Source organism: Solenopsis invicta, chromosome 14 (assembly GCF_016802725.1).
Source record: "Solenopsis invicta isolate M01_SB chromosome 14, UNIL_Sinv_3.0, whole genome shotgun sequence".
NCBI classification, from domain to species: Eukaryota; Metazoa; Arthropoda; class Insecta; order Hymenoptera; family Formicidae; genus Solenopsis; species Solenopsis invicta.
The window spans coordinates 2,980,052-3,268,409 of NC_052677.1; the positions used below are offsets into that span (position 1 = coordinate 2,980,052).

Here is a 288,358-nt window from a genome sequence, read left to right on the forward strand (position 1 = left end):
TTACTAAATATTACGCGTATCAAGTATTCGGTGTAACAAAGCCAAAGAAGAATAATCGACTATAGGCTTGTTTTCTATTCCTGCACTAGACTGCACTGGAACGTTTTTCTTGCTTTCACTAACTTTCAAATATATATCTATTTCATTTTAAGTGCACACTAATTCAGGGAGTTCAGGAACAGAAAACAAACGGTATGATTGGTCAATTTCTTACAGATTCCGGCATAAGTTATAGCGTTTTTCATTGAGAAAACTAGTGCGCACTAAATGTGCACTTGCTGCAGGTAATTGGGCGTTTCCGTTGGCACCGTCATCGCGCGAACCGAAACGTCCAATTGCCAGCGGCGAGTGCACACTCAGTGCCCACTAGTTTTCCCAATGAAAAACGCTATTAGCGTTTACGGTTTGCATAAACCAACCTTTACTTCTAGGGACACTAATTTGGAAGGGTTTAGCTGGTCACCACTGGTCACTTGTCACTTCTGTTAAATCATGCCTCAAAAAAATGTGTGTGGAAAGAACGGCTGCTAAACGTTTTCGGGTTTTATCACTTTACACTTGATTTTTTTAGTTTTAAGTGAAAATTCGTGTCAACACGTAAATGTAAGATTTTATATTCTATCGCGATCATTATCAATGATTCAAATACCCTGTTGATGAAGCAGACAGTTTCCTGCACGCTTACGCAAGAGAATTTGTTTTTGTAAATTAGTGGGATAATCGCGCAAGTATGACGGATAATATCAAGCAAACAAAAAATGAAACGGAGGATCAAGAATTAAACGATTTATTGGATAGTGAGTGTATTTTATTTGGAAATCTGATCGAACCTCACTGAAATCTGTATCGCAAGTTTGATTTTTATAGTCAATTTAATAAAAAAATATAAGGAAAATATTCGTAGTTACATAACAAATTGTTCTGTACTTTTTAATAAACCCAATTTAAATAAATATTTAAAATAATTTTAATTAAATAACTAAACCATCTTTTTTCTTTTAAATAAATTTATATTAATATTTCTCACATTAAAGACATAGTATTTACTACATGTCTTACAATACCTTTTACAGTAACTCATTATAGTTACTATAAAACGTAACATTACCATTACTCGTTTTGGATTTCAAAAAGTAATTTGTTATTATTACTATTACTTAGAGAATAATGATTCGTTACTTTTTGATAATGATAAAGTAACTTATTAGATTGTAAAATTGAATTATTTAATAATCATTATTATATTTAATAATAAGTATTAAATCTTGAAATTCTCTAAACTAGTTTATATATGGAACACAGCTTCTCTTTTATTATATTAATAACTTTTAGTATTTTTAGTATACATGTTTTATAGAAACTTAGATTAAACATTGTTTTTAGAAATTAATGTCATTATTAAGATTGCATTTTAACATTTTCTATCAGTATTAACCTTCCATAGTAATTGTACTATAGTGTGTATGTAATTTGATTTATAGGTTTTTCAGTACTAATGATGACTATGAGAAAGTAACTTAAAATATTAAATATTAAAAAATAAATTGATTAAAAGTATAAATAATGAGAAATTTAAAAACAAAATAAGGGCTAATGAGAGTCAGCACAGGTATAGGTGCACAATAACAATTATTAATATTATTACAGATATTTATTTATTTTGAGATGATGACAAAACGAATGTTTAGACTCAATTTGATTAAACTATCTCTTCTGACATTATACATGGTGAGAAATCAGCACTTAGGGTTTGGCAAACTGTAAGTAACTTGTCTGTACATTAGATCGACGATGGCCAGATAATTCAATTACTTGAACTTGTTATTACACTGATGATTCCAAAGTTGAGTCAAAACGTTCGTTTTTTTCATCTTTTCAAGACGAATAAATATCTATAAGAATATTAAAAAATAATTGTTATTGTACACCAATAGCGCCCATGCATTAGCCCGAGCATTAGCCTTTATTTTATTTGTTGAATTTCTCATTGTTTAAATGTTGAGAGTTCTGATTTAATTACATACTATTTGTTATAATTATTTTAATTAAAAGTATATTATAAAATAAGAACATAAATAATATTTAAATTGCGTTTACAGCTTTAATCTGTCAGATTATACATAATACATTGTAACATACATATTTTAAATAGATACATTTGCAAATACAATTATATTTGTACATTGGAGAGAACTATCAGTAAAATTACATTTTAAATCTCAAAATTAAATGCAAATTTTTATCAATAATATTTAAAACAGAGATTTAAAATTTTTATGTAATAAGTATACAGTCTCAAAAGCATCCTGCACGATTTGAAAAAAATGTTATTGGTCAATTTATTTGATTTCTTAACAGGGATGTTGAACCTGCCACATATTAAAAATTGACTGATAACGTCTTTTTTTTTTTTATTCAAATCTTGGGGGATTCTTTGACGTGGAAGAAATGAGACAAAATCTATTCATTGCGTGCTAAAAAATCATTCCATGTACATTCAAGAATATGACATCACTAAATTTTATCTCAATTGCGATTTATAATCACATATGAATGATTGTGATTGGTTATGAGATTAATCAAATGTCATCAATCAATATAAAAAATCAACTTTTATTTAATGAATAATCATACACTGAAGAACATTTATTAATTGATCATTACACAGTATTTTAATATTATAAAATTTATTGCTATTTGATCTCCGAATGAATATTTTTATTCAATCCAAATTCTAATCTGCGATTAATCCGCGATTTATTGGATAGATAATAGGGAATTAAAGTAATGATAAAAGTAATGGCTGAATTCATTATCGTTACTGTAAAAATGTAATAACGTTACCGTTACAAATAAGAAAAAATAACGTTTATTATCCTAAAAATAACGAAAATGGTAACGACGATGAAGTAACGTGTTGCTTTCCAACTTTGGTATTTACTACCGTTATGTTTGATTTTGAGTTATTAATGTTTTAAAACTCGGTAATACTGTTATTTCAACGCAAGTAATTGTAGCTTTAATTCTCCTCAAAAAAATCACATTACAAAATTGTGTTATCTAATTTAACCCGAATATATATATATATATATATTGCGCGCGCGCGCGCGCGCGCGCGTGTGTGTGTGTGTGTGTGTGTACACACACACACATTATAATCTTATTTGTAAGTTGAAATCATGGCATCACAAAAAATAAATATATTGCTTAACACTACAAAAACGCGTGATATCAGTACAAAATTACCTTTTCAAAAAAAGGTAAAAAAAAGGTGCCAATTTATGTGTGTGCGCGCGCACCTTATCTATAATTTTTTTTAAAAACTCAAGTGGTACTATTTTTTAATTCAACCTAAATGTATTTTTTCCAAAAAATGTATGAAATCTTTAAATTGCGCCAATTATAAAGAGAATATATTGCTGTTTGAAATAACTGTTGTACTACTTTTAACGAATAAAATGCAAGTGATAGTATATTTATTTTTTAAGTAAAACCCAAGTAGCGGTATCTTTAATTCTTTTTTAAATAAAATTCAAGTGATACTGTGTCTGTGTATTTTTATTGAAACATTTTTCTGTTCTAACCTAAGTGGATGTACTTAATTTAAAAAAGTTTCAATGAAATATGTAACATTTAATCTCAAAGAATTAAACAGAAATAAGAATGTTTTATTAAAATAAAAAATTTTTAAACTACAAAAAGTTGGCGCTGCTAAATGTCTAACTATAATCTAAATAAAATGTTGTAAAACAGCAGCGCCAATTTTTGTAGTTTAAAAATTTTTTATTTTAATAAAACATTCTCATTTCTGTTTAATTCTTTGAGATTAAATGTTACATATTTCATTGAAACTTTTTTAAATTAAGTACATCCACTTAGGTTAGAACAGAAAAATGTTTCAATAAAAATACACAGACACAGTATCACTTAAATTTTATTTAAAAAAGAATTAAAGATACCGCTACTTGGATTTTACTTAAAAAATAAATATATTATCACTTGCATTTTATTCGTTAAAAGTAGTACAACAGTTATTTCAAACAGCAATATATTCTCTTTATAATTGGCGCAATTTAAAGATTTCATACATTTTTTGGAAAAAATACATTTAGGTTGAATTAAAAAATAATACCACTTGAGTTTTAAAAAAAAATTATAGATAAGGTGCGCGCGCACACACATAAATTAGCACCTTTTTTTCTAATTTAACCCGAAAATGATATGTATCAAAAATAAATAGATAAATAAAACTTTAAATTGTGCTAATTAGTATATCATATACATTATACACGCACACACGCATGCATGCACGCGCATGCACACACACACACACGCACGTACGCACGCGCGTGCGTGCGTGCGTGTGTGCGTGCGTATGTAGTGGAGACCGGGGCAAATCGTTAGACGGGGTAATTCGATAATTAGAAATATCTTTTTATGGGTACATATTAAAAATTTACTTTAAACACTGTGAACACGTCCTAATGTAACGATGTTGCTAACAAAGTTTTGTTGGCAACGGCGTCATATTGAAGTCATAGTAGTGAAAAATGTGTTTTGCGACAGTCGAAGTAATTTTTGATAGTCAGCATTTCTCTGAAATTTAAGTAAGATAATAAGGTTTTTTTGAATATTTTGCATGTATGGTGTCTAGTTGAATGTATTTGAAACATTTCGTGTTTACTTTTTGCTGTGTGATGTCTATTTTTGTCGATCATACGCAATAATGCGCACAGTTGATGTTAGGGTTATTCGTAATACCGAGCACCAAAGCGATTCGTTAATACTGCAGCGCCTAACCTAAGTTGGGTAATCCTAACCCTTTGGCTGTATTACGAACGTCTGCGCTACGCAGAGTTAAGCATTGAGCTAAATTGAAATTCTTTATTGATTTAGTTCAAACTTAAAATTTTGTGTATTTAGTAGATAGAACATGAATATGAATATAAAATTGTCGCTCTTAAGCAGGTAAAAAGTTATAAAGCGATAAAGATTGACACTTGTGAGGTTAGGAAATCTATCACACCGATGGCATAAAAAGACATGCGAATATGTATGTTTGCATTTGTTTTTTGTATATGTATATCCTATTTAAAATAAAAGAAAGTTTTGACAACGGCTTTTTTACAGTCTGTTTACTTAAAACACAAATTTTGGGATATTCCCGGACTAGTTACGAATTATCCCGTGCTTGGGGCTATTCGTAATTCTTGGCATTGGTCGACATTTTTATATGTACTTTAAAGCAAGTACACTTCCATGTACTATCTATACCGGCATTGTGAAGGGGAAGGTTTAATCTTTCAAATCGTCCCATGTTTTTTTTTTCTTAAAGCTCCTGAGTACTCGCCGCGGGCATATTGAAGTCGTGACGTCAGAAGCGAGAAATTGCGTGAAATGACATGTAATTTTGTCCGACATGCCATTTGTAAATAAAGCCAATTTGGATAAAACAGACTAAGCAGATGACTTTAAAACTCTTTTAAATATCGGTCACGATTATCCTTTTTCCGCCTAACAGTCAGTAAATAGTTGTAAAAAGCATGTAAAGTGAAGCTATTGAAACAGGAAAACACATGGGCACGTAATTTTGTCGGACGTGCCATTTCTAAATATTGCCAATTTGGATAAAACAGACTAATCAGATGGCTTTAAAACGCTTCTAAATATCGGTCACGACTATCCTTTTTTTGCCTAGCAGTCAGTAAATAGTCGTAAAAAGCATGTAAAGTGACGTCTATTCAGACAGGAAAACACACGGATAGCTATTGAAAGGAGTGAAAAATTTTTATGTATAAAATTCAAAGAAACTTTACTCGCGGTCCATTTTTACGAATTTGGTAAATACGAGACAAGTCATATTTTTGCAATGAAACACATAATAACAAAATGACATGCACGATAATATTTCATCGTCAACGTTTCACGTGTATTAGTTCTAATTTTGTCCGCGACGGAATGTCGCTACCGTCAGTTTGGAGTTCTCGGCTAAGGAGTCAGGAGCCTTAATGAATATAAAACTCAGGAGACACAAAAGAAAAAAAAGTTTAACGAATAGCCCCGATCTCCCCTATATATATGCTGCCCAGTAAAAAAAAAGCGGTACACTAAAAATTTAGGAAAAATTTACCAAACTTTAAATGCTTATCAAACCGGAAATATTTATGATACAGCAATGATTCAAAAACGAAATTAAAGCTTGAAGCCTATACTTTGAGAAATTTTTAATGCCGATTAAGTGGCATGATTAATTTGTTAATGGCCGATGACATAACAAAAACTTGCAAAAGTAAAACGTGAAGTTTGTAGAGTTGTGTGGAGTGAAGCAGTTGACGTAACTCAATGAGGTAAAAAGCGCGTGAAAGTTCGAAATGTTTTAGTGTATATGTACGTTTTCTTCGAAGTCTGTGCTTGATATATGCCTACACATTTTTGATCGGATTGGCATCAGGCGACTGCGACGGCCAATTCAATATAATGATGCCAGTTTGCTCCTTTCACTCGGTACAGAGTTTGCTGCGATGCTTAGGATCGTTGTCCTCCTGAAGAATCCAATCCTCATTTTTATTGATAAACCAACGTTCGACAGTCAGTAACAAAGCCTTTTTGTAGATTCCTAACATTTTCTTGGCATTCAGATTGCATGTAAACAGATGCAAAGTGCCGAATCCTTGCTTTAAAAAGCAGCCGCAAAGATGCACTTTTATTCCGTGTTTAATGGTTTGTTTGACATGCCTGTTGATGGAGTTTGACCAAGTTGGTTTGAGGCTATTACGTGCTCATATCGAACATTTGTGAGTAATTTTTTTTTTTTTAAGTTGTCATTGCGAGTATTGCGAGTCTGGTGTGTATGGACGTGTTTGTCCATTACCGAAATATTTTTTAACCGTTGATTGCATCACAATCGGTCAGCCGGAACAACTGTTGTCCTTCGTGCTTTGATTTCCTGACTATTTGATACTGACTTTATTTTCTAATACCGATTTTTATCTAAATACATCTTGAAAGTTCTTGACTTTGCTTTTAATATCTTTTTATTTGAGGGATGACCGTAACGCTTCTGGTGCAAGGTTCAGAAGCGGGTGCCAATATTGCCTAAGAAGAAATCAGTAAAAATTATGTTACTAAAATTTTGATCAATCTCGTGATCAATTCTCGTGCGCCCAAGCGAGCACCTTTTCACATATTTTTCACTCAACAGAAGTTTCTTTATTGTATTGCAGCATTTCATGCCATGAGCACAGATATGAGTTTGAATAGTTACATACGATACATCTAAACCTTTTTGTTTCAATTTTGCTTATCCTTGACGCAGTATTAGGCTAGGATTCCGCGAAAACAAATTTGCGATCATTTTCTTGTCTTTTTTCTTCAATCTTCCTATCGATCCACGTTCCGATAAATCATCGACAATTTTTGTGACCTTATATCGCTGAACCCTTTTCTGCACGAATTATTTTGACTTCCCCATATATGGCAGTTACGACGCTTAATGTGTTTTTCTTACAAAAGACTAACAGCAATTGAATCTTTTTTCAAAATGCATCGAAGACATAGGTTTCCTTTATCGGCTTACAAAAAGTTGAGAGCGATACTCTTACCAGTCGTGAAGGCTGACCACGTTTTTACTTAACAGACTATGTATGTATATGTATGTATGTATGTATGTATGTATGTATATTATGTATGATGTATGTATGTATGTACGTATGTACGTATGTACGTATGTACGTATGTACGTATGTACGTATGTACGTATGTAGTATGTACGTATGTACGTATGTACGTATGTACGTATGTACGTATGTACGTATGTACGTATGTACGTATGTACGTATGTACGTATGTACGTATGTACGTATGTACGTATGTACGTATGTACGTATGTACGTATGTACGTATGTACGTATGTACGTATGTACGTATGTACGTATGTACGTATGTATGTATGTATGTGTATGTATGTATGTACGTATGTACGTACGTACGTACGTATGTATGTATGTATGTATGTATGTATGTATATGTATGTATATGTATGTATGTATATAGGGGAAACCGGGGCAATTCGGAAGACTTTTCTTTTGCGTCTCCTGAGCCCTATATTCGTTAAAAAATAAAGTTGGATAGTTTGAAAGATTGAATCTTCCTTTTTACAATGCCATTATAGATAGAACACGGAAATGTACTTGCTTTGAAGTACATATAAAAATGTCGACCAATGCCAAATATTTCGAATAGCCCCGAGCCCAGGATAATTCGAAGCTAGTCCGAAAATATTCTAAAATTTATGTTTTAAGATGAAAAAATGTAAAAAAGCTATTGTTAAGATTTTATTTTATTCAGAAAAGGATATATAGTATTATGAAGAAATGTTACATATAATAAAAGAATACAAACGCACAATAAAGAATTTTATTCTTTTAGTGTTTTTGGATCAAGTCAGGGACTATTCGTATGTCATGTAATTACATGTATTGAGTAAATTGTGTATTTGATACATAGAACGTAAATATGAAAGAAAAATCATCCGAACGACGATTTGACGTTTTGGTGTTTTGAATAGCCCAGACATCAACTGTGCGCATTATTGATCGACAAAAAATAGACATCACACAGCAAAAAGTAAACACAAAATGTTTCAAATGCATTCAACTGGACATGATACATTCAAAGTTTTCAAAAAGAATTGTATTTATCTTACTTAAATTTGGAAGAAATGCTGACTTAAATTTGGCAGAAATGCTATCAGAAATTACTTTGACTGTTGCAAAACACATTTTTCACTACTACAACTTCATTATGACGCCGTTACCAACAAAACTTTGTTAGCAGTATCGTTACATTACGACGCGTTTGCTCTATTTAAAGTAATTTTTTTAATATGTACCCATAAAAAGATATTTCCATTTTTCAAATTGCCCCGTCTCCCAAATTGTCCCGGTCTCCCCTATATACATATACATATACATATGTATGGATGCATGTATATACTCCTTTTTCTTGAAAAATAACTATTGTGCAACTATTTTTAAATTGTCTCACAGGTGCTCTGCAAGATTTCGATAAAGTGTCTATATCAAATATCGAGAAGACTGATGGAATAGGTACAACGGATTCACAGAAACAAACGGATTCACAGAAACAAACGGATAAACATGAAATTTCGGAAGATAAATGGACAGAGGATTTTTTCAAACAAACAGCAAATCAGTTTGAAAGAAACTTACAAAATTTATTGCAGAATGGTGAGACTAGATAAAAAATGAGCTATGAATGTGACAGAATGTACAATGAGGTAGAATAATGAGGTTCTTTTTTGGTGTAGATAAGGTATAGATGAGCGCGCCATCCGTGACACTGGCTCTTGGATAGTAGATGCGACAACTATCCGAATGACGCGCTTATCTACACCTTATCTACACCGAAAAAGGACTTCATTAATGCACCTCATTGTACATACACAGAAAAAAAGAACATTTTTGTTTTACGATTTCTTTATTTTCGAAATGTTTAACTCTTAAACACAGTGATCTAGAGAATTACGTTAACACATTTTTTGGTTTGGGAGACCTTCTCAACTTTGAGAAGTTATAACTTTGGTTCCAATCAATATTTTTTAACAATCTTTTTTTTAAATGAAAGTATAGAATCTCAGAAATGTGACTGTACTATCGGTATTGCCGAAAAATGATTTATTATGAAGTTATAAATAAAAAACCATTAAGGCTCCTGTCTACTCGCCGCGGCTATATTAAAGTTGTGACGTCATAAGTGAGAAATCACATACAAGTTTCCGCCATGGCATTTATAAATAAAGAGAATTTGGATAAAACAGAATAATCACTTTGAATAAAATCACTTTAAAATATTTGTAAAAATGGACCTTGACTATCCTCTTTCCGCCTAACAGTTAGTCAATAGTCGTAAAAAACACGTAAAGTGAAGCCTAGAAGACAAGAAAACACATGGATAGCTATTGAAAGGAGTGAAAAATATACTTTTATCTATAAAATTTAAAGAGAAATTTATTTAGTCTATTTTTACGAATTAGGTAAATGCGGAACAAGTTAGATTTTTACAATGAAACACATAATAACGAAATGACATGCACCATAAAATTTCATCGTCAGTCTGTCATATTTCATATTTATTAGTTCTAATTTTGTTTGTGACGGTACGTCGCTACCGTCAACGCAGAGTTCTCAGCTGAGGCGCCAGAAACCTTAAGCAAAAATAAAAAATTGTTCGCAAATCTACTTTTTGTTTAAAAAATCATTTCTTTGCTACAAAAATTTTAAGAACTTTACGGCGTTTTAAAGCTAAAGAGTTGTACTTAAAAAAAAATTATGACATTGTCATTCTTTTTAAAAAGTATAATTAACAAGGAGTAATGTAACAAGGAGAACATTTTCAATTAACTCAAAGTGTTGTAAATTGAAAATTAATGTGTTTTATTAATATATTTTATTAATCTTTGTTAAAGATGCATATTTGACATATTTACTATCTGATTGACGCGCGCGCGCACACACATATGATACATGTATACCACAATAATTTCGCTCAGAAATCTCCATAATGCAACGTAACTCTTTGCGAGGTTGAATTTCATTGAGAAACTGCGTTTTTCGATGCGAAAACTCGTCTGCTTTGTGCGCGGGGCCCCGCACAGAAATCCTTTTTATCACTAATTTATAGTATTTTAACTTTAAACAAAGTATATGCGAGTAACATACGCGAAAGGATCTGTTCGAAGTTCGTGTTTTGTCTTCTAAATTTTTATATATAATTACTTACAAAAAAATTACACTTACACAATGGGAGTCTATTGACTCTAACAAAACTTTGCTGCTGTGCTCTTCAAATATTAGTTGACTAATAAAGTTGACCAATAAATTAAGTATAGCAATCGAAAGCGGAGATTTCAAACTTAATCTCCTAGTTTGAATCTTCTATCTCATTCTATCTTCACACAATAAATATTTGAATTTTCATAGGAAGTCTTCCAGACCCAGTGTATTTAAGAGTTAATATAGAAACGAGATCATATAATATTAATAATAGGATTGGGGACCTTAAAAACATATAACGTGCTATTATTATTGTTACTTGAAAAGTATAATGGTTCATTATTTTTTTGTTACTTTATGTAATGTTACAATGAGACTTATTAGATTTTAAACATTATTTAATAATCAATTTTAATTATAGTAATAAATATTAAAATTTCAAACTTTCTAAGCTATTTTACTTCCTATAGAGAGCAAAATTTTTCTTTATATTAAACTTATCTAATAGCTTTTCTAATTTATTTTTTATTATAATTATTTTTATCAAAATTTAGATTAAACATTTTTTTAACTCTTAAACACGTAAGTGGGTTTGAGAGACCCCATATGAAGTTTTAAACGCTTGTTATGTGAAAACGGAATGAGATAGGAGGTTCGGACAAGGACGTAAAAAAAGTTTAAAATCTCTTTTGATTGATATGGTTGATCAACTTTTTTGGTCAATTAGAATTCGAACGACACGGCAGCAAAGTTTTGTTAGGGTTAATGCGACCCATATAGTGTGTAAGTGAAACTTTTTTTGTATTTTACATAAAAAAGCTGGATAAAATACGTTCAAACAGGTCGATTCGCGGATGTTATTCGCATATACTCTGTCTAAAGTTGGAATACTATAAAATGCTGTAAAAAAGGGAGTTTTTCCGAAATATATCATGAAACACATCAATTTTTGACACGATTTAATAAAAAATACCTCATATTTGCTTTGTTACATAAGTACATTTTTTTATAGAAATAACAATGATATAATTTTTTTTTTGAAAGTATGAATCTTTAGCTTTAAAACGCCGTATTGTAAAGTTTTTCAAAGTTTTTTGTTGCAAAGATATTTTTTTTTTTAAGTGGATTTTTAGATGCTCAAAAATACCTCATATTTTCCATGTTACATAATTATGCTTTTTAAAAGAAATGATTTTGCCAAATTTTATTTTGAAAGTGTGACTCTTTAGCTTTAAAACGTCTTATTTGAAAGTCTTTAAACGTTTTTTGTTGCGAAAATGTGATTTTTCGAAGGAAAAGTGGATTTTTGACCAATTTCTCATTTTTGCTTAATGGTTTTTCTTTTATAACTTCACAATAAATTATTTTTTGGCAATGCCGATTGTGCAGTCACACTCCTGAACTTTTGTTTAAAAAAAAATTGTAGAAAAATATTGATTGTAATCAAAGTTATAGCTTCTCAAAGTTGAAAAAGTCTCCCAGACTCAAAAATGTGTTTCCGTATTTTACAGGATTGGTGTTTAAAAGTTAAATAGTAGTAGGTACTTTATTCTTTGCGGAATACATTGCGGACTTCTGCTCCGCTTACATAGTTTCAACCTTTTTATTCATTGCTTCTTTTACAACGCACGAGAGAGAGAGAGAGAGAGAGAGAGAGAGAGAGAGAGAGAAATCACTCATCCATCCACACCTCCACACTCATTCTTTGGATCTCCGTTTCCGCCGCTTTCTTCCACCCTTTCCTCTCTTCCTTCTACACTCTCATTCATACCCAGCCACCCTCCTCCCTCCCGCATCTCCTCCAATTTTCTCATCCAAACTTCTCCCTCCCCCCTCTCACCTAAAACCTCTCCTACCATCTCCTGCCATCCCTTCTCCGTCCCCCAATCCGTGCATTCCGCCCATATATGCTCCCACGTTTCCTCTCCCCATCCACATATCCTACACTTTCTTTTCTCTTTCTCTTCCCAGTATCTACCTCCTCTCATACCATCTCCTAACCTAAACCTCGCAATCCTTTTCCATCTTTCCTCTTTCCAATCCCTCTTCAAGTACTCCGGCACTCCCTTTCCCTTCACTCTGCTGTACCATCTGTTGAACTTCGAGCTCCTAATTTTTTCTCACCTTTCCTCTTCCTGCCGCCTCCTCTCTCTTGCCACCACCTCTTCCCCCCTTAACCCTCCCTCTTCTCTCAAATTTTCTATCTAGTTGATGTTCCAGCTCTTTTCTTCATAGAAACTTCTTCTTTCTTCCTCCCATTTTCCCATCACCTTTCCCTCCTTCGCTCTATCTCTTATCTCCTCCCAACACAACCTTGCCAACTCCCCCCCTCCTCCTTCTCCCAGTTTCTTTTCATAACTCCATGCCCTCATTCCTGCCCTTCCCCTTAATTTTTCCCTCTGCATCTCCTCCCTTACCATGTACCCCGGTGTGTACCTTCCCACCCCTATTACCCATTTCAAGTACCTGTCCTGTATCCTTTCTACCTTTTCCTTTTCTTTCCACCCCCAAATTTCTGCCCCATAGCTAACCACCGTCCATACCAACCTATCAAATAACCACATCCTTCTAGCCCAGTTCTTTCCAAATTTCCTTTTCCCTATTCCCCATACTTCTCTCATCACCACCGCTCCTTTTTTGACTCTCTCCTCTATATGTTCTTTCTGTCCCCCATTTGCCATCATCATGTAGCCCAAATATTTATACCTTTTCACTTCCTCTATTTCATTTCCTTTCCATTTCCATATTATCTTTTTCTGTCTCCCACCCCCTCTTCTACACCTCAACACTTTTGTCTTCTCCACATTTACTTCTAATCTTTTCTGTTCTACATATTCTTCTAATGTTTTTATTAACCCTTTCATCCCTGCTTCATCCTCTGCCACCACCGCCACATCATCCGCGTACGCCAGGGAATAAATTTTTCTTCCTTTCACCTTTACTCCCCCCCATCCCCCCTTCTCCAGTTCCTCATCCAAATCCGCTAGTATTAGTGTGAACATGCATGGGCCCAACGGACATCCCTGTCTCACTCCTCTATTTGTCCAAAAGTTTCCCCCCTCTCTTTCCCCCACCCTTACTCTACTTATTGTTTCCTCCAAAACTTCCTCACACCTCACCACCAGACTCTCTCTCACTCCTTTCCTCCTCATTGTCTGTACCAGTATCTCCCTATCCACCGAGTCAAACGCTGCTTTCATATCCACGAACATAACTACTATTTTGCCTTTTGCTTCCGCTATTTTCTTATTTATTAAATAATTTAATACGTATGTGTGATCTATCGTTCCTACCCCTCTCCTAAACCCCGTTTGACTCGGTGGTAATATCCCTTTATTTTCTACTTCTTCCCTCAATCTCTCCGCCAAAACCGCCGCGTACACTTTGTACGCCGTTTGCGTAAGCGTAACCCCCCTATAGTCTTCTACCTTTTCCCCCTCCCCCTTTTTCACTCTCGGTACCACTATCCCTTCTCTCCAATCTTTCGGCCATCCCTCTCCCTTCCACACTCTATTACATATCTCCCACAGCCATTCTCTTATTTCTTTTCCCCCATATTTCCATACTTCATTCGTAATCCCCTCCTGCCGCTTTTCCGTCCATCAATCTCCTTATCGCCCTACCAATTTCCTCTCTACTAATCTCTTCTTCCTCCTCTACCCCTCTCCCCATTACCTCCCCTCTTATCCTCCACTCTACTCCCCCCAGCACCCCTCTAAAGTGTTTTTCCCACTCCCCCATTTCAATCCCTTCCCTGACTCTCTTTCTCTTCCTCCTTCCTTTATTCACTACCTTCCACACGTCCTTTTCGAATCTTATTCCTTCTATATCCCTCTCCCATCTTTCCCTCTCCTTTTTCTTCTTCTCCTCACAATGTTCCCTGTACCTCTTTCTCATTTCTTTATATTTTTTCCCTTCTCCCCCTCTCTTCCTCCACCATTTTAATTCCTCCATAACCTCTCTTTTTCTATCCCTACATTCCTCATCCCACCATCCTCTCCGTTCCTTCTTCTCTTCCTTCTCTACTCTCTCTAATGCCACGTCTACTTTTCATTATCCTCCAAACCTCCCCTACCCCCTCACCGTCACTATCCCTCTTCCCAAGGTATTCCTCAAATTTCTTTTTTCCCTTCTCCGTCCAAACCCCCCTTCTTCCTCTCCCTTTCCTTTTCCCGGTCCTCTCTTCCCTCCGGCCTCCTCCCTCCACCCATACCGTTATCGGCTGATGATCGGAGTCTACCCAATCCTCCACCTTCATCTTTTCCACTTTTCTTCTTGTCTCCTCATTCCCGATCACATAATCTATTACGGTCCCTCCCTTCCCTCCTGTATACGTCCATTCCCCCTCCTCATCCCCTTTTACGCTTCCATTCAATATTGACCATCCCAATTCTCCTATATAACCACATAGCTTTTTTCCCTCTCTATTCATCTTTTCATCCTTTGAGTTCCTCTTTCCTTGTTTTGCCCCTCCCTCTCATCCTCACCTATTCTTCCCCCCCTCTCTCCCCGTCCTAGCATTGAAATCCCCTCCTATTAACACCCTCACCCCTTCCTCTCTGTCCTCCATCCACTCTCTCAGCCTTCCCATTTTTCCCTCCAAATCTCTATTTACATATACTCCTATTAGTCTCCACCACTCTCCCCCTAAATTTACTTTTACTGCTTGTAATCCCTCCTCTTTTCTTTCCTTATCATCCTTTTCTCTCCCTATCCTCCCTTATCCCCACAATCATTCCTCCCATTGCCCTCCCTTTCTTACTCTTCCTTGCCGCCTCTTGCACTTCCCACACGTATCCTTTTGGCAGCCATTTTCGAACTCTTTCCCATCCCTTCTTCTGTAATCAGGTCTCACTCAGGAACATCACATCCCATTCTTTTAATCTCTCTCTGAAATCCTTCTCTTTATTTTCCATGCCTGCCACATTCCAAAAGCCTATTTTATACTTTTTGCCATCCTCTTTTTTCTTATTCCTCCTCTTTTTCCTATGCTTCTCATTTTCTATATTTCCTTCTATTTCTCCCTCTCCCTCTCCCTCCGTCCACCTCCCTACTAAAAATCCTCTTTCTCTTTTTCCACTCCTCTACCCTTCTCCATCCCCCCCCTTCCATTCTCTTACTTCTTTTCCGTGCCATTCCCTCAACTCATTCTTAATCTCATCCCATACCCATAATTTCTCCTCAATCCATATTTTTATATAACCTACTCTTACTTTCCTACTTTCCCTCCTTATTCATTCCGCTTCCTTCCTTATCCACCACTCTATCCTTCTCTCCTTTTCTGTCAGATCATCTACTATCCACTCCCTTCTTTCCCTCAGCTTTGCTTTTCCTTTCATCACTTCAATTTTCTCCCCTACACTCGCTAATCTTACCCATACCATTTCCCTTCCTTCCTTATCTTTTTTCCCTATACTCCTTATCCCTTCCACTCTCGCTGTCACCCCCGTTGCCCCCACTATCTCTTCTATCTCTTTTCTTAACCCCTCTATTCTTTTCTCCTTTGCTTTCACTACTTTTACTATTATATTTCTCTTCCTTTTTTCCCTTCTCCTCTTTTCCTCCTCTATTCTCTTCATCCTTTCTTCTAATTCTTTCATCTCTCCCTTTCTTCCTCTCTCCATCTGCTTTACCCCTTCCTCTTCCTTCCTTTCTTCATCCCCTTCCTCTTTCTCCTCCCTCCCCCTACCTTTCTCTATCTCTTCCACTCTTTTCTCTAAACTGTCTAATCTTTTCCTCATTTCTTCCATCCATTCCCTCATCTCTGCTTTCCCCTCCTTTACCTCTCTTAATTCCGCTTTAATTTCCTTAAAACCCTCCCTTACTTCCCTTAATATCTCACTCAACCCCCCCTTCTTCTTGCCTTTCCATCTGTTTTTCCGACTGCTTTTCTAGCTGCTTTTCCGGCGATCTCACTACCTTTATACTTTTCTTAAAGATATCTGCCTGTAATGCATCTATCTCCTTCCTTTTCTCTCCTCTCTTAAACGCCTCTATCAGCGATAGACTATATGCTCTATCCCTCATCCCCTCTGCTTTGCTCGGTCTCCCCACCCTCCTCTTCTCTTCCCCTGTCCCCTCCTCTACTTCCCTTTCTCTCTCCATCTCGTCTTTCCTCTAACCTGCCTACTTCCTATTCACGAGTTTATTTACTTGCAGTCGGGTAGTAAAAGAAAAACAAAAATTTCTTTTAAGTAATCTATATATATATATTTTTTTTTGTAGAAAATATTTACTAGAAAATATGACTTTTATATTTAAGATGATCACTTTTACTCTAAAAAAAAAAAAAAAAAAAAAAAATTTAAACAAGTTTTATAATATTTTAGCTTATTTTTATAATTATTATACCGCTGTAGCAAATGCAAAAATATAAAATCGTATATTAATATATTAAATCGATTACTCAAACGTTACTCTAATTCAAAATTTCCCGTTACTGCACTTACTCTTTCTTGCTCTGTTTCTCACTTCTACCGCCCGATGTCGCTACCCTCCCTCTTTTCTGCTTTCTCTCTACACTCTAAACCTGCTCTCCCGTCTAACCTCCAAATCCCGTCCCAACCCTACTATCCCTCCTGTCTCCCTATTCTCTTCCCCCGGCCCTTTACTCTTATTCACCCTCTACCACCAGCCCCTTCCCTTTCCCTTCACCTCCTCGCACTCCACCACGTCTCACCCTATCCCCTAATACCTGTTTATCACTCGCACTCTCCACACACACACGTCAGTCACTCTCGCTACCGGAAACGGAAGTCCTGTTTAAAAGTTAAATATAAATGCTATTAAACAATAATAAGTCACATCTGATGAAATTAAACATAAGGTTAGCAGGCTTATGTAAATCACAGCGCTTTTTAATGCTGAATAATAATTTTTAATTTTTATAACCTTTAATTTATTCAAATTGCGCACATATTCGTCGAATTAGAAACACAGCCGCGAAACCGAAGTACATAATATTAATTTTTTAGAAGCATCTATATAAGATCTCCCCCTCCCACAAATTATTAATAGTTATTGCGGGGAGGGAGCAATCAGTATCACTAGCGACATTGTGTAACACAATGTACATAAAATCCAGTGCTTTCCAATTATAATACAGGTAGACACAATCATACACAGCTAAAATGTTATTTAGCTGTTTTATGTTACTTTATCGATACCAGATTTTTATATTTGGTATTATTGGAGTGGATGCCGTTCTTCTTAGCGAACATTCTTAATCTCAGTTTCTGCGTGATTTTGAAAGCGATGTCAAATTATCGATATTTATCCGTAAGGAGGTCGAATACGTCTAGATAGAAGCAGTGTTTCAACTATAAGTTGACACTATAACACTGTGTCACACAGTATATGATTAACTGTGTTCTGTTACTGTGTCCACTGTCATTAAGCCGGAATATGTAATATTAATGTTTTTAGAAGTTTTTATAAGATCCCTCTTCGCAAAAACTAAAGAATTTTATTGAGAAAAAATATCTTGTTCACGGTTCGAATTTGGATCTTCCGGCATTCCATGTGGGCACCCTATCAATTTGCTCATCGAAGCATAAACATGTAGGATACTTGAACGGATCTTATAGAAACTTCTAAAATTAATATTATGTATACACATTAACTTTTAAACACACCGATCCCGTAAAATATGTAAACATATTTTCGGGTCTGAGAGACTTTTTCAACTTTGAGAAGTCATAACTTTGGTTCTAATCAACATTTTTTAACAATTTTTTTATATGAAAATTCAGAATCTCAAAAATGTGATTGCATAATCGATATTGTCGAAAAATGACTTATTGTTAAGTTATAAAAGAAAACCCGTTAAGTAAAAATTAGAAATTATTCAAAAATTCACTTTTTCTTTAAAAAATCGTATCTCCGCAATAAAAAACTTTTAAGGACTTTCAAATATGGCATTTTAAAGCTAAAGAGTCATACTTTCAAAAAAAATATGGTATTGTCATTCCTTTTAAAAAGTAGAATTATATAACAAGGAGAATATGAGGTATTTTTGGGTGTTCAAAAATCCACTTTTTTTTTTAAATCATATTTTTGCAACAAAAAACTTTTAAAGACTTTACAATATGGCGTTTTAAAGCTAAAGTGTCATAAAAAAAATGATGTCACTGCTATTTCTATTAAAAAATATACTTAGCTAACAAGGCAAATATGAGATATTTTTCAGAAACTCAAGGTGTCTAAAATTGAAAATTGTGTTTCATAATATATTTTGTTATATACAGTGTCGACTTATAGTTGAAGTACTGCTTCTGTCGAAGCTAGATGTAATCGACTTCCGAGTCGACTTCCCACGGATAAATATCGACCATTTGATATTGTTTTCAAAATTACGCAGAAACTAAGATTAAGAATGTTTGCTAGAAAAAATGCCATTCGCTCCAGTAATACCAAATATAAAAATTTGATATCTATGAAGTGACATAGAACAGTTACACAGCACTTTAACTATATATGATTGTGTCGATTTGTTATAGTTGGAAAACATTAGGTTATACACCGTGTTACACAGTGTCGCTTATGTACGAGGCTGGAAAGCACTCTATGTTTTAAGTCTGACGAATATGTAGTGCGTGGTTTGAATAAGTTAAAGATTATAAAAATTAAAAAAATATTATTCAGCACCAAGAACCGCTATGAATAACATACACCTGCTAACTTTATAATTAATGCCATTATTAAGAATGCACTCTAATACCGACAGTGATTATCGGTATTAGAGTGCATTCAGCCTAAGATAAAGTACTGTATCGAAATATTTCTGTCCAATCACGCGATTAGCGTACAATCTATTGAATAGGAATATATAAAAATAATAGAAAACTAAAGTAATGATAAAAGTAACGATTAAATCAGTTACCGTTACTGTAAAAATGTAACGACGTTACTGTTACAGACAGAAAAAGGTAACGATCGTTACCGAAAAAAAGTAACAAAAACGGAGTTTCCAATCCTAAATTAAATAGACATCATTGGTTTACATAAAGAAATTTTGTTATATAATTTTGTCAAGAAAAATATATTTTCATTCTGTTCAATATTAATTTTCATGAAAAGGAATAAATATTGGATAGAAAATAGTAACATCTTTCAAGAATTAGATTTTTTTAAATAGTATTATTATTATCAAAGTCTATTATATTGTTCTATGTATGGCTATCATAACATTAAATTAAAAAAATATTACTGAAATTTAGTTATAGATATAAAAACAAGATTATTTTTGTTTTATATATAAAAAATTTAATTTCTTGTTTATGAAACAATAATTGTTAAATAAAATATATTAAAAAAATTAAAAACAAATACGAAAGTTAGGGTTCCTCTGAATAATAATTCAGAATATGCAAACGAGCTTAAGTGCCGTGCTGAATGTTGTGTGCGATAAGATTTATTATTTAATTGTTTGTTGTTATAGATTTTAAGATTTGTACTGAAGAAAACTGTTTATTAAAAGTCGAAACGTTTACTTTATTTATTTTGGTTACTAGTTTTTGTTTTGCCACACAACATCCAGCACGGCTCTTAAGCTTGTTTTGCCTATTTTGAATACATTTTTTAATTTGATACTAATATTTTTTGTGTATTGTAATAATTTATTATTAGGAGATAATGAGCTGGAGGCTGCTTTACAGAAGCTTGGACAAATGTCGACTGATGGTGCGGCGGGTGAAAAAGATATGAACCCAGATTTTCAATCGGCTATTTCACAAGTTTTAAAAGACCTGACTACAAATTCCGAAAGCTTACAGGTAACAATACCTAATCACTGTACATCCTGTCCATTGATATTTTTGTTAATAGGTAAAAAAATTAATGAAAGAGTGAGCCCAAAAAGACCTGTTTTTTGGCTCATTTCTTGGACCTCGAATTTCAAACCTTTTTTTATGTCAAATAGTATTATATAATGGAAAATTAATCCCAGAGAAATTTTAAGATGAGCATAAGCGCGATTCCGGAGATATAAAGGGTTGATGAAAGTGATGGTTTCTCATAACACAAAGCGTCGTTTTTAGACTTCTTTTCTGTTGTTTGAATAAAAATTATCATTTTCAATGTATTTTTGCATGTTGAACACGAATTTCGTAAGTAAATTGCTTTATCACGTCAGATTTCTTAGAATAGTGTCAAAAATGATCGTTTTTACTTCACTGTGGCGTTAAAAAAAATCTATTTTTATCTATCTAAAAATTTATCACTTACATTAAAAAAGCACCCAATCTGTGAGAAGCAAGGGGACTTACATTAAAAAAGCACCCCAATCTGTGAGAGACAAGGAGACTCACATTAAAAAAGCACTCCAATCTGTGAGAGGCAAGGAGACTCACATTAAAAAAGCACTCCAATCTGTGCGAGGCAAGGAGCCTCACATTAAAAAAGCGCCTTAATCCGTGAGAAGCAAGAGGACTCACATTAGAAAAGCACTCCAATTTGTGAGAGGCAAGGGGAGTTACATTAAAAAAGTACCCCAATCTGTGAGAGACAAGGAAACTTACATTAAAAAAGTACCCCAATTTGTGAGAAGCAAGGGAACTCTCAGTAGAAAAGCATCTCGATTCATGCAAGGCGGTCACGTGTCATTTCAACTTTATCTATCTCAGAAAGTTTTTATACTAGACGAAAACTAAGGTCATACTTCAATCAGGGATAAAAATCCATAAGAAATGTTTTACTTTGTTAAATATATTTTTTTAGATAGATTTTTAGATAGATAGAAATAGATTTTTTTTAACGCCATAGTAAGGTAAAAATGATCATTTTTGACACTTTTCTGAGAAATCTGATATGATAGAGCTTACCAGATTTGTGTTCAGCGCGCAAAAATACAATGGGAAATGATAACTTTTATTCAAACAACAGAAAAGAAGTCTAAAAACGGCGCCCTGTGTTATGAGAAACCATTATTTTCAATTCTTTATATGTCCGGAACCGCGCTTATGCTCATCTTAAAATTTCTCTGGAATTAATGTTTCATTATAGTTCCATATAGTACTATTTGGCATAAAAGAAAGTTTAAAATTCGAGGTTCAAGAAATGGGCTAAATTTGGGGTTACTCTTTTGATTTTGATGTTTTATTAAATTTAATGAAATTTCAATATGTAAAAAATTTTAATTATTTAATTACATTATTTTTGCGTTTAATGAAAAACAGATGAAATTTCAATTCAATAGTAATACGTATGCTCTGGTCGGCGATTAAGAGCGTAATGAGGAGACGCAGACTCGGGACAAGCGATATTGGAGCACCGATTGCATTTTTTTTTAATTAAAAGACACTCGCTTAGTAACGGGATTCTCAAGGCGTCAATATCTTTTTTTTGGAAATGTGCGAACCTCCCTTTTGTTTTATCGCGCGCCGCGTCACCCGTCCCTTGCCCCATCTTCGTAATGAATGCATACATCCACACACGCATATGTGATGTACACCTCGTCTCGTTACACCTTGTGCTTATATGTAACGCTCAGTCATTTCTACGCCGCGCTATTGGAAACGTCTCATAGCGATTGCGGCATTCTCAATCTCGATTTTATAATTATAATTGTTGAGCTCTTTATGGTTCGATATTCAACTTTTTATGATTCTTTATGGTTCGCTCTCCATGGGTTTGCTAGTTTTCGTTGATCTTTGATGGTGAGTCACTCAAATCATTTTTTCTCTCCTGTAAGTTATTATTTTTAATATCAATTATAGGGTGATCAAGCCATCACCTATATCAAGTTGGAAAGTTGTACTTCGGATTCGGTAGTGACAACCACATATTGGATCGACGATGGCTAGACAATTAGTTCCTTAGAAAGATGCGTTTTATTGTAAATTTGCCTTTGCTGATGATGACGCCAAAGAGAATTGAAACACTCGATTCAACGAATAAATGAACTTCGGTCTTTAACTGACTACTTAGTTTCGCGCCAAAATAATCGCGCAGTACTCTTATTAGCCTTTTTACCTATTCTTATTGACAAATAAGTAATACAAAGTATACATGTTAATTAGTGTAAAATCGGCATCTTTACCTGTCTGACTATTCTCTCTAAAAAAATTAATTAATTACAGAAAAAATTTAAGATCCATAACCATTACGAAAGAGCAAGATAGTATTGAATGTGAACATGTAAAATCTCACATAGACGTATCAAACCAACGTGTAACTATATCTATAAATAATAATTTTCAAGATAAAGTGTGCAATAGGGCATATGCAAGAGTTGACGCGATAGGCAGCAGATTTTCAAATTAAATTTTTAGATTAATTTATTAACCATGAACTCTTTCAGCTCTTTTTTTTAGCCATTCTCAGCATGTATATTCAAATTCAAATTACGTTTTCACGACGAGAGGCGACACAAGCATCTCCATGTCTACTTTATGTTACATTGGCATAAGATTTGATTCCGTGACAACGAAACATTGAACAATGTAACAGTAAACAGTTTTACTGTTAACTACTGTACCGAATGTTGCTGTTAAATTTTATTTTACAATGTTTTCAACGGTTTTAACTTGTTTCTTCTGCACATTTATTAATATTGACTTGCGCTTCTTTGCGAAAGTCACAGTTCGATGTTTTGTTGTCACGGGATCAACAAATCGTATGTCAATGTAACATGAAGAAGAGATGTAGAGATACTTGTGTCGCCTCTTGTCGTGGAGACGTAATTTGAATCTGAGTATGTATGCTAAGGATGGCTCAAAAAGAGCAGAAACATTCATAGTTAATAAATTGATCTAAAAATTTAATTTGAAAATCTGCTACGCAATACCTACTGTATTCTTTTATTTGTCCTATTGCACACTTTGTCGTGACAACTTCGAGAGGTCAATCTACTTCATTTAAATAATAATTTTCTAATTATAAAAAACGTCCATTAACATAACTATGAAATCTTCTACTACAATGTTGATTTATGTTTCATGTTGTTTCATGAATTTTTTCAAATTTTTTTGAATATTTTAAGATAAGGAAAACAGCATCAGACTGTACACTAACGTCCGACATATACACTAATTAATAACGTATTAATAAAAAAATACATATAGTCAGGGTTAATACTGTTTGATGAAAAAGTAAACAAAATTATTAAAATTATAATGAATTTTTGATAAAATTACAACAAAAAAATTACAGATTTTGTAACGATGAATTAATAAGATGTTATTGAAACCAGTGAATTTCTGATGAAATCACAGATCAAAATAAACATAAAATTCAACCAAATGTTATATGAAATTTATTAAAATTTTATAAAAATTTCATCACGGTAATGCTGCAGAAATAACATTTGTTTACATTGATTTCACTTTGCGTAATTCGACATGTTTCGAAAATTATTGAAGTAATCAATGATAATATATAAATAATAATTAAAATTAGGGAATAATGAACTCAAGACTTGTAATATCTGTACTGAAGAAGACCGTCATTAAAAGTCGAAACATTGACCAACGTTTGCCTGACATTGGAGTTATGCGTTGATTTATTTATTTGCGTCTGACATCCTGCGTGGCTCTTGAGCTCATTATTCCCTAATTTTAATTTATTTATAAGAACCTTAACCTTTGTTTTATTTTGTTTGATAAATAATAAAATCTAATATTTGTCTTCTTATTAGAATCAAATTGTGATCAAAATAGATGAAATACATTTTAGAATGAAGCGGACGTTGCGGCTATGCTCGGGCAAACATCTTTTGACGGCGATACTGGTGATATATTGCCATTTATGCAGGGAATGATAGAGCATCTTTTATCGAAAGAAATTCTTTATCCGTCATTGAAGGAACTGTCAGAAAAATATCCAGCGTGGCTAGAGGAGCATAAGACGACTCTGAACGACTCTGATTTACAGAGGTATACGAAACAATCAGAGTTAATGCAAAAGGTTAGTGATGAATCAATTGATTCATGCTAGAGCTTAACAAGTAACACGTCTGTATCTATTGAAAATGTGTAACATTATTGTTGGTATTATTACATTTTTTATAATTTATTTTTTTATATTTATTATTTATTTTGTATTTGCTATTACTTAATTTCTTATATTTTTTATTTTACCCTTTCTTTATTTTTTTTTTAATTGGCAATGTTTCATATGTTTATTTGTGTACATGGTATTCGGCAATAGGTGGAAGAAAATCATAAAAATAATTTTAAAGAATAAAAATTGAGAATAACAAAATTAAGAATTTGCTTTTTAATTATAAATTTTTATATGCTTTAGATACTTTTCACATAAATATTTATACTTTTATAATTAAAAGAACAGAGTTTTACGCAATTTTATTGTTCTTGATTTTGATCCTATTTTATCATCCAGAATTCTTTAGAATTACCTTGTATACACAGGGTAAATCCTAATTTCTGTGTCACCGTTTTACCATAAGAAATAACTTATTGACTGCAACTGTAAGATTTAGCTATGTGTGTTCCAAAACTCACTGAAAATTTATAATTTACGCAATGTAAATTATAGAGTTTCAGTCCTGGCAGTGTATATCGGAACGCAACTTTTTTATAAATGTGTACATGTACACATGCATAGTAAATTTTACAGTTACAGTCGGTAAGTCATCTCTTATGGTAAAACGTTGACGCAGAAATTTAGATTTACCTTGTATACTTTGCAAACATGTATATATGCGCGCGCGCGCGCACGCATACACACGCGCGCGCGCACACACATGCGCACACACGCACACACACACGCGCGCGCGCGCGCGCGCGCGCGCACACGGTGTCCCATTTTAAAAACGCACCTCTATAATTCTTCAACGAAGCATTTGCAGCAAAAATTATTCAGACAAATATGATTGTATGATTTCGAGGGAGACGTAAGATTGTTTCATTACTTTGACCTTGAATAGTTGCTTGAAGGTCACGTGAAAGTCACCTTCACAATTTTTTAAATAGAACTGCTTACTTTTTATTGCATATTCTTGTAGTTTATCTCGAGGCCTTTCCAAATCACTTTAATGAAATGTTTTTTTATTGAGTATTTTTCGAATTACAAGACTTGAAAGTCTTGGTTGAATCACTGATCAATTTTTGTTTAAAATAGTATATCATGATTCGCGAAGACTTAGATTTATGATAACGATGTGTTGATAATATTTGTAAAAATTTAAAATCGAGAAATTCTGTTCGTATTTAAAAAAAAAGGAGTGGTTGCTAGGTGATAGGTTGTTATTGACAAAAATTCGAGTGTCGGTGTAGTTTTTCAGTTTTAAAAAGTAGGTTTGAGAGATTAGTTGGTATTTTATCACGATTGGAAAGTATTTATGAGATAAATAATAAGATTTTGTGAAATCTAATAGAAAAGATCTTCTTGGCTTTCGGTATTATATGATATTAATGCGTTCGGCATTATATAAAAATAAGAATCATAAAGTATTTTGATTTGTTAAGCTATTCGGACGGAGTGATTGCCGTTCGGGTGAAAGAGTCTGAGAAATTAAGGGGGATGCCCCGTATTTCCATTCGGATGAGGAGTTCTAATTCAACAATTGTAATTTAGCCTATTGGAAGTTGTCTATTTGGACATCTCCTGTTCTTCATAAAGAAAGAAGAATAATTATATTGGATATGGATAATCTCAAGAAAACATTGTAAATATATTTAATTAATATTCAAATTAATTTTCCGATTAAGGTATCGTAAGAATATATGTTATTAATATAAATTTGTTATAATAAAGTTATTGTCTGAAGCTCATCTTAAAATATAAAAATATAATTCCTTAACATTATATAAAATAATCGTTTTATTTTATCTTTAAAAATTATAATATTAATTAAACATTTTCACATTCCACCTATTCTTAACAATTTTTTTTGTCTTGACTAAGTGGATCACCGACCAATCTTACCTAGACTGGTTGGATCATCCTCTGATTTTTCTTCGAATACAAAAGATGTGTAAATTTGACCGAGCAACTTCTATGTGGTACACTTTGAGTGATGCTAATGCCGGCTTTTGTAACTTTCTTCAAGTCTTGTAACTCGAAAAATACTTAACGAAAAAACATTTAATTATAGTGGTTTGGAAAGGCTTCGAGATAAGCTACAAGAATATGCAATAAAAAGTAGTCAGTTTCTTTTAACAAATTAAAGATGATTTTCACGTGACCTTCAAGCAACTGTTCCAGGTCAAATTAATGACATCATCTTATGTACTCCTCGAATCAACTTTTGTCTAAAACATTTTTGCTAAAAATGCTTCATTGAAGAATTATCGAGATGCGTTTTTTAAAATGAGACACCCTGTATATAAATGTATTTATAGGATTGGATAATAACTAGTTAAAAACTTAAAAGTTAAACAATACAAAGTTAATAACTTTATTTAACTTATATTTAATTTTAAAACGAGTTCATTTTTAACTTTAATTAGTTTTAAAACAAAAACTATAACTGTTTTTTTTTAATTTATTTACAAATTTACTTATGTAAAAGAAGACAATTATAGAAAAAAACATTCCTATATAAAAAAACATTTTTTTATTATTTCATACAAACTTGATTTACAAATAAAATATTTAATTTGACAATCCATATTATAGTTGTTTTGTTATTTAACCTTACTGGTCCATTCGATTTTACTATGCAGTTATACTGTGTGGGTCAATAAGACCTGACTCACTATTTCATATATTTGCGAAGATATAAAAACAAAACTGTTAAAACTTTTATTACTAAAAATTCAAATAATAACAAAAAAATAAATAATACATTCATCAAAAAATAAAGGAAAACATTTTTTATAAATTGATACAATTTGGATAAAAATAACTTGAGTGTAACTTACAAATATGTGTGCACTTTCTTTGCACTTACTACAGACAATATTTGTTGTCATTGATTACAAATATTTGCTGAACACGTTTATTAGCCGTAGTAGACTCTGAATGACTTGCTCGCTGCACTTTTGCTACAATATTATATGATTTTTTAGTTCTTGGCATATATTTTCTGGATATAATATGCGCATTTATATAAGAGATTTTCCAAGTTTTTTAAAAAATAATCTTCTCTTAGTACATTTATTTTTATTCTAACCAGGATTTGTTGAAGTCCACAGGACGAATGCATTGTATGTGGAAATGTCGAGTATATTGTAAAACACAAACATTGGTCAGTGATTTGTTTTCCTCTTACAAGTGTACGTACCTAGATAACCAAATAATTGAAAGTTATTGACAACTTGCTACAAATATTCTTATAGTTGTCAACAAAGTAACAGAAAGGAGTATTCTCTTGTCAGTACGTTTTTGCTAGCAACAGTTTTCAAAATATATAATACCGGCAAGTTTCTAATAATTTTTCGTCATTATACTTATAAATGGGAATTGTTTCTCATATCTTGCTGACAGTAAAATACTTATCACAAATTGCTTACAATAATTGTTTCATATTTGGACAGTAAAACTCAACATATTCATACTAAATTGACTAAAATATTTCCGTTGTATTAAATAAAAGGCAATATAATAACAATTAACGAACAATTTAATCTACACAATGATTTGCTTTAGATTGAGTTTTCATGTTTTGCTGTCTAGGTACTTTCTCGTCTTTCCTGAAGAACTAAATTCGTTGCCAAATATTGACTTGTAATAAAATAATACTCATTTAATCTAAATGTTCTTATATTCTTTTTTGACAAAATACTGTTAAATTCTAATTAGCACTATTAAAATACCAATTTTTTTCCATTTGGTCATATTGACCTGAACATATGTAACAATTAAAATTTTAGAAAAAGAATGAAAAAATTGTTGAAACTTTCTTAGTTATAGTAAAAAGTTTAAGATATAAAACAAAGTTATGAAAGGCCAAAACCCTCACTCACCACATAAAAATGTAATAAACAAAATTCATTTTGACTCAAATTCAAATAGATTCAAATAGACCAGCAGGGTTAAAGTAATCTGATTAAAACAAATTATGACATTCTAATTTAATACAAATAATAAGAACAATCTAGTTTTCAGTCGAGCAAATCTTGGTACTTAATACTTTCATATCATTTATTAAATATATTTTTAAACATATTTATTAAATATATTTTTCAGTTCTATAGATTGTGTGTCCATGTGTTTGTCAGACTTAAAACGCAATTATAAACTAAAAATATTTCCAATTAATTTAATAACAAAATGCTATAAGCATCTAAAAAAAAAACTGTAACAACTTATTGCGAAAGTATCATCCCTACTAGAATTCAAACCTAGAATTTCCTCATTCCATAACGAGTATCGTAATTCTACTAAAACATGTGATATTTATCGCAATAATCAGTATTAGAGAGTTTGAGAGAATGTCTTTTTCTTTTTTAATTTAATATAAATAAGATTTCAAAAGTTTAATTTAACTTTGAGGTCTTAACACAATTTTTAATTGAGTTAATTTTTTATTCATGCAACTTAATTTTTTTTCGTAATAGAAGTATTTTTATAAGTCATAGACTTTAATTTGAGTTAAAATTATTATTATTATCTTGTGTAAGGTATGCATCGAATTGGAGAAGGAGAAGGAAGACGACGCGGAAGATGTTAAACAACATCGATTCCAGTATGTGTTGAAACTCATGACGGAAATGCAAAATTACGGTCAAGCGCCTGATGATCTCGTTGGCGAACAGTGCTCGCTCTTTCAGTTCGATTCCGAGGGCAATCCCACTTTTCCATCCGGAGACTCGCAGCAAGATTGCTGTATTATGTGAATGTATATGAATACATAACTAGCTGAATGTTTTCTGGAATATTGTACTGTTTTGATCATTTTTTGTCATTTTTGTTTCTTGTGAACGGTTTAAGAAGTTTTATTGTTCGGCTTTCTACGATAAATATTAAAGAGATCCTAAATAGTCCTTTTTTTCGACCAAATGTTATTAATTTTCCTTGTCATCAATTTTCGAATTGCATTTACAGATTTAAATATTCTTTTCTACAATTGAAATATAAACAATAACGCACGCGGTACAACTATTTTAAAAGGAAAACGGAATAAAATTGAAAAATTACAGTTGTTATGGGCTTCTGGTGTTTAGGTTCATACTTTGTACGTATAAAACAAGCTTCATCCCGATAGATGATTATTATGATCCCGGCATTAAAGAAAAATACTATGCTTTTAGAAATGAATTTAGATGCTTTATATAAAAGATTCATGACAAGGAAAATTTCGTGTATATTTCGTCTGTATGCTTGCGTATGAAAATTAGTAGGAGAGTAAAACAGATTAGCTTTTGGATATCATGATAGATGATGCTAAAATGGAAAAATAAGGACAGATGATATATTCATGAGTATGTTGAACAAAGAGCGCTACCCTGCTTGCCTGACCTTAGCGCTATACCCCTTACCTTTCGTCTTGCTCGCAACCGGATGCCGCTCGAATCTCGCTCGAAAAAAGAATCTGTAATATCGACGTCAAGAAAGTTCGGCCTTAGGTTTAGCAAGCATCCCCTGAGTATACAAATATATATGCAAGATATCATGAAACCTATCCCTGGCTTAGGTAAATCTTCAGATTTTGAAACATCTTTTTTTTAATGAAAATTGTGTGCAATAAATATAATCGTAATAAATTTTAATTATATTTTATAATATATTACATAGAGTATATAGAATTATAATTAAGGATTATTTGGTATAAAGGATGTAATATAAAAAAATTAAAGATTTTCTACTGTAACCTGTTTCCCGTAAAAATAAAAAAATATATATAATAGAACATAAGAACTTCTGACATTTACAACAACAAACTAAAATGAAGGGCATCAAGGAGTCTGGCGCAAATAGATTTAATTCTGTTTAATGCTCCTCTTTTACTTTGTTTGAAAAATTAAATTTTTATTAAATTTTTAGTTAAAATGTTTAAAAATAACACCATTTTCATATTTGTAGATTGTCTTTTATTAATCTAATTAAATTGGAGATTATAATTTAATTAGATATATATTAATATTATAAATTATTTAGTCATTATATTAATCTCACAATTTAATATAAAAAAATTAAAAATTTTCTATTATTGATTTTTCAATTATAGGAAATTCCCGTAAGAATTTAAAAAAATTATTGCATTTCTGGCTAAAACTTCTAGAAATAACATCATTTTCCTATTTACAGATAATTATAAGTAATATTGTCCTTTATTAATTCCTCTAATTAAGTTACAGATAATTTATAATTTAATCGAATATTTTTTTATATACTATAAATTAATTAGTCAATATTATGAATTACGATGATTTAATATAAAATTATGATCTGTTTTGATATGATTATTAATTATTTTCTCAATATACGTTATTTTCTTGGATAGAAAATACTTGCAGATTGAAAAATTTATTATATACGAGTTTATTTGTACGCTAACTTTACATTTCGTAATACATTTCTGAGTATATGATAAAATAAATCAATTTTGTGTGTGTGTGTGTGTGTGTGTGTGTATAAACAATTCAAATTATTTGATTTTTTATTTGTGGTAATTTTCAAAAATCCGCCATACATTCTCCATTAAAAACAAACAAAATAATTATATAGGAAGTTTTTCGAGCTCGTTACGTCATATCGAACAAGTATCTGGAAAAATTACTTATTTGGCTGTAAAACATGCATTTGCATTTACATCATTGCAATCAACTTCAAATTTAATAATATAAATATAAGAAAATTTAGGTTTAGTAACATTAATTTAATAGCATACATAATTTTTAATTCTTGTGTATTTTCAATATGCATTCTTTCAATTTTGTTCTTTATCTTGTGGAAGCATCACATATTATGAATTTAAGTGCAGTAATCACGTAATGAATCTTTTCTTATACAAAGCTTGTTTCTTGATTCGTGTATTTCTATTCAAGGTACTTGGACTGATTAAAGTCCACTTAATTTATTTTTTAAAAACTATTCAATAGAGCGGTGTTAAATAGTTTTTAAAAATTGAGTTTAAAAAACCAATAGTTTTAAAAAATTAATTAAATTAAGCCTTATTCAATTCAGAGAGTTAAAGTTGCTAAGGCTGATTTGGAGTTTTTTTAATTTGTCAATTCTTATTATTATGGAGAATATTTTGAGAGAATAAAAACACTATAGATTTTTGTATTTTTCTCTCCCCTAAAAGTTTCTTTAAACATTTTATGTTCTTCAAACCCCTGTGATGATAATAAAAGGGAAAAGTCCCAATCTAACAACTTTGCGCTACAGGTACACAAATACAAATTTTATTCTGCATAAAATGCATAGTATAGCATAAGCATAGTATGTAAGAGATTGCTAAACCAAGAATCTTACATAAATCAATATGACGTCTTTATGCTAGATGCTTAGTAGTTTTATGTTATGCTTATGTTTGCTATGCATTTCATGTAGGCTTTACATACATATTTGCATATATACTTGTAAGCATGTATATATACAAATCAAGAAAGCTAAATCATTTCGTACATATGTGCACGCGTATGTATGTACATACGAGACATCATTTTATATATTTTAATTAATAATATACGCCATATATAAACAGTTAGGGAAACTAAGATGCTCAGCAAATTAAGTAATAAATACATGTAAATAATATTAATTCCGTCAAGGTGTGCTGTACGAAGTGTTTCTCGGCGATTGTGTTTGAAGAGTCTGCTGTTGATTCGATGTGGCCTGCGTAGAGGAGGCGATCGTTGTGGGAGCGATAACTCGTGCGTATACAGCACCACCGGCGGTCTTCAGTCCGGTCGGTGTAGGAATTACTTTGAGCCCATGTAACGTCTTGATGTTGAGTAGCTGACTTGGCAAGATGATCGGTTGCTGCGTCTGTTGTTGCTGCTGCTGTTGCTGAGATGTTGGCTGTTTACCTAACATCACGTTTCCGCCACTGGTGCTCACCGCAACACCGACGTTTTTGTTACTGCTTGCTAAAACAATGGGTTTCCCGGCGAGTTGAGCGGTGACCATCCGGACGGTCTGAGTCTGCGGTGGCTGAGATTGCTGATGCTGCGTGCTAACCGCTATTATTTTTGATTGACTAGAAGACGCCTGTGCTTGCGGTACCACCTGTAAATATTCGTTTAATATAATAAAAAAGAAAATATATTATATTCATTCTAATTTAACCCTTAAACACACAAGTGGGTCAGAGAGACCTTATATGAAGTTTCGAACGCTTGCTGTGTAAAGACGGAATGAGCTAGGAGGTTCGGATCAGGAGGTAAAAAAGTTTGAAATCTCTTTCAATTGATATGGTTGATCAACTTTATTGATCAACTAGAATTCGAAGGGCACAACAAGAAAGTTTTGTTGGGATCTGTGGGACTACCATTATGTGTGAATAGAATTTTATTGTGAGTAATCTTATATAAAAAAAAAACCGAATAAAACAGTTCGAACAGGTCCGTTTGCATATGTAACTCGCATATAGTCTGTCTAAAGTTAAAATTCAATACTATATAGTGTTGTGGAAAAGGGTATTTCTGCACAGGGTCCAAAATATATTATGAAACATATCATTTTTCAATTTTAGAAACCTTGAGTTTATCAAAAATACCTCATGTTCGCCTTGTTACATAATATTTTTTAATAAAAATGACAATGACATAATTTTTTTTAAGGGTTACATCTCCCTTGAAATTTTCAAAAAATCGAAAAAATTTTTTTTTTGTTTTAAATGTGTTAGACTCAAAAATAAGGTACAATTGGTCTTATACATGAAAAAATGTTTTAAAGTGGTTAGCTAATTTTTTTTTAAAGCAAGGCGTGATGCCATCTAAACGCATCGGAATAGTGCACAGCAATTTAAGTCTTCTGCGCTCTAAACATTATAGATGCTAAACTTTATATTACAATTTGTAAAAAAGAGTGCATCGACCATGTGCAGAAGCGTATGGGCACTCGGCTCCGCAATTTAAAAAAAAAAAAGAAACATCTTGGCGGAAAAGGCAACCTAACCGGCAAATTAATCGACGAATTCTATGTATTACAGCTTGGCTAATCGTCGAAATCCAGATTCTATTGAAAAAAGGCGGAATAGGCTACAATTGTTATAATTTCTGCGTCGAGACTGACGCGTGTCGCGTCAAGGCTATCGAACGCTCACTTACGGATGCCGCTAAGGACGCTCGTAGAGCCCGCAAATCCTTCAGAAAAAAAGGAACAGGAAAAAAATATCAATGCAGAAGGATAGTTGTATAATGCAGGCATCGCAGAGTAAATTTAAATTAAAAATTTCTACAGTTAAATACAAAATATTGTTACTCAAAACTTTAATCGCGTTTTTCTCGAAATCACGTTTTTCAAATTGGTTTGCAGCATAACTAACAAATTTTATCCGATTCAATTAAAATTTTCACAGTAACTGTAGAATTAAATTTTCTAGAGAAGTACACAGGATTTTTACGATCGGTTAATAACTTTTTTTGTTATAAATATTTCTTCACTGAATTTTTTGGTAAAAATGAAACTGTATTTTTAAATGTTCACGTTTGAATCGTTTCTGTGTCTGTGATTGTTACCACCGTGTGTCCGTTTCTTACTGTGTCCGATTGTTACCACCGTATGTCTGTTTCTATTGTCACTGTGTCCGTTTGTTACTGTATCTGTTTCATTCAACTTGTGTCCCATTCATTCTGTGTGCAAGTGGGACGTTCCCTTACAATTAGAGGTGCTGAAGTAAACAAAACAAGGACAGATAAGTGCGTTTGACAAAGTGTGCCAGCCTATTCTCCTTACTTTTCGCCTTAAGCTCAAAACAATCAGCAAAGTCGTTGATCAAAATTACTGATTACCGTTTAGAAAACGCTCTATTTTATAATCGTCAATCGCAATCAGCAACCAATCGTAGCCAATGAAATGTTGCAATTTAATCACGTGATTATAAACATTGGCTACAATTATAAAATAAAGCGTTTTCTAAACGGCAATCACTAATTTCAATTGGCGACTGCTTTCCTCTGATTGGTTAAAAAGTTATCGCCAATCGTTAATCACAATCGGCAATCGCTAGTGTGATTTGGGTTTGAGGCGAAGAGTAAGGGAAATAGGCTAGCGCACTTTGTCAAACGCACTCATATGTCCTTGTCTTTTTAACTTCAGCGCTTCTAATGCAAGGAAACGTCCCAGTTGCGCACAGAATAAATCAGACATAATAAGTTGAATGAAACGGATACAGTGACAATCAGACATAATCGGTAGTGTGATTTGGGTTTCAGGCGTGACAATCGGTTCGTCGAAGAAAATACAATAATCTGCAGTACTGATGTCGAGTGAGTTCCACCGTTAGTCCAGCATCGCCTTATGACACATACATTACAGACCTTCAAACCGAATTTCCACATATTTTATTATTTCGCTATAAAAGATTCCCAAAAGTACTCTGTATTTTTAGGCGTTCAGAGAGATGGAACCCCTCAAAGTGACTTTTTAGCTTTAAAACTATATTTTAAAGCTATATTTTAAAGTCCTTAAGAGAATGCTGTACTGACGGGAATTACCGACACATTACAGTGTTCATTAATTTTCGAATTGGCTCTATAGATCACAAAATCCTTTTGCAGAATAAAAGTACGTACCAAAACAAAGTCCGGGCTGGTAAATTTTACGAGAAAATCGAACAAAGTTAAAAATTTATTTTCGGCTCGTGGATGTGTCAACCAAGGTTAATTTTTGACATTTACTAACGTTCTGAAGCTCGTATGTATGAAATAAAACCAGCCCGGACTTCAGAAAACTCTAACAAACACTGACTGTGTCATTCCAGTCAAAAACCTAACAAAAAAGTTTAATAGATAAACAGCTGTACGTGTACAAATTTCGCTTAGCGCACGTAAACAATGACAAGCAGAACCCAACTGTAGTTGATAGGTCTTTTTGCAGATGGTGAAATAATCGAAAAACAAAGACAAATTTATGCGTTGGATAAAGAGCGATAGCCTAGTCTTCCTCGAAAAATAATCTGCAGTGCCGACGTCGAGGAAGTTCTTCAATCACTAATAGCATTCTCTTAAAAGTTTTTTGTTGCAAAGATATGATTTTTTTTTAAAGTGGATTTTTGAACAATTTTTCAGTTCTGCTTAATGGTTTTTTCTTTGTAACTTCACAATAAATCTTTTTTCGGCAATACCGATAGTGCATTTACATTTCTGAGATTCTATACTTTTATTTGAAAAAAGATTGTTGAAAGATATTAATTGAAACCAAAGTTATAGCTTTGCAAAGTTGAAAGTCTCCCAGACTGGAAAATGTGTTTACGTTTTTACCGGATCGGAGTGTTTAAGGGATAATCAACGAAGATATATATCAGGTTGATCAGAAAGTCTTCGTATTTTACACAAAAAAGAAAAAAATATTTTTTCACGAAAAGCGTTTTTATTTTAACACTTAAAACACATTATTAGAAATTCTCCTGAAATTTCGCTTGCTGTATGAAGACGAAATGAGGAAAAAAGATCCAGCTAAGCGGAAAAAAAAATTTTGAATTCTTTCCTATTAATCACTGATATTGACCAACTTCATTGCTCAACTATTATAAAATAAAATAGTACAGAAGTGAAATTTTTTCACAAGGGTCTCTGATTTTATAATATGTTTAAGGATCATCATTAATATGGTCTTTGCTTCATTTAATGAAGCTCTTGTTTCATTAATTGTAGCTCTTGCCATCGATCTACAAGTTTACATTCCATCTTTGCAGTAGGCTTAAAATTTAAAAAAAAAGGGGGGGATGCTCCAATTCTCTTTAGACTCCCTGCCGAAAATGTGCGATTAAAAGCGATAAAAAAAAAAGTAATCCGAATCGATCGGGATTTCAGCACCGGAAATACGGTATTAAGACCGATTTTGAAAATAAGATCGGAACTCAGATAGATTTATTAAAACAATACATTAATGTAAACGTAATAAATATTTAGATTACAAAAAAAATATTTCTTGTATCCTTTTCGTTAAAAGGGATTAAAAAAGATTAAATTTGAATTAAACATTTAATTTATGTACAAAATTAAATAACAATACAAATTGTTATTTACATGTAAAAATATAAAATTTTATGTGGAACAGCGTTCCACACACACGTCACGTTTAAAAAGAATGAAAGAGAATATTCGTCTCGAGATTACAACAAGCAGGTTCTAAAGGCTCATTGAAGTATGAGCTGGGGAGTCGGACGTGGTGGCGCTTAGATATAATGCCTGTGGCCGCACTTGACTCACGAGAAAATCCCCCGCGGCGTGGCCGCCTAGCGGTGGCGCCAGCACTCATTTGTTAAATCCATTTCAATCCGAAATTACAAGATTTCATAAATTATAATTAAATCGAATTTTAATGCAATGTGACACGCTGAGACGTTGACAATTCTTGTGTGCCATTTTTAAATAAAGAGATACTTTGATGACTATAAATCACGTTAACAAATTTGTAAAATTGTCCAAAAACTATGCTTTTTTGGCAGTTAATAAACAACCGTCAAGAAAAAAAAAAAGAAATTTTCGAACAATCTTACAAATTAGTTAAAACGATTTACAATGTTATTTTATCAAAATAGCTTTTTATTTAAAAATTGCACGCAAGAATTCTTAGCGTCTCAACGTATCATTTCTCGCTACTAATATCAGGATTTTTAAACGTGGTCGCTGAGAGTAACTACAGCCATTGACAAAATTATTAGGCACCCTATTTATTTTACAATTTTTTTCAAATAAAGGAAATAAATAACATTGTTTTTATAAATGTTATCAAAAAGCAAAGGTACCTAATAATTTTATGAATGGCTGTATTTAAAGAGATTTGCGAGTTTTATTAATTAATTAAAATTATGTCTCGACATACAGTAATAGTTCCATAAATTGAAGCTATATTGCCGTGATGACATAATTTTAATTTGTTACTGAGAATCGTAATTCTATTTATATTATTTTTTAAACGAATCTTTGAATCCAAGTAAATTTTTTTATGCAATTAAAAATTAAAACAGTGCGCGACCAAATTCCGCAGTATCCCATATACCGCTCGCATTTCTCCATACCTTGACGCCGTATCATGCTTTCTCTCTCGACCGAGTGTCAAGCGAGACGATCGAAAAATGCCCCATTACTTTCTGCCCGCTTCCGATCTCTTCCGTGCTACCAAAAGCCACGTACGTACGCGGCTTCGCGTGTGTGTGGTATCCATCGCGTTGGTCGACAGACAATGCTACTCTCTCCTTACCGCACCGCCTGCCACGGCTGCCTATGGTTGACGATTGACGGTCCCTACGTGCAATGGGCAGGGAAAATACGCCGAACATTACTAATTTTTATTTCGGTAACTATTGCGAATAATGAAAAATGTTAAAGGACTTTTCTTCTCAGTATGAGTTGCTCTATCAACCCACAAGAGCATAAACGAATATTTTGCGACACCGTGTGTGTGTGTGTGTGTGTGTGTGTGTGTGTGTGTGTGTGTGTGTGTGTGTGTGTGTGTGTGTGTGAGTCCAATCCAAACAAATCCGAGGTACATCCAGAAGGTTTTCAATCCTTAATCTAGAGTTTTAATCGAAATAAACAATCCGATAAAAACTTTCTATATTTCTTTCTATTTTTCTTATTTTCTCATTTTTTTCTATTCGCCTGAATCCATTTTTGTCCAAAATCTGTATCCAAATCTGTATCTTTCTAATACTTTCACTATAGAGGCGCTTTCCGTTTGCAACAGTTCGTGCGATGAGATTACATTAAAAACAACGCCCTCTCGTGGATTGCTTTAAATGTAGACGTGTTAACTACGGCGATTCGAAATCTGAACAGACTTTCTGATCAACCTGATAATTCCTATTGATATTTTTAGACATTCATTTTGATACTTTTTTGATAGAAATTTTCAAGTCTAATTTTTTGTATACAAATCTTTTGCATATAATATAATAAGAACTTTGTATATGGTGTGTCCAAAAAATTTCAAAACTAATCTTTTTTTAAATATACTAGTCGCGCCATCCATCAGGGACTTGTGAAATTTTTTAGGTCGGTATTCATAGTCAATTCTTATTTCAAGATTGTCTTAAGTAATGTCTTAAGTAATGTCTTAAGATGCTAATATGACTTTCTGATTGGTTGAGAACTTCTTAAGACAGTACTTGAGAGGATCTTAGATATAAGACTCTATGAATATCGGCCTTATGGCATTATCCGTCTATAAATGTGTGTTGGATTCAGTTGGTTATCATTATTTTGACATTATCAAATTTTTTCGGATTTTTTGGGATGCGGTCAAAGCAATCTTACTGAATACTTCAAACGCTTTTATTCCAACGCTTCCATTGAACCGGTCAATGAACACTATCAACGTTGCAAACGCTACTCTCAGATGCGGTCAAGGTGGCGCTACAAACGCTACAAAACTAACCTTTAATAGGAAGTCGCGTGTAATAAATAAGACGATAAAAATGAATCTGACTAGAAAAAAGATAATAGTAGCATTAATATGCGCATTTAAATTTTTAGAACCGCTGTCTTACTTATATAACGATGAAGATGAAAATCTTTTAATACAAGCTCTTTCTATTAAAAATCAACCTTATAATCGAATTGAAGGTTTTGTCGAACGCATAATGCCATCATTAAGTAATGAATATTTCAAATCACATTTTCAGTATTATTATTATTATTATTATTATACACAATTTGTTTTATATATGTACTATTATACATATACGATAAAATACTTAATTTTAAAATGTTACATTATATATCCCCACAATAAAAAATGTAGCAATGTTATATTAAAAGATTGGAACATTTCATGAAGTATTTTGCTATAATATTGTAGCATTATTTCATAAAATATTGCATAGATATTGCTGAAAGTATTTAGATTAGTTTTAAAATATGCAATATTGTGAAATATCTGTTTTCATATTGTTATTTAAAAATCAATTGTTTTGACAATAATAAAAAAATTAACTTTTGTTCTCATATTGTGTAGTACTAATTCTCAACACAAAAGCCTACAAAAACATTGTAAAAAGTTTTAAAACATCTTTACATTTTTTCAGACTTGTACTAGAGATAAGAATTCGTACGTACTACACAATATATGGAAACAAGATAAAGTTAATTTGTTTTCTTTTGTTTGCTCTTTTCGCATCTTCTTTACTTACATTGATAATGTAAGTGTTTTTAGCTACAGGGTAAAACTAATTTGCGGGATGATTGAAAACTGAAACGCGTGCACACATAACAGATCCGAGACGCATCATTGAACTGATGGATCTAAATTTCCTGTGCTTGAACTGCAAACGCTACAGCTACACTACCTCTTCGGTAACAGCGTTGGAAGCGAGCTAGAAGCGAAATATTATAAGGTCATAGTTATGCTGAAATGTTTAGAAGCGTGACATTGACCGCACTTCAAATTATCTGCAAGGAGACTTTGATCGCACCCTTGGTGTGTTATAAAAAAACATAATTATAGAACAAAAAGCAGTAATTAAATGTAATATAATAATTTAAAAAAATGGAAAAACAGCTATGGAAATGTTCGAGGCCATAAAAATTGCTTACGGTGATGAATGTTTGTCACGTTCAAAAGTGTTCGAGTGATTTAAAAGTTTCAAAGAGGGTCGAGAGTCGCTTGAAAGTTGAGAATGGTGAAAGGCCGGAATGTCCCATCACGAATTCGAGCAATGCAAAACATCGCAAAATATTGCAAAGATACGTGATCTTCTGTTCACTGATCATCATCTAACCTGCACAATGATCGCAATGATTGTCTTTGTAAAAAAGTTCAACATGTTCGACCAGACTAATGGAAGGAAAAAGATCTTTTTGCTGCACAACAATGTGCTCGCCTACACGACTGAAATTGTGACGCAGGTTTTAACATGAAAACAAACTCCTGTGCTTCACCGCTCTTCATACTCGCTTTATTTAGCTTTGCGTGACTTTTTTCTGTTTTCTCAACTCAAGTTGTACATAAAGAGAAAACGCTATAACAATTTAGAAGACATCAAAGCTAATGTGACATAAGAATTACAAAGAATTTTAAAAGAAACTCCTATAAAAAATCTCCAAAAGTTATATGAACGTTGTAATCGTTGTATTGGGTTGCAAGGGGACTATGTAGAACATGTTAAAAAATAAAAATTTTTTTCAAATTTTTCTATTTTTTAACCAGTAGTCCCGGAACTTCTAGGACAGACCGTATACACTAATATAGTTGAATTTTCATTTATTTAATTTATACAGTAATAGTAGTAGTAGTAGAGATAGTAATAAAAGCGAATAGAACTATGTTAACCACTAGATCGTCCCTAGATATCATCCAGATCTAAAGAGTTTCCCTGTGATTTCCGCTAAGACTCTTTTTTTTTAGATTTTAAGGCTCCTGACTCCTCAATCGCGAACTCCGCGTTGACAGTAGCGATATTCCGTCACGGACAAAATTAGAACTAATAAACGTGAAACGTGATAATTGACGATGAGATGTTGTCGTGCATTTCATTTTGTTATTATGTGTTTCATTGTGAAAATATGACTTGCCTCGTATTTACCAAATTCGTAAAAATAGACCGCAAGTAAATTTTTTTTGAATTTTATACATAAAAGCACATTTTTCACTCCTTTCAATAACTATCCGTGTATTTTCTTGTCTGAATAGGCGTCACTTTACGTGCTTTTTACGACTATTTACTGACTGCAAAAAAAGGATAGTCCAATATTTAGAAGTGTTTTAAAGCCATCTAATTAGTTTGTTTTATCCAAATTGTCTTTATTTACAAATGGTAACGTCGACAAAATTATGTGTCATTTCACGCAATTTCTCGCTTCTGACGTCACGACTTCAGGAGCCTTAAGATGCGTTCCATTATTCACTTACAATCAGAATACTGAAAATCTATAGTAATATGAACCAAGTGGTACTATTTGTGTATTTTAACAGAAAAATTTTTCTATGCTAACCTATGTGGTAATTACGTTTAACTTTAAGTCTACAAAAGTATATTATTGCTTAACACTACAAAACGCGTGATATCAGTACAAAATTACCTTTTCAAAAAAAGGTAAAAAAAAGGCGGTATTTATGTGTGTGCGCGCACCTTATCTTTAATTTTACCTAAAAACACAAGTGATACTATTTCTGTATTTTAACAAAGAAATTTTTCTATGCTAACCCATGTGGTACTCTCTTTAATTTCTATACAAAACCTAAGTGATTGTATTTCTGCATTTTCATTGAAAAATCTTCCTATTTCTAACCCAAGTAGTATTTACTTAAAAATAAATATTTTTTATTTATTTAATCCAACCTAAATATATTCTTCCCAAAAAATGTATGAAATCTTTAAATTGCGCCATTTATAAAGAGAATATGTTGCTCTTTGAAATAATTGCTGTACTACTTTTAACAAATAAAATGCAAGTGATAGTATCTTTATTTTTTAAATAAAATCCAAGTGGTATCTTTAATTCCTTTCTAAATAAAATTCGAGTGATACTATCTGTATATTTCTATTGAAAAATTTTTCTGTTTTAACCTAAGTAGATGTACTTAATTTTAAAAAGTTTCAAAGGAATATATAACATTTAATCTTAAAGAATTAAGGAAAAAACAGAAATGAGAAAGTTTTATTAAAATATAAAATTGTTTAACTACAAAAAATTGCCGCTGCTAGATGTTTAAATATCTAAATAAAATGTTGTAAAATATTTATTATAATAGTTATGGTAACTTAGATAATTATAATAATTTACAATGTTACTTGTAAAAATTATAATGATTTACAATGTTACTTGTAAAAGATAATAATTTACAATGTTACTTGTAAAAGAAACAAGTGTTGAAGAAATTTACTCATTAACTTACTTCGCGTAATTACTTTATTTTATAACGCGTATCTTACAAGTGTTACATTTATCGCATTCTTTCTTATGTCAATTCTTTTCATTGTTTTTTTTATATAGCAGCGGCAATTTTTTGTAGTTAAAAAATTTTATATTTTAATAAAACTTTCTCATTTCTGTTTTTTCCTTAATTCTTTAAGATTAAATGTTATATATTCCTTTGAAACTTTTTAAAATTAAGTACATCTACTTAGGTTAAAACAGAAAAATTTTTCAATAGAAATATACAGATAGTATCACTCGAATTTTATTTAGAAAGGAATTAAAGATACCACTTGGATTTTATTTAAAAAATAAAGATACTATAACTTGCATTTTATTTGTTAAAAGTAGTACAGCAATTATTTCAAAGAGCAACATATTCTCTTTATAAATGGCGCAATTTAAAGATTTCATACATTTTTTGGGAAGAATATAATTTAGGTTGGATTAAATAAATAAAAAATATTTATTTTTAAGTAAATACTACTTGGGTTAGAAATAGGAAGATTTTTCAATGAAAATGCAGAAATACAATCACTTAGGTTTTGTATAGAAATTAAAAAGAGTACCACATGGGTTAGCATAGAAAAATTTCTTTGTTAAAATACAAAAATAGTATCACTTGTGTTTTTAGGTAAAATTAAAGATAAGGTGCGCACACACACATAAATACCGCCTTTTTTTACCTTTTTTTGAAAAGGTAATTTTGTACTGATATCACGCGTTTTGTAGTGTTAAGCAATAATATACTTTTGTAGACTTAAAGTTAAACGTAATTACCACATAGGTTAGCATAGAAAAATTTTTCTGTTAAAATACACAAATAGTACCACTTGGGTAAATACTACTTGGGTTAGGAATAGGAAGATTTTTCAATGAAAATGCAGAAATAGAATCACTTAGGTTTTGTATAGAATTAAAGAGAGTACCACATGGGTTAGCATAGAAAAATTTCTCTGTTAAAATACAGAAATAGTACCATACGATATACATGCATCACATCACATGAGATGCGCATGACGTGCATAATGCATTATATATCCTCGTTTAACGTTAGTTAGTTGAAAAACAACAAGGATAAATGATGCATCGCATGTTATGTTATGCGTGAATCGCATGTTATGTTATGCATGAAAAGGAACGCACCCATAATCACATAAAACGGCTATAATGAGCACCACTCCGTGTCGAAAACGTATACAAGTTTCTCTTAGCGACGATCGGCAAAAAGAATGTCGTCTGTCCCGCAAACCGAGATATATTGCCGATTCAGTTCAGGTTACGGGTTAGGAAAGCCATGATATCACGACAATCATTGTCGCGACACTCGCGGCCATCGTGATGCATCACATGGTTGCATGCGGGCTGATATAGTGTAGAGTCCCTAGAAGTAGAGAGTCTGGATATCTGCCCTTAAAATGTCGGTGATGAATATGTCAGTGTATGTACATATATGTATACATATGTATACCTTATGTGTGTGTATGTTTATCATTGTGTGCACCTAACCTAACGTGTTGTATGCTGTTATCGCATTGGCTAAAGAGGATTAAATAAGGATCCGTATTGGTGCTGCCATTTTAGGTGCAGTCCAATCACGTGGAACCCCGAAATGTCCAGACTCTCCACTTCTAGGGACTCTAATATAGTGTAGTAACGAGCGCCACTCGTTACTCGTGTCGAAAAAATGTACTGGACAAGATTCGCTTGGCGACGATAATAATAATGACGTATCTTAAATGTAAATCGTCGAGATTTGGACTTTGCGTCGCGATATCTCCGCTCGTAGGGCACGGAGAGAAAAAATAAAAACACTTTTATTATGCAATTTTCCCCAAGCTATCGATTGAGACTACTCGGAACTTGATCGGTTCAGCCGTTACTGAGATCTGATAATCTCGTTATGCTTGAACTCGCTGACTCGCGTAAAAGAGGCGCTGGTCTTTCTCGCTGACGCTGATGATGACGCTAACGCTGATGATGGGAAAAAAAAAAAAACCGCGAGACGCGACCGCGCCTCCTGATTACAGATTTTTAGTACTTGCAGTTAATTTCGGAATGCAGTCTTAATACAGAGAACTTCCCAGCAAACACAGTAAATAATAGTTATATAACTTGTGTGTGTCACGTTATATAACGAATTTTTACATTCTAGTAATATTGTAGTTATGTAAAATTGAATTGTTGATATTACAACACAATAACTTATAACAGTCATATAACTGCCGTTTATCAGGTTTATATAACAAACATTTTATTTTAATAATATAACTGTTATAAAACTGAATTATTACTACGACTCCTCCCTGCCAAAAATGTGCGATTAAAACCGATTAAAACGGAATCCTTTTTAATTCATTTTAATCTGTTTTAATCGATTCAATCCACGAGCGGATTAAAAGGTAATCGGTTTTAATTATATACGAATCGTAATTGATTTTAATATCGCTTTCGTGAATTATTTAAGTGTAATGCATAATATATAAATTTTTTAAAATTTTAATTCATTTGCATTAAGACTCCTAAATACTCTCAGCGAACACGTTTCAAAATCCTGACATTAGTAGCGAGAAATGATATGCTGAAAGGCTAAAAATTCTTGCGTGCTATTTTTTAAATAAAAAGCTATTTTGATAAAATAACATTGTACATCATTTTTACTAATTTGTAAAATTGTTCGGAAACTATTTTTTTCTTGACGGTTGTCAAGAATTATTAATTGCCAAAGAAAAACATAGCTTTCGGACAATTTTACAAATTTGTTAACGTGATTTATAGTATTGTCATCAAAATATCTATTTAAAAATGGTACATAAGAATTGTTAGCGTCTCAACGTGTCACATTGCATTAAAATTTGATTTAATTATAATTTATGAAATTCTGTAATTTTGAATTAAAATGGATTTAACAAGTGAGTTCTGGCGCCACCACTAGGTGCCCACGCCGTCGGAGATTTTCTCGTGAGTCGAGTGCGGCCACATGCGTTATATCTAGGCGTCACGGCGGCCGACTCCTCAGCTTATACTTCAGTGAGACTTTTAGGAGCTGCTTATTGTAACCTCGAGACGAATATTCGCTCTCACTTTTTTCAAACATGATGTGTATGTGTGGAATGCTGTTCCATATAAAATTTTATATTTTTATGTGTAAATAACAATTTGTATTGTTATTTAATTTTGTACTTAAATGAAATGTTTAATTCAAATTTAATCTTTTTTTTATAATCCTTGTTAACGAAAAAGATACAAGAAATATTTTTTGTAAATTAAACATTTATTACATTTACATTAATGTATTCTGTTTTAATAAATCTATCTGGGTTTCGATTGGGTTTTCAATCGGTTTTAATACTATATTTTCGGTGCAGAAATCCCGATCGATTCAGATTACTTTTTTTTTTATCAGTTTTAATCGTACATTTTCGGCAGGGCTGTATAACAAATATGATACAACTGTTATGTAACTGTTATTTTTCTTATGAGTGGGAAATTACAACTAACATGGACATTACATGTAACGCGCATGTTATATTGCGTGTTACTTTCGATTTTATTTTATTAACATTGCTGTTATGTAACTGTGTTTGCTGGGTTGGTTCCTAGGCCTAATACTACTTCAGGTTTTTCTTAGACTTCACATAGTCCTAGTTTCTTAAGCCTTAATATAGCATTAAAACTTGGAACGTGATATAACCATAGCTTTTCTTCAATGTAGCCTTCGAAAAATATATGTTGAGTTGTCTTATTGTAAGTTAAAAATACTTTCGGTGGTTTGTCTTTCGCATGGAAAAATAGCAATCAATTAAAAAATCTACATATTTTAAATTTAAACTTGGATCTTTGGTATAGAGAATAGACATACAAATCTCTGTACCATGATCCTCAGTTAATTTTGATAAACACGTGCGCGCGTGCCTACGTGTGCAAATGTAATTAATATTGTTGTGCGCTCGCCCTGAAGAAGCGACTAATATCAATTCGCGCGAGGCGATCGATGTGCGCAACAGAAGAAGATCGTTCTCTGTCAACGGTTGTTGTCGTCGTCTTGATCTTTCTTACGAACTGTCACGTTTTTATATTAAAGTTATCTTTTTAAAAGTCTGTCTTTTTATTTCGGGAGTGCGCGTGCGTGTTATTGTCACAGCGTGAGTGTGTGATAACAAACTTCCCGGTCGTAACAATGTGTGTGTGTGTGTGTGTGTGTGTGTGTGTGTGCGCGCGCGCGCGCGTGTGTCCCATAACAAATAGCGATAGTATTCAGATAGAGCAGATTAAACTGAATCAAAAAATCTTATACCATTTTGCGATTTTCGCAATAATTAATGAGTTATTAATTTATAAAGTTAACCGAATTCGCTTAGCTTACTGTCAAACGTAAACACGCCGAGAGATACGATTGCCTAGTAGTCATCGTTGCTAAGTGCACAAGATGTTTGGAGGTGTGCTCTATGCGTCATTCCCGTATAGCAAATGTGACTTATAAATAACTCGCGCACTTAACAACCATGATCGCTAGACAACCGCATTTCATCGCGCGCTTAAATTTGATGGTAGGCCGGGCAAATTTGGCTATTTTTATAAATTAATAACTTATTAATTATTGCAAAAATCGGCGCAGGATTTTTTGACTCACTCAATTCACCCTGCATATGAGCACTTGGCTATATAATATGAAAAACTGTATATAATACACAGGGTGTCAGGTAATGGCTGCCGCCTGTCGTGAACTGAGTAAGTCAAACTGAGCAGAAAAGTCCTGTACCATATTGCAAAATTCGTAGTAATTAATAAGATATTAATTAATGAAAATTATCGACTTAGCCTGGCCTACCGCAAAATGCAAACGCACAGTAAGATAGGCCCAGCAATCATCATTGCTAGGCGAGCGGAAAGATATTTTCAAACGGCATCGCGCTGCTCGTGTGTCTATTGCCGTTAGTAATTTCCCCACGCACCTTACAGCGCTGAATGGTCCTATCCCCGTTTGCATTAAGCAATAGGTCGAGCTAAGTCGGTAATTTTCAGTTATTAATATTTTATTAATTACTACAAATTTTGCAAATAGTCCAGCCTGTGAGAGGTGCGGCGGTCATTACAGGACACCCTGTATATACAAAGATCAGAATTAAATAGTAACTAACAATAACTAAACAGCTAAAAGTTAAATAATAAAGTTAAAAAGTTAGTAATCTTTAACTTAATTTCAAATAAATAAATATAAGGTACTTGAGCCAAATAAGGCCCAGTACTAAACAAGACCCACTTTTCAATTTACCATTTAAAAACCCGTTTTATGTTTAAAATATATGCTTAAAAGATATGTCATAGGTAGTAGATAAAGACTGCATAGCAAATACCGGAGGCAACACGTTTATTCAGTGCAACGAAAGCTTGTAACAAAGTGGATAAATCAGTCGTTTTTATAAAAATGTGTTGTAAATTTAATAAGTATACATTATTTTATAGTTTATTACAACATATTATAATATTATTCAACTTTCTAACTATAGGAAAAAACAAATATGAATATCAATTTTTTAAAATAAATATACTTTCTTATAAATAATGTATTAATAAATAAGGCCTACTTGTACATTTATTGTTATAGCCATTGTCATTTGTTTATTATGTATGTGGCTTGCAACAGAGAATAACGATTTTCAATGATACTAACTTTCCATAAGCTAAAATTGCATTAAAATAACCAGAATTTCTTAAAGTTAAAATATTAATTATAAACAAAATTAAAAATAATTGTGATGTTTTACTAGTATAATAGATCTTAAAGGATTTCGTATTTGTGATTAATAATCATTTTAACAGTGAGTTGGAAAATAATACTTAATTCCTTTGTTATTTTCAATTTATTTTTAATTCGGGCCTTATTAAAAGCATAAGAATTTGATAAGGCCCAATGTCAGAGTTTAAAAAAATTTCTTTTTTGTTTACTTAAAAATGTTTTATATAGAAGATAATTTTATTTTGGCGAGTAGTTGAAATAAACATTTTATTCTCATTTAGTTTATTTCAATATCTTTGTAAATAGAATTTATAAAAAATAAAATAAGTTAGGTGGGCCTTATTCGACTCGGGTACCTTATATACATGGTTTGTCCGTAAAGTAATGAGACTGGTTGTCGCGCGACACTCCAGTCGCCAGCAGCGCATTTCCTGCAGGTGGGATTTGTGACGGGGGGTCTAAACTAAGCAATGCCAGGCGGCAGCTGCGTCCGAGCTCTGACATAGTGAGGACCACGTGTGGCGCAAAAGTTATTTTTGAATTTCTGTTACGTCAGAAAAATGGAGCGTTCGCTGGAACAGCGATACACGATTAAATTTTGCTTTTACCTAAACAAAACCGCTTCCAATTGCCTTGGTTAATGTGACTTACAAAAACAATTGCCTTGGTTAATGTGGCTTATAAAGACGATGCTCTGTCAAGGTTTCAGGTTTTTCGGGTGGTTCAATGAGTTCAAGAACGGACGGTAGACCGTTGAAGACATGGAGCGATTTGGACAACCTTCAACAAATAGTTTAGATAAAAATGTGCCTGTACTCGGCAACATTTTCATCCAAACCACTCCTTGAACGGCGTCCAGATCGCTCCATGTTTTCAACGGTTTCCCATCCGTTCTTAAACTACTGAACCACCGAAAAATCTGAGCCTTTGACAGAGCATCGTTTTTGTAAGCCACATTAACCAAGGCAATCGTCTCGAAAGTGGTTTTGCCCAGGTAAAATCAAAAATTAATCGCTGCTTCGGCGAATGCTCTATTTTTCTGCCGTGACAAATATTCAAAAACAGCTTTTGCGCCACGCGTAATCCTCACTATGTCAGAGCTCGAACGCGGCTGCCGCCTGGTGCGTTGCATAATTTAAATCCCTCAACACAAATCCCGTTTACAGGAAACGTGTTGCTGGCGACTGGAGCGTCGCACGACGGCCAGTTTCATTACTTTACCGATAAACCACGCGCGCGCGCGCGCGCGCGTGTGTATGTGTGTGTGTATTTATTTATATATTAATTAACCTCAATTATTATTAAAACATATAAACTTTATTAATTTTTGTCAAATAAAAAATTTACTTATGTAAAAAAACGTTTCACAGCTCGTGCCAGTAACGAGCAGTTACTGTGCCGTTCAAACACTATTTGGGTGTATATCTGCCGTGTCTGGTGCGCGCATGAATTACAGAATGTTCCAAAATGTCAGGACCCTTTAACATTTCGAAAAGTAAGCGTTTCCGAAAGAAATGTTTTCGACAAAAGTTATAGAGTTTAAAAAGATATATTTACTGATTTTATCAGTTTGATCTTGGGTGGCGTTGCCAAAATCAGGTCAAGATTAAATTGATTTTTTCAATGAAATACCTTATTTTTGATTCCAAAATCTAATAGCTGATGTCAAGAGCTTTTCAAAACACTAAAATAAAGTTATTTTTCATTAAGGCTCCTGGCGCACAGCCGAGAACTTTGCGTTGACGATGTACCGTCACAGACAAAATTAGAACTAATAAGCTTGAAACGTGACAGGTTGACAATGAAATTTTATCTTGCACGTCATTTCATTATTATGTGTTTCATTATGTAAATGAGACTTCTCTCGCATTTACCAAATTCGTAAAAATAGACCGTAAGTAAAGTTTCTTTGAATTTCATACATAAATGCATCTTTTTCACCTCTTTCAAAAACTGTTCATGTGTTTTGCTGTTTAAATAGGCTTTATTTTACGTGCTTTTTAATTATTTATTGATTGTTAGGCAAAAAAAGGATAATCAAAATCCATTTTTATAAGTATTTTAAAGCAATTACATTGTTCTGTTTCCTAATTTTCTTTATTTAAGACACGGATAAAACTTTCCTATGATTTCTCGCTTATGACGTCATGACTTCAATATGGCTGCGGCGGAGCCTTAAGTATTTTCCGAATCATGAGGTTTAACGGTTAAAGAAAGGTGTACTAAAAATCGATTTAATCTTGACCTGACCTTGTAGACGCCATCCAAGATCAAATTGTAAGTATCAATAAATAAATTTTAAACCCTACAACTTTTGTCTAAAACATTTCTTTCGGAAACGCTTAGTTTCCGAAATGTTAAGGGATCCTGGCACTTTCGGAACACCCTGTACATCCATGCGCGCATCACACACTCGCACACGCACGCGCGTGCAAATAGAAGAGTTAGATAGAAAATGATAAAAATAAAAAGAAGGTAACAAGATGTCATATATTCTCGAGTTTTCGTTTAGATTTTGACGAAATTTTGCTGCTTTGAATGCGATTTTCAATACTTTCTCATCAATCCATTTTGAAATATACGTTTGTTAATGATTCAACGCATCAATAAGAAAACATGCTTCAGAAAGGTTCCATCATTTAAATACAAATTAGATTGTTTTACATCTCCGCTTTTAAATTAAAAAATTCTTATTTATGGATTTTACTCTTTCGTTACACGTAAAATGCACTTACCTGATACTGAGCTTGTATAACTTGTTTGCCTTGTCTATTAAGCTGATTAGTGTGACCGGTAGTAGTGGCCAATTTCAATCCCTTCTGCGCTAGCAAACTTTCGACAGAAATAATTTGTCCTCCGCCACTATTTGTCAAAACTTTTGCGAGTATCTTTTGCTGTTGTTGTTGCTGCTGATGATGAGGTGACTGTTGAATCTGCACTGCGATCGGTTTTCCTCCAATTTGCGCAATTATACGTTGCATCCCCGGAGTTTGTTGTATAGGTTGTTGCTGGTTAGTTGTGACCCGTTGCTGCTGGAGTTGTTGCTGCTGAAATCAAAGAAATATTCAAGTAACAACAAATGATAAATGTAATACAATAGCAAGGTTTCATAAAGATACCTTGAGTTGTTGCTGTTGCTGCTGCTGCTGCTGCTGTTGCTGCTGTTGTTGCTGCTGCTGTTGTAATTGTTGTTGCTGTGATTGATTATTCGATGGTGAAGATTGTTTGATAAATATAGTTTGACCCTGAAGACCGTGGCTCGTGAGTAACGATTTAATTTGACTTGAGCTAACTAATTTAATCTGTGACGCTAGAAGAGTTTTGCCTGGTAACACGTGTTGCTGTTGTTGCTGCTGTTGTTGCGATTGCTGTTGCTTTATATTAGTAGTTTGTAAAATACTTTTTCCTGCTTGATTCGTTACTATAGCCGATTGCTGCTGTTGATTTTGTGCTTTTGTAGACGGTAATATCGTCGTTAGATTCGTCGTAGTTCCGTTCACTACGTTAGAACTATTGCTAGTTGAAGCAGATTGCTGCGCGGACTGTAACACAGAGTGTCCGGACAAACGAATAGTTTGCAAGCCGGCAGACGTTGAAACTTGAATCTGGTGATGCGGGAAATTGGGTTGATTCGATTGTAATAGACTCTGCGAGGCATTCGTCTTGAGTACAGCAATCGGTTTTCCTCCGACGGTAGATGCCTTTTTAACCATTGTTATCGGAGCAAGTTGCGACTTCGTGTCCATTGCGATGTTATCCCGTTCTGTGCTCACTACATTCGTAACCGTAGTCGAGGAAGCCACGATCGATGCGACGGAAACGGGAGTTTCAGCCGTAGAAATCGCTGACGTTATGGCGTTAACTGCCATTTCTACATTAGTATTAACGGAATGTTCGGTGGAGATAGAATGATCGGGAATAATTTTCTCCTCGGTTTTACGCTGTTCTTTCCTGTGAAAAAAGAAATAACAAATATATTTTAATTTTAATATTTAAATACATTTTAAATTTATTTTATATTTAGATATTTATTTTTATTCATTTTTTTCTTAAATACAATTAACTTTCCAATAAATATAAAATATGATTACTTGGGAATAGCAGGTTGGGTAGGCACAGCTGTCACGCGTCTTTCCTTTTTGAGAATAACTTCTTTAGTACTCGAAGATTGTTCCTTGTTTACATTAGTCGACTTGAGGATTGGTTGTACTACTTTACTTCGCGATGTACTGCCGACACTTTTCTTATTTTTCGCAATACCTTGTAATTGTTGATGAACCATTTCTACAAAAAGATAAAAAAATGTTCATCACACGGACAAATTAAAATTATGAATATTTCGGAACTATTCAAATTATAACAACTATATAAAAAATATATACTTTTTATAAAATTTTATATTTATTTTATATAAATGTTTTTTTTAAATATATAAAATAATTAAGATAAATAAATAAATCAAGATAGACGAGAACAAACCAAATTCAGATTCGGATCGGCCTCGGTGGAGGTAAAGCCATTCCTTCCGACGAGGATAATATCTAACACAGGGATCTGTCTCGTAATGTAATCTATCGAGCGCTCCTGACACCACAGAATGAAGATATCCCTCCTTCTCATCATTGTCTTGTTCTATGATATATTGCGAGTCCTTCAGTAATTGACAAATGTCGGCTCGAGTACCTTCACCATTAGGAAGTCGGGCAGTGGCGTCTCTGACTAACGCTAAAATTGTCACGAAGTTTGGACGATCCGGCACCAACAGCGAATGTCCTCGCGCTTTTGTTTGTCCTGAAGCTTAATGCAAATGACATGATTAATTTTTCATTTCATTAAAACAAGAAATTTATGATTACAAAAGATTTTATAAAACATGAAACAGCAGTTCTTGTACCAAAAAATTTTAATAGAGAATATTAAATTTAAAAAATTTAAATTTTATATATATATTAAAAATTTATATAAAAATATACTCTTGCAAGAATATCCTTTCTTAATTGAAAAATAAAATTTAATTATTGCTAAATGTAAAAATATTATAATAATATATGCGTTTATAAGAGAAATATGTTTGTTTTATAAATGATTTATAATAGAATAGTTTAAACAGAGTTTATACAGAATGGTTTAAATATAAATCAAAATAGTAATTAAAATCATGATTTGTATAACATAATTCAAATCGAGAAATGGCCAATATACGGTCACAGTCTCTTTGAGAAAAAGAATAGGATCTTAGTGTTGAAAATAATGTTTGTGTAATGTAGAATTTTTAAATACATTTTCTAATTCTTTGAACAGTGCGCCGTTACTTTTGATTTCAAACACACTTCTTAAATTGAATCTGAAAAGTAATAAAATTAAATTGACAAACTTAATAATAGGGGAGAGTGGGGTAAATCGGACCGTGTTCCAAATCGGACCTTTTTAATTTAAATGAACCGGTTAAGCCGATTTACTTGCCATTTATAATGTAAAGTCCTTATAAGACACCGAACATGTAACAGTTTGATAGTTCTCTGTTATATCATTCACAGAATAGACGCGAATATGTATTTTCAGCCAACGTGCGAAAATTTTTTTAAAAAAGAAAATCCTTGTAAATCATTATTTAAATGTGTCAAAAATTTGAAAAATAATTGATTTAAGATAACTAAAGAGTGTAAAATTAAAAAATATAAATTATTTTGTGATCTCTCTTGCGGTTTATTGTAAAAATTGTTCCAAAGTTTGAAAAGACTTTTGTCTAAATCGGACTTTTACGTCGGATTGCAACCTCATCGTAGCACTGGTAATCGGCCGACCAAATCTGGTCTTAGAAATGTTAAATTAGTAAAATATTATGAGTCATCAGACTCAGAATAATTGAATTTTATTGATTTCAACTTTAATTATATAATAACAATATCATAACATGACCGAGAAAAATCTAACTATATAAACTGTCACTAATTTGTTTTTTTTTAATAAAATTTTTATTTTTTACTGTCAAATTGTTCGTTTTTATTCAATACTAAAGAAATACATTATAATCTTTTGAAATTTTATTTAAAAGCTGATAAAAATGAAAGTGTCTGATTTGGACCAGGGGGTGGTCCGATTTGAAACCAATAGTTCCAAATCGGACCGGAGAAAGCGTTTTTACATTTTCCGTTATAGTTCAACACAGATGAGAGATACGTCAAAATCTGATCTGAAGCAAAAATGAAGGAAATTAAATTATCTTTCCATTGGCACCTTCAGTTTTACAATCGGATTTTATTTGTGTCTTATAAAGAGCAAAAACTGCAGCTAGGTCCGATTTACCCCACTCTTCCCTACTGATACTAATAAGCATTTATAAGATTACTCCTCTCCCCTAAAAATGTGAAAAATCTCTTACAAAAAAAAAAAAATATTATCTAAGCCAAGTTTGGAACCTAGATCTTTACATTCAGTTTAGGCATCTTAGTCAGTTTGACCACCGAGGCATATGATATTTATCCCAACAATATGTATATTAAGAAAATATTATTGTTAAACCTATTGTTAAGATAAATAAATATTTATAATTATATTAATAATTGTGATTGTGCAGCTATACCTGCGCTGACTCTCATTGCTAGTAACCTTTATTTTCAATTTTTTATAGTTTATATTATTGTACTGCATTATATTATATTTTGTATATAATCAGTATCATATGGTTTGTACACTTGATACATACGGTAATTGTCTGTATACAAGGTGATTCAGAATAACTTTCTGTCTTTGAGAAGACATATTCCTAAGATTATTCTAAAACGACTTTTCCTTCGACAAAAATTTATCCGAAGCTTAGTTTTTAAATTATAAAAAGAATTGGTTATCCAATCACTAGGCATATAAGCAGATAGGCATAGCCCGCGCAACTCATCGTCCGATACGGGATTACGTGAGACGATCGTAGCTGACAGCTCGAACACTGCTCTCCTTTTCCCTCCCTCACTCTCTCTAGCTTTTTTTTACTCTTTCTCTCCCATTATCATTTTTTTTTTATTTATTTATCGACTCACTCAATGATACTTAAATTATGCTAAATTTAATTATTATGGTTAAGTTTTATAATTACAAGGAAACCTTCGGAAGTGTCCGCCTCAGATTTATACGAGCTTTTAATATGTTGTAATACGGATAAAAATAAGGGACACGTTTTTTTATACGTGCCCAATCCCTTTTAGGGGATGAAACACTCTTTTAAAGAAAATCGGTTTTTTTCTTTCGAAGCGTATATCGTCAAAACTATAAGAGATAAAGAAAAATGTTCTAAATGAAAGTTGAATGGCTCGAATAGTACTTTATAGTAACAGTAAAAAAAAATTAAAAAAAAATTTTTTTTAAATACTTTTCCCCACCACTTATCTATTTTTTCAAAATTTTTATTTTTTTTATAAACAAAATAAAGTTTATTTTATTATAAGTTCAATGGTATATGACAAAGTTATGAAGCGACCTTTCCATTTTACAAAAATAATTAAAAATTTCTCCAGAAGCATATGGTGCGTGCGCTCAATACTTTACGCATCATGTTTTACTCGTATTTTTTAGTAATAGGAGACGACAAAGACAGTCTGCGTAAATATCATAAAATCACACACGTCGAAAAAAACATTTATGTAACACTTAAATATATACATATTAAAATCAATACTGCCAAGTCGTAAAAATTAAATTTCAAGGTAAGAAATGATCCAAAATGTACGTGCCAAGTGGCGTCATTATGTATATTTCTACACTAATCAAATTTTCTATATAATAAACACATAAATTGAATTGTATAAATCAGTATAAAAGATGAAATTTCTAACTAATTTTTAAATTAGTTTTATGTTCTCTTGTTTTTAAATTGATGAGCTGACATTAGATAGTAAAGGTATGGAATGTGTGAGTAATAATTTTTTATAAACCGAGTCTCTTTGTCTGTAAAAGATTGAAGAGAACAAATGTTCTAGTCGAATCATATAAACCAGTAAATAAATGTGTAACTTATATTAATTATATTTAATTAATTATATTTATTATTTTGTACACAAAAAATTAATGTCTTACAACACCGTAGATGTTATTATTCTTCAGTGTGGTGGCAGTTTATTTTGAAGTAATCAAAATATTTGCAATTAAAAACAAGTTATGAATAAATAATAATTTCTTTACTTATAATTCGTTTTCCGTACATACTGTAACATATTATCAAAAAATTGACTAATTTTAGCGGTTTAAAAAAGTCACTATTATTTCATTATTACTACTATTAATATTATTATTATAAAACTCTTATTTCAACATTTATTGTATTGTATTAATTTGTCTTCAATACTCTTTCGCAGTCAACGCCATACAAGACAAATCCGTTTTATTGTGAAGTAATATCGAATGCACGGATGGGTAGGCGGTATCATGCGTTATGGAGTGATTTTTAATTATTTTAGGAAAATAGAAAGGTCGCATCATAACTTTGTCATATACCATTGAATTTATAATAAAATAAGCTTTATTTTTCTTATAAAAAGAAATAAAAATTTTGGAAAAAAAATAGGTAAAAGGTAGGTAAAAATATTTAAAAAATTTCAAAAAAAATTTTTTAAATTACCGTTATAAAGTACTCTTCAAGCTATTCAACTTTCAATTAAAATATTTTTTCTATCTTTTTCATTTTCGACGATACACACTTCAAAAGAAAATAACCTATTTTTTTCAAAAGAGTATTTCACCTCTTAAAAGTGAGATTGGGAACGTATAAAAAAATACGTGTCCCTTATTTTAATCTGTACTATAACGTATTAAACGCTCGTTAAAAGCAAACGGAGACACTTCCATAGTACACGGACGGGTTCGCGTAACGTGTGTTATCGAGTGGTTTTTAATTATTTTTGGAAAATGGAAATGTCGCATCATAACTTTATCATATACCGTTGAATTCGTAATAAAATAAGCTTTATTTTGCTTATAAAAAAAATAAAAATTTTGATAAATAGGTAAGTGATGAAAAAAAGTATTAAAAAAATTTTTTTTTAATTATTATTCTCGCTGTTATAAAGTACTCTTTGAGCGATTCAACTTTCATTTAGAACATTTTTCTCCATCTCTTATAGTTTCAACAAAATACGCCTAAAAAAAAAAAAAAAAAAAATTTTCTTCAAAGGGATGTTTCACCTTTTAAAAGTGAAATAGGGTACGTATAAAAAAATACGTGTCCCTATTTTTATCTGTGTTACAACATATTAAAAGCTCGTATAAATCTGAGGCGGACACTTTTGAAGGTTTCCTTGTTAGTTCTTGTCTAAAAACCAATGATGCTAAAGAATTTTACAACAGTTATAAAGCTGTTTTCTCCGCTGATCACATATTCGGCAGTGTTATCACAAACAATAACCAATAAAACTAGTCGCTAGTTGATTGCTCGCTTGTAAAGCAAAGAGAATATAATCTCTTTGTTGTAAACACGTGTTGTATTCGTCGTGTAAATACGCGTTTTTTTTTCAAGTAATTCTTACGCGTAATTAGTAGTGATAATAGTAATTGACGATGACAGTGATTCGTTAAGTAATTTTCAATCAAAAGAATGACTGGTGTGAATGTGACAAAAAGTGATTTCAGAAGAAAAAAGGAAAATTTCGACTTTATTCGATATGAATCTGTATCTTCGTAAAGATAAATGCTGATCGCTATGCAGGATGATAAGTGAATACATACACGTTCAAACTTATTTAAACACGTTCGGACACGTTCTCTCTCTCTCTCTCTCCACGTTTATTTTTTAAACACGCATTTAAAATGTGCTAATTTCGATTTAAAAATATTTTTTTACATGTACAGAATTATTAGAAACAAGGCGCCGAATAATTAAATATCATTTTTAAATTTAAAATAATTTAAGTGTTAGTGAATAAGTAGCTAAATAAATAAGAAAAAAATGAGAGTAAGAGAGGGAGTGAAAAAGTGGGAGAGAAGAAAAAAGGAGGAAGAGGGAGAGCAGTGTTCAAACAATCAACTAATCACTGAGTTTCATATAATCGTCCGTATCGGACGAGTTACGCCGACCCTGCCTATCTGCTATACGCGCCCGGCAATGGAATAACCACTTCTTTTTATAATTTAAAATTTAAGTTCCGGACAAATTTTTACCAAAGAAAAAGTCGTTTCAGAATAACCTCAGGAATAAGTCTCTTCAGGGACATAAGGTTATTCTAAATCACCCTGTATATCGAGTGTGCAAATCTATCAAGTCATAATTTCTAATAAACTTTTAGAAAATAAAATCTAGCATTATTTCTACATTATAAAGTGCAAATCAAACGTACCAACGTTATGCTGGTAAATCCCTTTGACAGGACCGACTACGGACGCGTAACCATGCATGCGATAAGTGAACGCCTTATGAGGCGCGGCGTAACGCATACGTTCTTGTCTTCGAAACTCTTCGCGTTCCTCTATCGTAGACTGACGAACCTTCCATTCTGTGGGAAACAGCGGACGAGGTGGCTCCCAATCAGTTCCGGCGGCACTAGCGTCCACATTAGTTGATTCCAATGTAGGACTTCCACTTCTACCACCTTGCAAGATTCCGCTGGTAACAATCGTGCTGTTATTGCTTGCGTTATTATTCGAAGTGAGTTGAGATTGCTGCGATTTCGTGGTTGTCGCAGTACTAGTAGTCGGAGTATATGGCGGTGTCAACATGTCTCTGTAAAAGTACAATTACTCTTGTTGAATAAAATATAATAAATAAGTAAAAATAAAATATAATAAAATAAACAACAAAGAGCCTCGACTGTACTTAATGCTTTCTTAATTATTTGTGTGATTACACTTAAAGGTTCAAACACCTCTTTGAAGAAAATTGATTTTTTCTTTTGAAGCACGTATATTGTCGAAACTATAACAGATAGAAAAAAAATGTTATAAATAAAAGTTAAATAGTTTAAAGTGTACTTTATAACAGTAACACAAAAATTTTTGTTTAATAAAAAAAATTGTATCACCATTATAAACTGTTCAAGCCATTTAACTTTCATTCAAAACATTTTTTTTCTATCTCTTATAATTTTAACAATATTTGCTTCGAAAGAAAAATATTGATTTTCTTTAAAAAGGTATTTCACGCCTATAAAAATGAAAACGAGTACGTATAAAAAACAATCCCTTATTTTATTTGTACAACATATTAAAGGCTCATAAAAATCAAACGCGGACACTTCTGTTGTAAGTTAAGAAAACGTTCCATTTAATTTATAATAATTATATATAAACATTTAATTTAACATATCTAATATAATCTCTCTTTGCTCGTTATTGATCTTTCTTAAATGCTATTTCGTGCTTTGCTATATTCAATCAGCAAAAAATTTAAATGGTTAAAAAAAAATACACCTGTATTTAATTCCACTATAATCGATAACAGTCTATAATATATAATAATCTATAGCAATTAAAAAGATTAAAAATATAAGTATTTTCCAGTATTCTTACTTATACATAAGGAATTTTGTACATAAGTCTTGCAATCGAGCATCGGAATCTCTTCCAGCGCCGATCCACGCATATACACCGCGGCCCTTATTCTCTAGATAGGGTACAAGTTCTTGATCTCGTTCTTGCCGTTGATCCAAATCTTGAGAATACGTTAATTCGCCTGCAAGAAATCCTAGAGCTAGTGGTACCAATGTAGGCCATGAAGGTACCAGAGAATACCTGCAACGTTGCATAATTCGTTAAGAAATACTGTATGTAGAGAATTTTCTTTTAAAATTTAGCCTTAAAATCATGGTAATTATAGGACAACGTGGATTTAAAAAAACTATTATATTTTTACGTAAATTTAATAAAATTTTAGTAAAGTTTGATTAAAGAGAATAATGGGTAAAATGTGTCGAATTGGGCTCTCGGAGTGTAGCAGGTAAAAAAAAAATGTTTTTTTATTTGTAATTTTTGAGATTTTAATTTTCAACAAATTTTAATTTGTCAGCTCAATATCAATGCTGTCAAATACGATAAATATTATGTTCTGCTACAATATAGACATGGTGTCGTGCTTTATTAATATGCCTAGACTGTATTCCAGTTTTAAGAAACAGTGGATATACAGGATTGATTTTTAATAGTTGTACCCACTTTTTACCATAGGAGCATTACTTACGGATTTGCATTTCTAATATAATATTAGAAATTACAAATCCGTGCTCCTATGGTAAAAAGTAGGTATAACCATTAAGAATCACTCTGTATACAGAGTCCCCATTTTAACTTTCGCATAAAAATATCTCATAAAGTATAAGATATAGGAAAACGTTTCAAACAAAAGTTGTAAAGTTCGAAAGGGGACATAAGAAAATACCATTGGTTTGATCTTGGATAGCGCCACCAAGGTTAGGTCAAGGTCATATCAATTTTTTAAAATAAAATACCCTATTTTTGGTTTCAAAATCTAATAGCTGGTGTCAAAATCTTTTCAAATCTGTATAAGTAAGTTACTTTTCATTAAGTTTCCAAGTTATAAGGCCTTACAGTATAATGTAACTTTCAAGCTCTGTAACTTTCTTATGTCCAATTTCAAATCCTACAACTTTTGTAGGATTGAAACATTTTTCCATATCTTTTATACTTTACAAGATATTTCGATGCAAAAGTTAAAATGAGACATTCTGTATACATCTAATATTTCTTAAAGCTCAAATATAGTCCAGGTATGGATAATAAAACACAATACCATGTCTATATTATAGCAGAACGTAATATTGTATTAGATAGTTCTGATGATAAGTCGTCAAACAAATAAAATGACACCATTAGGAGGTCAGAACTACTTTCGACGGAGGTTTGAGGATTTAAATCTATATTTTCTATAATGTTATCATTATAATCTACAAAATTATATATAATTGATGACTGGATATATAATCGATGACTGGATAGCTCAAAATGGGCAAACTTCTTTCGTTCAAATTTACTAATATTGTAGTAAAATTCTTCAAAGTTGTCCTACAAATTCAACTACCATAATTTTAAAAGTAAATTCTAATAGAAAATTCTCCCCATGTGCTGACGCTCATACGTATTGCAAAAGTGCATTTGATATTACCAGTCGTTCAAAGGTGAAATGGGATTGCCCTGCCACTGCGTTATCGCTTCTTTCATTTCAGCTGAGCTCATTCGGTACTCCCCCTTTGAGGTAAAAGCATCACGCAACAAAGAGAAGAAGCACGTGTGAGTCTCTTGCATCAATTCTGCTCCGTTGTTAGCATCTATATCTTCATTGGACGATACAGTCATCTTCGTCTCAGGTATCGATATAACTCTATCGTCTTCGCACCTGCACAAAAAATATTAAGTATCAAATTAAAACAAATTAATTTTTTCATTTAACAATCATTGTTTTATATGTAAACAAGAAATTATAATATAATAAATAATATTCTCGATACATTGAGTGAATAAAGGAAGTTTGTGCCCAACCCAGTGAGAAATGATAATGAAATCGATATCGATTCTATTATCATTTCTCACTGGGAATTTAATACTAAAATCCAAGCAGTAATGTGACCTGTCAAATTTTGTTGTTAATTAATGAAGTAAGACATCACCGAATTTCTATAATTTTTTTCCAAAATTTTGGATAATTTCGGAATTTCAATCATAAGACAATCTCGGTCTTGCATGGAAGAACAAATATGGTCTTTTACGGCTTCCCCAAAATTACAAATTTTTTTCCATTTAAATCATTTTGGTTTGAAACAAATAATAATCTGATGGTAAAATATTAAGGGAACAATAGGTGTGACATATTATATTTCATTTCAGTTCCTTTAATTTGTACATACGATATCATTAATATATTATAAAAAGCTTTTTACACTATAAAAAGCTAAGTACAAATGTGTAATTTTATACATGTATTATTAATTTTCCAAAATATTTTATATTTAACATGCGATAATTATGTTCGTTCATAATATAAAAATAATCTAGAAATAAGTTATATAGAGAAAGTTAATTGTTCAGTCACTAAAATATCAAAAATTAAGTTTCGAGTTCCAACTGTGTTCCAACAAAAACCTTACACAGTAGAACACAAAGTAACATCATTGTGTTCTAGATGGAAAATAACCTTTGCCTATCTCTGTCAAACTAGCAGGACCAAATCAACAAAATCAAATCGGACCTATCAAACTATTTAGTGTTCATTTTGTGCAAAATAGTTTTGTATCATATGTCGTTTAAAAGAAATTCATGGTTCTACCCTCTATTAAGCTGGATTCCTCACCATCGCAAATCAAGTTCCCACTAGGTCAAAAATTTAGTGCTACTTATGTGTTAATTTATTATTCTCATTCAAATTGTTACTCAAGCCGTTAAACAGGAAATTTCGGAAAAAATGGAATAGAGAGAGAGGGGGGAGGGACGAGGGAGAGAGAGGGGAGAAAGAGAGAGAGAGAGAAACCTTGTCATTAACTAGATCCATACAAAAAATATATATAATGCAATAGAATAACAAAAACAAATACAGTTGTAAATTACAAATATGTTATTGGACCGATAGTGTAACAACACAATGATAGTAAGAAAGCCTCCATCGGTCGTAGCTAGGTCTTAGTGCTTTTATTTTTATTTATGTGATTTTATATACTTCTCCGAATTCAACCAGAATGTGCGCCGAATTAATTTTCGGTCATAACACAGCATGTCGAATAAGAATTAGTAATATCACTATTTATATTAAATTAATTAATTTAATATAATACTTGATGCTGATTTGCATCTATATACCCATTCCCCCCTGAAAAAACTGTAAGAAATTTATAAGTATATAAAATCACATAAATAAAAATAAAAGCACTAAGACCTAGCTACGACAAAATCAGTTGTCTTTTTAACAAATTTTATTTCTGGTCGACTAGAGTTATCTCCCACAATACTGTTCCTTTCTTCTGCCCATCTAATTTTTTTTGCGAAAAGAAGTATTGCCGCCAATTGCCAAACGGTTTGTTGAATCTCAAAACAATTGTAAAAAGAATAGAACGCAAAATTGAACCGACAGATTTGCATTAAAAAATAAGATAATATTACACGCTAAAGTGCACTCCGTACAACTGCCTCCAATAATTATCATTAATTTTTAATTATTGACTAAGAATAATTTTCCAATAAATATTAACTTTTTAATCAATTATATTTTGACTATCACTTTTTTTATAATAGTACTAAATACGAGTATAACAGACAATAACCCGATCATCTAAGTACAATTTCCCTCAACAAGATACATCAAGGATAAATAGTTTTGGCAAAATTTTCTAGTCTGAAAAAAATGAAAGACGCGATTTTAATAATAGAAGAAAGTCTAAACTCTTAATCTAAATTATAATTTTTTATATGATATGATCGTTTTATATGTCATCTGATTGGAAGACCGTTAGTAAAAAGATCAAAACATGTAATTTGTCATTTAAATATTTCAAACCAAGCTTTAAACATTTTATTTTATTGTTAATTACATTAATTTATTATTTAACTTTATACATTTAATTTTTCAATTTACTTGGACTGAGAGTACATGAAAATCGGACAAATTTAAACCTCTGCAAAACAGTGACAACCGGGCGTTAAAAAAAAATTCATTTGAATCGTTTATTTGACAATGGATGCAGCGTTTTTATTCCCCGGATTCAAGTTTGTATTGTTTTCATCAATATCTACGCAGCAATTTGATATTGTTATTTAATTCTATAAATACTTTCAATTTAACGGATTTAAACATCTTATGGTTAAACGTCACGACATTAATTAATTTTTGCTTATTCGTCCAAATAAGATTTATTAATTAAATTTATGTACGCGGCTAAAGAAAACTAAAGTAGAAACTAATATGTACATAGTAATGATTACGCCTTTGAGTATTAAATTAAATAAAAATTAAACAAAAACATTTTATAGTAAAGTTTGTACTGTAAAACCTTTTTTTGAATTTATTTTTACGTTAATTATTCGCTGAATAATTACAGTTTAAACCTAACATAAACAAAAATTTACTAACGAGTAAACATTTTCATTGGGCTGTCTTAGGTTTCAACCGCATATGGTTTTTCCGAATCTATTTCGAAGGAAAACAACAACATACAAAGATTTCCGCTTGAGAATAAACGGTTCGCTGTGGGTATGGAAATAAATTTTTAGATTTTTCGATATATGGATCTAATATTCCCTATATTTTAGGTCATAGCTCATGAATGACTAAATCGATTTTCAATTGCAAACAAACATTTAAAAGCTGAAAATCATACAAAAATTCTATATATAAAAAAAATAAAAAAAATTAAAATTAAATTTTAATTGTTATTAAACTTTTATTAAATAGACAACTAATCGTAAGGTACTAATTATATAAATTTCCTGACAATTGTGATTTTTTAAATCTATTTTCAGAGTTCCAAATAACCATCCATTTAATATGCCACCAAATTAAAAACAGCGAAACATTATAATTGATTGAAAAATAAAAAATAAATATAATAATAAAAGTTTAATAACAATTAAAATTTAATTTTAATTTTTTTACTTTTTTCATAATTTTTGTACAATTTTCAGCTTTCAAATGCTCGTTTGCAATTGAAAATCAATCAGTCATTCATGAGCTATGACCTGAAATATAGAGAAAATGAGGTCCATATACCGAAAAATCTCAAAAATTTATTTCTAAGCCCATAGCAAACCATTTACTCTCAGGAAGAAATTTTTCTAGGTTGTTGCTTTCCTTCAAAATAGATTTGGAAAAACCAGACGCGGTTAAAATCTGAGGCGGCCCAATGAAAAGCTTTACTCGTAAAAAAAAGTAATTTTTTTTAGTAATGTAATATTTATATATTTATATTTATTAAGTACATTTAAATCGATGACGCTGAAGCTAGTAGGCCGCCACGCGACACGCTCGACGCAGCGGTTGTCAACTAGATTTTCGCTCACAGCGTTTACTGCGTTCAAAAATTATTCTAAGTAGACAATTTAACAGCATACATTATATACCATTACAGAACAATCGTACAAAGTGACATGTTAGATTTAACAAAAAAACATGTTAAAAACAATATATATAATGTTCTAAGAATTATAGGCTGTATTCGGAAATAAATTCCTGGAAGTATGTTTATATCTCTGCTTCTTAGAAGGCCCTTTTTTTTAAACTTAGCCCATACCTTCGGGATAACATTATAGAGTTATCACTGGCATTTAAAAAAAAGGACCCTCTCAGAAGCCGAGTAATAAATAAATTAATTTTGAAGATAGATGACAAAAAATCGCTCAATTTGACAATAACTTATTTATATTTCGAATTTTAAGAGGGCCCTTTATTTCGGGAAATAAATTATTGTCAAATTGAGCGACTTTTTGTCGTCTATCTTAGAAATAAATTTGTTTATAACTCAGGTTATGAAAAGGCCCTTTTCTTAAAATTTTACTGGTAACTTTCTAATATCATCCCGTAGGGGTGTGCAAAGTTTAAAAAAAGGACCCTCTTAGAAGTCAAGATATAAATAAATTATTGTCAAATTGAGCAACTTTTTGTCAGCTTCAAAATTAATTTATTTATTACTCGGCTTCTGAGAGGACCTTTCCTTAAAATTTTACTGGTAACTCTCTAATGTTATCCCAAAAGTGTGGGCAAAGTTTAAAAAAAGGGACCTCTTAGAAACAGAGATATAAATATATTCCGGAAATTTATTTCCGAATGCAGCTTGTAATTCTCAGAACATTATATATATATTGTTTTTAGTATGTTTTTTTTGTTAAACCTAAAATGTCATTTTGTACAACTGTTCTGTAGTGGTATATAATGTATACTGTTAAATTGTGTGCTTAAAATAATTTTTGAACGCAGCAGACGCTGTGAGCAAAAACCTAGTAGAGAACCGCTGCGTGTTAGGTCGTCTGCCAATAGAGTCCTATACAGAGACTCAGAAAATAACCTTTCACGCTCTCGTGGGTTGATAGAGGAAGTCATACTGAAAAGAAAAGTCCTTTACTATTTTTCATTATTCAGTTACCAAAATAAAAATTAGTAAAGTTCGAGACACGTACATGCGCGGCTTCGCGTGTGGTAATCGAGCACCAGCGCGCTGGACGGTAGACACTGCTCCTTCTCTCTCTTTACCGCGCAATCACCCGTGACTGCCTCTAGCTTTACTATTTTTTATTTCTGTTTGTAGAATGGTTAAGTTATGCAAAATTGAATGAGAAGACAAACATGGTTAAAATACGTCATTTATGATTGTGTAACAGTTTGAGGTATCAGAGTGTTTCAAGTAGCGGAATGTTTATATTAAATGATGTTTGATGACATTAGAGCAATCTCAATATGACAGTACTGGAGGTGGTGGGAGGATTCAATAAGATACTGAAGGTTGTGGTGGCGGTTCGATGTCGCTTCTCTCTTTATACAGTCCGTCTGCTAACTTCATTTTAAATCGACAAATTAACGTTACAAACAAAACAAAGAACATTCTTATTTTAAAAATATCTTTATTTTCAAAATATTGAAATAAAAGTAACTTACTTATATGAAAAAATTTGTATAATTTCATAAAGAAGTAGTAAATGTAAAATTCCCACAAGAATCAAACAAATTTGAAGAGATAATTTTAATTTTTTTTTTAAATGGGTCTATAAAAATATATCAATCAAAACTTAAAACTTTATACTTATTATACGTCGGAAGAAAAATTATCACATTTGTACAAAAAAAAATATAAAAAGATATGTTTGTTTAGAACAATTTTTTAATAAAATTTTTAAATAAAAAATAAATAAGTTATTGTTTTATATTTTAAATCATTTTTTTCTCATCTTTAACATTATTAATTCTATAAAAAAACAATAATTGAAAAATGCTCATTTGTCTAAAAATAGAATAAAAATAAAAATAATACTATCTATGAAATAAAGAAAGGTCATGAACGAGCTCTTTAAGAATGTAAAACGTATATTCTTTAAACAACTAACAAGTTATAATTAGAAACGTTTTGACTTCACTTACAATTAATTATCATTAGTCTAACACAAACAATTCTTAAAATCTAAACAATATCAATATTTAAGAAGGCGAGGATTATAAGAAAAACATTTGATTTTTATGTAGGGAGTCTAGTAGAGACTCTCTAATAAGAGTCACGAGCCAACTTTGTAGGCAGGGTAATAGTTTCAACAAAATCCATGATAGAAAAAAAAATATATTAGACAAAGAGAGAGGAATATATTATATCTCTCTGTCTAATATACACATCTCTAACTTAACCCTTAAACACATAAGTGGGTCTGATAGACCCCATATGAAGTTTTGAACGCTTGCTATGTGAAGACGGAATGAGATAGAAGGTTCGGACCAAGACGTAAAAAAAGTTTGAAAGCTCCTCTTTCGATTGATATGATTGATCAACTTTTTTGGTCAACTAAAATTCGAACGGCACGGCAGCAAAGTTTTCTTAGGGTCAATGCAACCCATATAGTTTGTAAGTGAAACTTTTTTTATGAGTATTTTACATAAAAGAGCTGGACAAAATACGTTTGAACAGGTCGGTTTGCGGATGTTACTCGCATATACTCTGTCTAAAGTTGAAATACTATAAAAAACTGTAGAAAAAAGTTTTTTCGAAATATATCATGAAACACATCAATTTTCAATTTTAGACACGATTTAATCAAAAATACCTCATATTCGCCTTGTTACATAAGTACATTTTTTAATAAAAATAACAATGATATAATTTTTTTTTTGAAAGTATAAATCTTTAGCTTTAAAACGCCGTATTGTAAAGTTCTTCAAAGTTTTTTGTTGCAAAAATATGATTTTTTTTTAAAGTAGATTTTTAGATACCCAAAAATACTTCATTTCTCCATGTTACATAATTATACTTTTTAAAAGGAATGACTTTGCCAAATTTTATTTTGAAAATGTGACTCTTTAGCTTTAAAACGCCGTATTTGAAAGTCCTTAAACGTTTTTTGTTGCAAAGATATGATTTTTTGAAGGAAAAGTGGATTTTTGACCAATTTCTCATTTTTGCTTAATGGTTTTTCTTTTATAACTTCACAATAAATTATTTTTCGGCAATGCCGATTGTGCAGTCACACTCCTGAGATTTTGAACTTTCGTTTAAAAAAAAAATCGTAGAAAAATATTGATTGTAATTAAAGTTATAGCTTCTCAAAGTTGAAAAAGTCTCCTAGACGCAAAAATGTGTTTCCGTATTTTACAGGATCGGTGTATTTAAGGGTTAAATTTAGGTTGACGAAGTTGAAACACGCGTATACAAATATTGTGTTGAAAAATTATTAATAATAATTGGCTGCGCAACTTCATTTTGCAATAATTCGATAGTCAAAGAGTATTTCATGAAAACATTTACTCGAAATACAGGGCAACGTGCTTTGTGGGTTAAAAATGTACGTAAAAGTTGTTGGAAAAAATAATAAAGATTTAAAAATAATAAAAATGTTAAACTAAACAATTTTTCTCATATGCATTATTTCGTAACGTAAGAAATCTATTTGTTAATTTCTAGTTTTAATTATAATATGTTGTTGAAATTTAGAAGAAACACGTATATAGGTATTGAAAAATAGGCGGGAATTGTTGAAACATGTCGGACCAATCAAAAGTGGCCTTCTCATGTCGCAACTCTTAGACTGTGTTCAGAAACTTCACCCAACAAGTGCACCCAACAAAACTCAAACCGTTCCACAAATTGTGTGATAGGGATGGAATCGTTCGGAAATACTGTTAGATGTGCCCTTAGGAGTAAAATTTTCCACCTTAAAATTTCAGAGTGGATTCGGATAATTGTATATCGATTTAAGTTTCGTCAGGTTTTTGAGAAGTAATTAATGAGTAATAAAAAATGAGAAGTTTGTTTTAAGACTAATTTCGAGTATTAACAATGAAAACGTGGTATTTTTATTGTTAATTTATTGCAGAATCGTAAGCGTGGGTTCTCAGTAAGAGAAATCGAAGAAATTGAATTTCGTCGATTACAGCACCATCTATCATGAATAGAGAAAAATGTTTCAGACAAATTGTATGTTTTTAGCCAAAGATTCCGAATATGCAATAAAAAATAGGGGTTCCCATTTAAGATTTCAAACTTGTCCCACCTCACCGCCCAGGGGGAGGGGTGGGGGGGGGGCTGATTTTTACGTCATTGTACGTCCCCCTCGAAATGACAAAATTTTGATTCTAAACATTTTTTCGTAGTGTGCTTATTTTTCGAGTTATTTGGCTCCCTAAGTTAAAATGGGTCACCCTGTATAAAAAACGAATTTAAAGATAAAAAGTTTTTTGTTTCCTAAAAATTTAACTCCTTGGAATTGTTTAATTTTTGTAAAAAACAACAATGTTTACTTAAATTTTGTAAAAAAATTTCCAGAGAATTCTCGGATTTTCCAATTTTGCTCATAATTCCAGGTAATATTAAAGAATTGTAAATCTAACCTCGAGATAAATTTATTGCATTATATTTTTTAATTTCTTAACGATGCAATCTGAATGAAAAAGATAGTACTAAAAACAAAATAATATAAATTAACTATGATTTATCGAAAATATAGCATTTAAAATCTGATTAAATATATAACGCCAATTTTAAAATATATATTGTTTTCTATTGACATTACTTTTTTTTCTTTATAAAAAGCAAAATAATATACATGAACATATATGCCATATTTATTTTTAATCATTTTGTTAAAAAAAAAAAATAAACAATTTTGTCAGACGGTGCATACGTGTATGCGTATGTAAGGCGAAACATATGAAAATCTCAGATTTTTTCTCAATTTTTTCTAAGTAATATCCTATCAATTTTTATCTTATACATATGTAGACTTACTTAACATCGTCGAGTATATCGATTCCGTCGTCAAGTTGAATTGGTAACTGCATCATGTCAATACTGTCTAAATCAAGTTCCTTCTTCGTTTCATTCTCTTCCTCTTCCTCAGTCTCGGCCAACATATCCTCATTAACGCCCAAATTCAATTCAGTTTTAACTTTTTCGTATTCTATATCTTCAACTTCCTTCTTTATTTCTGGTATAGTAGTTATTACCGGTGATTTGTTAGTACTCTTTTGAATTATTGGACTGCTGTATATAATAAATACAAAGGAAGCATTATAATTCTATGATAATTAGCTAATGCACAGATAAAAAAATTTTAATAAAATTTTTAAGAAATTTTAATAAAATTTCAATAACATTTTGTTGAACTTTATCTTAATTTTGGAATATTTTGACCACTAATTTTATCAACAACTCTAAGTTTCATTATCTCTCAGCTAACACTATATTGGATTCGATATTTTGCCACACATGCGTGTACGTCAGCTGACCATTTTCAATTGCGTATATCTCGATACGTAATGCATAGAATTTAAACAATTTTTTTTAATCGATACGCCAGAAGGTCAAAAAGAAAACTAAACAGGTGCGAAAATCGAGAAGTTGAATATATTCAAAATATTCAGAAGAGAAGGAACAAACGATTTATGAATGCCAAACATTTTTGTAAACAGTCCAGATGTATGACATCCAGTGTGTCAGCTGAGGGTTAAAATGTTATTAATTTTTGTCATTATAAAGTATCTATGCTTTTTTATTGTAATCTTATCAAAAATTATAATTTCAATAAAATTTCATTACTCTTTCATTAAATAGTATTAATCATTTTTGTGGAAGTTTTATTACTTTTTCATTGAATTATTAAAATATTTATTTTATATCAAACGCGGAAAATAATCTTTTCAGCGAATGTAATTAAAAAATTTTGTTGCACATGCATTTAAAAATTTTATCAAATCTAATAAAATAACATGTTCATAAAAAATTTTTTTATTTTCCAGAGCATAACTAATCATAATTACATTTTCTTTTTAGCTGCTAGATGCGTGTCATATGGCTCTGGTTCTGATTTAATCGGTGTTATTATTTTATTGTAATCTATATCCAAGACGTTAGGTTGTCTATTGTTGTCATCCGTTGTATGGGAGTAATCGCTGTTATCGCTCTCGTGTTTCATGCAATTCGACAGTTTCGGCACAGGCGGGCACAACGAACTTTGTTCTAATTTAATTTTCTTCTTGGCAGATGTGACCTTTATAGAATTACCAAACGTGAGTCTCTGCTTCTGACCAATTTGCGATCTTTGCGTGAGATCAGCGAGCGCGATTCCTTGAGTGTTCAGTTCCGGATGAAGCTATACATAATAAAATTTAGTTAATATCAATTGAATACACCAAGAAAGTTGTATTCTTAGCTTAAAAATATTCCTTTTATTTAAAAAAATTTTTTTTAGACAATCTGTTCTAAAATAGGTACCAGAAAAGAATTTTTTAGCTTTAGAAGAAATTCTTCTAAAATTAAGAAAAAAGTTAAGAAAAAATATATTAGTACTAAATATTTTTAAAAGCGTATTCTAATCTAAAACTTAAAAAAATTGATTTTTTTTTAAATATCTTTTTGTATATTCAAGATTTCGAAAATAAGTTCCTAGGTTTTTCGATATTTGTAAATATAACGAAGAAATAGATATTTCTAAGTTATAACGCCGTTTAATGCGCTCTGTCAACTTTCAACGCATTTTTCTCGAAAATATATTTTCCAAGTTGGTTGATATAATTTCTCAAAAATTATGGTCTTCTATCAACTTAAACTTTTGCATACATATAAAAGACAAGTTTGTTTATCTATAAATTAATAGCTACTAATATAAGATCGTATATGTATAAGTAAGATGTATAAGATCGTAAAGTGTATAACACAATTAAAATCAAGAAATAAGCCAACAACAGTCAAAGCAGATCTTAGGTTGGTATTCATAGTCAAATAATTTTCATCTTTGAAAGAAAAAAATGAACAAATTTATGAATAAATCTATAATTAATTACGCTTTCAATCAAAGAGTGAAAATTATTTATGACTATAAATACCGGTTTTAGTACTCAAATAATAATTTTATAGATAATGTTACTGTTTTTTTCGAATTGTGTGCCGCACATTCAACAGTCTTGTAACGCAGCTTTTAAATTAAATCAGAGAAGTAACACCACAATATTAAATTACTAATTGATTTAATATTAAAAAACTGTTTTTAAATTTCTCTAGTTCTTCAGAATTAGAGAGGCTCTTATCTGTATGTATTTATACTTTAGCATATACAATATAACCAAGAAGAGAACTTGATTTATAATAATATTTATATACTCATTCATCCATACCTTTACATATCAATGCTATATCCAGGGTTGGGAAGTAATGCATTATTTGTAACATTATAGTTACATTTTTTTAAGGTAACAAGCATTACTTTTTTATGTATATAATGGTAACAGTAACGTCGTTACATTTTCACAATAATAACAACCAATTCGTTACTTTTATCGTTACAAATATTTCAAATAAATATTTTTAACCAAATAGCAATAAATTTTACAAAATAAAAATAATGCGCAGTGTATGGAAAATGTTCTTAAATATGTAATTTTAATCGTTAAATTAATTTAACGTTGATTTTCGGTATTGATCAATAATGTGTAAATAATCATCGCTCATAATCAATCACAATCATTCATATATGATTGCAAATCATAATTGTAATTAGATTCAATAAAAGAATCATAGTTTTGAGTGTACATGGAATGTTCTTTTTTAACATTCAATAAATCAGGTTTTTTCTCGATTTTCTATATCAAAGAACTCTGCATAATTTGAATAAAAAAACACGTTATCGTTTAATTTTCTTTAATTTTTAATATGTTGTTTCAGCATTCCTAACCAAAATTTAATTAATTAATAATATTTCTTTTTCATAAACCGTACAGGATTTTTTCAAGAATTCGTATTTATTATTATATAAAAACTTAATAGCTTTTTTGTTAAATATTGTTAAAAAAACTTGCATTTAATTTTGAGACGAGAGGGTAACCACACAGAAAATAGGTGTACACTAGGCTGTGAACTTCCAAGACTTCACCACTACATAGACTTCATTGGATTACGTTGGAATTCACTAAACTGTGTTGGACTTCACTGGACTTTAAAAAATTCAATGAATTTCTAACGGGTTGTAGACTAGAATTCAGGAGTGATTACCTCCTCGTTTTGAGATTTAAAATACAATTGCGTCAATAGTTCTTTTCAATGTACAAATACAATTGTATTTGCAAATGTATTTACAATTTAAAATATGTTACAAGGTATTATACATATTATGTATATTATATAGTAGATTAAAAAGTTTTCAACCTGATCAAAAAAGAGCAAGATTTCAGTGATATTTTAATGTTATTGTCCAATAGATGACACTGAACAAAACGTGCCGAACTGAATTTGATGTCATTCTAGCAATTAGTTTGTTTTTGGTATTGTTTTTAAAGTGCCATGTATAAAAAAATTGAATACAAGTTGGGTGCCAAATTTGCTCACTGTTAACCCTTAAACACGTAAGTGGGTCTGAGAGACCCCATATAAAGTTTTGAACACTTGCTGTGTGAAGACAAAATAAGATGGGAAGTTCGAATTAGGACGTAAAAAGGTTTGAAATCTTCTCTTTCGATTGATATAGTTGATCAACTCTTTTGGTCAACTAGAAATCGAACGACATGGCAGCAAAGTTTTGTTAGGGTCAATGCGACCCGTATAGTGTGTTGAGGTCAATCAATTTTTTCGGTCACTTCGCGCGTTTCATATTGCAGCGCCATCTTGGTACAATCGAGATAGGCCATAATCGGTATCGATCGTTTTTCGTTACACTACTATCTGATTCTTCTTATGCTTCACACATTCTAGATATCACGTTTTTGTCAGTTTTGCTATATAGTTCTTGTACAACCTAATATACTCAACGTCTTATAAGTTAGCGGAACAAAATGAGCAGAATCAATTCAAACTTTTTTTATTTGTTGCTACAAAGTTGCCAAAGAAAAAATTCGTTGCTCTATTAATTTTTTTTAAATAATGTTCCGCTAACGGAAGTTTAAGTTAGCGGGACAATACCCTTATATCGCAAAAATCATACGCCAAAGCAACGTTAAAATATGTTGCAAATTTGTTACTCACAAAATATGTTACTCTCGATATTGTTACTTGCAAAATAAGTACCAATAACAATAAACAATCACCCATTATACAAAGAATTACAAGAGTAAACTAGAAGAAATAAATTTGTTACTTGCATAACTATGATTCCGGAATAATCCTCAGCCATCGTACTATCGAAAATTTGAAATTATTGCTAATCATAAAACACTAAAGATAATTAATTTACCCAGGGAACGCGCGCGTCGCGCGCGGTAGGCACGTTAACAAATGTCAAAAAATGTGTACGCTGGTATAATCGTAATATCAAAATAATCCCCAGACATTGTACTATCAAAATCAAAATTTTGTACTATACAAAAATCTCAATTTGTTGCTAACCATAAAACACTGCAAATAATTAATTTATGCAGTAAACACCCGCGTCGCGCGCTATAGGCAAGGTATTGCCTACCAAATAATGTGTACGCTGGCGTAATCATGGTATCAAATTAATCCGCGGATGTCGTACTATCAAAATATGTAAAGTTTCAATTTGTTGCTAACCATAAGACATTGCAAATAATTAATTTATCTAGGAATTTATCTGCGTACACATTATTTGATAGGCAATACCTTGCCTGTAGCGCGCGGCGCATGTGTTTACTGCATAAATTAATTATTAATTTAGCACCTCACATTATCTCTCTCTTGTATATTTTATATCTCTCCTAGCCTTCGCATCGCAATAATCGCACATAATGTATAGGGGCTCAGTAGTATTCGCCGCGTGTTGAAATTAGTTGTCTGCGTGCTTGATTAAACTGTGTAAATACTTCTTGCTTAAACCAAGTGCCTATTTTCTTGGCTTCTGCATCATATGGACCATATCGTATCTAGTTACTGTCGAAAGACAATTACACTGTCTGGAGAAACTGCAAGTTGGAGCATTGCTTACAAAAAATGATCTTTGGGAATATGTTAGCGGAGAGAAGGTCAAGCAGAAACCTGTGCCTGGAACAGCGGGTAGAAATGCCCTAATAGAGGCTTGGACTGTTGTAGATAAAAAGGCAAGATCAGATTTAATTCTTTCAATTCACCCTTCAGAATTATCGCAAATTCGTAGATGCAAAATGTCACGTGATATACTACATGGGTTGAAAAGTCCCGGGATTTTTAATAAAAACAAGCGTTTTTAGGCAATTATATTTATTCTTCAACATAGTTGCTTTCGAGTGCGATTCACTTGGTATAGCAATTTTCCAACATTTCGATGCCCTTTCTGTAGTACAAAACGTCCAAGCCTTCGAAATACGCCTCAGTTTCCGCAATGACTTCCTCATTCGATGTGAATCTCCTTCCCTGGAGCCACCGCTTGAGGTTTGGGAACAGATAATAATCGCTGGCCAAGTCTGAAGAATACGGCGGGTAAACAACCAATTCGAATCGTAATTGATCCAATTTGGCCATCGCTTTCAAGGACGTGTGTGACAGTGCGTTATCGTAATGGTACAGAATTTTTCTTCGCCATATGGGGCCGTTTTTTCTTTATTCCATCGTTTGTCCAATAACGCTGCATAATACTCTCTCGTAACTGTTTTTTCCTTCTGCAGGTAATCGATGAAAATTATGCCATGCGCATCCCAAAAAACGGAGGCCAAACCTTCCCGGCCGAGCGTTGATCTTTTAACCGCTTTGGTCGGCTTTCATGGCTTTTCAGCCATTCTGCAGACTGCCTATTGGACTCAAGCGTATAGTAATGGATCCACGTTTCATCCATCGTCACGAAACGTCAAAAAAAGTCCGCTCAATTACGCTGCAACAACGCCAAGCCTGCCGTTGAATCATCAACGCGCTGCTATTTTTGGTCGACGGTCAGCAAACGCGGCACCCATCGCGCAGATAGCTTTTTCATATCCAAAACATCATGCAAAATGTATTCCACTCGTTCTTTTGAGATGCCAACAGCCTCAGCTAACTCGCGCAACTTCACTTTACGATCACTCAAAACGATTCGATGCATTTGCTTTACGATTTCTGGATTCGTAGCCTCTTTTGGTCTTCCAGAGCAAGGTACGACCCATTTTAAATTCACTAAACCATCGATAAACTATTGTTCTCAAAGGAGCAGATGTGGGATAACATTTCTTCAACCATTTCATTGATTGTTCAGTTTTTCCCATCAAAAAATAATGTTTGATCAATATGCAATATTCCTGCCCCCCCCCCCTCCTTTTTTAGGAAGGCAAAAGTAGTGACACTTAAACGACTGTAGTTTGTAAACAAATAAACAAAATGTCGTAAAACTTCGCACATAAACTAATGATAGATAAACCTCTCGAAATAAATCATGTTCATTTTCTAGTGGCGTCACTTACTGAAAAATCCCGGGACTTTTCAGCCCATATAGTATGATTAAAACTCGAGTCAATCAACGCTTCAAAGGAGCCCGCAAAAAAGGCAACGTTGTTAAAGCAGCTCATACATTAGCGGATGCAAGATAGCGGGAACATGAAAGAGCATATCGACAAATTTTTCAACGCTATCGACAAGTTAGAGGGTATGGATGTACAGATAAATAGTAATCTGTTAACTATAATGTTATTGTACAGCCTTCCGTCGTCATTCAAAAATTTCACATATGCCATTGAATCTCAAAATAAGCTTCCTATGGCTGAAGAATTAAAGGAAGATTATGGAAGAAACAGAAGCCAAAAAAGCTGGAGGAGAGTTTGTCACTGCATTAGCTGTGAAAAATGGCAAACCGAGAAGATTTCAACGTCTTAGAAGAAAAAAGGCTGATGAGAAGGGAACCAAAAATAATAGTTCAATGGTAAAATGTTATGATTGTGGCGTTGTAGGACACAAGAAGCCGGATTGTCCAAAAAGAAAGGAAAGTAAGTCCTCTGAGAAAACTCGGCAGTCGGCAAATGCTGTCGACAATTCTTATGCTATCTGCCACATGACTGTGCCGATTGAAGAAGCATTTGGAGACAAATGCGGGACAATAACTCAACCCTGGATTCTCGACAGTGGATGTACTGCCCAGCTTTATGGTGACGGAGAAAGCTTTAAATGGATGCATAAATCAGGCAGGAACAATTTAAATTTAGCTAGTCATACTGTTGCAGAAATTAAGGGCAAAGTTGACATTATTTACAATGCTGCGATTGAACAGGAGAAATGATTAGTACAGTTCCAAAATACATTATATGTGCCCAACTTGCGTACAAATTTAGTTTCTATAGCTAAGATAACAGACATAGAACACGAAATAATTTTCAATGATCGGGAAGCGCGAGTAGTAAATCGTAATGGTGATGTGAGACTAGCGGATCGTAAAAGCGATTTATATTACGTTCGCGAAGACGTCAGATGCGCGAAAGCTACGATCGCAACGGATTGCTCCGAAATGTTAAAGTGGCACTGCCGGTTGGGTCATTTAAATGCGCGTGATCTCTCGCGTTCTATCCGAGACCGTGTTTCATTGAGCGTAAATTTAAAAGTCATTGATAATCTATCACGTTGTACCATATGCTTAAAAGGAAAGACTGTGTTGCCCTTTCAAAAGGATCAAAATCCATGTGCGGAACCATTGAAAATTGTACATTGGGACGTCGTTGGTCCATATCGTACAGGCCGCAAATAGTGCACAATATTTCGTAACTTTTGTTGACGACTGTACTAGATGGGGCAAAGTATATTTTTTACGAGAGAAAAAGAGTGTATTCGAGGCGTTTAAATCAGGACATGGTGGAACAAATGACAAGAAGAAAAATAAAGTATTTGCAATCGAATAATGACAGAGAGTATCGTAATGCCAAATTCAACCAGTATTTAGTAAGAAGTGGCATTAAGCGCAGATCAACAATCCCTCACAGTCCACAGCAGAATAGAGTGGCTGAACGGTTCAATCGAACTTTGCAAGATATGGCTAGATGTCTGATGCTTCAGTCAGGCTTGATAGCAAGTTTCTGGATTGATGCCATCACTACTGCTTGTTATAGAATAACCGATGCCCAACGAGCGCCTTGAATAGAGGCATTCCGTTTAAAAAATGGACAGGTGAATCGTTGAGTTACAATAATCTAAAGATTTTCGGTTCAAAAGTATTTGTTTTAGATAAGGATCCGACAAAGAATAAGCTAGCTGCCCGTTCATTGAAAAGTAGTTTTGTTGGATACCCTAGAAATGAAAGGCTTCCGGATCCCGTCGAAGTATAAAACTATTATTGCTCGAGATGTTCGCTTTCTAGAGGAGGTGAGCAACGTATCTGAGGATTCGCCTATATTAGATGAATTGACGATGGAAGATACAACGGAATTGACTAAAAAATCTTCCAAAAATTCTTTGCGCGATTGCATCAAGTTGATCCTTACTGATCCCGCAGCAATAGTTTCACTGGTTGTTCTTTCTTACATACCGTGTAAACCTTCGATACAATGCGAAAGACTCAAACAGGCGCCTAGATTACTTCGCCGGAAACAGAGGGCAAAAAAGGAGATTATTCAGATTCGAGATATCAATGAAAAAAATTGAAAAAAATCTGTCAAAAATAAATTCAGAAGAGGCAAACAACCCAAATGATGTCTTTACCAGCGTAGACAAAATACCTATTCAAAAAAAAAACTTGAGGGTAAGGATCATAAAAAATAGAAGAAAGCTGTGGAGGACGAAGTAATAAATCTTTTGATTTTAAAAAATAACACATGGGATATCATCAAGAAATCCAAGGGGCAAGATGTCGATGGCTGCAGGTTCGTGTTGACAAATAAATATCGTCCAAATGGCCAAATTAAACAATACAAAACTAGAGTAGTCGCAAAAGAATATAGTTAACGTTTTGAAGTTGATTATCATTAACGTTTGCCCCTGTTGCAAGATTAGAGACGGTCCGGACAATGGTGGCCCTCGCTACAAGCTAAAGCTAAAAATTTGGCAGTTTGGGGTTGTTACTGCTTATTTAAATGGTCAACTCAAAGAAAAAGTCGTCATAGAAATTGTGATACTTGAGATGTTGAAAAAGATCGTTGCCAAGACATCGAATGCTTCAAAGATTCATACTCGTGCTCAAACTATGTTAAGAATGATCAAGAAAGAAGGAAATGCTTGTCGTCTTAAGCAAGCACTGTACGGTTTACGTCAAGCTGAAGGGCAATGGCATGCTAGGCTGAAAGAGGAGGACCAGGTGAAAGACCCTGGGATTTTGATCCCAATTTTTTTAGTTATTCTGGAGACGAAAAAAAAGTTTACGTCTCCCGGCGTTTTATCGAATAAGCCTTAGTTTCAAAATAATAAATTTATGAAAATTGGCTATACCGCGACGCGCCATATGAGCCTTCCCGGTAACTGTTCTCGCAACCAGTGCAGTTGGCTTCGTGCGTTAAGTGCTTGCTTCACAATCGTAAGATCCGGGTTCGCTCCCGGATATGTGCAATATTTTTTTTTCTTTTTTTTTAATAAACGTATTTATTTATCTTGATGATATTAATATAGTATGCAAATTTCTAAAATAGAAAATTTAATTTAATATCATTTTCTAAACTGCAATTTAAATTTAATTTGAAGGGAATTTGAATTCAAGTAATAATATTTGAAATAATAAATAGGTAATAATAATAATAATAATATGTAACTTATTTGAAATGGATAACATATAAAGGCAACGTAACTAAATTTTCAAATTGTTTAAATTTAAGTCGTGAATGGTTACGCCAGCTTCTGGATCAGACCATACTAAAAGAAATGTCTTTAAATGCACATCCAGAAGATGCATTGATAATTGATACACAAAAACAAGCAGAAAGTGTTTTACAAAAATACAAAAAAGTTTTCGAGTCAAATTTAGAGGCTATTAAAAGTAAAAAAGCGCGATTAACGTTAAAACACTGCCGGTATTTCTAAAACATTGTACAGTACCTTTCAAATTGTTACCATTAGTAGAAAAAGAAATCAAGGATTTAGAAAAAGCGGTATTCTAGTTAAAGTTAACAATTCGGAATAGGCTACACCCATTGTGCCAGTCTTAAAAAAAGAAGGGTAAAATTAGAATATGTGGAAATTACAGCGTCATGCTCAATCCAAATTTAGTAGAAGACAACCTTTACCAACAATTGATGAACTTTTTTCTACAATGGTAGGTAAAACGTCATTTTCAAAAATTAATCTGAAGCAGGCGTACCTACAATTAAAAGTTAGAGAAGAAGACCAACATCTTTTAACACTAAATACACATCGCGGATTGTACAAACTTACAAGATTAATATACAGAATAGCCTCTGCACCTGCTATTTGGCAACGCTAGATCAAAAATATTTTAAAAGATATTCCAGGTTTACAGTTTTTCTGGATAATATTAAAATTACAGAAACAAACAATACAGAACATTTACAAAGAATTAGTTTTTCAACGATTACATGAATACAACTTACATGAATAAAAATTAATTTAGAGAAAAGCAAATTTTTTGTAGACAAGATCGAATACTGCGGATACATTATAAATCGGCATGTAATACATAAAGATAAAAAAAAAATAGAATCAAACACATGCCAATTTCTAAAAATGTTACGGAGATTAGAGCGTTTATAGGCTTTGTAACTTATTACAGTCGTTTTATTAAAAACCTCTATAATTCTCTATCCACTAAATAAATTATTACAAAAAGAAACTCAATTTCGTTGGACTTCAGAATGTAATACGGCTTTTCAAAAAGCAAACGAAGCAATCAAATGAGGTTTCAGCCTATTATAATCCAAAATTACCTTTGATACTAACTACAGATGCCAGCCCTTATGGTGTAGGGGCTGTTTTATCACACGTCTATCCTGATGGTACAGAAAAAGCCATACAATACGCTTCATGTACACTAACAGATACACAAAAAAATACTCGCAAATCGATAAAGAAGCTTACAGCATAATTTTCGAAATTAAAAAATTCTATCATTATTTGTACGGGAACAAATTTGTACTTTACACAGACCATAAACCATTGGTCGATATTTTTGCACCATCAAAAAGTTTACCCGTATATAGTGCAATGCGCATGCAATATTACGCGTTATTCTTACGAGGTTTCAATTACACGATTAAATACAAAAAATACAAAGTTGCATAGCAACGCAGATTGCCTTTCACGTCTACCGATTACAACATTAGAACGTTGCGAATACAATGTATAATAGTTGATACTTTACAAATCGATACAATTCAATCTTTAGCTGTTACATTTAAAGAATTAGTTACAGCTACTAAACAAGGTACACACTTACATGAAATATTAGAAGCTTTACAAAACGGTAAAAAAATAGAACCAAAGAGTAAGTTACATAACGAGGAACTAGAGTATAGTTTACAACAAGGAGTAATTTTACGCGAACATAGAGTAGTAATACCTAAGTTGTTACAAAAGAAAACATTACAATAAATACATAACGTACATTTTGGTATCGCAAAAATGAAAATATTAGCTCGTAGCCACGTATGGTGGTCGAGTATACTTGTAAATAATGATATAGAGCGAATTACAAAAAATTGTGCAAAATGTAACGCAAATAAAAACAATCCTCCAAAAATCAAACAGATTTGGAAACCTGCGTTTCCATTTAAATGCGTACATATTGATTTTGCAGGATCTTTTAAAGGCCATAATTTTTTGATACTAGTTGATGCGTTTACGAAATGGTCAGAAATACACATTGTGAATAACATTATAGCGGAAGCAATAAAAAAATGCTACAAAATTTTTTCAAGGTTTGGACTTCCAGTGCAATTAATATCAGACAATGGACGTACCTTTATCTCTTTAGAATTTCAAAAATTTTTACAACAAAACGGTATTAAACACACGTTAACTGCATTATACAATCCAGTCACGAACGGACAGACTAAACGGTTCGTAAAAATTTTAAAGAAATCTCTCCTTAGTTTAGAAATACATAATACAAAAATCAACGTAGCTCTATAGCGTATACTTATACAATACCGTATTGCACCTTATTGTATAACAGGAGTTTCACCTGCGGAACTCATATTTAATCAAAAAGTAAGATGTTTATTAGACATAATAAAATCTATAAATAAGATTACAGTACAAGCAAATAATAGAATGTATAGAGAATTTTATGAAGGAGAGAGAGCAAGTTTGCCGAAATTACCAATTAGGCGGTAAATGGTTTTTCGGAAGAGTGAAAAAGTCCATAGAGAAACTACATTACTTAATACAGCTAGACGATGGACAAATTTGGAAACGCCATATAAATCAAATACGATTGATTGGAGAACATACCCCAAAACGCAGTAGTTTTAATAAAGGAGATAGATATGGAAATTACAATTCAGATGAGCAAGACAGAAAAGAGTTACTAAGAAAACAAAAAATAGAGAAATCTGTTAATTTACAATTACGTAGATCTAGGATTAGAGCACCTCCACAGAGATACGGAAATTATGAAACACATTAAAGTTTCGTCTGCATTTTTCCTTTTTCTTTAAAGGAAGGAAGTTAGGATAGATTAGGAACTCCTGCGGAAGGAGGCCGCCGAATGGGCGCGGGAGGAAGCTCCCGACTCGCCCCGAGAGAGAAGGCGCAAGAGGGGGGAAAAGGCGTAGACGGTTCCTTTCAACAACATCAGCAGAGACTCCCTCCTCTCCCTTAACAAAACAGCGGGGGACTGGACAGGAAGAGGGTGAGTCTGTCGCCCTCTCCCTTCCAACATCTGGAGCTCGCCGGCGTCCTGGCGGCGATAAACATGTCGCCGGGAAAGTTTGCTGGCGTGGCCTACGTTCCTCCCTTTTAAAGAGGGGGGAAGAGCCAGGAAGGAACATTGGGGAGAGGAGATCCTCCTAGAACGTTGACTAGATCAGACAGGGGGCCCTACCTTCTACACTATTGAGGAGGTACGCCTTGGGCGGAATCAACGGCGGGGTAGTTGTCCGGCTGACCGTCCAAGGTTTGGAATGCAAGAGTGCAAACCTAGAGCTGGGAGCCCGTCGCACCCCCGAGGCATCCCGGTTCGGGCGATCGGGGCTCAATTTCGGTCGAGTCTCGGTTGCTAACTCCGAAAAAGAGTCTCTGTTCTCGGGCGGAGACTCGTTTGGGCTAGGACAGATCGCGGTGCATGCTCAGTTCAATCCCGTAGTCTGTCCCAAGCCTAAATGTCGAAAATAGTTGAGTTTTAGTGAGTATACCGGCCAACTCTAGGTCGGTGAGTCCCACATACTCCGCATCCTGTCCCCACAGGCATGAAAACCCATAAAAATGTTTCCTAACTAAAAAAAAAAAGAGACAGAGAGAGAGAGAGAGACTTCTGCCTAGTGTGGGCCGAGCGCCGTGCCCTCTCGGCTGTGATCTCTTTCTCCCCGCCCTAGTGGCAAAAATGGTAGAGAGCCCCGAGGTATAGAACGCCAGACACAGTAATGTCGCAGAAGGAGGCTGCAAAGCGGAGAACAGAGAAAGATCCTGGGCTCCCCCAAAAAGACGACATAAGGGAGGTCGCGGGCGCAGGATCTTCCTGCGCCAACAGGCATAATGGGAGGCAAGAGAAATGTCTTGATCCCGCCTTCCTGCTGAGGTGTAAAAGCACACGAAGCGGTATGCCTCCAAAAGTGTCGGCGTTGTGCTATCTGCCCGGTCAACTCTCTAGGGGTTTGAAATGCGGGACGCCGAGAGTTGGGGAGTCGGAGTCGTCACGACCGCATCCCGGTTAGGGCAGTCGATCGATGACTCGTCGCTGATTGGCTGCTAACTTCCGGAGGGGGAGTCTCCGCTCATCACAAGTGAAGATCCGTTTGGGTTAGGACGGATCGCGGTGCATGCTAGCCCGATTCCGTGGTCCGTCCTAAGCCCAGACGCCGGAAACAGTTAAATTTTAGTGGATATACCGGCCAATTAGGTCGTCCCACATACTCCGCGTTCTGTCCCCACAGGCGCGGGAACCCATAAAAGCCTTTCCCAACTATATAAAAAAAAGGTTAAGGACTCCTATACCGCGTGCGTTCGGAATATTTAAGATACTATTGCGTCATTACCAAAATGCATTTTTTGTTTACCCTCTCTCCTTGCAAACCGCCGTAGCAAAATGGGGCAATACATGTTCAGACACGTCCAAGTACAGACAACATTCGGCACTAGGCCCGATATGACTGCCATTCCCAGCGATATCTTTTGCTAAAAAATAAATATCTACATACATAGTACTCATTTATCATGACCCGTATACAGAATATATAAAGTTAAACACAAACCCTAACTTGTTAGAAACCTTTGTAGTAAATCAAGTGGCAAGGATTCAACAACTGTATACAGAGGCTACTTGGAATCATGTGCCATCATCTAATAACTCGGATAACTTATCACGAAGTTTATCAATTACGAAATAGAAATACAACAGGTGGCACGGTCCGTGGTGGATCACAAACATAAATACATAGTCTCAACTGATACAACGAGAAAAAAAGGCGGAGCAGCTGAAGTCAAAGAGGACATTAGCGATTATGAGTATTCAATCAGAAAACAATCTATTAAGAGGATATTCTTCTTACAATAAGTTATTAAAAGTTAATGCTTATTGTCTACGTTTTAAAATAAATTATAAGTAATCGAGAGCAAAGATAATCGGACCATTGGTTATACAAGAATTGGATTGATCAGAAATCGTAATTATTGAGCTATCATAAGTGGAAATATTTGCGACAGAGATATCAACTTTCGCTAAAAAATAGTCTATTCAAAAAGCAAGTAAATTAGCAGCATTTAATCTGTTTTTGACCAAAATGAAGTTTTGCAAATCAGAGTGTGATTACTGCATACTAGCGTAAATCAATTGTTGTATACCATTCAACGACAATTTTGGATCATACAAAGATAACGAGAAATCAAAAGAGTGATAAAAAGTTGTACAAAATGCTTTCGTCTGAAATCTAAGAGCAAGAAGATCATAATGGGTGATCTATCAAAAGAGAGAGTCTGTAAAAATCTTCAAGCTTTTATTGAAAACGGAGTTAATTACATAGAACCTTTCTTAATTCGAGAAAGGAGAAGAGGCAAGATAAACACCAGGAAAGGATTAATAGCAATCGTGGTGTGCTATGCATTCATCGCTGCTTTGCGGCATTTTACGGTAAGAAGATAATTTTGTAAACAAATTCTATCCAACAATGGAACAAATTTATCGGAGCAGATTGACAGTTTTAAGAAATTTACAAGTTTTTACAAAAAAAGAACGTATCAATCTCGCAGCCTTTAACACAACAATGGCTAACTTCCAACTTCTGCTACACCAAATATTATAATCAGATGTCAACAAGTTTTATGTCAATCGCCAAAGCGGGAATCGGAAGTTAGCCACATCGCAGGGACAAAATAGTACTATTCGCCCGGAAAACTTTAAACCGATATAACTTGTATAACTTGTAAAATAATTTTAATATATCATATTGGGTGTACAACTTAATTCGGTCCGTTTTTATTGCTTAAAAAACGCATTTATTTCAACGATGAAATAAATTATTACCTTATTCAAAGTATTGTCCATCGCTAGCCACTACTTTTTCCCATCTCTCTAGCAATTTATGGATTCCGTCGCAAAAGAAGCGTTCGTCTTTTGAAACCAAGAATGAATCAAGCCAATTTTTGATACCCTGTTTTGAAGTGAAGAGTATTCCAGTCAAAGCGTTCTGCATCGTTCAAAACAAATAGTAGTCGGAAGAGACAAGGTTTGAGCTATAAGGCGGGTAAGCCAGAACTTCCCATCCGCTATTTTCCAAATAGTTTTTAACCAGAACAGCAACATGAAGCCGAGCGTTGTCATGGTGAAAGATTATGGACTCGTGTCTGGTCGCATATTCTGGACGTTTTTTGGCTGTAGCTCGCTTTAAATGGATCAATTGTTGCTTGTAGAAGTCTCCCGTGATGGTTTGACCAAGTTTTAACAGCTCATAGTAAATCACACCCTTCTGATCCCATCAAATACAAAGCATTACCTTGGCACCATGGATATTCGCCTTCAGCGTTGATGTTCCCGGTTAGCCGCTTATTTAAAACAAAACTCGACATTTTCCACGCAGTAAAAATTAAACTTGTTGTGCAAAACTCAAAGGCTTGTAAACAATATTTGGTTGACAGATGTTAACACTTCACGATACAGCAAAAATCAGCTGTCGCCGTCAACTATTTATAGCACCTAAAGCCATCTTTTAAAAACGGACTGAACTAAGTTGTACCCCCAATACATTATTGTACTCTTTAAAAAAACGCTACAACTTTTATCATATAGAAATATTCACTTTACCATGCAAAGATTATACATGTCTTTCTGTTCTTTAACATAGATAATGTCTTTAAGTAACTACTGCGTTCACAATAAAGTTTAGCTCAAGCCATTTAATTTGACATTACATTTATTGGATCTATCTCTGTTAGTTTACAAAATAAAAGAGGGTAGCCACTTATACGAAGAAACCCTGTATATGTAATAGATCCTTGTTAGTATTAATATTGTTAAACTGATTAGCAGTTTAATATTATGATATTACATTTCTGGATTAATTTAAGAGTTTTATTTCAAGATCGAATATGTTTTATTTCAAGATGAATATGTTACGCGCAGTTCAAAGCAAATATATATAAAATCATCTATGAAAAATACTTGATCCACTTTAACCATTTCTTAAAAGTAATTATTTTAATAAATAATTTTTTATAAAATATACAATAACTAATTTTTCATTTTTAATAAAATTCAAAAATTTTATTAAATTATCATAACTTGTTTCTTAAAACCATAGCATTTTAAAAGTTTGCAATATTTTTCATTTATCTTACAAAGAAAACCCTTAAGAAACAAGTCATCAATTTTAATAAAATTTTATGGGTATGTAGTATTTACTCACATCTTTACTGTAGTAAACAGTTCGTTGCGGGTATTAAGTATTCTCGAGAAAATGATGTTTAAATATTACCAGTACCTAGTACCGTTACAGTTTTCAGCTTTTTTTATAAGGTCTACACAAAAAAAACAATAATAATAAAACCGTTTTACTCGAAGACCGTTGTAAGTGTGACAATTTTTCTAACGCCGAACGCTACGCCGCTGACTCAACAATCGTTTTACTGTAACGGTACTATAAATGTTGAAAATATTTAATAGTCATTTTCTCGAGAATGCCTAATATCTGCAACAAACTGCTTTACTACAGTAAAAGTATGAGTGAATAATACACACTCATAAAATTTTATTAAAATCGGACTTGTTTCTTGCTGCCCTTGTTAGTTCAGACTACAGCCCACACTTTTAATAACTAAAATTCTTGTAAAAATCCTTTTATTATATTTTGTTTTAGTTGGAAAACTGCAATTATATCAACCACCGACACAAATATTTTTTTATGCTTTGTTTTTAAATGTAACATAAAAATAAATAATCATTTAGTTTAAAAAAAATATAAATATTTGTATATATTTGTTAATTATGTATATATATTTATGTGTATATACATACATACATATATATATATATATATATATATATATATATATATACATGTATGAAAGTATAGAATATATGCAGCAATTTTTCTTAACAAAAATTCCCAAAAACAGAGCAATATTTTTGCAGTCTAGACTAGAATATTTTTCCTTTTAATTTAAATGTGTGTGTGTGTGTGTGTGTGTGTGTGTGTGTGTGTGTGTGTGTGTGTGTGTGTGTGTGTGTGTGTGTGTGTGTGTGTGTGCGCGCGCGTGTACATAAGACAAGATTAAAATTTATTTTAGTAATTGTAACAAAATAAAATACATACGTCGCAACGGGCGCGTCGTTTTTTATGCGCGATCAGCATAGCGCGATAGGTCTCCTCCGTTTGTTCGCGTACAAATAAAGATCTATTAGAAGCATATTCCATCCGCTGCAGAGTGGAGAATACAGGCCGAATCGTGTCATCCTCGTGATTAAGCTGAAGGCCTTTAACTGACAGTCCCTGAAGACTGGTGAAACGTCGTTTTTTCTTTTGTTTAGCTACGGTCATTTGATAATGCGGATAGTTCTCTTCATTCTCGGACGTCGTATCAGCGGACAGTCTCGTGCTGGTTCTGAGCTCCGCTCGAACCGCGTTTAGCTCCTCTAAGTAGCGTAACTGAGTCTTCTCTTCAACTATTAATATTATTATTATTATTATTATTATTATTATTATTATTACAGAAATTCAATTACTTGTAAGAGCCACTGTGGTTGTTGGTGCATGAAAATTATCTGATGAAAAATGGATTCACTTAATGTATTTAAGTATTAATGTACTTTAAAAAAAAAATTACCCATAACATTTTTTTATTTAAATAAAAAAATGTATAATTTCTCAAAACGATACCACAATTATAAAAAATTTTTTATATTTTGTCATATTTTTCCTGAAAACATCCTTGGTAAAAGTTTTTCTCATAATTTTTATATGAATTGGATATTTTTCAGAAATACTTGAAAGTCCACATCCTCACTTTAAATTTTTGATACATGTGAATTCTGAAATATTCTGAAACTTCTCATATCACAAAAAAAAAATATTAGGAGTACAAATTGAAAACCGCCGTTTTTCAGTAGATGGCGCCAGCGGTAAATGCTGGCGCCAAACGTTAGATCAAAAATTTTAAATGTAAAGTTGGGCATCTGGCAACAATTCCTTATCATTGCAGTTGTGAATTTTTATCGGCGTTATATATTTTTTTGTGATCGAAAATGTCGAAATTTGTGCCCAATAAGCGTCATTTGCGGGAAATTTTGCTTTTTGCCTTCAATTCGAAAAAATCTGCGGCTGAGGCGCGTCGAATGATTGTAAAAACTTATGGCTTCCATTAGTGAAAGAACGTGTCGAGAATGGTTCCAACGCTTCAAAAGTGGTGATTTCGGCGTAGAAGACAAGGAGCGTCCCGGACAGGTGAAAAAGTTTGAAGACGCACAATTGGAAACATTACTGAATGAAGATTCATCTCAAACGCAACAGGAGCTTGCAGATTCATTGGGCGTGACTCAACAAGCTATTTCACATCGTTTGAAAACCATGGGAATGATCCAAAAGCATGGACACTGGGTGCCATACGAATTAAAGCCGAGAGACGTCGAACGGCGTTTTTTCGCGTGCGAACAGCTGTTCCAACGGCAAAAACGGAAGGGTTTTCTGCATCGTATTGTAACCGGCGATAAAAAGTGGATCCATTATGATAATCCAAAGCGAAAAAAATCGTGGGGCTACCGCGGCCATGCATCAACAACGACGGCCAAGCCAAACATCCATGGCTCAAAGCTCATGCTATGTATTTGGTGGGACCAGCTCGCCGTGATTTATTATAAGCTGTTGCAACCGGGTGAAACCATCACAGGAGCTCGCTACCGAATACAACTAATGCGTTTGAGCCGAGCATTGCAGGAAAAACGGCCACAATACGAGCAAAGACACGAAAAAGTGATGTTGCTGCATGACAACGCTCGGCCACATGTTGCTCAGGTCGTTAAAACCTATCTGGAAACATTGAAATGGGACGTCTTACCTCATCCGCCGTATTCTCCTGACATCACCCCTTCAGATTACCACTTGTTCCGATCAATGGCGCATGGCCTGGCTGAGCAGCACTTCCATTATTACGAAGAGGCCAAAAACTGGGTCGATTCGTGGATCGCCGCAAAAGACGAGCAGTTTTTTCGACGCGGGATTCGTATGCTGCCCGAAAGGTGGGAGAAAGTAGTGGCCAGCGATGGACAATACTTTCAAGAATAAGTATGTAACCATTTTTCAACAATCAATCCTCAAATTTTGACAAAAAACGGCGGTTTTCAATTTGTACTCCTAATACTTTCAACTTTTTTAGATTTTATAACATTTCATAAAAAATTATAGAACAAAAAATAATAGAAATCTTAGAATACTTTATAATTAACAAATATAAAAAATTCTGAGAAAAGACGTTGACATTCTGAGTATTTATGAAAAGTATTCTAATTCTTATAAAAAAATCTGAAAGTTATAAAATTAAATAAATATTCTAAAAAATTATACAAAAAAAAACAAAAACATAATTAAAAAAAAACTTAATATTAAAACATTAAGTAATAAAAAACAAGAAATTACGAGTCAAACGTGATAGTTGTTGCGTCAATAACAAGTAATATATTTACATAGTAATCAATACATCAGCGCAAAACGTAAATTTGTAGATTTGGACGCGTTTCGACTTCTTTTGAAGTCATTATCAACGAAGCTGATACGGCTAAATGGCTAATGTAACGGCTAAATAACTAATGTAACAATGTAAAGAGTAACGGTGGACATTATAAAGATTCTTTCTTCAGTTGGCAAAGCACCAAATAGATACAACGGAGCAAAAATATGGTAGGCTGAGAAGTCGACTTCATCACAATCACTCCACTCCACTCCTGAATATTGGTGTCCACCCGTTGCTAGCGCACAAAGGCGTTACGACCCTTCCACACATTTTATAAAGTCCCCAAATTTTATACGTAGTTTGTCCTTAGATTCAAGGAGTTACAGAATACACAACAAAGTGCACGATCAAAGTCACTATCTTGAGAAAAACCAAAATCCCTTAGAATTAAAGGCGAGCTCATAAGGATGGGTTAAATACATAAGAAACATGTTTTTAAAAAACTAAATAAAAGTCTGCAGAGCTTGCTAAGAGGTTTTTGGAGAATGACAAAAATGTTAGGAAGATAATCAGCAAATTCCTCACGTAGATAATTAATTAGCATCTTAGATTTGCTAACATAAAGTGGACAGTAGAAGATTACGTGATTGATATCTTCTCTGCTTTCTCCGCAGCTGTAATTAGACGTCTTCACGATGTTTTTTCTATTCAGACTGTAAGCAAGATTATAATGGTCGTATTCTATTTATAGCAATAATATTTTCTCTGGAAATGCGTTTTCTGTAGTACCAGAATTTCTTGCATTTTCCCATGTACAATCTCGTAAACATTCTTCCCTTGACTCGACCTGCTTCTTCCAAATATTTTGTAAAGTTGCGGTTTTTAATTGCCACTGCATCTGCATAAAAGTCTTCATGTGATATTTTAAATTTAAGTTTATGACCATTCCTGGCAGCCTCCTTTGCAGTTGTATTAGCCATTTCGTTGCCCTAAATACCTGAATGGGATGGAACCCAGCAAAGTAAAACTCTAATATCTGTTAATAAGAGCTTGAATAACTTCATTTTTATTTGTGCTATAAGATAGTTGTTCTGTCGCGTTTTATTGTTCTGAATTGCTAATAAAATACTCAAAGAATCTGTAAATATTGTTGCTCTTGCCCATTTATGCTTTTCTATTATGTCAATCGCTTGGAGTATTGCCCAGGTTTCAGCCAAAAAGATGCTCGTTCCTGAAGGGAGCTTGTGTTTAAGAAATAGATTTATGATAGGGACGTAAACTCCCGCTCTAACAAGCTCACAGTTTCTCATAACCAAACCGTCGGTGTATATTGCTACTGCGTTTTCAATAAAATCCTCTTCCAGAGATCGAGCATGTGCAATACACTGACAATGCGGTTATCTTTTTCTTTAATTTTTGCCAGAGAAATATCAATGTTTGGAAAGTAAAAATTAGGCGCAAATTCCCTGACCATACCAGGGGGAAACTGGGACCTATACATAATTTTAGAAGAATATTCTAAGCGGATAAAATAATTGAATAGAGAAAATTGTGTTAATATTTTTATTTTTTGATTGCGCATTATTGACTCAGACCTGAGGTAATATAAACTTTCAAGAGCGACGCTATTAGGAGAAGCAAAACATTTACAGATACTTGCAAAACAACATTTCAATTCTAATTCTAAGAGTAGGTTCGCATGCTTCACATTTATAGAGGTAGAGTTACGGTAACCCAGTGCCAATCTCACCGCACAAAACTGCATTTTTGTATTTTGCAAAAAGTAGTTAAATTGTTTTTGTAAGAAAATATTTGGCATCCATATTCTATAATGCTGCAAAACATTGCTCTGTATATAGTGAGAAGGGCCTGAGAGTGTGCGCCCCATCTCACTCCTGTAAGTGAGGCTATAATATCGACTATCTTACGACCCTTCCGCAGCAAATACGCAAAATAATCCTTCTCTGTAAGATGTTTATCCAAATAAAATCCTAAAAATCTGACTGCATTAACACGCGGAATCTCATTACTTTCTATCGATATCATACAAAGTTGTATATTACCTCGATGTTTGTCAAAGACCATGATTTCCGACTTATCCGGCGATATGTTCAGTCTCCTACTCTTAAGAAATATATTAATTTTATTTAATGTAAGTTGGATTTTACATCTAGCTTCTGCGATATTTTTGAAGGTCAAAAACACTACAATATCATCCGCGTATTGCAAGATCTTAGTATTCTCAGCAAGACAGTAACCAATATTTCTTAGGTATAAATAAAAAAAAAGCGGACTTAGAATAGAGCCCTGTGGTGTTCCCTTTCTGGCCAACAGTAAACCCCAAAACTTTCCTTCTACCACAAAGAATAACTTTCTTTCTGCGAGTAAATTAGTAATTAATTGTCTGATGCGCGGTAGAAAACCTATTTCTTCTAAATCTTTAATGAGTATATCAGGGCAGACGTTATCAAACGCTTTCCTAATATAAATAAACGCGCACACAACAAATTTATTTAAAAGAAAACTAGTGCGCACAAAGCTGGATAGAGCTACTAATGCGTCTGAACAAGATTTAAGAGGTTTAAAGCCGAGCTAAAAATTTGGTAGTAGGCTGCGAGTTTCAACGTACCAACGCAGTCTGTAGTAAATAACTTTTTCCATCACTTTTAACAAACAGGAAAATAGTGAGATCGGCCTCATTCCTGTACCCTAAGATTTGGGGATAAAAATAACCAGAGCGGAGTTCCAGTTCTCCGGGAATTTGCTCTCCCAAAAGAGGTCATTGTATAATTCTGTTAGAGTAATTATGTATTGCTGCGAAAGAGCTTTGATGACTTCATTATTGATTTGGTCTAGGGCAGGGGCGGATCTGCTCTTCATAGAAAAAAATGGAGCCGATTACTTCCTCTATTGTTATTCTTTTTTCTAGCATTGACAACGGGTCATTAGGATCTTGCCAATTGGCTTCAATTTCTTGTGAGGAAGAACCCTAAATTGCACTCACAAACAAAGGGGTACATGACGAAAGACATAATTTATTTATGAATTCATTTTGAAGTCGTAGGATCAATTTTGTATCTTGCATAGTATTGGTATTATTTAAGTTTCTTTTCCTGAATTTTTTAGCAATTGCCCACACATGGGCCGAAGGGGTTTTATCATTAAAAGAAGAGCAAACCCGATGCCAGCCTTTCTTCTTTTCTTTGAATAGTGTCTTAGAACATTTTTTTTTTTTAGTAGATATATAATGATTGAAATTTTCAATTGATGGACGCTGCTTATAACACTTAAGGGCTGTCCTTCTTTCCTCTACTGCCGACCGACATTCCTCGTTCCACCACGGAGGAGAGAGGACCCGGGACGGCTTCTTAATTACCGTTCGCGGCATGCAGTCTCGCGCGGGGAAAAAGCCGTACACCACCGATTTAATTTGTTGGATGAAGTAGTTATATTTTTCATTTGTGCCCGCTATGTCGTCTATTTTATTTTGAATATCTGTGCGTAATAGTGTGCAATTTAGTTCACTTAAATGTTCTTTACTTAAATTATTCTTATAAACAAATTTTCCCGTACGATCAATCTGTCCTCCTATCACGTTGATCACTGAGTAGTGGTCACTGCCTAAAGAATCATCCTCTGTATGTGATGAGCATAATATGGCCAGCCGCGGTCTCCATCACAATCAATGTCCCAAATAAGGTTGATGAACCAAGTGGTTCATAAGATATGCAGCAAACTGTGACAGAACGTGGAAATTAAGGAAGAAGAAAAAATAAAAACATGTCAAAGACTCACCAGCACTGCCATATAATGCTCTGAAGCAAGATGTTGACGTCAAATAAAAAACACTGTCAATTAAATAAAACTTCAAAATCAAATGTGCCAATGATAATAATAAATAAATAAAGTGTGATAAAGAATGCGGCACAAGAACAGTGTAATATTGTGTAGTGAATCGGCACAGAACAAATCAGTGTTTGGTCATCAACGGTCCACGTACAAATGAGAACGAAATCATTGCGAACAAGCGAGGTCAAAATAATATTTATAATTTGTCTACGGACAGCGGTGTAAGTATGATCAAGAAAGTCAGTATCTGTTTGTAAATTCAAACTCGCACTCTGAGATCTAATATGTAACATCTCAGAAGTAAGACATTTAAAAATGTTTTTCTCAACATCAAGAATTTTTATATTATTCTAATCAAAGTCATGATTATGATGCAGCCTATGGTCGGTGATAACAGAATTTGTTGTTGTATTTCTGTGTATTACGTATTCAATTGTCTACCTGTCTGGCCTACGTAGGAAGCATCACAATCTTTACACAAAAGATCCGTTTGTTGTATCCATCCGGTGCTTTGTCAACTGAAAAATCTTTTTATAATGTCCACCGTTATTCTTTACATTGTTACATTAGCTGTTACATTAACCGTTTAGCCATCAGCTTCGTTGATAATGACTTCAAAAGAAGTCGAAACGCGTCCAAATCTACGTATTTACGTTTTGCGCTGATGTATTGATTACTATGTAAATATATTACTTGTTATTGACACATCAATTATCACATTTGACGACAAATTGTTTTTCATTACTTAATCTTTTTATACAAAAAAAATTTTTTTTTAATTTTCACCAGGAACCTGTACATGTCATACAGACCTGCTCGGACCGTGTACGCGCGGTCGAACGAAGCAGCTGTCATTTAGAGGACAACGTATTGTTTGGGTTACCGATTTGCACAAGAATTTTATATAGTATAGTACTCTATCAGAAAGTTATCTGAGTAAAAGAACAGGATGCGCCTTTTAGCCGTTTTTGTAAGAAATTATTTTAAAAAATACGGCATTTCTTATATATCAGTTCATTCTGTTACTCAGCAAGAAGATAGCGTAGCTCAGCGGTTAAGCGTGCAACTATGGCGCTGCCGATCCGAGTTCGATTCCTGCCATTCTTTTTTTTTAATGCAATCTAACAACAAAATTTATTTATATAAAATTAAGTTAATTTAAGCAACAATTTTATTTTCTGATGTGAAATTTTAGACCATTATTTAAACTTAATTATAATTTAATATAAAAGTACAAACAAGTGCATAATAATGTGCTAACATTTTTATTCATCGTCGTTATCACTATCAACATCTTTTACAAATTGTTTACAATCATTTGGGTGATACTTGCCAGAAATACGTCAAACGAAGATTTCGCTCACACCATTCTTTTTTTTTCTTTGTTTCACGTGCTTCTATGACAAGTATCATCCAAATAATTGTGAACAATTTGTAGAAGACGTTGATAGTGATAATAACGACGAATAAAAATGTTAGCACATTATTATTCAATTGTTTGTACTTTTATATTAAATTATAATTATGTTTAAATAGTGGTCTAAAATTTCATATCAGAAAATAAAATTGTTGCTTAAATTAACTTAATTTTATATGAATAAATTTCGTTGTTAGATTGTATTAAAAAAAAAAGAATGGCAGGAATCAAACTCGGCTCGGCAGCGCCATAGTCGCACGGCTGAGCTACGCTATCTTCTCGCTGAGTAACAAAACTGATATATAAGAAACGCCGTATTTTTCAAAATAATTTCTTACAAAAACGGCTAAAAGGCGTATCCTGTTCTTTTACTCACAAGGGGAGGACCAGGTGAAAGACCCTGGGATTTTGATCCCAATTTTTTTTATTCTGGAGACGAAAAAAAAGTTTACGTCTTCCGGCGTTTCATCGAATAGGCCTTAGTTTCAAAATAATAAATTTGTGAAAATTGGCCATACCGCGGCGCGCTATATGAGCCTTCCCGGTAACTATTCTTGCAATCGTTGCAGTCGGCTCCGTGCGTTAAGTGCTTGCTTCACAATCGTAAGATCCGGGTTCGCTCCCAAATGTGTGCAATATTTTTTTTATTTTTAATAAATGTATTTATATATCTTGATGATATTAATATAGTATGCAAATTTCTAAAATAGAAAATTTAATTTAATATCATTTTCTAAACTTCAATTTAAATTTAATTTGAAGGGAATTTGAATTCAAGTAATAATATTTGAAATAATAAATAGGTAATAATAATAATAATATATAAGTAAAATCTGCAATACTTAAATAATTAACTTTTGTAATAAAAGTATTTACATTTACATTCACAATCAGATGTTTGTTTATTATTCTTCTTTTACGATTAATTATTTAAAAAACTAGAATTTTAAAATACTGTTAATATTATTTCCAATTAAATTTTAAATTAAACAATTTAAAAATTTAGATACGTTGCCTTTATATGTTATCCATTTCAAATAACTTATATATTATTATTATTATTACCTATTTATTATTTCAAATATTATTACTTGAATTCAAATTCCCTTCAAATTAAATTTAAATTGAAGTTTAGAAAATACATTAAATTTTCTATTTTAGAAATTTGCATACTATATTAATATCATCAAGATAAATACATTTAAAAAAAAAAAAAAAAAAAAAAAATGCACATATCCGGGAGCTAACCCGGATCTTACGATTGTAAAGCAAGCACCTAACGCACGGAGCCGACTGCACTGGTTGCGAGAACAGTTACCGGGAATGCTCATATAGCGCGCCGCGGTATGGCCAATTTTCACAAATTTATTATTTCGAAACTAAGACCTATTCGATGAAACGCCGGGAGACGTAAACTTTTTTTTCGTCTCCAGAATAACTAAAAAAATTGGAATCAAAATCCCAGGGTCTCTCACCTGGTCTTCCCCTTGTCAGATAACTTTCTGATTGAGTACTATACTATATAAAATTTTTGTGCAAATCGGTGTCCCGAACAATACGTTGTTCCCGTAAGAAGCGTTTAGTAAATTACAAGTGCAGTCGATAAGTCATCTCTAAAACATGGGGATAAAACCATTATCAAACACCTTGTTGTGTGTGTATGTGTGAAAATAACTAAACTCAACTGGTCGCCTCCTTCAGTTGCTTTCATATGCCAAACAAAATTGCATTCTTTTCACAGTTCTATTTTCTAAACTAAACGGTAAAAAATTGATCTTTTCATAATATCCGTTTCATGTTGCTCTATAACATGTTCGTCTTTTAATAACATGTCATTTCAAATTTAGGCACTACAAAAAACAATCTCATTGTAATTGCACTAACGTCTTCTAGTACAACATAGGGAAAAGTGGGTTAAATCGGATCTATTTGCAGTTTTTACTCTTTACGCAAATAAAGTCCAATCGTAAAACCAAACGTACCGTTGGAAAGATAATTTAATTCCCTTCATTTTTGCTTCAGACCATTTTGACGTATTTCTCGCCTATGTTGAACTATAATAGAAAATGTAAAAACGCTTTTCCTAATCTGGTTTAGAACCACTGGTTCCAAATCGGACACTTCCATTTTTACTAACTTTTAGATAGAATTTTAAAAGATTTTAACGTATTTTTTAAAATATTGAATAAAAACGAGCAATTTGACATTCAAAAATAAAAATTTTAATCAATACAATAAGATTAAGGCTCGTGTGTTACAAATTCAAATTTCACAAAAAAGGTCAAAATAAACGAGCAAATAAGATGACATGTATATTAAAATTAATGTTTACAAAAACGAAATCTTACATCATTATACGAAATGTTTCGGCTGTACTTAGCCTTCCTCAATCGTGTCTAAATTAACCAAGTAGTACAATTTTAATGCATTACGCTGACAATAATTAAATCGTTATTAAGAACTGAGAGCTTTATTTCTACATTTTTGTCAAAACGCTTAGCGGACGGAAGAGTCGCTAACCAGATCTCATACAGTAACTATGTTTATATACATTAAACAATCTGAAAAAAAAATCCGTTAAAAATAAAAATATTCGCGTATACAGACAATTCTTCCAGCATCGCTTTAAACAAATGTTTTTAATATACTTGCTTAAAATATCCTTCCATTACATTACATTATATATACCCTATGATCAGAAAGTACCGGGAATTTTTAAATAAAACAAAATAGAGTTAAATTTCTGGCAAATTTATTTTAACTCCTTCAAAATATGATCCATCTGAAGCAACACACATGTGCCAACGCTTGACCCAGTCCTCCATGCATCCCTGGTAGGCCGACGAAGGGATGGCCTTTAGTTCCCTCGTCGCATTCTCTTTGATCTCCTTGATCGACTGAAATCTCTTTCCACGAAGTGGCAACTTCAACTTGGGGAACAAAAAAAAGTCGCACGGGGCCATATCGGGTGAATACGGTGCTTGCTTGATGGTATTTACTTGATGTTTGGTCAAATAATTCAGTACAATTCGGGCTCGGTGCGATGGTGCGTTATCATCATGCAAAATCCAAGAATTGTCGGCCCACATTTCCGGCCGTTTGCGACGTACAGCATCTCTCAAACGCTTCAAAACGGATAAATAATATTCTTTGTTGACTGTCTGGCCCGGTGGAAGGTACTCATAGTGCACAACGCCTTGGCAATCGAAGTAAACAGTCAACATCACCTTCACTTTTGAGCGGCTTTGACGCGGTTTTTTCGGTTTCGGCTCGTCTTCGAAGCGCCACTCGGACGATTGTTGCTTTGTTTCCATGTCAAATTCATAGACCCATGTCTCGTCGCCCGTAATTATCCGTTTCATGAAGGTTGGATCACTTTGGGCTTCAGAAATCATCTCTTCAGCAACTGTCCTTCGGTGGTGTTTTTGCAAGAAATTCAGATCCTTCGGAACGAGCCTGGCTGCCACGCGTCTCATATCCAAAACATCAACCACAATATGCTGTGCCGTTCCATATGCAATGCCAAGTTCACTAGACATCTCTCTTAAGCTGGTATGACGATTTTCAAGCACCATTTCTTTCACTTTCTTCACGTTTTCATCGATGTTCGACATCGATGGACGTCCGGAACGAGGGAAATCTTCCATCACTGTACGACCACTTTTAAAGTCTTTATACCACTCGTATGCTCTTGTTTTTGATAGAGCAGATTCGCAAAATGCTTTTTGCAACATTTTCAGTGCATCGGCACACGAAATTTCGTTCGCAACACAAAATTTCAAACAAACTTTTTGTTCAACAAAATTATTCATGGTAAAATGCGGCAAAATGAAAAAAGTTGACTGATGTAAACAAACGCCAGGCAGACACTAATGATCGGGTGGCACTAAAACCTGACAGATGTGCGTCTTAAGGTCGTACCAACATAAGAAAAAAAAATAAACCGGTTCCCGCATGGGCGGTACTTTTAAATAAAAAATTCCCGGTACTTTCTGATCATAGGGTATATATATATATGTGTGTACACACATACACTTTTTTAACAGTGCAGAAAAATATTGTTTCTGAATAAAAATGCATTTTTTTTTCTTTTGCATAGATAAATTTGTAACTTAGAAAAGGGGGAAGAGTTAATAAAGTAGTTTACAAATTTTTAAAATAACTAATTAAAGTTAAAAATAAACATAGTTAATTTTTGAAATTAAGTAAATTAATAGTTATCAATTTTTTATTCTTATTATTTAACTTTTTCACTAATTAAGAGAAAATGAAGCAAGATGGTGTAGTTAAGGTTTGATAAATAAAAGTTAGGTTTTTATAATCAACAAATTATCTTTATATCTTAAATATTCTTTGCATATAAATTTTTCAATGTAACTCATTAAATAAAATTTTCAGAGAATTATAAACTTTATTTAAAAATAAAAATAAAATAAAATAGATATTTCTCTCCTTCTCGCGAGTAACTTTCAATGATCGAGAGACCACATTTAACGGATATATTCAATTGATTACTGCATTCGAATCGCGTAATACAGGAGATATCCATATTACCTCGCCACCCTGTCTTGTTCCCTTACTGTCAAATCCAAGAAAAACGTAAACAACCGAAAAATATTAGATATAAAGTAGATACACTCACCCATTATCGGTTGTGATTTGCGCCAATGAAGCTTTGACACCGTGCGATTCACTGGTTGATTGAACCCCTGCTTGTATGCATTCGATAATAAACTTTCCCGCGATTTTAACAGCTGATTTGCCAGTTCGTATGATCGTTTTCGTTCCTCAAACAATGATCTTCTTTTTTGCGCTTTGCGAACCAAGCCACGTATTCTTTTAATGTCGGGACGATAGTGACCGGAGGAGAGATGATTATGAAACTTGTCTAGTGGCGTTACGCCAAATCTACAATACGTTATATCCAAATTATTTTATTACATCAACTCCGGGACATACATAATTTGTTATTTTTATTTTTATAATTAGAGAAGAGAAAGGGGTCGTAAAATAAGTGCGCGGTTATGAGATAACATAATATATCATATAATTCACGGTAAATTTTAAGACCATTAAAATTACTTTATTACAGTTCTATTTAGACACTGTAGGATGGTTACTGGTCAGTAGTATTCGTTTTTATAGAAAAGGAATTTCAGTTTTGCAGATAGCAAAAATCTTTAAAGGTATATATTCTTCATGTAATTTTAAAAAGTACCTATTAATTTTTTAACTTTAGCTTGAAAAAATTGAATGTGGCTTTCAAATAATGTAATTAAATTTAAAGTGTAACGTAATGTGTATATAAATTCAGCACATAAAGTATTATGGAAAAGATCGTGAGCTAGTTATGTAATGACTGTTTTTACAATTTTACAACCTCATAGTGAATGTTGCATATTTATTAGTAAACAAATTATTTTAAAAAATTATTTTTTCAAATAAATACATTTTATAAAATGTTTATAAAACTTGTTTTGTGGGACTTATTAGCATGTAAGATTAACAAAGGATCATTAATGTATGATTTTTTTATAATTAAACACAAATGCCTTTTATGTATTTATAACATCAGTTATTAATATACCACAAACTTCCTCTCCTATCTCACAAACGCATTCTTTTTTCCTTCTTCAGTAAATTCTAAATTTCGTTCTATATACCCGATGGACTTCTATCTATAGAGTGATTGGTAGATTTCTAACAAACGTTAGTATTAACTGTTATTTTAAGAAAACAAAATGGTACTGCACGCACACACGCACAATCCTATTCCCTTGACTTTTCTATATATCTATACAAAATGTTCAGTATACGTAAGAAAAGAACATTTAAGAAATGATTCTAGATCAGGGGTCCTCAATCATTTTTAATAAAAATTTGTTTCAAAAATTAATAAAATTTCCGCGATCTGGAAAATTTTAATAGAGACTCAAGATCAAGTTCTACACGTCTACAAAATTACATTAATTCAAAAATGTGTTTTCTTTCCTTTTAGTTATATTTCTATTTTTATATTAAATATATATGTGAAAAATGACTGATAGTTAAAGATTTCCATGTTAACGCCTGTCCACTAAAATAGCACAATTTCTTCTGTTTACTTCTATTACTCAAGTATATGTCTACGGTTCAAATGCAGATCGTAATTGGTGAAATTTATAATATATTACTTATACATATAATATAGCTATTACTACTACTAATAACAATAAACCTATTCTGTTTCTGTTATACTGAACTACCTACATTAGTTTAGAGTTTATCTTTCTTTTTTTACATAAAGAAAAAAAATAAACTGTGAGTAAGTGTAGCCAATTCAGCTAAAAAAAGAACAGGCTTATATATCAGATCTGTCCAAAACCCGGCAAGTCAAAACGCTTCCACCATAGGCCTTCTATTCTTGTTTTAAATTCGTCAATCAAATATAACTTATTATTGTTTATAAAAAAGTTGTATGGTTCCATTAAATCTCAAAAAAAGATTAGATAAAACTCCATGAAACGTAGCAACTTCTTTTATATTATATAAAAGATTCAAAACAAGGTTTGACTCCCATAAGAGTCGGCACAAGGTGTTTGTGTGCACTAAGAATTTATGAGTAATCAGATATGTTGATTAAAGGCGTGCATAAGACGCTAGTTAACACAATTATTTACAATAGAACGCAGACGACGTTTTGACTCACAATTCGAGTCCTCTTCAGTGCATTATTTCCAATATTGCTGATATCCAAGATTCAAAACATATTCGTTACGGCAGCAAATCCATCAGTAATACGATGTAACGAATCATTTCACGGAATTTGCGTTGATCTTCATAAGTCAATAATTAATCGAACAATGAGTCACCTTATGATATATTACAGAAATTAGTCAAAAGTATAAATAAGATCACAATCGAGTGTGTTAATACAACTTACAGAAAGACTTATTGTTTAAACGTTTGTTAGTAAAAATTTTTTTCGAACATTGTGTGGTCCGCACTTGTGTCGTATTCGAGCGTAGACAGATAGAAACGGAGTCGAACAGGGGGAGAAAGAGAAACAGAACGGAGGAGGCAAGAAAGAGTTGAGAGAAAAAAAGAGTAGGAGGGGAATAGGAAGGTCAAAGTAGAAGAACAAGATATTACAATTTTATGAGAATAGAGTCATATGCAACATTTAATAGTTCCGTATCCGTATGTACATTCAGACCGTGTGATTGTCGTTTTATGCATAATGTCTCTGATATCAATCTTTTTGTCCGTAATTTTTCTTTGTCCAGAATCTGGATATTATCCCAGTCGAAATCTTGTAAGAAGTTAATTCTATAATCCGTAATCACAGAAATATTCGAAGTATTTCTAATGACGTAATTTCTATGTTCTAACATTCTTGACTTTAATGTTTCCCATGTTTGTCCCACATACGAGGCGTTGCAATCTCTACAATTTATTTTGTAGATAACATTAGGTTGTGAATAAGGCGGTATTTTATCTTTTTGTGCTTTTATAAACATGTTGAATTTGTTCAAACTTTTGTATACCAAACGGATACCAGAATCTTTTCTAAATAAATTAATAAATCTATTAGAGACCTTAGGTATGTATAGAATGACAAAAAACTTGCTTTTCTGTTCACAGTTTGGATGAGAATTAGTAACATTCACCTTATTCCATAGAGGATTAAAAACAATTTTTTTAAGTCTTTGTTTCATCGTAGCAAAAATCAAATCCAATATTTAATAGTGTCCATTATTTAATAAAGTGTCAATAATACATTCAAAATTTTTTTGACGGAATTCAGTATGTGATAGTCTTAACACCCTATCAATTAGCCTTGTTACAATGGCCACTTTTTATTTGAGTGGATGGCATGAGTGGTAACTAAGATATCTACTTGATGCTGTTGATTCGCGATATCAATCCGTTATGACTTGTTTGCCCGATTTAATTAAGGTGACATCCAAGATATTTAATGTGTCACCTCCAACTTCTATAGTAAATTTTAATCTTAGATGGTAATTATTGAACACGTCCACCAAGTTGCCAAAGTGAATATCTGGTGCTGCTAAAGCAATGTCATTTACATACCTATAGTAAAAAGTGGCGGTGAACGGTAGCCTCAAAATAGAAAAAGTTTCCAGATCCTAAATCAGTAGTAATCGGAAATAGAAGGGACCTCATGGGAGTTTTAAAAGTTTGTTTAAAAGTTTGTTTATATAATTTGTTATTTAATTGGAGAAAAGTCGAATGTAAAATTAATTTGACGGCAATAAAAAATTCATCACGTGTTAATTTTGTATTATCTTTAATTATATTCCATCTATTTTCCAAGGCCATGAGGGCCAAATCCAAATGTATGTTAGTAAAAAGAGAAATCACATCAAGAAAAACTAAAGAATAATCTAACAGAATTTCTAATTTTTGTGATTTTATTAACAAGGTCATAACTATTGTGGATTTCGTCGGCCAAATTAGGCACAATACCAAAAATAATTTTATGTAAAAATACTGCTAAGTTATGTAGAGAACTGTTGATAGAAAAGACAATAATGCAAAGCGGGACGTCTTGTTTGTGTAATTTAAGCAACCCGTAAGCCAACGGCAATATCGCGTTAGAACTATTCAAATATCTATAAGTTGAAGGATTGTGATAAAATTAAGATGCTTCCACCTCTTTAACACTCTTTAGCTCCGTTAATACTTTGTTGATTGGGTTACGCAACAAAATAAAGCAAGTGTCATTATCCGCTAAAATAGTTTCCATCTTGACCACATAATCATGAATGTTCATACAAACCACCGTATTGCCCTTATCTGCACGCGTGAGCATAATGTGAAGATTATTTTTTAAAAAAGTTTTTGTATTTGCAAAAATAATAATTTTTTATTGTTAATTCTACTATTACATGTTCAATAATTACCATCCAAGATTAAAATTTACTATAGAAGTTGAAGGTGACACATTAAATTTCTTGTCATCTTAATTAAATCGGGCAAACAAGTCATAACGGATTGGTATCGCAAATCAATATCGTTAAGTAGATATCTCAATTACCACTCATACCATCCACTCAAACAAAAAGTGGGCACTGTAATAGAGCTAATTGATAGGGTGTCCATCAAAAAATTTCTAATGTATTATTGACACTTTATTAAATAATGGACACTATTAAATATTGGATTTGATTTTTGCTACGGTGAAACAAAGATCTAAAAAAATTGTTTTTAATCCTCCATGGAATAAGGTGAATGTCACTAACTCTCATCCAAACTGTAAACAGAAAAGCAAGTTTTTTGTCATTCCATGCATACTTAAGGTCTCTGAAAAATTTATTAATATATTTAGAAAAAATTCTGGTATCCGTTTGGTATACAAAAGTTTGAACAAACTCAACATTTTTATAAAAGCACAAAAAAATAAAATACCGCCTTAACCTAATGTTGTCTACAAAAAAAAATTATAGAAATTGCAACGCCTCGTATGTGAGACAAACAGGGGGAACATTAAAGTCAAGAATGTTAGAACATAAAAATTACATCATTAGAAACACTTCGAATACTTCTGTGATTACGGATTATAGAATTAATTTCTCACATGATTTCGACTGGGATAATATCCAAATTCTGGACAAAGAAAAATCACGGACAAAAAGACTGATATCAAAGATATTTATTATATTATGCATAAAACGACATTCGCACGGTCTAAATTTACATACGGATACGGAACTGTTAAATGTTGCATATGACTCTATTCTCATGAAATTGTAATATCTTGTGCTTCTACTTTGACCTTCCTATTCCGCCTCCTACTCCTTTTTTCTCTCAAATCATTCTCTCAACTCTTCTTTGCCTCCTCCGTTTCTATCTGTCTACGTTTGAATACGACACAAGTGCGGGCCACACAATGTTCGAAAAAAATTTTTACTAACAAACGTTTAAACAATAAGTCTTTCTGTAAGTTGTATTAACACAGTTGATTGTGAACTTATTTATACTTTTAACTAATTTCTATAATATATCATAAGGTGACTTGATTAATTATTGACTTATAAAGACCAACGCAAATTCCGTGAAATGATCCGTTACATCGTATTACTGATGGATTTACTGTTGTAACGAATATATTTTGAATCTTGGATATCAGCAATATTGAAAAAAATACACTGAAGAGGACTCGAATTGTAAATCAAAACGTCGTTTGCGTTCTATTGTAAATAATTGTGTTAACTAGCGTCCTATGCACGCCCTTAATCAACATATCTGATTATTGATAAATTTTTAGTTCACACAGATACCTCGTGCCTTTTATGAGTCAAACCTTGTTTTGAATCATTTATATATGTCATACAAAGTCTTATTCATCATACTAATTTTTTTTATATTATTATGCGTTTTTTCAATATTGTAACTTGCGTTTGAGTTCGTAATTATCACAACACTGAAGAAGATTGCGAAAGAGTAAACACATTTGTCTTTGTTTAACTTCAAAATTATAAAAATTTCCATCTGGAAGTTATTAAAGGCATAAACAACTAGTCTGGCTCTCATTGCCCATTTGTTTGTGGTATTTAAAATTTTCAAAATAAAGCCTTATCTGACAATAATATTGTTTTTACTTAGAATGAATCCATCGTTTTTATTATGTTTCAATCTATTATATTTTAATTTATTACTTATAATATTTATAATACATAAATTATAATTTTATATTGTACAACTTTATTTTGCTCGTTTGTTATCAACAATAACAAAATCGAGATTAAAGCTTTTTAATTGTAAATGTAGAAATATTCACGTAAATGCGTATAAATTACATAAATATTTATGTTACAATTTACAAACATAACTTCTATTAAAATTTTGTTTTTTTTCGTCTATTTTATCATAGACTCTCATTCCTTTAATTTTCTCACATCTATTGTCAAACATCCTGATATATAAGCATGAAATTATATATTACATATTTTTATAATTATTTAATTTTAACTGTTATAATTATATACATTAATTATTACCTATTATTTTCTCTATTGAATAGCATTTGCAGTGACTTCTCCATTTGTGCTTCTATATTGGAGTCTTTTGGAAAAGTAGGCAAAAGGTTGTATAATATTTCTCGTTGACTTTCAGTGAGCCATTCATTCCAGATACGTGGATAATCTAATATCTCCTTGAAGATACTAAAATGCTCACAAAGATCCTGCGGTAACTTTACTTTGACATTAGCAGCAATGCAAGTTTCCCATCTCTGAAAATCAATTTATTGTAATTAAAAACTATAATAAACAATAATAAGTTGTAATAATATATAAATTTATTTTAATAAGTTATTAAGAAGAAAGGTGTACCTAAAAATTATATAATAATGATATCAATACACTTTAACTGTGTCAAATAAAAACGTTTAATAAAAATTAGAATCTTTGAACGCGTTTCACGCTACACATAGCCTTCATCAATAGAAAGTTGTGTAAATTCAAAAACAAATATTATCGATATACAAAATAGGTCCGTGGATAAAAAACCCTCGATCTACATCTTAATAATCAAACATTTTTTAAATGCTTTTCAAGTGTTTAAAAAAAATTTATATTTAATTTAATTATTGTGTCATATTGGCTTTTTTCTAATTGTATTCTTATTTATACAAATAACAGAAAAGTTACTTTAATAATATGTTTAATTTTTTTCGATAACATATACAAGGTGTCCCAGACCAATGTATAAATATTACTACAATAAGGTAGAAGGGATCAAGATAAATCAAAAAGTTTAATAACAGTTTGCAATATTTGCAATAATTTTCGTGTAATAAAATATTCAAGTCAGCCGAATAAGAGCGCGCGGAGAGGCAAACAGTTGGTCGCCTGAGCCGTAAGACCGCCCGGCTCGACACGGTGTGGTGCCAAGCTATGCTTTCCCTCGCCGCGCGCCACTTACCGTCACCTACAATCGGGCCGCAGTGGGCCGTCCTACGGCTCTGACGAGCGACCACTTGTCTCTCCGCGCGCTCTTATTCGGCTGACCTTAATATTTTATTACTCAAAAATTATTCCAAATATCGCAAAATGGTATTAGATTTTTTCATTTATCTTGATCCCTTCTACGACCTCTATTAAGCTGGACCCCCCACCAGCGAAAATCGAGTTTGCACTAGGTCAAAAATTTAGTGCTTTTTAGGTGCTACTTTAGTACTCTAGTCCGAATTTTGGTGCTCAAACCGTTTAGCAGTAATTAAAAAAAAAAATGGGGGGGTGCAGCTTAATGGCAAGCTGGACCCCCCATAATAAAAAAAATATATACAGTGGTCACAAACACAAAACAAGTACACTACAATTTAGTGCTAATTTAGTGCTCAAAGAAACCCCTAAAAAAAAATTAAAAATTAATAATTGTTTAAAAAAACATCACTATAAACCCAGCGCAGCACTGCGATCTTGGAGAACAATACTTACAGACCACTAAATTTGTATGTTTTTAGTAGTAAAATAACATGGAAAACGAAAATAATCATAATACAACAAGATTCAAAGTTATTAATATAATAATAATTATTAATTCCTGTCCGATAGTGCAAAAAATCAGTTATCAGAACGTCGAATTTGACGCTTGTAAAAATTATATACTAAAATGTTATTTAGACATCGAAGTATCAAAATATATCAATTTTAAATCAAGTGCTCACTGCAAATTGCTGAAAAATAAATTGTTTATGCGCGGAAAGCACGCGCCGCGCTCTAACTTTACTCTTCTGATCCACAGAGAATTTGGTGCTCGTAAAAATCTTATATCAAAATGTTCCTTAGACATCGTAGTATTATAATAAATTAATTGCGACTTTAGTGCTCGATGCCAACTGCTGAAAAATAAATTGTTTATGCGCGGATAGCACGCGCCGCGTACTAACTTTACTCTCCAGATCGTCAGAAAATTTGGTGCTCGTAAAAATCTTATATCAAAATGTTCCTTAGACATCGTAGTATTATAATAAATTAATTGCGACTTTAGTGCTCGATGCCAACTGCTGAAAAATAAATTGTTTATGCGCGGATAGCACGCGCCGCGTACTAACTTTACTCTCCAGATCGTCAGAAAATTTGGTGCTCGTAAAAATCTTATATCAAAATGTTCCTTAGACATCGTAGTATTATAATAAATTAATTGCGACTTTGGTGCTCGATGTCACTTGCTGAAAAATAAATTGTTTATGGGCGGAGAGCACGCGCCGCGCACTAACCTTACTCTCCAGATCGTCAGAAAATTTGATGCTCGTAAAACTCTTATATCAAAATGTTCCTTAGACATCGTAGTATTATAATAAATTAATTGCGACTTTGGTGCTCGATGCCAACTGCTGAAAAATAAATTGTTTATGGGCGGAGAGCACGCGCCGCGCACTAACTTTACTCTCCAGACTTTACTCTCAGAGACTTTGGTGCTTGTAAAAATCTTATATATCAAAATGTTGTTAGACATCCTACTTTAGAAATAAATCAATTTCGAATTTAGTACCTGTTGCACGTTGTAAATGAATTTTTCACGTGCGGAGGGTACGCGCCGAGCATAAACAATTTATTTTTGAGCAAGTGACATCGAGCACCAAATTCGCAATTAATTTATTATAATACTACGATGTCTAAGGAACATTTTGATATAAGATTTTTGCGAGCACCAAATTTTCTGACGATCTGGAGGGTAAAGTTAGTGCGCGGCGCGCGTTCTCCGCGCATAAACAATTTATTTTTCAGCAGTTGGCATCGAGCACTAAAGTCGCAATTAATTTATTATAATACTACGATGTCTAAGGAACATTTTGATATAAGAGTTTTACGAGCACCAAATTTTCTGACGATCTGGAGAGTAAAGTTAGTGCGCGGCACGTGCTCTCCGCGCATAAACAATTTATTTTTCAGCAGTTGGCATCGAGCACTAAAGTCGCAATTAATTTATTATAATACTACGATGTCTAAGGAACATTTTGATATAAGAGTTTTACGAGCACCAAATTTTCTGACGATCTGAATAGTAAAGTTAGAGCGTGGCACGTGTTCTCCGCGCATAAACAATTTATTTTTCAGCAAATGACATCGAGCACCAAAGTCGCAATTAATTTATTATAATATTACGATGTCTAATGAACATTTTGATATAAGAGTTTTACGAGCACCAAATTTTCTGACGATCTGGAGAGTAAAGTTAGTGCGCGGCACGTGCTCTCCGTGCATAAACAATTTATTTTTCAGCAGTTGGCATCGAGCACCAAATTCGCAATTAATTTATTATAATACTACGATGTCTAAGGAACATTTTGATATAAGATTTTTGCGAGCACCAAATTTTCTGACGATCTGGAGGGTAAAGTTAGTGCGCGGCGCGCGTTCTCCGCGCATAAACAATTTATTTTTCAGCAGTTGGCATCGAGCACTAAAGTCGCAATTAATTTATTATAATACTACGATGTCTAAGGAACATTTTGATATAAGAGTTTTACGAGCACCAAATTTTCTGACGATCTGGAGAGTAAAGTTAGTGCGCGGCACGTGCTCTCCGCGCATAAACAATTTATTTTTCAGCAGTTGGCATCGAGCACCAAAGTCGCAATTAATTTATTATTATACTACGATGCCTAAGGAACATTTTGATATAAGATTTTTACGAGCACCAAATTTTCTGACGATCTGGAGAGTAAAGTTAGTACGCGGCGCGTGCTATCCGCGCATAAACAATTTATTTTTCAGCAGTTGGCATCGAGCACTAAAGTCGCAATTAATTTATTATAATACTACGATGTCTAAGGAACATTTTGATATAAGAGTTTTACGAGCACCAAATTTTCTGATGATCTGAATAGTAAAGTTAGAGCGTGGCACGTGCTCTCCGCGCATAAACAATTTATTTTTCAGCAAGTGACATCGAGCACCAAAGTCGCAATTAATTTATTATAATACTACGATGTCTAAGGAACATTTTGATATAAGAGTTTTACGAGCACCAAATTTTCTGACGATCTGAATAGTAAAGTTAGAGCGTGGCACGTGCTCTCCGCGCATAAACAATTTATTTTTCAGCAAGTGACATCGAGCACCAAAGTCGCAATTAATTTATTATAATACTACGATGTCTAAGGAACATTTTGATATAAGAGTTTTACGAGCACCAAATTTTCTGACGATCTGGAGAGTAAAGTTAGTGCGCGGCACGTGCTCTCCGCGCATAAACAATTTATTTTTCAGCAGTTGGCATCGAGCACCAAAGTCGCAATTAATTTATTATAATACTACGATGTCTAAGGAACATTTTGATATAAGAGTTTTACGAGCACCAAATTTTCTGACGATCTGGAGAGTAAGGTTAGTGCGCGGCGCGTGCTCTTCGCCCATAAACAATTTATTTTTCAGCAGTTGGCATCGAGCACCAAAGTCGCAATTAATTTATTATTATACTACGATGTCTAAGGAACATTTTGATATAAGATTTTTACGAGCACCAAATTTTCTGACGATTTGGAGAGTAAAGTTAGTACGCGGCGCGTGCTATCCGCGCATAAACAATTTATTTTTCAGCAGTTGGCATCGAGCACCAAAGTCGCAATTAATTTATTACTATACTACGATGTCTAAGGAACATTTTGATATAAGATTTTTACGAGCACCAAATTTTCTGACGATCTGGAGAGTAAAGTTAGTACGCGGCGCGTGCTATCCGCGCATAAACAATTTATTTTTCAGCAGTTGGCATCGAGCACTAAAGTCGCAATTAATTTATTATAATACTACGATGTCTAAGGAACATTTTGATATAAGAGTTTTACGAGCACCAAATTTTCTGACGATCTGGAGAGTAAAGTTAGTGCGCGGCGCGTGCTATCCGCGCATAAACAATTTATTTTTCAGCAGATGGCATCGAGCACTAAAGTCGCAATTAATTTATTATAATACTACGATGTCTAAGGAACATTTTGATATAAGATTTTTACGAGCACCAAATTCTCTGTGGATCAGAAGAGTAAAGTTAGAGTGCGGCGCGTGCTTTCCGCGCATAAACAATTTATTTTTCAGCAATTTGCAGTGAGCACTTGATTTAAAATTGATATATTTTGATATTTCGATGTCTAAATAACATTTTAGTATATAATTTTTACAAGCGTCAAATTCGACGATCTGATAACTGATTTTTTGCACTATCGGACAGGAATTAATAATTATTATTATATTAATAACTTTGAATCTTGTTGTATTATGATTATTTTCGTTTTCCATGTTATTTTACTACTAAAAACATACAAATTTAGTGGTCTGTAAGTATTGTTCTCCAAGATCGCAGTGCTGCGCTGGGTTTATAGTGATGTTTTTTTAAACAATTATTAATTTTTAATTTTTTTTTAGGGGTTTCTTTGAGCACTAAATTAGCACTAAATTCTAGTGTACTTGTTTTGTGTTTGTGACCACTGTATATATTTTTTTTATTATGGGGGGGTCCAGCTTGCCATTAAGCTGCACCCCCCCCCATTTTTTTTTTAATTACTGCTAAACGGTTTGAGCACCAAAATTCGGACTAGAGTACTAAAGTAGCACCTAAAAAGCACTAAATTTTTGACCTAGTGCGAACTCGATTTTCGCTGGTGGGGGGTCCAGCTTAATAGAGGTCCTTCTACCTCATCGTTATAATCTTTATACATTGGTCTGGGACACCCTGTATATTGATCTATCAGTGATATACAAGTATTAATACAAAATGTTCACAAATCATCGTTAAGCATCAGTTTGCAGAAGTCGCAAAGGTCCAGTAACGTTTAGCGCGATTATGACTTGAATGGGTACTCGCTTAAAAATTTCCAAAAAAAAAATTCTTCGAAAAAGGAATTTTTTCATTGCAAAAAATGTTTTTTAAAAGACTACACAAATATTGTTTTGTATTGGGATTTTGTGGTGTAACCATATTAATATTTACATAAATATTTCAAAAAAATCTTTTTATACATTAAATAGATATTAAATTAATGTTAAAATCAATGTTTGTAATATAAGACATTGATTCAAGGAGCATTAGACATTGCTGTAATGTTTTATCAATATTGTATCAATATTTCGCAATATTGCTACAATATTTGCAATCTTGCGATTCAATACTAATGAAATTTTGATACAATATTAGTATACTATATGGATTATATTATATCCACCACTTTAAATTTTTGACATCAGATTCGTAAGCGACATCAGATCAGCAACCTCAAAACCCCCTAAATAGCAAATCTAGTTAATTTTTATAATTTTGTCCATTATATTGAATCCGCTATTTTAAGTTTTGTATTTTATACACCAAAAGCATATTCAGTGACCCCAAAAACCACCGGATAACAAATTTTACAAAATTATATTCACTAAAAAAAAAGGTAACGGAAAGAATTAAAGTAGGTAGAATAAGCACATACCAATTATATTAACCTAAAAATAGGCATTTTTCTTTGCATATAATAAGACTAATTGTAAGTAATTTTTATAGACTTCTTTACATGTTGAACACAAATTTGTTGTTCAAATTTGATTATCACATCACAATTTTGAGGAGCCACGTAAAAGAATATGTATACAAAGAAAAAATAGAATACATTTAAATAACAAAATCGTCAAAGCATTACATTTTAAAGTTAAAAGTACTTTCATATAGCGTTAATTTATAAAAAAATTTTGTTGCGGGTACTATAACACTATAAAAACCTTCAAAATCATCGTTTTTTTTTCCTTTTTGATGTCATTTTTCTCAAAATTGTGACGTAATAGTCATTTTTGGGCAACAAATTCGCTTTCAGCATGCAAAAAAGTCTATAAAATCACTTACAATTAGTCTCATATCTGCAGAAAAATGCCTATTATTGCAGGTTAACCCTTTGCATCACAGTGTAGCTCTGGGAGCTACACCTACCGTCCAAGGTTATTTTATCAATAAATCAATTGTTCCACGTATTCCTTTAGCATGTTTGGTATTGCTAGATTGCTAAAAGTTCCCTCTAAGTAATAAAATAAATTTTAAAATGATATTTTTAAATAAATAATTTGTTGTTAATAAATATATACCAAGGAAACAGTGGAGCGGTGGTGAAAAGGGACCAGTTTACCAGTGAATTCGGTGAAAACAGAGCTCGTTGTCTTCACTCGCAAATACAAGGTGGGCACTATAGTAGGACCCACTTTTGAGAGAACAAGGTTAGTTCCAGCTGAGTCAGTGAAGTATCTAGGAGTAATCCTGGATAAAAAGTTGTTTTGGAGGAAGCACCTCGATAACCGCTGTAAGAGCCTGTGTTCTTACTTCTGAACGTGTAGGAGAATCTTTAGCCAGACGTAGGGACTAAAGCTCAAGATGGTCCACTGGATCTACATGGCAGTACTCCGACCCAGACTTACTTATGCAGCAGTTGTGTGGTAGCCTAGAGCGCGTAAGAAAACGGCCATTGTGGCGCTAAAGCACATCAGGGCTCTAATCTTAAGAGGGACTCTGGGTGCAATGCAAACCACGCTAGTAGCGGCCATGGGCACTGCACGGGATTAAATTTCACCAGGTGGTGATGAAGACGGTGGCCACCGCTGCACATCGGCTAATCTGCGATTTGAAGTGAAAGGAGAAGATTGGGCATACTAGGCGCCCCAGTGGCATTCTGACTGACTCTGGCCTAGTTTACACCGAGCACTTAATACGCGTACTAACTCGTAATTTTCTATTAAATTATCTTACTTTCGACGATGCGTGTATATATGATACATATATTTAATTATCTCGATTTATATTGTACCAACTTAGTATACTATTCTTTAAATTCATTGGCAAAATTAAGATAATTTAATAGAAAATTACTAGTTAGTACATGTTCGATGCTCGGTGTAAACTAGGCCTCTATCTTTAGGATAAGACAGGACTGCTATTTAAAAGTTTTCAAGGTCACTGATTACAAATCCGATGTTAAAAATTCACATTTCAAAATGGTTGATACAATATGGCAGACAAAATTATCAAAAACAATCGAATTTGCTTGAACTTGTTAATCAAGTGTTTTCAATGTCTCTGATTAAAAATCCAATGTCTAAAATACAAAATTTAAAATGCCAGATGTAATATTGCAGACCACTGTGACAAACGTAATTTTCGAAGTTTCAAGCAAATTTGGTTGATTAAAAAAATTCTGTTCGCCATATTGGATCTGCCATTTTGCATTTTTGACATCAGATTCGTAATCAGCATTCTTGTAAACCCCTAAATAGCACATTTTAAACAAATCCAGTTAATTTTGATAATTTTACCCGCCATATTGGATCCGCAATTTTAAATTTTTAATGTCGAATGCGTAATCAGCGACCCCAAAACTCTCGAATTTCAAATTTCACAAAATTACATTCACTAAAAAAAAAGTGACGCAAAAGGTTAATGTAAATTGTAATCGGTATGTACCTATTCTACCTACATTAATATCCAGTCTCTGGTAATAATAAAAAAATGTCTTTATGGGCCAATCTTACATAAAAACTTTTATGATGTAAACCATATAAACGATGATTGATATTTTGACAATTTTGATATTTGACACATTAATATCAACATAATTATTGAACTATTATGTACAAATATTGTTTATTTAATTTTATATGAAATTTATTTATGAATTTAATTATAAAATTTATTTAAGATGAATAAAATTAGTTTCTTAAAAAAACTTTCATTGTGTATTTTTACAATAATCTCATTATTATTAAAGGTATTTAATTAGGAGAGCACATTGTTATCCTTGAGCGCATGAAATTTTTCCCCTGTCATTCGTAATCTTTACGAGTAAACTCTTCCCCTTTAAAAATTATTATAGCCTCGCCATTTTGGAATAAAAATTTTTGTCTTAAAATCTTCCAAAGAATCTGTCATTAAAATTTACATGAAAGAAGAAAAAATATATATATTTAGCCCAAACCGCTACCGCGTCTCTAGATTTATCATCAGTTTTGGTACACCCTATATATAAGTGGATATCAGAATAAAAGTAGTTCAAATATTAAAATTATAAATAAAGGACTTGGTTAGGTGGCGTGCGAGTGAGTGGATGTGTGGCGAGAGCGTGCGAGTTTTTGGTAAGCGTTGCGTAGATAATTAAGTCAGCGGAGGGAGGTAGGAGAGGGGAGAGAGAATCGAGAGAGGGGGTAGTTTTAGGGTGAGTGAAGGCAGAGAGGAGGAAGAGGTGAGTAAGAAGCTAAAAGGGTAGATAGGTAGTAGCGGCGAAGAGAGATTAGGATGACGAGTAAGGCGGGAGATAGAGAAGTCGGTAAGGTAGGGAGTAGAGATTTGAGACAGCGAAAGTTGGTAACTGAGGAGAAATCGAATGGTAAAAAAGTCTCATTTAGGTTAGAGGAGTCGGGAGGGACGAGGACAGCAGACTGGGAAAGAGAGCGAGAGAAGATGAGAAGAGAATGGAAAGAAGAGGTAAAGGAACTGAAGGAGGAGATAAAGAAGTTAAAGGAGGAATTACATAAAACAAAGAGCAAAGAGAAAATATGGGACGAAAGATTCTGCGAGGTGATAGAGAGAATGGAAAATGTTGAAAAATGGAAGGAGGAGGTCAGGAAGGAGTTCATAGGAGAAAAGGAGGAAGAGGAACTGAGAAGCAGCGAAGGAGAAAGTGAAAGAGGAGGAAGCAGCAGAGCATCTAGAATAAGTAAATGGGGGAGCATAAGATCAATAGGTAGTGACGATAGATTCAGCGACAGAGAGGTGAACAAACTGAAAAGATGGATGCACGAGAAGGAAAGAGAGGAAAGAAGCAGCAATATAGTTATCAGAGGGCTAGGTAGAAGAAGGGAAGAACTAGAAAAAGAAGAGGATGAACACATAGATAGAGAAATTTTTGGAGAATGAAATCGGAGTAGAATGTAAAATAAAGATGTGTAGGATAAGTAGAACGGTAGTTATAGCAAAAGTGGAAGGAGAAGATAAAAAGAAAGAGATCATGATAAACAAGAGTAAGTTGAGAGGAGGCGGAATTTTCATAGTAAATGATTTATCATGGGAGGAGAGGAAGACTCAAGAGAAGATTCACAAATGGAGAAGAGAACAGAGAGAGAAGGAAATAGAAATAAAAATAGGGACAGGAAGAGTAAAGATAGGAGATAGATGGAGAAACTGGGAAGAGATAGAGGAAGAAAGAGAGAGAGAGGGAAGAAGGGCAGAAGAAGAGGAGAGAGAGAGAGGAAAAGAAAGGAGGAGAGTGGAAGACGGAGAAGATAAGAGACGGGAGGATTTCAACTAAGCCAGGAAGAGGAAGGGGAAGAGGAAGAAAGGAAGGAGGAGAATGAAGAGAGGAGGAGACTGACTTTTTGGAACATAGCAGGTATCTGGAGACAAGATGTAGAGTTTTGGAATTTTATAGGAGAAATGGATTATGTATGCTTAATAGAAACATGGTTGGAGGAGAAAGGATGGGAAAGAATTAGGAAGAGATTACCAACGACACATTTATGGGATAGCAGCTTGGCGATTAGAGAGAAAAAGAGGGGTAGAGCAAGAGGAGGTTTTATTGTAGGAGTAAATAAAGAGTGGGGAAAAGAACAGCTAAAAGTAAAATGGTTAGAAGAAGAAGGGATGTTAGTAACAAAAGTCAAGAACAAAGAAGATAAACGGTGTTTTATAATAATAGGGATATACGCAACCAGAAACTGGGTTACAACAAGTAACATGATAGAGAGGATAGTGGAGGAAAATAAAGGAGAATATATAATAATAGGAGGAGACTTTAATGCAAGAACTGGTACGGAGGGAGGGAATGATGAAGAAGGATGGGGAGTAGTACGCAAAAGCAAAGACAAAGTAGTTAACAATAGAGGGAGGGAATTCATAGATTTAGTAGGAGAAATAGGGGGAAACATTATGAATGGAACAATGAAAGGGGATAAAGAAGGGGAATTCACTTATGTAGGAGAGAGGGGTAGCTCAGTAATAGACTACGTAGTAATAAGCGAATATTGTAGAGAAATTGTAAACGATTTTAAAATCGTAGGACGATCGGACTCGGATCATATGCCCTTGGTCTTGGAGGTGAAGAGGAACACAGGAAGAGAGAAGAAGAAGACAGAAAAGAAGAAAGAAGAAAGATGGAGATGTAGGTGGAAAGAAAAGGATATAAAGGAATATAAGGAAAGGACGAATGAGACGGATCCAAAAGAAGAAATAATAGAGGAGGTAACAATAGAAGAAAAATGGAAAGCGCTAAAGGAGTTGGTTCTCGAGGCTATGACAAAAATAAAGGTAAAAGAAGGAAATAAAAGGAAATTAGGATACAAGGAATGGTGGGACAAAAGTTGTACAAGGAGGAAAAGGATAGCCCACAGAGTTTACAGAGGCTGGAGAGCGGGAAAGCTAAACAGAGAGAGATTTATAGAGGAAAGAAGGAAATATAGAGAACACATGGAAGAAAAGAAGAGAAAGTGGAAAGCGAAAGAAGAAGAAGAACTGAGGAAGTTGAAGAATGAGGCGGAGGTATGGAAAGTAATAAATAAGAAAAGAGGAAAAGGAAATTAGATAGAAAATGAGATAAGTAAAGAGGCTTGGACAGAACATTTTAGAAAACTAATAGGAGGGGAAGAAGAGGCGCCAGAAGGGGAAAAGGAAAGAAGAGGAGCAGAGGAGAAGAAACAAGCAAAAAAACAAGAAGTAAGGGAAACGGACGAAGAAGAGCTGAAGGAGGTAGAAATAATTACGGCAATAAATAGTTTGAAGAAAGGAAAAGCAGCAGGTATTGATGGGATTCCGATGGAAGCCTGGAAAAACGGAGGATCAAAAGTAAGGAAAAGATTTGTGAATTTAGTAAAGGAAATCTGGAAGGAGAATGAGATTCCGGAAGACTGGAAGAAAAGTGTAATTGTGACAATTCACAAGAAAGGGGACACGGAGAAGGCGGAGAATTATAGAGGAGTAGCGCTGTTATGTACGGCCTACAAGGTATACGCAGAAGTTATAAGAAGAAAATTGGAAAAGGAAGTAGAGGAGAGAGAGCTAATACCAGAGAGCCAAGCAGGCTTTAGGAAAGGAAGAAGGACAGTGGACAACATTTTCATACTGAGCCATGTTGTCCAAAGAGAGAGAGAAAGAAAGGAAGATGGAAATGAAAGAAAGGTGTTCGCCTTCTTCGTGGACCAAAGAGCAGCATTTGACAACGTAAACAGAGAAAAGCTTTGGGAACTGATGGAGGAGTGGAACATAAACGGAAACATAATCGACAGGTTGAAGGGAATATACAAAAGAACGATGGCAACAGTTAGGACGGGAGATGGACTAACAGAGGAGTTCAAGACAAGAAAAGGAGTAAGACAGGGATGTGTTCTGAGTCCGATACTATTCAACATGTATATCGCGGATATTGATAAGTATTTAGATGTAAGGAAGGTAGGGGGGGTAAAGATTGGAAAGAAAAGAATTTGGTCCTTGGCGTATGCAGACGACTTGATTTTACTAGCAAAGAATAAAGAAGCCATGGCGGATATGATGGGAACGCTAAGGAGATTCCTAAAAGACAGAAAACTAGATTTAAATGTGGAAAAATCGAAAATTATGGTTTTCAATAGTGGAGGGAGAGAGAAGAAAAGAAAATGGACATGGGAAGGAAAGGAAATAGAAGAAGTACAAAAATTTAAGTATCTAGGTTTCACGTTTAACAGAAGAGGAGATTACGCGAGCCACATAAAAGAACTAAGGAAAAAGGGAAGGATGGCGGCGAATATAGTATGGGGTATAGGCGAAAGGATGTGCAAAAACGATTTTTCGAGACGATGGAGTTTATTTAGATACTTGGTAGAAAGCGTGATGGTATACGGAGTAGAGATATGGGGATGGGAAGAAAGGAAAGAGTTAGAAAAGATACTTTTGGATTATATGAGATGGATGTTCAAACTAGATTTCTGTACGCCAAGATATTTAATAACGAAAGAGTTAGGTTTAAGAAAGTTAAAAGGAGAATGGGGAATTAGAGCAAGAAAGTACGAAGAAAAGATTGAAGAAATGGAGGAGGAGAGATGGGTAAAGATATGCTGGAGAGAAAAAGAAAAGGACGGGTGGAAAGAATTATATGGTAAAGAAAGAGAAAAGTATTATAATAGAAATGGCTGGGGAGTAATAGCGATAAATGACATGCCAAGATCGGAGAGAAATCTAATAGAGGAGCTAAGAGAAAGAGAAAGGGATGTACAGGTGCAAGAAGAAGAAAGCAGAATAAAAGAAGCGAGGTATAATAAAAGATACAAGGAATTCAGAAAAGAAAATGGTGTCCCAAGATACATAGAAGAAGGATTAGAAAGTGGAGGTAAAAGAGGGGAAGGAATAAGGGCTTTAATTAGATTAAGATGCGGAAACATGGAAAATGATAATAAATACTGGTTAGAGGAAAATAGGATTTGTATATTTTGTAAGGAGGGGAAAGACAATATGGAGCATTTTACAGGTGAATGTAAGGTAACAGGTGATTGGTTTGTAGGATTAGGAGAAAATGTAAGAGATAGAATAAGAAAATTAGAAAATGAGGAGCTAGACGAAAAGAAAGAAGAATTATTAATTAAGTTTTGGAAAGAAAAAGAGAAGCTTAAGCGTAAAGAAGAAGGGAAAAACCAAGGAAAAGGAGAAATAAGATGTTCAAATAATAAAGAAAAGTAAGAAAAAGAAGGAAATTGGAAATAATACTGTACATAATGTAATCATATGTATTATATTGTATTGTATTGTATACTGTATATTGGTTTTATTTGTTTAGTCTATAGTAGGGTAGGATACAAGGCCAAGGGTGTAATGTATACAATGTATATAAAGATAAGATAAGGAAATGGAAAAGGAACATCTAATAACAGTTTTAGTAATAGTTTTAGTTTTAGTTTTTAGTTTTAGTCTTAGTATTTAGTTTATAGAAGAATAAATAGACTTTACAAGCATAGTACAAACTGAAACGCCAGTACAAAGAAAGATCTCACATAGATATTTAGATTTAGATATTTATATTCTAGTTTTAAGTGGGGAGAGGTAAGACATGAGAAGAGAAGAAAGAGTTTAATCAAAGAAAGGAGGAGAAGAGAAAGGGGAAATTTTCGGAGGACGTAGGGAGGGGGGGAAGAAACTCGCACGCATGCATGCATAGTATGGAAGGATGTGTGAGATAAGATCTTTTGTAAACCAAGTCCCTCTTCCTGGCTGTATGTAGCTGAAGAAATAAACATTCATTCATTCATTCAAAATTATAAATAAATAAATAATTTAATCCACTTTAAAAAATTTTTTAAATCCTATATAATATTAGGTGCGTAACTAAGTTCCCGCTGTTTGTCAATAGATGGCTCCAAGAGTAAGTGCTGGTCAATTTAAACATATCCAAAACGTCATGAACCAAGCTTAGACATATGGTAAACAAACCATGTTGATACATTAGTGATTTTATTTTGGTGTCATATACTTTTGATTGTGTGAAAATGTCTAATTTTGTGCCAAATAATCGTCATTTGCAAAAAGTGTTGATTTTCTTATTTCATTCGAAGAAAACGGCGGCTGAAGCGCATCAAGAGCTCCAAAAAGTTTACCGATATGCTGTTCTAAATGAAACAACGTGCCGTGATTGGTTCCGTCGCTTCAAAAATGGTGATTTCGATGTTGATGACCGTCCGCGTAAAGGAAGGCCAAAAACATTCGAAGACGCTGAATTGGAGGCATTGCTCGATGAGGATCCGTGCCAAACGCAAGAACAGCTTGCTTCAGCATTAGGAGTTACCCGCCAAGCCATTTCCAAGCGATTGCACGCGTTGGGAATGATTCAAAAGCAAAGGACTTGGGTTTCTTATGATTTGAAGCCAAGGGACGTTGAGCATCGTTTTTTCACCTGTGAAAAATTGCTCCAGTAGCAAAAAAGGAAAGGTTTTCTTCATTGTAACGAGTGATAAAAAATGGATTCATTACAGCGATCCAAAAAAAAGAAAGTTTTGGGGACTGCCCGGTCATGCTTCTACGTTGTCTGCTCGGTTGAATATCCACGCTGCGAAGATTATGCTGTGTATTTGGTGGAACCAAATGTTATTTATTATGAGCTGTTGAAACCAAACGAAACCATCACTGGGGAACGGTATCGACTTCAATTGATGCGACTGAGCCAAGCACTGCGCGAAAAACGGCCATAATACGAGCAGAGGCACGAGAAAGTGATTCTACTGCATGACAACGCTTGGCCTCATGTTGCCAAATGTTGCCCCGTTAAAACTACGTGGAAACGCTCAAATGGGAAGTCCTACCCCACCCGCCTTATTCCCCAGATATTGCGCCGTCCGATTATTACTTGTTCCGTTCAATGACACATGGTCAGGCTGATCAGCAGTTCCACTCATATGAAGACATCAAAAAATGGCTTGATTCGTGGATAGCCTTAAAGGATGAACACTTTTATCGTAACGGTATTCGAGCTCTGCCAGAAAGAAGGGCAAAAGTTAAAGCTAGCAATGGGCAATACTTTGAATGATTCATTTGTAACCATTTTTTCACAATAAAATTGCATTTTCATAAAAAAAAAGAAAAAAAACAGCGAGAACTTAGTCGCGCACCTAATATAAACTAAAACAGTTGTAATAACAATAACTTATACACTTAAACATTTTTATTACGATTATTACTTGCAAATATTTAAGTAAAAAAATTTAATCAAAACTTAATATTGTTCACTTTGTGCGTTTCATTATTTTTCTAACTATTTAATTATTTATTTTTAAAACTTACAACATTTTAGCATATTTCTATTTATGTAAATAAATCTGTATTAAAATTACATCTATATTTATTAATAAATAGTTTGCATCAATTTTTAATCTTTTCTAATGGTTTAAATGTAATTATCTTTAAAAACTTCCGTTTCCGGAGCGCTGTGGAGTCAGAAATGTGTATAGAAGTTGCAAGTATTTGGATAGAGAAAAGAGCGAGTGTGGTGGAGGGACGGATTGCAAAGTGGGTGAGCGTGTGTGAGTGCTGAAAACAAGTGCGGAGCATTGGTGGGAGAGAAAGGAGAGGAAAGTAAATAAGAGAGGCGTAAAAGTGTCAACAAAAATATGGTTAGGGTTTGGAAGAGTGAGCGGGAGCAAGTGAGAGAGAGAGAGAAAGAGAGAGAGAGAGAGAGAGAGATTGTGTGAGAAAGAAGCGATTGGGAGATACCGAGGCACGAGCGCGTGCGTAAGAGCAGGGGGTATAGTATACACAGACGATTTGTAAGCGAGAAGGAGGAACAAGATAGAAGTGCAATGAGAACGCGCTAGTGTGGAAACAGTGAACAGATAGTAGTGAGAGAGGAACGTGTAACGGGGGAAAGGAGCTTCGGCAGGTGAGTGAGTGATAAGATAAGAATGAATAGGAAAAGGAACAATACCATTTCGAGCCTGGAGAGCGTGGGGAGTTTGGTTTCGGAACAAGGAAAAAGGAAAAGGGAAAAAGAGACAAAAGAGGTGATGTAAAAGAGAGGGGAATTTAAATCTCACGAGAAAAATTAAAAAAGCGGTAAAAAAATTAGGATAAGAGGGGAAGAAGATTGGAAAATTTGTGAGAGATTAAAAAGTTGAATTAAACGAGAAGTGGAAGCAAATAGAAACGAGTCTATCATGCATTAAGAGAGAGTTCAGTAAAATGAGAAAACGGGAAGAAGATTGGAGACGGAAACGTGAAATGCTAAATGAAAAAATAGGCAGATTGGAGGAAAAATGCGAGGAACTGGAGAAAAAGAGAGAGAGTAGAAGAAACTGGAGGGATTGGGAGAAAAGGATAAGAAGGGTTGAAGAAGATATTAGTAAAATGGCAGTGGAAGAAGAAGGGCGGAAGGAGAAAGTGTCTGAAAAAAATAAAAGTAATGGAAAGAGCTTGGAAAATGAGGGACAGGCAGAAAAAAAATAAAAGTAATAAAAGGAATAAAAAGTAAGGAGAGCAAAATAGGGAGGAAAATGGAGGAAATATAGAAAAAATTAGGGGTTGCAGTGAAGGTGAAAGGGATCAGAAAAGTGAAAACGGGAAAGATAAGGGACTGATAGCGGTGTTGAAATTGGGCAGTGAAGAACAGAAAAGGAAGATGGAGAGGAAAAAGGTACTGAAGGAGAAGAAAACATGGATAAAGAACGATCTCACAGAAAGAAAAAAACGTGTGCAAAGGAGTATGTCAGAACAATAGAGGGAGAAAAGAAAAAAGTTTGGGTAGAATACAACAAAATTGCAGTAGATAAAGAGTGGTGGTGATGGGACGAGGAGATGCTGAGGGATAAGAGAGGAAGAGTCAGAACGATTGGGTCGGAAAATGTACTACGCCGGGAAAGATAATAGGAAGAATGTAGATAAAGAGGACAGAGATAGGAAGACAGGTGCAAGAAAAATGAGTGAAAGGAGAGGGAAAGAGAAGAAAAGAGGTGGGAGGTTGTAGCATAGCATTTTAGAATGTGGCAAGTTTGAGGAATAAAGATAAAGGTTTTTGAGGCAGATTAAAAGAGTAGAACATTGTTTATCTGATGAAAACATGGGTGAAGAAAAAAAACTGGGAAAAAATAAAAAGGAACTTGCCGAGGGGGTATAAATGAGAGATACAGGAGGCAAAAAGGAAGAGTAAGAGGGGGAGGACGATGGGAAGGATGGTGGTGAGAATAAGGAGTAAGAAATTTGGGGAAAGAACAATGGAACAAAGGAGACAGGCGTGATGGTAAGGACAATAAAAGTAAGAGAAGAAAAATGGAGAACTGTAGGAATGTACATAAACAGATATTGAAAAGCGAAGTGGGGGCGTATGGCAGGATGGATAAAGGAGAGGAAAAAAGGGTTGTATAGCAGGGAAAGATTTCAACGCGCAAACAGGGGAACTTGGGGGTAGGCAAGAGATGGATCTACAAAGAGAGGAAGTAGAAAGACGCTCGAAGGATAAGGTAGTCAACAGAGGATAAGGTAGTCAACAGAGAAGGGAAAAACCTGGTAAGAATTCTGCAGGACGGGGGTTGGTTTGTATTTAATGGGAACGGAAAAGATGATGCCAATGGGAAATGAACTTACAAAGGTGGTCGGGGATTGTCGATAATAGACTATGTGGTGCGGAACGAGAAAGTTTAGGAGATAATAAGAAAGTTAGAAGTTAGGTATAGGGTGGAATCGGACCATTTTCCTATGGTAGTCTGGGTAAAGAAAAAAGGCGAGAAGTGGAGAGTAGGAAGCGGGAGTGAGAGGCGGAAGATGAAACTGAAAAGGAATAGAGGAGAAATTTAAAAAAAAGCTCGAGAGAAATTGGACGAAGGAAAAGATGGACTGGAAGGATTTAAAGATTGAAAGGATATTGGAGGAGCAAAGTGAAAAAGGGAGATATAAGAGGAGGAGGTGGTGTAGAATGTAAGTAATGTAAGAGAAAAATGAGGAAAAGATTGAGAAAGTGGAGAGCAAGAACAAAAAAGGTAAGGGAGTACAGAGGTAAAAAGAAAATACAAAGAGCTATGTAAAAGAAAAAAGAAGGAAGAAAACAAAAGATAGATAAAGATAGCAAAAGAGGCAAGATCGGAGGAGCAGGTATGAGAAGTGATAAGAAAAGAAATAAAAAAATAGAAGAAAAATTTGTAATAGTATAAAAATGGAGGATTAGGATAAGCACTTTAAAGACTTGGTGGAAGGAGTGATGAGGGTGGTGAGAGGGATAAGTGGAGAGAGGGTAAACAATGAGGAATAGAAACTTTCGAGGGAGGAAATCAGTGGGGCAATTAGGAGAATAAAGGAAGGGAAAGCGGTAGAGATAGACAAGATATCAGAAAAAGTGTGAAAAAAAGTGAGAAAGAATTGAAAAAAGATATGGAATTTTTGCAATAAGGTATAGAGGGGTGAGAAATGGGTGGAGAAATGGAACGAAGGGTTTATTGTACCAGTAAAAAAGAAAAGGAAAGAGAACAATGTAAAAGACTACAGGGAGGTGACGCTTTTATCGACTTTGTACAAAGTATACGCAATGATGTTAAGAGATAGATTAGAGAAAGAAATAAAGGGAAAAAAACTAGTGCCGCAAAACCAAGCTAGTTTTAGGAAGGAAACAGGCACGTCAATAATATTTATGCATTACATTATTTGGTCAATAAGCAGCTGAGTACAAAAAAGAGGAAGTTAATAGCGTTCTTTGTGGATATTAGGGCAGCTTTTGACTTGGTAGACAGAGAGGTTCTGGTTAAAATGCTAAGGGTGGGAGAGAAGTAAAAGAGGGTATTGTGGCAAGGTGCGAGGGAAACAAGAAGCGTAGTGAAAGTGGGGAAAGAGACGGAGAAAGAATTTTGGATGGAAAAGGGACTAGGCAAGGCTGTCCTTTGAAACCGACGATGTTTAACTTTATGTTGACAGATTTGGAGGAGGTCCTAAAAAGGGAAGGTTTGGGGAGACTAAAAGAAGAGAAAATATATTCTTTGGCATACGCGGATGACATAATTTTGTTGGCAAAGGAAGAAACAGATATGAGATTAGTTATGGATAGGCTGGAAATATATTTAGAAGAAAAAGGTTTACAGCTGAACGTAGAGAAATCAAAGATCCTGAGGTTTTGGAAACAAGGGGAAAAAAAAAGTAAGATGGAAATAGAAGAAGAAAGAGGTGGAAGAAGTCAAAGAGTTCAGGTATCTGAGATACATTTTTCAAAGAAATAGAGAGCAAGAAGCGCAAATCAAGGATAGGGTCAGAAAGGCGGCAGTATTGGGACAGGTATAGAGAATTGGGAAAAGGAGGTTTAAAGAAGATCTGGGTAAAAGGATATGGATGTTTGATTCGTTGGTGTAGGCAGTGATAGAGTATGGAATTGAAATATGGGGTTGGAAAAAGAGAGTAGAAATATAACGTCTACAGAAAAGATACTTAAGATGGGTTCTGGGAATTGAGTACGGAACGCCGAGGTACATGCTAAGAGAAGAACAGCAAAGGGACAAGCTGAGGATGAGGGCAGAGAAGAGAGCGTTAGGTTTTAAAAGAAGATTGGCGGAGGGGAGGGGGAGTAAAATTGCGAAAGTGTTAGGGATGAAAAAGAGGAGAGAGAGGGTTAAATTAAATTGGGAAAAAATGATGCAGTTTTTTTAAGGTTAGGAGATTGGAAGTAAGGAAAATAAAAGATATGGAAAGGGAGAGAGTGGACCAGGAAGAGATAGAAAGAATAGACAGAGGGAGAGAGATGGGAAAGAATTATCTCTTCGAGGTATAACGAGTGCTACAAGCAAGTCAAAGAGTCAGATGTTCCGGGTTACCTGAAAAAAAGATGGTCAGAAAAGAGATAGTCGAGGCTAGTAACATTTAGAATAGATTAGGAAATGGTATGAAAGCAAAGTGGTATTGAAAGGAGGAAGAAATTGCAGGATGTGTGGAAACAAGTTGGAAACCTGGACTGTTTGGGAAGAGTACGGGAAGTGAGGAGCAAAGAGATGTTGGCAGGACAGGATGAGGGAGGTGCTGAGGAAGGAGAGGGAGGGAGAGGATTGGCTGTGTAAGCTCGAAGAGTTTAGAAGAGAGATTGTAATGGAAAGTGTATAAGGAAGAAGAAGGAAGATTGGAAGAGGTGTATGACTGGGAAAAGAGGGGGAGGGAGAGGATTGGCTGTGTAAGCTCGAAGAATTTAAAAGAGAGATTGTAATGGAAGGTGTATAAGGAGGGAGAAGGGAGATTGGAAGAGGTGTATGACTGTGTGGGAGTGTGAATAGAGGGAAAGGGGGGGGGGGAAGTGTGTGAATATGTGTGGAGAGTGTTTCTGGGAAAATATGGTAGTAGAAGGAAATAAGAAGCTGCCAAGAGCAGTGAGCACACGTATGCGACTAAAACGGAAGTCTGGCGCGGCACAGAAAAAAAGGCGTTAGAAGTAAGTAGGCTTAAAATTGCGTAACTTGCGTAGCAAAAATTAAACTTTTGCGGAGGCAAGAATGTTGTGTGGTGCTAAGACATCCTTAGCGGTTTATGTTTTCGTTTCTGATAGTTTATTTGCAAATCTTTAAGCGTAATTGTTTTGTATTATTATGGCTTTGCTTTGTTTTTGTATGACATTACGTAAATGTTTGGTCATGAGAATTATAAAAGTTGTAACCCTACAGGAAACAATAAAGTTTACTACTACTACTACTAAAATTATCTTTAGAATTTAAAATTTTCAATATACAATAAACATATTCAGCGTACAAGTTTTGTTAATAAGTCTATATAAATATATCTTTTGCATAAATTTTCATTATTTTCCATTTCTAATAATTAAGATAAGTGTACCATGTATGGCCTGATACCCTATATGGCTTACTTGCAATTTCTAAGTTATTACATGAATCGAATAAATAACACTAGTATATCGAACAATCTGTCGAAGTGACTAGTTTGTAATAATTTACTGTTTAGTTTGTGTATTCTTTTGTTGGCAGAAATCAAGTGTAAAACTTTCTTGATTATATTTCTCATAATTCAATATTTTGTAAAAAAGTCACTACTTTCTATAACTATCAGTGATAATTATTAATCTCTGCAGTTCATATTATTGTAACTACATTTACCCGCAAAAAAACGAGCCACCAAATTTTATCATAATTTTTTAATATTTTCAAATAGCGATAACTCAACAAAAAAGTACTAGATTGAGATAAAACAGGGCTCAAATTAAAGCGTAAACATTTCTCTTGATAGCCAAAAAAAATCAAAATTTGATTAAGAACAATTTTCATATAATGGGGGACATTAAAGATAGGCATTGGAAAAAAGGAAAAAAAATTTTTTCTTTAAATTATTGCGTTACTCAGGGAAATCGGATGCCTAGCACAAAAGTGTACGAGCTTATTAATTTTTCAAACAAATCCATATTTTAAACAATTTTCTATGTTTTTTTTTTACAAAATTATAGCGTTTTAAAGATAGTGTTACGGACAACTTTTTCTTATAAACTCAGTATAACCTCGAAAAAAATTATTATATAGAATATTTGATCAAAGATATCATTTCCCTTAATAGCTAAGAAAACCAAAATTTAATTACAAACAAAATTCACAAAATGGCGGACATTGAAGACAGTCATTGAAAAAGAGTAAAAATATTTTTTCTTCAAACTATTGCTCATGGAAATCGGCTGCCTAGCACAAAAATGTATGAGCTCTTAAGCTTATTAATTTTCAAAGAAATCCATATTTTTAACAATTTTCCACAACATACAATTTTTTTTGACAATGTTATAGTGTTTTAAAAAAAATGTTACAAAATGAACAACTTTTACTTGTAAACTCAGTATAACTCAGAAACAAATTATTGTATGGAATACTTGATCAAAAGGAAATTAAAGTGTGAATTTCAAATCTCAATTCTTATTTCAGATTTTAATATTTTTTCCTCCTTTTCAATGCCTGTCTTCAATGTCTGCCATTTTGTGAAAATTGTTTTTAATCAAATTTTGATTTTCTTGGCTATCAAGAGAAATGTTTACGCTTTAATTTGAGCCCTGTTTCATCTCAATCCGATACTTTTTCGTTGAATTATCGCTATTTGAAAATATTAAAAAATTATGATAAAATTTGGTGGCCCGTTTTTTTGCGGGTGAGTGTATATTGATACTTTTTAACGCTGTACTTAATTAATATTTTCGTCATAACTTGCTTATAATTAAAGAAAAAAACTCTTTGTAAAATAGAATTAACATAGTTTAAATCAATAATGAGTACATACACATTAGTAATTCTAAAAGCTTCTTCGATATTATTACTTTAGTTCATAAATTTAAATCCACCTACTAAATTCCAATTCATAAGTTATGGTTTAAGGAAGAAAAGTTAAGATAAGTTAATTGTTTACTTAATAAATTGTTGACAAGAAGTTCTTTGTGTGTTCTTAATATGTCAATAAACATGTCAACATGTCAATAAACTTATAAGCTTATAAATGTAGATTATAAAATTAGATTATTTTATTATCCATTTTTCTAACATTATTTGTAAAAAAAATGAAAGATATAATTAGGCCATATTTGGTACATATATACCTGTTGTAGCCTAAGCTAACAGTGCATAGCAATAAAAAGTGATTTCGTTTGCTATGCATATTAATTTTAAGCAAATATTCGCGCTTCAGAATCGACCAAAAAGCGAGAGCAACAAAAGGCGCGGATTGTTTTTCGAAACTTCCTTCGAAAGACGTCCCAAAAACGCGAAGACAACAGATGACACAGATAGTCTTTCGCTAGAGGTCGTACCGCCGCCGATTCAGCGTGCAGCCGACCTGCAATCCAGCATCAGCAATATTGGAGGATAAAAAGGCCTCCAAATCGGGAAACGGCGGAGAATAATTTAAACCGTCAGAGTAACATCACGGTCGTGTGTAACATATACGTCAAGCCGTGACGCGATACGAAAGAAGATAACGCACACCGCGGCCCAATATAACGGAGCACCGTAAGAATAAGTACTACATGTACGACAAGAACATTTAAGAATAAATCAACATAATATTGTAATAAAAAAGATATATCTTGATGGGTAACCCGTTTGAGCTGCTGTCCCGTGAATTCTAATTCTTTGAGCAAAAGCAAATCCCAAACAAATATATATTTAGTGTTGTGCTCACCACACTGGCACAACATACCTAAGTAACACTTCTTTTAATTTTCACTACACGTAAATATTTGAATAAAATTATCCTACATTTTAAATTAAAATTTAAAAATGTTTCCTATTTTGAATCTGGCTATCAGTTTTTAATTTTAATAATAAATAACTCAGCAAAAAATTAGAAAAAAATTACAAAGTTTAGATAGGCCATAGTACAGTTATCTTATTTCATTCAATTTTTAATAATATCTTTAGAATCCATAATATTTCACTATAATAATTTATATATAATATATAAATTAATACATTCAATAATATTTCAATAATTTTCATTTACCGTTTCAACGATTTCAACGATTTACTTTCACCAGATTTTACCTGCATAATTCGCTAAAGCACATTTTCCCTTAAGCGCAGATATAAAATGAGTTATAATATATACCACAGTATCGGGGCTATCGACCATGTATTCAGCATTTTCATTTTCATCCTCGTCTTCCTCTGCAGAACTATTACTCTCACTACTGCTCGTAGCACGATCTTCGGCACTATCTTGCTCGCTGTCGGTTGTTGTACTACTACCGCTCATACTACTACTACTACTGTCAGTTCTAGAATCGTGCGTCGAAGCTTCCTCTTCATCCTCCTCTGCTCCGCTGTCTCCACCAGCCGAGCACTCATCTATCTACATCCAACGAACAAAACATATGTTAATGATTTGTTTTGAATATACATTTTAATAGAACATTAAATTATTTGCATCTACAGAACGTCACGTGCTGGAACTATCTAATTAGAATCTAAAATAGAGCATATGATACCATTAATCTTAGGTTCAAATCTACTGCAGTTAATAAAACTATTATGCTGGTTTACACTACACAACGATTTTATGTTCCAAATCGTATTACGAAAAAAATAAAAAAAAATATATAAAAAAATAGTTTTAAGCAGTTACAAATATGTAAAATTTAATGTTAATAACAATATACTAATTGTTTACTCAATGCAATTTGCAAGAGAAAATTGTCAAAATTTATTTTATGTTATAAATCATATTATATAGGTTTTTATTTCTTTAATTATCTAAGCAGACCATATTTTTATCAGTATTAACAGTGCAATATTTTGTTTCTGAGACATACGGAGATGTCGCTTTAGTATTGTCGACCTCTAAGCTAAATATGCCACAAATTTAATTTATCAAAAATTAATTTAATCAAGTATTACTTATTAGGGAAAATTTATTAATATATTATTTATTAAGAAAAATAAATTATATCAATGAAAATTGTCTATTAGAAAAAAACTTTTAATATGAAATATATTTTTTCTTATATTTAAAAAAAACTTTAAAAAATATTTGCATTTTTGTCATATAAAAAAAGTGGTGAGATTTAGAAGAGAGTGGGTTAAATCAGACTGTGTTCCAAATAGGATCTTTTTAATTTAAATAAATACAGTTATGCAGATTTGAGTGCCATTTATAATGTAAAGTCTTTATAAGACACCAAACATATGACAGCAGTTTGACAGTTCTCTGTTATAACATTCATAGAATAGATGCATGTATTTTCAGCCATCGTGCAAAATTAAAAAAAAAAAAAGAAAATCCTTGTAAATCATTAATTAAAAGATACTAAAATATTGAAAAATAATTGATTTAAAATCATTAAAGAGTGTAGAATTCAAAAATATCAATCATTTTGTGATCACTTTTGCGGTTTATTGTTATAAAATTTATTCTAAAGTTTGAAAGAACTCGTGTTTAAATCGAACTTTTAAATCGGAATTACAACCTGATCGTAGCACTGATAATTGGCCGACCAAATCTGGTCCTAGAAATGTTAAATTAGTAAAATATTATGAGTCATCAGACTCGAAATAATTAAATTTTATCGATTTCAACTCTAATTATATAATAATAATATCATAACATGGCCGGGAAACGTCTAATTATATAAACTGTCACTAATTTGTTTTTTTTAATAAAATTTTTATTTTTTCTTTCAAATTGCTAGTTTTTATTCAATACTAAAACAAAAATACTAATACACAGAGACAACACTAGGCACTCCAAACAACATTAATTCAAATCTCTCTAACTTGCTTTTATCATTTCATAATGTTCAAAAGATTGTCGTTAAGTTTTATACATTCTTTCATAATAATTGACCGAGCTATACAGTTCGTATCCGTATATATCCTATATACGTTTTGAGTATTTCTAATTAAATATATTTTTTTCCTCTTATAATAGTTCATCTTTGACCTACCTTCTTTCTGATTCTATTGCTTATAATTTGATATTCTTAACTTGCCAAATAATGTACCTAAACAATTTCCTGTTTACTTATTTATTCGAAGCATTCACTATTCGATGTCCATGAAAGTAATAACGCACACAATCGTGTGTGTGAAGCTGGCACATCATTTGGTGTAAAATCACAAAACATTGACAGTTCTGAGTTTATTTTCAATAGTTCTACAGTTCCTGATAGATAAAACAAATAGTTCTGGCCTTTAAAGCGAAAAAAACGCATAGGACAAAGTGAGGTGCCAGGTTCACGCAGCACCTCAGTTTGTCCTACGACATTTTCCAGACCGAATTCTTGTAGGATTTTAAAAGATCTATAGTTCTAGATGAGTTCTAGAAAGAGTTCCAGCGTTTAACATAGTTTTTTTATTTTTTTTTTATGAAACATTTATGTTATAATATTATATAATAGAGTTCCGTGTACGAAAAAATATTTTTCCTACAGTTCTCAACATATTAAAGCACGTTCCGAAGAGTTCCGGGCGATTCCGATATTAGTTAATTAACAAAAAATTAATAACTCCCGAAAAAGTCGATTTTCCGCGCATATAGGTAAGGTGCTGGAATTTTTCGAAGAGTTCTGTGTACGAAAAAATATTTTTCCTACAGTTCTCAACATATTGAAGCGCGTTCCGAAGAGTTCCGGGCGATTCCGATATTAGTTAATTAACAAAAAATTAATAACTCCCGAAAAAGTCGATTTTCCGCACATATAGGTGAGGTGCTGGACTTTTTCGAAGAGTTCTGTGCACGAAAAAATATTTTTCCTACAGTTCTCAACATATTAAAACGCGTTCCAAAGAGTTCCGGGCGATTCCGATATTAGTTAATTAACAAAAAATTAATAACTCCCGAAAAAGTCGATTTTTCGCACATATAGGTGAGTTGCTGGACTTTTTCGAAGAGTTCTGTGTACGAAAAAATATTTTTCCTACAGTTCTCAACATATTAAAGCGCGTGCCGAAGAGTTCCGGGCGATTCCGATATTAGTTAATTAACAAAAAATTAATAACTCCCGAAAAAGCCGATTTTCCGCACATATAGGTGAGGTGCTGGAATTTTTCGAAGAGTTCTGTGTACGAAAAAATATTTTTCCTACAGTTCTCAACATATTGAAGCGCGTTCCGAAGAGTTCCGGGCGATTCCGATATTAGTTAATTAACAAAAAATTAATAACTCCCGAAAAAGTCGATTTTCCGCACATATAGGTGAGGTGCTGGACTTTTTCGAAGAGTTCTGTGCACGAAAAAATATTTTTCCTACAGTTCTCAACATATTAAAGCGCGTTCCAAAGAGTTCCGGGCGATTCCGATATTAGTTAATTAACAAAAAATTAATAACTCCCGAAAAAGTGGAATTTCCGCACATATAGGTGAGGTGCTGGACTTTTTCGAAGAGTTCTGTGCACGAAAAAATATTTTTCCTACAGTTCTCAACATATTGAAGCGCGTTCCGAAGAGTTCCGGGCGATTCCGATATTAGTTAATTAACAAAAAATTAATAACTCCCGAAAAAGCCGATTTTCCGCACATATAGGTGAGGTCTTTTTCGAAGAGTTCACCTCTATTAAGCTGGACCACCCACCAGCGAAAATCGAGTTCGCACTAGGTCAAAAATTTAGCGCTTTTTAGTACTCTAGTCCGAATTTTGGTGCTCAAACCGTTTAGCAGTAATTAAAAAAAAAAATGGGGATGCAGCTTAATGGCAAGCTGAACCCCCCATAATAAAAAAAATATATACAGTGGTCACAAACACAAAACAAGTACACTAGAATTTAGTGCTAATTTAGTGCTCAAAGAAACCCCTAAAAAAAAATTAAAAATTAATAATTGTTTAAAAAAACATCACTATAAACCCAGCGCAGCATTGCGATCTTGGAGAACAATACTTACAGACCACTAAATTTGTATGTTTTCGGTAGTAAAATAACGTGGAAAACAAAAATAATCATAATACAACAGGATTCAAAGTTATTAATAAAATAATAATTATTAATTCCTGTCCGATAGTGCAAAAAATCAGTCCTCTGATCGTCGAATTTGACGCTTGTAAATTATATACTAAAATGTTATTTAGACATCGAAGTATCAAAATATATCAATTTTAAATTAAGTGCTCACTGCAAATTGCTGAAAAATAAATTGTTTATGCGCGGAGAGCACACGCCGCGCAATAACTTTACTCTCCAGACTTTACTCTCAGAGACTTTGGTGCTTGTAAAAATCTTATATATCAAAATGTTGTTAGACATCCTACTTTAGAAATAAATCAATTTCGAATTTAGTACCTGTTGCATGTTGTAAATGAATTTTTCACGTGCGGAGGGTACGCGCCGAGCATAAACAATTTATTTTTGAGCAAGTGACATCGAGCACCAAATTCGCAATTAATTTATTATAATACTACGATGTCTAAGGAACATTTTGATATAAGATTTTTATGAGCACCAAATTTTCTGACGATCTGAATAGTAAAATTAGAGCGTGGCACGTGCTCTCCGCGCAAAAACAATTTATTTTTCAGCAAGTGACATCGAGCACCAAAGTCGCAATTAATTTATTATAATACTACGATGTCTAAGGAACATTTTGATATAAGATTTTTGCGAGCACCAAATTTTCTGACGATCTGGAGAGTAAGGTTAGTGCGCGGCGCGTGCTCTCCGCGCATAAACAATTTATTTTTTAGCAATTTGCAGTGAGCACTTAATTTAAAATTGATATATTTTGATACTTCGATGTCTAAATAACATTTTAGTATATAATTTTTACAAGCGTCAAATTCGACGATCAGAGGACTGATTTTTTGCACTATCGGACAGGAATTAATAATTATTATTTTATTAATAACTTTGAATCCTGTTGTATTATGATTATTTTCGTTTTCCATGTTATTTTAATACCGAAAACATACAAATTTAGTGGTCTGTACGTATTGTTCTCCAAGATCGCAATGCTGCGCTGGGTTTATAGTGATGTTTTTTTAAACAATTATTAATTTTTAATTTTTTTTTAGGGGTTTCTTTGAGCACTAAATTAGCACTAAATTCTAGTGTACTTGTTTTGTGTTTGTGACCACTGTATATATTTTTTTTATTATGGGGTGGTCCAGCTTGCCATTAAGCTGCACCCCCCCTTTTTTTTTTAATTACTGCTAAACGGTTTGAGCACCAAAATTCGGACTAGAGTACTAAATTAGCACCTAAAAAGCACTAAATTTTTGACCTAGTGCGAACTCGATTTTCGCTGGTGGGGGGTCCAGCTTAATAGAGGTGAACTCTTCGAAAAAGACCAGCACCTCACCTATATGTGCGAAAAATCGGCTTTTCCGGGAGTTATTAATTTTTTGTTAATTAACTAATATCGGAATCGCCCGGAACTCTTCGGAACGCGCTTCAATATGTTGAGAACTGTAGGAAAAATATTTTTTCGTACACAGAACTCTTCGAAAAATTCCAGCACCTCACCTATATGTGCGGAAAATCGACTTTTTCGGGAGTTATTAATTTTTTGTTAATTAACTAATATCGGAATCGCCCGGAACTCTTCGGAACGTGCTTCAATATGTTGAGAACTGTAGGAAAAATATTTTTTCGTACACGGAACTCTATTATATAATATTATAACATAAATGTTTCATAAAAAAAAAAAAAAATAAAAAAAAATAAAAAACTATTTTAAACGCTGGAACTCTTTCTAGAACTCATCTAGAACTATAGATCTTTTAAAATCCTACAAGAATTCGGTCTGGAAAATGTCGTAGGACAAACTGAGGTGCTGCGTGAACCTGGCACCTCACTTTGTCCTATGCGTTTTTTTCGCTTTAAAGGCCAGAACTATTTGTTTTATCTATTAGGAACTGTAGAACTATTGAAAATAAACTCAGAACTGTCAATGTTTAGTGATTTTCCACCAAATGATGTGCCAGCTTCACACACACCACACAATCTATATATAACCGCCATAAGTAACAAATTAGACAATAAATCACATTAAATTATATTCTCCGCTCATTTTAACAAAACAAAAAGAGAGACCTAAGCAATGCTTGTACTACTGCGACTTTTTATCACAACATAAGTTTTTTATGTTTAATTATTTATAAAATACAAAGTCTCTGACTCAAATAAATTAATAAAATAATTACAAACATAAAGCCTTTCTATGAGTCACCGCAGTTGTTTGTGTATACAAATTACAAATATAATCGATATTATTAACAACAATATTCAAACGTTTCAATCCTCTATTATTTTAACAATTGACACTCCATCTTTAGATAATGACAAACATAATCAATTTTCGAACACTGGACTATTTTAAGCTTGCTTGGAGCGGGAGGAGGCAATAAACTTCATTTACAGATGTAATTTACGCATGTTTCACTCAAGAGGATCCAATAAAAAATTAAAACGTTTGAACATTGTTGTTAATAATATCGATTATATTTATACGCACAAATCACGGTGGCTCATAAAAAAGCTTTATGTTTGTAATTATTTGATTAATTATTTATGTTTTTTATGTTTAATTAATTATTTGACTCTCTTCTGACTGATTTCTCACAATACACACTCCAAAAACTAGACTTACAAAGAACAGACAAAAATTAAGATATCAATCAGTGGAACACATGACTCCTTGTCTAGTCAGATATATTAATAATAAAAATATCATGCACGTGTTATAAAATTCATATTTAACCATAAAATTCAAAATTTTATCTGATGTTAGTTTATAGAACCATTTTATTTTCAACTTTTGTAAAATGTTCATAAAATCACTTTGATTACTTATTACAAACATTAAAGAAAGCTAACTTAAGCTGAAACATGTTTGTATTTAATTTAAATTGATTTCAAATAATTTATAAATATTGTTTATCTCTTAATTTATTGTTTTGCATTTAATGAGTCTGTTGTATTTTTATTTGAATAAATTTAGCCTAGTAAAATTTTTCCTCAAAATTTTTATACAAATTGGAACATTTTTCAGAAATACTGAGAAAAAATACATCTTTTTTCAAAATTTTTCATATATATGAATTATAGATTTGTATAAGAAATCTGAATTTTTGATTTTAATATTTGATTTATCCTAGTATTACATTCCTATTTATTATTGTGTCATACAAAATTTCCATTATCATTTCTAAGCAAAAAAAAAAATACTCAAATATATAATAAACTTCAAAACGTAAGGGTGATCAAAGATATCTTATTGTTACGTCCATAATGCACTGAAGACTTAATGTTAAAATCAAAACATTTGCGTTTTTATGTGATTAAAATCAATTTATGCGTTATTCTTTATATAATAAAAATTAAATAACTATCTGATTATAAATAATAAATTTTGCACTTACACTGAGCATGGCTTTTATATAGTTTTTTGCTCTATTGCATTACTTGTTAATTTTGAATCTCAATAAGCCTCTACTTCAATTGTTATAATTTTAAAAATTTAAGAAATTTTTTAAAATGATTTAAAATTATATAAAAAATTTTGAAAAATTTTTTAATTTACTTAAAAAATCTGAAAAATTATATGAAAAATTCTAAGAAAAATTTTCTAATTTTGACAAAAAAATTTTCATTTATTTTTCAAAATTTTTATGGTTCAGAATTTCAGAATTTTTCAAAATTTCAAAATTGTATAACTTTTAAGAAAATTTTTCCAATTTTTTTAATACAAATTTTTGAATATTTTAGAATTCACATATATGAAAAATTCTGAGAAAAAATGCAGTATTTTTCATCAGAGTAATCAAATTAAATAGCTTATTTACATACGGTAACCATCCGTCCTTTATTTCAAAGGACTTTATTTCAAAGTTCTTTATTTCAAGTAGCTGTCCTTCAGATTTATTCATTTCTTCAAAACTCAATTTTGTCCTTTTTTTAAATTGTATCCTTTAAATTATAATTTTGTCCTTTATTTACAAAATTACAGACTTAATTTAAACACAGTTTGTCTCAAAAAAGAAAAAGTAAAGTTAATTCTAATACATTAAATTACTATTGGCACTTTTACGTTTTATTTTTATTATTATTATTAATTTAACTAGAGATTGTTGAAAAAAAAAAATATTTCAAAAATTATAGAATTTTGTTTATATTTTCCTGACTCAAACGCTCCTATTAAGACAATGTTGTCAATAACAAATAATATTTGGAACAGAGAAAAAATCCAACTTGAAGTTGACATTCTTAAAGCTGGTATTATTTGTATAAAATGCAATTATGAAATTGTTTAGAATTTCATGATTTTTTAAACAATATCATCATTCTTTAAAACAAATACATTTTTCTCAAAAATATGTTAAAAACTCATTTTTGTTAAAAATATATATGTATAAACACTATTGTTAAAAACGTATAAAATATAAATATATATACATAAAGATGATTTTTTAATATAATTATATATTTAGTTAAAGTTCAGATTGCGTCCGTTTTCATTGTGTTAGTAATTTAATCAAGTGAATTTATATAATTGAAGTTAAAAGTATTTTAAATAACGAGTGTAGCGGACGGATAGCGCTAAGATACTCTTCTTTGTTATCGTTGCTAGGATCTTCGTTTTTTATTTTTGTCAAGTTTGTGAATTGTAACTGTTCCTCACATAATTTTAAAATAAATTGTATTATTCTCAAAAGTGACTCTAAGATAAATAATTAAATAGTTTCTAAAGCAATAATTCCAATAGGTTATGGGCCCAGAAGCTTAATCGCTCCCGAAAAAAAGGAATTATTTAACGAGTCGAGAAAATACATTTATTGGTGTGAAGAATGTCTGAATCAAGTTCAGCAGTACATTTAAAAAATTAGATGGCCAAGAAAGCTACAATAATTGGAAGTTTGGTATAAAGATGACCCTTATTCATGAAAATTTATGAGGTGCGATCGAAGGATACCCAGATAAAGATACTTCGTCAGTGGCTGAGAGAACAAAGAAAGATCAAAAAGATCTAGCAAAAATATGCCTAATGGTGAAGCCTTGTGCTTATCCTTATGTTAGATCGGCGGAAGACGCAAGAGAAGCTTGGTTGAATCTTCAAAAGGCTTATGAAGATAAAAGTTTATCAAAAAGATTAAGTCTACTTCGTACACTCGCCGGGATCAAGTTGCAGAACTTTAAAAACATGGAAATTTATGTGAATGAAATAATGTCTGCTTCTCAAAAATTGACTGATATAAATGCTCCGTTAGATGATGAATTCCTTGCAGTAATAATGCTGAGTAGTCTTACGGAAGATTACAATCCAATGGTAATGGCTTTGGAAAGTGCTAATATTACACTTACAAGTGATTTTGTAAAAGCTAAGTTATTACAAGATATTAAACATACTTCTTCATCAAATAACAAAGCGCTTTACACAAAAAACAAAGTCTTTAACAAAAAAAAAGTTTCAGATGTAACAAAGAAGGTCATTTTAAAACTGAATGTCCTCTCAATAAATCAAATAAGGACACGAAAAATGTTAAGGACAAAACTTCGAATTTTTCAAATAAGTCCAAGGATAAGGATAAAGCTTTGCTTGTATCATATAAGAATATTGAATCTTCTGAAGATTGGTACATAGATTCAGGCACAACTATTCATCTGACGAATAAAAAGGATTGGTTCCAAGATTTTGATGAAGAAAATGGGCATTCTGTGGCAGTCGCAAGTGGACAGACACTTAATTCACAGGGCAAAGGAAATGTAATAATATCTACTAAAGATGGTGAAAAGAAGATTTCAAATGTTGTTTACGTTCCAGATTTAAAAACTAATCTTTTATCTGTAAGTAAGATGGTAAATAATGGTCATGTTGTAGTCTTTAATTCAACAGGGTGTCAAGTCTACGATAAGGCTGATAATTGCTTGATAAAAGGTGAGATTGTTGTCACAGCGTCTTATCACAACGGTTTATATCGCTTAGATACTTCTCAGATTGCAAATCTTGCTAAGCACACAGATAGCGAAGAGATTTGGCACAAGAGGCTTGGACATCTAAACAAAATTAGTATGAATTTACTAAAGAAAAATTTAGCGACAGGAATAAATTTTGATGACGAGAGGAGTGAGCAATGTTTTGCTTGTTTGAAAGGTAAGCAGACGAGAAAATCTTTCAAAAATATTAATGCAAAAAGAGCAAGTAATTTATTACAAATTATTTACTCGGATTTATGTGGCCCTATGCCAGTATATTCGTGGAGCGGAAAAAGATATATTCTAAATTTTATAGACGATTTTTCCCAAAAGATTCACGTTTATTTCTTAGCTTCAAAAACTGAAGTTTGTTCTTTTTTCAAAAACTATCAAAGTTTAGTTGAAAATGAAACAGTTCGTACAATTAAGATTCTGCGTACGGATAATGGACGGGAATACGTTAATAAAGAATTTGAAGAATACCTCAAATTTAAAGGTATTAAGCATCAATTAACAGTTCCGTACACACCTGAGCAAAATGATGTAGCAAAGAGAACAAATCGAACAATTGTAGAAAAGGCTCGCTGCATGATGCAGGATGCAGGTTCTGATGAAAAAATGTGGGCCAAAGCGGTAAACACTGCAGTTTATCTTAAAAATCGTTCTCCGCATAAAGCAGTTAAAGAAAAAACACCTCAACAGATTTGGACAGGAGAAAAGGTTGACTTAAGTCATTTAAAAGTTTTTGGCTGTATCGGATACGTTCATGTTCCCAAAATTCAAAGAAATAAATGGGAGGCAAAAGCAAACCTTATTTGTTTGTTGGATATTGCGAAGAAACTAAGGGATACAGATTATTTGATCCAGAAGAGAAAGGAAAAATAATTAGAGCTCGAGATGTCACATTCCTTGAAAATAAATTTTCTCCAGATGAAAAAAAAAGGGGAGAAAGTATTGATTCAAATATTGTATATCGGAGAACACAAGAAGAAGAAGAAGAGACCAGAGAACAATTTTCAAATGATAATTCTAGAGAAACTGAACAATATAAAAGTCTTCCAAAAGTAGAAGAACAAGAAGAAAAAAATCTAGAAGAAAGATCAGAAAAGGAAAATCAAGAAATAATTGAAGTAGTAGAAGACACACATTCAAAAACTGAAGAAGTAGAAGATATCCAAAGAGAAATAGAAAAAACAAGAAATTTCTGGATTATTTATTATTTCTTACAACTTCTGAACCTAATGATCCCAAAACTTATGAAGAAGCTATAAAAAGAAAAGACAACTTACGGTGGAAGGAGGCAATGAAAACTGAAATGACATCCATGTATAATCATAAAGCTTGGATTCTAGTTGATCCTCCAGAAAATAAGAAGATTGTCAAGAATAAATGGGTTTTTCGTACCAAAAGAAATGCAGTAGGTGATATTGTTAGATATAAAGCACGGTTAGTGGCAAAAGATTTCACTCAAGAATTTGGTATTGATTATTATGAAACTTTTTCACCTGTTGTTAGACAATCTAGTATAAGATTACTAATAGTTTTTTCAATAGAGTTAAACTTAGATATAGATCACCTGGATGTAGACATGGCTTTTTTAAATGAAGAACTTTCAGAAAATATCTACATGTATCAACCTGAGGGCTTTGTGGATCCGAATAATGAAAATAAGGTATGCTTGTTAAAGAAAGCCATATACGGATTAAAACAGTCTTCAAGAGTGTGAAACAAGAAGGTAGAAGATGTACTTTTTTAACTTAGGTTTTAAGAAATCAAAATTTGAAGCCTGTATTTTTCTAAAAGTTACCGAAAAATTTGTTATTATTATCGCGTTGTACGTTAATGATTTTTTAATAATTTTTTCTCTAATAATGACGAGGGGGAATTCACAACCCAAAATTTTGTACACCAATGCCGATTTTTGGCATTGCTGTAAAACACTGCCGACATTTTTGTACACTGCCGACAATGCTTATTGTTAGTCAATGCCTACAATGCCGTCAATCCTATATTAAAATTAAGGCAATGCCATGCAATTATGAACACTACCGCGTGCCCATTATCATACGCCAATGCCTGCACAAGAATTCTAAAGCTTTCCCGAAGTATTCAAAAATTTTTGTGCTCAACCCCATGATCGACTCTAAAGTGAGCTCACCACTCCCCAACCACTGACGACAATGCCGTCAATATTATAGGTCACTGCTTACTTTTTTCGGCAGTCCACTGTCGAAATTTTGTACACCAATGCCGGCTGTGAATTTCCCCTCGAATAATGAGCATGAAAAGTTAAAGTTAAAAGAACAGTTAATGACAAATTTTAAAATTAAAGATTTGGAAACAGCCAAAAGATGTTTAGGGCTAAATACTGAGAGAAACAAAAATATGATTAAAATAAATCAAAAAGATTATATTTTAGAGTTGCTTTCTAGATTTGGTATCACAGATGCAAAAGGAGTATCGACTCCTCTGGAAGTCAATTTAAAATTTGATTGTAATAGTAAATTAAATAATGATGCACCATACCAGCAACTAATAGGAGCTCTAATGTATTTAGCCATAAACACAAGACCAGATATTGCAAATGCAATTAGTTTTCTAAGTCAATTCAACATAAAACACACTGATCAGCATTGGAAAGCAGCCAAAAGAATATTAAGATATTTAAAAGAAACAATTAATTTTTCTTTAACTTACAAAAAGAGTAATAATATATTATTCACAGGCTATTCAGATGCTGATTGGGCAAACAATTTAAATGATCAAAAATCCTACACTGCTTATGTTTTTATGTTTGCAAATGAACCTATATCTTGGGAAGCTCGAAAACAACGCTGTGTAGCTTTATCTAGCACAGAGGTGGAGTATGTTGCAATTTCTGAGTCAGCAAAAGAAGCTTTACATTTAAAGGTTTATTAAGTAAATTGAATAATTGTAATAAGCCAATAACGATTTTTAATGATAATCAAAGTGCTCAGAAATTAGCAAATAATCCAGTCTTTCATAATAAAACTAAACATATTGATATAAAATATCATTTTATCAGAGAAGCACTTGAAAGAAATAAAATTAAACTTAAATACATGTCAACTGATAAAATGATTGCTGATATCTTTACAAAAACTTTAAATAGAGCAAAACATAAATTTTGTAAAATTAAAAATTTAGGCTTATGTGAAGAAGCAAAATAATTTAAATTGTATTTCACTCACTAGATTAAAGGAAAGTGTTAGTAATTTAATCAAGTGAGTTTATATAATTGAAGTTAAAAGTATTTTAAATAACGAGTGTAGCGGACGGATGTTAACACTAAGATACTCTTCTTTGTTATCGTTGCTAGGATCTTCGTTTTTTATTTTTGTCAAGTTTGAATTGTAACTGTTCTCACATAATTTTAAAATAAATTGTATTATTCTCAAAAGTGACTCTAAGATAAATAATTAAATAGTTTCTAAAGCAATAATTCCAATACATTGTTTTGTTATTTCAAACCTATTCCAAATTTAACAAATTTATTCCAACGCAGTCAAATCAGTTTAAAATTATCAGAAAATTAAAAAGTGCCTTATTTTAAAATACAACATAAGAAAATTTTGAAATGCTTTGATTTCTAACTGCCATAAAATGGTTTAGAAACATTTAGAAATAAAGCCTTAAAATTTTGTCCTTTATTTTCTCAAAGAAAATATGGTCACCATATATATAAATATTCTATTTAAAGTTGAAATATTTTATTATTCATGCAGAATTATCAGTTTGGAGAATTTTTTCCCAAATTTGATTATGATGGAGAATTTTTTAGAATAAAATCTTTAGAAAATTATTAGAAACAAAAAATATAAGGATCTATAGTATTTTTATTATGTTTATTCTCTTAAAAAATCCTAATAATAACAAAACCAAAATTTCAAAGAAAATCCCCTGATTAGTAACTATGTATTCAAGTTAAATGCTTAAATTGAAGAAGTTTAATAAAGTTGAAAAATCAAGTTAAGTCAACAACTTTTTTTACTGCATCAATTTAACTGCATTTAAAAGATTCAGACTCCAAAACTAACAAAAAATTGACAATTTTTTGGTTTATAACTTATGCAATGTAAATGACTATATTTTGTTGTACTTTCAGATAAATAATCTTTAAATGAGTAGATCTGAATTAATTTTTGCAAAAATACTTATCACAGTTTTATTAGTATCTATACGTATAAAGAACTTGATTTAATTTATAATGCTACTTTCTTATCAAATTTATAAATAAGTATTAGAAGAGATTTTACATAAGAATCAAAAACAAAAAAAGAATTAAATAATTCTTAAGCCAACAAAAGAATTGTGTTCAAATTTTACATAATACTAAAATAGAAAAGTCTATAACATTTTTAGTAACGCTTTGAGATATGATACATACATCCTTAACAGAATAGTATAAAATAATAAATTACACGATTTCAATCGCGATTATAAATTATATTACATCAAATTTAGATAAGAATAATTTATTATATTAGAAATATATATGCAAAAATGTGAATTAGATAAAACTGCACGATATATTGTAGTGCATATTATATTAATTTTGTATTGACAGAAACTAACCTCCATGTTTCTAGTTCTCCAATTTTTGATGCACACCTTTCTGTAGCTCACGTGTCAAAAAAATGTTTTTCTAACTTATGTACAACAACATAAAACACTGACCACATATATATATATATTACATATATGTGTATATATATATATATATAATATGTATATACACACACACACACACACGGCGCACACAGAGAAAAACGTGAAAAAATCTTTCAGATGTAGATTTCCCAATACGTACAATTTTAACAAAACAAATATTAAGTAACTTCGCTATCGACCGTCTACCTCTAAGCAATTATAACTTTCATCATTTTTTATCATTGCATTAAACACGATAACAACAACGTAAAGTGTATATACACAGTAGAACTGTGTTCTGTGAAACTTCATTTGATGTATCCTCAAATTGAGTGTGTTCAGCGGATTCAACAGTTGAGAATAAGGGTTGGTTTATAATAGCCGTTACCGTAAGAAATTTACCAATCGTAGGCGACTATTCTTCTATAAATCGACCATGATTGGTCAATTTCTTACGGTTAAGGCTATTATAAACCAACTTTAAAGGGCCTCGCACATGAAATGCATAACATAACATAAGCACAACATAAGACCGACGGACCAATGAAAATGTTATGTAACTCAATATGGCGACTTTATACTGGATGCTCATTGGTCGATCGGTCTTATGTTGTGCTTATGTTATGTTATGCATTTTATGTGCGAGGCCCTTAAGGGAGAATTCACACCTTGGCGGAAAAGAAGAAAGCAGAGAGCCAACTCGCGCTGGTAGTAAGCAGGTACAGTCTGTAGCAGAATATTGAAACTATATTCTACTAGCGCAAGTTCTAATTGGCTCTCTGCTTTTTGCTTTTTGCTTTCCTCCGATGTGAATTTCCCCTAAGCGGGAATTCATACCTTGGGCTGCGTTCAGATTCCCCACCAGGGTGCACCCAGACATCATTCTATCCTTGTTTAACATTTGGTAAACAACAAAGATAAAACGACATCACGGTGCACCCGGGTGAGGAATCTGAACGCAGCCTTGACGGAAAAACGGAAAGCGGAAAGTAGGGAGCCAATCAGAACTTGCGCTGGTAGTAAGAGGGTATGTATATAGTTGAAAATTGAAACTGTGTACAGTCGCCTGCATTATAGTTGCGACACTTTTTTTTCGATGATTTTTGGAATGTAGCCTTACTCGTCGAGCGGCAAACGTAATTGGTTAGATCTACAAGTAAAAACCAATCACGTTTTTAGCTCTCGTTATAGTTGCGCGTTCAGAAACGCATAAAAAAAGTGTCGCAACTATAATGCAGACGACTGTACAGTCGTGTTCATTATAGTTGCGACACTTTTTTTTCGATGGTTTTTGGAATGTAGCCTTGCTCATCGAGCGGCGAACGTAATTGGTTGGATCCACAAGTAAGAACCAATCATGTTCTTAGCTCGTGTTATAGTTGCGTATTCAGAAACGCATCTAAGAAAAAGTGTCGCAACTATAATGAACACGACTGTACAGTCGTGTTCATTATAGTTGCGACACTTTTTCTTCGATGGTTTTTGGAATGTAGTTTTGCTCATCGAGCGGTGAACGTAATTGGTTAGATCCACAAGTAAGAACCAATCATGTTCTCAACTCTCGTTATAGTTGCGCGTTCAGAAACGCATCGAAAGAAAAGTGTCGCAACTATAAAGGTGCAATTTCACGCAGCGAGTAAAAGCTGGCGTTTTACCCCCACTCAATCGCAACGGAAAGCAGCGTTAAAAAGCTAAACGCTATCGCCTCTATCCTTTTCATGTAGCGAATAAAAGCTGGCGTTTTACCCCCACTCAATCGCAACGGAAAGCAGCGTTAAAAAGCTAAACGCTATCGCCTCTATCCTTTTCATGTAGCGAATAAAAGCTGGCGTTTTACTCTTACCCCACCCAACTCCACCGCATCGCAAAGCAGCGTTAAAAGCGGCAATTGCTAAATACATAATCTGACATAACCGCAAAAATAGAGTTGGAATATTATAATCAATATATCGAGTTTGTAAAATATTATAAACACACAGTGGCGGTTATAGCTGAAATTAGAAGACGAATATAGTTGCTGCAATTGCTGCAATGTATTTGTTAAAAAAAGAAAAAGAAATAGATAAAAAAAAAAGTTTTTGGTAGCTCCGATTTTTGTAAATCGTAATGAGCACAGTTTCTTTTTTACATCGGGCCAAAATTGTTACTAATGTATTTACCACTTTTAGGATAAAAATAATATGAATTTTTATCTATGTAACATTCATTATATCCCTCCATACAAGAGTGCCGATATATTACTTCACTTTCTTGTATGGTACAAACAATTGTTTTGCACACACTACAAGTATATGAGGGTATAACAGAATTTCCTACAATATAAAAAAACACAGTTATTAACACAATATAACAAATAAAGCTATCTAACATAAATAAATAAAAAACAAAAAGCAACCTAGCCTGAAAGTATGCTTACTATATGTATATAATATATATTAAATTTGTTTGTATTTTCAGATGATGTCGATTTATTTAACCTTTCAGTCATAATTTTTTTCTTATATATTTACTTTTGGAAGGTAATTAATTTGGAATGTAATATTTAAATTTCAGCGTCGTTTTGCTAAAAGTTGGACTGTGTCGAACTTTGAGCGTTTATCCTCTGAATTTGCCAAATTGATGAAAATTGATGGAGAAGGGGTAAACGCCAGCGTTTAGTCGCTAAAAGTTGAACTGTGTCGAACTTTGAGCGTTTATTTGCTGGATTTGCCAAATTGATGGAGAGGGGGTAAAACGCCAGCTTTTATTCGCTGCGTGAACTTGCGCCTTAATGCAGGCGACTGCCCTGCCGAAAATGTGCGATTAAAACCGATTAAAACGGAATCCTTTTTAATCGGTTTTAAGCATGTTTTAATCGATTCAATCCACGAGCGGATTAAAAAATATCGGTTTTAATTCTATACAAACCGTAATTGATTTTAATATCGCTTTCGCGAATTATTTCCCACATAGCACGTAATATTGCGGTGATATCATAGCAATATCACTTTTACATTGCAATATTACAAATGAAATATTGCAGAAATATCACGAAATATTACTGTGATATCACAGTAATATCAAAATGTCCGCGAAAACGCATCACAGTAATATTACTGTGATATTTCATAGTAATATTACTGTGATATTTCACAATATTTCTGTGATGTTTATGTGATATTTAAATAATATTGCAAAAAATTAAATAAATAAATTATTTCAATTTATTTTATTTTTATTGTTATTCTTAATATTATTTTCATATCGTTACATGTAATATATATTAAACATAAAAAAAATAATTATATTTATTAAAACAGAATACAATAATGTAAACGTAATAAATATTTAATTTACAAAAAAAATCTCTTGTATCCTTTTTTATTTTTGTTAAAAAAGATTCAATTTGAATTATAATTTTAATTTATGTTCAAGATTAAATAACAATACAAAATATTATTTACATGTAAAAATATAAAATTTTATATGGAACAGCGTTCTACACGTACCCCTTAAAAAAAAATTGATAAACTTGTTTCAATAAACTGATTACTGATCAGTAACTGACAAAATATAATCAGTTACTGCTCAGTAATCAGTTTATTGAAACAAGTTTATCAACTTTTTTTCAAGGGACGTTACATTGGAAAAAAATTAGAACAAGTATTCGTTTCCAAATTACAACAATCAACAATTTTGTTTAAAATCTCACTGAAGTGTGAGCTAGTGAGTCGTGGTGAGTCGACCCGGTCGGCCGCAGTGGCGTCTAGATATAACACCTGAGGCTGCACTTGACTCACAAGAAGGTCTCCAGCGGCGCGCCCACCTAGCGGTGGTGCCAGCACTCACTTGTTTGCGTGGAGTCTTATACACACGGCGGGACCGCATAGCGGCTGTGTACGCGCTCGTTTGTTTCGTCGTATGTTGTGACGGTCGGTGACCGAGCCGCAACATTATATACATACGTATAATTAATGAACATTGTAAAATACTTAATTAATGATAGAATATATATAATCATATTTTTTAATAGAGTTGAAAAAAAGTGAAATCTAAAGAAAAATTTGTTGGAAATTTAATATTTTAATTAACTTGAAAAACCTTTTACTGTGGTGTATAATAGTCTAATCAATATTAATGAATAAACTATTTCACAAAATAATGTACCGAGCAGTAAATATTAAATGATGTAAAAATGTATATTTTTTTAAAAACTTCGTAATATACTTTGAAATATTTATTGCCAAGTGAATAATAAATGTGTATTAACAAAACTTTTTGTAAACATTTTTTTTTAAATTCCTCATGATAACAATTTTTAAAAATTAAAATCAATTTTGTGCTCCTGTAAAAATTATAAATGACAATAAGATAAATACAAAGGTTTTTCTGTAATTTTTTTAATAAAATCATTATTGATCGAGTTGTAAAGCAACAATTAAATTGATAGATTACATAGAAGAGCGTACATTATAGTTTATACATATATACAGTTTAAGGAATAAATTAAGTAAATATCTAAACTAATAATAAAGTTAATTAATTTTTTTTCTTAACATTTACTTTTATTCCACGAAAGGGCAAAGACATAATTATTTTATTTGTAAGTTGATTTCTTCTATAGGATACTAAAATTACCAAGAATATTAAGGATACTAAGAATATCGAAATTAATTAAAGAGATAGTGACGTTGCATTAATAAGACATAATAAAAACGTGGTTTGACATTACCTTGTTCTTTGAAATTAAATATTGCAACAATATATTGCAATGATATCATTGGAATATTTTAATGTTATTATCACTGTGTAATATCACAATAATATTTCTGTGATATTTCTGTGATATCAGTGGAATATTTCAATGTCATTATCACTGTGTAATATCACAGTAATATTTCTGTGATATTTCACAGTAATATGTAATATTTCTGTGATATTGCAATGATTCTGTGATATCACAGAAATATTACGTGCTATGTGGGTTCTAATCCAAAATAATTACATTCTAATCCATACTGTTGTCAATCCAAATAAATTTGAATAATCGAATGGATATATAATCCAAAATAATCCGCTTAATGCCCATTTCTATCAAAGGCTTAAATTTAATCATTGGTTAACTTGTAGGATGCTGGCAACTCCGAAATTTAAGCATTTCTACTATATTATATGCAATAATTATATAAGAAATTTTGACATTGTCATTCTGTAAATTAACCAACAATTAAATTTCAACCACGTTAGTATACCTGGACATAAATTGTAGATTTTTTAAATAAAAAAAAAGTTGTTTATTACAATAATATAATATTTCTTATTAATAATTTTAATTATATTGAGGTTTGCATAACATTTGCATTAACATTTTTTTAAATAAAATGTACAATAACATTTTTTTATAAACAGCATTGTATTTATTACCATATTATTGAATCTCATATACATTCGGAGTTTTCCATAAATATCTAGAATATCCTACATCTACATGAATAATCTTGCTTTTTACATCACTTATTGGAACTATTGAGCTATGTATGTACATAATCTTCTGATTCTATCTTATCCATTGTACAGTTGTGTTCATTATAGTTGCGACACTTTTTCTTAGATGCGTTTCTGAACGCTCAACTATAACGAGAGCTGAGGACATGATTGGTTCTTACTTGTGGATCCAGCCAATTACGTTCGCAGCTCGATGAGCAAGGCTACATTCCAAAAACCATCAAAGAAAAAGTGTCGCAACTATAATGAACACGACTGTACGATACATGTACGAACGGTTTGTTGAAACTGATTGTAATTTTTGATATTTGAATGTGACATTTATTATTTAAGAGATGTGTAATATTTGTTCATATTCACCTGAATGCAACTGAACCATTGTATCGCTCGTCTTTCGTGCTTTACGATATTTCTGACTGTGAAATACGACACCTATTCTATATACATATATTTCTGTTTTTAAATTTATAAATTGTTTAAATGTAATGCATAATATAAAAATTTTTACAAATTTTAATGTAGTTGCATAAATACTCTCAGTGACCATCACATTTAGGAATCCTGACTCTAGTAACAAGAAATAATGCGCTGAGACGCTGAGAATTCTTGCGTGCTACTTTCAAATAAAAAGCTATTTTGATAAAATAACATTGTAAATTATTTTAACAAATTTGTAAAATTGTTCTAAAACTATTTTTTTCTTGACGGTTTATGAACTGCCAAAAAATCATAGCTTTTGGACAATTTTACAAATTTTTTAACGTGATTTATAGTGTTGTCATCAAAATATCTCTTTATTTAAAAATAGCACACAAGGTTTGTTAGCGTCTCAGCGCGTCACATCGCATTAAAATTCGATTTAATTATAATTTATGAAATCATGTAATTTTGGATTGAAATGGATTTATCCCAATATTAATCCGTCCGAATTATACTAATTCCGATCTGATTTTTAATCGGTCTTAATACCGTATTTTCGGTGCAGAAATCCCGATCGATTTGGATAACTTTTTTTTAATCGGTTTTAATCGCATATTTTCGGCAGGGTATACACCCAAGGACTTTGATTCTGTCCATAGGGAAATTTTCCAAACTAAGAAGTCGCTATCTTTCTTTACAGTTCATGATTAACGTAACGACCAATAAGCTCTAGTCGTTTCATTAATCATGAACTGCAAGTATGTAGAAAGTGGTAACTTCTCAGTTTGGAAAATTTCTCCATGGACAGAATCAAATTCCGTGAGTGTACCTACACCCAGCGTGTTTGAAAGCCATGGCACATAGAAAAACTTAAGCGGTAAAACGTATGTACGCAGTAAAGGCTATAACACACACCTTCAATAACCGTAACCATAAGACGTACCGTAAGAATTAACCAATCACAGTCAAGAATTCAGATTTTTATTTCTTAATTCTCGACTGTGATTGGCTAATTCTTACGGTACGTCTTATGGTTACGGTTATGGAAGATGTGTGTTATAGCCTTAAGATGTTCAACGTGTTGGATTTGCTACTGCTTACGTTTGACCTTATATTCTCAATTGCCATTGGCTAATTCGCTTACTGCTTAAGGGCCTGAGCAGAATGGCTGACTTATAACCTTAAGACAAGTTTTATGACTTAAGTCTTTGTCTTTAAGAACGCACAATAACTGTCTTATGTCTTATGTCTCAAGCAGTCTCAAGGGGCCAGTGAGGTGTTTATCGTTACGAAGAATATTACGTATTTAAACATGTAATTACTTTACTGCATAATAAATGAATAATTTATAAATATCAGTAATTATATTTAATTTTTTTAAATATGTAAAACGTGAAATATGTTTTATATATTGAAATACATTTCAATAAATGTATATAACCTAACTTCTATGTTTAAGAAGATTTATTTAATGTACTTGAAAATTAAGTTTTTATTAAATTTGAGAAGAATTTTTATTAGTTTTTATAAAGAAATTTAATACATTTTTTATAAAGATTGTTTGCTTTAACGCATGTTAATCTGTATTTTTCAGAAAAGTTTGCTGTAAATCCTGGCACGTTGTGCAATTGACAAAGCTCGTCCCAGCACCTCGCTAGCAGCAATTCGACGGGATTGACGAAGGAATTTTCGAGGCCGACGCCGCCCGTCATCAGGAACATCATCAAGAGCTGACTCTGCTTGTTCAGCAAGTTCATAGTGGTTCACAGATAGCAGGAGCGAGAAAAGCAGCTTGTAGTTCTCGAAAAGCGAGCAGCATATATTGATTTTTTTATAGGAAATTGTAAAAAATTTTAAGTATTAAATGAAGAAAGATAAAATATTTTGGTCAATTATTTTATATTGGATACTTTTATATAAATTATTAAAACGTAAAAAAAAACAAATAAAATGATATAATAGAAGATGGCGTGTGAGACCTGTAAATCAAATAAGACATTTATATGGCGATTATGAAATACTTTTTCAACACTTAAAAAATGATGAGACTTTATTTTTTCGTTACACAAGAATGAGTTTGCCATTGTTTAATAAACTAGTTCAATTAACTGAACCTTATTTAAGAAAAAATAGTTATTGAGCACTTCCTGCAGAACAAAGACTGCTAATAGTATTAAGGTAATAAAGCAATTTTCTTATCTGTGTTTGAAAAAAATTACATCCTTTATAAAGTACAAATAAACACAAGTTTTGTAATAGGCACATTTGACAGATAAAAAATTAGTTTAGGGCAATTTTGTTAAATATTGAATTATTAGTATTTATTTTTTTAAGAATCTGTTGATTGGTAAAAAGTAAAATAGTATATATACTTAAACATTGTGCAGAATAATTAACTATTTGTTTTGAAATGTGCCTTGATAGTGATTTTTTATTATAATCAATGTTAATAATATAGGTATTGAAACAAATGTTTGTTAGATATCTTGCCACTGGAGATCTTCCCTTATCTATTGCTCTAGCTTTTCGCATTGGTGAATCGACAGTGCGTATGTTAATTAAAGAAGTATGTCAGGTTTTAATAAATGTATTACAACCAATATATATGTCACCACCAAATGAAGAAGAATGGAAATGTTATGCTGAAGGTTTTTGGAAAAGATGGAATATGCCAAATTGTGTGGGAGCAGTCGACGGCAAACACATTACTTTGCAATGTCCCCCTAATTCAGGAAGTCTTTTCTTTAATTATAAAAAATATTACAGTATTGTCTTGATGGCAGTAGCTAACCATGTATATAGATTCACGTTAGTACCCACATAGCACGTAATATTGCAGTGATATCATAGCAATATCACTTTTACATTGCAATATTACAAATGAAATATTGCAGAAATATCACGAAATATTACTGTGATATCACAGTAATATCAAAATGTCCGCGAAAACGCATCACAGTAATATTACTCTGATATTTCATAGTAATATTACTGTGATATTTCACAATATTTCTGTGATGTTTATGTGATATTTAAATAATATTGCAAAAAATTAAATAAATAAATTATTTCAATTTATTTTATTTTTATTGTTATTCTTAATATTATTTTCATATCGTTACATGTAATATATATTAAACATAAAAAAAAATAATTATATTTATTAAAACAGAATACAATAATGTAAACGTAATAAATGTTTAATTTACAAAAAAAATCTCTTGTATCCTTTTTTATTTTTGTTAAAAAAGATTCAATTTGAATTATAATTTTAATTTATGTTCAAGATTAAATAACAATACAAAATATTATTTACATGTAAAAATATAAAATTTTATATGGAACAGCGTTCTACACGTACCCCTTAAAAAAAAATTGATAAACTTGTTTCAATAAACTGATTACTAATCAGTAACTGACAAAATATAATCAGTTACTGATCAGTAATCAGTTTATTGAAACAAGTTTATCAACTTTTTTTTCAAGGGACGTTACATTGGAAAAAAATTAGAACAAGTATTTGTTTCCAAATTACAACAAGCAACAATTTTCTTTAAAATCTTACTGAAGTGTGAGCTAGTGAGTCGTGGTGAGTCGGCCCGGTCGGCCGCAGTGGCGTCTAGATATAACACCTGAAGCTGCACTTGACTCACGCAAGGTCCGTGGATTGGCGTTGGAGGGGAAGGAAGGTCGTTGCATCCACTTCAACGATGTGGAACGAAAATGGCGGCGGCCATACTTTTACTGCACACTCGCTCACTCACACAACTAATAGCTGTAGTACCTTACTATCTACGTACATACACTAACCCTGACTCGCTGTCTCGAAAATGGCGGCTATGCAACGACCTTCCTTCCCCTCCAACGCCAATCCACGGACCTTGGACTCACGAGAAGGTCTCCAGCGGCGCGGCCACCTAGCGGTGGTGCCAGCACTCACTTGTTTGCGTGGAGTCTTATACACACGGCGGGACCGCATAGCGGCTGTGTACGCGCTCGCTTGTTTCGTCGTATGTTGTGACGGTCGGTGACCGAGCCGCAACATTATATACATACATATAATTAATGAACATTGTAAAATACCTAATTAATGATGGAATATATATAATCACATTTTTTAATAGAGTTGAAAAAAAGTGAAATCTAAAGAAAAATTTGTTGGAAATTTAATATTTTAATTAACTTGAAAAACCTTTTACTGTGGTGTATAATAGTCTAATCAATATTAATGAATAAACTATTTCACAAAATAATGTACCGAGCAGTAAATATTAAATGATGTAAAAATGTATATTTTTTTAAAAACTTCTTAATATACTTTGAAATATTTATTGCCAAGTGAATAATAAATGTGTATTAACAAAACTTTTTGTAAACATTTTTTTTTAAATTCCTCATGATAAAAATGTTTAAAAATTAAAATCAATTTTGTGCTCCTGTAAAAATTATAAATGACAATAAGATAAATACAAAGGTTTTTCTGTAATTTTTTTAATAAAATCATTATTGATCGAGTTGTAAAGCAACAATTAAATTGATAGATTACATAGAAGAGCGTACATTATAGTTTATACATATATACTGTTTAAGGAATAAACTAAGTAAATATCTAAACTAATAATAAAGTTAATTAATTTTTTTTCTTAACATTTACTTTTATTCCACGAAAGGGCAAAGACATAATTATTTTATTTGTAAGTTGATTTCTTCTATAGGATACCGAAATTACCAAGAATATTAAGGATACTAAAAATCTCGAAATTAATCAAAGAGATAGTGACGTTGCATTAATAAGACATAATAAAAATGTGGTTTGACATTACCTTGTTCTTTGAAATTAAATATTGCAACAATATATTGCAATGATATCATTGGAATATTTTAAGGGCTTTAGACAGGGTGACGGTCTAAAAAAAAACCAATTTTTGGGAATTTTTTTTTAAATATATAATAAAGTCAAGTAATTTTTTTTATAAGTACTTTATTGTATCAATGTTTGAGTATATAAAAAAATTTTTTTGGCCTCGTTTACTATAGTTAAGGCTGCTATACAAGAGGCAATCTTAAGTAGCTCTTTTTACCGCGTTGACAGCAAATCGACCATATGCGTTGTCTGAAACAAAAAAATGAAAAAGATTATGAAAGATAATAAGTATAGCTATAGTCGTACGTAGGGAAATTGCGATATTGCAGAAAAAAACAAAATGGCAGGCATTTGAAAATTTTTTTAAAAATTCGATCTTTTTTTTGTTGCGAAAAATGTTAATAAAATTACGAAATTTTTATTAATCAAAAAACGGCTACGATAGACGTTAGAGATAGGTTTTCTGAATAAAATGCAATTTACTCCAAGTTGATACGTTGAATAGATTTTTTGATTTGCTGTCAACCAGGTTGAAAAAAGTGGTTTCGAGAAAAACGCGTTTAAAGTTTTACTTTCAGATTACTATACGTAAATTACATATTAAATTAAGAATTAAAATTACTTACTCTTATTCGGCAATCCCTGCGCCATATAACAGCTCTTCTACATCCAAATTTGCTGTGTTCACGCCAGCAGAAGTTGTAACGCATAAGCGACCTTCGCGCGTATTTTCATAGGCTTGGCGCTCAGCGATGCGTTCTTCGTCCGTGTGGTGGCAATAATCGTATAATATTTGGCCAATTTCGATGTTCAGAAGCTCCAATACATCTAGGAGCGCTACATGACCATCGTTAAACATTATTGTAGCGACATTGGCGGCAATTTGAACGATAGAGGTGCCACTAAAAGCTGACTTAGGTGCAATTTTCCAAATAATTTGATTAATACTTTCATTATTATTTTGATTGAATGCACCTAAGCAGCGCTCTAAAAGATCGTCCCGAGTGAGGTCTTCATATATCGGTTTGATTGCCTGGGACTCAGCTTCTGGCATCGCAGGTTCGTGTTTAAAATTATTGATATTGCCAAGCGCATAAGCTTTTTGCCACTTGCACCATGAGTCTTTTGTTGTCGGGCAATTATCATGTTGTGGTTTTTCGTCCGTAGAGCACTTGTGGAAGAAAGTGGCCCAGATATCTTTCTTCATGTTTTGAAGGGAATCACTGTTGCGCCTTATTGCAAGACCGTAATACAGCGTGAGATCTTTTATTAAATTGTCGGTCAGTTTGCCTTTACCACCGAGGCCCTTCTCATTTTTTTTGCGATTTCGCAATCTGGTTCCCATCCTCTTTTGTACATGATTTATACTCTTTTTTCTGTACATTATACGGAAGCTGCTGTACGATTTTACTATAAGTTTTTGAGTCGCCGTTTCCTATGTAATTTACGTATTTTACGCCATGTAATTCTTCAGCTCTTTGAAACATTTCGAGCATGGCATCGGGCTCCATTTTACCTGCTGAGCCTGTATGATTAGCGCTGCATTGGTTTTCATGTTCCTGCTTCCAAAGTTCATATTCCGGTAAATGGGTTTTTTTCTGCCATATTGTGCATTCTTTACAATACGATGATTTTACTGAAATATCAAGTACTTTTTTGCTGTAGTAACCTATGACGGTTACAACACCATGTAATGAACTGAAACCGCGCTTTCGCCAACTGCCATCGCCAGAAACGGTTAGTCCATTAGATTTTTCACATTTTTCATTTGTTAATTGTTTTTCAATGTCACAGGCTTTTTTTATTGTTAAGTTTTTTATAGCTTCCGTAGCATCACAGATTTGAGATATTATAGTGTTATAAAATATCCTGAATATAGGACGCGGTAAATCCATGAACGCGCAAAATTTCTCTGCTCCAGCTAATCCTATTCCGATTATTCGCATTGCAAAAATGAAACGACGATTCACCTCGTAAGCATTTTGAACTAGTGGGCACGAATTTATTTCTTTCCCTACGCAGGATCGACACTTTATAATAATTTTAAATCCAAGTCCACGTTTGTTACCTTCGTGAAACTCTACATCTCCTCCACACGTTTTGCATTTCACATATGTGCTTATGGCGGAAAAAACAGCAATGAAATTAATAATCCTGTAGCTGATATTTGGATTAATAATGACGTTAGTTTCGCCAAAGCTGCTTAGTTTCTTCGACGAAGTGCTGATATTTATATCTGGCTTCTCTGCTTGGTAGCGATTTTTCGGAACACATCTTTTTCTTTTTCTATCTGCTCTCTTCGTTGATTTTCCAACTTCGTGCCTTTGTCCTTTTCTATCCATGATAATAAAAATATTTACAACGTATAACGATCTTTCTGAGCGCTTGAAGTTCGTCGCACAGTTGCCGAAAGACGACTGAATATAATCTCATCTAGTTTTCCCCACTCTCAGACGACTGTACCCTACCTGAAAACAAACAAAGGCCCCTCGTGCAATTCGGAGAAGGTCGAGCGGCCACACTGCATTATATCTGCGCGCTCGTCGCACCGTGCGCTCCGTTCAGACACAAACGCTGCTTCAAAAAAATTGCTGTATCTTCGTCACCTTTCAGAATTTCGCTTTGAAACTTGATATACATATTCTCGAGACATATATCTTTCAAAATATACCAAAACTGAAAAATCGATTTTTTCAAACTTTTACCCTGTCTAAAGCCCTTAATGTTATTATCACTATGTAATATCACAATAATATTTCTGTGATATTTCACAGTAATATGTAATATTTCTGTGATATCGCAGAAATATTACGTGCTATGTGGGTAGATGTTGGTGCTTATGGTGGTAACAGCAATGGCGGAATTTTCAATGAGTCATTAATTGGAGAAAATCTGAAAAATGAAAATTTAAATCTACCAAAAGGAACTGACTATATATATGTGTGTGTGTGTGTGTGTGTGTGTGCGTGTGTGTGTAGAATAAATTCAATTTAATATATATATTTTGCAAGCTCAATCAACTGCTGGATAACTCGGCACCGACGAGAGACTATTAAAGACCGTCAACCCTGGGCAAATTTTCGTGACCATCTCGGGGGCCCCGGGGGCCCGGCGGTAATTGAAGAGCAGTGATATTATCGACTGTTTTGACTGTTCGGACGATAAGTTAATGAAAATTTTTACCTCATGCAATCACTGTTTTATCATTAGAAATGTTCAAAACCTTCAATGAAAAGAATGTAAAAGATAAAACAGGAATTAATGTATGAATTATCTCTTGATTTAATTGACAATTATATGAAATATTAATTATTATATTATAGAATATAGTTTCATATGATTGTCTATTAAATCAAAAGATTAATTTATTATTTAAAATTCTTCTGCTTATTTCTTCTAATTCTTGAAATGTATTTCGCGAAAAATGTTTTATTTTTTATATTATGTTTTCCGAAGTGATAAACTGTTGAAAATAAATGGATTGGTAGAAGTAGTTTTAATTGTGCTTTTATCCTTTTCAAGATCACTCTATTTAATATGTTAAACTATTATTATACCTTTAAAAAAATAAAAGAATTGGTTGACTTTTAACATTTCTTGGCATAATAAACCAATTGTTGCAAACTATTAGATGACTTCTTTTGGTTTATATACTTAAAGATACTAATTTCCATTACAAAAATTTTTTACTGATAGTACGAAAACCAAGGACATTTAAGATTACTCAAAATCATTAAAATATGTTCTCTTAATTATTTTATAATTTTCATAACAAATGTTTTTCTATCTTTAATGATTTTTTAGATAAACTGAACTTTTTATTAGATTCGCCGTGTAACATAATTTATTGCGTAATGGTACTGCAGTATATGCATAATATTTTTAAATATATTTTAAATTGCCATTTTTTTTAATGGGTTGGCATATTTGTACTAACATAATAATATAGTTCATGAAACACAAAAAACAAATTCAACCATATAAGATATTGATTTGTCATAATTTCAAATATAAAAAAATTATATTTATATGAAAAATCTTAATCAACTAAATGCACTGGATCCTTTTTTAGTATGTTTTGATGATTCAATACACGAATCGATCGAAACGTTTATTACACTGTAATTTAAAAGAAGACATTATGGATAATTTGCATTAAGATCTTGCGCATGACTCTTTATTTCTTTGATTAGAATTACTAATTTAGTATTGAATAACTTCATTATTGCATAAGGCGTTACATACAATACATACATACATATACATACACGCACACACACACACACACACACGCGCGCGCGCGCGCGTGTGTGTTTGTGTGCGTGTGTGTGTGTGTGTGCGTGCGTGTGTGTATGTGTGTATTGTATGTATATTATATATATTCAAAAGGTGATAATCACTATTTTTATAATGCCTTATATATATTTTGTTCAAACATTTTACATTGCTTAACTTCTATAATCGGAGGCAAAACTTTGATTCTGATTTTTTTCCTTTGTAATTCAATTAGAAATATTAACTATACTTAAATTTTTTTGCTTATTGTTAGTTGATTATAAAAGTCAGTTTAAAAATTTTACACAATGTTGTAGCGTTTAATCCTATTAAGAGAATTTATATCGTTGTTAAAAGTCAAATTAGAAAGTATTTTGTATGTTAAAGAAATATTTTGTATTTAAAATAAAAAATTTGTATTTTGCATTTTACTGTTATTTATCAATTGTATTAATAATTATGTTTTGTGTTAATTGTATTAATAATTATTATTGATAGCTAACGATAAAATCAAACATACAATATATTTTTTTGTTATTTATCACAATGCTTATAAATGTATGTATTATATTGCAGATCTTTTCAATTTTAGAAATATTCTTTACTTTGCGTACTTTAAAATATTAATAGCTTACTTCTTTTAAAATGAAAATTACACTGTACGATGCGAATTTTAAATTACAACGCGGACAAGATGATTGTTATAGATTTTTCGTCATTCAAAATAACATTTTGTTAATAAAATTGTTGTATTACGTAGCATTGTTTTTACTATTTTGTAGCTATTTTACCTTAATTTTATTTAATTTTTTTAAATTTTCTCAAATATTTAACATGATAAAGCAATTTTGTTTATGGTCTGGTTTTCAGTGTTAAAAATTTATAAGAATCATTTCATTTAGTAAGTGGTCTGAGAAAAAATTTAAATTTGTGTTATTTTAAAATACATATTCTTAATGCTTATTGAGTTTTGGAACACTCTATCAACATTTAAATCCAATTATAATGTTATAATAATTTAAATTTGAGCATAATTTTATTCATGTCTGGACATTATTTTTAATGTCTGGTCACAAATATGATCAGCCAGAAAAACATTTGTTAAATAGACAACATTTTACTATTTGGAATAACATTATTTCTTTATAAAAAAAAAATTAAAAAAAAAATTATGGTTTTAAGTTTAACAAAAGCGGTATTATTAAACAAATTGCATTTAGTCAGCATGTCTTTTAAATAAACATGTTTTGTTTATAACTTGCATGTTTCATAAAATGTGTACATAAATACAACATGTGTACATAATACATATGTACATAAAGACAATAAGACATACAGCTCACATATACATGTATGTGAATCTATCTATTATAAAAAATAATATTGATTATGTAAATTTAATTTAATAATATTTCTATCAAGTTCGTATTTTTACAAAGACATAATGTTTTTTAGCACAAAAATTAGATCAAAGGGGCACGAAAATGTCTAGTCACGGCCCTATATCTATATTGCGCAATAAGTGTTGTCAGTTGTCAGTTGTTTATCATTTCTTCGCGACTCTGACTGCAGTAAGCACGTGGAGGACGTATAAGAATTATTTACAGTGTTTCGATACAATTGTGCTCAACTATATTTGTATAATTGAAGTGTTGATGTAGTATTACGTAGCGCAGTAAGATCTACATCTTAAACATTTACATCATTTACATCAAAATAAGTAAGTCTTTAAGTTTCTTAACCCAAAGATATACAAAATGTCGAGTATTTGTAAAGGCAAAAAGACTCATTACAGTATCTGCATTTATAAAAACTGTGGTATAAATAGCAGAGAAAATATACTAAATGTCCGATTTCATCGTCTACCTGTTGAAGATAGAGAACGATTAATAACATGGTTGGTAAATAGCGGTTGTGATGATTTTGCGGAAGAATCTGATGCAGAATTAAAAAAGTTTAGAATATGCAGTAGGCATTTTCCACCGAATATGATATATCCAAGTGGGAGATTAAAAAAAAATGCAGAACCGTTACTACATCCTATTGACGATGAGGAATTTATTGATAATGAGAATGTACAGTGTCACGAGCATTATGCTCGAATACGTATGTTAGAGAAAACAGTTGCATGGCAAAACATTAAAATACACAAATTAAGAAATCGCATTCACATGTTTACACTGAAACTTAAAGCAGGACGTAATATTATAACTCGTTTACGACAAAAATTAATAACAGGTAATTTATCAGACAGAAGTCTTTTAAACGCTTTACTTCGACGAGTTCAAGGCTTTCTTTTAACTTTTTTAATAATGCAACTTTTCCATAAGAAAAAAGAAACATACAATGACGACGAAAAACAATTAGCGAAACAAATGCACTATACCTCGCCAAGTTTATACAGAAAAATGCGTGAAGGGTTCGGTTTTATATTACCCTCAGAAGCAACCATTAAAACATGGTTTAATATAATAGATTTATGGCCTGGAATTTGTAATACCATGTTTCATCATTTAAAAGCAAAAGTAAATTGCATGGATATTAGCGAACGCAATTGTGTTTTACTTTTGGATGAGATGAAAATAAAAAAAGGTTTTGATTTTCACGAGAAACGACAAAAAGTTGAAGGCTTTGAGGATTTGGGATCACTTGGACATAGCGCAACAGTCGCGACAAGTGCATTAGTTTTTATGGTTCGCGGTTTGTTACATAATTGGAAACAACCTATAGCGTATTATTTAACTAGTGGTGCTTTAAATCATGCTCTTTTATCGTCTGCATTAGATGAAATTATAGAAGCAGTATTAAATACGGGATTAAAATTGCGTGCTATTGTCTGTGACCAAGGCACTAATAACCAAAGTGCTATAAAACATAAAATTTCTATTGAACGTCCTTATTTTATGCACGGACAACACAAAATATATGCAATATTTGATATACCACATATTTTTAAATCTATACGAAATCAATTATTAAAATATAATATTTTGTACGATGACAACAAAATAGCATCATGGAATGATGTGCGCTCATTATGGCAATTAGAAAACGATAAAGGGACGAGAGCAGCTGTCAAATTATCGGAAAAACATGTAAATCCGAATAATTTCGACAGAATGAAATGTCGTTTAGCTTTACAAGTATTCAGTCGCAGAGTATCAGCATCCTTATTAACTGCAGCCACAACAGGAGTAATTGATTCTGAAACTGTAATACATACTGCTGAATTTTTTACAATTCTTAATGACAATTTCGATTCTTTAAACAGTCGCAACTGTAATAATCCAAATCCAAATGCTTGTGCTCTATCAGAAATTCGCCCTCATGTGGAAAATAATTTAAAACAATTATTAATAGATTCTTCTAAGTGGCGTACTATTACAAATAAAGGTTTTAAAGTACCACCATGTTTTGAAGGATTACAAATTAGTGTAAAATCCATTTTACAATTATGGGATGATTTAAAATACGACGGAGTTAAATTTTTTATGACTTCTAGAGTAAACCAAGACCCGGCGGAAAATCTATTTTCCATGATACGTACATATGGTGGAACATATAATCAAAATCCAACTGCAAAAAGTTTTCGATTATTATTACAAAAAAACATTGTACTAAATTTATCGAAACCTGCACAATCTGCAAATTGTTTAGATGATGAAGATGAAATTTTATTTCCAAGTATAATAAGTACATCTACATCTACATCTGCATCTGCATCTACATCTACATCTGTCGTTCAAACAACACCTGATATTGACAATTTAATCGAATCAATTAATATAGATGATTTTGCAAATGATTTTGAACATGATGACAATACATTGGTCAACGTAGAAAAAATTGTTATTGATGCTTCATATACAAATGACGAAACTTTAGAAGCATCTGCTGTGGAATATTTTGCAGGCTTTATTGCTAAAAAATGTGTGACAAAATCAAATTGTGATCAATGTCGCATTTCATTTATTGATGAAAATCACGAACTAACACACGCAAGGCAAATATTAACATTTTTTCGAGCATATGAGACAAATGATGGTCAAGAATTGGGACATTTATGTGTCCCTACACAAGAATTTTCATTTGTATTTAAGCTAATAAATGCAGTTTTTGATACAGGCTATCCTAATATTAGGGGAAGTTATAAAATACAAGATACTCTTTTTCCATTGATGGAAGAAGCTGTTAACATTAAGTATCCAGGTTGGTTTCAACATGAAACTTGCAGTACCCATCGAAAAAGTCTGGTATATTACATGATGAAGATTAAAATTCAAAAAGATTTAGTTTGGTTAGGAGAGCGATTAAGAGTTTCACAAAATCGCTCTCAGCATAAACCTTCACAAAAATTAATTAATGTACAAAGTCTATAAAATATTAATTTTACATTAACTCGCGGCACTTTGTGCGGATTGAGTAAAGATCGCGGCTTTTCAAGCGGAACGATCTAAAGAATTTTAAACATTTACTCGCGGCATTTTGTGCGGATCGAGTAGAAAGATCGCGGCTATTTTAGCGGAACGATTTTAAAAATTTAATATACTTACTCGCGGCATTTAGTGCGGATCGAGTAAAAAGATCGCGGCTTTTCAAGCGGAACGATCTAAAGAATTTTAAACATTTACTCGCGGCATTTTGTGCGGATCGAGTAGAAAGATCGCGGCTATTTTAGCGGAACGATTTAAAAAATTTAATATACTTACTCGCGGCATTTTGTGCGGATCGAGTAGAAAGATCGCGGCTCTTCGAGCGGAATGATCTACGTAAAGCACTAAATATAGTGCAGTTCGCGGCCTTGTGGCGGATCGAACTAATATGGGAGATAATTAACTTGGAATTCTTTAAAATTACATTTTTTTTATTTGTTCTTTCTTTTAATACATTTTTTAGAGCTTCTTAATACATTTAATACGATCATTTTTATAAAAGAATTCCACGTTATGTGTCAATTGGCCTCCACGTGGCATCTCCTGGAAATGCTCTATATAAGCAGCTAACAATTGACACGCACATTTTATGTTTTCTTATATATAATAAAATACATATAAGAAGACATATATAAAATAAAAAAATATATAAAAATATATTCAATATTATACATATATTTAATGTGTGTGTGTGTGTGTGTGTGTGTGTGTGTGTGTGTGTGTGTGATATGTATGTATGTATGTATGTATGTATGTATGTATGTATATATATATATATATATATATATATGTATGTATGTATGTATGTATATATATATATATATATATATTACATTTATTTCATTTCATATATTATTATTACATGATTTCTAATCATTTTTTTAAGAGACAAATTTGTTACACAATTACACAATCGTTAAAAAAATGCTGCAATATGTACAAAATGGCTAACAATAATAAATAACATGTAAATGCCTAGTTGTTGGACATAAAAAATTAACTTTTTTACGCAGCAATATTTTTAATTTAAAATTATTTAAAATGCGTTACAACTTAATATAAACTTAATATGAAATAAATACTCTTATTTCTGATTTAGTTACTTTTAGACGACTTTTCTTTTTGTGAATTTGAAATAAAAAAGTTAATATTAAAAAAAAGATAGCAAAAATTGATTTTCAAAAATTACAGTTTTATGTTTATATTGCTGTTATTTTCTAATAAATTTTTTAATTATTCTAGGTTCAGCCTACAAATTGTTTTCTTAAAAAAAACCTAGGTCAGAATACAAAAAATTGCTTCATGAGAAGTTACAAATCTGTCGAAAATTCACGAGTCAAAGCGCTTCAACTTTTTGCATCGATAGAGACACAGAGTAAACAAAAAAGAGTAAACGTTGTCAACTGAGTCAGCTCTGTCTGGATTCGAAGCTTTTAGTCTATTGTTTCGTTGCTTATTCTCTGTTTTGCTCTATTGAGAAGCTGCGGCGCAGAAGAGATAGAAAGTAGCCCTTTGGTTTGCGAGCTAGGTTTTGGATAGATCTGATTGTGAGTTACGGTACCATGTGAAAATATCTAGTACCGTCATGATTGGCACAAAATTATTTCGTACTGAATAAATAATTTTGGTAATAAATTTTTTTCATTTTTTATATAATGATAATTAACATATTAATGAAAAATTGTATTTATTTTTCTCCCTCAAATAAATTTCAAATTTAATTTTTTAAATCACAGATCTTGTGTCCTCCCTTAATTAAAAGAAAATGTAATAATATGTGTGTAAATAAGATACAAATATTAAAATAAGTATATTTATTTATATATAAGTATTATTTTATAAAAATATTCTTTGTTGTCTTACTTTTATGTAATATTTAATAATAATAAGTATAAAAGTTTTTTACTAAAGCACTTCCATTTTCTCCCCTTCTTTCCCCTCCTCTTCCTCCTCTTCCTCCTCTTCCGCCTCTTCCTCGTCTTCCTCCTCTTCCTCCTCTTCCTCCTCTCCATCCTATTACTCCTTTTCCTCCTTTTTCTCTTCTTTCTTTTTTTTTAATTATTTTTCGTCTTGCCGACCATTTATATCTGTAATAAATAGGTAAATATAAAATAAATAATAACTGAACAAACAAATTTATCTTAATATTTCTAACTAAGTAACTAATAAAGTAAAGAAAAATTAACCATAGTATCCCACATAGCCAAATAATTGCAAGTTGTTGACAACTTGTCACAAATATTCTCATTAGTTGTCAGCAAAGCAATTAACAGAAGGCAGTATCCTCCTATCATTACGTTCTTGCCAGCAATAGTTTTTAAAATATAATACCGGCAAGTTCCCAACAACTTATCAGCGTTATATTTATCACAAGTTATATTTTAAAACAAATAATTAAGCCAAAACATTAATGTTGATATATTATTTTTTTCTAACCTAGTTTTTTTTCCTTTTCACAATGCATTATCTTATAAATATAGTGATAAAATATATATATTTCTTACTTGTCATCACGTTCGGCGCGCTTTGTGCCACCTCTGGTAATTTTTTCTTTTTCCTCTTTGAAAGAGTTCTCTTTTTCATTCGATCTAAAAAGATTATAATTAAGAAATTAAAAAGTTATGAAATAAAAGCAAAATAATTAAATATTCTAGAATGCGTACGTGCGCACATTTGTATACATATATTCTATTAGATTAGGTATCATACAATATATACAATACCTTTCTTCGGCGTCATAAAACGTTTCTTCATCGTCGTTTATTTCCTCATCAGCTTTGTTTTTTTCTACGACGTTTAATTCTTCCTCAGTTTTTCTTTCATTTTTTTCTTCATCGGCCTTTGTTTCGTCCTCAGCTTTCATTTTATAACTAATTCTGTTACCCATTCTGTAAACAAAATAATTTTTGTATTACATTTTTTATCTGTTTCTCTCCCCTCCCCTCTTCCTTGTTTCTTTGCTGACTTTTTTTAAAAAAAGAGAGAAAATGAGAGAAGGGGGAGAGCAGCTGAAGAAAATCAAATCGAAACTGTGTAAATGAAATGTTTAACAATTGTCAGTGAGTCATTTTGTTGAATCTAATGTAAAACGTTATTTGCTTATGTTAAGCTTTTCCAATTTAATATTTAATTAGTGTTAATATAGATACAAGCTTATTCAATTATTGTAGAATGTTAAAAAAATACCACTTACATGCAAATTGTTCGTCTCACTGTTCAAGTTTCTGTCTGCTTCCTGATCTCTTCTGCACTTCCGCGAGACACGTATGTACATGCACCGGCAGAATGATGTTTCTCCACTCGGCTGCCACACACACGCGAAGCCGCGCACGTACGTGTTTCGTGGTAGCGCGGCGTAAGTCGGGGTGCGGGCAAAAAATAGTGGGGGACATTTCAATAGCGCATCTTCCTCGCTCGACGCTGGATCGAGAGAGAAGACACGGAATCGAGGCGCTCGAGAAACTGACAGAAATGGTATCCCTTGCGTCTATACGGCCGGTATACGGGATACCGCGGTTCGTGGCGCGCTTTTGTAATTTTTAATTGTATAAAGAAATTTACTCGGATACGAATATTTGTTTGAAGAATAATGTAAATAGAATTACGATTTTTAATAATAAATTAAAATTATGTCATCACGGCAATATATTTTAACTTCAATTTGTGGGACTATTACTTTAGATAGGGACATAATTTTAATTAATTAATGAATAAATGTAAATTTCTTTAATTACTTATTAAAATAATCTGAAGTAGAAAATAATTTTAATTTGATTAATTTATAGATATGTTTACATTATCGGGCAAGCCAGTTTACTTTGTAATTGGCGTAAAACAATACTCTGAGAGAGGACCCGAATGAACGTCTGAATTTTCTTAAATTTCATATAGTAATTTGTAACGTCAAAATATGAAGAAGTCTGTCACTTCTCCGAGTATTGTTTTACCTCAATTATAAAGTAAAGTGGCTTGCCCGATAATGTTAACATATCTATAAATTAATCACATTAAAATTATTTTCGAATACAGATTATTTTAATAAGTAATTAAAGAGATTTACATTAATTAATTAATTAAAATAATGTCTCTATGCAAAGTAATAGTCCCACAAATTGAAGCTAAAATATATTGCCGTGATGACATAATTTTAATGTATTACTGTACAGAAAAAAATTAAATGTCAACTCAACAATTCATTGTTTCATATATAAGCAACAATATAAAATCTTCTAGGAAATATTTATTATCTTAAACAGACATAATTTGCTTAGATGAAGAAAATTTTTTTCTTCGTGTAAGTGCTGTATTGCCGCGATGACATAATTTTAATTTATTATTAAAAATCGTAATTCTATTTACATTATTTTTCAAAAAAATACTCGTATCCGAGTAAATTTCTTTATGCAATTAAAAATTACAACAGCGCGTGGCAAACCGCGGTATCCCGTATATCAGCCGTATAGGCGCAAGGGATACCATTTCTGTCAGCTTCTCGAGCGCCGCGATTCCGTGTCTATTCTCTCGATCCAGCGTCGAGCGAGGAAGATGCGGTATCGAAACGCCCCCCACTACTTTCTGCCGGCACCCCGACCTCCGCCGCACTGCCACGAAACACGTACGTGCGCGCCTCGCGTAGCTCGCGTGTGTCGGCAGTCGAGCGTCAGCGCGGAGAGACACCATTTATGCCGGTGCGTGACATGCGCGGTTTCGTGTGTGTGCGACAACAGAGCGCCGACGACGTTTATGCAGTATTCGGGCTCGAAACAGCAATGTTTTTTGCAGCCAGCATGCAGCCATCCCCACTCCACTACAGACTGACTGCGCGCTAGCTGCTAAAGATTTCGAACTATTATCGCTGGCTCAAAATCCCATCGCTGTTTTTATCTCGAGTTGGCAGTGCGACATACGGTGTTATTATTTGATTTACTCTTTCTAAAAAGATTTTACATACTATTTCTATAAAATAAAATTCTATAAACATTAAAAATTTGGCGATTATTTTGTTTAAAAATTCACAAATCTATTGCTAATAATGCTAGCTAAATTTTTTTTATTCCTGCTAAAAATATTCTAATTTACAAGTAAAATATAAATTTTGCAAAAAAGTTCAGTTTTTGAGTATTTATTTAATAATGAACTTTTTAATAAATTTTTAAACAATCGGAGATAGAATCGACAAATGTCAAAAAATTGTTTTTAATTACTTTTAATTTTCCTACAAATTAAGAAAAATTTTTGAAAGAGTATTTAGCTTCATTTTCGCTGAAAACATTTTTTTTGTCTCGTGGAAAACCTCTCAGCATTGCGGACGCACGCTGCGTTGTCACCGGACGCAAAACAGAGGCGATAGACGTAACGAAAGCAAAATTTTCCTTTGGCTATATTACTTTTTACTAATAGTAACTTAAATTTTGTATTTGTAATTTAATTTGTACATGCATCAATCAATATTTATCAGATACATAAATACCAAGTGTCATATATTTTAAATATAAACGTTTAGCAATATACACTCGGCAGCAAAATTAAAGAATCTTCTATTCTGACCAGAAATAAGCGAAATTCAAGAGTGTCAGCTTTGTCAACAATAATAGTAAAAAAATGTTCAGAAAAACATTTTAAAGCTTGAAATCTTTTGTTTCGAGATTGATAATTCATTAAACGAATTACAGATTGTTTACAAAGTTACACTGATTCAAATGGGGATGCGTCAAATCTCTAATGTTTTATAAACTTTGCAAAGCTCCACGGCGTAAAATAAAAATTGCACGCAAATGCGGTTTACAGCATTCGAAAGCGTGAATCTTCACTTTTAATTTGCATACTTGATGAGCGTTGTACGAATTTTTTCACTGAATTGTTCAACAATGAAGCAGCAATGATTTTTTTGGCTTTAATGCTGAATAATTTGGTGAATAAAAAAATCATACAATGCTCAACAAATACGCAAATGAAAGGTAAAGATTCACGCTTTCGAACAATGTAAACTACATTTATGTGCGATTTTTAATTCATGTTAAATAAACTGACAAAGTTCGCAACATGTTTTGCCGCATCTTTATTTGTATCCGTATAGTTCCGTAAAAGATTCGTATATGTTTTTAAAACTGATATAAAAGTATGTAAAAACTTTAAGCTGTAAAATGTTTTTTGAGAAATTTTATTATACTTTATTATGTTATACTTTCTTTTGAAGAATAACTGTAGGTGATTTTTTAATTTTGCTGTTAAACGCTCATTCAATTTTTGCAGAAGTTGTTCTAAAGAACTTTGTGAAAAAAAATTATACAACAATCTTTCTGAGCTGAATGTAAAGGGCGAAACCTCTCGATTATCCGAGTTGATTTTTTCGGAAATTTTTTTACACTTAAAAATAAAAAGTAGGAAATTAAAAAAAAGATTATAAGGAAAAAATTTTTTTTCATGATGCAATGAAACACTAAAAATATTGTTATTATTTTTTACTTAATAAATTATTTTAAAAAATTACTTTAATTTTCAACTGTATGTTAATTTAAATAGCCAAAAATTTGTAACTTTCTAGATTTGCTTTAATTTTTTGTTTTAATTTGCAAAATTTTTTATTCCTTAAAATCTTTTTTGAATTTTCTACTTTTTTTCTGATGTAAAAGAATGTCTGAGAAAAGTCAACTCGAATAATCGAAAAATTTCACTCTTTAACATGAGCCCAAAAAGATCGTTTTACAATCTTTTTCTATGAAGTTCTTTTGAACAACTTCTGCAAAAATTGAGTGAGCGTTTAACAGCAAAATTAAAGAATCAGCCACAGTTATTCTCCAAAAGAGAATGTAACATTGACAAAAATGATAAATAATGATAAAATTTTTCGAAAAGAATTTTACGCAGTTTAAAGTTTTTACATACCTTTTATATCAATTTTAAAAACATGTACGGATCTTTTAAAAAATATACGGAGATATATGGATACAAATAAAAATGCGGCTAAACATGTTGCAAACTTTGTCAGTTTATTTAACGTAAATTAAAAATTGCACCTAAACGTAGTTTACAGTGTTCGAAAGCGTGAATTTTGACCTTTAATTTGCGTACTTGTTGAGCGTTGTAAGATTTTTATTCACCAAATTATTTTGCATTGAAGCAAAAGAAATCATTACTGCTTCAGTGTTGTTTAAGTTATTCAAAAAAAAATTTTACAAAGTTCAACAAATACGCAAATTAAAAGTAGATTCACGCTTTCGAATGCTGTAAACTGAATTTGTGTGCGATTTTTATTTCACATTGTGTAACATGGTAAAATTTGTTTTAATTTTGACATTTAATGGAATTTTTTTACAAAATTTGTAAAGTTCCATGGCGTAAAATAAAAATCTCATAGAAATGCTGTAAACCACATTCGCATGTAATTTTTATTTCATGCCCTGAAGCTTTGCAAAGTTTGTCAAAAATTTAGAGATTTGACGCATCTTCATTTGAATCCGCGTAACTTCGTAAACAATCTCTAAATCATTTAATAATTTATCATCTCAAAACTAGATATTTTCAGTTTTAAAATACTTTTTTGAACATTTTTTTACGATTATTTTTGACAAAATTACACTCTCTTGAATTTCGCCTAATTTTGGAAGTCAAAATAGGTAATCATTAATTTTGCTATCGAGTTTATATATACATAAATACATGTATAATTAAATTAATTTTTATCTGTTAAATAATATGTTAAATAATAAAAACAATTATTGAATATTTCTAAAATATATTTAATAAATAAAAATAATGAAATTCAAAAATTAATTATAAAAAATTTAGTTTAGAATTAATTTGTATTTATATACTTCATTACTTTTTTATTTTTATATATAATTATAAAAAATATACTATAATTATATTATTTTAATATTATTATTATAGTACATTAGTACTTAGTATAATTAATATGTATATTATTGCTTATTAAATTCAAACCTTTTTATTTTATACTATACCAATTTTATTTTTTTAATTTTTACAATTTTTATTATAAGTACAGACATTATTTAAATAAATAAAATTTTATAAGATGAAATTAATCCATGGCTCTACACAGACGTCTTTAATATCTCCCGAAAAAATAATCTCGCCGATATATTACCATTGTATCAATTCTTTACATTGCAATGTTTCCTACTGCAGCCGCAATATTACTGAGAGGGCGTTAGCGCGCAGCGAATTTTTCGAGTCACACCAACTCCCGTAAGATCAGCGGTCTTTAATAGTCTCTCGTCGGTGGCTGGGGTGTTCCACCGGTGGATAAAACTTAACTTGAGGTTATGTGACTCTTGAAATTTATCATATTCTTCTTGTATTAATACATAATTTTAATAATTAACAAGATTGGATAATTTGAATTATATTATTATTTCATATTATATTGAAGAAACAGATGCTCACTTATTTCCTGTACGTCAATGTATGCCTCTCACCCTAATTACAAGCTGCTTTTCTCGCTCCTGCTGTCTGTGAACCACTATAAACTTGCTGAACAAGCAAAGTCAGCTCTTGATGATGTTCCTGATGACGGGCGGCGTCGGCCTCAAAAATTCCTTCGCCAATCCCGTCGAATTGCTGCTGGCGAGGTGCTGGGACGAGCTTTGTCAATTGCACAACGTGCCAGGATTTACAGCAAACTTTTCTGAAAAATACAGATTAACATGCCAACGTTAAAGCAAACAGTCTCTATAAAAAATGTATTAAATTTCTTTATAAAAACTAATAAAAATTCTTCTCAAATTTAATAAAAACTTAATTTTCAAGTACATTAAATAAATCTTCTTAAACATAGAAGTTAGGTTATATACATTTATTGAAATGTATTTCAATATATAAAACATATTTCACGTTTTACATATTTAAAAAAATTAAATATAATTACTGATATTTATAAATTATTCATTTATTATGCAGTAAAGTAATTACATGTTTAAATACGTAATATTCTTCGTAACGATAAACACCTCACTGGCCCCTTGAGACTGCTTGAGACATAAGACATAAGACAGTTATTGTGCGTTCCTAAAGACAAAGACTTAAGTCATAAAACTTGTCTTAAGGTTATAAGTCAGCCATTCTGCTCAGGCCCTAAGTTTTATTGCTTAAGTTTTTTTATTTGTCCCAACCTTGATTCTGTCCATGGGGAAATTTTCTAAACTGAGAGGTCGCTATCTTTTTATATACTTACAGTTGGGGTGAGCACGATTGGACACCGCACGATTGGACACCACCACTCACAGCGGCCGATACCTAGAGTTTTTCCGTTGGTTTGGTTAGATAAGTCAAGATGATTGGTTGGTGTCCAATCGTGCTGTGTCCAAAAGAGTGTCACCCCTTACAGTTCATGATTAACGTAACGACCAATAAGCTCTAAAGAGCCTTGCACATGAAATACATAACGTAACATAAGCACAACATAAGACCAACGGACTAATGAAAATGTTTTATAAATCAATATGGCGACTTTATGCTGGATACTCATTGGCCCGTCGGTCTTATGTTGTGCTTGTGTTTGTAGCGACTTAATGTATAAATCACTAGATTTATTCGAGATTGAAAGATATTTATTATAAACGTGTTCATTCCTTGACAGACAATATATTAATAAAGAAGTAAATGTTTTTTAACAAAAGATGTTTAGTGTGTTGCTAAGTAACAAGTGTAGAAAGTGTAAGTGTAAGAATAAAAGTGTAAGTGAAAGAGTGTAAGAACGCCACAGTACTCCCCCCTAAGCGACGACTACGTTGCGAAATGAACTTGCTTCTTAGCCGGGTAAGTTCTTAAAGGTCTTGAAACAGGAACAGAAATAGAAGCGGGAACATCCAAACTGGTTACAGGTTCCGTAGAAGAAGAGCAAGGTAAGGAAGTAGAAACTGCAGAGAAATCTTCTCTAGGAAGAAAAGCTGGTTTAAGCCGTTCCGTAGAAACATTAACAATATTACCTGAAACGTTTATAGAGAACAAATAATCAGAAATACGTTTGCAACAAGAAAAGGCCCAGAATAAGGAGGTTGAAGAGATTTCTTGACAGCATCATCACGAATCCAAACGTGAGTACAATCACAAAGATTTTTATGTACAAAAGGAGATTTCTTGATGTGATGACTGGTTGGTGAAGATCTAACATTCCTCATATGAATTCTGTGTTTTTCTAAAAAGATTTCAGAATCCGCAGGAAAATCCTCTTCAATAAAAAATTCTCCAGGAATCCGAAGAGTGGTTCCATAGAGTAGTTCCGCAGGTGAAGCTTTTAAATCTTCTTTAAAACACGAACGAAGACCCAGAAGAACCGAAGGAAGAGACTCTAGCCAATTCTTCGTCTGATGACACATAATGGCAGTCTTGACAGTCCTATGCCACCTTTCCAAAATGCCATTTGAAGCAGGATGATAAGCCGAAGTTCTTTTCCTGTCACAACCAATCAAATTGGTTAAAGCCTTGAAAAGAGATGCTTTAAACTGCGATCCTTGATCCGTGGTGATGGTTAAGGGAGAACCGTATCTAGCTACCCAATGAGTATAAAAAGCTGTAGAAACAGTGTCAGCAGAGATTTCCTTAAGAGGGATAGCTTCAGGCCAACGTGAAAAACGATCAATAATCGTGAGGCAATAACGAAAATCTTGACAAGATGGAAGAGGACCAATCAAGTCTAAGTGGACATGTTGAAAACGTTGATCCGGAATCGCGATTCTAACAGGAACATTCTTCGTGTGTCTTGAAATCTTGGAACGTTGGCAAGGTAGACACGTACGAGTCCATTCTTTAACATCCTTTTTTAAAGATGGCCAAATAAATTTATGCAAAAGTTGTTTAGCTGTTGATCTACCACTGGGATGAGCAAGACCATGAACAACATCGAAAATCCTCTTGCGAAGAGATTTAGGCACATAAGGACGAATTAGTTCAGAGGAACAATCACAATAAATAGGAGAAGTTGAACCAGAAAGAATAAGTTTCCTTAACTGAAGAGAAGAGTTCGAAGAAAGTAAGTCTTGAAGTTCTTCATCTTCTTTTTGATAACCAGCTAACTCATCAAGAGAAACTATAATTGGCATTGAAACTGATTCAATTCTTGAAAGAGCATCGGCTACAGAATTTAACTTGTCTGAAATATAAACAATATCAGAAGAAAATTGGGCTATAAAATCCAATTGTCTGATCTGTCTAGGAGATGCTTTATCAAGTTTCTGCCGAAAAGCATAAATCAAAGGCTTGTGATCTGTTCTAATAATCAGTTGACGTCCTTCAAGTAAATATTTAAAGTGCTTAATAGCTAAATAAATACTAAGTAGTTCTCGATCATAGGTGCTATAATTCTTCTGAGTTTGATCAAGTTTTTTAGAAAAGAATGCAATAGGTTTACTAACATTATCAATGGTTTGTTCTAGAGACGCTCCAACAGCAAAATTAGAAGCATCACAAGTTAAAATCAAAGGAACATGTGGAGCAGGATGAGAAAGAGTAGTAACTCGGAGAAGTTCTTCTTTACAATTTTGAAAGGCTGTTTCAGTTTCATTATTCCAAGGGATAACTCTTCTATCTCTCTTGCGACTATCCTTTAAAAATTCAGTAAGTAAAGCTTGATGTTCGGCTGCATTTTTAAGACATCGACGATAATAATTGATAATGCCAATAAATCTGCGCATATCATGAATTGTCTTAGGTTTAGGAAAATCAATAATAGATTTTATTTTTTCTGTTGTAGGTTTAATACCTTGATCTGAAACTAGGTATCCAAGGAAAGAAAGTTCTTTTTGTCCAAAAAGGCATTAATTGACATTCCGGCTTGTAATAAACGATTAAAAATAATGCGCAAATGGGCAATATGTTCTTGTTCATTTTTGGAAGCTATAAGAATGTCGTCAAGATAGCAAAAAACAAAATCTAAATCACTGAGCAGTGAGTTCATTAATCTTTGAAAAGTTTGAGCTACGTTACGAAGACCAAAAGGCATGACTAAAAATTCAAAAAGTCCAAAAGGTGTGGTAACGGCGGTCTTGTGAATATCCTCGATGGCGACGGGTACTACGGGATAGTACGCTTTTACTAAGTCAATCTTGGAGAAGATATTCTTACCATAAAGCCCAGAAGTAAAATCTTGAATATGAGGCAGTGGGTAACGATCAGGAATGGTAGCCGAATTTAATGCACGGTAATCACCACAAAGTCTCCAAACATTTTCCGATTTGGGAACCATATGTAAAGGGGCTGCCCAAGTACTACTCGAAGGTCTACAAATTCCTTGTTTCATCATAAACTTGAATTCCTCCTTGGCAAACTTGAGTTTTTCCGGAGAAAGTCTTCTGGGAACTGAAAATTTAGGAGATCCTTCCGTGATGATACGATGTTCAATTCCATAAGACTTCACCGAAGAAAGAGGAGCAAATCGAGTAAGTCCAGGAAATTCCGCTAAAATCCTGTGATAAGGAGAGTCAGGAGACATGGTACATATGGATAATTGTGAAACTTCTTGGATTTTTCCAAAATGTTTAAGGCCAGTAACAGAGTCGACCAAGCGTTTGTTTTTAATGTCAACTAGGAGATTAAAATATCCAAGGAAATCTGCACCTAAAATGGGACGTTGAATATCCGCGATGCAAAATTTCCAACGGAAATTTCTCCTGAGGCCAAGATCCAAAGAAAGAGTTTTAGAACCATAAGTATGAATTTGAGTACCATTGGCAGCAAAAAGTTTAAAATTAGCTGGTAATGGTTTAAACAAAACTCTCTTAGGTATTAAGGAAATATCAGCACCAGTATCAACAAGAAAATGTAAATTAGTTGATTTGTCAAAAATAACGAGGCGATGGCAAGGTAAACCGTTGTAAGCAGCCTCAATCTTCAACGGCGCTTCTAGTTTTCCTGAGAGTCGGTAAGAGTTTTTGACATCAAGCAAGGAATGGTACATCTCTTTGCCTTATTACCAAATTTTTTGTGATAAAAACAAATTGACTGATCTTTAGAATTAGATCTTTTATTTCGTGAATTTGATCTGAATTTTGATTTGCTTCTAGATCGGCTAAAAGATCAGCCACGACGATGAGATACTTCAAGCGCAGCGATTCTTTGTTCCAAATCCGCAAAATCAGATTGTTTAGAGGTTGATTGCGTATTAACTTCCGCGACTTGAAAACCAGTATCACGTTCAACTATTTTATCCGCGAGTTCCGAGAGCTTGACTAAAGGTACGTTTTCAACCACTGCAAGAGTCGCTTGAACTTTATATGGTAAACGTTGTAGCCAAATCGAATGTAAAATGTTATCTGCTAAAGAACCACCGGATAATTGACGGATTTCACGTTCTGAAGGCTTCTTGTCATTTAATTCAATACCAGCTAATAATTGTCTCAAACGTTTTTCTTCAGAATCCGTGAAATGATGAATGAGTGCTTTCTTTAACTGATTATATTTATCAATTTCAGGCGGATTTTCAACAATCTCCGAAATCGCGACTAACGCTTGTTCATCAAGATGACGAATAACTGAACTATATTTAATATCTTCAGAACGGATACGGTATACAGTAAATTCACTCTCAATCTGAGCAAACCACAGCTTAGGTTGTTTATGCCAAAAGGTTGGAAGTTTCAAAAGGCGAAATTCATTTGAATGGATCTGAGTGGACTCACCCGATGACTGATGTTCAAAACCAGAAGATAAATTTAAAATCTCTGTTCCGACCTGTTGTTGTAGGCTCACGGTTGACGCTGAAGTAGTAGAAGTTGACGGAGTTGACTCAGATTTAACAGGAGTTCTGTCCACAGGCATTTTATTAAACTGATGCTTCCAGAGAAGAACCAAGACGATCCAGAAATCAAAATTCGAAGATTCTTGTAGACACCAAATGGCACTTCGGAAATCAAACTTCCCGCGTCAAGAGATATTTCAGCTCACACCGTGATCACGTCGGGGTCACCAAAAATGTAGCGACTTATGCCTCGTGCCCACAGGACGCGGCAAGGCTTGCCGCGCGGCAGAAGTTGGCTGAGGAATATTTCGATAGCCAATCAACGTCTCGTTCGCCTGGATGTAATTTCCGCCTCGCGGCAAAAGTTGGATCGAGTTCAACTTCGTGATTGGCTACCATGCCAACTTCCGCCGCGCGGCAAGCCTTGCCGCGTCCTGTGGGCACGAGGCATTAATGTATAAATCACTAGATTTATTCGAGATTGAAAGATATTTATTATAAACGTGTTCATTCCTTGACAGACAATATATTAATAAAGAAGTAAATGTTTTTTAACAAAAGGGGTGTTTACGATAACTAATCGGATCTCGGATTGGATTGAACAATGGTACTCAACGTAAGTATAGAAAATTTCCCTAGGCTAATCGGATTGACGATTGCTGTCTCAAATGTAATCCGATTGATGACGAAAGCGTGGAGACCGAGAAGCATGCTTGAAAAGTAAGTCTCTTTATTTTTTTAAATAATAACACAAAAAATCAAAGATTAAGTTAAAAAGAATGATTTGAATTTAGATTTATTGTAATTTTTTTGTCTAAACACTGGATTTCGTTTAAATTTCTGTCTGTAAAAATTAATTAATCTATTCTAAAGTTTGTGGTTATATCGGAAACAAATCAAAATTAATAAAACAATTATTAATTATTAGGTACATATTAAAGCATATAATATTTCAAGCATATCATATAGAATTCCTGTTTATTATAAACTTAGTCAACATAACTTTGAAATTATTCAACTACATTATACATTAATCAATATTAATTTATATGTTAAAAATCAATAATGTTTCTAAAAATGTTCTTTTTATTCTTTTCCAGATCGTAAATAAACTTCAATTCTATGAATAAATAAAAATTACTGGAAAATGGATTTATATGAAGAGGGCATTATTGAATAATATATCAATTTGTGCTAACTTAAAATTTGTAAAATCTACTTTTCTTTATTAGTTGTTTATTAGAGAGTAATAATATAAAAATGTAATATACGCATCATATATGCATACAATTATTTTAATTTTATTTATGTATATTCCGTTCTTATATTATTACTCTCTAATGAACAACTAACAAAGAATAGCAGATTTTACAAATTTTAAGTTAGCACAAATTGATAATGTTCAATAATGCCCTTTCAATCCATTTTCCAGTAATTTTTATTTATTCTTGGAGTTGAAGTTTATTTACGATCTGGAAAAGAATAAAAAAAACATTTTCAGATACATTATTGATTTTTAACATATAAATTAATATTGATTAATGTATAATGTAGTTGAATAATTTCAAAGTTATTTTTACTGAGTTTATAATAAACAGGAATTCTATATGATATGCTTGAAATATTATATGCTTTAATATGTACCTAATAATTAATAATTGTTTTATTAATTTTGATTTGTTTCCGATATAACCACAAACTTTAGAATAGATTAATTAATTTTTACAGAACAGAAATTTAAACGAAATCCAGTGTTTAGACAAAAAAATTACAATAAATCTAAATTCAAATCATTCTTTTTAACTTAATCTTTGATTTTTTGTGTTATTATTTAAAAAAATAAAGAGACTTACTTTTCAAGCATGCTTCTCGCTCTCCACGCTTTCGTCATCAATCGGATTACATTTGAGACAGCAATCGTCAATCCGATTAGCCTAGGGAAATTTTCTATACCTACGATGAGTACCATTGTTCAATCCAATCCGAGATCCGGTTAGTTATCGTAAACACCCAAGACTGCGTTCAGATTCTCCACCCGGTGAGTGATCTCTGGGTGACTGGGTAAATGGGCGGAGCTAATGAAAAGCTCCCTAGTGGTTTATGGAATCTGAACGCACTCTCAAACATTGGGTGTGTTTAGCAAATAACGCTGAGAAATAGTAACATAAATATCTCAGATTCAGAATAAATTACATAATAAATTAAGATAAACGATAAAGATAATACATAAATATTTTACTATGAATATTTTTATCAATATAGCTAAAGTAGATGAAAATTAAATGTTAGTAGAATAGGACTAATCAATTTAAACAATGAAAATAAATTTTTATTTTAACAAATTAGATGAAGATATATATTGCGCATATCATCTATTATATGTATAGGCTTGTTTTCTATTCCTGCACTAGACTGCACTGGAACGTTCCTTCTTGTTTTCACTAACTTTCAAATATATATCTATTTCACTTTAAGTGCACACTAATTATTGGAGTTCAGGAACAGAAAACAAACAGTATATTTTATTAGTATCAGAAAATATTTAATAATACTAAAAATCTTTAACATACTAACCTCAAATATAAATATTTATATAACGGTTTTGTGAGACTGTAGACCAAGAAACCTTACATTAATAGAATAAAAGATTAATATTTATTAATCTGTAATTACATAAACAGAATAATAAACAAAACGTTTAAACTTTACTTGGTTATTAACGTTTTTCTTTATTATATTTATATATTTTAATTTTTATTTACTATAATATTTTAAATTAAATTTATTTTTTTATTTTAAATTTGTTTTAAATATACGAGCTTTATCACAAATATATAGAAATTTTTATAGCGATACATTTTGGAACGCACCTTTACGTCACCCACCCGTTTCTACCGGCTCAAGGACCAATGTGGTTTTTCCACTCTCTCGGGATAGACAGAGTGATAAAGTGAACGACCCACCTAATGTCCGGTAGGGGCACTCTAAAGGAATCTGAACGCTCTTTAGGTGCCTGGGTGCACTCGGGTGGGGAATCTGAACGCAGCCCAAGATGTTTAGTGTGTTGCTAAGTAACAAGTGTAGAAAGTGTAAGTGTAAGAATAAAAGTGTAAGTGAAAGAGTGTAAGAACGCCACATGTTATGTTATGCATTTCATGTGCGAGACCCTTTAGATTGGTTTATGCATGCCGTAACCGCTAACTTATGGCGGAATCTATAAGAAATTGACCAATCATAATTAGTTTATAGAAGAATAATCGACTATGATTGGTCAATTTCTTAAAGATTACGGCATAAGTTAGTGGTTATGTCCTGCATAAACCATCCTTTATAGTTACGATTATGGAAGGTGTGTGTTATAGCCTTTAAAGGGCCTTGCACATGAAATGCATAACAGAGCATAAGCGTAGCACAAGACCTCTGGACCAATGGGAATCTTATGTAAATCAATATGACGACTTTATGTTTGATGTTTATTGGTGCATCGGTCTTATGTTGTGCATTTCATGTGCAAGGCCCTTATGAATGAATTTTTGAACGCACCCTTGCTGGCGACACTGTCTGTAGCGGCAACGCATTATTTGTCTATGTTCAAGTAGACGTAAAAAATGGCGGATTGTAAGGGTGCGTTTTATGTTTCTCTAGATTCGATCGCATGTATACGAAAGTGAAATAATAATATCAATTAAATGCTAAAAGCATTCTATGTGTTATACGATATAAATACAAACGTTCCTCATACAAAAAATACGGATCGTGTTTTGACGTTGATTTTTACTTATCACGTTCATAACCCGACCGAGCTAATCATTCACTCGCTAGTAACAATTTTAAGCGTTTGTTTTTATTTAGAGAGTACAGAAGATATTGATCATCCACCACTCGTTCTGAAAGTCGATCCGCCCGAGGAGTTACTAAAAGACTCCACCGAGGATTCGACGACTGGCAATTCGGTGGTTGCTCTGACTGACCAAGATCAGCATATTTATGGTTATTCTAAATTATTAATGTAAATTGTATCTTTTATTGACGAGTGCACGCAACAATGAAAATTAATTGACTTTGTGCCATACAATAAGGTTTTTGATTATGAAGTAATACAATGAATTTTTATGGATTTTGTAGATGAAGCAAAGAGCCATGTAGTGGAATCAAACGACCAAGAATCTACAGTTGTGTCTATCAAGTCGCCCAATAAGAAACATTGTGAGTTTATATGATTTGATATGAAAATATAAAGCAATTTGTTATATGTTAAAGATGTATTGGCTATGCAATTTTAGCAAAAAAAAAAAATGACATTGAGAATGATTTTTGAAATGTTTAGCATATATTGGATTCCATGAGATCATGTTGATTTTAAAATTAAATCATTGAAATGCTTTTTAAAACATTTTCTGTTAACAAGATTTTATCTATATTTGTGTATTCTTAGTTGTATCATTAAAAATTATAAGAAAATTGGACAGTTAATTTGCAACATTTTAGTGCTTATTACTATATTTCAGTGATGACTCTTAGAACCTTACTTCTGGAGTCTTCTAGAATCTTACAGTTTTTAATTAATATTTTTGTAACAACTTAATTATTTTTTTTAACATTAAGTTTGCGAGTCAGTTGCTCATGTCAAGTCTCTATAAGAAATCATAGTAACTAATAATTACAACTTCTAGAAGAACTTGTGAAAAGATTGAAAGTAGATACATAGCACACACATGTATATGCATATGTGCTTAACATATATCTTTTAAGTAAATTCATTAATTTCTTACCATTTTCATTTATGGCTAATACAACTTTAATATATTTGAATAGTCAAATATGTCAAAAACAGATTTTGGAAGTGTCTACTATCAATTTTGTTGGCAGAATGTCAGCAAAAATATAACAGATTCTGTTAATATAATATAATAATATAATAACAGATTAATTGTGTGGAAATTGAGTGGAATTTGTCATTTTATAATGGAAATTGAATGGAATTTTAATATTTATCATAGAAATTTTTTAGTTAAAATAAAAGAGGAAAGTCATGTGACTTTATTCATGTATATCTTTTAACCAGGGTTGGGTAATAACTAGTTAAATGTTAAATAAAAAAATTAAAAAGTTTATATCTTTTAATTTAGTGATTTTTAAATGAGCTTATTTTTAGCTTTAACTAATTACACAGGCTTCCGTTTTTAGACTTCTTTTCTGTTGTTTGAATAAACTTAATCATTTTCGTATTTTTGTGCGTTGAACACGAATCTGGCAAGCAAATTGCTCCATCACATCAGGTTTTTGAGAAAAGTGAAGTTAAAGGTGTCAAAAACGACGTTTTTTAACATTTTGTGATTTCTTTGCTAGCAAAGTTAATTTTTTTTCTACTTATGTCCGCTTATGCCATCTTAAAGTGCCAACTTTTACCTTTAAAATAGATTTTTTTTAACACCGTACGTTTTTCTTTTATCGAGTTAATCTTTGTATAGTCATACCAATATTTCAACAACCAATATTTCACTGGCTGACGTGGTTTCCATTGTTTGAATAAAAGTTACAATTTTCCATGTATTTTTGTCCGCTGAACACGAATCTGGTAAGCAAATTGCTATATAACAGATTTTTGAGAAAAGTGAAGTTAAAAGTGTCAAAAATGATCATTTTTACCTCACTATTTTAATTACATTTTTCTCAAAATTCTGACGTGATAGAGCAATTTGCTTACCATTGCAGATTCTTGTTAAGTGGGCAAAACTACATGGGAAATGGTAACTGTTATTCAAACAATGGATATCACGTCGGCCAGTGAAATGTTGGTCGTGGCGCAACTACACGCACAGAGATTAAATTAGTAAAGGAAAAACGTAAAAAAAAAACGTTAAAAAATATATATTTTAAAAGTAAAAGTTGATACTTTAAGATGGCATAAGCGGAAGTAGAAAATAAAATTTACTTTGCTAGCAAAAAAATCATGAATATGTTGAAAAACGTCGTTTTTGGCACCTTTAATCTCAAAAACATGACGTGATGGAACAATTTGCTTGCCGGATTCAGCGCGCAAAAATACATCGGAAATGATAAAGTTTATTCAAACAACAAAACCATGGAGATCAGTGTTATTTATAATAAATTTTAACTTATTAATTTTTTTCCAAGTTAAAAATTTATATAAAAGAAATTATAAGTGAAAAATACTGTCCGGTATGAAACATTTTTATTATTTTTGACTTAATTTATAAATAAAATATGAAATTTATTTGATCTATATTGTAATTGTTATTCTATAGTTTTAAAGTATAGGCATCTTTATCTATAATAAAGTTATGTTCTAAAACAGATTGTTGAACAAATTGATTGTTGAATAATTTTATATTTCATATATAAAACATTATTTATGTAAAATATATATTTTATTACTAAAAATGATTATAGATTTTTCTAGATGGACAATACAATTTAAAATAAAAACAGTTTAGTAATGGTAAAAAGTTTTTTTGAAGATTATAATTCTTAATGTAATATTTGATATTCTAAAATTAATATTAGATTAACCTTTACACATAAGTGGTCTGAGAGATCCCATATGAAGTTTTGAACGCTTGCTGTGTGAAAACGGAATGAGATAGGAGGTTCGGACCAGGATGTAAAAAAAGTTTGAAATTTCTTCTTTCGATTGATGTGGTTGATCAACTTTTTTAGTCAACTAAGAATTCGAATGGCACGGCAGCAAAGTTTTGTTAAGGTCAATGTGACCCATATAGTGTGTGAGTGAAACTTTTTTGTGAGTAATCTTATGTAAAAAAACTAGACACAACACGTTCAAACAAGTCCGTTCGCGTATGTTACTCTGTCTAAAGTTAAAATACTATAGTGCCGTGAAAAATAGGACTTCTGTGTAGGGTCCGAAATATTATGAAACACATAAATTTTTAATTTTAGACACCTTGAGTTAATCAAAAATACCTCATATTCGCCTTGTTACGTAAGTATATTTTTTAATGGAAATGACAGCGACGTAATTTTTTTTTGAAAGTGTGACTCTTTAGCTTTAAAACGCTGTATTGTAAATTTTTTAAAAGTTTTTTTTTTTTAAAGATAATTTAAAAAAGAAGTGAATTTTTAGACACCCAAAAATACTTCATATTCTCCTTGTTATATAATTATACTTTTTAAAAGAAATGATAATACTATAATTTTTTTTTAAAGTATGACTTTTTAGCTGTAAAACGCCGTATTTGAAAGTTTTTAAAAGTTTTTTTGTTGCGGAGATATGATTTTTTAAAGGAAAAGTAGATTTTTGAACAATTTTTAATTTTTGCTTAATGATTTTTCTTTTATAACTTAACAATAAATCATTTTTTGGTAATGCCGATTTTCCAGTTACATTTTTGTGATTTTAAACTTTTATGTGAAAAAAAAGATAGTTAAAAAATGTTGATTGGAACCAAAGTTATAACTTCTCAAAATTGAAAGTCTCCTAGACCCGAAAATGTGTTTACGTATTTTACGGGATTGGTGTGTTTAAGAGTTAAACACAGATTAACTTCAACAAATGATTAAAATATAATATTAATTTTTTAAAAAGTGCAATTTTTAATGTAATAAAGGAGACCCAAGTAACAGGGACAAAAGTAACATTTTTAACATACAGGTTGTTTATCAATTACCTTGTAAAGGTATTTGATAAACTGAAGGTAAAAAATGTTAATATCTTAAAACACTATGCCTATTTACCTATATGTTTAAGCTACAAGTAATAAACATTTACAGTTATTTTAACTTTTCGTAAACACGTTGATTGTTATTTTCATCCTGTGGATAACACTTTATAGGGATGAAAATAGCAATTCTCATTTTTGAGGAATTGAATAAAATATTTTTTTTACAAAGTAAATTTACAATACAAATTTTTTTTATAAAGTAAGATGTTATAACAAAAATTTAGAAAACAAAAACAATTATTATATTATTTAAAAAACTTAAATTAAAAAAAAACTTGAATTTTTACTAGACAAGATCATTGGATACAGCTTTGTACCTTTTTAACTGTAAACAGCTGTAATTACAAATAGTTTTGTACCTTTTAACTAATAGTTTGTTACTTATATAAAAAAAACATTAACACATTATTTTCGTCCTGAGGCATATTTTTCGACATAAAAGTATTATAACCTAAAAACCTAAAAATTTCACAAAACTTTTTTAAATCTATTATCAGAACTTATAAATCCATATTAGATGAATGCATCGGCAAAAAATCATTATATTAACAGATTAGGGTGACCAACTAAGGGAAAAAGGAAGGAAATTCCTCTCTTTTCAAAATTGTTAAATGAAAACAATGAATTGAGAATAGAGAATAGAGAAAATTTTTTTAGTTTAGATTTGTAATACAGATAATCATTGCTAGCCAATCAAAAACATTGTAACAAAGATAGATCACGATCACATAGCTTTCTCTTTTACCTAGATGGGTTGCGTTCGAAAATTGTACTCGTCGGGTAGGGTTATTTTGAGTGAATTAGGATGAAGAAATATTAAAATTTTTTGATACTGTAAATGCTGTGTTGATGGTGCAGTACAATTTTAAAGATGTGCAATATTAGGACTTTTACAACAATGTTGTAAATTGTAAATAATAAAAAATTGTTAGACTTTTGTAAGATGTAATTGTTAGATTTTTGTAGAAGCTAAATATAAAGTCAACAAAGAAAATGAATATTAAAAAGACTTTTTATTTTAAAAGATATTTTTAAAATGTTTTATTTTTTTAGTTAATTTTTTTTTAAATTACAAATATGTTTTGGACCGATAGTGTAACAACACAATGATAGTAAGAAAGCCTTCATCTAGGTTGCAGCTAGGTCTTAGTGCTTATATTTATTCGTGTGATTTTATATATTTCTTCGAATTCAACCAGAATGTGCGCCGAATTAATTTCGGTCGTAACACAGTATGTCGAATAGGAATTAGTAATATCACTATTTATATTAAATTAATTAATTTAATATAATAATTGATGCTGATTTGCATCTATATACCCATTCCCCCCTGAAAAAAACTGTAAGAAATTTATTGCGAAAAAAAAAATAATATTGCGAAAAATAACACCCCATCCTGGGTGAGGTGTTATTTTTCGCAATAAATTTCTTACAGTTTTTTCAGGGGAAAATAAATATATAGATGCAAATCAGCATCAATTATTATATTAAATTAATCAATTTAATATAAATAATAATATTACTAATTCCTATTTGACATGCTGTGTTACGACCGGAATTAATTCGGCGCACATTTTGGTTGAATTCGAAGAAGTATATAAAATCACACGAATAAATATAAGCACTAAGACCTAGCTACGACCGAAGAAGGCTTTCTTACTATCATTGTAATTTTTTTTTGGTTAACAGACTGCAAAAAAGTACATTTAATGTGATTAAATATTATTTTCCGTTAAATTGTTAAATACAATTAAAAAAAATCATGTACAAAAATGTTTTTATGACTTCCTTCGTTTATTATCTAATAAAATTGATGTTTTCTCATTTTCCTTTCTTTTCTTTCCTTTTTGGCGAAAAATTTCCTTCCTTTTTAATTTTGGAGTTGGTCACCTTGTAATAGATACACTTTAAGTAGGCAAAAAGCAAAGACAAGGAATATGTGTGTGAGTAGCGCAGATATATTATTTTTTCTTCCTGTATGCGACAGCGATGTGATTGTTTTTCGACAACTAGTTGAGGAGGAATGCAGCAGAGACGCGAATGTCTGATGACTAGGGCGCGGATGTTTGTGCATAATTCCGTATCGCGTGCGAAAAACCGCTGCGGCTTACTTAATGCGGCCTATTTTATGTGAACATAAAAACATAAACAAAACACGAAAAAATTTTCTGCATTAATTCGAGATTACGTAAAAACACATTTCTTCAAAATCCCGAAATTTTTACACGAAAAATTGTTAATGTCAATTAAAAATGACAAAAATGTTTATAATGTGTTCACCGGATTCAATTTATTAACAGATTCTGATTCTATTAAATTGGCAAGCATCGGGTCTTCTCGAGAGAAATGCAGCGAGCACTCGATTCACTCGCACGCAGCGATTCTTTGCGCGCGACATTGGTCATGCACGAACATCCGCGCCCTACTGATGACTATACAATACAAACCAATCAACTATAAGTTTGTTATTTTTGTAACATTGTTACTTTTGTCCCCGGTCTCCTATATTTAGTATAAAATTAAAATTTAATTTAGTTTACTGGTAATAAATACTTAATTAGCTTTACTTAAAATTTACTTAATTTTTAGTTAATAACCTTCCAATCATAAATAAAAATTCTGGATAGTTGAGATAGTAAATTGAGGGATATCTGTAATCTAGTAAAAAAAATTAACATTTGATATAAATAATGTTTTTTAAAATTAATTTTTAATTTAAACGATTTGAGGACTTTTGATAATTAAAAGTTAAAATTATTAAAATACAAAGAATCTCTCTGGTTCAAATAAATTAATTAAATAATTACAACATAAAGTCTTTCTATGAGCCACCGTGGTTGTTTGTGCGTACAAATAAAATCTATTATTAACAACAATATTCAGTTCAAACATTTTAATCCTCTATTAGAACGTATTTAGTGAAACATGCGTAAATTACATCCGTAAATAAAGTTTATTGCCTTCTCCCGCTCCAAGTAAGCTCAAAATAGTCAAGTGTTCGAAATCGTTTATGTTTGTCATTATCAAAAATTAAAAGAAACATTGCGTAGGTCCAAATTTTAATTTTTCTTAGTGGTAATAATACATTGAGACTTATAACATTTCAATTCATTGAGTGAGCATTAATGTATAACAATGGATAGGTATGTCATAGTTTTTTACATAAACTTCCATTGGTCAGTTCAAAAATATTTTTAAGAGACAAAGAGCTTCGTTTACTTTGGTTGCAATTAGTTGTAAAGATAAAAAGCGCCCTATAAATTAATGAAATCACATTCTGTCTCAGTATTTGGATCGAATATATCTTTAGTCTTACCACAAGGAATAAAATGAGGATCACACCTATAAATACGAATATTGGATAAATAGATAAAATCGACGTATAAATTAGTATATAATTGTAAAATAGTTTTTAAAATTGCCGAAAATGATCAACTTATTGTTGCAAGCATCAAAATTTAAACATTTAACAACATAAATTGAAATTTGTAAGAATTTAGGCTGAAATGAGATAGGTGTGTACAAAAATGTATTATTCTCTCTAAGAGTTATATATAGGGGAGAGTGGGGTAAATTGAATCATGTTCCAAATCGGACCTTTTTAATTTTAATGAATACGGTTAAGCAGATTTGCGTGCCATTTATAATGTAAAGTCCTTATAAGACACCGAACATATGACAGCAGTTTGACAGTTCTCTATCATAACATTCATAGAATAGATGCGATGTATTTTCAGCCATCGTGCAAAATTAAAAAAGAAAATCTTTATAAATTATTATTTAAAAGATACTAAAATGTTTAAAGGTAATTGATTTAAAATTATTAAAGAGTGTAGAATTCAAAAATATCAATCATTTTGTGATCATTTTTGCGGTTTATTGTTGTAAAATTTATTCCAGAGTTTGAAAGAACTCGTGTTTAAATTAGACTTTTAAATCGGAATTGCAACTTGATCGTAGCACTGGTAATCGGCCGACCAAATCTAGTCCTAGAAATGTTAAATTAGTAAAATATTATGAGTCGTCAAATTTGGAATAATTTAATTTTATTGATTTCAACTCTAATTGTATAATAACAATATCATAACATGATTGGGAAACGTCTAACTATATAAATTGTTACTAATTTGTTTTTTTTTAATTAAATTTTTATTTTTTACTGTCAAACTGCTTGTTTTTATTCAATACTAAAAAAATACATTGTAATTTTTTGAAATTTTATTTAAAGTTGTTAAAAATGGGAGTGTTACAGAGAGGACCCTCTTTCTGCTTAAATAAATTCTGCTTAGTTGCCATTTTCTCTCGGCGAACAATTCTGACTTGCTTAGCAAATTTACTCAATCGGCTCTGAAAGGCTGATGCGAATATCGTTCCGAGAGTTTACGTATTTACTTGCTGTCCAATAATCACTTTTATTGTTATTTTTAAAATTGCCAAAAATTCTTTGTTAAATATAATTATTACCAAAAAAGTGGTGATTTGAAAGATTTTTTCTCCAAAATGAATGTATTTTTGAAGCAAACGTCCAAATTAATGAGCTACAATAAACTATAAGCTGAGTGAACATTTTTTTGGAATAACGTTAAAGTCAGTTATTTATGTTTTGAAATACTCTACTCTAAAAGTATGATTTTACAAAAATATTGATAACGCGAATTTTTGCCAAATTATACTTTCTGAAACAATACTATTGTGTCTCGCGAGCACGAAACTATCTTAACCGCTATAACTATGAGTTTTAAAAATTGGAGTAAATCTTTTTGCAACATATTTTTTGTAACATGTACTTGTAGAAAATACAAAATACAAAAAATTTAATTTTTTTTATCCGTTACACTAGAATACTCCCTTAATGTGTCATTTTTAAAAATCATTTTTGATACTAATCTTTTTCCTAGGAAACATATCTTATCAATTATTTTTACTTTCATTTGAATCATGATTGCAACTCAACCTGTGTTTGCTAATTATAGAATGGGTTCGTGTTTCTGTTAACTCTTAAACATACCGATTCGGCAAATTACGTTAATACATTTTTTGGTCTGGGAGACTTTTTCAACTTTAAGAAGCTATAATTTTGGTTTCAATGAATATTTTTCAACAATCTTGGTTTTTTTTTTTTTTTTCAAATGAAAGTTTAAAATCACAGAAATGTGATAATTGACATTGCCGAAAAATGATTTGTTGTGAAGTTATAAAGAAAAATCATATCTTTGCAACAAAAAACTTAAACTTTAATACGGCGTTTTAAAGCTGAACAGTCATACTTTTAAGAAAAAATTATGGCATTGTCCTTTCTTTTAAAAGGTATAATTAGATAATGAGGAGAATATGAGGTATTTTTGGGTGTATAAAAATCTATTTTTGTTTAAAAAGTATATTATTGCAACAAAAAACTTTTAAGGACTTTATAATATGGCGCTTTAAAGCTAAAGAGTTATATTTAAAAAAAATTATGTCATTATTATTTCTTTTATTAAAAAGTATAATTACGTAACAAGGAGAACAGAAACTATTTTTGATTAAGTCAGGGTAAAATTGAAAATTGATGTTTTATGATATATTTCGGACTCTGCGCAGAAGTCCCCTTTTCCTTAACATTATATAGTATTCTAACTTTAGACATAGTATATGCGAGTAACATACACGAACGGACCTGTTCGAACGTGTTTTGTCTATTTTTTTAAATATAAGATTACAAAAAAGTTATACTCATATACAAGTCCTACAGACCTCAACAAAACTTTGCTGCCGTCCCGTTCGAATTTTAGTTGACCAGTAAAGTTAATTAACCATATCAATTTAAAGAAATTTTAAACTTTTTTTACTCCTCAGTCCGAACCTCCTATCTCATTCCGTCTTCGCATAGCAAACGTCCGAAATTATAAGGGTTCTAAATAAGTAACACCAAAAAGATCTGTTTTTTGGCCCATTTCTTAGACTTTGAATTTCAAACTTTTTTTTATGCCAAATAGTACTATATAATGAAACATTAATCCCAGAGAAATTTTAAGATGAGCATAAGTGTAGTTCCGATGATATAAAGGGTTGAAAGTGATGGTTTCTCATAACACAGGGTGCCATTTTTAGACTTTTTTTGTTATTTGAATAAAAGTTACCATTTTCCATGTATTTTTGCGTGCTGAACACAAATTTGATAAGCAAATTGTTTTATTACATCAGATTTCTTAGAAAAGTGTCAAAAATGATCATTTTTATCTCACTATGGTATTAAAAAAATCTTTCTATTTATCTAAAAATTTATCACTCACATTAAAAAAAGCACTTTATCTGTGAGAAGCAAGAGGACTTACATTAAAAAAGCACCCCAATCTGTGAGAGGCAAGGAGACTCACATTAAAAAAGCACCTTAATCTGTGAGAAGCAAGGGGACTTGCATTAGAAAAGCACCTCAATCTGTGAGAGGCAAGGGAACTCTCAGTAGAAAAGCATCTCGATCCATGAAATGCGGTGCCACTTCAACTCCATCTATCTCGGAAAGTAATCCATAAGAAATAAAAATAAAAATCCATAAGAAACAATGTTTCACTTTGTTATATATATATATATAGGGGGGGGGAGACCGGAGCAAATTGTTAAACGGGGTAATTCGATAATTGGAAATATCTTTTTATGGGTGCATATTAAAAATTTACTTTAAACACTGTAAACACGTCCTAATGTAACGATGTAGCTAACAAAATTTTGTTGGTAACGGCGTCATATTAATGTCGTAGTAGTGAAAAATGTGTTTTGCGACAGTCGAAGTAATTTCTGATAGTCAGCATTTTTTTGAAATTTAAATAAGATAATAAGGTTTTTTTTTTGAAAACTTTGAATGTATCGTGTCTAGTTGAATGTATTTGAAACATTTCGTGTTTACTTTTTGCTGTGTGATGTCTATTTTTGTCGATCAACGCAATAATGCGCACAGTTGATGTTGGGTATTCGTAATAATGAGCACCGGGGTGATTCGTAATAATGAGCACCGGGGCGATTCGTTAATACTGATTATAGCGCCTAACTTAAATTGGGTAACCCTAACGCTTTGGCTGTGTTACGAACGTCTGCGCTACGCAAAGTTAAGCATTGAGGTAAAGTTTTTCATTGATTTAGTTCAAACTTGATAATATTGTGTATTTCAGTACATAGAACATGAATATGAATATAAAATCGACGTTCTTAAGCAGGTAAAAAGTTATAAAGCGTTAAAGATTGACACTTGTGAGGTTAGGAAATCTGTCACACCGATGGCATAAAAAGACATGCGAACGTGTATGTTTGCATTTGTTTTTTGTAATATACCTATATCTTTTTTTAAATAAAAGAAAGTCTTAACAACAGTTTTTTTACAGTCTTTCAACTTGAAACACAAATTTCGGGATATTCCCGGACTAATTACGAATTACCCCGGGCTTGGAGCTATTCGTAATTTTTGGCATTGGTCGACATTTTTATATGTACTTCAAAGCAAGTACACTTCCATATTCTATCTATACCGGCATTGTGAAAGGGAAGATTCAACCTTTTAAACCGTCTCACGTTTCTTTTTTTTTAATGAATATAGAACTCAGGAGACACAAAAGAAGAAAGGGTCTAACGAATAGCCCCGGTTCATAGTGAGATAGAAATGATCATTTTTGACACTTTTCTAAGAAATCTGACATGATAAAGCAATTTGCTTACCAGATTTGTGTTCAGCGCGCAAAAATACAATAAAAAATAGTAACTTTTATTCAAACAACAGAAAAGAAATTTAAAAACGATGCCCTGTGTTATGAGGAATCACTTTCAACCTTTATATCTCCGGAACCGCGCTTATGCTCATCTTAAAATTTCTCTGGGATTAATGTTTCATTATATAGTACTATTTGGCAGAAAGTTTGAAATTCGTGGTCTAAGAAATGGGACAAATTTGATGTTACTCTTTGTTCAAGTTTTTATGTTATGAGAAAAGACTAGAGAATCCTTAAATACTGTATTTCATTTAAATGTTATATTAAATGACAAATTCTGTTTGGTTTCATTTAATAATCTGCTGTTTGATTATCTTTGTCGGCAAAATGTGAATTTAAGAATGTATTACTCGTTCATTTCTTGTAAAGTAAATTGAAATTGAAAGTGAAAGTATATGAAATTATACTTTAAATAAACTGTATATGAAAGTTATGTGAATGACATTTTTATTTAACGTTTCTAATTTATTTATTCTTTATAAAAAATTAAATTACTTTAAAACACTGACAAGAATCTTTTTTTTGTATAAGTATTTTAGGTATACAAGGTGCTTTATATAACAAGTTTCATTGGGTCTAATAAGGAATTTTTAGAAGTGTCCGCGTTAGATTTAGACGAGTCTTTAATACGTTGTAGTACAGATAAAAATAAGAAACACATATTTTTTTATATATTCTTTAATGCACTTTTAAGGGCAAAATACTCTTTTGAAAAAAAATTGGTTTCTTTCAAAGCGTGTATCGTCGAAACTATAGGAGGTAGAAAAAATATTCTAATTGAAAGTTAAATAACTTGAGGAGTATAGATATTATAAGGAAAATCTTTTAATTTTTTTTCAGAACATTTTTTTCTATCTATTAAAGCTTTGAAAGAAGAAAATCAATTTTCTTTAAAAGGGGGTTTCACCCCCTAAAAGTGAGATTAGGCACGTATAAAAAAAAATACAAGTTTCTTTGTAGCTGTACTACAATATAATAATAAAGACTCGTCAAAATCGGAAGAAGACACTTCCGTAGAGCACGGACGTTGGACGGATACGCGTACCATGCGCGTAGAGACGTTTGTAATTATTTTTGGAAAATGTCGGAACATAACTTTATTCATACATCATTGAATTTGCAATAAAATAAGATTTATTTTGCTTATAAAAAAAATAATAAAAATTTTGAAAAAAGAACAGGCAACTGGTAGAGAAAAGTATTAAAAAATTTTTTAAATTTTGTTATCACTGTTATAAAGTACTATTCAAACCATTCAACTTTTAATTTAAAAAATGTTTTTTTACACTTTCCCACCACTTATTTTTTTTAAATTTTAATTTATTTTTATAAGCAAAATTTTTCAATAAGAACATATTTTTTTATCTTATAGTTTCGACAATATACACTTTGAAAGAAAAAAAAATTGATTTTCGTCAAAGCAGTATTTCACCCTTAAAAGTATATTAAAGCACGTATAAAAAAATATGTGTCTCTTATTTTGATCTGCACTACAACATATTAAAGTTTCGTCTAAATCTGAGGTCGACATTTCTAAAAAGTTACTTGTAAATTTAATTATGCTGTAAGTAAATTTTGTTTATTTGCAGAATAATTAATCCCTCGTGGCAATGAAACTTTATATAAATCATTTTCAATACTTACAGTACTTGTATACAAAAATTGAGACTTGCCATTATTTCTTATTTACGTTTCTATTAGAGAACATTTGTTATTAAATTTTTTATTGAAATAAGTTTTGATCCATAAAATTGTGCTGTAAATTTGTTTTTATTATTTTCAAATGTAGTAGATCTATAATTTTTTTGTAGTACTTTAATTAATTTATTTTGAAAATTATATAAAAAGTGCTCAATGCAAACAAACGTAAGATCAAATTTGTTGCAATATTCGAGTAAATTTGCTATTAATTTATTTTGCAGGGTTGGATAATAATTAGTTGTAAAGTTAAAAAGCTAATAATTTTTAACTTAGTTAAATGATTTATTTTAAACGATTTAATTTGTAACTTTAATAAATTATTTTTAAAACATAAATATTTAATTTTTTAATTTTTTTTCTTTGTGAACAGAAACGTTCGAAGTTTTTATTATAATTTTTTTTGTAATTTTTTTTGTAATTTGAATTCCGAATTCATTATTTTAATATGATTCTAATTAATGCAACGTATCAAATTTTTTTAGTTTTTGACTTTTTTAATAATCTTATGTTAAACTTGGGACATTACGCTAATTATTTAGTCTGTTTTATTTAGTATGTATTTTTTCAAGTTAAAAACTTATGTGAAAAACAAAATTATAAAGAAGATAAAATATTTCTTTGTTATTTCATATAAACATTACAAATACCATATTAAATTTATTTAGTCATATCGTAATTGTTTCGTTATTTAGACTAAAGTCATAATTTAAAACAATTACGTTCTAATTTAATGTAAGTAATGCTTTTTAAAATTAACTTTTAATTTAATGTATTTTAATCTTAAAGTAATTTTTAATGGAGCTAGTTCATTTAACACTAGCTGCGTTTATACAACTTTTTAACGTAACTAAATTAATTTTATGAGTTATTAATTTTAACTTAAGTTAGTTTAAAATAAATATTAATTTTTCAACCTTGTCATAGGATAAACAGTTGCCTATTAAATCTATTGTATGTGTATTTGCAGTTCCTGTGCTAGCTATCTCGAAGCTGGGAAACTCGTTTGGTCTTAATGAATTTTCAAACCCCGTAACGAATAAATCAAAGTCGTCTATATTAAGGCCGCCGCAATTAAGTGTGATAACTAATAGTTCTGTGAGCGCTATCGACAAAACTACCGTTTTACAACCAGCAAAATTTCACAATCCATTTGCAAAGTCTGTCGATAATCCTATAGATGAGGACGAGCCTGTAACGAAGAGCAATAAGACCGAAACGAGTAAGGATTTTAAAAGCGACGAGAAAACTACAGAAGATGTGAAGCTAAAATTCTTGCCTTTGGGTGCGAGCACCAAGGAGAATGAAAATAATGTAAATAATACTGTGGCGTCCAGCGCATCCACTCCTAGCTTTGTGTTTGGTCAGAATTTGAAGGAACGCGTCACCGTTTCAAACGACGCGGAACATTTGAACAATTCTGACAAAGAAGAGACAAACAGCAATGAAAGTAATGAAAATGGGTCATCTGAACTCCTATTTTCTAATGCAGCTGCAAATTGCCGTGCTACAGTGAGGCCGGGTTTAACGTTGACTCAAGCAGCGCAAGTGTTGGAGGAAGCAAATCGCGCGAACAAAAGAAAATATAATCAAGTAACATTGTTAACTGGTGAAGAGGGAGAAACAAATGTTCTTCAGATAAATTGCAAATTATTTGCCTTTGATAAGGTGCGTAAATTTGGAGGATGATAAATTATTTAAAATAAATTTGTTATAAACAAACAGAAATAGTATTATATGAATTGTATTAATTAAAAATGATTTAAATTTTTATTTAAATTTGTGTATTATACTATATAAATTTATTATATTACATTTATATTATTTTTAATACATATTTAGAGTTGATTTCATTCTTAATTTATTATATGTTGTAGACCAGTAGCAGTTGGCAGGAAAGGGGGAGAGGTACGCTAAGACTCAACGATCGAGATGAGGAATCTCGTTTAGTCGGTCGTACTGCTGGCACGCAACGGTTAATTCTGAACACAAAAGTATGGCCGGGTATGACTGCGGAACGTGCTGGACCTAAGTCGTTAAGACTGACTGCTATGGACGTCCACGGAGATATTCGGATTTTTATTGTACAAGCGGCACCTAAAGAGGTCGATCAACTGCACAGTCTTTTGTTACAGCGACTTAAACGTGCGCAAGAACGTCATCCTAAGAAATTGGCGACGGACCATTGACAACCATAGGCGATTCTGGCGAAACATTAACCACGTCAGCTTAATTTGTGCGACATAGAAGTGATTAAGATACGAGAAAGGAGCTAAAATCTTCAGGAATGTAAGACTATTTAGTATGCGCAATATAGAACGGCTATGATTTGTGCCTTCCTTCAGAAGTTGCAGTTTTTGGCAATTTGCACCAGTATTTACTGAAAGAGGGAATTTAAGTTATACTTTATATGAGTTTGACACTTTTGTACACGTTAAATTTTTTTTGAGAATACAAAGGTCATAAACTTTTATAAGGTTTATAACCTTTTATATTAATGTATTCCTTTTTTATTTGAGATTGAATATAATTTTTAAATGAGAAAGAGCGTTATTTAAAAAATAGAGGTTAAAGAACATCAACGTTAATTGTATATGTCGTAACAAGTTTTAAAATAAATCACAAGTTCTCATTATAAATAAGATAATATCTCAAAAACTTTACACGTCTATATTTATATTGAACTGTGCGCAATTGCTTATCGCGGGCATCTTTTTTTGTCCAGGAAATGTGATGTACATCACAATTATAGATTTAACTGAATAATTTGTATGTATAATTTATCATTTGAGAAATATATGAGAGTGATTGGACAGGTACGAGTTGTAGTATTTGTAGCATGAAATATTGCCGTTACTTTTGTACGTTAATTTGTATTTAAAGAATGCTTTGTGGGGATGTACAATACAACGGCATTATTATTATTAATATTATTACTAATTATATAAGTATACTGTTCTATTTTAGATGTAAATAAAATCTTCGATCTAGTGAACGAATTTTAGTTATGCCTTTTGATTTTATTCTTTGAGAGTAAATTATTCTTAAATTTAATCTACGATTTTGTTTAGCAATATTTATCATGAAGCTTGATTTTTTTGCTCATTGAATAAATTAAACGTACGAGATAAAGAATTTGCTACTTTGTTCCATGGTCTACAATAGGATATTAATATTTTAAGAAATTAGGGCCTGTATACAATAGAGGAATATTAGATATTAAAAATTAAAATTTTAGTATCAGTTTTCTCAATGAACACTAGATAAATAAGTTTTGTTATATTTTGTTATATTTCTCTACGGCACATTTATGTCTTATGTTTTATTTGTATTCATTTTGCGTTACATTTAATATTGAGAAAACTAATATTAAAATTTTAATTGTTATTCCTAATATCTTACATTTCTCTATTCTGCGCAGACCCTTAATTGACCTCTACTCCATTGACATATAGAACTATACGTCAATCGTTTACTACAGTTTTTCAATCGGTATATTGCGAAAATTTTATATAATTATGTTGTGCCCGGTGGTGGTCCAGGCATATCGGTAGGTATTTCGGGATCATTACAGCGCCTAAGTAGGACTCGAGGAAGGGCCGCGGGTTAGAGATTAGACGCCCTTGACTTCCCAACGTTAATAATAATGTATATTTCTTCAGTTTGCCCTTGTTACACTTGTTGTGTGACAATATGTCACTCGTACACTTGCTTTTCCGGATAACCCGGTATATATAGGTCGGCGCTTATCTCCGGATTAGGTTACCGGCTTGATGTGTAAGTCACGCACGGCGAGTAACACACTGGACAGCTGTTCGTTAGACTCTCCGTCGTTTTCCGATTTTGTCTTTCTATTTATGCAGAATTTTGTCGTTTGGTTTGGCAAATTGTGTTTCTGCAGAATGCGGCTCCCACGCTTAGCCGAAATCCAAATATCGAAAGCGACTCAGCAATAGCTGGCGTGGTGTGAGGGTATTTCGGACCGGAAGCCCGAAAGACCATCAGCGTCTTTCGGTTCTTTAGCGTATGCGGAATTTGAATCCGCTGCGCATATGCATAGCAATAGGAATCTTAAATGATTTCTTGTTGCTATGCGGATTATTAGCGTAGTTGTACTCGGTACAACACTGTTCCCCCGCTGAGAAAGAAAAACGAGGGAAAGGAGTTTTTTGTATGTAACCCCCCTCCCTCGCCGGGAAAGAAAACGGAGGCAGTTTTTTATACTTATTTATATTAAAAATATATTGAATTTAATATTTTGAGTTAATAGGTATACTTGTTGTGCGTTTCATAATTGATCTCGGTCATGATATAAATACAAGGGTATGCTCTTCCGATGGACGAATTTAGAATATTCTTGCGCAGCAGCCTGCTTACGTCACATTTGTACAGCTTCGGCTACGTTCAGATCACTTCAGCGCGATAAAATATGGCTGCAGCAGGCATGTAATGACACATGGGTTATCATTGACATCATAGAAGATGAAGGTTTAAAATACGTCGCTGGCTACGTAGCCTATAAATTTAAACATAAATATCCTTATTTAGGTACAGAAACATGCCTCTTGCCAGTTAATGTAGCCAGTCTAAATTATTTAGACTGGCTACAGTTTATTTCACGTGGCAATTGTATATATCCCTTTAAAGAACTGTTAGAAACTGCGTTATGAATATAGAGTTCAGTAAATTCCACGGTTCGTCACTTTGTAAAGATAAATTTATTTTTAATACATTGGCTGGAAAAATAATAAGTTTAATACATCCTATTGAAATACCTAAAGAGGTAATTGTAAGGATTATTTTTGACTAGTAATGACCGACTCGGGATGCGGGTTTACGATATACTTTATTCATTTGTACAACTCGTATAAATCGACAGACTCACGTTTACACTTGTTCGCACGGCGACGCGATGGAGAGTAAGGAGTAACGAGCTCCAGGCTCTACCCGTATTGCTCCGGAAATCGGAGCCGATCGGAGCGCTGCTTACATAGTTACGATTCGCACGCTTTTCCATTTCGCATACCGACATTTGGCGCAATCGCCCGGTGGCTCGCTATATGCTTACAGCTCGGGCATCTTGCTTTTAACTTCGCCCTCGAAGTTTTCCTGTCGTACTGAACACATTCCCTGTATAATAGGTATCCTCTCGTTTTTTTCTTTTTAGTCTTTAATCCGCTTACAATTATCTTAATCTTATTATATGTTTTATTCGCTTTATTAATCTTAATTCTAGGTTTACATTGTTACGTGTTAACTCTACTCGCTCGTCGGAGGGGTCTGTTTCACCCACGGTTTGATTCTGTCCGACGAGAGGATAGTGTTAATTGGGGCGGGACGTTAAGTTGAAACCCGGTATGTCTGTAATCACGTATCTATTATTGCCCAGGGCTTTGCTAACGAGATACGGTCTCTTATATTTGGCTTTCAGTTTTGAGGACGTACCCGGTTTCACTCGCGTGTCTCTTATGAGAACATACTCGCCTTGTTTATAAATAGAAGGCTTTTGTAATCGTTTGTCCCTGTAGAGCTTATTGTATTGCTTCAGCTTATCTGTAGCCTGGCGAGCTACTTTTATTGTTTTCGCGCGCTCGGATTCGATATCGGTATCATCGATGTTTGTTAAGTTCTGCGTAAATTGAGCAAAAGCGGCATCAGCGTGGTTTAATTGGTCTTGGCCGAAAACTAAGTTAGCGGGTGTTGATTCGATTCCAGAATGGTAAGTATTGTTTACTACGTATTGCAATTTCGACACATGTTTTTTCCACTCTGATGGCTCGCTGAGCATCTTGGTGAGTGACGACTTAATGAATCGGTTCACCCTCTCTACCGCTCCGTTCGCCCATGGCGGGGCGACGGCGATTTTCCGGTGCTTTATTCTATTTTCTGACATAAACTTCGCGAATTCCTGTGAGGTGAAGGCTGTGCCCCTGTCCGATACGAATTCGGCGGGGTTTCCGAACATGGCAAAAACGTGTTTCATTATTTCTATCGTTTCTTTCGATGAAGTTGATTTCACAGGGTTTATCCAGGTGAAGCGAGAGAGTGAATCGACCATTATTAATAGATGTCGGTATCCGTCGGATGTCTCGGGTAGTGGACCGAAATGGTCCGCGTGCACCCTTTGCATGGTAGCCGTCGGGGTGGGGTAAACGCTGGTTTCGCCTTCAAATCTATTAGACGCGTCATTTGCCATGAGGCATGTTAGACAATTTTGCACATAGTCGCGAATACGCTTTCTCATTGAAGGGAACCAATAGTTCTTAGCTATTCAATTCAAAGTTTTCTCCACCCCGACGTGAGCTACTTCGTCATGGTGCGATCGTATGATCGACCCGATCATTGCTTCGGGTACTACGAATTTTAGGTTCTCGTCCTGTTTTCGATACACCAACCCGTCTATTAGCGCAAATTTAGGGTGGTCTTCAAATTCTAACGCATCCGCTATTTCTTTTATTCTGACATCGGATAATTGATAGAACTCCAATTCTCTTTCGAGAGGGAGTTCTCCCACGTATCCGACGCAGCGACTCAGTGCGTCAACGTGACGCATTTTTAATCCTGGGCGATGCGAGACACTAAATGTATAATTTTGTAATGCGAGCGTCCACCGCGCTATTCGGGGGTTCAAGTTCGCCTTGTTTATCGCATAGCGTTACAATCGGTTATTATCGTGAAAAATATCCCGTACAAATACAGGTAAAACCTGTTTACGGCTCAAACCACCGCAAGCATTTCCAGCTCGTAGCTGTGGTAATTACGTTCTGCTTTATTTGTCGTCTGACTGAAATATGCTATGGCTGCCCAAGTATTATTTCCTTGTTTTTGAAGTAGAATAGCTCCGAGACCGACGCCGCTAGCGTCCGTATGGACTTGGGTCTCGGCTTCTCGATTATAGATCGCTAACACCGGTGATCTAATAAGCTCAGTTTTTATGCTTTCGAATGCGTCACGGCACCGCTCGTCAAATTTAAAGTCGACGTCTTTTCTTAGCAGGTTTTGCAACGGTTCAGCTTTTATCGCGAAATTTTTTATAAATTTATGAAAATAGCTCGCTAGTTCTAAAAATCTCTGTACTTCGTGTGCGTTCGCTGGTTGCTTGTACGCTTTTATCGCCTCGGTGTGTCTAGGACTGAGCGTGACCCCTCGTGCGGAAATGATGTATCCTAAGAATTCAATCTTTTTCTTCAAGAACTGCGATTTTCTGTAGTTTATTTCGAAATTGTATTCTTTCATTTTGATTATTACGGATTTCATGGTTTCCAAATTCTCTTCGGCGGTCTCTGTCGCGATTAATATGTCGTCCACGTAGACAATGATCTTTTCGGCTCTGATTAACGGCTCAAGAATTTGCAATATTCTTTTTTGAAACTCGGCCGGTGCTTCCGAGTACCCGAACGGTAAGTATTTATATTCGTATTGCCCGTCTGGAGTCGCGAACGCAAAATATTTCGTATCCTCCGGGTGAACTTTAATCTGGTGAAATCCGTCTTTAAGATCCAAAAGTGTAAAAACTAATTTACTACCCGTTCGCGATACGCAGTCTTCGATGATCGGAAATGGATATTTCTGTTTGTTAACACGGCTATTTAGAGGCCTCAGGTCGACGCAGAGCCTGAGTCTACCATCTCTTTTCCGCATCGGGATCACTCTCGCGCAGTAGGGGGAAATACTTGGCTGTATAATCCCTCTCTTTATCAGATCGTCCGTTATCTTTCTTATCTCTAAACATTCCGCATACGCGAACCGCCGCGGCGCATAGGCGTATATGGAATCGTCGCGAATCGGCACTCTGACCGCGTAGTCGTCCTTTATTGTATGTATTTTCATATTCTCTATCTCCGTGACCGTTTCTATTAGTTTTTGTTTAACTTTGTCGTCAAAGTCGATTTCTGTCTCGGTTATTCTTGCTCAGGTTTCTCCGGCGTGATCTGTGTTCCCGGCTCAGGCAGCGCTTCGAAAATATTTATTTTTGCTACGCATTCTTCTGCCTCGCCATCGTTAATGTTATACTTCAGCGCTAACCCCTCGCCGGCCACGAAATCACGCCCGAGGAGCATGTCGCCTATGAACGCGTGATCTTTGACCACGTAGAATTTAACGGTAAACTTTCTTTCACCGAGTTTTCTTGGAGCGTTATCTCAACCGACACGACGCCTATCACTTGAAGCAAATTATTTGAAATGCTCCGCAAATTCTTACTCGGTGAAAGTAAGCTTGACCCGACTTGTTCGATAAATTTCCTAAATGTCGTGAATTTTACGATTGACACCGGACTCCCGGTGTCAATTAAGGCACGAAGATCGCACGATTTGCCGGACACTGAACTTATCTGAACGCAGGGATCCGTGAGCTGCAACTGTGCGGTTTCCTCCTTGACCGCTGCGACCACCGCCTCTTCCTCTTCCGTTGGCTCCTCGTTGACGGCTGCCGCTGATACCATCGGTCTCTGGCGCACTGGCTGTCCCTGCTGCAGCCTCTTCAGAGTAGAGCAGTCGAATTGCCGATGGCCCTTCTGCTTACAATAGAAGCAGGACGGTTCATCGCGGCACTCTTTGTGTGTGTGGCCCTTTTTCCCGCAGTTGCGGCAACCGTTGTTCCTCGGTTTTGGTGCACTGTTTGGCGTACTTGGTTTTTTATCCGAATCCACTGCTCCCTCAGCCACGCAGCGCATTTTTAGTAAGAAACGGCTCATTGAATCATCTGGCAAGGTCAGCGCTGCCGACTTCACGGCGGTCAGCGTTATTTCGGCTATCAGCAAGTGTATCTTCTCCCTTGTCGACAGATCCAGCCGGTTCATCATCGCCAGCTTTGAAACGGCGTAGTCGTGGAAAGGCTCCTTTGCGTGTTGCCACATCTTGGCTTGAATCCTTTGAAGCTCCTTGTAAGCGAACTCGTTGCTCTGGAACAGTGCGAGTTCGCTTTTTAGTGCTTCCCACGTCTCCAGTGACTCCCCCTCTAGGGTGTCATACCATTCTTTTACTTCTTTTTTAAATCGGCTGGAGGCAGCTAACAGCAGCATGCCGTCCGTGGCGCCGTGTATCCGCCCGACATGATCGACGCGGCGTATCCAGGCTGCGACGTTCTCCTCCCTCGTGCCCGCGAACTCTGGAATCTGTGTCGCCAGGCACTGCACGATGTTACCCCTCGGGAGCCGGTCCGGGCATTCGCCTGACTCTCCCCTTGGGATCTCTGCCGAGGACCCGGAGGTCGATTCCTCTTGTTCCGGCGGCATGTCAGCCCGTGTACCACCGGTTGACCCTCCGTTTTGCCCCGGTCTCTCTGCCTAATTCAGGCGTTCCATGACTATCGCCATGAACTGCTGCTGTTGCAGCAGCATTTCTCTTTGCTGTTGCCTCAAGTTCTCTGTTAGCGATTCTATTGACTCACGAAGCTGGTCCGTGGCGGCCGACTCTCCTCCGCTTCTTGTTCCATTAGTTACTTCACTTTTGAGCGCGGGCGGCCTGTGCCTCTCCCTGTAGGAGAGGATCGCTTCTATTAAGGCCACTCTATCCGGCGTAAACGGAATGCCGCACGCGATCGCCTCCTTTTGGAGAGCTTCTGTTGACGCGTTTTCTAACTACTCGTCCCGATTCATGGTAGGTACTCTCCGGTTGTCACTGCTTCCGATACTCTCTTCGAGTTCAGAACTTTCTCAATTCGCACGCGCTTTCAGCTCTCGGCCTTTCCTCGGAACGGTGTTTTGCACTGCCACGCCCGTTGTCACGCGGTCCGCGCGTGCCGGCTCGGCAGGAATTCGCGCGCGTTCGGTACCGCGGGTACCAGGTTCCCACGCGGCGCGCTTGACCGACTCGACAAAACTCTATGTTCGACGCTTCCGCGGATACCAAGGATATCCCGATCCTCGAACTCGCGGACGACAGGGATTACCGTCTCGACTCGACACAATCTGTATCCGTTCTCGGATATCTGTTCGACACGACACTCGGCACCGGATTTTTTCGGATTCACACGACGTAAAGTTCTTATTTCCGACACGACACTCGGGGTAATGGGGCTTATCCCACTTCTGAAAACTGTAAGGATTATTTTTGACTAGTAATGACCGACTCGGGATGCGGGTTTACGATATACTTTATTCATTTGTACAACTCGTATAAATCGACAGACTCACGCTTACACTTGTTCGTACGGCGACGCGATGGAGAGTAACGAGCTCCAGGCTCTACCCGTATTGCTCCGAAAATCGGAGCCGATCGGAGCGCTGCTTACATAATTACGATTCGCACGCTTTTCCATTTCGCATACCGACATTTGGTGCCATCGTCCGGTGGCTCGCTATATGCTTACATAATATTGTGTTTGATAAGAACGCGAACGTACATTCGTGTACGTAAAATAAATCGTACGATTTCTATACAAAATAGACATAAGAAAAAAAAATTGTCAAAATTTGTCAATAATAAAATTACATAGAGAGATATTAATATATATGTAAACAATGGTTTTCCTTTCCATTCATAAATCCCCAATTTGTCAAATAAAGTATTAAAATTTCATTGATTTTTATTTCAGCTAATTTTCACTTCATTTCACTTAATGTGTTTTGCAACAAATATACATACATAAACAATAAAATTGCTATATGAATGCTATTTTAATTATATTAATGCTACTTAAAAATAGTACAATTTATTAACAATTAATTCATTTTTAATTAATAATTTCCATGTATCCAATATTGTTCATAATTCCAATGTATCCAAAATATTTCAATGTATTCCATGGATTCCGATATTAATTTTAGCTTAGCTAATTTATAAATTGATGTGACATACTTCTTATTCATCATTCTGGTGAGAGTTTCGTTTATTCTGTAATAACATTGTCATTATTCACTTAATTATTTATTATATACTTTATTTCACTGATTATCCCAAGTAACAGCGATCATTTTTCGGCTTTCTCTTCGTGTATTCGACAAATTAAGCATAAGCGCTTCGAATTTGCCGCCTAATGATGACGTAGTTAGGCTGCAATTCTCATTGGTTGGCTGGCGTTACCATGCGCAAGAGCATACCCTTGTATTTATATCATGATCTCGGCATTGTATTACGCCCGTATTCATAGTCCTTCCTTGAGGAATGAGGACTCCTTATTCCTCATTCCACGTTTCAGAAATCTTCCTGAATCAAACAAGGAGCCTTATTGGCTCCCTTATCTCAAGGGAAGTCATGAGCTTCCTTGAGGAGGAGATGCAACCTTCTTAACAGACGACGCATAAAATATAAATGAAATCTAACCTCCAAAAATTAGTTTATCACATTTGTCATGTTGTTCCAAAGTTTCGAGCAAGGTTGATAATGCGTGTCACAAGTACGTGTGAGACACAAATTAAAACAAATTTGTGATTACTTGTGGTATCGCGTTTTCAAACTAAAATTGTATGGTCCTGCGTACAATAAGGAATATTACATATTAAAAATAGGAATTAAAATTTTAAAATTATTTTTTTCAATAAACATTATAAATTAATAATAATTTATGTTGTAATTACAACTTGTACGACATATTTATGTATTACATTTTGTTCGTATCTATTGTGCGTTATGTTTAACATTCAAGAAAATTAAATCTAAAATTGTAATTCCTATTCCTAATACCTAATATTTCTCTATTGTAGAACTTAAAGAAAAAAAATAGACAACGAATTTATAAATGATTCTAATATGATGGATTTGAAGACGAAAATCCAGAGGATCGAAATCTGTGGCGGCTTGCGAAAAGGTACATACGTGATTGGGAAAATCCCACGGAATTTTATGAAGATGTTCCTTTTCGGAAAAGGTATAGATTCAGCAAAGAAGCTGTGATCGAGATCTTATTACCTTTGGTAAATGCTCAATTGAGGCGTTTAAATAATCGTGGACTGCCGGTTTCCCCGTTAATGCAGCTGTTAATAACATTACGTTTTTATGCAACGAGCAGTTTTCAGGTAAATTTTGTTCTAGTACCGTAGTAAATAAATAGACAGTTCATTTTCATATCATTTATATGCTGTTTTAATTGCAGATTGTTAATGGAGACTTGCGAGGATACAGCCAAGCAACAGTATCGAGAATTGTTGTACGAGTTTCCAAAATTTTAGCATCACACTTAAACGAATTTATTAATTTTTCTACAGAAGAAAAATGTCGGAATAATAAAAATAAATTTTATGAGGTGGCCAACTTTCCATCTGTAATAGGGTGTATCGATTGCACCCATATATGCATTAAGAATCCTGGAGGGAATTATAGAGAGGTATTCCGGAATAGAAAAGGATGGTTTTCTTTAAATGTACAGGTATATTTTTTCAACTGTTTTTTTGCATGTTAGACGTAATTTTGTATGTTATATAATTATGAATGAATTAATAATAAATTTATAATCTTTATTATTTATTGTATTTGTAGGCTGTAGCTGAACCCTAACGAGAAATTCTTGATCTAGTTGTCAGGCATCCAGGTTCAACTCACGATGCCGTAATATTTGATCGAAGCGGTCTGCGCTGTCGTTTCGAGCTAGGGCATCTAGATGGAATTCTACTTGGAGATAATGGATATGCGTGCCGCAGATGTCTATTAACGCCTGTTTTAAGACCTGAGACAGACGCAGAACTTCGATACAATACTGCACACAAGAAAACGCGAGTTATCGTTGAACAAATGTTCGGAGTTTGGAAACGTTGCTTTCCATGTCTGTATTATGGCATAAGAACGAAGTTGAGCACATCGGTGGCAATTGTTTGTGCTACAGCCGTTTTGCACAACATATGCATTAAATATAATCTAGGCGAAGTGTTTGAAGAGGAGCTAAATGAACAAATCTTTGAGAATATTGTAAATCGAGAACAAGATGGCATAGGACTTGCGCATAGAAATGCTTTTATTATAACACATTTTTCGTAACTACTGTATCGTGAACTAATTATATTTTTTATATGAATGGCACGTCAAGATTTATACAAGTTTATAATTGTACAAATGTAAAAATAAAAATAAGTTTTTATTCATAAAATATTTTATTTATTTTACAAAAATGTAAACAAAATATTCCTTATTTAAAATAGCAAAGTCTAAACAAAATTTCATCGTATGTAATATATAACAGTCTCTGTTAAATAAAAAAAAAATAATTTTATGTTATACTACAAGAAGAACTATTTAGGAACTTAATATGCATGTTTTAACAACATATAACTATCTCTTTGGTTTGAAAAAAGTAATACAGGTATTATATAGTATGATAAATATTAATAACGCATAATACATACATTAATATCTTAATGTTGTAACAAACCGCCTCCGCGCGACTTCCCGACGGACCGGTCATCGTCCGTAAAACGTCGGCCGAACATCCGCCGAGCGTCAAACGAGGCGCTACGCGCCGATAAACGACTTAAAACGCGCCAATGCGAGCAGCGAGGCATCCGCGCGTCGCGGTGACCGCGCCGCGCACGCGCACCGGCCCCAAACCGGCACGCACTAGCGACGTGCTCACCCGCCCACCACGCAACCGATCTCGAGCGGCGGGGGCACTGGCTCCGACACGAACCGAACCGCCACCGAACGTTCCCGACGTCTCGAGATGCGGGTATAAAAGCGCCGGAGCAGCGAGATGCTGGGCTTCTTCTCCGTCGACTGTTCGGACCGTTATTCCGCCGATCAGGTCTCCGAAGAAGTCTCCTAAGGTAGTCCTGGGGTCAAGTGTCTTGGCCTCTGCCGAGCGTTCTCGGCGGCTACCACTCTCGCACCCGTCTCTCCTCGCCGAAGCTGGGCTCAAGCGTCTTGGGCTCAGGCAAGCGTACTTGCCCGACCGGCTTTCCTCGAAACCGATCCGATCCTACCGCGGCGGCTACAGAAAAACGGGGTAAAGCGTCTTTGCCTCCGTCGAGCGTACTCGACGTAGCCGTCGCATCCTGCCTGCGAGCGAGATCGCAACATACCAGCTGCGGATTTAAAGGGACGCTCGGCCGAGCGCCGCCTCGCGCCCCGCTACCGCGCTGACGACCGCGAAAAGCCGAGCACGCGACCTCGCAAGGCCGAAAAACACGAGGCCGCCCGGCGCGCCGAAAAGAACGCCGACAACGTAAACAACGCACCTACCGCGCGAATAGCGGCAACCGCGCCGACGACGTTCCCCGCGCCGAAACCGGTGCCCTCCGGTATTCACGATCGCCGCGATCAAGATAGCCGTCACCCCGCGCGCGATACGGCCGACGACGTATCGGCGGTGACGCACCCTCTGTAAATACTAGCTTTAAGACATTTGTATTCGTCCCTTCACTCAATAAAACTTGTACATATTTTACACGTTCAAACCCACGAGTCTAATTCTCTCTTAACCCGGATCGTGCCCTGGAATTCCCGACGAGCTACGTCCGTGCGCGATATCTATTCAAGAAAAACGGGTTGTTACAATGTATGTATTATGCGTTATTAATATTTATCATATTATACATCTTGCTTGACTGCCTCTTCCTCCTTCAAAAGCTTTAACAAAACAATCTTCTCTTCTGCTTCAGCAATCTTCATTTTTGAAACATGAAGTTCCCTTTGTTGTTCAATTGCTTCTCGAATTTTTATTAGTCGTAACGTTTTTTCGTCATGGATGTTCTGAAAATCAAATACTTCATTATAATATTTCATTATTATTAATTTATTGAAATAAAGATTACTCTTTTTACTAAAGCAAAAAAGAAGAGTATTTTTATTTTTATATTTTATTATATACAAATCAACTAAAATTATGTTTATTTTATGTCGTAACATATCAAGTTTAATATATGACATGTTACGATATTTGCTTTATCAATGACATTATTGACAACAAAATCATTAAGATTATTAATTAATATTATAAGCTTTTTTATTACCTCTATATTTTTAACACTTGATTTTTTGGTCAGAACATTTTGATTACATAGATCAATTATATGATTAATGTTTTTTGGGATGTACAATCCGTCTTTACATTATCTAAAAATTAAAAATAATTGTAAAAGAAAAATAAGAATTGTCCTACTGTTAGGATGTATATACATATGTATAATACTTATACATTGTTTTTCAAACACAGCAGTGCTGTCAAATGTACAACCAACTTCAACATCTAAATTTGCATTGGTTGCATCCATGTACTCCATCACTGGATCATTTCGCTCTACTAACGGAGGACCTCCTCCCGTCATAAGACGTTCGTGCCGGATTGTCGTGTTTAATTTTCTCTTCCTAAAATGATCAATTAATAAAATAATAAGTATCAAAATATAATAGAAACCAATAATAAAGATATTATATATGAAAAGAAAATGTATACTTAAAAAAAGTAAAATCAGGTAAGAAAAATATATATGATTGATTATCACCCAGCGAGAAATAATGAAATTGCACCGTCGATTTGATATTGATTCTATTATCATTTTTCGCTAAGGAATAAGATCATTGATATTGTGCTAACTTTTGTTTCATATTATCCCAGCACTTCCTTAACTGCTTTGTAGTGCGAGGCGTAACTCCTTGACTAGCATATTTTTGCGTTATCCTTTCCCACGCTTCTGCTTTGTCTTTTAAATCTGTCGCACCGGTCTTTTTATTTTCAACAGCTTTTTCTTCCGAAATAAGCTGCACCAAGAGCATTCTCTCCCGCTCTGTATAATGAATATTTTTATCTTGGTCCATTATTGAAGCAAAATGCTATCACTTTGTTCACCTTTTTCACGTCTCAACACGTACACGGACGATGTAAAAAAAATTTTGTGTGTAACTTGCACCGCATCGAAAAACATTTGAAATTCGTTGTAAGCGCCATAAAACGGCCTCTAGTAAGTTACTAAAAATACCTAAAATATTCCTTCCTTCTGGAAGGGAGACTTGAGGTTTGTCTATGAAACAAGGAAGCCTTGGAGATTCGAAGAATCCTTCACGGAGGCTTCCTTCAATCTTAACATAAGAAAGGACTATGAATACGGGTGTTATAGTGCCTGTCTTCGTATTCTAATGTTTCTTTTTTTTGCTCTGTTTCGTTTTTACTACTATATAATATTTACTACTATATAATATCCCTATTGTAACTGCTACGATTATTAACATACCGTTTGTTTTCTGTTCCCGAACTCCCTGAATTAGTGTGTACTTAAAGTGAAATAGATATGTATTTGAAAGTTAGTGAAAACAAGAAGGAACGTTCCAGTACACCCAAGGACTTTGATTCTGTCCATGGGGAAATTTTTCAAACTGAGAAGTCACCACTTTCTACATATTTTCAGTTCATGATTAATGAAACAACTAGAGCTTATTGGTTGTTACGTTAATCATAAACTGTAAATATGTAGAAAGATAGCGACTTCTTAGTTTGGAAAATTTCCCCATGGACAGAATCAAAGTCCTTGGGTGTACAGTCTAGTGCAGGAATAGAAAACAAGCCTATAGTAACGCCGCTGGTTGCCATAGGGTAAATAAAGGTAGGGTCCTCACCGACTGTCTGAGAGAGGGCGTATTCCCCAGGAGGTGGAAGAGGGCCAGGGGGCCTATTCTCGAAAAATATCGCATACAAAAATACTAGGGAACTCTATAATATATGTAACGTATACTATAGTATTTTCGTATATTTTCGTATGCGATATTTTTTTAGAATAGGCCCTCAGTCCTCCTGAAAAAGGAGGGCCCGCGGGAGATTTCTCCGCGCATAGGCCGATTTGTTTGCTGGACGATGCGGGCAAGATACTGGAATGTATCATTGCCAACCGCATCGCCCAGCATCTATCCCGGGAGCGTTCCGACTTGTCCCCGGGGTAATATGGTTTCCGAGAGGCGCGCTCGACGATCAATGCCATCAAGCACGTACGGGCCCTTTCGGACTCTATCACCGGGGGCGGGAATGTGGCGTTAGCGGTGTCGCTCGACGTCGCCAACGCCTTCAATAGTATACCGTGAGGCAGGGTTGTGAAGGCATTGGAGAACTACCATTTCTTGCCTCCCTTGTTGCCGCGGTGCGGGACTATTTCCGGGATCGGCAGCTGGAGTACCGCAACAAGACTCCAGCAGTGGAGGGTGATGTCGTGCGGCGTTCTGCAGGGGTCTGTGTTGGGCTCCTTGTTATGGAACGTGGCGTACGATGCTGTCTTCCGCAGGGCCTTACTCCTGGGCTGCCACACCGTGTGCTATGTAAGTGACATTGGTGGTAGCTCGGAGATTATCCTGGGGAAGAGCAGTAACCAACGAGAATTGGGTCATAGCATGCGGCGTCGGCTCCATCGGGAAGCATCCATTTGGACACAGTACAATTGGACACAAACCACTCACAGCGCTTCAACAGAAAAAAATTACTAGGCACCAGCCACTGTGATTGGCTGTGTCCAATTGTACTGTGTCCAAATGGATGCTTTCCGGTTCCATCAAAGGGTTGGGCCTAAAGCCCGTATCAGACTACTCATTGAAGATTGAGATTGAAGATTAAAGATTGAAATTTGACCAATCAAAACAAGGAAATTTTAACTCCTTTTATTTTGATTGGCCAAAGCTCAATCTTTAATCTTCAATCTTCAATTTTCAATGCATAGTCTGATACGGGCTTAAGAGTGGTCCCCGCGAAGACAGAAGCTATCTTCTTTCATAATCGCTCCGCGAGGGCGCCCCTACGGGCCTCCATCATTGGTCTAGTTTACACCGAGCACTTGATACGTGTACTAATTCGTAACTTTCTATTAATTTATCTTACTTTCGACAATGCGTGTATACATAATACATATATTTAATTATCTCGATTCATATTGTACCAACTTAATATACTATTTTTTAAATTTATTTCCGAAATTAAGATAATTTAATAGAAAATTACTAGTTAGTACGCGTATCAAGTGCTTGGTGTAAACTAGGACATTGTGGATGGGGTTTGTGTCCAGTCGTGTTCATTACATTTGCGACACTTTTTCTTCAATGGTTTTTGGAATGTAGACTTGCTCATCAAGCGGAGAACGTAATTGGTTCTTACCTGTGGATTCAATCAATTACGTTCGCCGTTCGATTAACAAGTCTACATTCCAAAAATCATCGAAGAAAAAGTGTCGCAACTATAATGAACTCAACTGTCTAGTTGTGGTCATTAAATTTGCGACACTTTTTCTTTGATAGTTTTTAAAATGTAGATTTGCTTATCGAGCGGCGAACGTAATTGGTTGGATCTACAAGTAAAAATCTTACGCACTTTCATTATATTTTTGTTTTAAAGAGTTAAATTCTAATTGCAAGTGTCTAGTACTCCATTTTCCTAGGTATTCTCTTTCTACTTTTCTCTTTAATTCACGTAATTCCGGATGTCTCGTGTTTGGAAGTTTGTTATGGCTTTCCCTTTGAATTTAGTACAAAGTGCCTCGAGTAGAGCGTGTTTTTCCGCAGGATGTACATTCTTCATGGCGAAAGAACTTGCGATTAGAAATTCTTTCACCCGGTCTTGAGATGTTCCATCTATATCGGAAATTATATTCCGAGCATCCTTTAATGTGAGGAAACTAACAATTGATCCTCTTTGATTTTTGATATCATGCATCGATCGTCCGTAAGAAAGAGTGCATGATTGTGAAAGCTTACTGACTCTCGCGTTGGTTCCCTAGGCGCAGAGCTTTTAATTCTGGCGCTTTTCCTGTGAGAGATACTCGCAGTTCTCTTATTTTGTGCAATAATTTATGCATTAGCTAATTTTCCGTTAAGGAGTCAGACTACTTTGAGCGAGTAAAAAAATAGGTATTTTTTGAGCGTGAATTGCCGACAAAATGAAAATGCTGTAGACTTGTCGTTTGGCATTTTAATTGAATACACAATAAGGATATACAGTATATTATATATGTAAAAAAAAGAAAAAATTATTTGAGTAACATTTATTAAAAATATCAAAAAAGTTGTAACGTTACGCCCCTCTGCTGCACCGCCACTCCGGTCCAAACGCCGAACACAACGCATAAGACCGAGTATGTGCACGCGCTCGGCTAAGCTTGCCGCGATCACGCGCTACCATGCGTGCAGCGCGCCGCGTTTGGCAAGCGTTCCCACTCCGGCCGGCCCAACCGCGCGCGCTGATTGGTACGTCTGACCGCGCGGACCGCTATATAAAAGCTCGACGGGTCCCGATAGCGCACACACCACTCACAATGGCAGATGCCTAGGGATTTTCCGTACGTTGGGTTAGATAAGTCAAGATGATTGGTTTGTGGGCTATCGGGATGTGTGCTATCGGAACCCTCCCATATAAGCCGGCAGCGGGCAGCTGAAATCAAATCGCTCCGAACCACCGATCTCGCACCTACTCCGCTCCTGCGCCGGGTATCCTCGGCGCTCCCTAGCTTGGGTATTCTCAAACGGCGGGTCCCGATAGTGCACATCCCGATAGCACACAAACCACTCACAATGGCAGATGCCTAGAGATTTTCCGTAGATTAGTTTAGATAAGTCAAGATGATTGGTTGGTGGGCTATCGGGATGCGCGCTATCGGAACCCTCCCTTCTCAAGCACCTCCTCGGAAACGGGCATTCTTGTTCCAACTATCTCACGACGGGCATACTCGTCGGTCCTAATGGCTGGGAATACTTGGCCAATCCCATCCTCTGTCCGCGACGGGAATACTCGTCGTTTCCGCGGCTGGGTATTCTCGGCCAATAGGAACCGTCCGTCCCGCACATCCGTTCTCGGGAATTCTCGAGACCAACACCGTCGTCGGGGATACTCGACGCCGTTTCCCGGCTCAATCCGTAAACCTACTCCCCACGCGGTGACAACGCCCAGCGGGGTGAGACCACTTAAGTTTCTAACGTCGACCATCCTCGCGTAACCGTCCGCTGCACCGCGCGCAGTCGATTCCGCGATCGCGACCGGCCGTCGCGCGGGCTAATCACGGCCCGTTTAACCGCACTTCAAGTCAGGCGTTTCACGGCGACTCCGATTATTATCTCCGAGCGCATAATACAAGTCCGTCCGCCAGTTTTTTTAGTTATCCGAATCCGTTCTTTTGTTTCAATATTAATTTACGCAATGCATTATATTTTGTCCGGCCCGACCAATTGTTGTTCTTTTACTTTGCGCGGGTCCGATTATTGTTTAAGCGAGCATTCCGATTATTAACTCGGAGCGCATAGCGCATAATACCAGTCCGTCTGTTTCTTTAGTTATCCGAATCCGTTCTTTTGTTTAAATATTAATTTACGCAGCAAATTATATTTTGTCCGGCCCAACCAATCGTCGTTCTTTTACTTTGCGCGGGTCCGATTATTGTTTAACCGAGCACTCCGGTGCTTTATTATTACTTGTGTATTTCAACTACATCTGATAAATATACTGTTACGTTTGTATCATTGTACTCAACACGGAATTCTCATTACCACCGAAAACTCTGGCATCCGGCGAGCACATTCGAGCAACCGATTACGATATTCTAACGCACCGAAAGATATCTCGATACTCCCGCCGCACCGGAAAAGTACCAGCGTTACATGGCACCCGAACAGGGACCGTTTCTACCGATAAACTATAACCATTCCCTTTTTTTTTGTTTTTTTCGATTGGACGTAACCGTCCTTTCGATAAACCGTGACCATTTTTGTTTAACTTTTTTGACAAGCCGTGACCGTTCTTGTTTAGTTTTTTATGACCGTTTTTTTCGATAAAATAGGACCATTCTGCTTGTCTTCCGATAAAACCGGACCACTTTTGGTTCTTTTCCGGATAGCCCGGGGCCGTTTTTGCCAATAAACCGTGATCGTCCCTACCGATGAAACATACCCGTCCCTACCGATAGACCGTGACCGTCTTTGCCGGCAAACCGGGACCGTTTCTACCGACTAAACCGACTCCGAGGCTGGCAACACCAGAGCCGGAGACCCCAGCAGACGACACCCATGATACCAAAGATGAAGCGGCAAATTTGGACAGAAGCAATGACACTGCTAAAAAACACACCGTGTGAACGTCATGCGTCCAGGACATGCCGCCCCCAGAGGAAGGAAATACCGCTCCCGGTCGCATCCAGGATATAAGGGGCCTTCTGCCAAACCCAAAAATCGCAGAAAGTTCTTTACGACCATGGAGGTACATACTCGACGCACTCTTGTCAACACCCGCCGGCGGGTCCCGATAGCGCACATCCCGATAGCACACAAACCACTCACAATGGCAGATGCCTAGAGATTTTCTGTAGATTGGGTTAGATAAGTCAAGATGATTGGTTGGTGGGCTATCGGGATGTGCGCTATCGGAACCTTCCCAACACCCGCAAACGACCTGGAGTTCGAGCAACTCTGGGAGATGAAGACGCCCCTCGCCAGGCCGAACCTGTTTCCCGAGCCGTAGCATCAGGAGGTCGAAGCAAACCGAACGGTTGCACTGCCAAAATGCGCCACAATGCACCTGCGACGGCATAGGGCGTCCCGCACGCTCATCCGCGCTCCACCTGCGGCCCTCGTGGAAGGCCCCGCCAAGCGTGCGGCTACCGAAACCAGCCAGGGTGCCCACACCACCGACTCCACTGGCCACCCGGAAAAACCCGCCACTCGTCGGTTACGCGGTGCAACGTTCATCGGGATCCACCGCAAGGAAGTGGCAGGGCCTACTAGAAACGCCACCATCCAGGCCCAAGAGCCGCAGACCGCAGCCAGGGCGAGTACGGGAGGAACTGGTCGACCTATTCGGGAACATCTTGGACCTGGATGACGACGATTCGACCGGACCCATCAAGGAAATAGCAACCGACAGATCACAAAATCACGGCTAAAGAGACATCACAGCTAAAGAGACATGACGGCCAGAGACGACCGGGCCTGCCGAACCGTCACTGATAAACACGGCGGCCGCCAGCCCAGCGGAGGCACCCGCCACGCCGGCCCAACCAGCATTATCGGCTACCGAAACCAGCAATCATTCCGCCGAAAGCACCGTACCACCGCCGCAAGACACAACACCAAGTACGGCACATCCCGCACCTAAACCCGTATCTGCACCGCCGTCCGAACCTGCCACCGAAGCCACGACGACGCAAACCTCAGTGAAAATGCAAGTGCGCAAAAATCTAGACATTTTCGTGCCGTACTACGCCGCGTGGAAATATAAGGCGCGCATCGGTGGTATGCGATACACCCTCCGTTTTGGCCGTGACGGACGGTGCCACTACGTGCGGGAATTCCCGGCGTAGTGGCCGAAGTTTGCCACTCTAAACGGAGGGGATGGTGTAACATTACGCCCCTCCACCGTGCCGCCACTTAAAATCGACCAACCGTCCGACGCACCGATACCGAGCACATGCGTACGCTCGGCAAAACCATAGCACGACTACGTGATACCACGCGCGACCGACACGCCACGCGCCGCGTTCGGCCACTTTTCTCGCGCGTACGCGGTGAATGTAGTATCACTGAGGTATCGCTACAGAGAAAAAGATGTACCATTGGCACCCGTACATAATTTTTTGTAATTTAAAAGCAAAATTTTTATAATATGAGAAAAATGTTTATTATATTAAATTAACAATTATTAAAATTATTAAAAATTAAAATTATTAAAATTATTAAAAATTAAAATTATTAAAATTATTTAAAATTACAATTATTAAAATTATTTAAAATTACAATTATTAAAATTACTAAAAATTATAATTATTAAAAAGAAAAAATATACATATATATATATATGTATGTATGTATATATATGTAGAGAGAGGGAGAGAGAAAGAGAAATAAACTGAAGGAAGGATTAAAATAATTTTACACAAGATATATTTATAATAACAAAATAAAATACTTTATTTGGCAGAAAAAATTATAGAATACCAACATTTGTTGCAAGGGTAAGGAAAACTGCCAAAAACCTTACCAGTATTCATAAAACAAATGAGGAGTTAACCATCCTTTAAAAATATTTTCATCTAGCCAAGAACGTTGAAAAACTGTAATTTTACGTTTTTTATTAACCGGTTCTTCTTCAATATTGCGATCCATTATGTAAATATTAATGTTAACTTATCAAAAAGTTGTAGATGTAGCCTCTTTTCTGTCTCTTGCACCCATAACGGCCGAAACATAAGACGTCGTTGCTACGTGACGTCATGGCCGCGCACGCGCGAGAAAAGTCGGGCCGTCTCACATCACTGCGTGATACCACGCGCGACCGACACGCCACGCGCCGCGTTCGGCAAGCGTTCTCACTCCGGCCGGCCCGACCGCGCGCGCTGATTGGAGCGTCCAGCCGCGCGGAATCATATATAAGCCGGCGGTAGGCGACCGAACGAGAGATCTCCCAGACCATCCGATCTCACCGGATCTTGTCCAGCGCCGGGCATACTCGGCGCCTCCTAGCTCGAGCTCCTCTTCGAGTACCCGTAGTCCAGCCACCACCTCAATACGATGGGGGTACTCGTCGTTCCCGAAGCCGGGTATGCTCGGCCAATCCGATCCGACCTGCCGGACGACGGGCATTCTCGTGCGTCCGGCCAATCCGATCCGCTCAGCCGTGCGGTGGGCATTCTCGCCGCACGGCCTATCCGTTCCATTTAGCCGGATGACGGGCATTCTCGTCGTCCGACCAATCCGACCCGTCCGTTCCGTGCGTCTCCGGGCATTCTCGGGGACCGATCCTGCCGACACCGCTCCCGTGTCCGGCACACCGTACCTCACAGGGTGTTCACCCCGCGAGATGAGGCCACTCAGCCCGTCACCGTCGTCGACCTCCGCACAGCGCGGAACCGTCCGCCGCAAGCCGTCCATACCACGACCGCAACCGGTCAACCGCACGGGTCAATCACGGTCCGTTTCACGGCATTCGGAGTTCGCCGCAGCGCGGCAACTCTGAGCATTAATTCCGCACGCCCAGCGCGTAATCCGAATCCGTCTGTTCGTTGTCCGAATGATACTGTCTAACCAAACAACTCCGATTATTCATTACGAGTGCATAACGCGTAAGACGAAACCCGTCCGTTTAGTTTCTTTAGTTTGTTCTTTAGTTTGTTCATTCTGTTGTATAAATATTCGGTCGCGTAGAGACTTATATTTTGTCCGTCCCGACCAATCACCGTTCACTTAGCTTGCGCGAGACCGTCCGTTTGGTTTTCTGAGTTACCCGAGTCCGTTCTTTGGTTAAACCGCCTAAACAGCCGACCGTTGCCTAACCGAGCACTCCGGTAGATTATGATTATTGTTATTATTTAAACTACAGTCGACAAAGTTATTTACACGTTTATACTTTTGTATATAAACCACGACGTTATTATTTTTGTACGCAACTCACGCTTCAAGAATACATTTAAGCTGTTTCGTTATCATAACCAAACCATGGCGTTATTATTTACACGAACATCCGGCGAGCACATCCGAGCAACCGATCCCGAATGCAATCCCGTAACCGCACCGAAAAGTACCAGTTACATGGCGGCAGACGTGAGAGGGCGTCGGCCACTTTGTTAAATCAACCCTTGCGGTACTTGAACCGGTCCTGCATCACAAGCATTCAGGTGTGTCCGTGCGGTGACTATGATAATGGTCCCACCAGATCGACGGTCACTTGTTCCCACGGGGTTTCCACGTGGGCGGTGTGGAGAGTGCCGGCCGGTCGGTCCTGTGAGCTCTTATGCGCCAAACAGCTTGAGCACGAGCGCACGTAGCGGGCTACGTCGGCAAACATCCGGGGCCAATAGTATTTTCTCGCCGCTCGTGTGATGGTTTTTGCTATGCCAAGATGTCCGGCCGTAGGTACATTGTGCACTTGGTGTAGTATGATTGCCCAGTCCTCTATTGGTATGCACGCCTTCCACTGCTTGTTTGCTGGTTTCTCGCGGAAGTTGATGGAATGCAGAATGTGCCGGAATAGCTTCCCCTGTCGGATTTCATACTTTGGGAAATCCGAGGGGCGGTTCCGTACGCGGCGCAATTGGCGTCTGTACCAGGTGCACGCAACGGGTCTGCGGGCGCTACTCACCGTCGGCAGACGCGAGATGGCGTCGGCCACTTTGTTAAATCGACCCTTGCGGTACTTGACGTTGAAATTAAATTTCTGCAACTCGAGTGCCCATTGCCTAAGGTGTCCCGTGGAGGAGTCGAGGCGGCGCAGCCACTGGAGAGCCTGGTGATCTATGACCACGGTGAACTCATAGCCCTCCAGATAGCCACGCATGTGTCGGATCCCCTACACGACGGCCAGGCACTCGAGTTCGGTCGCACTGTAATTTTTTTCGACTTTATTGAGGGATCGACTGGCATAGGCGGTTACGCGTTTGCCCTCCTCAAAGTATTGCGACAATACCGCGCCGAGTCTGTCTCTGCTTGCGTCGGTTTGCAGAAGGAACCGGCGTGAAAAATCCGAACAGGCGAGCGTGGGGGATGAGGTGAGGAAGTGCTTGAGAGTACGGAAGGCGGTTTCCTCGTCTTCCCCCCATTGCCAGGTGGCGTTCTTGCGGGTCAGGCGAGTGAGGGGCGCGGCGACGGTCGCGAAATCAGGTGTAAATCGCCTGTACCACGATGCCAGTTCGACGAATTGGCGTAGGTACCTGTGTGACGTTTGTGGGCGATGGCCACTGTGTAACGGCGCGTATTTTGTCGGGGTCTGTCCGAATTCCTTGTCGGTCGACTATATGTCCTAAGTATTTTAGGCTGCTTACGCAGAAACGACACTTCTCGAGATTTAGTTTCAGCCGGGCTTCCCGTAGGCGTCGAAATATTTCCCCTAGATGTTGTAGGTGTTCGGTAAATGTCGCGCTTACGATGATTATGTCGTCGAGGTATGCAAACACGTTTGGCTCTAGTTCTGGACCCAATACGGTATCGAGTAGCCGTTGGAATGTGGCCGGGGCTGAATGCAGCCCAAACGGCATGACCGTGAACTGCATGAGTCCCCGGCCAGGGACAGTGAACGCAGTCACGGGCCGACTTTCGGGCAATAGTGGCCGGCGGGTTCCGATAGCGCACATCCCGAAAGCACACAAACCACTCATAATGGCAGATGCCTAGAGATTTTCTGTAGGTTGGGTTAGATAAGTCAAGATCCCCCTTGACGGTGATCCACCTTGACGGCGGTAAGGGGGCTCCCGTTTCCCTAGCGGAAAAGAGATCACCAGCGAAGGCGTTCATTTTCAGCTCGAAAACGAACGCAGGGCCCAAGGCGTATCGCGTGGAGAACCTCCTGCTAAGAGGGGGGCCAATGACCTCTGTGTCTGGGGACGGTGTCGCTCTTGCGGCTCGCGTCCTGGCATGGGGGGAATCGGTTCCCCGGAGAGGCGGACGGAACGGCAGGACCTCGGAGCTTTCGACTTGTCGGGTTGGGCCGTCTCCGGGCCGCCCGGAATTGATCCGGGTTTGGGTCGGAGCGGCGGTGGATGCCCCGGCGCGGTCCCCGTGGGAAACTCTCCCCGGGGTTTCGGGCCGGCGCAGCCCCGGAGCCACTCGGACGTTTTCCGAGGTTGGGGTTCGGGGCGAGTGCTGCGGGACCAGACGCTCCTGTGAGAGAATCTTTCCCGGAGCAAGGCGTCTTGGTCCCATCGTACATGGTGGACGGGCCGCTGGGACTTCGGAACTCCTGGACCCAGCGGGTTGGGCCGTCTCTGGGCCGCCCGGAAGTATTCCGGGGCAGGGTCAGAGAAACGGTGGACGGTTTCGACGTGCAAGTCGCGGGAAACTCTCCCCGAGGTTGCGGGCCGAACCGGCTCCGAGGCCGCTCGGAAATATTCCGAGGCAGGGCTCGGGGTGAGATGCAAGTGCTCGGTGTTTTCGTGACGGCGCTCTTTCCGAAGCGGAACACTGGGTGATAGTCTGTCGTGAGGGCCATGTACCTCACGGCAGACGTGCTGGTCGCCACGGCGGGTGCGGAGGAGGCGTCGCCTCCGTTGCCCGATCTGCCCGTGGGGCCCCCCGGGTGGCGCCACCCGTGACGGTGCCCCCACTGTCGGAGGTGGGAGACCCCTGAAAGCCGCGGGAGTCTGGGGCTTGTTCCGCCCGCGGTGAGTAAGGAGGCCAGTGCTCTGGATAGTACATTCCCGGAGCCCGCGCCATAAACCGACCCTCCGGGAGTACCCGAGGCACCTCTTCCCACTTTGTGGGGGGGGGGTAGGAGTGAGAAATACGCCGGTCGGTGCAGCCGTCACGGGCAGTGGGATTAACTTCTAAATGAGTAATAATAACAACAACAACAAAAAAACTAATAAAATGGGAGGCAGTACGCAGACAAGCGTGCTGGGAGAGGAGGGTACGAGTGGCACGGGTTTCACCCCATCCCACTCATATAGCAGGGATGTCGCACCCGCGGAGGGAAGGACAGCTTCCTTTCATGTAAGAGGGCCAATCCTTGGAGCTGGTGGCTCGGAGCAATCAGGCGAGGAGAGCCGTTTCAGGACCCCCAGGATCGTCAGTAATTTAATGGTGGTTTCACCAGCTAATGAGCGGGAGTTCCCAGCGCTCCCTGGTAGACCTGAACTGGGCCACTTCATGCTCAGTGCTGCACAAGCAGTAAGCCCAAGTGCGGGCCTTAGCAATGCGCCAATGGACGAGGTGGGGGCCGCCACCGGGGAGGTTATGGTTGTGCCGGTTGTGCCTTTTGTGGACGGTTTAGCCGATGACGGCGACGACGAGTATATGTCTACTGGGACTTAAACCAGCACGGTCACAACGGCCACAAATAAGAGTAGGAAAAGAAGGGCGAAAGCGGGCTCTCCCTCTGCCTCTGAAGCGGATAGTGCCAGAAAAACAAGGCGCACGTTATCCGCGGAAGAGCGTGAAGATGCACTCCAGCAGGCGGAAGCCACCATGGCTCCAGGTAAGGAACTGGCTCCAAAACAAGGAGGCCCCTGCAGCCAAATGCCTGCTAGGAATTAAGCCCAAAGAAGGGGATGTGGTGGTAGACCTCAACGACCTTACCGTCGCCGACCTGGAAGAACAGCTTAAAAACGGGATGGCCCGCCTCAGGGAGGTGGCCGGTTATAAAAAAGGGGTCAAAGGCACCACCCAAAAAACTCTTAGGGAAATTGCCGTAATGTCGAAAACGGCAATCAAGATCATTAAAGAAAAGTCCAGTAATGAGGAGATTCGCCGTATCCAGGCCGCGAATGACAGGCTCAAGAAGGAGGTAGATCTTCTTAAAAGAGAACTGGAAGCGATAAAGAAGCCTGTAGCCCAGGAGAGGGGCATTGCCGATCCAACGCGCACAGGCCAACCTGAGCGAGTAGGGCCCGTGGTAGCCACGGAACCTCTCAAAGGGCAACAAAAAAGGCGGGAGGAGGATAATATCCTCATCGTCATCCTCGGAAGAGGAGGGCAAGGAGGAAACAGCGGTTCTTCCTCCCAAACGTGGCCCCCTTTCTGCAAGAGCGATGCCACCACCTCCTCCACCACCAGCGACTGGGGCGAGAAACACTGCAAAGGGAAAATCAGGCTCTGAGTCGAGAGCCCCTTTGTGCGCCCCCTCTCCGAATGACGTTCAATGGGACGCGTTCTTGAACGCAATGCTCGCAAAGGTTGACGCAAAGATCGATGCGAAATTCGACGCGATACAGGAGAGGCTTCTCCCCGAAAAATCGTGGAGGCCTCCCCTGAGCAGCACGGGTAACGCCAAAGACATGGGGAAAAAGACTGCGTCAAGCACCACCACTACCAGTGCCAAGGCCAATGAAGCGGCGAAGAAATTGGACAGAAGGCAACCCTCTCCTGCTCCCGCTCCTGCTGCCGCTGCCGCACCTCAGGCTCCTGCCAGCCAGGAAACCTGGGCGGCTGTGGTAGGGAGAAAAGAAAAGCGGAAACAGGCGAAAGAAGTCGCCAAGGCACAAAAACCCGCGGGGAGGACACCGCAACCCACCAAGGCTGTGAAGAGAAAGAAAAAGGTAAAGAAGCACAAAATAAAAATGCCAAACCGAGCGACGATCGTCCTCACCGCAATGAACGAAGCAAAGGTCAGTGTGGCGGATGCCCTTGCAAAGATCAGAGACAAAATTGATCTTTGCAGCATGGGCATCGCGTCACTGCGACCGAGAAGGGCCATCACGGGGGCTATCATCTATGAGATCCCCGGCGACGAGAGCCAACCCAAGGCTGACGAGCTGGCGGCGAAGCTCGGATCAGAGCTTAGCGCCAAGGAAGTAAAGGTGGCCAGACCGGTCAAGGCCGCCGAACTTCTGCTGACCGGATTAGACGACCTTACGGACGTCGCGGAGGCAATGGCTAGGGTTGGCGGCTGCGGCGCCTGGAAGGTCCAAGTCGGCGACATCAGGCGCCCTAAGGGCGACCTGGGGTCAGTCTGGGTGAGGTGCTCCGCGGCGGCGGCCAAGAAGTTGGTGCAGGCAGAGAAAGTACAGGTGGGCTGGGTCATGGCCAAAGTCGAGGCCTTAAAACCCAGACCCGCCCAGTGCTTCAAATGCCTGAGGTCCGGCCACACTATAGCGAACTGTGAGTCGACGACAGACAGGAGTGGTCGTTGCTACCGGTGTGGCCGCGAAGGTCACGTAGCTAGCCGCTGCGCGGAGGACCTGAACTGCCCACTCTGCGCCGACCTGGGCAGGCCGGCAGGACATAGGTTCGGTGGGCCTTCCTGCAACCTGCCCCCACCTGTAAAGAGGGCAACAACAAGACCCGGGAGCACCCGTGCCCCTGAAGTCGGCAACAAGGCTCCGCCAAACCCGCATGAAGGAAACCGGGCTACTCCCGAGAAGAACGGCCAACTGACCATCAGGAAGACGGGATCGAATCTCGATCCACAAGTGAACAATAGGGAAGTTTGTAGCCGGGAGGAAACAATGGACATGGAACTGTAATGGTCTGTCATCGCCTCCTCCAAACAAACGCGAACCACTCCGCCAGGGCACAGGACCTCTTGGTCCAGACCATGGCGGAGTGGAACATAGAGTTGGCGATAGTGGCCTTACACCGTCTCCTCCGCCGACGCTAGGTGGAGAGAGGACACGGCGGGGCTGGTCGCTATCGTATCGGGGGGCAATGATGTCGGGGCCTCCCTGGTCCCCGGTGAGAGAGGTGAAGGTTACGTCGCCTGCCTCTGGGGTGGTCGGGCCTTTGTGGGGGTCTACGTGTCCCCCAACATCTCGCTCGAGGACTTTGAGTCCAAGCTGGACGAAATCGGGGGGGGGGTTGTCTGTCGGCTGCGCCCAGATGTAAACTGTGTCGTGGTCGCAGGCGACTTCAATGCAAAGTCCGCGGACTGGGGCTCCCCGGTCTCGGACACGAGAGGCGAGATGCTGACTGACTGACTGACTGACTGAGCGTTTATTATTATTCTAGGGCTTAGCCCTCTAAGAATAAAATACAGGAAAATAACTTCAAGATTGAGTACAATGTAGATAACAAAAATAAAAACAAAAAAATAAAAACAAGAGAAGTAAGGTACAAATAAACTTAAGATAAGCATAACTTAAAGTAAACATGCGAAAAAGTATAAAGAGTAAAAATATGAAATAAACTAAGATAACAAACTTAAAGGAATCACACTTACTTAAGAAAAGTTAGCATCTTTACCCAGAGACGGAAGAGTTACGCGGTGAAAATAAGATCATAAGAAGAGAACTAGAATGAAATAGCAATAGCAGAGAATAAGCGCAGAGGAAGAGGAAGTAAGATAGGGTATGCTTGAGAAGTGTGAGAGGTTGAAGAGTGAGCACGGCAGGGTGTGCTGAAGGTAGGAAGGACATCGGGGTTCGGAGTCGCTGCGGGTAAGGTGGAGAGAAAAGGAAAGAAGAGAATTGAGAGTGAGAACGTGAGATCAGACCCCATCCCTTGACCGCAGATGACTGAAGAGGAGGTTCTTAAAGGAAGCTAAGGAATTTGACTCTTTAATGTGCGGCGGGAGAGCATTCCACATAGTGCAACCGGATATGAGGAATGAATGCTGGTAAGTGGAGGTGCGGCAGGACGGAACAGCTAAGTCCCAGGGAGAAGGAGGGGATCGGAGATGGGAGAGAGACCTAGGAGCAGGCTGGAGATTGTGAGCAAGGAAGGGGGGAGAGCCGGAATGGATAATGGAGAAGATCAGGCAGCAGGTCAAGTATTCCCGTCGGTCGTCGGCGGACAGCCAGCCCAAACGCCCGTACCAGGGGGACACATGCTCGTCCCGGCGAAGGTCAAAGATGTAGCGCACGCAGGCGTTCATCAAACGTTTAAGCTTGAGCCTCTGTTGACCCGTCAAGTCAGTGAGAACCGCGGCGCAGTAATCAAAGACCGGAAAGGCGAGTGATCTGATGAGTTGCACTCTCAGAGGCAGTGCGAGACCGTTTTTAAAATGATTCTAGCGCCAGAGGATCCCACTAACCCGACTGGAAGTGGAACGAATTTGATGAGCCCAGCTCAGATTGTTGGTCAGGAGCAGCCCAAGGTTACGGACATTGTCGGTGAATTGAATACGCGTATAATTCACGAACAAGTCTATACTGGACGTAGGGATCGAGTTGACAAACCTGGGACTGCCCATGAGAAGTGCCTTGGTCTTACCGGCGTTGAGTTTAAGGAGATTTCTCGCCGCCCATTGCTCGACCGCCGCGATGTCCTCGTTGACGAGAGCAACTGCATTAAGGAGATCATGAGGAGGGAAGTGGAGATAAATTTGGAGATCGTCGGCGTAGAGCAGGTGATGGCAGTGCCTGAGCGAGTGCCTGAGATCATTGACGAAGATGGAGAAGAGAAGGGGTCCCAGAACTGAGCCCTGAGGGACTCCGGCAGGGACAGGCAGCGCGGATGAAAAAGAGCCGTCAGGTCCTTTAACGCACTGGTGTCTGTCGGAGAGGTAGGATCGAAACCAGGTCAGAGCGGACGATGAGATCTTGAGGTTGCTGAGTTTCTCGAGGAGAAGCGCATGGGAGACGGAATCGAAGGCTTTGGAAAAGTCGAACATGACTAATAAGGTGGTCATGCGTTTGTCTATGGCCAATCTCACATCGTCAACCAGCTTGATAAGGGCGGTTTGCGTACTGTAGCCCTTTCGGAAGCCGGTCTGGAAAGGATCGAGAAGGTTATGGTGAGAGATGTGAGCAACCAGGCTGTCGTAGGCAATACGCTCAAGCACCTTGGAAAGGAAGCAGAGGAGAGAGATGGGACGGAAGTCGGACGGGACGGAAGGATGACAGGTTTTGGGGAGAGGGATGACATGTGAGGTTTTCCAAAAGGTGGGAAAGGTGGAGGAATTAAAGGAGAGGTTGAAGAGGTCTAGGATGACAGGAAAGATGACGGGGAGACAGAGGAGAATAATGCGGCGGTTTAAGCTGTCGGGACCGTACGAGTCGGAGGAGCTGGTTTTGATGGCCTTGAGTAGGGTTTCGGGAAAGACGTGGGGAAAGTAGAAGGTAGCAGGATCGGAGACAGAGGATGACGGGGGAAGGAGGCGGGTGGAGAAGGAGGCAAAGGAGAAAGAGATGAATGAGAGAGATGAGCAGTAGTGAAGAAGAAGTTGAGTTCTCCCAGAGAGAGATTGAGGTGGAGGTTAGAGGAGCGATTCTTAGCGAGGCCAAGCGAGCGCAGCACCGACCACAGTCTAGCTGGGCATAATTTGGGATCAAGTCTTTTGCGCAAGTAGTTGTTTTTTGCCTCGACCAGGCGCGATTTTGCCAAGTTTCTGAGAGACCGAAACCTTTCCCGCCGATCGGGGGAGGGGTGAAGGAGGAAGGATCTTCTGGCGGCGTCTCGTTCCCGGAGAAGAGACTTGACTTGGTGGTTCAGCCAAGGAGCGGGAGGCTTGTTTGCCACGAATGTTTTGTGAGGCAGGTGGATTGTCAAGGCGTTATTGATGAAAGAGTAGATCAGGTCGACCCTACGATCAATGTAGCTGGCAGAGTCAACAGCAGGCCAGTCTTGAGAGAGAAGGGAGGAAAGGAAGTCTTTGGAATTGAATTGAGAAAAGTCTCTGACTCGGATCACGCGAGGTGGAACTCTATAGATGGAAAAGTCGAGAGTGACTTCGATGAGATCATGGTTTGATAGAAAAGGGATTGGAAACTGCTGAAAGTTCTGTATTAAATTTTTATCATTTACTAAACAGTGGTCGATTCTAGAGTGTGACGAGGAAGTGTGGTAGGTATCAGAGAAAGGAACTATATGGAGATTATTGGAGGTGCTGAAGTCGAGAAGGAAATCGGAGTCGTGGGAAGGACGATTAAGATCAATATTGAAATCCCCGATTATGATGGCAACTGTAAAGGAAAGATAGAGTCTTTCAAAGTCGGATTGGAAAATGGAAAGGTGACCAAGTTTTGGAGGACGATAGACTATGGCAAGCAGGAAAGGGCGGCAGCGAAGAGGAGAGATACGGAGGATAAGATATTCCGGGAGAGCGCTATAGAGCGTCGGCGATGAAGCGAGTATCTCGGCGCCAATGCCGCGACGCACGTATACCCCAACACCTCCTCCCCCCTTGCCCTCCCTGTCACCGCGAACTATGTAATAACCAGGAAGCTGGACAAAACTGTCAGGCGCGTGTGGCTTCAACCAGGTTTCGGAGAGAGCTATAAGGTCGTAATCGCCTCGGCCGAAAAAATCGGCAAATTCAGAGAAGTGGGGGAGGAGGGATTGGCAGTTAACATGGCATACGCGCAGAGATCCCGATCGTCCGGAGTGAAGGGGGGCCGGGCCTCATTTAGTGCGCTTAGAAGGGGCCCTAGGAATCGCCCCGCGATTCACATCACGACCCGCTGTCGTACGGGTCGCAGAAGCACCAGCGACATCGGCAGCGCCAGCCGTCCCCGTCGGGGGAAGAGAAGCCGCGAGGCCGCGCGCCGAGTCGCGAAGGTCACGCGATGACCCGCAGGAAGATGAAGAGGGCAGAGGTGCACCGGCAATAAGTGCGGAAAGGTGATCACTACCCCGGAGTTGGATAGGCGAGGTGTCGAGGTGTCTCTTGACAAATACGCGTCCGTTGCGCACCCAGGCACGGTGCAGACGACTCGCGCCCACCGCGCCCCTCGCGGCAGCGAAAATCCCGCGAGTGGAGGAAGGAAGACGCTCGTTGATATCGATGGTCCCGGGGGGAAGACCGGGAACCGATGAGCCGTCGAGCTTCCCGTGAGAGCGTTTGCCCGCAAGTATCCGGTCGCGGACCTCGCGCGAGGAAAGTCTGACCACGAGGGGACGAGGACGGTCCCCCTTGGCAGGGATGCGATAGCAACTCACTATGTGATCGAGGCCGACCTCGACGCCGAGAGCAAGTGTGATTCTGCTGAGAGTAGTTTTGAGGTTCTCGGAGGGGGTTTCAATCACCCCGAATAAGATGAGCTCGGAGCTCCTATTGACCTGCTCAAGGGCGTCGAGGCGGCACTCGAGCCTACGCACATCGGCATTGGCGGCGATGGTCACTGGACGCGCCTCAAGCGCGGCGACGCGAGCGTCGGTATTCACCTGCTGCTGCCGCAGCTCAGCAAGCGAAGACGTGAGAGCTTCTGAAGTGGCAGACATCCTAGACTCGAGGGCCGCAAGCTGGGGACCGATCGAGGAAAGATCCTGCAGTTGAGATTTGATGGTGGGCAGATCCCGCAGCTGGGTCTCGATTACGGTCATCTTGGCGAGAAGCGAGGCAACCATAGCACCGAGAGGGTCAGCCTCCGAGGTGCCCCGGGCAGTGACGTCCTCAGAAAGGGCCGAGCAACCCGCTGGCAGTGCTGAACCGATGGAAGGCTGTAGGAGACTTTGTCCTTTGCAGGCAGGACAGGAGAGAACCGTCGGCGCGGTGCCGCATGTCGACCCGGCGAGCGTAGCCACGCATTCTTCGTGGTAGAAGTACCTTCCGGTGCGCTCGCATTGAAACGCGTCAGCAGCAGAGATGAATCTCCGACAGATACCGCAGGCGTGCGTCATGATTGGACGGTCGACAGAGAATAGCCAATCAGGAGAAGGACAGCCGTGGATGCGTGTCGGAACGCAGAGTCGGAGAGAGGTCCCAGCCGTAGTAGTTTCGGAATGCTGCCTCGCCGAGTGGTCCCGACCGCTGCAGTCTCGGAACGCCAACAGGAGCGACAGAAGGCCGGCTCGGAAGGAGAGGTTAGGACGCCGAAAGCACCGCGTCAAACCGCAAAAGAAAAGCAGAAGCAGCCCGGATGCACTCACCACGAGAGCAGGAGTCAAGCGGAGGAGGCCTTGACAGAGCAAACTGCAACAAGCAGTCCCGCAGGGCAAAAGGCGGCAGAAAAGAAGCGAGAAAATAGCGGAGCAGAGGCAAAGCGTTATCGCAGGTACTCACGTGATCGCAGAGAGGGGGATTGGTTCGTCGCGTTAGATCTCCACATCGTTAACCGGGGGTTGGAGCCCACCTGTGTGTCAGTGCGCGGGAGCTCAGTAGTGGATGTGACCCTCGGTTTGGCGGAAGCCTTCCGGGAGATAAGCGGGTGGATGGTCTCGGACGAGGAGACCCTCTCCAACCACAGGTACGTAGTGATGGAGGTCTCCTCCCCGGGATCAGGAAGGCTTTGACCCGATCATCCCGCGAGAGATGCGAGGGCTCCTCCCAGATGGGCCCTAAGGCTGCTGAGTGCGAATCGGCGCATGCGGCTGCCATCGCCAAGTTGTGGGAGGAGCCCCCGGCAGAGGGGCAGGGCGACGTGGAGGCCGAGGCAACCTGGTTTGGGGAGGCCCTGTCGCAAATATGTGACGCGTCCATGCCCCGCCGCCGGTCGTCCCCTCGGGAGGGGAAAAAGGCGGTGCACTGGTGGACGCCGGAGATTGCGGCTCTTCGCGAGAGCTGCAACTCTGCGCGTCGCTGTTACGCCAGACACCGCCGTCGAAGACGGAACCCGGATCGAGAGACGGCGGCCGCTCTGTACGAAACATACAGGGCGGCCAGGAAATCCCTCCAGGCGGCCATTGCGGAAGTAAAGGCCAATGCCTGGGGGAAATTTCTCAAAACATTGGATGGTGATCCGTGGGGGCGCCCCTACCGGCTGGTCAGGAACAAACTCTGGCCAGTGGCGCCCCCCACGACAGAAACTCTCGATCCGGGTCTCCTGCGCGACGTCACGTCCGCACTCTTCCCGGGGGACGAAGAAGAGGTGAACCGCGCGCGGGACGACCCCGTCGCTATCGAGGTCAGGATAGCCTGGGATGAGGGCCTCAGGGTCTCCAGGGAGGAGAGGGCGATAGAAAAAATAAAGAAGAAGAATACCGCCCCGGGCCCGGATGGTATTCCCGGGAAGGTGTGTGCTATCGCCCTGCGAGCTCTGGGGGACCGCCTGAGACAACTGTTTGACAGATGTTTACAGTCTGGGCGGTTTCCCACTCCTTGGAAGGAGGCCAGGTTGATCTTGATACCCAAAGCGGGTCATCCCGCGGGTGATCCCTCGGCCTACCGCCCCATCTGCCTATTGGCAGATGTGGGCAAGCTACTTGAGAGGGTCGTGGCGTCTCGCCTCACGTACCACTTGGAGTGGGGGGGCCCTAGCCTATCGCCCAACCAGTTCGGGTTCCGGCCTGGGAGATCAACCGTCGGAGCTATTCGGCGGTTGAGATCCCGGGTCGAGAGGGCGGTATCCCGGGGCAGGGTGCTGGCTGTGAGTCTGGACATAGCATATGCTTTTAACACCCTGCCCTGGAGTAAGATTAGGGAGGGACTTAGGAGATTCAACGTCCCTCCCTATCTGGAGGAGCTGGTTGGGACCTACCTCAGCGACCGGGTGGTCATGTGCCGAGACCGGGATGGCGACACCATGCGTTGTATGGTCAGCAGGGAGGTGCCACAGGGGTCGGTTTTAAGACCGATCCTGTGGGATGTTGGTTATGATTGTGCACTCGATCACCACCTCCCTGCGGGGGTGTCGTTGATGTGTTACGCCGACGACACCCTGGTCGTCATCTCCGGGGACACCTGGGGCGAGGCGAGACGCACGGCCAGAGAAGGCCTCAGCCTTGTGCTGAGACGCATACGCCTCCTGGGTCTAAAGGTGACCCTTGAAAAAACCGAGGCCATCTGGTTCGGGCGGCGTTGCGAAAAAGGGCCGCGATATCGATCGCTGATGGTGGAGGGAACCCGAGTCAAGGTGAAGTTCCAGATGAAATATCCTGAGACTGATCCTCGACTCGAAATGGGGTTTCCAACCCCACTTTAAGAAGCTGGCCACCAGGTTAGGCGGTGCGGTCTCTAATTTTAGCCGCATTTTACCCAACCTGAGGGGTCCGTGCGAGAAGGTTTGCCGCTTCTACATGAGGGTGGTGCGCTCTATCGCGCTATACGGTGCGCCCGTGTGGTGCGACGCCCTGATGGCCTCTGCAGAAAACTGCAGGCTCCTGGGGTCAGCGGAGAATGGCCATCAGGGTCGCGCGGGCGTACGGCACCATCCCCTGAGAGGCGGCGTGTGTGTTGGCTGGCTCGACCCCCTGGGTGTATGTAGCTCGGTCTCTAACTGAAATCTACGAATGGAAGGAGGAGCTTTTTTTTGTTTACGGAGAGGAAATGCGTTACCGCATACCCCAGGTCCCGGGGGAGGCCTGGTGGTTATGTGGGGCTCTTCCCCGCCGACGACGTGTCGGCGGGGACATACCCACTAAAACCTCTCCGGGTGTCCTGCCCTGGTCCATGACTGGGGGGCTCCGGGAACGCGTGCAGCATACTTCCGGAGTCCCCCGGACCTAGTCGGCCATAGGCCGATTCGTCACGCCGGGTGCACCCTAACGTGGGCGCACGTGGAAGGAGGAGCTCACCCGGAGGGGCGAGCCGGTCACACAAAATTTGGTGGCCGTAAAACGAGAAACGGCCCGTTTGGAAGATATCCGGCACTGGCGGGAAAGACTTCCCCATGTCAGGGCCGGACTCAGGGTGACCAAGGCCCCTTCGGGCCCGTCCTGAGGAATGGGTTGGGAGGGGGAGTGGGAGTCTTTCCTTCCACACAACGCAGGTGCTCTCCGAGCATGGTTGCTTCGGAGAGTACCTGCACGAGAAGGTTGGGCGGGAGGCTTCCACTAAATGCCACCACTGCCCGGAAGAGAGGGACACGGCGCAGCACACCTTAGCGGAGTGCCCCGCGTGGGCCGAAGAGCGCCGTGTCCTCACCGACAGGGTAAGGGTGGACCTCTCCCTCCCTGTTATAGTAAGAAAAATGTTGGATGGGCCCGAGGGCTGGAACGCGGTGAACTTCTTCTGCCTCACTGTTATGAGACAGAAGGAGGAAGCGGAAAGACAGAGGGAAAACAACCCCTTGGCTCCGCCGGAGAGAAGACGGAGGGAGGGGGAGACGGGGGAGAGTATACCTGCAGCAACAATAGCAGGCCCTCCTCCCTCTTTACCCACCCTTCAGTGGGTAGGACAGGGTAGGAAGAGGGTAGGCTCCGCCGCCCTGCCCTCTAGAGTTCGCCGGTGTCCCGGCGACGATACACTGTCGTCGCCAGGAGAGCCCGCCGGCGCGGCTCATTGCTCCCCTCACCTGAGGGTTTGAGCTGAGTCGAGAGGGAACAGTGGGGAGGGGGAACTCTCACAGCGCCGGCTAGACCGGACAAAGAGCCCTACCCTCTCCACTGTTGAGGAGGTACGTCTCGGGCGGAATCAGCGGCGGGGTAGTTGCCCGGCTGACCCGTCTCGCGGCTTAGGATGCAGGTGTGCATACCTAGGGCCCTTTTCCAAGGAGGTCCGACGCATACCCGGCATCCCGGATCGGGCGGCTGGGGCTCGACTTCAGTCGAGCTCTGGTTGCTAACTCCGGAGGGAGGTTCCTGCTTTCGGGCGGGGACCCGTTTGGGCTAAGACGGATCGCGGTGCATGCTTAGTTCGATCCCGTGATCCGTCCCGAGCCCAGACGCCGGAAAAAGTTGGGTTTTAGTGAGTATGTCGGCTACTAGTTAGGTCGACGAGTTAGGACGACATGCCCCGCGTTCCTGTCCCCACAGGATCGGGGACCCATAAAGGTGTTTCCCAATTATAAAAAAAAAGATAAGTCAAGATGATTGATTGGTGGGCTATCGGGATGTGCGCTATCGGAACCCTCCCGATAGTGGCACTTGCCAATACCCCTGTTGGAGATCGAGGGTTAATAGAAACTGGGCACCTTGTAATTTGTTCACTGTGGCGGTGATGTGAGGCAGGGGATACCCGTCGCGCTTCGTAACCTCGTTTACTTTGCGGAAATCTATACAAAAACGCGGCTTGCCGTCCCTTTTCCGTACTATAACGACAGTAGAACTCCACGCGCTGGTGGACGGTTCGATAACTCCGGCTGTTTCCATGGCGCGCACTTCGTCATCAATAATTTGCTGCATCGCTGGGTTACGTGGTCAGTATCGTTACTTTATCGGTACATCGGTCTTTATGCGGATCATGTGGGTGGTTCGGTCAGTCGGTCCCCGCACGGTGTCAAACTTTGGAAGCTTTGAGTCGAGGAAGGCTCGAAGTTCCCGTTCCTCCTGCGGGGTGCGGTGGACAATGCCGGTAGCAATCGTGTACGCGGGTCGTGTGGGAGTCCGAACGTGTTAGCGGAAGGGGGGGGGGATAGTTATCCCCAGTCGGGCCCATAGGTCGGTGCCGATTAGCATCGGGCTCTCTAGGGTCGGCAGGATGTGGAAACGATGGCGTAGCCGCTGCCCCGGAACTTGTATCGGAATGGTGACCTGTCCGAGAGTGGTGGCGGCGGTATCATCTATCAGGCTGACTATTTCCTCTTGTGCCACTGGCCAGATCCTCATGGAGGTGCTTGAGAATACCCAAGCTAGGGAGCGCCGAGGATACCTGGCGCAGGAGCGGAGTAGGTGCGAGATCGGTGGCTCGGAGCGATCTGATTTTGGCTGCCCGCTGCCGGCTTATATAGCGGTCCGCGCGGTCGGACGTACCAATCAGCGCGTGCGGCACGCATGATAGCGCGTGATCGCGGCAAGCTTAGCCGAGCGCGTGCACGTACTCGGTCTTATATGTTGTGTTCGGCGTTTGGACCGGAGTGGCGGTGCGGCGGAAGGGCGTAACGTCACAAAGTAATTTTTTTTGCATCGGTTATCGGTGTTCATAATGCTGCTATATTAGATAATCTAAAAAAAAAAATATATATATATATATATATACAGGGTGTAACAAAACAAAGGGACCTGGAGTATACTATGAGTTAGAGGACACGAATCCAAGTTGAAAAGTCCTGAGTCATTTTTTGATCTGAGCCTTCTGTTCCATGCTATATGATGTTAAAGTTAGCGAATAAGCGCCTGTCTATAGAAAGAAAGCAGTGACGGACAATAGACGGGCGGAGCAGAGGTGACAAACTACGCGGCGGGAGAACAACGATAAGCAGCGAAACGGCTGTAATCAAAAACACACACACACACACACACACACACACACACACACACACACACACACACACACACACACACTCTCTCTCTCTCTCTCTCTCTCTCTCTCTCCCCCTCTCTACCTTGTTTAAAAAAAACCTAAAAGATCCTAAGGTGCATAACTAAAATAAACGTTTTGGTGTTATTGTAATTTATCAATTCAACGTGAATTAAATATTTATTTTCTTATAATTATAATAAATGTTCGAAGTGTGCTCCTCCTACTTCGATACACGTTCTTGCTCTTTTCTGTACATTTCGCGTAGCTCTTCGAACTTGAACATTACTAATTCCCTCAATAGTGCGGAATACTAATTCCGTCATCTCGTCAGCCGTCTCGATGTTGGTGTGCATAAATATTTTTTCTTTTATTGCTTCTCGAAGAAAAAAATCACACGGATTGTAATCCAGAAATCGAGCAGGCCACGGAGTTATCGAATCTCTTCTGAACCACCGAGAGAAAGTTTTATCGAGACAACGGCGAATTATACCTTTAAATAAGATTTATTGAAGTTGATATTAAAAGTAGTTTAATGGATAATTACCCTTGAATATAAAGTTTGTCTCAAACAAACGATATGTTTTTAATACTAATTTTAATTAATCTAATTAACGAGAAATCATTGTGTAAAAGCAAGTTATTCTATGTATGTACACTGTGAAAAAAATTTTTGTAGTTTAAGTAAATATGTTATTAGGGCCATTCAAGAAAATTATTTACTTCACACAAATAAATATTACTTAAAAAAAATAAATAATACTTTAAAGAAATAATATTTTCTACAAACAAGGAGAATCTTTAAGGTTTTTTTAAACAAGGTGGAGAGAGGGGGGGGAGAGAGAGAGAGTGTGTGTGTGTTTTTGATTATAGTCGTTTCGCTGCTCATCGTTGTTCTCCCGCCACGTAGTTTGTCACCTCCGCTCCGCCCGTCTATTGTCCGTTACTGCTTTCTTTTTATAGACGGGTGCTCATTCGCTAACTTTAACATCATATAGCATGGAACAGAAGGCTCAGATCAAAAAATGACTCAGGACTTTTTGTCTTGGATTTGTGTCCTCTAACTCATGGTAAACTCCAGGTCTCTTTGTTTTGTTACACCCTGTATATATATTGTGACGTGACATCCCGTTTGGCTATCCGTCACAGGAATCGTGAGATCTGAACGAGGAGCGCACGCTGCGGCTCTACGTCCTCTCAGCTCGGAGACGGACGTGTCGGCGGGTGCGCTAATAATTCCGCGTTTTGGTTCTGTGCGCTTATGTTCGTCCGTTAATTTTAGCGACGTTTTGCGGATCGGTGGCTAGCGGATATTCATTTTTTTGTATCGACGAAATTTCACCCGGCGAGCAGACTGCAAGAAGGAGGACCTACCGCCATTTGAGATCTTCCGGACCGTGCGCAGGATCGCAGTAGCGCGCACGACAGGTGATCTTTCTTCATTTAATTACGTTATCTCTTACCGTCGCGCCTGTACGCAACAGTAAGGCCGCTGAAATTGCAGGACGCAGAGAGGGAAGGTCCGGCGTAGGGGATGTCGACACTCCACGCAGATCATCGCGTAGGAGACCCCGAACGAGGAGCTGCGAGGAAAAGTTCCTGACGTGGTCCCGAGCGCGGGGGCACCGGACGTCGAAGAGTCCGTAGAGATAGCCGGCCCCGGGAAAACCACGGGAAGAGTCGCGAGCTGCCCGAAGACACCGACCTACCTCGAATTGCGCGCCGCGGCGCGACAGCCGGATTAGAGGGTCGCGAGGACCGCATTATAAGGCGGAACCAATAGCGCGGCGCGACGAACCCCCGTGCATGGAGCGAGAGATCCTGCGTGCCGCCTGCCGAATTTCCTCGCGCTATCGATCACTTCGCTGTGGATCGCCCGAGAAACTGCCACGAGCTGGGACGACGGGAGCCGCTAACGACCACTTTTTCGAGCCAAACCAGCGTCGTGGTGAGACGAACGAGACTTGTGTAAAGCCACCGATTTCGCCGGTCAGATGAGTCGCGCGTGCGATAGTTGCATTGAGAGTTAACGTTTGCCGTAAAATCTTCCGCCGGAAGGGGAACACGCCTGCGATCGCGTGCTGTCCGCGTGTTCAGCCGCCGTACGCCTCATCCGATCAAGTCGCGTCTTAATCTTCTTCGGTTCCGTTTATTGAGAGCGTCGACGACTCCATAGCCAAGTCGCGTTAATTGTGTCATATTCTTGTGTGTCGTCTGTAGTAGCGTTTGTATGTGCTTCTGTTTGGCGATCGTGTACTTCCGATCGTGTGTTTCGTACCAAGTCGCCATATAATTTCGCGTGAAATGAGAGTGCGTGAATAGAGTTGTAAGTGGGCACGGCGTGTTTTGTCCGTCGCTAATTAGAATGGAATTTTTGACTCTCTCCGTTCGGTGAGCTCGTACCGACGACCGCGTGAGATTTCCCGATTGCGCCTGGATCGCGAGACAATGTTGCGGGACTCAGTGAGTCGATGTCACATATTGGCCGAAATACATTGTTAATTTTTCTGTCACATTGGTGTGTTCTATTTAAGCTCCCTCGCTCTCTATCAACGTCCCGCCCGCAGCGAACCACCCCCTCTGCCAATTCCGTGGCTGAGCTATCGGTTAAGAGATCCCGTTATTGCCCGTGACGAGGTTGAGTATTTTCGCGTTCCACCATACCGAAATTTGGAGATCGGTAACGTCGTAAGATAAGAGAGGCACGCTCGTTCGTGCCTGGCGCCCAATCGTACCGCCTAATTTCGCGCATTTGATGTGAGCGACTTTGCGAACACCGTTGCTATTTAACTAGCGTCGCGAGCAATTAACATAGTTGCACCACGCTCGTGAGTGCGATCACAATATATATACACTACTCAAAAAAAAATAGGGAACACTTTCCAGACACCAAAAATTAGGCTATTTTCACATGACTGTAACTCGGTGAAAAATCATCGTAGATAAAAAATAAAAAAAGCATTTTGAAGCTTGAAGCTCGAGCTTTAACGCTCTACCAGCAGATTTTCAAAATTCTTTTAACTTCCTTGTCTTATGCAGTAAAATAGCACACCTTGTTTTGTTCGTTAAAATTTCGTATCTTTGACACTTTGCAGATTGACCAACAAATTTTTTTCGAATAATTCAAGTAAAACTTCATAAACTACAACATTTTACCTACAAAATGCTTTTTTTAAAATTTCTCTACAATTTTTTTTGACTGAGTTACGCAACTTTGAAGCTAAACCTGCATTTTTTACAAATGATATCCGTACTCCGTGAAAAATCAGCGTAGACAAAAAATCAAAAAACCGTTTTAAAGCTCGAAGGTTCAGCTTTAACATACTATTAATGGTTTTCAAAAATTTTCTTAATTTCTTAGTACTATGCCCCAAAAAGATACACTGTTTTTTCCTTAAAATTACGTATCTTTAACAGCTTGTAGCTCAATAAAAAATTTTTTTTCGACAAATCCAATGCAAGTGCCATAAAGTATGATATTTTCTCTACAAAATGCTTTTTTTTAAATTTTTTCTATGATTTTTTTTGACCAAGTTATAAGACTTCGAAGACATACATTTTTTACAGTACATTTTTCCGAAAAATGACGTCTACCGTCATTACCAACATTAGCATTACCCAATGTGCACCACATGGAGGTTGCCGGTCGGATTTTTGCACATCGTATGTGTGTGTGTGTGTGTGTGTGTGTGTGTGTGTGTGTGTGTGTGTGTGCGCGCGCGTGCGTGTGTGCGTGCGTGCGCGCGTGTGTGTGTGTGTCACAGCAGAGATAAGGAGCCCACAGTTCGTCACTTCTGAAGTATTTAACGACTCCAAACCCTCTTTACTGTGTGTGTGTGTGTGTGTGTGTGTGTATGTGTGTGTCACAGCAGAGATAAGGACCCCACAGTTTGTCACTTCTGCAGTATTTAATGACTCCAAACCCTCTCTACTGTGTATGTGTGTGTGTGTGTGTGTGTGTGTGTGTGTGTGTGTGTGTGTGTGTGTGTGTATTACAGCAGAGATAAGAACCCCGCAGTTTATCACTTCTGCAGTATTTAATGACTCAAAACCCTCTCTGCTGTGTGTGTATGCGCTCGCGCGCAGGAGTGTTCAATAGTGTGTATTTCCTCCTCTCTGATCAATTACTGCTTGCAAGCGTTCTCGCATATTTATACATCTTGCAATACAATCTTGCGGAATGTGTTGCCAAATTTCCGTTAAAATTTCTCCCAATTCTTCTAAATTTCGCGGCTGTTCCTCGCGACGCCTTAATCGTCGTTCCATTTCATCCCAAATGTGTTCGATTGGATTTAAGTCCGGGGTATTAGTGGGATGATTTAACAGTCTAATTGCGTGTCGTTGAAAAAATCATCGCGTTATATTCGATTATGAGATCGAGCGTTGTCTTGCATAAAAATAAAGTATCGACAGGTTTGATTTAATAGCAAAATGTGTGGTCGTAGAATATCGTTGATATAACGAACACACACGAAATACACACCATTGAACACTCATGCACGCGCGCGCATACACACACAGCAGAGAGGGTTTGGAGTCATTAAATACTGCAAAAGTGATGAACTGCGGAGTCCTTATCTCTGCTGTGACACACACACACACACGCACGCACGCAGGCACATACACAGTAAAGAGGGTTTGGAGTCGTTAAATAGTGCAGAAGTGACGAACTGTGGGGTCCTTATCTCTGCTGTGACACACACACACACACACACACACACACACACACACTCACTCATTCACTCACTCACTCACTCACTCACTCACTCACTTACTCACTCACACACACACACACACACACACACACACGATGTGCAAAAAGCCGACCGGCAACCTTCACGTGGTGCACATTGGGTAATGCGGCGGTAGATGTCATTTTTCGGAAAAATGTACTGTAAAAAATGTATTTCTTCGAAGTCTTGTAACTCGGTCAAAAAAAATCGTAGAAAAAATTTAAAAAAAAGCATTTTGTAGAGAAAATGTCATACTTTATGGCACTTGCATTGAATTTGTCGAGAAAAAATTTTTTATTGAGCTACAGGCTGTTAAAAATACGTAATTTTAAGGAAAAAACAGTGTATCTTTTTTGAGGCATAGTACTAACAAATTAAAAAAATTTTTGAAAACCATTAATAGCATGTTAAAGCTGAGCCTTCGAGCTTTGGTTTTTTGATTTTTTGTCTACGATAATTCTTCACGGAGTACGGATATCATTTGTAAAAAATGCAGGTTTAGCTTCAAAGTTGCGTAACTCGGTCAAAAAAAATCGCAGAGAAATTTAAAAAAAAGCATTTTGTAGGTAAAATGTTGTAGTTTGTGAAGTTTTACTTGAATTATTTGAAAAAAATTTTTTGGTCAATCTGCAAAGTGTCAAAAATACAAAATTTTAACTAACAAAACAAGTTGTGCTTTTTTACTGCATAAGATAAGGAAGTTAAAAAAATTTTAAAAATCTGCTGGTAGAGCATTAAAGCTCGATCTTCAAGCTTCAAAATGCTTTTCTTATTTCTTATCTACGATGATTTTTCACCGAGTTACAGTCATTTGAATATAGCCTAATTTTTGGTGTCTGGAAAGTGTTCCCTATTTTTTTTTAGTAGTGTATATATATATATATACTATATATTTTAAATTTGTTGCAATTTGACTGAAAAAAAAATTTTGAGCTTTTAGTTTCATTTTTGGCACAAAAATTGTGAATTAATTTCTTAGTATTTTGCAAAATAACAATGATATCGTAAAACCTCTACGACAATGCTTAGAGAAAACTATAAAAATAATCAAAAACCAAAGGTCAAGTCAATCTGATGAGTACATGCCGAGAAATTATGGACACCGTTTTAAAAAACGAGGTTTTGAGAAAAACGCGATTAAAGTTTTACAACATAGTTTTTATATTATATAGTGCAAATTTTTTTGTTTTTATCGTTAATCTGCCAAGCCAGCTTCATAATAATGTTCCTCCTCATCATTGCTTGTTGATTTGCTTTGCCGCCTCGAAATGCGTCCTTCTTTGGTTGTCTCGAACGAGTGTCTTTCAGCGGTCGAAATGCGCTCTTCGTCTAATGCTTCGCAAATATTTGCTGTGCTCGGCCCGATGAGTATATTCATTGTATTCATCATTAAAATAATACTTGAATATCCATGATTAAATACACTGCTGGCAATATTGACAGCACTTTCTACGCATTTAGAACCATTAAATGTTATTTTTGGAGCTGTTACGTCCTGCGGAGTAACAATTCTTTTCTTTCGAAATCGATGCAGCCAAGCAACCGAAAATTGCGAAAAGATGGTCTATCTTAACCGCGCAGATACGCTAAAATTGTCCGGTCGAGTCAATACGGCTAGTCCACCCTTGACACGTGCTGATTTTGGCGTAAGCAAGCGTTGAAACGCAGATGATTGACCCCATCGACACGAAACACTTGTCGCGCAATTAATAGGTAGCGCGCGGGCAATAATAAGAGACAGTACACCTGTGGATTAAAATCCCATAGGAATCATAGGCAGAATCAGGTATAAAAGGAAGGAGCTCCAGAGTTCGCGAGCACTTATCGCACCTTTTTTCATTCTGCTCAATCGCTCATTTTTTCGTCATTCATTGTTCGCGATTCACTCCAGTTCGATCCGTCGCATATTCCGTGACATTATATGTCCGAGTTTGTGACGTTCGGATTCGGATTTATAGTACTTAAATTTGACGCGGCATTGTGAGAATTAGTCAACAAGTTCTTTGCAACTTCCGAACACTCTGAGTGCCAACCGTCGACCAGTCGTCCGCCGTTGTAAGCTGAATCCGCTCCGCCAAGCACCAAATCGTTCGCACCTTCACAAATTTCACCCAACAGTAAGTTAGCCGTCCATTATTTTTTTTTACTCTTCATGAGACTACCTCCTCTCTCTAGTAAGATATTTATTATATTTTTCAAAACACTCATATACCCAATATTATTTCACCACCCTTCCTTTCCTCCCTCTATTACTCTCTTTTCATTTTCCGCAGGATACAATCGAGCTCTTTCGATTGGGTCCGCAACTCTCTTTATTTCCCGCAGGATACAATCGAACTCTCTCTCTCTTTTGATTGGGTCCGCGACTCTCTTTATTTCCCGCAGGATACAATCGAGCTCTTTCGATTGGGTCCGCGACTCTCTTCACTTTCCGCAGGATACAATCGAACTCTCTCTTTTGATTGGGTCCGCATCTCTCCTTTCATTTTCTGCAGGATACAATCGCGCTCTTTGATTGAATCCGCAACTACCTTTTATTCCCTGCTGGATACAATCGAACTCTCGTTCGATTGAATTCGCAGCTTTCTTTCCTTCCATCGAAAACGAAGAATTCCGTTTCTTTTATTAATTCAAACTTTTTCTTTTTTCTTTCCTTTTTTTTCAAGAAGTTAAAATATAGATTTTATTTTCCTTTATTAGAAAGAGAGAACGTAGCCTTAATTCTCAAATTCATTCTAGTGCGTAAGCGAGTCCCTGAACATAACTCTCGAAGAGGCATTAAGAACTGTCGGAATCGTCGAAATAAGAAACTCCGGAAGCTTGGCGCATCGTTATCGCTCTACGGAAAATTACACAATCAGCGAGGAAAAAATTCTGTTTTGCCTAACGCTCTAATTAATTTAAGAACTTCCGACGAACCGACCGATTCATCTTCACCAGTCTCAAATCCGTTCCCCGAATCATTTTCTCTTTCCCCCTGTCGTTATCCCTCCCCCTCTTACTCCCCTGGATCTCATGTAGAAACAGATTTTAAACAATCACCAGGGTCATCTTCTTCTACCTTCGATCCCTTAGCATCTCCTCGGGATTCAACCTTTCTCCTACAGATTTTTCTCCTACACCTTCCCCCGATTTTTTTCATCGTAATCCCGATTCACCTGTTCGAAGACCCCCGGAAGATCCATACTCCCCCGCGTTAGAGTTTCCTCAAGAAAATCCGCATTCCTACTCATTATTTACTCCCGAATAAATAAAGAATATAATAAACGAAAATATCGAAGCGAATCGAAGAGAAGCCAATGAATTGGAAGAAATCTTCGACTCGCTCCAAAGCCTACCTGTTATATCTCGTTAAGCACAAATGTAACCAATTAGAATTTAAGTTATAATTGCATTTTCTATTAAGATCATAAGATTTTTCTTCTTTTTATCATACATATTCTCTACTAACAAAAATGTTATTTGCAAATTAATAATTATTATTTTAGTCATCACCTATCATTGTAATCGCTTATTTCTTTTATTATGTTAAAATAAATTGTAATCTTTATTTTTAATCATTTTCGTTTATTTCAATCACCTCTAATTCCCGCTGCGATAAAATTGCACTTGGTCCGATCCCGCGTAAAAGCGATTCAATTCGTTTACGCAAAATAAGGACTACACGAATGCAAGAGTTTGAATGAGAGTCATAGGTCGTCATTCTCGACACCTGACCTACATTCTGACTCACCTGACACATTCAACTCGTCGCACTCGCCCGGAAACATGTGTGTGCGAGATTAGGCCTGTTCCGTTCTTCCTATCTCGCTCAAATTATTTCCCTAAGTCTCTACCTGCCAATCGACCCTGCCAAAAGACCTATTTCGAGAATTCTGGACGTAACAGAGCCAAGGTCCAAATTAATGCGTTCAAGCTCTCGTTCGCATTTTGAGTATAACCACCCAAACAGCGGTTTAACAAATCATCTTTGGTAAGTTCCTGGTAGATAGGAGTGATTGCCTTTATAACATCAGGATGAAGAGCAGGTTTGTGACTGTATTCTTTATTTGTCGCCTTTGCTGCCAGAAACACCTGCCAGAAACACCAAGACCTTGGCCCAGGCGGACAGTTCTTATGTTACGGTTTCGCTTCAGTTGACGATTTGTGCTTTAACGTTGCCCATATTACAGTTTTCATATGTTCTACTGAATTTTTATTTCTTCTAATAGCAAGCCCATAATAAACGCTTAATTCATCGATTAATTTTCCCGTCAATTTTCCTCGTCCTAGTCCTTTTTCGTTCTTTTTTATATTACGGAGTCGAGAACCTATTCGTTTTTGAACGTGACCGACACATTCTTTTTTAATTATCGTAACGTTTTCCCCGTATGGTTGCGATTCAATGATGCCTTTGTAAGTTTTACAATCACCATCACCGATGTACGATAAATATTTTACTCCATGCAAATGTTCAGACTTCTTAAACATTTCTATTATTCCATCTACCTCCATTTTACCCGAACTTCCTTCGTGATTTGCTGAACAAGTTCTTTATGCGATTCCATCCATAATTTGAATTCAGCCGAGTTATATTTATTTTTCCAGTATTCGCATTGCTTGCAATACGATGATTTCACAATTAGATCTAGTATCTTGCTAGAATGCAATCCAATCAACGATACGACTCCTTGCAATGATGTAAAACCGCGCTTTCGCCACGTGCCATCTCCGGAAACCATTAGTCCTGCTAGTTCTGATGTATTTTCTGCTTTTGCCATTAAGTTTTTTTCTTCAGTAGCAGCTTCAGAAAATAATATAAAGGCAACAGTTTTTGACGCACAATAAATGTTTGTATTAATATCCTGGTAAAGCTTTTTATTGAACATTTTTGAAAGATCCATAATACCGCAAAACTTTCTTATGCTCTTGTAACCAATACCAAGAAGTCTCATCGTAAATATGATTTGTCTGTTAATTTTATACGCGTGCTGTATGAGTGGAGAAGAATTAATATATCGTGGTTCACAATTGTCACAATCTATTACCAACTTAAATCCAAATCCGCAAATACTTGTCTCAGAGAAATTTATATTTCCATCACATGTTTTGCACTTCACTATTTCATTGAGACTGGAAAACATCGCTACAAAATTGATAATACGATAACCGTGTGTCGTATTTACCAGTACTTCCGCATGAGAATGTTTTAGTTTTTTCGCGGATGCGCTTGTAAAAGCAGTTTTGCGTTCACATTCATAATGATTGGGCGGTGTTGATTTTTTTTTCGATACACTTGCACGTCCTAATATTGTTCTCGAACCTTTTCTATTAATTCTTTTTCGGCTTTCCATTTCCAGGTCATTTGAAATTAATATTTCGAAAGTTTTGTAACGCGTGCTACTACGTGAACATCAGATGAATAACTAATGGTTTTGACAGCTTTGTATAGTTTAAAATCTGTTAAAAAAAAGAGGAGATACACATAGCAACATTCTGACCTGCTAAACCTTGTTAGGACGCGCATACCCAATTCTGAGCGGCCGCAGCCAGCATGGCACGCGGCGCGCAGGTACAAACACGTTGTAGGCCGGCTCGGTCTTTATAAGTCGGAAATCAACTCGAATTTATACTTGGGACTTTTTGTTCCTTATTCTACAGACTTCAAACTATTTTTTAAAGCAAAAAAATTTTTTTCGATTTTTTGAAAATTTTAAAGTAGTCCGACCCCTTAAGGGCAAATTGTAATTTGTTCTTTGAGTTACTTTGGGCTTAGTATATTGCTGAGTGTATTTTGTGGATTTTGCGTTCCACTTCCTGCTGCATCGGCAGTTAGATTTCTCGACGTTCCGACGGGAGAGTGTGCTGTTGCGGCATTGGTCTGTTGCGTCGAGGTACCGGCTTATCCGTCCATGTTTAATAGACTAAAATCGTGCAAGTCTATCGGAAATTCTTTATTTTTTATGACGAAGTCTGTGTCGTTCGTCTCGCTTGCCGTTTTGTTTAATACTTTATTTACTGCGTCGCGAATATCTTCTAACGCGGTTGCCGCGATTTCTATTGAGAACGATGAAGAGTCTGACCTAACGTTGTATGTATGTTTGTCGCTATGTGCCCATTTAGGAATGCATCTCCTTCTGGGCATTTACAAAAAAAATTTTCTAACTTACAATAGAATCACCGTGGTCGATCGCATGTTGTTGAGTTGCGCTGCTTATCTGCTTCTTCTTAGCTGACTCAGCTTGCGGCGCGCTGGCTATTGAGGTAGGTCGTTGATCCAGACGACTTGTTCTCGCTGACGTTTTTCGTGGTCCTAGGTCATCTGCTTCAATTGATTCGCTTTCTTCTAGTTGTGGTCTCGCAGGTGTCGTATCCGTTGCAAAGCATGTCGCTTCCTGGCGCTTCAGCTTGATTGTCGGCGTCATGACTTGCCGATGCATTGTCTTCTTGAGCGTGATTCCACCGCTGCCACCAAATTTACTGTTGTGTCCGGTGGTGGTCCAGGCACGTCGGTAGGTATTTCGAGATCGTTGCAACGCCTGACGAGTTAAGACTCAAAGAAGGGCCGCGTTGTCGGGTTTGGGATTAGACGCCCTTGAGTTCCCAACATTAACAGTAATGTATATTTCTTTAGTTTGCTCTTGTTACACTTGTTGTGTGACAATATATGTCACTCGTACACTTGCTTTTCCAGACAACCCGGTATATATAGGTCGGCGCACATCTCCGGATTGTATTACCAGCTCCACGTGTAAGTCACGCACGGCGGGCAACACACCGGATAGCAGTTCGTTAGACTCTCTGTGGCTTTTCGATTTTTTTGTTCTATTTATGCAGAAATCTGTCGTTTGGTTTGATCAATCGTGATCCTACAGTATGCGGCTCCCACGCTTAGCCGAAATCCGAATACTAGAAAGCGACTCAGCAATAGCTGGTGCGGCGTGATAGTATTTCTGGCCGGAAGCTCGAAAGACCATCAGCGTCTTTCAATTTTTTAGCGTATGCGGAATTTGAATCCGCTGCGTATATACATAGCAATAGAAATCTTACTTGATTTCCTGTTGCTATGTGGATTATTAGCGTAGTTGTACTCGGTACAACAATTGTAAAAAGTGAAAAATTTAGAAATAAGTAAAGATACAAAATGAAAGTTGTCTAAATTACATCGAGTTTATTCTTATTGGTATGTACACCTATAGTAATTGATTCTATTTCTCGGAAAATTTTCCAAACTAAAAAGTCACTATCTTTCTACATACAGTTCATGATTAACGTAATGACCAATAAGCTCTAGTCGTTACATTAATCATGCACTGCGAGCATAAACATTTTATAAATGTTTATGATTGCGAGTCATCGACATATAAAATGGACTGCTGATGACAGAGGTGGGGGTGGAAAGATAGATAGAGAGAAAGGCAGACAATACAAAGAACGTTTGTTCGAAGAGCGTTCAGACGATGGTGGTCACGGGATCGTTTCGATAGCTCTTGGTCATGGAATATAACCGGTGGCTTTATGCTGTGTCGTGTTATACGCGGGAAGGTGCCGATAGCGCACAGTACTATTGCATACAGCCAATCACAGCGGCTGGTGCCTAGTGATATTCTTCTTTTCAAGCGCTATGAGTGGTTGTGAGTGGCTTGTGTGCAATAGTACTGTGCGCTATCGGAACCTTCCCTTATACGCAAATGTAAGGCTGCTAAGTGCTAATTCCAATTCCGATGATTCCGTCCAACAAATTGCGCTACCATTGTTTTAATGATTTGCTCCAGCGAATTACAGTGGGGAACGTAGATGGGAGTAGTGCAATAGCGGATCCCTATTTTTTCGCAGCGTTGCTTCATCTGTCCCAAAAGGAAATGTTGGCAGTTATCTGAAATGATACTTGCGGGATACCCATGTTGGTATACGATTCTGTCTGAAAGACGCTGAGCTATTGTGGGGCGATGGCACGTTGCAGAGGGCTGAGCTCCACCCACTTGGTGAACCGGTCTTGCATTACGATCATCCAGGTGTGCCCATGTGATGATCGAGGCAACGGTCCCACTAGATCAATTGTTATCTGCTCCCTCGGTGTCTCCACGGGACGGGATCCGATAGTGCACGATAGCCCATCAACCAATCATTTTGACTTATCTAACCCAACCAACGGAAAAACTCTAGGCATTGACCGTTGTGAGTGGTGGTGGGCTATCGGTCCCGTGCGGTATCGGGATCCGCTCTCCACGTGGGTCGTGTAGAGGGTTGCCGGACGATCGGTCTTGCGTACTTTTGTGTGCTAAGCAGCTCGGGCATAAGCGTACGTAGCGAGGGTGTGCGCACGATTAGATAGGGCGGATCCTGATAGCGCACGGGACCAATAGCCCACCACCATTCACGATGCCTAGTTTTTCCGCTGGTTGGGTTAGATAAGTCAAGATGATTGGTTGGTGGGCTATCGCACCGAGCGCTATCGGATCCCGTCCGATTAAATAACACCACTCATAGCGGCCGATGCTTAAAATTTTTCCGTTGGTTTGGTTAGATAATTCAAGATGATTGGTTGATGTCCAATCGTGCTGTGTTCAAAACGGTGTCACCCGTAGCGAGCCACGTCTGCGAACATCTTGAGCCAATAATATCTCCGCGCGATGATCTTTGTTATGCACAGGTGTCCTGCTGTGGGAACGTCGTGTACTCGTCGAAATATGATGACCCTCTCCTCCTTCGGAATCAGCCCCCTGACAGTGTAGTTTGCGTCGACTTAGTGTCGCCGTGGCGCTGGCAACATTCATGCCTATTATATCAGATGTTAAATTTAATTCTTGCCGCTCGCTACTAGAGGGTGCTGGCTCCAACACTGATGAGTTTCGACGATGAAGTCATATGCCTTTTGTAGTTTAGACATCGCTAAAAGTGATTCAATCGTCATAGATTAGATTTCAAGAAGACTACTATCGCCACTGGCGAGGAAGATGGTACTCCTCTCCGCACATTGTTTCTTTATGGGGGGACTTTTCCTTGAGTTCAGGGAAGAATCTCCCAGCTCTATAAACTCCGTGACAAAGGCCTCACCAACAGAATCTTTTGCCACGGTAGGGATTTCCTTCATATTTACATCAGCCCCCGACCCCGCCAACTTTGTCCGTCCCTTAGCAGGATTACCCGGCGAAGTGAAAGAGAAACGAAGCCGATCTTCCTCGTCCGTTGCTTCCCTTCTCTTACCTATAGCAGGAGAATTTTTTTTACCCGAACGCCTCAGCGGGGAAACTCAGGTGCACTTGTTACCGGACGGATTCCAATAGCGCACGGGATAGCCCACCACCACTCACAGTGGCCGATGCCTAAACTTTTTCCGTTAATTGGGTTAGATAAGTCAGGATGATTGGTTGGCGGGCTATCGCACCGTGTGCTATCGGATCCCGTCCCCTTTCACCACCGGGGCGGTGGTCATACAATACATGCCCTCTCCCTGCTGACACACTCAAGACAGTTTGATTATTGATGTAACAACGTATTATTGGCCGGCGCCTTTCTTTGTTATGGGACGAAGTGGCTTGGTGGATTTTTAGTTAGTAGGTGAGTCAGGACAATCTGGGTCGCTGTAAAGCGATCAGGGCTTGCACGTGCCCTAACTCAAGTCCAAGACTTCCAGGTCTAGCCAGCCTGGTATCCAATAATGATTTCTCCATTTGTTAAAAAAGACCGTAAGGTATATAAACACCAGAACGCGGGATTCTATCGACGAAATAGCGTATTGCTGGTCGTTCTCCAGCAACTAATCAGGCTCAGTAGACGGAGAACGAACGTTCTTCGTATTATCTGCTTGTCACTCTATCTGTTTTTTAATCCCTACCACGGTCATCAGCAGTCTATTCTGTATGTCAATCCGCTCTTATCTAGTCGTGACGTCACGACCGCGCAGTGCCGGGTCTCTGCAGGTGTTGTACGGTTCCTTTCGGCATCCGATATCCTCGCCGCTCTCGCCGTCTTCGCGGTAGGGATGGGCATCGGCAAAAAAGCATCGGCTTTCGATTAATCGATTACCAAAAATATTGTTTTGTATAATCAACATGTTTTTGAAAAGAATCGAAAACAATTTTTGTTTTTTTATAAACTATTTTATCAAGTGTTATGAATAATAATATAAAAAATTATTTAATGAAATAACATCTTTTACATTAAATAATATTACCTATCTGTAGACAAATAGTTTCAGCAAATAGGAAACGTTTGGGCGCGGCAAGATATATCAAATTTCCCCAGAAGAAAAGTTAGTTATTTTTTACAAAAGGAATAATACCTTTTACAAAGATATAATATAGAAGTATAGTAAATAAAAATAAAAATATTTTATATACAATTCAAGCATTATCGGAAATTAATAATAAGATAGGGTATTATAATTAGTAATACAATTCCTTATATATAAAACATAGAAGATAAGGCAAAATACATTACAGTATTGCACTGCAAAGAACATAGAAAATAAGGAAAAATTAATTCCAATATTGCACTGCAATAAACATAGAAAATAAATAGCATAGTAAATTTCAATATTGCACTGCAAAAAATTTAGCAAATATAATGCAAAATAAATTACAATATTGCATTGCAAAGGACTTAGAAAATATAAGGCAAAATAAATTACAATAAAGAAATAGACTACCCATATTTGGAGACACAAGTAAACGCAAAAAGCACAATATCAACTTTTATTTATGTAAGCTTCCAATATTCGCAATCTAAAGATTGAAGGAAAAGTAAAATATTTAGTTTAGATGTGGTTAGCCGATTTCTTATATCAGTCTTAATAAGACCAGCTTTAGAGAACATGCGCTCGAAAGGAATTGACGTTGCAACCACTATCAAATATTGTTTTGCTATTTTAAACAGTGTAGGATACGCATTTTTTAAGATTTGCTAATACTTTAATGAATCGTCATGTCTTGAAATTACAGATTGATTTAAGTATTGTCGTAATTCAACATTTATTCCACCAGGCTCGTTACGAGGTGTATTACCCAGAAAACACGCTAGCAAAACGCTAGCACACTTTGCGCGCGATCTCAATAAGCGATATGCACGCAAAACGCTAGCACACTTTACGCGCGATCTCAATAAGCTATACCCTGCCGAAAATATGCTATTAAAACCTATTTAAAAAAAGTTAATCTGAATCGATCGGAATTTCTGCACCGAAAATACGGTATTAAGAACGATTGAAAAATAAGATCCAAACCCAGATAGATTTATTAAAACAGAATACATTAATGTAAACGTAATAAATGTTTAGTTTACAAAAAAAAAAATATTTCTTGTATTCTTTTCGTTAAAAAAGATTTAAAAAAATATTAAATTTGAATTAAATATTTAATTTATGTACAAGATTAAATAACAATACAAATTGTTATTTACATGTAAAAATATAAAATTTTATGTGGAACAACGTTTCACACACACGCTATGTTTGAAAAGAATGAGAGCAAATATTCGTCTCGAGGTTACAAAAAGCAGCTCCTAAAAGTGTCACTAAAGTATGAGGAGACGAGTAGGTGGCGGTGGCGCCTAGATATAACGCCTGTGGCCGCACTCAACTCACGAGAAAATCTCCTGCGGCGTGACCGCCTAGCGGTGGCGTTAGCACTCACTTGTTAAACCCATTTCAATCTGAAATTACAGAAATTCAACTTGCTGGCAAAACTCACGCAAACCGCGTACACAGTTTACATGCATAAGACGCTCAAACTTTGCGCGCAAAAAATGTTATCTGGGTGCAAGCAATTTACGAGCAAATATAATTATCCAATACACCAGCAAATCACATGTAAAATGGTATCCATTTGCATGTGATATGCTGGTGTATCGGATAATACATGAGCTTAACCAGTTTGCGGGCAAAACTCACGCAAACCGCGTGCACAGTTCGCATACATAAGACGCGCAAACTTTGCGCGTAAAAAACGTTATCTGGGGAGCAAACGACTAGCAATATGTTAGCCATCTGCATGTAATTTGCCAGTACATGGGACAATACATGAGCTAGCCATTTGTAAGCAATATACACGATGTAACACGTTCTACGAACAAAACGCATGCAAATCTGTTACAAAGTTCGCATGCACATCGTGCGCAAAACTTGCCAGCAAGAAATGTTATCTGGGTAGATAATGCTACTAAATTATCGTGCAAATTCCATATGTTTTCTTTATTTTCAACATCAAATGATATTGTTGACGTATTATTAACAGGATTTGTATTATCATCTGCAATTCTTTGCATTAAAGTGTTAATGTAAGTAATTGCTGGCGAGACATGCATGGGTCGTTGAAAATGTATTATTTAAAATCTAGGATCTAATATTATAGAAACCGCTAATATTTGGCGGCGTTCAATATCGTAAAATCTTTGTTCAATTTCGAGCAAAATGTTCTGTTTCAAGCTTGCACCGTTATTAGTTATAAGGAATGTAATCGTTAATTGTTTTCGTCATACACCGTATTACAGGGATCATAATATGTACTACATGTTGGATATAAGTCACCACCTATTTTTTTTGTTACTAATTTAATTGGCTGCAAGATTTTTACAATATCTTGCAATATATCAAATTCCTCGTGAGTTATTATTTCGGGAAATGTGGGACATTTTAATATTACATAATAAATATACATCATATAGAATGTTGAGTTCCAACAAGTTGGAACATCTTGCTTAAACTTTAAAATCGTACCGTCTGTTTTTCCGTCACGCTTTTGTAAACGTACTAATTCATCGGTGGCTACTACACTTCTTCTAACCAAAGTAACAATACTTTTTACTTTCTTTATAATATCTTCGATAGGATATGACTTTTTTAGACTACATGTGCTAGAATATGTGCCATGCACGGAATATGTTTTCTAGCACCAAAGTCGTTTATTGCGTTAACCATGTTGGAAGCACTATCAGTAATCATGGCTGTGATATCAGATCGATTAATTTTAAAATTTGGAAGCACAGAAAGTAATTCATCTTTAATATATTCCAAAGTATGATTTTGTTCTAGAGGGATTACTCCTATAATACCTTTCGTGAGGTTACTTCTGTTTTTAAATGTATCGTTACACCTAACTCTTATTAGAAATGTCCGTCCAAATATTGCATGTCAATGTAAATGAAGAAACTTGCTGTATATTATTAATAAACTTCTGTTTTAAGACTTCATACTTGGCATCTAGTAATCTTGTGATCGTTTTCCTACTTGGTATATTATGTAAAGGAGCAACTGTCTTCATAAAATGTTTAAATCCTTCGTTTTCCACCGTTAATAGAGGAAGATTATCTTTGGCAATGAAATATGCAATTGCGTTAGTTATATTACACGCTATCGTACCTCCAACTATAAAAATAGAACGCAGAAGTTTAGTTATTAGAAAGGAATCATTGAAACACAATTGTATTATTCTATAATTTTATTGTGGAAATAATTTATCTCTAGGAAAGGAATAAAGAATAATAGGAATCTACATAAATTAAGATATGAAGAAAATGAAAATCTTAGAAGAATGAATGAAAAAGATAATGAAGAAGATAAATTAATTAATTAATAATTTACCTTTAAAAGAATTAACGCGTTCGAAAACATCTTTAATTCGTGCAGGATACTTTTGTTGGCATACCCTCTCTCTCTACAAAAAGAATTAAAATAAAATAAATTATTTTAAAATAAAATAAGAAGTATATGTAAACTACATGTTACATATTTAAAAATTATAATGTGTTATCTGGCGTTAATCGTGCTAGAAGAAATAAATGAGACAGATGAGACAGATGAACTAGGACCAATATTTCCATCTTCATCTTCTTTATAAATTATTTCATTTTTTCTCATATTCTTTGTTTCATCACTTAACGTTTTATACGTCTGCTTGTTTTTGGAATTATCGATTTTGTCATCATTTGTTTCATGATCTTGGGATGAATTATCACATTGTAAGTGAAATGTATGTTTTCTTCGTAAATGTTGCATTAAATTGGTTGTATTGCCACCATGCTTCAAGATTTTATTACATAAATTACAAGTAGCTGTTATATCTCTGTTTTTTGTAAAATATTTCCAATGCTTTCTATTCACATCTATTTTGTCTTCTAAAAAAATATATAACATACTATATAAATAATAAATTTATGATTGAAATTATTTTATTAAATGTATAAATTAAATTAAATGCTATAGCATAATATCCCAGTGAAAACAACCTAGTGAAAATAATGTCGAAGTGACATCAAATCACCTTTTATTCTGTCAATAAGTGCTTGCAAATCTTGCGATAATGTCTCAGGAAATATCGGATCCCAAAAACCTTTAAAAAGATTATATTTACTATACATACGAGGTGTGTTCAAAAAATACCGGGAATTTTCGTTTTTTGAAAAAAATATTTATTTATTCGTCTACATTAATGTTGTGGCCTTCAAAATAGTCACCATTAGATATTATGCACTTATGCCAGCGCTTCTTCCAATCCCCGAAATACTTCTCAAACTCGATCTTTGGGATAGCCTTTAGCTCTTTCAGCGATGCGCTTTTAATGTCATCTATGCTTGTAAAACGACGGCCCTTTAAGGTTCTCTTTATTTTTGGAAATAGGAAAAAGTCACACGGAGCCATGTCTGGCGAATATGGAGGCTGGGGCATCATTACAGTATTGTTTTTGGCAAAAAATTTGCCGCTGTTTTTGTTCAAAATTCAACAATTTTGGAACAAATTTTGCTGCCACGCGTTTCATACTCAAAACATTCGAAAAAATGTCATGGCATGAACCAATTGATATGCCAACATCATCAGCGACTTCTCTGATTGTGATTCGACGATTGTTCATAACCATTTCTTTCACTTTTTCGACGTTTTCATCGGTTCTTGATGTGCTGGGGGGTCCTTGGCGTTCGTCATCTTCAACGTCTTCACGGCCATCTTGGAAACGATTATACCACTCGTAAACTCTTGTTTTACTCATAGCAGACTCACCATAGGCCTTTGTTAACATTTCACACACTTTGTTACACTTTATGTTATTTTTTACGCAAAATTTGATACAAATTCTTTGATCCATTTTTTTTCAGAAACAAAAATTGCCGAGCTCATAAAAACACGTGTAACCTTAGCGGCTGCCACAGACAAAGTAAACAATGAATACAGCTCAACATTTCAGCATACTTCAGGGGCATGTATACCAACATAAACAAAAAAAAAAATTTGACTGTCGGACTCTCCAAACCCGCGAAATTTAAAAATTCCCGTTATTTTTTGAACACACCTCGTATATTATATAACATAAAAAAGTGATAATATTATACCTTCTGATGTATTTGGTCGTTCAAACTTGTATCGATGTCGCGAGCATTGATTCTTCCGTTTTTCTAATTCGTCTGTCGATAATGACAAATTCTTATAATACTAAAAATTAAATATCACGATTTACTTTTTTATGAAAAAAGTATTTAAATTTATTTATTTATACTTGTAGTTAAATTTATATTTATTTATATTTATATTTTTTATTTATATTTATTTTTTTATTTATATTTATATTTATTTATTTAAATCTCATATAACTACTGTTAATATATTGCATTACTTGTCTACATTCCCAGCAATCCCAGCCTTTTAACTTTGCTCTGTCAGCTTTACATCGCATCCCACACAACACGAAGTCGACTATGAGCCAACTTTAAGCTAACTGTAAAAGGCAAGAGTTGACTTTTAAGTCAATCTGTGAGTCGACTGACAGTAGACAAATGTCCCAAAAGTAGTTGACTGTCAGTCGACTTTTCAAGTTGACAATATGTTGACAATATGTTAACAATATGTTGATAATAAGTTGACTGTGAGTCGACTATTAATAGCCAAGATAACGAAAATTGACAGGTTACCGAATACTTAGATGTTGGGTGGTTTACAATCCACTTTTCTGACTTATTGGACATTGATAAATACAGGATATAATTATCAGTGCTCACTGCGTTAAAAAAGTGAGACGTAAACCATCTAACAACTGAATATTCGGCAACTTTTCAATTTTAGTTAGTTGGAAATTTATAATAAATTTTAGTTTTTAGAGTAGCACAATAAATACGTTTAAAGAATTAATGCGTTTAAATAAATATTTATCCAAAGATCGTTTAACTCGTGTGTAAATTTTTAACTTGTCACAATAGTAATTTTATATAAACTTTTTAAAATTTTTTATTTTTAGTTTTAATGTGATTTATTGTGCTACATATATGTATATAAGAATAGGAATAAATCATCAATAAATAAATAATGTGTAAACTTTATTAATGGAATTATATATATTATTTTATTTTATGTATATATTATTTATATACATTATCTCTCAATCGCCGTGTAGAGCAAAAGAACATGAACTATTTGTCATCATTACGAGTAGAATGACGCATTTTTCATCTATTATTAATTAATAAAATTTATTTTTTTGAGAGCGATCTAATTCTATCGCTGGCTCGTCGCACCCATTCTTTCATATCCAATCAGAACAGTACCAGAATGGGGCACAAATGTGACCAAAGATGATGAAAGATCTGTAACATAAATTTACAGTAAAAAAGAATACAAATAAATAGATATAAAAATATATTAATCTTTTATAAAATCTGTTTGCGCAATCTTCAATTTCTAAAAACTATTTGGGCAAAACTATAACGTTGACGAATTATTTTATGTATAACAAGTATATTTGCAAAATTAAATTTAGAAATTGTTCGATAATAGAAAAAAAACATTTTAATTACATTATACGTATTTATATTGTAACCAGAAAGTCAGTAAAAGCAAAATGAACAGAGTGCAATTGAAAAAGAGTATAAGAAACTTTATATTATAAATCTTAATTTCTTAAAATTGGTATCTTTTATATAACGTTATGTTTTACTGTCTTGGGGTCGATTATGTATTTTTGAAGAAGAGTGAAAATGTAAAAAGTGAGCAGTATTAATTGGTGATATCGTTAGATCTAAAAGTCTACACCATGCAATCAATGCTCCACTTTTCACACTTTCACTCCTTCAAAAATACACAATTGACCCTCTAAAAGAGTAATCTTTTAATTCCTTTAATTTTTAAGTAATTAATAAAACATTACGTATAATTACATCTTTACTCGAACACGACCACGTTTCTTGAACATAACCTCTGTGATTTTAGGTCTTAAAAGACACTCACGAAAGGCTCTCGTGCTTAGTGGCTAAATCTAATACGAAAAATCGTAGCGTGTGCCGTCGGCTTTACTCTTATAATAAATGATTTTTATCACACTTACCTCGTAGATACCGTGGACATGGAAGCAGGAAGAACACAACACACGCAACACAGAGGTTGGCGGAGAGAGAGGCCCGGGAGAGCTGCGCAGCAAATCGCAGCGCAGCTTTGTTGCTACGCTAACGGGCTACAAGCGAATTAAAACTAAGATTTCTTTTTATGTTAATTGTTTATTTGGCAAGATAAAATATTTATTATTTATATCTTTTTGCTTTGTCAAAAAGATATAAATAACTTAAAAAAGTATAAAATCTTTTGTCATAAAAGGAACAGAGTTTTTCGTCGACTTTAAGTCATATTTCAGTCGACTATTTATTAACCATTTGTCGACTTTCAAAAATTGACAAATAGTCAACAAATAGTCAATTGCTGTCGACTTATAGTCGACTGTTGAAAGTCGCCTTTAAGTCAACTGAGAAAAGTCGGCTACCAGTTGACTAAAGGTGCAATTTCACGCAGCGAATAAAAGCTGGCGTTTTACCCCCACACAATCGCAACGCTAAGCAGCGTTAAAAAGCTAAACGCTATCGCCTCTATCCTTTTCATGTAGCGAATAAAAGCTGGCGTTTTACCCTTACTCCACCCAACTCCACCGCAACGCAAAGCAGCGTTAAAAGCGGCAATTGCTAAGTACATAATCTGACATAACCGCAAAAATGGAGTTGGAATATTATAATCAATATATCGAGTATGTAAAATATTATAAACGCACAGGGGCGGTTATTGTTGAAATTAGACGTATAACTGCTGCAATTGCTGCAATGTATTTGTTAAAAAAAGAAAAAGAAATAGATATAAAAAAAAAGTTTTGGGTAGCTCCGATTTTTGTAAATCGTAATGAGCACAGTTTCTTTTTTGTATCGGGCCGAAATTGTTACTAATGTATTTACCGCTTTTAGGATACAAAAATAATATGAAATTTTATCTATGTAACAATCATCCCTCCATACAAGAGTGCCGATATATTTCTTCACTTTCTTGTATGGTACAAACAATTGTTTTGCACACACCACAAGTATATGAGGGTATAACAGAAGTATAACAGAATTTCCTACAATATAAAAAACACAGTTATTAACACAATATAACAAATAAAGCTATATAACATAAATAAAAAACAAAAAGCAACCTAGCCTAAAAGTATGCTTACTATATGTATATAATATATATTAACTTCGTTTGTATTTTCAGATGATGTCGATTGATTTAACCTTTCAGTCATAATTTTTTTCTTATACAGGGTAGTCAAAAAGTATCGGACCCCCCCAATATTTCCGTTCCCTTGCATTTTACAAGAAAATGTTTCAGATAAAAGTTGTAGGGTTTAAAAAGATCTATTTACTGATCTTATCAGTTTGACCTTGGATGGCGTCGTCAAGGTCAGATCGAAATTACATTAACTTTTTTAAATAGAACACCTAACTTTTTATTGCATATTCTTGTAGCTTATCTCGAGACTTTCCAAAACACTACAAAAAAGTTTATTGTACACCCAAGGACTTTGATTCTGTCCATGGGGAAATTTTCCAAACTGAGAAGTCACCACTTTCTACATACTCGCAGTTCATGATTAATGAAACAACTAGAGCTTATTAGAGTCCTATATAAAGAGAGAAGCGACATTGATGTCCGAAGCTCTGATTGGTAATCTGATTGATACTTGATTGGCTAAGCGAGCAGCCATATTGTGAACACAGCTGTTGCAGAATGATACGAATGGTGTTTGATGACGTTAGAGCGGTCCCAAAATGACGGTGGAGCACTCAATTGGATACTGAAGGTTGTGGTGGGGGTTTGATGTCGCTTCTCTCTTTATATAGGACTCTAGAGCTTATTGGTTGTTACATTAATCATGAACTGTAAGTATGTAGAAAGATAGCGACTTTTCAGTTTGAAAAATTTCCCTATAGACAGAATCAAAGTCCTTGGGGTCAATTCTATATTATTCACCTTGGTGAAAATTACAAAAGTGAATAAATTTACTAAAATATTTGTAATTTCATTGGTCAAAAGCTAGTGAATTTGCTCACTTTTGTAATTTTTACTCAACTTATGTGATACAGAATCGACTCCCTTGGGTGTACCCTTAGTCTTAAGGCCGCGCCACAGGCTTTTGCATAGCTGCGTAACCGTATGCATAAAGAAATTGATTGGTCCATTTCCGTATGCAACGGACCAATCAATTTCCTTATGCATACGATTATGCAGTTATGCAAAAGCCTGTGTCGCGGCCTTTAACTTTATTTTGAGAACTCGTTTATGCTTCCCTAGAAATTAGAACTACGCATGCGCAAATATAATTAAACATAATCACAAATTGTAACGAAATAGACACCGATGCTATTACAGTAGTGAAAGCAAAATGAATCGTCAGCGGCAAAAAACTTTTAACATTCCTGTTTGGAATCTTCGTCACTCATTTTGCTGTGCTTTTCGTATATATTAAACCAACTCTTGTTCACATGTCTTCTGACCAGAGAGTCTGTTCTGAAATTGAGCATTTCATAGGATTTCTTAGGACTAAAGTGAAAAGACGGGATCTTTCTAGGATTAGGATTAATAGCGAATTCAATTGGCGTGCACTCGCTCCGTTCCAGTGGCTGGTAACTTTTGTTAGGCGCACTTGCTCGGAGTGTGTATTTTTATACTGAATTAAGTGCGGGTATTTACACTAACCTAGGTGAAGTTATTTATAGCGTTTTCGGGGAAAAGTTAGTGGGCACCAGTGCGCACTCAGTTCATGCCAACACTGAACAAGTTCCATAAGTTGCACTGAATAGTGCAAATGCAAAAGAACACGCCCAAATTTTCAGTGCAAGTGTCACTTAAGTTAATTATAATAGATCACGCGAAAAAGAAAAAAGTAACCTCAAAAAAGTAATCTCGTGCTCAGTAATGATTTTTACTATATGTAATTAAATAGTATATAATCATTAAAAAAATGCTATTATATTACATCAAGTAATTAATTATATTTTAAAAAAGTTATAAAATTGATGTACTTGTATAAAAGATATAACATTTACGGTGTCATTATCCATTTTTTTCACACATGCTACATAATTTACAGTTTTTGGAATCATTCTTCTAGTTCGGAAGATTGCAATTATCTTTTCTTCCGTGCTTGATCTAGAAGAAGATTCCAAAAATTTCTCCAAAATATTAAAAAGATCCAAATCCGGATTGCTCATTTTTTTAAATTTGAAACTTTATTCGTTATTGCTTACAATAATGCACTGATGCTTGCATGCATGCAGTGCACTGAACTGGCACGGTCAAAATATTTCGTGCCACTTAGTGCGCACTGAGTGCGCACTATGCGAGTGTCGTGCGTTCAAACGAAGGGTGGGTCCCAGATGCGCACAGACCCGATCGGACACCACCAATCACGTAATTTCTTAATCTAATTTCTTAAATCTAATTTAACCCAACCAACGGAAATACTCTAGGCATCGGCCGCTATAATTGGTGGTGTCCAATTGGGTCTGTGCGCATCTGGGACCCTCCCTCCCAATCGAAAACGCTATTACTCTGACTCAACTCAGTGCAACTGGTAACTTGAACTATAACTATTGCTATATATTGATAATTATTAATTGATTAATCGATTAATTGATTACTACCACTAATAAATTATTTGTCAACTGTTATGCATTTTTTTAAACATAAAAAAACTACGCACATCTTCAAATTCACGAGCAACTAATTTTTTTCTATTTTCTGTATTTGGCATCTTTATCATATTTGGAGCAATATAATAAAAATATTTCATAACGTTTGTTATGATAGAATGAAAAGTAGATTCTGCTACATTAAATCTAGATGCAATGTCCCGTATCACACATTTGTTTCCTGCAAACCTGTAAATATACTATTATTAAATACTTATGTATATACATATTAATTACATAAATACATAAAAAACATACCATAAGAGAGCTAATAGCTGTACTTCACTATTTATTGTTTTATGCCCACCATGCTCTGTTGTTGTATTATAAATTTCCAAATTTAAATACATATTATTCCATATATTGAATGTGCTTCGTTTTAAACGAAAATGTTGCTGAAGGGGTGCGCACGATTGGACACTTCACGATTGGACACCACCACTCACAGCGGCCGATGCCTAGAGTTTTTCCGTTGGTTTGGTTAGATAAGTCAAGGTGATTGGTTGGTGTCCAATCGTATTGTGTCCAAAAGAATGTCACCCTTGCTGAAACTAATAACAGATGTTTTAAATCTAAAATAACAAATATTTAAAATATGCTGAAATTTTGTATAGCATACCTCCTTGTCAAATTATTTATTAATAATTTCCATCATATTTTTCACTTTTTGAATATTTTCACATTTCATTAATATTGTCATTATCTCTTCATCGCTGGAACTGCTTGAACTATTTAATAGCTTGTCTAATAACAATATTTTTTCTATCATATTTTTGCCATCTCCTGCTATTATATACGTTGTATCAATTTAGTACTATACTATAAGTACAGAACGCACTGAACCGCACTGCTGAAAATCTCGGTGCAGTTCAGTGCATTCTGTACTAGTGTAGTGCGTTCAATCGAACATAAAAGTATCACTGAAGTATCACTGAAAAGTATCACTAGAGTAGTGCAATTCAATCAAACACTAGCACCTTTTCAGTGCATTATCAATCGAACACATTATAGTTTCTGAACCAGTGGGGTGCACGCCAACCGAATACAACACACTAGAAGAGGGCGTACTCAGTGCGCACCAGTGCGCACTAGTGCATCCAATCGAATTCGCTATAAGATTAAGATTAAGACTAGGGAAGCATAAAGGCCGCAGCACAGACTTTTGCATAACTGCATAACCGTATGCATAAAGAAATTGATTGGTCCATTAGTACATGCATAAGGAAATGGACCAATCAATTTCTTTATGCATACAGTTATGCAGTTATGCAAAAGCCTGCTGCGGCCTTCAAACGTCCTTATGGCATTCTACGTTGCCAATTCTTAAGATTAAGATTAAGACCGAAGCATAAACCAGGCACTACTAATAAAATCTAGTAATAAATCTAGTAAAAACCACTAAAAACATCGAACATCGAACATCGAAGAAAAAAAATATCGATGTGGAGAATAATCGGTTTCGGAAACATCGGAAAGATAATTGATGTTCGAACAAAATAAGCATCAATGCTGAATTCATCGATTGATGTTTGACCATCCCTACTTTGCGGACGGCAGCTGCATACTCTCTAGGCGACGATCCTTCGTCGCTATTCTTCTGGATGGCCAGCCGGCATTCGACGGCCCTTGTCCTGGCCGTTCGTCCGCTCCAACCTGTCCATCTTCTGTGCTTCTCGCAAGCCTTTCTTACGTGACGCTTATTTGTCGCCACGCCTCGCCTTGTCCTTCTCTCTGTCGGCAGTCTCCCTGTGAGACGGCCCTGTAGGCGTATTCTGTAACTCTTAACGACAGTTAGGGATATCGTTACGTGTTATTGCGTAGCTTTTTTACTATGTATAATATGTGCGACGCTGTAACGATACCAAATTGTCGTTATGAATTTAAAGAATAGGCCTACTGGATAATTGTTCTCGCTTCTTCTCGATGCGGTCAACATCTCTCGCCGTTACTGCTTCTTCGACGACGTTTGTCGAGGTGTCCGATTCAACATGAAAATAAGCCGCGAATAAATAAAACAAAATAATATACGCAATTCAGTGTAGTTAGTTGTCGGGACGACAACTTTGAAGAAGGGAAGCAGTGTTACGCCCGGTATTGGAAGTCCGGCGCCTTAACAGAGCTGCGTTGTTTGACGATCGGAGATTGTTGTGTTTCTGTTTTCGTTCGTTCGTTCTGGATCTAGTTTTGATTTTGTGACACGTTTCGAATTAAAGAAGAATTCTTTTATAAACGAGTCAACTAATTTCTTAGTGCGTGTGTGTATAAAAGTGCGCGAGTGAACCGTATTGCGGGTCTGTCTTTAGCGGACGCATCAATATATATATATTACAAGAAAACTGTATAAATTTACGCATATAATATTGTATAATACTAAACCAATAACTTATATTAAATATATAAATAATTATATTAAGAATATAAAAATAAATATAAATATAGCAATATGCTATTTCTCTTCCATGGAGATTAGCGAAATCGAGGAGTGAGTGTCTCGCAATTCGTTATTATTAGGTGTGCAACTAAGTTCTCTGTTTGTCAATAGATGGCTCCAGCAGTAAGTGCTGGTCAATTTATACACATCCAAAACCTCATGAACCAAGCTTAGACATATGATAAACAAACCGCGTTAACACGTTAGTGATTTTGTTTTGGCGTCATATACTTTTGATTGTGTGAAAATGTCTGATTTTGTGCCAAATAATCGTTATTTGCGGGAAGTGTTGATTTTCTTATTTCATTTAAAGAAAACGGCGACTGAAGCGCATCGAGAGCTCCAAAAAGTTTACGGAGATGCTGTTCTAAGTAAAACAACGTGCCGTAATTAGTTCCGTTGCTTTAAAGACGGTGATTTCGATGTTGACGACCGTCCGCGTGAAAGAAGGCCAAAAACATTCGAAAACGCTTTCGAAAATGCATTGCTCGATGAGGATCTGTGCCAAGCGCAAGAGCAGCTTGCTTCAGCATTAGGAGTTACCCGCCAAGCCATTTCCAAGCAACTGCATGCGTTGGGAATGATTCAAAAGCAAGGAACTTAGGTTCCTTATGATTTGAAGCCACGGGACGTTGAGCGTCGTTTTTTTGGGAGGGTTCCGATAGCGGACATCCTGATAGCCCAGCAATCAATCATCTTGACTTATCTAACCCAACCTACGAAAAATCTCTAGGCATCTGCCATTGTGAGTGATTTGTGTGCTATCGGGATGTGCGCTATTGGGATCCGCCGGGTGTTTTCACCTGTGAACAACTGCTCCAGCGGCAAAAAAAGGAAGAGTTTTTTTCATCGCATTGTGACGAGTGATGAAAAATGGATTCATTACAGCAACCCAAAGAAAAGAAAGTTATGGGAACTGCCAGGTCATGCTTCTATGTTGTCGGCTCGGTCGAATATCCACGCTGCAAAGGTTATGCTGCGTATTTGATGGGACCAGGTTGGTGTTATTTATTATGAGCTGTTGAAACCAAACGAAATCATCACTAAGGAACGGTAACGACTTCAATTGATGCGATTGAGCCGAGCACTGCGCAAAAAACGATCACAATACGAGCAGAGGCACGACAAAGTGATTCTACTGCATGACAACGCTCGGCCTCATGTTGCTAAACCTGTTAAAACCTACGTGGAAACGCTCAAATGGGAAGTCCTACCCCGCCATATTTCCCAGATATTGCGCCGTCCAATTATTACTTGTTCCGTTCGATGACACATGGTCTGGTTGATCAGCAGTTCCGCTCATATGAAGACATCAAAAAATGGCTTGATTCGTGGATAGTCTCAAAAGACGAACACTTTTATCGTAACGGTATCCGAGCTCTGCCAAAAAGATGGGCAAAAGTTGTAGCTAGCGATGGGCAATACTTTGAATGATTTATTTGTAATCATTTTTTCACAATAAAGTTACATTTTCATAAAAAAAACAGCGAGAATTTAGTTGCGTCAATAACTTGTGATTTTCGAAATCGACTTTAAGTCGACAAAAATCATTCTAGAAATAGTCAGCTAAACGTCGACTTTAATAGCTGACTTTAAGTCGGCTGAAAAAAGTCGACTGTTAGTTGACAAACAGTCATTTGTGCTGTGTGGGATTTATACTATATATTTATGAAATATTTCTTTAATCGAATTTATATTATTTTTGTATTTTTTATATAAATATTAAAAATATTTTGCTGCTTTATTTGAAAAAAATATTTAAAACTTTTAATTAATATAAAAAGAATTTTTAAGTTTTTATATTTCTAATAATATTTTTAATATCTCTGCTCATATTATATATAAAATAAAATTAATCATGAGCGACATCCAATAATATCTGGCTGTAATTCATGCCCTCAGTAGTAGAGTCCTATATAAAGAGATAAGAGACATCGAACCCCCACCACAACCTTCAGTATCCAATTGAGTCCTCCACCAACATTTTGGGACTGCTCTAACGTCATCAAACACCATTCGTATTATTCTGTAAACAGCTGTGGTCACAATATGGCTGCTCGCTTAGCCAATTAAGTATCAATCAGATTACCAATCAGAGCTTCGGACATCAATGTCGCTTCTCTCTTTATATAGGACTCTACTCAGTAGTTATTATATATGCAGTAGTCTTTCTAGTGATAGCCAACAGGCGAGTAATATTCGTCTGTATTTCGTTGCTAGTAATTATTATAGAGGCAATAATATTCACTTTGATAATTACAGAGCCACCAGTAATAATTACAAAATTATGTGTAATAAACACACGGTCGGCAATAATTCTTTTTCGTAAGGGTCGCCTCCTTGAGGCGGATCCCGATAGCGCATGGGACCGATAGTACACCACCATTCACAGCGGCCGATGCCTAGAATTTTTCCGTTGGTTAGGTTAGATAAGTCAAGATGGTTGGTTGGTGGGCTATCGCACCGTACGTTATCGGATCCCGTCCTTTTTTCTATACTATCACTCTTTTCACCGTCTCCGTATCTCTATACATTCCTTCCAATCTCCTTTCATTCATTCATTCTTTCATTTATATTATGTCCTTTGTTCTCCATAAACCATTCTGCCAGATTCCTTGCATTACCTGTTACATTATCCTTCCTATAGTTGTTTCTGTCTTTGTTTCTATCGATTTATTCATCTAACATTTCTCCTAACATTCTTTCTATTTGCACACCGTCACCCTTTCCGCTTTTCTTACCTTCCTTGTTTCATACCGTTACCCTCCTACCTTATTACCGGTTCTCTTGGATTTTTCCGCCTCATTGTCCGCCCTAACCTATTCCTGTTCCTTCCTCCTATATCTTCCAATATCACCACAAATCCTTTTCCCCTAATTTTGCCTCCCGTCTGTCCCCAATTACTCGTTTTCTCTACCCTCCTACCTCACTAGTTCATGCCTCTTTATTTTTCTAATTCTTCTTAATATACTACAACACTTATACTCAGCCTCACTCTATCTCCACTCTATGTCCACATCCGCACGCCATCGCATCATCTAATCAAGTCCCAGTAGTTATTACATATGCAGTAGTCTTTTTAGTGATACCCAACAGGCGAGTAATATTCCGTTGCTAGCTTATTGTAGAAGCAACAATATTTGCTTTGATAATTACAGAGCCACCAGTAACAATTACACAGCCGCGTGTAATAATCACACGGCCGGCAATAGTTTTTTTTCATAAAGGTCTTATCTAAACGGAAACAGGGGAGGGGAAAGTGAATAACATATAAATATTTCACTTTTTTTGTTGGATGTGTTGTGTAGCGTGCAATGTGGGTGCCAAATACTGTTTTTTATCAAATTACTTGAAATTTCTTAAAATAGATTAAAAATTAAAATATTTTTAAAGATATCCTGAATTCTGGAATTTCGGGAGGGTCCCAGATGCACAGACCTAATCGGACACTACCAATCACGTAATCAAATCTAACCCAACCAACGGAAATACTTTAGGCATCGGCCGCTATAATTAGTGGTGTCCAATTGCACAACTGGGACCTTCCCGAATTTTATACCTACGATAACTCTGGGTTTGGAAAGTTCTATACGCTCAATAAAGAAGTGTTCGTTTATACATGTATTTATCTCACGGTTCCTTTCCAATGAAAAATAAGAAACGATATTGAACCATATCAAAATATGACATCAAATCTAATATTGGTTTGAGATTCAACGTTTGGATTCGAAAAATTTTTGACCAAAAACAACTCGATTGTGAGCAATTTTTAACATTGAAAGTAATTAAACAATTTTTTAAATCACTATAAATTTGACAGAAACTGTGAAACTTGGAAGAACCCGTAATATCTCCAGAAATTTATTAGCCCGTCAATAAATTAATGATCTATGGAATTGACATTAAAATGATATAATTTTAGTGATTATCGATTTGATATTAATCCGTTTTACGCTGAGAATTTTTCTCAGTAAGAATAAATGATTCGTCGAATCAATACCGAAATTATTGAATTGATGTACAGGGTATCCGGAAAATTGCGACTAATATTTCGGAACGTGATTCGTGACCCCCAAAAAAGGAAAAAAGTTGTATAAATATAAGTCCGGAAATAAGTCGTTTCCGAGTTATAACCATTTTTATGTTAAAAAAATTATATTTTATATTTCGCGTGGCATCCTTTTTTAAATTTTTTATTAAATTCCTAATTTTTTAATTTTTTGCTTACAATTGTTTACAAACATGTGCCCAATAATATTGCTGACTTAAGACAAAGAATTCATGAATTACAAGAATTAAGGACGGATCCAAATGTTTTTCAAAAAGTTTGAAATTCCTTTATTAGAAGAATAAGAGCATTCGTACTGAAAATGATCATTTTAAACACTTGATTTAATATGATTTAAATACCTATTCATGTTTATCCTTGATTTAAAAAATAATGTATTAAATATAAAAAAATTAAAAAAAATAAAATTTAATAATTAAAAAAAATAATAAAATTAAAAAAATTAAAAAAAAATAAATAAAAATTAAAAAATTAAGAATTTAATAAAGAATATAAAAAGGGATGCCATACGGAATATAAAATACAATTTTTTTAACATAAAAGTAGTATAACTTGTAAACAACTTATTTCCGGACTTATGTTTGTATAGCTTTTTTTCCTTCTTTTCGGGTCCCAAAATCACGTCCCAAAATATTAGCCGCAATTTTCTAGACACCCTGTATATGCATAGTCATTCTCGTTATTTAGATATCACGAGGCGTGTCGCGCTAATGTAGGCAAGCGAGAAAGACCTCTTTTACGTGAGTCGGTGAGTTTAAGCATAACGAGATTATCAGATCTCAGTAACGGCTCAACCAATCAAGTTCTGAGTAGTCCCAATCGATAGCTTGGGGAAAATTGCATAATAAAAGTGTTTTTATTTTTTTTCTCCGTGCCCTACGTGCAGAGATATCGCGACGCAAGTCCAAATCTCGACGTTTTACATGTAAGAAACGTCATTGTCATTGTCATCACCAAGCAAATCTTGTCCAGTACATCTTTTTGACACAGAGTGGCTGGTGGCGCTCGCTACTACACTATTAGCCTGCATGCGACCATGTGATGCATTACGTGACCGCGATGATTGCCGCGACAGGTTTCCTAACCTGTATAACCTGAATCGTCAATAATATCTTGGTTTGTGGGGCAGACGACACTTTTTTTTTCTGCCAAATTTGTTTGTGTAGTGCAAAACCACATTGATTAAATGAACCTATAATAACCCTGATAGCCAAGCGTGATTTTGCATGTTAAGTAAATTAATGCACTTCACGAGTTGTTGTGAAGTTGCTGTCAATTTGCTGACATCGAGGTTCTGTGCAAACTGAATTAGCAACATGAGAACAAATAGCCATCAATAGTTTATGAAATTTCAAGAAAAAATAGTGAGGATTAATAATGTGTCATGTTGATAATAAGATGACGACATGCGATGATCTTGCATTTCATATACATACAGTATCGTGCTGACAACATAATGGCAAACTGATGTCATATAAGTGAACGCTTGCATCGTCATTAGACGGTCCCGCCGTGCGTGTAAGGCCCCACGCCATGGTGGAAGTATAACATGGTGTGCTCAATTTGGCTAAACCACGCCCCTTTTCATGGCAAAGTGTCTCTTATTCCTGAAGGCTGCCAACTGTGAAAAAATGAAATATTTAATGTCGGAAAGTTGCTGAACCTAGATGGTCGCATCTTTGTCACACGTACGAGTGCGTGCATTGCGTCTTTTTCTGTCATACCAGCGCCGCCAGCGTCATTGCTCCAATTTCAGCGTCTTTGCTTCATAGCATCCACAGTAACAACACGTGTTTTGAGGTTATTTTTTAAACTTTATTGTAAAATAAAGTGAAAATGGTACGTTGTGTAGTGAAATCGTGTAAAAATTGCAACGAAACATGCTTGCCAGCGCAAGTAAGCTTTTTCCGATTTCCAGAAAATGCAGTAATGCGTGAAGGCTGAATTCAGAGAATCGGAGAGAGTTTTATGCCGAAAAATATTAAGAATGGTAAGTCTTATTAAATATTATTAGCCAATTTTTTGTAATGACATTATTTTCATTGCAATTTGTATTACACACACAGGCACACACACAACATTCCAATACTGTTCCAAAAGAAAATATTGTAAATATTTGTATCTTAATAGAGCAACCTAACCTAACACCAATTACTTGATATATATACTAACCAACAACTTTCTATTTAATTATCTTAACTTTTTCAATAAATTTAAAGAATAGTATATTAAACTGATACAATATCTTTCAAGATAATTAAATGTACGTATCATGTATATATTTATACGTATTGTCGAAATTAAAATAATTTAATAGGAAGTTACATAGCACACATCAAGTGCTTGATGTAAACTAAGACAATTGTTATTAAAACTTATTAATTGTTAATTAACTTAACTATTATTCTGTCATTTGAATTTTCAGCAAATATATGCTTAGCACACTTCACAGAAGATTTGTTTGTGAGAAGTAAGAAGATTCGACCTCCTATGGACATTCGAAGACAGTCGCTTTTGCCGTTCCAACATTATTGTTACCAAAAACGGAAAATAGGTAAACATGAATAAATAATAATTGATGTATTAATTACTGAAAAATACATTTTTTTGCATAACATTATCAAAGTAACATTTATGTTTTCTATTTTAGTGACAATGAAAGTAATATGGACTTCAAAGTCATAGCCGAAGATTTTCCGCTTCCCGTTATCCACGAAAATGTACATGCAGTCTTCCGAGTTACTCGTCAGCCCTGATGATCCATCGAATATACAGGAATATATGATAGATGTAGAATCACCGAAGGATCGATTTAGAAGGTAAGAACAACATTGAACGATTACTGATGATAGTAATTTGCTATCTTAATGTGCCATAAAATTCTTGGTATATACAATAAACAATGATGTTTTGTTTTATTATTACAGTAATCGAAGGTTGGAGGAAACATATGCAATGTGTTGAACGCCACCAAAAACAAGAAAAAAATGAAAAAAATCAAATAGAACTTTTAGCTCTTAGCTTTTTAACTTTGAAATGTATAAAATAATAAATAATTATGTGTATCTAAAAACTGTATAATATAAGAATTGTGTATAATAAATTATTATATTTATCATGAAACCTGCATAAAAAGTAATGACTTATTTCTACACATTTTGTCGGTAGAGATTGTCTTAGTCAGTTCATTCAAAAACAGCAACACGTGGCTCAAGCATAAAATCAATGAATATTATTTAATTTAATTTAACTATCTTAACTATTTTTTTCTTTTCATTCTTAATGAAAAAATATCTTCAAATTTTAATAATTTTTTATTTACAAAAAATTGATATTCTGTAATGATTTGTGGACTTAATAATTCTATTTATTTCTTGTTTTGGAAAAAATTCTTGTATATCAATAGTTGTTTTTTAAATTTTTAAGAACTTTATTTTTTATTATTAAAATTACCGTAAAATTTATTACGATATTTATATTTGTAGTGTTATTTCAAATATTATTTTATTATTAAATACTATTAATCTTTATATTTTACACAAACTGTTTAATTTTTATTAATTTTTTACAATGAGCGCAGTTAGTCTTTCGTGTCGTGTTGTATTTAATAACATTTATTTACAGCGGTAACTATCTGCAAGAAAAGAGACAGAGTAAAAATAGAAAACGTCCGACAAAGACAGTTATATCAGGTGTACAGACTTTAGAAAGTGAAATACTTCAACTTTTTACAGTTGGCAGCCCTCTGGAATAAGAGGCAGAAAAACGACGGAGAGCGCAGATTTTAGAGAAAGAAGGCTGCAAATTGAGCACACCATGCTATCCCTTCCACCATGCCCCACGCGAACAAATAAGTGCTTGCGCCATCGCTAGGCGGCCACGCCGTGGAGGATCTTCTCGTGAGTCGAGTGCGGCTACAGGCGTTATATCTAGGCGCTACCGCAGGGGTGCGTTCCGTATGTCGGGATGTTTGGACGAGGTGTAACGTCACACACTGAGGTTGTCCAAGGTTGTCTCGTGAAACAGAACAATTCTTGGACGCACTTGGACGTTTTATATACTACAAAAAACATGGAATACACACTAATAACTGAGCCTAACGGAAATATTATAACAGATTCATCAGGAAATATCTTAATTAATCAAAAACCTGGTAAGTATTTTTACTTATATACGTAAACATATATTTTTGTGATATAAATTATAGGTTATGTAGAAACGTTTTCGTATTCACATATAATTTTTAAGCTTATAAACAATTTCAATGTTGTTTTATTGTTACAGAGAATATATTAATGTATATTAGTTCTTCCCAAGCTGCTTCATTATTTCCAAATAAAGGAATTCAAACTCAAGGTGCTCAAACCGAGGTCTTGCAATCTGACTTTACAGATAGTGAACAAGAAAACTCGATTCCAAGCAGAACTTCTTGGAATCGAAATGAGATTATTGAGATAATAGGCTTATATAAGTCTCATGAGCGTTTATTTAAAAGCACGACAATAAAAAAGGATAAAGTGTGGGATATAGCTAAAAAGTTACCTACGCACACAACTGAACAAATAAAAAACAAATTTAAATATCTGAAGCAAAAGTATCTGGAAAAGAAAGACAATATAGGTCAAAAGAGCAGTGGAGCAGGTGCAATTAAATTTGAATACTTCTTCGAAATGGATGAAATATTTGGACAGGATCCTGACGTGTAGCCAGTATCAGTTGCATCTTCTTCACGAGGGATTCAATATGCTTCCACGTCATCGGTTGAAACTAAAAAAAATTCATCCAGCAACGATATAGAAATTACAAAGAAGAAAAATGACAAGTCAAAAATAAGAAAAAAAGTGAATTAGAAAAGCAACTAAGTACATACGAACAAAATTTTAAAGAACGAGAAGCTCAGAAAGAAAAACGTTATAATGAGTTAATGACTCGACAAAATGCAGCTCTAAAAATTTTAGAAAATATTGCAAATTCATTAATAAATATTAAAAAGTAATTACTTTGATAAGGGTATGTACTACAAACTTAGAGTTAGAATTTTTTTAAAATTCTTTTTGAATCTGTGTGTCGACTGGGTACGAAACTATTTGGAATTAATTCCAATCGGAATTATTCAATTATTTCCTAAATTTCTATTATTTTCTAGAAAAAACGGAATAATCCCAATCGAAATCCATTCTGAATTTCATAATATGTGCCAAGCTTAATATTTTATTTTATTATTTTTAAAGACTGCTAATGATATTTTATTTTAAGCAAGATTTAAGCATATGAATAATTTAATATAAAAAGAGTAAAATATTTTTAATAATTCTTAATCAGCTTGTAGTAAAGAACTATAAATTCAAGATATTTTGTAGTACAATATATTGCAATTTATGTGATACTACTTTTAGAATGAAACTGTTGTAACACTACATGTAAAATGAAATTTATGTGATACTACTTTTAAGGAAAACTTTATTAACTAGCTATTACATGTTTTGTAAATTTCCAAAGATTTTTTTTTACAATAAATAAGATTTTCAAATAAAAGTATACATTTTTGAAAGATTGAAAATACAAAACTATAAATATAACGTTATTATATTGGATATAAAATAAAACTTATTATTGAAACGGATACAAATTTTTTGCAATCCTATCTCGTAATACGTGACCTTCAATTTCCAGTTCTTGTATATTTATATTGTCGTTAGCTACTACATGATTAACATTATTAGCATTATTTATTACTGCCTAAAGCCCTTCATCTATAAACATGTCTCTTATTTCTTGATTTTCTGGATTATTTAAGCATACATTATGTAAAACGCATGCAGCAATTATTGTTGGTGCTATGACGTCTGTTCGATTCATATCGAGATATTTCAATCGCCTAAATCTTCCAAATAATAGAGCAAAACAACGTTCAATTACTTGACGAGACTTAGCGTGGCAAGTATTGAAATGTTTTTGTCTTTCGGTAACATTTCTTCTCTCGATGTAAGAAGGTATGCATCACTGCAAAACAGGATATGCTTTATCCCCAATAATAAATTGATTGTCATCAAAATAATTATTTGGATAGTTCATAAAATCTTCGTATATTGGCGAATTTCGAAAAATCCTTATATCTGAAACTCTGCTAGGATAATCAGCAAAGCCATCTAGAATTAACATATTATTATCGCTTATTACTTGCAGAGGTAGGGCACGAAAACATTTTCTGTTAATGTACACATCCAAATTTGCACTTGGAGCCTTAATAGGAATGTATGTTCCATCGATAGCACCAACTATGCCTTCTATTCCAGCAGAAGCTTGAAAAGATGTTGTTATGCGTTGGCGTTGCTCACCATTTGGCCAAAATATTATTTCCCAAGAAATCTCATTTAAAGCAATCACAACCCGCATAAAAATAGCAGATAGTGTAGATTTTCCAAGGTCAAAACGACTACCGAATGTAGAATATACAAATGTTAAATTACAAAGTAAATAAATTACAAAATATTCGTCCTTTTATAACTTGTTTAGTTATCGAAAGCTGTCCGGTGTTGTTAATAACCACGAAAAGGCGAGTAATTGTTTTTTTGGATCTGTACTTTGATGTCCACCTGCTTGAGCACTTTCTAATAAAGGGGCTATTTGATTTAGGAGCCTGAAAACTTGTCACCGTTATTCTGAAGTGACTCTGCAATTCGGAAGCGGTAAACATATCAACAACCCTCTCGATAAAACCTTCAATGCGATGAGGCTTGGTTGCTGGATTATTAATGCGCATTTTTAATCTGTGCAAATTCAATTCCATTTCTTCATCGCTATCTTCTTCATCATTGGCATCTATGCTTTCATCAAAGAATATTAATTTACTTAAATAATTGATTGCGCACAGAGGCGGAAGACACGCAACGGCTTTTCGTCTGTTTCAGACGTAATTGCAGCCTGTGTACGATGGCGACGCATAATTAGTGGCCCGGTTAAGATTATTGTGCCGTTTTTGAAGACCACGCGCCGGTCGGCACAGCCATTTACGCAGCGGCACACCATTGGGCGAGGCCATCAGAGACGATTCTCTATTTGTCGAGGCCGTTACCGCCATAGTGTTACTACGGACGTCCCGAGCAACGGATTTTCTTCCCTATTGAGGTCGTCCCGATTCATCGTTTGGCCTCATTCGGTCCAGCAGCTCATCGTGGCTTACTACAGTCCATCGCAGCCGTCACAGCTCGTCGCAGACGGCGAGATCTTCGAGATCTTCCTTGGCAACAAGCGCCCCGCGCCATTCGTCGAGATCGTACGAGACGACGCGCCATTGGCTGAGGCCATTTTCGCCACTTCAACGCAGAGGCAGCCCGTCCACTGGGAAATCGTCCCTGGCGAAGTTGTTTCCTGTCCGTCGGCGAGCCTCACCCGATCCAGCGACTCATCGTGGACCTTCGCAAACTTCCAGACCTTCGTACTGTAACGTACTCTCTTATTTTTCCTGTCATTGCGTGCGACCGCGCGTCTCATATAGTCGGTATTTCGAATCTACCCCCGCGCGAAGTGATCGCGTAGCAACGTCGCTACATCGTTGCATCGCTAGTGCGTATATTAAACGCAAGACTTTGCGTGTACTTTTTGCGACGTTCTCTGTCAAAGTGCTTTCGCCGTCCGTCGCTATTCTCATAGTGTCATTGTGACCTCTCATTCTTTCGTTTCGTGCGCTCGTAACGAACGGACCGCCGCGCTAAAATGGCTCCTAGCAGTGTCGCGGCCATTCATGTTTGATCTAACCAGCGTTTTTAACGCAATTTCGCGCGTGCCCTGTTCTAGCGCTTCCTGTCATACCCGATGCTTCCGCGTGGCATATCATTGCGCTCATTGTGTTGTGCCATCGTAGTGCTGTCTTGCCAATTCGCGTCACAATTGTTTGGCGTCACAATTGTTCTCGGCGTCCTAACCGCCATATTTGTCGCCATGTCAGATCCGCCGCGCGTGGAAACATACCGCGTTCCCAAAATTCCGCCATTTTGAAAGAGCGAGCCGGAAGCATGGTTTTTGCAAGTAGAAGCATCCTTGCGCGTGGCGGGAATTACCACAGACCGGACGAAAGCGGATTATGTATTGACCGCTGTCAACACCGAAGTTGTTGCACATATCGCCGATTTGCTTAAGGCGGACCCCCCTCCCGACAATTTATTCCAGCAACTCAAAGAGCGTATCCTCTCGGTGTACGCAACGTCATCCGAATCTCGTTTGCGTAGCCTCCTTAAAGGCCAAATACTCGGTGATCAGAAACCGTCACATCTGAATCACATGAAAAACCTTAATACACAGTGCAGTCCAGCGGTTCTCAAATCTTTGTTCATTGAGCAATTGCCTGATTCTCATAAGGCGATTTTAGCTGCGATTAACGAGCTAGACTTGCAAAAGCTCGCGGAAATCGCTGATAGAATTTCAGAAACTAGTAGTCCTAGTACGTCAATAGCACCATTGGTCGCTTCCATTAATAATAAAACGGAGAACGCTGTATCTTCGTCCGGCGTTGAAAAACAATTAAAGCTGATAACGAAACAGCTTGCGGCCCTTAATAAAGAAGTTTCCAAATCGCGGCGTAACCGATCTTCATCTCGAGGTCGTTCTCCCGCGCGTGCGTCAGACACAAAAAGTCAGGCCTTTGTTTTATACATGAAAAATACGATGCGAAAGCGACATCCTGTCGCAAGCCATGTACGTGGTAAGATAAACCGGAAAAGCCGGAAAACTAGAGCCCTCCCTCGCACGGAGACGGTTGCAGGAGACGGGGCAAATCAAAACTGTCTCAACGTTTACGATCGCGTTACAGGTCGTCAATTCCTTATTGACACAGGCGCGGAAATATCGCTTCTTCCTGCGTCGCTTTCCGATAAGAAAAACCTGTCGGACCTTAAACTGTTTGCGGCGAATAATTCCTTTATAAACACTTATGGCGAACGTCGCCTTTCGTTAAATCTTGGTCTTCGACGACCCATCACATGGAATTTTTGCATCGCCGCGGTACCTCATGCGATCATCGGTGCGGATTGTCTTAAACATTACCAACTCCTGGTAGATTTACACAAGCGCCGACTTATCGATACGAGCACTAAGCTCTTTTCTACAGTCAAAATTTGTTCCATTCCGGTTACTAGAATCTCTACAGTTAACTGTGACTCTGCTTACGCAAACATTCTTCTGGAATTTCCAGAAATTACGGGAGTTAGTCAATTAGTTCCTTCCGGAATTCGTGATGTGGAACATCACATTCTGACTACCGGTCCTCCCGTTGCAGAACGTCCTCGACGTTTAGCACCAGATAAACTGGCAGCGGCAAAAGCGGAATTCAAGTGCCTCGTAGAACTAGGCATTTGTAGGCCTTCCAATAGCCCTTGGGCTTCACCAATTCATTTAGTCCGTAAAAAAAGCGGGGATTGGCGCATTTGTGGCGATTATCGCAGGTTAAATTTTGTAACCGTTCCGGATAAATATTTGATCCCCCACCATACATAATTTCTCTGCAAATCTAGCAGGTAAAACGGTCTTTTCGGTCCTTGACCTCTTTAAAGCATACCACCAAATACCGGTGGCTAAAGAAGACGTGCCTAAGACGGCCGTCATTACCCCATTCGGGTTATTCGAATTTGTCTTCATGACATTTGGCTTGCGTAATGCAGCCCAGTCTTTCCAGCGTTACATCAATCGCGCTCTTAAAGACTTAGATTTCGTTTACGTGTATATCGATGACAGTCTTATTGCTTCTTCATCCGAGGAAGAGCATAAGAATCATCTTCGCACGGTATTCCAAAGGTTAAAAGAATACGGGTTATTTTTAAATCCTTCTAAATGTATTCTAGGCGCGCATCAAGTAACTTTCCTAGGACACACGGTTAGCCGCGATGGCATTAAGCCGATACCTGAAAGAGTAGCCACCATTCAAAACCTACCGAAACCACATACCATAGTCGAACTCCGGCGATTTTTAGGTGCGTTAAATTTTTATAGACGCAGCTTATCTCAAGCAGCGCGCATCCAAGCTCCACTTCATGCATATCTTAAAGATTCGCGCAAAAATGATAAATGCGAAATAATATGGACTCTTGATGCTGAAAATGCGTTCGTTTCAGCTAAATCTCAACTGGCTAACTTAGCTTTTCTAGCGCATCCGTTCGCTAATTCAGAGACTCGATTAGTGACCGACGCTTTAGATTTCGCGTTGGGGGCGGTCCTCGAGCAAAAATTTGACAATACGTGGAAACCGTTGTCATTTTTCTGTAAGAAATTCACTAAGCCTCAGCTTAGTTACAGCGCGTATGATCGCGAACTTACTGCAATTTATGAATCGATTAAATTCTTCCGACACTTCCTTGAAGGTCGAGATTTTAAGATCAACAGATCACAAACCTTTAGTCTATGCTTTTAAGCAACGCTCGGATAAAGCCTCCCCGAGGCAACTACGACAGTTATCGTTCATTGCTCAATTTTCTACTAACATCGACTACCTTCCTGGTCCCGATAACGTGGTAGCAGACGGTCTGTCTCGCATCGAAGCCCTTCGATTACCCACCGAGTTTGAATTAATTGATCTTACCGCAAGGCAAAAGGAGGATGACGAGCTTAAAAATTTATTAGCCTCTGATACGTCATCTCTCAAACTAAAGAAATTTATCTGGGGTATTCCTAACACAGAGCTCTACTGCGAACTGTCCGGAGAATCCATTCGCCCGTACATTCCAGAATCTCTTAGAAGACAAGTTTTTGAACTTTTCCATAATCTTGCCCATCCAAATGCTAAGGTCACAGACCGCATTATAAGTCAGCGATACATCTGGCCCAACCTACATCGTGACGTCACTAAGTGGGCACATGAATGCGTAGACTGTCAAAAGTCTAAAATTTCGCGTCATGTTAAACAAATCCCTGCTCCTTTCGTCGCTCCCGACGGACGCTTCGAGCATGTTCATTTAGATATCGTTGGTCCTCTACCTCTGGTTAATGGTTATAGATATTGTCTTACCCTTATAGATAGATTTTCTCGCTGGCCGGAAGCCATTCCAATTGGCAATATCACGGCCGATACAGTTGCAAAAACTTTTTATGATCATTGGATCGTTCGGTTCGGTTCTCCAAAATCCTAACTACCGACCAAGGAGCTCAATTTGAGTCTCAACTTTTTACAGCGTTATTATCTTTTATTGGTTGCAAACGCATTCGTACGACCACATACCACCCGCAATCGAATGGTATGATTGAGCGGTGGCACCGCTCTTTGAAAGCAGCGTTAATGTGTCATAATTCGGAAAATTGGGTTAACACCCTTCCAACCGTTCTTCTTGGTCTACGAACTCACATTCGATTAGATACTCAGGCTTCTCCAGCCGAATTTGTATACGGTACCACGCTTAGAGTACCCGGAGAATTTTTCTCCCAGGAAGATTTTACTCCAGATCCTCAGATCTTTATCAACGACTTTAAGGAATATATGCGGCAGGTCAAACCAGTTCCCGTAGCTCACCATTATAAAAGACGCCTTTTCTTCTTCAAAGAACTGAGCTCTTGCTCGCACGTTTTTCTCCGCCACGATGCGGTTAAGAAACCTTTAGAACGACCGTATTCTGGTCCCTTCAAGGTTATCTAACGGATACCGACAAGGTTTTTACGATTGAAATTAATAATCGACCCGTAAGCATCTCGGTGGAACGGTGAAAACCCGCACACTTCGTATTAGATAACGTTAGCGAAACTCCTTCCGCGAATTCCCCTTCAACTTCAACTCAATCCAACGATCGTTCCCCTGCGGTAGAACGTCAACCGAGTTCAATTAAGACTTGTCCCACGCAGAAAAAAAGCGTGCGATTTAATTTAACTAAATAGTTATTTAAGTCTTTTTATTTTATATCCTTGATATACAGCGTTTCTCCGAAACCTTATTGTAATTAGCCGTTAAATCTAACACTAGTTTTAACTTTATTAGTTCGTAAGCCCTGCGTTACAACTATATTGTAATCCTTTAGTTAGCGTTCAAACTCATACTTTTATGTATTGCTCTCCCTTCGTTAAGGGCTTACAGGGTCAAAAATCGTCAAAAATTATCATTTTTTTATTCGATAGTACAAAGTCTCAAGAGTATTGTGTTAAAATTTCAAGTCATTTGGTGAAGAATTGACGGAGATATGATTTTTTGAAGTTTCTGTCTCGGAGACCCGTACGGACTCACACGTATACGCGGCAGGTATACGACCCTCCGGCAGCGCCCGACCGTTGCCGTAACGGGTTTTTCCGCTGAAATTTCTTCGTGCATGCAAGGTCCCTTTTCCTGTTTAGACGTGATTTACTACCTGCGTGTTTCGACACATTTATTCCATTTTTTCGAAAGGGAGAGAACGCACAGTTTGCCGCTGAGCATCGAGGTGTGTAGACGTATACTCGTGTCGTTAAAATGTCGAGATTTTGTAAACTAAGCAGAGATGATAGACCAACCGGTTTGCGGTTATGTAGATCGAAGAAAAGACCGAACCCAAAAGTAAAAAAACCCGACGAAACAAACACGAAGAGCGCGTCGGCAAAAAAAGTGCAAAAGTTTAAATCACCTTATTTGGAAAATCGCGCCGAAAAAACTATCAAGAAGTTCAAAAATTGTTGAATTGGCAGCAAATATTGCTGCGTGCCAATTTAACGAGGGAACGTACGCTCTACTGGTATTTTTACACGATATCGGTGTATCTCTCGGACCAAGTGCACACGAATACCACAGGAAGCAGGATGACGAACGCGTGAAAAGAGCCGATCAACAAGCTGCAATAACGACTAAAGAAGAACGAATAAGACGAAGGCAGGCACAAAAAGATGCGTTGGACATCGCAATTTCTGCGGGAACACTTGAATACGGGTCTGGAATCGACGACTCTATGTAAGTAACAAAAAAAAAGTGAAAAATTCTCATCTTACACACGTATAAATGTATGTAAAACTTTAAACGCGTTTTTCTCGAAATGTTTTCAAAGTCGGTGTCCATCAGAACTCAGCGAATATGCAACCGATCGATTTCTAATTTTGCACACACTTTCCACACATATATGCCCATTCCCCAACAATCTTATTTTCAAATTTTTTTTTTTCGATTTTACAGCTACAAAATGGCCGACTTTTAGTGCTGAAAAACACGATTTTTGCTTAAAACCGTTATAAAAAAATTAGAAATGAAAAAAAAATATTCGGGCATCGTTGGGGGATGGCAAAACATGTCCAGAAATGAAATCTTTTTGGTTTTTTGCTTTCAGATAAACCTACATCAAGTTACGAGAGACACCGCAAAGCGCTTTTTTTATACAGCCTCTCCGAAAAATGGCTGCCATCGGCTGAATTTACAATATTTTTACTTGAAATTTTTACAAATTATACTTCAAAATACATTTTATTGAATACACTTTATTATGTAAATGTATGTCATAACCGAACACAGAAAAAAAATCACAAAAATCTTGTATTTTTTCACTCAATAGACCCCTGTAAGCCCTTAACACTCGGGGGGGAGTATATGGAGTCTGGTTGGTTCCCCCTCTACCCGCCTAGAGAGTTAGAGTCTAGGGAAGCCAGGTACGCTCGTTGCCTGCTTGCACCATTGCTCACTTGTTTGAGTTAATCGTGGTTACACACATTCTCTCACCAGCTCTCGTCGAGCCTACGCGTTCTTGCGTTAAGTAGTGATAAGTTGCGTCATTATGTATTTCGGTTCATATCAATAAACTCGTGTTGTTACTCGACTATCAACGTACTCATTAATCGAACGTCCTAACGAACATTAAAATTATTGTGACTAGTCCCCACAACTTCTTAGTTTAGAAAATTTCCCCATGGACAGAATCAAATTCCATGGGTGCACAGTCGTGTTCATTATAGTTGCAACACTTTTTCTTAGATGCGTCTCTGAACACGCAACTATAACAAGAGCTAAGAACATGATTGGTTCTTACTTGTGGATCCAACTAATTACGTTCGCCGCTCGATGAGCAAGGCTACATTCCAAAAACCACCAAAGAAAAAGTGTCGCAACTATAACGAACACGACTGTACACCCAAGGACTTTGATTCTGTTCATGGGGAAATTTTCCAAACTGAGAAGTCACCACTTTCTACATACTCGCAGTTCATAATTAATGAAACAACATGAAAGGTTTATGCAGACTGTAACCACTAACTTCTGCCGGAATCTGTAAGAAATTGACTAATCATAGTCGATTATTCTTCTATAAATCGATTATGATTGGTCAATTTTTTATAGATTCCGGCATAAGTTAGCGGTTACGGCCTGCATAAACCAATCTTAAAGCTTATTGGTTGTTACGTTAATCATGAACTGTAAGTATGTAGAAAGATAGCGACTTTTCAGTTTGAAAAATTTTCCCATGGACAGAATCAAAGTCCTTGGGTGTACATACATACATACATTGAAACGTAACTCGTATATTTGACTGTCGCGCTTTATTGCATACATCACTGTTCTGCGCATGCAAGACGTTTTTCGTCGGACTCCCGAGCTCGACGAAAAGTTGTCGTCCGGATGTTTGGAAATTGTAAAATGGAACGCGGTTGATGACGTCATACCTTGGTAAACGGAACGGTTTTGGACAAAAAGTTGTTGTCCGGACGTTAATACGGAACGCACCTCAGCTGACTCACTAGCTCACACCAGGGGTTATAAACTCCTATTGCTTTTTCGTTAGCAGTGTTTGTAGCGCCATCTAATTTTTACAGGCCCCGGATTAGAACTAAATGATCCGCCTCTGCCATGCCGATAAATATCCACGTCGTTAAAAATAAAAGTATACAAAAAAAATACTTGTTTTTTACTCTAAAAGATTCTTCATTATATAATATACAAGCTAAAAATTCTAACCAAATATATTAAAATATGTAACATTCATATATTATTATTAATTTTATAACATTAATACCATCTAGTTTAACAATTAGTAAGTCACTCGTGATTAGTAAAGTTGTTTCTGTAAAAGTTTATCTATAACAAAAATATATTAAAAAAAAATTATTGTTTAAAAGTATAGTGTTTAGTAATTTTTTTATTAATACATGAAATTGTTTTATTTTTTTACCTTTATCCTTAACCCTTAAACACACCGATCCTATAAAATACGGAAACACATTTTTGGGTCTGGGAGACTTTTTTAACTTTGAAAAGCTATAACTTTGATTACAATCAATATTTTTCTACAATTTTTTTTTTAAACAAAAGTTCAAAATCTCAGGAGTGTGACTGCACAATCGGCATTGCCGAAAAATAATTTATTGTGAAGTTATAAAAGAAAAATCATTAAGCAAAAATAAGAAATTAGTCAAAAATCCACTTTTCCTTCAAAAAATCATATTTTCTCAACAAAAAACGTTTAAGGACTTTCAAATACGGCATTTTAAAGCTAAAGAGTCACACTTTCAAAATAAAATTTGGCAAAGTGATTCCTTTTAAAAAGTATGATTACGTAACATGGAGAATATGAGGTATTTTTGGGCATCTAAAAATCCACTTAAGAAAAAAAAAATCATATCTTTGCAACAAAAAACTTTGAAAAACTTTACAATACGGCGTTTTAAAGCTAAAGATTTATACTTTAAAAAAAAAATTATATCATTGTCCCCACATAGCACGTAATATTGCAGTGATATCATAGCAATATCATTTTTACATTGCAATATTACAAATGAAATATTGCAGAAATATCACGAAATATTACTGTGATATCACAGTAATATTAAAATGTCCGCGAAAACGCATCACAGTAATATTACTGTGATATTTCACAATATTTCTGTGATGTTTATATGATATTTAAATATTATTGCAAGAAATTAAATAAATAAATTACTTCAATTTATTTTATTTTTATTCTTAATATTATTTTCATATTGTTACATGTAATACATATTAAACATAAAAAAAAGAATTATATTTATTAAAACAGAATACAATAATGTAAACGTAATAAATGTTTAATTTACAAAAAATAATCTCTTGTATCCTTTTTCATTTTTGTTAAAAAAGATTCAATTTGAATTATAACTTTAATTTATGTTCAAGATTAAATAACAATACAAAATATTATTTACATGTAAAAATATAAAATTTTATATGGAACAGCGTTCCACGCGTACCCCTTAAAAAAAAATTGATAAACTTGTTTCAATAAACTGATTACTGATCAGTAACTGACAAAATATAATTAGTTACTGATCAGTAATCAGTTTATTGAAACAAGTTTATCAACTTTTTTTTCAAGGGACGTTACATTGGAAAAAAAATTAGAACAAGTATTCGTTTCCAAATTACAACAAGCAACGATTTTCTTTAAAATCTCACTGAAGTGTGAGCTAGTGAGTCATGGTGAGTCGGCCCGGTCGGCCGTAGTGGCGTCTAGATATAATACCTGTGGCTGCACTTGACTCACGAGAAGGTCTCCAGCGGCGCAGCCACCTAGCGGTGGTGCCAGCACTCACTTGTTTGCGTGGAGTCTTATACACACGGCGGGACCGCATAGCGGCTGTGCACGCGCTCGCTTGTTTCGTCGTATGTTGTGACGGTCGGTGACCGAGCCGCAACATTATATACATACATATAATTAATGAACATTGTAAAATACCTAATTAATGATAGAATATATATAATCATATTTTTTAATAGAGTTGAAAAAAAAGTGAAATCTAAAGAAAAATTTGTTGGAAATTTAATATTTTAATTAACTTGAAAAACCTTTTACTGTGGTGTATAATAGTCTAATCAATATTAATGAATAAACTATTTCACAAAATAATGTACCAAACAGTAAATATTAAATGACTTGAAAATGTATATTTTTTTAAAAACTTCTAAATATACTTTAAAATATTTATTGCAAGTGAATAATAAATGTGTATTAACAAAACTTTTTGTAAACATTTTTTTTTAAATTCCTCATGATAAAAGTTTTTAAAAATTAAAATCAATTTTGTGCTCCTGTAAAAATTATAAATGGCAATAAGACAAATACAAAGGTTTTTCTGTAATTTTTTAATAAAATCATTATTGATCGAGTTGTAAAGCAATAATTAAATTGATAGATTACATAGAAGAGCGTACATTATAGTTTATACATATATACAGTTTAAGGAATAAACTAAGTAAATATCTAAACTAATAATAAAGTTAATTAATTTTTTTTCTTAACATTTACTTTTATTCCACGAAAGGGCAAAAACATAATTATTTTATTTGTAAGTTGATTTCCTCTATAGGATACCGAAATTACCAAGAATATTAAGGATACTAAAAATATCGAAATTAATCAAAGAGATAGTGACGTTGCATTAATAAGACATAATAAAAACGTCATTTGACATTACCTTGTTCTTTGAAATTAAATATTGCAACAATATATTGCAATGATATCATTGGAATATTTTAATGTTATTATCACTGTGTAATATCACAATAATATTTCTGTGATATTTCTGTGATATCAGTGGAATATTTCAATGTCATTATCACTGTGTAATATCATAGTAATATTTCTGTGATATTTCACAGTAATATGTAATATTTTTGTGATATTGCAATGATTCTGTAATATCACAGAAATATTACGTGCTATATTACGTGAGTCATTTCTATTAAAAAATGTACTTATGTAACAAGGCGAATATGAGGTATTTTTGATTAAATCGTGTCTAAAATTGATGTGTTTCATGATATATTTTGGAAATTTTTTTTTTCTACAGTATTTTATAGTATTCCAACTTTAGACAGAGTATATGCAAGTAACATCCGCAAACCGACCTGTTCAAACGTATTTTGTCCAGCTCTTTTATGTAAAATACAAAAAAAGTTTCACTTACACACTATATGGGTCGCATTGACCCTAACAAAACTTTGCTGCCGTGCCGTTCGAATTCTAGTTAATCAAAAAAGTTGATCAACCATATCAATCGAAAGAGGAGATTTTACACTTTTTTTACGTCTTGGTCCGAACCTCCTATCTCATTCCGTCTTTACATAGCAAGCGTTCAAAACTTCATGTGGGGTCTCTCAGACCCACTTATGTGTTTAAGGGTTAATATATGTATGTAACGCTGGTGGTTTAGGAATGTGCGGTAGGAGTCAGGATACGGTTGCGGATAAGCTCGCCGGATTGGCCGGATTCGGTAGAGTAATCGCACTCGGAATTAGATGACAAAAATATGATCTTTATTCAAAACTCGATAGCTACATGTGAACAGATAGTCTGTTGACTTGAACGCCTCGCGACAAGTGGACTTACCCTAAGCGGGGACGCGATTGGCTCTCGGTGGTCGCGACGACAAATCACCTCTGAGCGGTCCGAAACGCTAGCTCTAGTAACGGAAAAATGTACACCCATGGAATTTGCTTCTGTTCATGGGGAAAATTTTCAAACTAAAAAGTTGCTATCTTTCTACATACTTACAGTTTATGATTAACGTAACGACCAATAAGCTCTGGTCGTGACATTAATCATGAACTGCGAGTATGTAGAAAGTGGTGACTTCTCAGTTTGGAAAATTTCCCCATGGACAGAATCAAAGTCCTTGGGTGTACGGCGCCGCTCGGAGTAACAAGAATGTGAAGTGAGAACCGAAAAGAATACAAAATAAGAATCAATAATTATAACCGCGATAATACTGACGGAATGATAGAGCTAATAATAATCTAACTTAAACTAATCGGAGAATTGTACGGTGGACGCGTGGTTTCAAACGGACACGGTATCCGGGGTGATCGGGGAGCCGCGGAACGTGGGATCGGAGCGACGGTGGCGATTCCGCGCTTCGCCCGAGCCGCCTCGTGCAAAGTGAGGCGAAGATATCGTCAAAGCGCGAATGCCCTGACGATGCTCTAGGTTACTAGTGAGTCTTCCCTGAGGGAGAGGACAGAGGTGATTGGCCAGGGATACCTAGCCTGCGGACTCGACGAGGATGCTTATCGTGGACGGTGATTCGCCGAGGATACTCGGCTACGGAGCGCGGCGAGGATGCTCGCCGTGATTGGTTGCGGAGCGGATGTTCGGAATATCGTTGTTAGCCGAGGATCCTCAGCTAGTCGGGACGACGAGGATTCTCGTCGAGGGGTCTGGATGAGGCGAGTATTCTCGTCCTCTTGGGAGTCGGAGTTGCGGTCGAAGATTCTCGACCTGTCGGGTTCGGTGGACCGGAAAGATCTCTCTCGGCGTTCCCACTGCCGGCTTATATATCCGAACGCGCGGTTGGGCGGACCAATCCGCGCGTTCGGTAGGCTGGCCCGGAGTGGGAACGTTGCCGAACGTCACGGACGGCGCGCGTGCTGCCGCGTGATCGCCACGGTAGGTTAGAGTCCCTAGAAGTAGAGAGTCTGGACATTTGTGGATTCCACGTGATTGGATGCACGTGACTGTGCACCTAAAATGGCAGCACCAATACGGATCCCTGTTTAATCCTCTTTAGCCAATGCGATAACAGTATACAATACGTTCAAGTGCACACAATGATAAACATACACACACATAAAGCTCACATACATACACTAACATATTCATCACCGACATTTTAGGGGCAAATGTCCAGACTCTCTACTTCTAGGGACTCTACGGTAGGTTAGCTCGGTGCGCGCACGTGGTGTTTGCCGATGCTTTGCTTGGGTGAACAGAGCGGAATGGCAGTGCGCGCGAGGTGGAGCCGGTGGAGGAGCGTTTCATTACATGTATATATTAATAATCTGCGCTTTTATAAATTTCTGTTTTCTTTCTGGAGAAGTTTACCTGTAACAAAAATATATTAAAGATACACTTACTGTTAAAGTACTGTTTACTAATTGTTTTTTTAATTATTATAACAAATTATTTTATTACCTTTATTTTTGCAATATTTTACAGATATTCTTTGGGCTTGATAATATATATAATTGGTATTCAATCTGTCTTGTACATTTTCTTGGAATATTTTATTAATAAAATTGCACCACTCTAATATAAATTGCTGTGCAAAGCAATTAAGCATATCTTTTTGTTTGCAATGAAATTTGGGAAATGTTTTGCTAAGATGATATATGAGTTTCTCCTTTACTTTTGTTTCGTGACAAAAAATTGGAAATTGCATTTCAGCGCTTTCTATGGCATGCTTCAATTTTTCCGTTGTATTATTGTCGTGTAATAATACAGTACACCCATGGAATTTGATTCTGTCCATGGGAAAATTTTTCAAACTAAAAAGTTGCTATCTTTCTACATACTTACAGTTTATGATTAACGTAACGACCAAT

General features: G+C 35.4%; 8 protein-coding genes and 3 long non-coding RNA genes across 19 annotated transcripts; 7 read left to right on the top strand and 4 right to left on the bottom strand.

Moving 5' to 3' along the window:
• The first annotated feature begins 456 nt into the window (after positions 1-456).
• LOC105207834 (peroxisomal biogenesis factor 19) lies at positions 457-30,546 on the top strand. Of its 2 annotated transcripts, XM_039457655.1 has the most exons (6): positions 460-603; positions 713-797; positions 9,048-9,248; positions 20,421-20,566; positions 24,465-24,695; positions 29,318-30,546. In XM_039457655.1, the coding sequence occupies exons 2-6, from the start codon at positions 731-733 to the stop codon at positions 29,531-29,533; spliced, it is 861 nt and encodes a 286-aa protein (XP_039313589.1). In that variant the 5' UTR covers positions 460-603; positions 713-730; the 3' UTR covers positions 29,534-30,546. The 2 variants fall into 2 exon arrangements, with proteins under 2 accessions (XP_025997238.1, XP_039313589.1); XM_026141453.2 differs by having other exon boundaries at positions 457-797.
• A 402-nt stretch (positions 30,547-30,948) lies between these two features.
• LOC105207833 (nuclear factor related to kappa-B-binding protein) lies at positions 30,949-145,683 on the bottom strand. Of its 6 annotated transcripts, none has more exons than XM_039457659.1 (16): positions 145,523-145,683; positions 145,288-145,357; positions 130,902-131,144; positions 106,898-107,130; positions 100,537-100,802; positions 88,279-88,628; positions 71,329-71,660; positions 70,298-70,552; positions 61,504-61,734; positions 59,895-60,116; positions 58,727-59,109; positions 52,887-53,204; positions 52,499-52,691; positions 51,527-52,358; positions 51,143-51,454; positions 30,949-32,870 (listed from the first exon to the last, which is right to left on the bottom strand). In XM_039457659.1, the coding sequence occupies exons 2-16, from the start codon at positions 145,291-145,293 to the stop codon at positions 32,409-32,411; spliced, it is 4,638 nt and encodes a 1,545-aa protein (XP_039313593.1). In that variant the 5' UTR covers positions 145,294-145,357; positions 145,523-145,683; the 3' UTR covers positions 30,949-32,408. The 6 variants fall into 6 exon arrangements, with proteins under 6 accessions (XP_039313593.1, XP_039313592.1, XP_039313590.1 ...); XM_039457658.1 differs by having other exon boundaries at positions 145,288-145,361; XM_039457656.1 differs by having other exon boundaries at positions 145,288-145,384.
• Positions 145,684-152,410: 6,727 nt separating this feature from the next.
• On the top strand, positions 152,411-153,146 carry LOC120359518. Its single transcript, XR_005576277.1, has 2 exons — positions 152,411-152,580; positions 152,861-153,146. It is a non-coding gene; the product is annotated as an uncharacterized LOC120359518 (long non-coding RNA).
• LOC120359519 lies at positions 152,948-154,863 on the bottom strand. Its single transcript, XR_005576278.1, has 2 exons — positions 154,832-154,863; positions 152,948-153,245 (listed from the first exon to the last, which is right to left on the bottom strand). It is a non-coding gene; the product is annotated as an uncharacterized LOC120359519 (long non-coding RNA).
• Positions 154,864-156,085: 1,222 nt separating this feature from the next.
• LOC120359517 lies at positions 156,086-158,900 on the bottom strand. The gene is made up of 2 exons (XM_039457260.1): positions 156,757-158,900; positions 156,086-156,379 (listed from the first exon to the last, which is right to left on the bottom strand). The coding sequence occupies exon 1, from the start codon at positions 157,512-157,514 to the stop codon at positions 156,759-156,761; it is 756 nt and encodes a 251-aa protein (XP_039313194.1). The 5' UTR covers positions 157,515-158,900; the 3' UTR covers positions 156,086-156,379; positions 156,757-156,758.
• A 7,743-nt stretch (positions 158,901-166,643) lies between these two features.
• Positions 166,644-168,327, bottom strand: LOC113003978 (H/ACA ribonucleoprotein complex subunit GAR1-like). The gene is made up of 4 exons (XM_039457261.1): positions 168,032-168,327; positions 167,562-167,726; positions 167,343-167,426; positions 166,644-166,925 (listed from the first exon to the last, which is right to left on the bottom strand). The coding sequence occupies exons 2-4, from the start codon at positions 167,723-167,725 to the stop codon at positions 166,715-166,717; spliced, it is 459 nt and encodes a 152-aa protein (XP_039313195.1). The 5' UTR covers position 167,726; positions 168,032-168,327; the 3' UTR covers positions 166,644-166,714.
• Positions 168,328-182,057: 13,730 nt separating this feature from the next.
• LOC105198962 (ran-binding protein 3-like) lies at positions 182,058-198,675 on the top strand. Of its 2 annotated transcripts, XM_011165836.3 has the most exons (5): positions 182,058-182,158; positions 182,387-182,524; positions 182,660-182,740; positions 196,642-197,339; positions 197,549-198,675. In XM_011165836.3, the coding sequence occupies exons 1-5, from the start codon at positions 182,143-182,145 to the stop codon at positions 197,858-197,860; spliced, it is 1,245 nt and encodes a 414-aa protein (XP_011164138.2). In that variant the 5' UTR covers positions 182,058-182,142; the 3' UTR covers positions 197,861-198,675. The 2 variants fall into 2 exon arrangements, with proteins under 2 accessions (XP_011164138.2, XP_025997109.2); XM_026141324.2 differs by lacking the exon at positions 182,058-182,158 and having other exon boundaries at positions 182,169-182,524.
• A 6,492-nt stretch (positions 198,676-205,167) lies between these two features.
• On the top strand, positions 205,168-208,691 carry LOC113005577 (putative nuclease HARBI1). The gene is made up of 4 exons (XM_039457181.1): positions 205,168-207,008; positions 207,316-207,627; positions 207,705-207,977; positions 208,088-208,691. Exons 2-4 carry the CDS (start codon positions 207,580-207,582, stop codon positions 208,103-208,105), a joined length of 339 nt encoding a protein of 112 aa, XP_039313115.1. The 5' UTR covers positions 205,168-207,008; positions 207,316-207,579; the 3' UTR covers positions 208,106-208,691.
• A 24,110-nt stretch (positions 208,692-232,801) lies between these two features.
• On the top strand, positions 232,802-234,030 carry LOC105198964. Its single transcript, XM_011165837.3, has 2 exons — positions 232,802-232,981; positions 233,494-234,030. Exons 1-2 carry the CDS (start codon positions 232,802-232,804, stop codon positions 234,028-234,030), a joined length of 717 nt encoding a protein of 238 aa, XP_011164139.3.
• A 36,594-nt stretch (positions 234,031-270,624) lies between these two features.
• LOC120359543 lies at positions 270,625-271,066 on the top strand. The gene is made up of 3 exons (XR_005576318.1): positions 270,625-270,640; positions 270,737-270,905; positions 271,014-271,066. It is a non-coding gene; the product is annotated as an uncharacterized LOC120359543 (long non-coding RNA).
• Positions 271,067-272,011: 945 nt separating this feature from the next.
• Positions 272,012-273,547, top strand: LOC113004792. Of its 2 annotated transcripts, none has more exons than XM_039457487.1 (2): positions 272,012-272,239; positions 272,404-273,547. In XM_039457487.1, exons 1-2 carry the CDS (start codon positions 272,053-272,055, stop codon positions 272,790-272,792), a joined length of 576 nt encoding a protein of 191 aa, XP_039313421.1. In that variant the 5' UTR covers positions 272,012-272,052; the 3' UTR covers positions 272,793-273,547. The 2 variants fall into 2 exon arrangements, with proteins under 2 accessions (XP_039313421.1, XP_025994933.2); XM_026139148.2 differs by having other exon boundaries at positions 272,037-272,239; positions 272,371-273,542.
• The last annotated feature ends 14,811 nt before the right edge of the window (positions 273,548-288,358 follow it).

Bases quoted from the DNA above. Each gene is read 5' to 3' on its own strand.
- LOC113003978 (XM_039457261.1), bottom strand. From the start codon at position 167,725: ATGGGTAACAGAATTAGTTATAAAATGAAAGCTGAGGACGAAACAAAG. The intron at 167,427-167,561 runs GTATTGTATATA...TAATCTTTTTAG, and splicing joins TTTTATGACGCCGAAGAAAG to ATCGAATGAAAAAGAGAACT. The intron at 166,926-167,342 runs GTAAGAAATATA...TATTTATTACAG, and splicing joins CGCGCCGAACGTGATGACAA to ATATAAATGGTCGGCAAGAC.
- LOC105198964 (XM_011165837.3), top strand. From the start codon at position 232,802: ATGAGGGTGGTGCGCTCTATCGCGCTATACGGTGCGCCCGTGTGGTGC. The intron at 232,982-233,493 runs GTATGTAGCTCG...CACACAACGCAG, and splicing joins GCTGGCTCGACCCCCTGGGT to GTGCTCTCCGAGCATGGTTG.
- LOC113005577 (XM_039457181.1), top strand. From the start codon at position 207,580: ATGCAGCTGTTAATAACATTACGTTTTTATGCAACGAGCAGTTTTCAG. The intron at 207,628-207,704 runs GTAAATTTTGTT...TTTTAATTGCAG, and splicing joins ATGCAACGAGCAGTTTTCAG to ATTGTTAATGGAGACTTGCG.
- LOC120359517 (XM_039457260.1), bottom strand. From the start codon at position 157,514: ATGTACAGAAAAAAGAGTATAAATCATGTACAAAAGAGGATGGGAACC.
- LOC105198962 (XM_026141324.2), top strand. From the start codon at position 182,224: ATGCTAAAAGCATTCTATGTGTTATACGATATAAATACAAACGTTCCT. The intron at 182,525-182,659 runs GTTATTCTAAAT...TGGATTTTGTAG, and splicing joins CCAAGATCAGCATATTTATG to ATGAAGCAAAGAGCCATGTA. The intron at 182,741-196,641 runs GTGAGTTTATAT...GTGTATTTGCAG, and splicing joins GTCGCCCAATAAGAAACATT to TTCCTGTGCTAGCTATCTCG.
- LOC113004792 (XM_026139148.2), top strand. From the start codon at position 272,053: ATGTTTGGACGAGGTGTAACGTCACACACTGAGGTTGTCCAAGGTTGT. The intron at 272,240-272,370 runs GTAAGTATTTTT...TTATTGTTACAG, and splicing joins CTTAATTAATCAAAAACCTG to AGAATATATTAATGTATATT.
- LOC105207833 (XM_039457659.1), bottom strand. The intron at 107,131-130,901 runs GTATATATTATA...ATTGATTTTCAG, and splicing joins TCGATAGCCCCGATACTGTG to AGATGGGAAACTTGCATTGC. The intron at 71,661-88,278 runs GTATGTATTTTA...TATTATGTATAG, and splicing joins AACGACGCGCCCGTTGCGAC to CTTCATCCGGAACTGAACAC.
- LOC105207834 (XM_026141453.2), top strand. From the start codon at position 731: ATGACGGATAATATCAAGCAAACAAAAAATGAAACGGAGGATCAAGAA. The intron at 798-9,047 runs GTGAGTGTATTT...ATTGTCTCACAG, and splicing joins ATTAAACGATTTATTGGATA to GTGCTCTGCAAGATTTCGAT. The intron at 20,567-24,464 runs GTAACAATACCT...AATACATTTTAG, and splicing joins CAAATTCCGAAAGCTTACAG to AATGAAGCGGACGTTGCGGC.